Below are 234826 nucleotides of genomic sequence, written 5' to 3' on the forward strand. Positions count from 1 at the left end.
TTCACAATGTTTACACAAAATATCAACTTAAGATGATCATACGCATCCTTGAGTGAGGGAAGCTGGGGTGAGAAAGAGAGAATGTGCACTGTGTAAACTTCTGCAAAATATACTCAACAAATAGGAATTTTGAACAAGCCTTGTTACATGTATTTGCATTGGCCATGTATCAGTATATTGACATGAATAGTTCTCGTTCCTTCTCTAACACAGTTCTAAACAAGGTTGTATTCTACCCAACGCTAAACAAACGCTGCAAACCATTTATGACGTTACCTTGGAGACGAGCGCATGTGTGCCAGTTTGGGACTGAACACAATGTCAACACAGTTCAAATTCAAACAATGACTGATTTAAACAATTTAAGAACTGTTCACTGACAAAACATGTCCTTTAATTAAGAACAATGTCAGTATTAACATGCGTTTACTGTGTTGTGACAGTGTCTCGTTAAGTTAATCCATGTGAAGCTTTTCAAAGATAATGGACAGTAATTGGTTGGTAGGAATACCCCCTTCGTTCGCAAGACAAACCAAAACGAGGTTAACTGTCATGGCGGTCTACATTGGGATATGAGCTGCCAGTGACACACAGACAACCAAAATGCTCTTACAAGAGCCAGTACAGGTAATTGCAAATTATTTAAGCTTTATGTAGCAATACTGATATATTTAGTAGTGTATTTTGTCAGCATATATGCCACTGGTTCTTTCTCCGTAGTTGCAATAGCAACGAAAATCGGTGACAAACATTCTGATTTATGAAATAGAAAATGGCGTATGCCCATCTTTGTTATGATTTCGCGTTAGAAGGTTATGCGGGTTGTTCTTCATATCTTGTGGAGGTCAAATGTGGTAATTTGGTGACAATAACACGTGGGGGAGATCAACATTTTATTTTTTTTATTGGTGTAGGTTTTGGTATCTATGTATGATAAAACGGGTGTCGTCCCAACACAGCTGTTGCAACGAAAGGGCACCTGTCAAGCAGCCGTCGCCCTAAACTTGTAAATATCGAAACAGATCGCTCTGAATCTGTTATTTGTAGTGCATGCATCTGATTAATTGGTTGTTGAAGGATCAAGACTATGTCGATTTCTATGAAGTGTGTTTTTAAAATGTAATTCATGAATAGTAGTTATCCACTTTTTTATATTTGTTTTCTTTTGCATAACAACACTAGCATTAATGTTTTCAAGTACTTGTTTTGCCCTTAGACTTTATAATTTCAAAGTGTTTTCTTAATTCAAATAAATGAACACCTTTTTATACTATTGCAAGTATGAACATGATATGTAAACAGTCATTGTAAGAACTTGAAACTTATCCTTAAACTTGTCTATTGAATTGACATGCTGTACATGCAGGAGTGAACATGTCATGGTAACTCACTTGTAATGTTCACAGAAGTCAATGTTCTAATGATGTTGATTATGGATGGGGAATTTTGAAAAAGTATTTTTGAATAGCTAACTTTTTAAGGAAGTCTTAACCAAAATATTGTTCAACGCTTCATTATGACTATGAGTATTTCATATGTTTGAAGATTACAGTTGGCATGCTGATTGAGACTATTTGGTTGACATGTCATCGTATCCCATTACATGGTCCAGATTCTATTATTACCGACCGCTGCCATATAGCTAAAATATTGCTGAGTGCGGCTTTAAACAACAAATGAACCAACCAATATTTGGCCCCATGTTTACTGCAAGTAACAGTAAAAGTTCCAACAATTGGAATAAGATGTCCCAATTCCTAAGAATTTTATGAAAATCCTATTTATAATAAGATCATATATTTTGTTACCAGTCTCTCTTCTATTTGCTTTCATGTCTGAATTTTGGATGACAGTAAGAGGATCTATATAAGTTGTTAGCCATAAATTGTGTCCACTTTGTGAGCTTGATTAAAATTAACCTAACTGATAATACATCATCAAGACCTTGATTTTTGAAAGCTCTCCTTGTGTCATGATGGTTGTAAGTGGCATACATTAACATTAACTTACAACTATCTTAGCTCTAAGAGAGCTTCGAAAATCTTGGCCCAAGTCTACATCATTTTGTAAGCATGACTTAAAGGGGCCAAATTAATACTTCAGCACCTTATAATCTACGTCAATATCAAAGCTTGCCTTGTCCGAGGCATAAATGTGTTCAAACTTAACAAGTGGTATGCAAAATCAGCCATTTCCCCAGATGATAGACTTCTGGCATGACTTGCAACCATTGTAAGTTACTAGGAGTCGGACTATGTTAGATGAGTCAACCTTGCTAGTACATGACTGTCACATGATATACATATCCTCACTTGTCATTCGATTAAAAAACAACTTCAAAATCGAAAATGTTTCCTTGGACCTTATTCACAAGAGCAAATCATCAGCACAGTCAGTCAGTGATAATAAATTTTCTTTATTGCTAAACTCAACATTGTTTATTAAGTTTTGTAAATAAGATGCAATTATAAAAATATTTGAAAAAATCCAGAAGTTTCTATGCGTCGGTTCTTATGAGGGTCTGGTTTGTGAATCTACAAAAATGCTTGAGCCAGACGTGAACCACATTTTGTCACATTACATGGATTGTATATCTGTTTAATATGTTCTTACGACCCGTGAAGATCCGGGGTAGAATAGGTCTTCAGCAACCCATGCTTGCCACAGAAGGCAACTATGCTTGTCGTAAGAGGTGACTAACGGGATCGGGGTGGTCAGGCTCGCTGACTTGGTTGACACATGTCATCGGTTCCCAATTGCGCAGATCGATGCTCATGCTGTTGATCACTGGATTGTCTGCTCCAGACTTGATTATTTACAGATCGCCATATAGCTGGAATACTGCTGAGTGCGGCGTAAAACTAAACTCACTCACTCACTCATTAATATGTTCTTACAAAATGTACACATTTTTCATTATTTTCACGTTTGCCAGAAATGCTTTGCAATCATGATCATTACAAAAGTAGGAAAACATGTCTTGTACAGTCGGACATGCTTGGATGAAAGGAACCAATCTGGCACACTTTCATACATGTTCCTTAACAACTGGCACCAGATATTTTGTTTCTGGAAAACCTGTAAATCAACAATCCTGCCCTGTTAAACTAGACACCTCCCAAGCTGCCTGTGCTGGTATCCCTGTGGAGATTCCAGGCAAGACCAGCTACCCATCATCCTAGGCTGGTCATAAAAGGCAACCAAATATGATTGGGTTGTCAGATTCAATGACTTGGTTTGTTACTGCACGTGCAGATAATTATGTCATCCTGATAATGCACTATCCAAAACCTGACAAGGCCAACTTCTTTCAATGCAGATGACATTTTTGGTTCTTAGCAAATGTTGAGTGGTGTATAATAATCAAGAGATCTGACATGTTGAACAGATTGGGATTTGTTGAATACAGTCACTCAATGAAACTAACAGCTGACTTCAGTTTGCTCTTGTCAGTAATGTCAGTATGCTGATTCTCACAACATGCCTGCTGAGTGAGAAAGGTATTTGAGGACACTCCTGTGTTACCATGGTTTCAGTTGTATATAAGACTTGAAGTTAACTCACCTGGTCTATCGAAATGACTCGGTTCAGGACGGGTTTTCACTCAAATCATAGTTAACTTTGGTTCATTCAACTAGCATCAATTGAACATACGAATAGAATGTAAATTAAACTTAGAGACAGATACACATCATATGATCCTGATAGAAATTAGTTACCCATTATGTATCAACAGGGAATGACAAAAATAGTGATCAAAATATACATAAAGCCTTTTGATTTTCAGGCTGCCATCTTAGATGCCTTGAATCACTATGCCTACAGCGATGCCACATTCCTTGCTGAGAGGCTGTATGCCGAAGGTGAGTTGAGATGATGATATTGATCAAACTATGCTAGTCAAACTAGCATTATTACTATGATATAAACAATAACAGGGAAGAACTACTGTAGTTGCAGCTGATATTCTGTGCTGGACAAAACATGTTCAATATGGTGTTTACATAAATTAACTGTCCATGATATTTTGATACTGTTGAATTTACAGAATCATGAGAATGTCATTGATTGATAGTTTTTATGCCGCTGTTTCATGTTAGTTTTCCAAAAGTTCCTCACAGAGCATGACTATAGCATAGCTGTAGATTAAACTGTACCTAGCCTGTCAAGACTACATCACAAATGACTTGTCCCCACACCCAGACAATATAGTATAGTTGTAGATTAAACCGTACCTAGCCTGTCAAGACTACATCACAAATGACTTGTCCCCACACCGTGACAATATGCATGATGTGGTTGTAATATTGCAGATCTGGCTTTAAGTTAATTATCAAAAGCTACAGTAAAATTCAGTTTGGCACTCCTTATATTTCAATGGTGTATTTCCAGTGTCGTCAGATGAGGCGCTTCACCTGTTGGCAACATGCTATTACCGGTCAGGCAGACCCATCCAGACATACATGCTGCTCCAGAAGCGGGGTTGCCCCACCCCTCAGTGCAAGTACCTGATGGCCAAGTGCTGCATGGACATCCAGAAGTAAGGACTTCATCCACACACATCCACCACAATGCAGTTTTACCAAAGCACATTTGATTTGGGGCGGTCTAAACAATATGTGTCTTATTATACCAGTTTTATTTAGAAATAGGGTGGGTAGGTGTGTGTAAAGATTAATAAAAAATCATTAACTATGTAAGATTTGTCTTACCTTTTGGTCCCAAAATGTGCAGGTCGATGCGCATGCTGTTGATCACTGGATTATCTGGTCCAGACTCAGTTATTTACAGACCGCCGCCAAATAGCTGGAATAATGCTGAGTGCGGCGTAAAATTAAACTCACTCACTCACTTACTTTTGGGGGGAACTACTGTAAATGTTCCATGTGTTTGATACATGAAGAGATGTCTTTTGATGTCAGCACCTTTAGATAAAAGTTTAACTCAAGACACTTGCAGAGGAATTTTGATCTTTTATTTACAAATGTTGATACAGATAATGATAAAAGCCACTCCAGAGAGATGCTATTTGTCCTCCAACTTCCATCTTCCAACTTTTTTAAGTAATAAGCAATTCCTTGAGTTGTAAGAAGTACATTTCACCAGCTACAGTGGCAGAGAGATTGGTAATGTCGTTTGATTTTGACATGAAGATAACCAATTACATTTCAGTGGCCTGCAAATCATTGTGATATATTTCATTAAGGTGCTAGGAGATATTGCTTGGTATCTCCTAGTTTGGGATGACAAATGTATTTTCAAGTACTCTGTATTGTTTTGTAACAAAAGGGGAGTACAACATGACAAATACCTTGGAATGTCCCCATAAATTGGACACATTGCAGGACCATGAGGAACTAGATTGGTTTCTTAGGTCTTATCATGTATTGTGATATGGTGGATTAACTTAATGGAAGGTGTTTATCTATCACCAACAGATGTTCTGGGTTTTGGATTCCAGTGTACAAATGTGTTGTGTTGAAGGTATGCGGAGGCTGAGGATACACTGGCGGGCAACATTCTCAGTCGGTGCAAGTCTCTAGACGAAATCGAGAATGAGTTCGGCAACATGGCTTGCCATGTCTTTTCTCTCCTGGGCAACATGTACAGGTAAGTGAAGTAGCCGAGCCTGTGTCATGCTGTGAAGACAGTATGTGCTATTGTGTCTATTAGTGTTGGGAATTGGTTGAAATCTCACAATTGATGATTGCTTCATTACCAATGAACAATCATCGAAAAAAATTGGTTATCGTCATTTTTAAGATTTCCCTATACAGGTTGTTATTGTAGATATGTATAACATGATGCAACTTGCTACTTTAAAGTGATGAGTAATATATCATGAACATTAACTTTCTGGAGTCTTCAAGAAATATTCAGTCATGACTTTTCAGTTAAGTGAGTTTTCTAAGAATTAAACACGTTTCCGGGCCCTGACAACTTATAGGATATGTTCCATTGTCAAATGTTTCAAACACTAAAACAGTAGTTCCAAAATTGTTTGTGTTCGATTATGAGAAAATGTGATCGATTGCTTGGTCGTTTGGTCACTTCGACCAATCTTCGATTATTTCAACTAATCAGAACACCACTAGTGTCTATCAATGTTCTATTTGCTAAGTAGAGAAAGTCCCAGGTTTGTTGAAAAACACAAACAGACTATAAGTGAGAATGTTATGAATGCCCAGCATTAAACTGACATCAGTACAGTATGTCATGGTGACATATCCATGTTATCCATCATCTCTGTGGAATAGCACTATAAAACTGGCATTTATCTGGCATAGTACAGGAGGTCAGATGCAAATGCATGTACATCTCTATGTGCAGTAATCTTGAACATGACGTTGCACACCATTTCACCTTCCATGAATTAATGCTCTCACTCTCCACTACATGTCCCAGCTAGCAATTGCAGAGCACATGGGTCTTAAAGGGGGAGTCTGTTCCAACAGTGTGTCTGTCCTGGCAGGTTTGATAGAAGTTGTTTGGACAACTCTGTCTGTTCCTTCATGATTATGATGTATTCAACACAGCAGTAAATGATTACCCAACTCACATAGAGACATTAGTTAGAGGCGGCTAGTTAGATCATGTGGTTTGGCTTGGTGACTTGGTTGTGCATACATTATTGCTCACTAGAGTGTCTGGTCCTGATTTAATTGTACATGTCATATATCCAGATGATTGTAAACTTATGTTACACTCATACTTGCTTTCAGTAAAACAGAGCGTGTGAAGAAGGCTGCGGAATGTTACAGGAAAAGTCTTCGAATCAATCCCCTTTTGTGGAAGTCATATGAAAGGTTGTGCCAACTTGGTAAGTGCTCCTGGTAATAACTGCCTGTGAGTTGTTTTGTCTTTTAGAGTGCTTTTGTTTTAGTTTTCAAGCATTGGCTCGTCACGCCGAAGACAAGGGTTCGAATCCCCACATGGGTACAATGTGTGAAGCCCATTTTGGGTGTCCCCCGCCGTGATGTTGCTGAAATATTGCTAAAAGCGGCGTAAAACCAAACTCAGTCAGTCAGGCAGTGTTGTTATCTTTTCATTCCATTGAAAGAAATGTAATATCTCCTCAGAGTACCTGATGATAACCTCTGCCCCAGTCATGTTCTCATAGTGACATTACTCAACTGAGATGGTAGGAGTTATGGCCAGCGGTGCAGCTAATGATAACCGCCTGGTCTCTGTGATCTTTCAATGTCCCACCAACCTACTGACATGTGAACATGTCCCCATATCTGCTATTTAGAACCAGTGCCAGGCTGCTTTTTGTAATGACTGATGTGTTTCATGTACCGCGGATGTCTGATGTGTTTAAATCTTCCGTAAGTATGTTTGATACAATGCAATACTGGTCAACTTCAATGTATGGTTTAGAGCATGACACAATTGTTGACATTGTTGGAGTGAGCACTGATGGCATTGATCTGTCTTCTCTACATGATGTTAGCTTGTTACTATCTGATCTCCGTTTGACAGGTGAGAAGGTTGACCCTGGCCAGGTCTTCCAGGTGCCCCAGCACACAGCCCCGCCCACCAACACCCACAACATGTCACAGAACATCACCGATGTCCTCACCCCCATCTCATAATGGTAGTGCAGATAGGGTGTGAAGCCATATGTGCTCCGGGTGTACATGATGCAGAATGTGTGTAGATGGGAGCAGTTTGGCCATAAAGGTGAGGTTGTGATCTTGCTGCTGACACAGACCTGTTGTTCATCCTGTGTTTGGTCCCTACATAATGGTAGTGCAGATAGGTGTGATCTTGCTGCTGACACAGACCTGTTGTTCATCCTGTGTTTGGTCCCTACATAGCGGTAGTGCAGATAGGTTGTGATCTTGCTGCTGACACAGACCTGTTGTTCATCCTGTGTTTGGTCCCTACATAGCGGTAGTGCAGATAGGTTGTGATCTTGCTGCTGACACAGACCTGTTGTTCATCCTGTGTTTGGTCCCTACATAATGGTAGTGCAGATAGGTGTGATCTTGCTGCTGACACAGACCTGTTGTTCATCCTGTGTTTGGTCCCTACATAATGGTAGTGCAGATAGGTGTGATCTTGCTGCTGACACAGACCTGTTGTTCATCCTGTGTTTGGTCCCTACATAGCGGTAGTGCAGATAGGTTGTGATCTTGCTGCTGACACAGACCTGTTGTTCATCCTGTGTTTGGTCATAGCGGTAGTGCAGATTTGTGATCTTGCTGCTACATACCTGTTGTTCATCCTGTGTTTGGTCCCTACATAGCGGTAGTGCAGATAGTTGTGATCTTGCTGCTGACACAGACCACAGACCTGTTGTTCATCCCCATGTAGTTTGGTCCCTACATAGACCTGGTCAGTGTTTGGATAACGGTAGTGAGGGTTGTGATCTTGCTGCTGACACAGACACAGACCTGTTGTTCATCCTGTGTTTGGTCCCTACATAACGGTAGTGCAGATAGGTTGTGATCTTGCTGCTGACACAGACCTGTTGTTCATCCTGTGTTTGGTCCCCCTGTGTTTGGTACATAGGTTGTGATCTTGCTGCTTACACAGACCTGTTGTTCATCCTGTGTTTGGTCCCTACATAGCGGTAGTGCAGATAGGTTGTGATCTTGCTGCTGACACAGACCTGTTGTTCATCCTGTGTTTGGTCCCTACATAACGGTAGTACAGATAGGTTGTGATCTTGCTGCTGACACAGACCTGTTGTTCATCCTGTGTTTGGTCCCTACATAGCGGTAGTGCAGATAGGTTGTGATCTTGCTGCTGACACAGACCTGTTGTTCATCCTGTGTTTGGTCCCTACATAACGGTAGTACAGATAGGTTGTGATCTTGCTGCTGACACAGACCTGTTGTTCATCCTGTGTTTGGTCCCTACATCATCCTGTGTTTGGGTAGTGCACACAGATGTTGGTGTTTGTGATCTTGCTGCTGACACAGACCTGTTGTTCATCCTGTGTTTGGTCCCTACATAGCGGTAGTGCAGATGTAGTGCAGATAGTTGTGATCTTGCTGCTGACACAGACCTGTTGTTCATCCTGTGTTTGGTCCCTACATACCTGTTGCGGTAGTACAGATAGGTTGTGATCTTGCTGCTGACACAGACCTGTTGTTCATCCTGTGTTTGGTCCCTACATATCCTGTGTTTGCGGTGGTAGTACAGATAGGTTGTGATCTTGCTGCTTACACAGACCTGTTGTTCATCCTGTGTTTGGTCCCTACATAATGGTAGTACAGATAGGTTGTGATCTTGCTGCTTACACAGACCTGTTGTTCATCCTGTGTTTGGTCCCTACATAACGGTAGTGCAGATATGGGTAATGTGATCTTGACCACCCCTCAGATCTGTGTGACCCAGTCCATGACCCCCGAGAATCAAGAGCCCCCTATGGTGGACATTCCCTCTGCCCCCACAACAGCGCGTCACCCCCGGACACAGTCTGTCATCTCCAGGGGCCTCTACAGTAAACCTCTGTTCCACAGCCCACTCACTCCCCGGTAAGTACCCATGACTGCCAGCCACAAACTTTATTTTAATGTAACTGTGAAGTTTGTCCATATGTGACTGTGATGTGATCGTTGATGTTGGTGTTTAGGTAACTGATTTTTGTGTATCTGTGACTGGGATATTTGTGATGATGTTACCATGGTAACTGTTATGTTAGTGTTTCGGAAACTGGTGTTATGTGTTGATGTGACTGTGATAATTGTGTTGTTACCATGGTAACTGTTATGTTTGTGTGATGGTGTTATGTGTTTGTGTTACCATGGTGTTACCATGGTAACTGATGTACGATTTGTGTTTTGGTAAATGTGTTGATGTACTGTGATGATTGTGTTGTTTGTGTGTTTGTGTAACTGGTGTTATGTGTTGATGTGACTGTGATGATTTGTTGTTACCATGGTATGTGACTGTTACCATGGTAACTGTTACGTTTGTGTTTCAGTAACTGGTGTTTGTGTTGATGTGACTGTGATGATTTTGTTGATGTCACTGTATTGGTTGTTAGTGTAATGGTTCTGTTGCTGCTGTAGTTTTGGTATTCTGCCCCTGGAGACGCCTAGCCCCATGGATCACAGCACCATGCCCTTCATCACACCAAGCCCTGTGTCCTACAGTGAACAACAGACACTTGATCCCAAGGCACCCAGCAAGAAGGTAATACTCTCATTAGCTGTTAGGAAACAGGTTTCAAGGTTTTCAAGAAATAGGTTCAATTGCACAGCTGGCCTCAGACCACAATTATTTTCCTTCTTTGCTATCTACAGTGAGATGCCAGTCCACCATAATTGATATCGGTTCTCCCGTTGCTTGCTGACCAACCTGCCACTTGTCACTTGACCGGAAAAATATTGGCCTGGATTGGCCATCTCAGTTTTGCTGTATCCACTGTCAACAATGGTCACCAGAAGTTTCGAGCCGAAACACACTAAACAGCCTTGAACTTGGGGTCAAATCATGGAAGGCTGGTGTCAATACCATGTGCAGATTGTGGACCAAACAAATTTTGCAATAAAGTACAATGTCTGACCTTTCATTATTCTTGTTTAACCTACTACAAGTCACCCTGAAAAAATAGCACACACAGAACAGCCCATTTAAACAAGGCACTATATTCTCCTATTTCGCTTCCAGGTCATGGTTTTCACTGCAGTGATATTGCTGGAATATTGCTAAAAGCGGCGTAAAACTAAACTCACTCACTCCGGGTCATGGTAAAACTTTAGGGGGGTAACTGTGGTCTGAGGCCAGCTGAATGTCTGATTTGTTATTTGTAGTTAATGTTTCCCTAACTATTTTGCAGCCGGTCACACGGAGAAGTCACAATCAAAACCAGATGCCAAAGCCTCCAGTATTCAGTATGTCTGGGAACACTGCCAATACAAGAGACATTTCTAACCAGACAGGGTGAGATGTCTGTTATTTTGCAATCACATTATCATTTCTTGGATTGATACCTGTAAATCAAACCTTTAAATCAGAAATATTGGTATAAATACATAAAATGCCTACTTATCTATCCCACAAAAACAACTGTCATAACACATTGATAGTATTTGTATGATATTGAAATATGATCATGTTTCTTTTTATGTCATTGACATAACCCTGACTAGTTTGTTAAGATGCCAACACACAACAAAGGCACGTTGTCAGCATCCATACTGAAGAAAAGGTAGCAATTCCACACACCAATTCACCTCAGAATTGAATTTCAATGTCAGATTTTTCCTTTGTTAGATTTTATGAGTGTAATAATGACTGGTTGTGTACCATCAACCTGTGGATCATCTGTTCATACTGACAGTTACTGTAATCTTACATTTCTGTCCATGACAATTTTCAATTGCATGCTTGCTCCATTTCTTGCCACCTCCATTTTTATGAGAGTTTTATATTCTTTCCAGGAATATTCCAAATGTTAGAAGAAGTTCACGGTTGTTTGGAAATTCAAGCTCTGTGAAGGTAATGCATATTTCATTTTATTGATAGTTCGTCAAAGATACTGAATATAAGACTAGTTGCTGTCTTTAATTACCTCTCTCTGATGCAGGTTTTGTATGTGTTTCCTTCAGGAAAACAACAAAAGTCAAGGAAAATCCCGATTTGCCAGTCCGAAGGCAGTAGGTCGGAAGTCCAAGACGAGACTGAGCAAGTCACAACAAGAACTGAATGAAATCAACAAGAGTGACTTGTCTGTTGACAGCAAGCCATCCTTGACTTCTGACACACCCACACAAACCCAAATTATACAGATGCAGCATCAGTCATTAGGTAAGTACTATTTCTGTCATACGCAATTATATATTTAATGTCTATACATTTGTTCTTAGGTAAGTACTATCTATGTCACACACTATTACATATTTAGTGCCACTACATTTGTCATTAGGTAAGTACTATCTATGTCACACACTATTACATATTTAGTGCCACTACATTTGTCATTAGGTAAGTACTATCTATGTCACACACTATTACATATTTAGTGCCACTACATTTGTCATTAGGTAAGTACTATCTATGTCACACACACTATTACATATTTAATGCCACTACATTTGTCATTAGGTAAGTACTATCTATGTCACACACTATTGCATATTTAGTGCCACTACATTTGTCATTAGGTAAGTACTATCTATGTCACACACTATTACATATTTAATGCCACTACATTTGTCATTAGGTAAGTACTATCTATGTCACACACTATTGCATATTTAGTGCCACTACATTTGTCATTAGGTAAGTACTATCTATGTCACACACTATTACATATTTAGTGCCACTACATTTGTCATTAGGTAAGTACTATCTATGTCACACTATTACATATTTAGTGCCACTACATTTGTCATTAGGTAAGTACTATCTATGTCACACACTATTACATATTTAGTGCCACTACATTTGTCATTAGGTAACTACTATCTATGTCACACACTATTACATATTTAGTGCCACTACATTTGTCATTAGGTAAGTACTATCTATGTCACACACTATTGCATATTTAGTGCCACTACATTTGTCATTAGGTAAGTACTATCTATGTCACACACTATTACATATTTAGTGCCACTACATTTGTCATTAGGTAAGTACTATCTATGTCACACACTATTACATATTTAGTGCCACTACATTTGTCATTAGGTAAGTACTATCTATGTCACACACTATTACATATTTAGTGCCACTACATTTGTCATTAGGTAAGTACTATCTATGTCACACACTATTACATATTTAGTGCCACTACATTTGTCATTAGGTAAGTACTATCTATGTCACACACTATTACATATTCAATGCTCCTACTTCACTCCTACATCTACGTCCAGGTGATATGACCAGTGTTGTTTGAAGACATGATGTGCAACTCTGTGATTTTCATAAGGATTATGTAAACATCAAAATAAACTTGATTGTAAACCAAAAGTCACTGTGTTCTTTAATCTGATTTGTTGGAAAACATGATCGAATGATATTTGATTCCCTGAAATTGCAGGACTATTAATACGTACAAATATCGCACACAGTTGTATTGTTCAGTAGTCTGCAGTGGTGACGTCACTCAAATCATATTGTGACATGAAGTCGGAATGATGTTACAAGTGGTTCCAAATGCTATTATGGTAACCAGTCGAAACGTCCGGCTAATGGTACTTCAATGCTTGATGTCAATGAGCGCAGACTGAAAAACGAGTGTGGAGTTTGGTTTACTTTTGTGTTTGCAATGTCAATAAACATCATGTGTTGGACAATTCCTGGGTGTTATTGAGTATTTGAAGCACAGGAAATCATTTGGAACTTAAGGCGTTTATCTCCCAATTGTTTTTCTTTCGATGTTGCTTTCCAGATACAAATATCAGAAATGTATCTTCAAAAGAATGCCATGTTTCGGTAACTCTCTGTTTGTGTAAAATGTCAATGTTCTGTTTCAGCGGGTATCTTGAATCTCCTGCAGGCCCTGGGCAAGGCGTATCTGTCACTATCTCAGTATGACTGTCGCAAGGCTGTAGAACAGTTCTCCGATCTGCCTGAGCACCAGTACAACACAGGCTGGGTGCTGTCTCAACTGGGCCGAGCTTTCTTTGAAGGGGCAATTTACCAAAAGGTAGATAACCTTAAGCAAGTTGCTCAATGAATCAAGTGTGTATGTCTTGAGGTGGTGTTTTGCAACTCTTAGTTATAAATGTTACACAGGACATGATCTTGTTTTGTTGTCCCCCGCCACAACGCGGAACCGGGGACTATGTATTCATCGGCGTCGGTACATACGTATGTCCCGATTCTTGTTAACGCGATATCTCATTAACTGTTGTACCCAATGTCTTCAAATTTGGTGACATCCTACTTTAGGGGATTACCCAGACACCAGTCAATGTTGGTGACCGTGACCTTATTTTCAAGGTCACCACGACACTTTGACCACTTTTCAAACTCTTGTTAACGCAAAATCTCATGGACTGTTGCACCCAGTGTCTTTAAATTTGGTGACAGCCTACATGGGGTGATTACCCAGACACCAGTCAAGTTGGCTGACCTTGACCTTATCTTCAAGGTCACCACGACAGTTGACGACGACACTTTGAACACTTTTCAAACTGTTGTTAACATGATATCTCATGCACTGTTGTATCCAATATCTTCAAATTTGGTGACAGCCTACATTGGGGGATTACCCAGACACCAGTCAATTTGGGTGACCTTGACCTTATGTTCAAGGTCACCACGACACTTTGAACACTTTTCAAACTTATGTAAACGCGATATCTTATAAAACATTGTACCCAGTATCTTCATTAATGTCGACAGCCTACATTGGGTGATTATGCAGACACCAGTCATTTCAGGCATCTTGTATGTGACCAAAAAGTAAAGAGTAGTAAATATGTTATAAATATTCCATTCTTTAGCGGCGGGGACATTGCCATATTAGTGGCAAACACTTGTTTCAATTCATTTGTAGATGGTCACAGGTTAATGGTCAGGCATTGCCCTGTGACGTTTAACCTTGGGCATGAACCTGTCAGTCTTTTTAAGAACAATGCAACAAGAAGCAGTATTCAGTAACGTATATTACCGTAGATAAGCCGACCCCTAACTTGACCCTTAAAATCAGTATCAAAATGGTATGTTCCGTAGATAAGCCGACCCCCAAGCATTTGCCCATCTTTTCCTTTGTGGTTAGTCATCGGAACTAGTGTCAACAAATCCATATTGAATTGCCCAAGTTTATCCTCTGATATTTATAACTTCGGCCCGCATTATTCACAGCAATCACTATCATATTGCGTTGGCGCACGCCTCGAAATGAAGTGCAGTTGACTGAAAATGGATGCGTATACATATTTTGTTTCACTAAAGGTCATATTTGTTGTAGCTGCACGAACACATGTCAACAAACTGTTTTCACGGTGGAAATAGCGAGATCGTGTGAAACGTCATCGTTGACAGGTCAAATTGATCCATGCATAAAACTATCTGGCAATACACCAAAGTGCTGTATAACCTTAGTTATGAGCATAAACATTTTACATTTATAAAGCAAAACCTGCAATTAAAATGACACGATGCTAGAATATATTTCTCTTGGTAAAATAATAGTTTCTCTGCATCAGACTTCATTTCGTTATAATATTGGGTATGTTTTAACTAAATAACCTGTAAATTGCGGCTAAAACGTGCACAGCTGATTGCTATTTCTGGCTCTGTATACGAGCCAAATACACATGGTAATTTTAATCCCTGCATATGAAACAATGCCAAGCAAAAACAAATTAGAACTGAAAAGGTAAATAATTTTGTCTAGTGATGTTTAATTGCAAATTTGACATCTTTGCTGATGTCGTCTTCTCCTGTTTGTTCATGTGAAGCGATACATAGTTTTCTTACCCCTCTGAAAAAAAGTTTGATGAAAATGTCACATGTAGATAAGCCGAACCCCCTCTACAGAGTGCATTTTTTGGTCCTCAAAATTCAGCTTATCTATGGTAATATACGGTATTATTAATAAATGTTTTGAACATATAGTTGTCTCCCCTTGAGGCTCTGTACCTCGATCCTCTAGTCCTGTGTAAGTGCTCTGTATGCTCATGTGCATTTGACAGTTACAATCAGATGTTGAGTGAATGTTGTTGATTGTGTGGGGTCAGGCGAATGGTGTAATGTCACATTTAATGAGTTTTTATTGCCCAGGAGACCCATTGGTGTGTTTTCTGTGTACTCCACATGTAAGGTGCATTTTCTGTTCCAAACTTAATTACCTGACCAGTACATATTACATATCCACTGCAGTTTTGAATCTTGAATTAATCATTCTCCAGATGTGTATACTGTAAATCATGATGTGTCCTAAATTTAATGCGTTTCACACTTGTTATTTACCAAATAACTTTGAATTGAGCTTTGTTAAGCAATGAATGGAAATGAGCTGGACGATGTTTTGATTATGCTGCCATGTTTGATCACGCGTGATTGCTTGCTACTACTTGTCTTATGACAACATTTATAAAGCGTAATCCGACTTGAAAGACACAAGTCATCTACCAAGATACAAGAAACAAGTGGCTGGAGAATGTCCGGTCTGGCTGATGTGCTTGAGTGGCTTTAAACAATGACCAGTAACCAGTGATAATTACATGTGGCTTGAGATACCTGTAATGAGGAAGTGACCTGTATTGGTGTAATTGTTATTATATACTTTATTTTATGATTAATGCTAACCTGAAGGCGATGAAACACGACAAGAGATTTCACGTTTTCTGAATTCTATTAAGTTCTCAAAAAGTAGACATGGTCAGACTGAAATCGTCATTATAATAATGCGAGAAGAGTACAGACGCATTTTAGCATTAATTTCATGATTTACAGTAATTATTTCCAAATGAAATATTTCTTGAGGGGAATAACTCCCTCGGAGTGCCTGTTTGTTTTCTGTTGTAAGCTGTAAACTGAGATATTCTAAGCAATACCGGAGCATGTGCGGGAACATAAACTAACATAAAGGGTACATCAGCCCTTGTGAACTCGTGAGATTGGTGGACAACTTATATTGTTTGTGTTGTGACAGGCAGAGAAGATCTTCCAGGAACTCCGTCGGCTGGAGCCGTATCACATGGAGGGGCTGGAGTACTACAGTACGACACTGTGGCACCTGCAGCGAGAGGTGGAGCTCTCCACACTGGCCCAGGAACTCACAGAGCTTGACAAGAACTCGCCAGAGGTGAGACGTGAGCATGCAAGCTAGGGATGACCTAGAGATTTCACTGCATCTACATCCCACAGACCTGTTCCACAAAGACAGTTGTAGGTCATTTATGTTTGGGAGTCAGGATTGTATTATGATCGCTTGGTGGAGCAGGGCCCTGTTTCAGTCTAAGTAATGCACATTCTTTTTCAGAAAAAGTCCGCCTAGGGGTACATATGAACATTAAAATGTCCATTTTAAAACTTACAACAGTTGTAACCACAGGGGCTTGTAATGTAAACTTTGAGTACTATATAAAAGGAAAATAATGAGATCAACACACCAGGTTCGTTTTAAAATTCAACAATACTCACTGTATTTATCCTATTTAAAGTTGCACACATTTCAAGCCAATTGAATTTACAAAATGAGACATACAGCACAAAAAAAGCAGTACTTTTGGAGCAGGGTCTTCGGAATTTCGAAAAGTCGTGATTTCGATTCGAGCCAAAATCCCTGTCTCAGAATTTGATATGTAACTCACCCATTTTCTTGTTTATTTCACAGTATACACAAACGACTATGCACCAAAACATGTTGAACTGATGAAGCCTGTCAGCGCTAGTCGCCATTCTTGAGGAGACACTTACATCTCACTGTCATAACGAGTTTACAAACCACATTTATTCATTGCAAATAGAATTTAGTTGTGCGTCTGCCGTTTTTAGCATCTTCCTTGGCCTTAAGCTGCCCTGCACTTAAAAGAGAGGTTGTGGGGGAGCTCATTGGTCTTAAAATAAATTTTGTCCCATCAAACACACTGAGGCTTCAGCATGCACCAGATGGGGTGTGTAGAGGGTATCGAATGCGGTCTCGGCTGATGAGTGAAGGCTTCATCCACTAGGCTTCCCCAGCACCCTTATTTGTTTGTGGAATAGTAAGTGGTTTTAAAGACATTGAAATTTTGGAGCATGCAATAGATCTTCGAGATGCATTTAGACATAACCATAAGCTTGCACTTTTCAAGAACAACTTGCACAGTGCAGCTAGCCATGTTGTATAATCTAAATTAGCCATGATATGGCATTAAATTCTAGTGAGAAGCCCAAATATGCAAAAAGAATTACTTGATACACAATATATTTTCATTCAAGAAAAAGCTGTTTCCTATAGAAGTTGGGCTTTGTAGATGTTCATGGAACAGATTGATATTACTCATTTTCCTTCCAGAAGCTATCAGGACCAAAGATGTCTTTGCCTAATCTTTATGTTACTTTTATACAGAAAATGGTCAGTTTGGAAATATACTTGTATTTCAAACCTACATTTGATCCCTAAGTTCTTGTCTGCAAAGGAAAGACTGCAGAAAGAATGAATGTTTATCAGATAGAAAGATCAAGGAGAATTCAGATGTTGTTTGTTTACCTCAACAGGCATGGTGTGCAACAGGAAACTGCTTCAGTTTGCAAAAGGAGCATGATGTAGCTATCAAGTTCTTTCAGCGAGCGACGCAGGTGGACCCAACATTTGCCTATGCGTACACCCTACTAGGCCATGAGTACGTCTTCACAGAGGAGCTGGACAAAGCATTGACCTACTTCAGGAACGCCATCAGGGCAGATCCCAGACACTATAATGCTTGGTGAGTCTTAACGTAATGTGTTGTCAGTATAATGTTGGGATACAGCTGTGTCAACAATTATCCATGGTTCATTGTCACGTTTTGTACTTCCAACATAATACTTGGTCATGTTGAGACATGGTGGAAAGGATTGTTTAATTACTGGAGGCTCCAATTGTTGAGGACCATATACGTCTTAAAATTTGACATCCATAAATTTTTCCCCTATATGTCGAAACATGGTGTTCATTGTAGAATTTGACATCCACAGTATTTTCCCCATACATTGAGACCTTGTGTCCATTGTAGTAGTTGACATCCACAGTATTTTCCCCATACATTGAGACCTTGTGTCCATTGTAGTAGTTGACATCCACAGTATTTTCCCCATACATTGAGACCTTGTGTCCATTGTAGTAGTTGACTTCCACAGTATTTTCCCCATACATTGAGACCTTGTGTCCATTGTAGTAGTTGACATCCACAGTATTTTCCCCATACATTGAGACCTTGTGTCCATTGTAGTAGTTGACATCCACAGTATTTTCCCCATACATTGAGACCTTGTGTCCATTGTAGTAGTTGACTTCACAGTATTTTTCCCACAGTATTTTTTTCATTGAGACCTTGTGTCATCCCATTGTAGTAGTTTTCCACAGTATTTTCCCATACATTGAGACCTTGTGTCCATTGTAGTAGTTGACTTCCACAGTATTTTCCCCATACATTGAGACCTTGTGTCCATTGTAGTAGTTGACTTCCACAGTATTTTCCCCATACATTGAGACCTTGTGTCCATTGTAGTAGTTGACATCCACAGTATTTTCCCCATACATTTGAGACCTTGTGTCCATTGTAGTAGTTGACTTCCACCCATACATTGAGACCTTGTGTCCATTGTAGTAGTTGACATCCACAGTATTTTCCCCATACATTGAGACCTTGTGTCCATTGTAGTAGTTGACTTCCACAGTATTTTCCCCATACATTGAGACCTTGTGTCCATTGTAGTAGTTGACATCCACAGTATTTTCCCCATACATTGAGACCTTGTGTCCATTGTAGTAGTTGACATCCACAGTATTTTCCCCATACATTGAGACCTTGTGTCCATTGTAGTAGTTGACATCCACAGTATTTTCCCCATACATTGAGACCTTGTGTCCATTGTAGTAGTTGACTTCCACAGTATTTTCCCCATACATTGAGACCTTGTGTCCATTGTAGTAGTTGACATCCACAGTATTTTCCCCATACATTGAGACCTTGTGTCCATTGTAGTAGTTGACATCCACAGTATTTTCCCCATACATTGAGACCTTTGTGTCCATTGTAGTAGTTGACTTCCACAGTATTTTCCCATACATTGAGACCTTGTGTCCATTGTAGTAGTTGACTTCCACAGTATTTTCCCCCCATACATTGAGACCTTGTGTCCATTGTAGTAGTTGACTTCCACAGTATTTTCCCCATACATTGAGACCTTGTGTCCATTGTGTAGTAGTTGACTTCCACAGTATTTTCCCCATACATTGAGACCTTGTGTCCATTGTAGTAGTTGACTTCCACAGTATTTCCCCATACATTGAGACCTTGTGTCCATTGTAGTAGTTGACTTCCACAGTATTTTCCCCATACATTGAGACCTTGTGTCCATTGTAGTAGTTGACTTCCACAGTATTTTCCCCATACATTTGAGACCTTGTGTCCATTGTAGTAGTTGACATTCCACAGTATTTTCCCCATACATTGAGACCTTGTGTCCATTGTAGTAGTTGACTTCCACAGTATTTTCCCCATACATTGAGACCTTGTGTCCATTGTAGTAGTTGACTTCCACAGTATTTTCCCCATACATTGAGACCTTGTGTCCATTGTAGTAGTTGACTTCCACAGTATTTTCCCCATACATTGAGACCTTGTGTCCATTGTAGTAGTTGACTTCCACAGTATTTTCCCCATACATTGAGACCTTGTGTCCATTGTAGTAGTTGACTTCCACAGTATTTTCCCCATACATTGAGACCTTGTGTCCATTGTAGTAGTTGACTTCCACAGTATTTTCCCCATACATTGAGACCCTTGTGTCCATGTGTATTGTAGTTGACATCCACAGTATTTTCCCCATACATTGAGACCTTGTGTCCATTGTAGTAGTTGACTTCCACAGTATTTTCCCCATACATTGAGACCTCCGTTTGTGTCCATTGTAGTAGTTGATCATCCACAGTATTTTCCCCCATACATTGAGACCTTGTGTCCATTGTAGTAGTTGACTTCCACAGTATTTTCCCCATACATTGAGACCTTGTGTCCATTGTAGTAGTTGACTTCCACAGTATTTTCCCCATACATTGAGACCTTGTGTCCATTGTAGTAGTTGACCTTGTGTCCATTGTAGTAGTTGACATCCCAGTATCCATTGAGACCTTGTGTCCATTGTAGTAGTTGACTTCCACAGTATTTTCCCCATACATTGAGACCTTGTGTCCATTGTAGTAGTTGACATCCACAGTATTTTCCCCATACATTGAGACCTTGTGTCCATTGTAGTAGTTGACATCCACAGTATTTTCCCATACATTTTGTAGGTCCATTTAAAACATTGTGTTCCTGTAAGTTTTAAAGTAGACCATTAGCAAAATAGTGATTGGACATGAGTTGTGTTCATCATGTTCCATTATCTCCTATAGTGACACATTTATCAAAAGTGAACAAATGTCAGACGATAGAAAATATTTTGTTGCAGGTATGGTGTTGGTATGATTTTTTACAAACAAGAAAAATTCAGCTTAGCCGAAGTCCATTTCAGTAAAGCCTTAAAGATCAACCCACAGAGTTCTGCGCTCCTGTGTCATGTTGGTGTGGTAAGTAGTTAACAGTGAGATATTGTAGCTTTGTGGGGTCAGTGTCAGTGTGTGGACCCAGTATGGCGTCTGTGTTGTGTGTGGACCCAGTATAGCATCTGTGTTGTGTGTGTAATAGCATCAGTTATATAGCGTCTGTGTTGTGTGGACCCAGTATAGCATCTGTGTTGTGTGACCCAGTGTGTGGATACAGCATCTGTGTTGTGGACCCAGTATAGCATCTGTGTTGTGTGTGGACCCAGTATAGCATCTGTGTTGTGTGTGGACCCAGTATAGCATCTGTGTTGTGTGTGGACCCAGTATAGCATCTGTGTTGTGTGTGGACCCAGTATAGCATCTGTGTTGTGTGTGGACCCAGTATAGCATCTGTGTTGTGTGTGGACCCAGTATAGCATCTGTGTGTGTGTGGACCCAGTATAGCATCTGTGTTGTGTGTGGACCCAGTATAGCATCTGTGTTGTGTGTGGACCCAGTATAGCATCTGTGTTGTGTGTGGACCCAGTATAGCATCTGTGTTGTGTGTGTACCCAGTATAGCATCTGTGTTGTGTGTGGACCCAGTATAGCATCTGTGTTGTGTGTGGACCCAGTATAGCATCTGTGTTGTGTGTGTGTTTACCCAGTATAGCATCTGTTAGTTGTGTGTGGACCCAGTATAGCATCTGTGTGTGGACCCAGTATAGCATCTGTGTTGTGTGTGGACCCAGTATAGCATCTGTGTTGTGTGTGGACCCAGTATAGCATCATGTGTGTTGTGTGTGGACCCAGTATAGCATCTGTGTTGTGTGTGGACCCAGTATAGCATCTGTGTTGTGTGTGGTGGACCCAGTATAGCATCTGTGTTGTGAGTATACCCTGTGTGTGTGTGGACCCAGTATAGCATCTGTGTTGTGTGTGGACCCAGTATAGCCGTCTGTGTTAGTGTGGTGTTGTTGTGTGTGGACCCAGTATGTGCATCTAGCGCCTGTGTTGTGTGTGGACCCAGTATAGCATCTGTGTTGTGTGTGTACCCAGTATAGCATCTGTGTTGTGTGTGGACCCAGTATAGCATCTGTGTTGTGTGTGGACCCAGTATAGCATGTGTGGACCCAGTATAGCTGCTGTGTTGTGTGTGGACCCAGTATAGCATCTGTGTGTGTGTGTTGTGTGTGGACCCAGTATAGCGTCTGTGTTGTGTGGACCCAGTATAGCATCTGTGTGTGTACCCAGCATTCTGTGTGTGGACCCAGTATAGCATCTGTGTTGTGTGTGGACCCAGTATAGCATCTGTGTTGTGTGTGGACCCAGTATAGCATCTGTGTTGTGTGTGGACCCAGTATAGCATCTGTGTTGTGTGTGGACCCAGTATAGCATCTGTGTTGTGTGTGGACCCAGTATAGCATCTGTGTTGTGTGTGGACCCAGTATAGCATCTGCTTTGTGTGTGGACCCAGTATAGCATCTGCCTTGTGTGTGGACCCAGTATAGCGTCTGTGTTGTATATGGGCCCAGTATAGCATCTGCTTTGTGTGTGTACCCCGTATAGCATTTGCTTTGTGTGTGTACTTGAGTCTAGCTGATGTGTGTGACCAGTATATACACTGTTACTTTCCTCAGGTGCAACATGCCCAGCAGAAGTCGGAGTCAGCCCTGCAGACTCTGAACATAGCCATCAGTGCAGATCCCAAAAATCCTCTATGCAAGTTCCACCGGGCTTCCATAATGTTTGCTAATGACAAGCACATGGTAAGTACAGTAGCTGCAGGATAAATGTAGCGACATGTGTTCCTTTGTTCTCCTAAGCTGCTTAATGTCTGACTTCATTGTCTCATTTCAGGAAGCTTTAGAAGAGTTAGAAGAGCTGAAAATGATCATTCCTAAGGAATCTCTTGTTTATTTCCTTATTGGAAAGGTGAGTTGGTGTCTGACAAGCAATTCGAATCTGGTCATTGCTGTTTGAATCAGTTGATGTCTGAATGCCTTTTGAATTTAATTGGTTAGTTGACGATACCATGAATCTCAGTCTAATACTGGAACTTTGGGATCAAGTGTTAAATTTGCTGTGTACCTAAGTTTTTAACTTTTTTAAGGGGGTACACAAAGTCTGTGGTATAGACTACCAGTTGTTTGGATTCCATTTTTATGGAAGTCAAAGTGACTGAGTGGGCTAGGCGGCTGACTTTGTGTGCTTTTGATTTAGTGCCTGACTCTGAGGGTGTAGGTTCGAATCCCAGGCGGGGCACAACTCAACAAAAGTACAAGAATCTGTACTTTATTGAGAAAGTGTAATCCCAAATATAACGTTTTACATTGGACACTTTCTAAATGGCATTGTGTATTCGTACCTTGAGTTAACAAGATTAACATATCAATACTGTGTTTAGCGTACAAAGTGCCTAGAGCCCTTAAAAATAGTCAAACTGAGTTCGTTTTGATAACCATAGACAATCACTTTAAATGTTAACCTAAGTGAATATATTTTACCACAGCTACAGAGCAATTTTGTTTAAAAACATGCTTACTGTGTGATATAGGTCCATAAAAAGTTGGGTAACACCCACCTGGCATTGATGAACTTCTCCTGGGCAATGGACCTGGATCCTAAAGGTATCAACAACCAGATCAAAGAGGCCATTGATAAGCTGTATGTCCCAGAGGAGGATGACCCACTCTCTCGCCTCAATGAAACAGGTACGTTGCATGTTTCAGTAAGCAGGGACACTTAATCATGCCCAAAATTTTACTTGTGATGATCTGGGTCAATACTGACCATCAACAAGCCATGCTTGTCCTAAAAGGCAACTTACAGAGTCAGTTTGTGATGGTTCCTGACTTGATGTGTGTTGTCCCAGTTGTCCAGATTGTTGCTCATGATGTCAGTCACTGGATTGTCTGGTCCAGACTTGATTATTTACTGACCAAGGTCTTTTAGCAATGATATTGCTCACAGTGGCATTATACAAAAACAGGGGTGGTGGGGTAGCCTAGTGGTTAAAGCGTTGGCTCGTCACGCCGAAGACCCGGGTTCGATTCCCCACATGGGCACAATGTGTTAAGCCCATTTCTGGTGTCCCCCGCCGTGATATTGCTGGAATATTGCTAAAAGCGGCGTAAAACTAAACTCAGTCAGTCAGTCAGTCAGTTATACAAAAACAAATCAACTTGTTCAAAGAGTTGATAAATGGCAGGCTGATTCACAAAGAACACTCCTGGAATGGATGATCATGAGGAATAATCAGCTAGCTATGTAGGTATCTGGGTCCACTGAACAAAATGAACTACATTGGTTGATATCCAAGTATCCAGACTGTTACGTGTTGATTTCCAAGTTGAAACGAGTTGTAAAAAGATGTTAATAAACAACTGTATTAAATTAACATGGTTTATGAATCAATACCAGTTGTTACAGAGTAATTACAATGTCAGTACACAATAGACTGACAGAAGTGTTTATAATGGTAGTGGCAATATCGTCAGACATAGTACACCTGGCAGCAACAGTGGTCGTGCTTCATCAGGAGAAGGGTGGGGGGGGGTAGCCTAGTGGTTAAAGCGTTTGCTCATCATGCCGAAGACCCGCATTCGATTCCCCACATGGGTATAATGTGTGAAACCCATTTCTGGTGTCCCTGCTGTGATATTGCTGAAATACTGCTAAAAACTGTGTAAAACCATACTCACTCACTCATCAGTAGGACAAGGTTGGTTCTCCAGCTGTTGTTGATGTAATGTTAGATGCATGTCTTCCACGAAACGTACTAGTACCAATACAGCACTGAATAAATACATGCCATTGTAGAAGATTCCAGATGACCCTTGGCCCCCAAATCCTCTGAATATAACAGTGTGCGCACAACTGCCCTCTACTGAATATTCAGTTACAACATATACTTTTACTTTGATTACACTGCTATAACTTGCTATGTAACACCCTCCTCCATGGAGAAAGACAGTTTGGACAAAGAAATCTAAATTAGTTTCATGAAAGACAATTTCCAGTGCATTTTTCATTGGGTTTAGTGCTTTACTTTATGAATCAAAGGCAGTGGATTTCTCAAGATGGAAAGTATTGTTCTCACAGGAGTCCTTGTAAGTGTGATACTATTCCCCTTCAACTATTTCAGGTATGGAAGAAGGAGCAGGGCTGGAAGATGGCCAGGAGGGTGCCTCGCAGAGCACATCGTCCAACATGGACCCTGATCTGCAGGCCATTGAGAGTGACGAAAGCTTATGACAGATGGATATAGAAAATTAGACACAATAGCTACTAGACACGACCACCATAACTGGGTGGGAAAACTGTCTACTAGACACCACTACATGGGCTGGTCAAAAAGGCTGTCTGGTCAATAGTTATTGGGCTTTCCTCTCTCTCTCTACCTCTGCTAGGACTTCAGATGCCAGGTTATGAGAGGATCTTACAACACAAGGACAAGTGCAGGATTTGTCTACCTCTGATGCTGCAGTTAATGGCAAATTGTACAACTATATTTGTTAAACTGGAGGTGTATTTTTCAGACTGATACTGTATTCTTGTAATTTCATAAGATCTTATTAGAATAAGATGTGATGCTTGTTAAGTTTTAAATGGTCAAGGAATTTGATGTTGATTTGTCTCAAGCACCTGTTGGAGAAAGTTGACAACAGTGAATTGGGCAGATATATTCAGACAAAACAATGGCCACTGTCAGTTTTGTAAACTCAACTGCTTTTGTTTGCTTTCTTCCTTATATGTTAACCTGTCAATTCTTTACTTCAATAATTATTGTAAAACAAATTATTTTCTGAGGGGCGGATGAGAAGAATATGCAATGACATGGTATTCCTTTAAACCATGGACTCAACAATTAAGTCATTTACATGTTTAATGTGTTGGCTTACAGGGGTCCCAGTCTGAGACAGTGCAAATCACTGCAGAGTTGCATCCCTTGGGTTATGCCAGGAACCTATGACTGAGGGTTCTAATCCTGGTTTACCCTGGTTATGTTTCCAGGTTTGTCAGGACCATACATCTGCTTGTGGGTTTCACCAAAGTGATAAATGCTGAGACCTGCATCACTTTTGTACTCTCCTCCCAAGCTGAGTTGTCATGATATAACTGGTATACTGTTGCAGTATAATTACACACAATGACTCGCTCACTGTTATCCTACACTTATTCAGTGGGTTCCGACTAAGGGATAGTAATGTGTGGATATTTGGAAACTCTGCAACTAGTCATGCTGACAAAAATATAGCGATAGTTCAAAAGAAGAAGATTTAAGGAATGAAATCTACACCGGGGATATGTAATGTTGGTGATACCCTTTGGTCAAGCACCTGCTGGAGAGAGGGGAGGGCAGCCACAACCAGGTGGTCCCTGAATGCATGATGCTGTGTAAGTGATCTGAGATCAAGCACCTGTTGGAGAGAGGGGAGGGCAGCCACAACCAGGTGGTCCCTGCATGCATGATACTGTGTAAGTGATCTGAGATCAAGCACCTGTTGGAGAGAGGGGAAGGCTGCCACAACCAGGTGGTCCCTGCATGCATGATGCCGTGTAAGTGATCTGAGATCAAGCATCTGTTGGAGAGAGGGGAAGGCTGCCACAACTAGGTGGTCCCTGCATGCATGATACTGTGTAAGTGATCTGAGATCAAGCACCTGTTGGAGAGAGGGGAAGGCTGCCACAACCAGGTGGTCCCTGCATGCATGATACTGTGTAAGTGATCTGAGAGCAACACCTCACTTTATGTTGTACGTTTCTATAGGTTTTACAGATAGTTTGCAATATGGGGGATCCCAGTGCTGTGAGCTGAGAGGCTTATGTTAATGCATGTTGTGCATTTGTGATACCTACTGCTGTAGGAGACCGACAAGCTGACAACACAAGGGTACAAGTTTTGTCGCAAAGAGCAAGAGGATTATTTTGTATACCTTGAATTATCACAAAACCCTATGCTTTTTAAACTCTGAGTTGTTTAATGGAAGTTCATGGTTGATATTTACTTCAAGGAATACTGTTTAGAATGTTTGGTTAGTATTTATCAATAGCAAGTAGCTGCAAGGTGCTTGAGAGGAATCTTGGAGGTGTCGCTAACAAAGATGAAGAGTTCATGCAAAGACATTGTCAACTGAAATGTCTTAGTGTTAATTATGGGATGAGGAAGATGTCTAGATCATTGTACTTCCAATCAAATCCTGACTATGCTTGGTTCCCAGGACGCTCTTGAAGACTCATCTTAAGTGATCATCAACATTCACTTTTTAAAGATTTATGACTGGTGCTGATATCCCTGTTTTTAACAGCCCTTTGGGACCAATCCACGGAGTGATCTTAGTGCTAGAGTACAACTGTTTGAAGTTTTGGAGTTAAGTTCACCTTAGCATTAGGTTCATTTTGTGGAACAGGTCCCAAATGATAGTCCTCAGAGATGCCCTGTGCCCTGGAGGCAGTTCTGTTTTCTTGTAAGCTTTACATCTGAATAAGACTACAAGAAAGAAGTCACTGGGTTGGGGGAGGTGGGTCACCCAAACAGGAAATATTGTACTATGTTACACGTTGCACGGGTAGCTTCTATGTTGTGGATGTACTAATGGTGTGGAATGTGATAGTCTCAACAAAAGCTTGAATGCCATTCAGTGAATGAAACACAAAGCCTTGAAGGGTTGTTGTCATCTGTGATTTCTGGCAATTTAGGTTCTAGACGACCAACAGAATTGTCCAGAGCCTTACAGCTCACATGCCATATTGACATGGATTATGTTAGTCCTTTTTCACCTGTTTTGTGACATTCTTGCATGGAAAGGGTTATGGACTGTTCATGCCTTCCTATGGGAGATACTCACTTTGCATTTTAGGATGGATGAACACATCATGGAGTCACCTCTCCTTAAAACATCATTATCTAATTTAAGTTATACAATTTGTTGGGAGAGATTTTTGTTTTTATTGATTTGTAATATTTTGTAAGTTTGTGTGAATATGATTTTGAGTATTGTCTACTGGAGTCTTTTTATACCTGAATGATTTCTACGTGGACAGCCTCTTGACTGTAGTGTGACATCGTGTGCGGAGTTGGTGGTGAGGAGGAGGTTGCTGCTGCTGCTGCTGCTGCTGCTCCAGTTCTTCAGTATTCCTGCTGTGGGGATGTAAAGTAACAGCTTTTACCATTTCATCTGATTTCATGTGTTAGCATTTTTGGTGTGCAATAGTGCTTCCCGGAAGTGACCAAAGACAATTTAACAATATTCTAATTGCGTTTCCTTTAATGATATGCACTTGTGTATGTACAACGTCCGGCTACGTCAGCCAGTATGCACGCTTCAATACCCAGCATGCCTGTTAGTGGCTATCTTGAATGGTGTGACTGAATATACATGAGATCGGGGTCCTGCAGCAACAACAGCAGTAGCAGCCATCTGTGTTGAAACTGTACTGTGCAACTACAAGGTCTGTGTGCGAGAGAGGTTATGACAGTATTCAATATATTGTACAGAATACCAAACCGATGTTACCTGACATCATACATAATAAACGTATAACAACATACTGACCTGGTTTGTTGTAACTTGCGTGGAACCTGTAGTCGTAAGCATCTTAATTCAACTGGACAACATTTTGCGAAAACGATAAACGACACCTGGAGTTTGAAGAGATGAGAGGTGCAGAACATGTTATAGAGTTGTTTGCATACCAGCAACAGGTGCCTTTCAGAGTGAAGAAGTATTGCTTCCATGAAGATGTAACGTGATGTGAGTCGAGAACGTGAAATAATTGCTCCGTGGTGAATTGCATGCCTTGGGCCTTCAAGAATCTAGATTCGCTCAGTTTGTATGTGGATTGCTCACAGCATTAGGTTAAACGCCGTCATTTAACAAGTTCTGCTTTAACTCACTAAATGTAAGGAGGTACAGTCAGATGTTATGAATGGCTATTATCTCCATTGATGAAATGCACATTTATAGACGCCTCCTTTATATTCACAATATACTTTTAGAGTATGTTCGATTCGATTCACGGCCGTCTTGACGCCAGCTAGACTGTGCCCATCCATTATAGGGTAACCGACACCTTAGAATATATCCTACACGGTCTACTTGGGGGTCACCAGCTCACTATGCTAATGTGAGCACTACCGTTAGCCTATGCTACCATGTAGAAAGTTGTACAATCTACTTCCATTTCCTTTCTGAAAACTGACCTTTATGTTAATGGGTGATTTTATTGCGACATTTAAATAACGACAGAATGTATGTCTCCATTTATATCGTGCAATCCATGAATTCCAAGACGAAGTGCGAACAAACTGAAACAAGTCACATGACTCTCGTGTTATCTCTCCACCAAAAATTACTTATTAACTGAGACGTCCGATATTTCCCATATAAAGGAAAACACACCCATCTGTGGTCGCAAATTCCATCTAAGGGAGATAACTGTTACCTACTTAGTATCTAACTGGAAGGAGTGCGGTCAAAACGGGGTTTCAAAATATCCCATTCAAAAGCAGTGGCTATGATAATCACTCGTCGGAAAATTCCTTAAAAGATTGAGGTATCTCTTGGGAACCATTGCCTGGATGTTGTAACAATGTATTTTAATCAGAGACTTACATGGTCAAAACAACATCACATATTGCAGCCGGTGTAACAGTGTTAATCTGGAAGTGTGCTTCCAAAAGTTACCTAATCAACCTTCAATGTAGAGCTCTTAGAAAATGCGCTGGAGCGTTTGTAACAATTCTAGTCTCGGCATCAGCTTGAGGAGTCGGTGGGGTAGCATAGTGGTTAAAGCTTTCGCTGAAGACCCGGGTTCGATTCCCCACATGGGTACAATGTTTGAAGTCCATTTCCGATGTTCCCCCGCCATGGTGTTTCTGGAATATTGTTAAAAGCCGCGTAAAACTACACTCACTCACTCATTCAGCCTGAGTGTTCTGACATACCCCTGTTTCCAAGACGTCAACATATATACCTTAAATACTCCATGGAAATGAACACTTAGGACAGTAATCATTCAGTAGCGCATATATTAATGTTTGTATAGAGTTTGTCATGTGTGACTGGTCTCACGGCAAGATCCCGTTTGCTGAAAACATTCACAAATTGGCATAAAGTGGAGTTGTTCACTTCAGTGGATACATCTACAAATTCTAATATGCTGTTTCTTTATCCTCCATAAGCCAGGATTTTGTCATGAACTGAGTTCCATTGTTAAGGACATGCATTAAGATGTCGGAGCGATTCCTGAGGATTTATACGGGAACGATATGCAGATTTTACACACATCTATACTGACGCCTCCAAGGATTCTCACCGTGATCCGCACTCCTGAGGCGTTATGGATCCCGGGTTATACTATCTCCTGTGTGTTCAGGCCTCATGATTATTTGTAAGTTTTTGCAGCAGAACTTATAGCAGTTCTACAAGCACTGATTAATATAACCGTAGAGCAGTCATTTGTACCCATTCATTTGCAGCCATTAAAGCTACCGAGTCCAGAGTTAATGGGTTCAGAAATGACATTGTTTACGAAATGTTGAATCCAGACGCAATTTTGAATTCTAAATATATTTCATGTGATATTGCATGGGTTCCAGCTCATGTCGGTTTACAGGGTAATGAAACAGCAGATAATCCTGCTAGGTCAAATGTGGTTGTTTGATGGTTTAATCCATTTCACCTATCCATACCATACCTTGTTATGTCACTTCACTAAGCACAGGGTCGTGTCATTTCATTAAACCTTCTGAATAAAATGAATGCATTTTTATGCACGATACGTATTATTTCATAGTATGCGTACTTATATTTATGATAGTTAAACACCAGTTCATGCGCTGTGCGAAAATAAGCCTATTTCTCCCCGATGTCGCCCTAAAACTTTTTAACCGCCTCCGTGGTGTAGTGGTAAGAGCGTCCGCCCGGAGAGCGGAAGGTCGCGGGTTCGATCCCCGACCGCGTCATACCAAAAACGTTAAAATATGGTACTTGTTGGTCCCTGCCTGGCGCTCGACATTAATGGGTACAACAAGGACTGGTCGGCTCGGAGTCAGTATAATGTGTCAGTGGGGTATTCATGCTTCACTGCGGCATGGTATCTCAGTGGGCTAGCACTATAAAACCAGCTTAAATCTGGGCTAGTACAAGCAGCCACACATACACATACACACGCATGCAAGTCGTCATATGAGTGAAATATTCTCAAGCACGATGTTAAACCCAATTTCACCTCACCTCACCTCACCCTAAAACTTTACCCACACAGAGAGTAAACGTCAAGAAAAGTCTGTGTGCCCTGTATTCCTGCAGTTCCATGTGCCAGACAGCATACAGACGTCATATGTTATCAGAGACCATATCTAGTATATGGTCTCTGATGTTATGTAGGTGAACGAACATGTCACAGCTGGTGGTCGAGTGTTGTGAAAAGATGAAACTATTTTCCCTATGTGTTTTATGCTGGAGTACTTTCCCAACATCTACAAACAGAGCCGAAATGTACTGCATTCCTCACAACGCATTAACAAACCTCACCATGCAAAAACTAACAGGAAAATATATTTTATTACAAAAACTGTATTTACAAGAAGATTGCCGGATGACACATGCTTTTACCCTATTTACAGCGTGATTCCTACGGTATCTCTGCAAACAATCTCATCTAACACCCACATTGTAGGAGGGGCAGGTATACACACAGAGCCCTCATCCAAGGCAAATCGAATAATATCATTTTGATATTCAACAACAGTGTCGTAATTCAGCCGAGCTGCCTGTAACAGCGTCTGGTAGTAAACGCATGAACATTTTAGCAAAGCTCGGAGTCTCTCTCATAGACATTGGAACTGAAATTTACAGCATGTGCTTTGTTCCGTTATTATTTAGCTGTCACTTTTGTGGTAAAAGGGTGTAGCTCGAATACATGTGTAAAGAATTTGAAAATAACACCGATCTCTTATAAATACAACCTTCTATGAATGAATTATTTGTTGGTTTCAAACATGATTGGTATGATTTACTGAGGTGATATGTTTGAACGTAGTAGATTCTAGGTTTATCATTCCAGGAGTTAAGCGACAAAACCGTATCACTGATAGAAAAATTGTATGCATCTAATCGTGCACGATGTTAATAAACTCTTAAGATCAAGAGTCAACTAATTTGCTTGAGACGTACATTCCTGCACACACACGAACCGTCTCCCCTGTTTGCATGGCACGCGAGGAAACAGTTACTGTATCTACTGCAGAAGGATCTTGCTCAGGATGTGAGACAGTCCGGAGAAAAGCAATATGGCTGCCAGCGATGTCACGTGATGGGCAGCACCACAAAACGATGGCGCGAAATAGTCCATGGCTCGACTATGAAGGTCGACATCAGTTTGTCCACATTCCGCAAGAGAACTGACGACACACTGACGTGCGTACTCAAACGTCCTGAAACAAACCACCTGTAGTTGGAGATTCATTGCATAATGGTTAAACGTGATAAATCACAGGCTAAACAAATAAAAATAATTCATCAGGTCAGATTATTTTCGGTGTCAAATAGTCAGTATGGTTGAAAACAGATTATCCAGTAACGTATCTCTGCATCACCTGCAACGTTCCATGCCACTCTCTTTCGTCCTCTGACAACATCTGTCTCCATGTTTTTAAGTCCTCTGTCCCCCGAGGTGATCTAATGACCTCTGCATGTCGCTCTCAACCAAAAGGTCCTCTGCTCTCCTCTTTCCCAGTATAGAAGTTCTAGTTCTTTAGCAAGCCCAGTTAGTTACCAGTTATCCCCCAGCACCATGCTATAGTAGTAGTAGTGGTAACTTTATCAAAGATGGCGTAAAAAAAAGTGGTAAGGGGACGCTTCCCGACCTGCACATCCGGTCTTGCACGTAGAAGTTCTCGTTTTCTGTGTAGGTTATCTGGTCTTTGCGCTTGACACATCCAGTCACCTGACTCAGCTTCCCTGTCTCACACAGGGCATCAATACCTGGAAGGAAGCGATGCAACATATTATCAGGGAATAGAGGACGACAGTGAGATATCCTCAGGGGACAGCAGAGTGATACCCTGGTAGATACAATAATAACAGAATGGGGACGGAGGGACGTGCAGGCATCGCAACTTTCCAAGAAGATAAAACGCAAGTCAAGTAGAGAAAGACATGGCATGGCCTCCTTTCTGCGCTTTTATAGGTACACTGTTCCTTTCAGAAACGTTTTGAACAATTAAGCCCATCATGTTTGTAAACGATCAGGGGTGATAGCTCTACATTCACTTACTGACATTTTATTAGGTCTTTAATCATTTTCTGTCAAGTAAAGAGGTGGTCGGTACAGGTTAACGGGTGGTCGGTACAGGTAAACGGGTGGTCGGTACAGGTAAAGGATACACGGTACATTTAAAGAGGTGCACGGTACGGGGAAATTGTGTATCGATACAGGCTAGGTGAAGTACTTACTGGCAAAGTGGTCAGTGCAGGTAAAGGTGTGACCGGTACTGGTAAAGGGGTGGTCGGTACGGGGAAATTGTGTATCGGTACAGGCTTGGTGAAGTACTTACTGGCACGGTGGTCACAGACGTACTCCATGCCCTCCTTTATCCTTGACAGGTACGGCAGGAAGGAGCGATAGGAAGGGTCGACACACTGAGTCATGACGGCATAGCGACACTCCACCTGGGTAGCCCGCTTCTGCCGCTGCCTGCTCGGACACCAGAGTTTGTTAGTCGACTAAATATGAGTGGACTCCTTTCTCCGGAATTATATCTCAAACGATTAACAATTGCAAAATTCCGCGTGGCCATGGCGCAATTTCGTTGCAGGTCCCATGGACTCAAAATAGAAACAGGCAGATATGTTAATATTCCTGTAGATAAAAGGGTGTGCACTGTGTGTAATGAAGGCTACATCGAAGATGAATACCATTTTTTGATGGTTTGTGTTCGGTATAAAACACTGCGTGGGAAGTACATACCTACTAAATTTATATCATACCCTACGCGTGATAAATATAACATGCTTTTGGCATCAACGGATGTTATTGTCGTTAGAAGCTGGCCATGTATATCTACTTACATGTCAGCTTACCAACGGATTAACCTCTTTGGTCATGTGGACAAAGCGTCCGACCTCGGATCAGAAGATACATGGTTCGAATCCCATCACGGGAATGGGACATTTTGGCCTCTACATGACCGCATCTCGGAGGCAGCGTTACACAGCATCGGAACTCACGGAGCCTATGTGTAGGAAAAAGTCCGAAATCGGTGGGTTAGTTTCGCTCATGAGGTTTCACTAGCGAAACTATTCGACTTGACTACCGTCTCTAACTTAAAAGGCAGTCATGATCAGCATTGCAATACTCTTCGGGTATGTGTAGGTGACAGGAGATATGTTCCATTGGATGTAATCGATCGTTATTGTGGGATAATGGGTCTTCTGTGTGTATGTGTCAAAGTACGAGACTCGGTAAGTCTATGTTAAAGTAACGGGCACCTGACAGACGTACTCATTGCGACACTTGTTCTCGTCCACCTGCAGGAACAGCTGCTGGTAGTCGACTCCAGTGCTAGACACCAGGCTGTCGGTCCCCACTACTCCGTCACCGACCAGCGACGGCGGAAGGAACACATTGACGGGCTGTTCGTAACGAAGGGTACAGGCGTCCAGCTTGATCTTCAGCTGGGGAAGGGAACACGTCACCTTGTCGAAAAGGTTGAAGGCTTGGCTTTGAAGCAGTGCTGCAAGAGAAAGAGGAATAGTTCACCTTGGTTAGTGTTCTATACCTTCATTCTGCCTATGCATGTGCATCCATTCTCTTATCTAATTTTTTATTTATTTATCAATTTTTTCTTTCGTTCATTTAGTTAGCTAGTATTTTGGGGGGAGGTGGGGTTGGTGCGTTGGTTTAACGCCGCCCATAGCAATATTCCAGCTAGATGTCGGCGTCTGTAAATAATCGATGCGATTACACGAGTCAGCATAACATCGAGTCAGCAAAGTCAGCGAGCCTGATCACCCGATCCCTGAAAGGTACATACATGTGTTACATTGTTAGCTAGACTAGGGTATAGGTGAGTGTGTGAGTTTACCCAGAAGGGTTGTGACAATCCTATTGTGTCACGTCGTGTCAACGTAATATGCGAGAACATTTCGAAGTAATGGAGTTCTCTAACGTTTATCACTTTGGTGACATGCTCGAGCAAAAGTAGAGCGCCGACAAACCAAGAAACACGATTTGGACAAGAGTGAGATTAGAGTGAGTGAGTGAGTGAATGAGTTTAGTTTTACGCCGCACTCAGCAATTTTCCAGCTATATGGCGGTGGTCTGTAAATAATCGAGTCTGGACCAGACAATCCAGTGATCAACAGCATGAGCATCAATTTGCGCAACTGGGAACGGATGACAGGTGTCAACCAAGTCAGCAAGCCTGACCACCCGATCCCGTTAGTCGCCTCTTACGACAAGCATGGGTTACTGAAGATCAATTCTAACCCAGACCTTCACGGGTCCCGAGATTAGAACTCACACTCACAGGTTCCTGGCGTGGCAAGGGGACCTAACTCCACACAACGAACTGAGGCGCCTTAAACAGCTGGGCGCTTATATTCAGGATTGTATTAAATTCATAACGATTGAGACGCCAAGTATCATCACTATAACTAATCCCGTGCTTATAGATACGTCATCATCTTTGACTGTAAACTCTTTCCCGGTAGACTCTCAACACTCAGATGTCTCTCACATACCATTGTATAACCACGAGACCTTGGTCTATATGGCTCACACATACCCGTGTGTAACCCCGACACCTTGGTCTATATATCTCACACATACCAGTGTTTCACCCCGACACCTGGGTCTATATATCTTACACATGCCAGTGTATAACCCCGACGCCTGGGTCTATATGTCTCACACATACCAGTGTTTAACCCCGACACCTTCGTCTATATGTCTCACACATACCAGTGTATAACCCCGACACCATGGTCTATATGTCTCACACATACCAGTGTATAACTCCGACACCTTTGTCTATATGTCTAACACATACCAGTGTTCACCCCGACACCTGGGTCTATATGTCACACATATACCCGTGTATAACCCCGAGACCTTGGTATATATATCTCACACATACCAGTGTATAAACCCGACACCTGGGTCTATATGTCACACACATACCAGTGTATAACCCCGACACCATGGTATATACATATCTCTCACATACCAGTGTATAACCCCGACACCTGGGTCTATATGTCTCACACATACCCGTGTAGAACCCCGACACCTTGGTATATATATCTCACACATACCAGTGTATAACCCCGACACCTGGGTCTATATGTCTCACACATACCAGTGTATAACCCCGACGCCATTGTCTATATGTCTCACACATACTAGTGTATAACCCCGACACCTGGGTCTATATGTCACACACATACCCGTGTATAACTCCGACACCTTGTTATATATATCTCACACATACCAGTGTATAACCCCGACACCTTTGTCTATATGTCTCACACATACCAGTGTATAACCCCGACACTATTGTCTATATGTCTCACACATACCAGTGTATAACTCCGACACCATTGTCTATATGTCTAACACATACCAGTGTTCACCCTGACACCATGGTCTATATGTCTCACACATACCAGTGTATAACCCCGACACCATTGTCTATATGTCTCACACATACTAGTGTATAACCCCGACACCATGGTCTATATGTCTCACACATACTAGTGTATAACCCCGACACCATGGTCTATATGTCTCACACATACCAGTGTATAACCCCGACACCATTGTCTATATGTCTCACATATACTAGTGTATAATCCCGACACCATTGTCTATATGTCTCACATATACCAGTGTATAACCCCGAGACCTTGGTATATATATCTCACACATACCAGTGTATAAACCCGACACCTGGGTCTATATGTCACACACATACCAGTGTATAACCCCGACACCATGGTATATACATATCTCTCACATACCAGTGTATAACCCCGACACCTGGGTCTATATGTCTCACACATACCCGTGTATAACCCCGACACCTTGGTATATATATCTCACACATACCAGTGTATAACCCCTGACACCTGGGTCTATATGTCTCCACACATACCAGTGTATAACCCCGACGCCATTGTCTATATGTCTCACACATACTAGTGTATAACCCCGACACCTGGGTCTATATGTCACACACATACCCGTGTATAACTCCGACACCTTGTTATATATATCTCACACATACCAGTGTATAACCCCGACACTATTGTCTATATGTCTCACACATACCAGTGTATAACCCCGACACTATTGTCTATATGTCTCACACATACCAGTGTATAACTCCGACACCATTGTCTATATGTCTAACACATACCAGTGTTCACCCTGACACCATGGTCTATATGTCTCACACATACCAGTGTATAACCCCGACACCATTGTCTATATGTCTCACACATACTAGTGTATAACCCCGACACCATGGTCTATATGTCTCACACATACTAGTGTATAACCCCGACACCATGGTCTATATATCTCACACATACCAGTGTATAACCCCGACACCATTGTCTATATGTCTCACATATACTAGTGTATAATCCCGACACCATTGTCTATATGTCTCACATATACCAGTGTATAACCCCGACACCATGGTCTATATGTCTCACACATACTAGTGTATAACCCCGACACCATTGTCAATATATCTCACATATTCTAGTGTATAACCCCGACACCATATGTCTCACACATACAGTGTATAATCCCGACACCTTGGTATATATATCTCACACATACCAGTGTATAACCCCGACACCATTGTCTATATGTCTCACATATACTAGTGTATAACCCCGACACCATGGTCTATATGTCTCACACATACCAGTGTATAACCCCGACACCATGGTCTATATGTCTCACACATACCAGTGTATAACCCCGACACCATGGTCTATATGTCTCACACATACCAGTGTATAACCCCGACACCATGGTCTATATGTCTCACACATACCAGTGTATAACCCCGACACCATGGTCTATATGTCTAACACATACCAGTGTATAACCCCGACACCATGGTCTATATGTCTCACACATACTAGTGTATAACCCCGACACCATGGTCTATATGTCTCACACATACCAGTGTATAACCCCGACACCATGGTCTATATGTCTCACACATACCAGTGTATAACCCCGACACCATGGTCTATATGTCTCACACATACCAGTGTATAACCCCGACACCATGGTCTATATGTCTCACACATACCAGTGTATAATCCAGGGAAATTGAAATAACTGAAAGGCACTGAAATAGAAGTGACAAAACCCTTAACGTCCATAAGAAAGCTCTACTAAAAGTAGAGTCGATCGGAAAGGAAGCCATGGAGCGGAACACAAATGCTGTGACCGAAAGGGGTGAAGTGGAATTCCCACACTGCTCTTCTAACTACCACTGAGAACTTATGACAGACGTTGGAAAAGGACAACTGTGTAATCAGCACTTAAAAAGAGCGCTCGAGAGTCCAATGGGTTTTGTTTTAAATGTATAAAATGTTATGTTGAAAATAATGTTGAAAACACGTATAAAAGAATAAGTAAATAGCATGAGCAGGAATGGGATTAATTAGAGGAACTACGGCAGGCGTTGTGGCTGGCGTTGCCTGGCTCAGCAACTCTGGTATGCCCTGATAACACTCCGACAGGTTTAAATCTGAACATGACTGCCATTTTGCACCAGCCAATTCAAGTCAGTGGTATATATTTATAGAGATGGGCGCTGCCTTGTTCACTGATGTTTTAAACTACTTGTATGAATTCTCAAAATCGACAAAGAAAGGAAAACAGTATTTGTACAAAATGACAATAAACAGGATATTATTATATATATAAATCTTATTTGCGAGGAACAACCTACGCACTTTCTCTAACCGTGAACACTGGTGAACGTTCGTTATTACCTACCTGAACACACGACGAACATGAGCGGGGTAATATTTCCGGTAACATCCATGTTGTTTGGCTGTTGTTCCCCGACTTCCCAACTCGTGTTTCAAGCAGGTATTGAGGATATCGATTACGTCATGTATGTCAGAGCGGGTTTGTGGCTGGTCAAGAGGTCGGTTGCATGTACGCGGGATTTAAGAGTCGTTGTTTACATTATACTCTGATTGGCGTGCTATCTTGCTGGTCAACAAGCCCTATTATGAATCATGGTCTTATCAGCAGTCACGTGCACGTGACCAAATAACAAGGGTTATGTGCCCTTTGGTGATATATTTGTGGTGACCAAGTTGAACCTATGTAAACGGTACGTTGTATGAGTACAGGTGGTATTACAACAGTTCAACATATTTGTGAAGGCAGTAATATTACGTTACAAATAAACTTGTGTGGGCAGATATAGCACGTACAAAAGCCTGTGTAGGCAATACGCATTGCTGTACAGTGTACGTGTGCAGTTTAAACATGATATGTACACTCTTTCAAAAATGAAACGCACAGGCGTTTTCAGCAGTTCACTTCGATATACATGTAGTTTGACAGCAATCGTCATGAAGACAATTCCTGTGTTTGAATTCCGTTAATCATGTCGTGGTTGTGTATTGCGCGCAAACGCATCCTAATATGTGTTTGTAAACGTCAAGGTTAAAATGAAAACGATACACAAATATTGCATGCAGAAAACGATTTCCACGTAATGCACGTGCGATGTATTGGAAACTATCGACTATGAAAGGCCAAATTTATCATTTCATTACGAAATTTACGACGTAAACGAAGATAAAAAATGCCAAGATTGAATGCTACTGACCGAAATATCACAACTGCACGTTTGGAAGCAGGAGAGTCCCAGTCTGCCGTTGCAGACACTTCGACGTCCACCACAGCACCATATCTCGATTATGTCATCGATATACCCGCTTTTGTTCGACCCAAGATCATCCCAGAAGTGGAACACCAAGAGTGACCACTCCTGCTCAGGACCTATTTATCCGGGTGTTTCACCTACGTCACCGATTTGCCACAGCAACAGGCACTGCGGGGCAGGTGCCTGGGCTTCTTCCGACCAAACCTAATCAGAAATCGTCTGAGAGAAGTGGGAATTCGAATTCGACCAACCTTGACCTGTCCTGACACGACTACACCGACAACGACGTGTCCAGTGGTGCAACAGGGTACAGGCATGGACTAAGGGAACTGGCGACGCGTTGGGTTCAGCGATGAATTGCGTTTCCTCCTGCAACGACGGGATGGGAGACAACGTGTCTATCGACGTCGACACGAACGTTTTGCACCGAACTGCGTTCGACAGGTGGACAGATTTGGTGGAGAAAGCAGCATGCTGTGGGTAGATCAGAGGTAGCGGTGGTTTAAGGAAATCGAGCATCTATCGGACGAGCTTGATCGACGCGCCCGTAAACGTCACCATCGTCCTCAGACACTTGCAGAACTTGCCAACGCGTTGCAGGAGGAATGGCCAGGAATTCCCCAAGCAAACTTCCGACGACTCTTCCAAGGCGGTGTCGAGCAGTGACGGGTGCAAAGGGGGTGTCACCAGGTACAGACCTGAACGCCCCCTTGTTTCCGCAGTGAATTGATGCTGACAATGACAGCAATACATATGTTCATCCGTGAGTCGAAAATCCTTCATCTGTGTTCAAGCTTAATCGATTTATGTACCCTTAAATAGTTCAATATATTTCCTTTATTTTTTACGCCTGTGTGTTTACTTTTTAAGAGTTTAGTTACAAGATAATTGTGAAGGTAGTTATTTCCCGTCACGATATACTTGTGTAGGCAGTAATATAACCTGTGTAGGCATTAATATAACCTGTGTAGGCAGTAATATAACGCTACGATGTACCTGTGTAGGCAGTAATATAACGCTACGATGTACCTGTGTAGGCAGTATTATAACGCTACGATGTACCTGTGTAGGCAGTATTATAACGCTACGATGTACCTTTGTAGGCAGTATTATAACGCTACGATGTACCTGTGAAGGCAGTAATATAACGTTACGATGCACCTGTGTAGGCAGTAATATAACGCTACGATGCACCTGTGTAGGCAGTAATATAACGTTACGATGCACCTGTGTAGGCAGTAATATAACGTTACGATGTACCTGTGTAGGCAGTAATATAACGCTACGATGTACCTGTGTAGGCAGTAATATAACGCTACGATACGAGGCATATAACGTTACGATACCTGTGTAGGCAGTAATATAACGCTACGATGTACCTGTGTAGGCAGTAATATAACGTTACGATGTACCTGTGTAGACAGTAATATAACGCTACGATGCACCTGTGAGTAATATAACCTACGATGCACCTGTGACAGTAATATAACGCTACGATGCACCTGTGTAGGCAGTAATATAACGCTACGATGCACCTGTGTAGGCAGTAATATAACGTTACGATGTACCTGTGTAGGCAGTAATATAACGCTACGATGCACCTGTGTACCTGTGCAGCAGTAATATAACGCTACGATGTACCTGTGTAGGCAGTAATATAACGCTACGATGCACCTGTGTAGGCAGTAATATAACGTTACGATGCACCTGTGTAGACAGTAATATAACGCTACGATGCACCTGTGTAGGCAGTAATATAACGTTACGATGCACCTGTGTAGGCAGTAATATAACGCTACGATGCACCTGTGTAGGCAGTAATATAACGTTACGATGCACCTGTGTAGGCAGTAATATAACGTTACGATGTACCTGTGTAGGCAGTAATATAACGTTACGATGCACCTGTGTAGGCAGTAATATAACGCTACGATGCACCTGTGTAGGCAGTAATATAACGCTACGATGCACCTGTGTAGGCAGTAATATAACGTTACGATGCACCTGTGTAGGCAGTAATATAACGTTACGATGTACCTGTTACGATGCTACCTGTTATATGTACCTGCAGTAGGCAGTATAACGTTACGATGCACCTGTGTAGTAATACAGTAATATAACGCTACGATGACCTGTGTGCACCGATGTGTAGGCAGTAATATAACCTTACGATGCACCTGTGTAGGCAGTTATATAACGTTACGATGCACCTGTGTAGGCAGTAATATAAGGTATAACGATGTACCTGTAATATGTAGATGCACCTGTGTAGGCAGTAATATAACGCTACGATGCACCTGTGTAGACAGTAATATAACGTTACGATGTACCTGTGTAGACAGTAATATAACACTACGATGTACCTGTGTAGACAGTAATATAACGCTACGATGCACCTGTGTAGGCAGTAATATAACGTTACGATGCACCTGTGTAGGCAGTAATATAACGTTACGATGCACCTGTGTAGACAGTAATATAACGTTACGATGCACCTGTGTAGACAGTAATATAACGTTACGATGCACCTGTGTAGACAGTAATATAACCTTACGATGCACCTGTGTAGACAGTAGTATAACGTTACGATGCACCTGTGCCTAACCTGATTGGTCTGACACTGGTGGCACCGAGGATGTTATAAGAGAAGATCCTGTCCAAACCTGTTGACATTTTCCAACTGATCTAAAAATCGACGATTACACGTTTATTGTATTCTGTATTTACACACTGGCTTTCCTCCGGAATGGAGAAGAAAAATGTCTCCAATTGCGTCACTCTTAGAATACGCTTTCCTGAAAACAGTATGCCCTTAATATGTCGTTAAATGTGAGTATGACGGTCACGTGACCGTCCTCCATTTCTGTGTAAACGTCATTTACAAAAAACACTTAACTCACTGTTTTTCATTAGTTGAAATTTTGCAATGAATATTTTAGTATTCTATAGCGTTAAACTACTTCTTATAGTTGTGTAAGTTCAGCAAAACGAGGCAGTTCACAGTTCATACTGTCGACGACTTTCAGGGCGCTTATGATGTAACGCTAGTGCTACAATGTCATGACGCCATGGAGACAAATAATGTACACGATAATTACTTTAAAGTTTTTTATTTACAAAGTACAGTGGTAGAAAAATAGTGATCCGAGAGTGTAATTTCACAACATACATACATGATGACGGGGGTCACAAGGACTGTTACGGGATTATGGGAGGAGGGTTGTGGAGTGGCTGTCATAGGAAGGGCTTGCATGTGGGTTGAAGGAAGGTGTCACAGGAGAGGGTCACGGGGTCACGGGAGAGGGTCATGGGGTCACAGGAGAGGGTCATGGGTCACAGGAAAGGTCATGGGGTCAAGAGAGGGTCATGGGTCACAGGAGAGGGTCATGGGTCACAGGAAAGGTCATGGTGTCACAGGGTGTTACGGCGCGATGGTGATTTTAGCATAGTCGAGTGTGGGGTGTTTTAGATAATATTGTAATGACAGTAGCTGATGACATGATGTTAGCAGCTGATGACATGATGTTATTAGATGATGACATGATGTTAGCAGCTGATGACATGATGTTATTAGCTGATGACATGATGTTAGTAGCTGATGACATGATGTTATTAGATGATGACATGATGTTAGCAGCTGATGACATGATGTTATTAGATGATGACATGATGTTAGCAGCTGATGACATGATGTTATTAGATGATGACATGATGTTAGCAGCTGATGGTGCTAGAAGCTGATGAGGTGATGATAGAAGCTGATGTCACTTAAAACTGTAGTTTATGCACAGACAAAGATGTGGAGGAACTGACTGCTTCAAAGGCTGATGCGTTCTAATGTTCTTATACTGGCTAGGGTCACACCACAAGTTTATTACCAACTTATTGTCACATTGCCTAATGAAACTGAAGCCGACTGACTGCAACTGGAGTAGGGTTCTTTTCTCTGTAATGTGCTGTGGTGTAACACACATGCCGCCTGCAGGTCCGGGAATCGCCCCGAGCACAAGCCATCAAGTGGCCATTCTTCCATTCATTAGAAGTATTCACTGAACATCATCTTCTCGCATAGTCTACCAATTACACAACTCTGCTTTGAAAAGGCCACATGTTGTGTATCATCAAGGCTTTATAACAACATTTCGAACAACGCCTTACACGTTGTTATTGCAAGAGTCAGCACTACCGCGGTGACCTTGACCGCCCCACTGCAGGCACGTGGCGCGAGGTAGGTCATAGCCTTTCTGTAGATCTTGAGCGGAATGACGCCACACGGTCGGAAGGTTGTTGCCACACACGTCGAGGCGTAGGAATACAATCTGTAAACAAGTTAGAGCTTCACTGGTCATCTGATCACTTTGATGCAGATAATTCGTTACAAACAAAACGCGTTGTGAAGCCTCTTTTTCAGTAAATCAAGAAATACATCCACGTTGGGGTTTTTCGGGTTTTTTATTTGCTATGAAGATTCTTTCATTCTCCCGCCACTCGTACAGCTCCGGATATCCCCGGACTCTCCGGACATCTCCGTAAATCAATCACTTGGGGTGACCAGAGTCAGTGGGTAATATGGGAGGGTGAATATTCTTTAAAGCTGCGTGAGCAATTTTGCAGCTTTTCACAGCAAGATATGTCCTCAGTTTCATCGTATGTTAAAATGCACAACAAAAGTAACGTTGAAAATCTGTATAATCTCGGTCAAATATACTAATCAGAAAAGAAACATCAGTTTGGATTTTTCCTTCGCAGAAACGGATAACTGTAAACCTATTTAATATTTTGACTGTATATTTTTGACAACTTTACCTGAACAAAGACATTCCTTCCCAAACTCAGAGAACCCAGGAAATGGTCTCAAAAACGCAACCTGATCTCGGAGATGGTACGATGTTCTCCATGTTTTACATGCAACTCATGCTGCACGTGCTGTTCACAAGGACCAGCCCTATAAAATGCACCCCAAACCTGGTTGAAACATTCACATTACAAAGACAGCAGGATGCCGCGACTCACGACAGCTCAGAGGAACCAGGCGCTATTAAGACTTGAAGCTGGCCACACTACACACGCCGTTGCCAATCACTTCCAGGTCAACGTTCGGACCATCTACAGGCTGCAGCAACGTTTCCAGGCCACCAACACCACAAATGATCGCCCCCGTACTGGCAGACCAAGGGTGACCACAAGACGACAAGACCGCCATGTTGTGCGACAGCATGTACAGAATCCCTTCATGCAGGCATCCGAAACAGCACGCCAGACAGTGGGAACACACAGAAGACCAATCAGTACTGATACAGTACGCCGACGTCTTAACAGCGGGAACCTCTATTGCCGTAGACCTTACCGTGGAGCTATCCTCACGTCTCGTCATCGGCGTGAACGCCTACAGTTTGCCCTACAACACCAAAACTGGCGATACAGGGAATGGAGAACTGTTCTGTTCACAGATGAGAGTCGGTACTGCGTATCAATTGCAGATGGCAGAAGCATCATGGTATGGGGTGGAATAGGCCTGAACCAGAGAGTGGGTCCTGTGGTGTTCCAGAACCTTGGTCCAGGGAGAGGAGGCGTCATCACAGCGGTGCGCTACATCGACCAAGCTCACAGACCCCATGTCATACCACATTTCGCACGTCACCGGACCAACATTTTCCAGCATGATAACGCCCGGGCACATACTGCCAGAGCTACACGGGACTTCCTACAGCAGAACGGTGTCAACATTATGCAGTGGCCAGCCCTTAGTCCTGATTTAAAACCAATTGAACATCATTGGGGTGAAATTCAGAGGAGACAGAATAATGTCATACCAAGGCTGAACATAGCCGATTTATTGCGCCAGGCCTTTCTCAGAATATGGCTCCAGGTGCCAATGGCCTTCATCAATCGACTGGTGCACTCCATGCATAGACGCTGTGCTGCAGTTATTGCCGCTCGTGGTGATTACACTAGATACTGAAGTGAAGGGTCTGAATGGACTGCAAACTGTTATTTACCAGGAACACTGTAGGAGCTAGATACTTTTCAAATTTTGTTGGGTCACTGGGTCAGTTTATTTTAGGAGTTTGCTGGGACTATTTCCGTTACTGTTTGGCGTTGGAGGGAAATTTTTATTATATTTCAGGACTTCACTTGAACTATTTTAGTTGAATATATGGCGTCACTGTGGCCACGTTAGCTCTTACTGTGTTTGTCTGAAGTGTGGCTGTCTGAAGTGTGGCTGTCTGAAGTGTGACTGTCTGAAGTGTGGCTGTCTGAAGTGGTGTCTGAAGTGTGTGGCTGTGTCTGAAGTGTGGACTGTCTGAAAGTGTGGCTGTCTGAAGTGTGACTGTCTGAAGTGTGGCTGTCTGAAGTGTGGCTGTCTGAAGTGTGACTGTATACTGACTTGCACGTGTTCTCCTTCACCGAGTTATCCGCGAGCTGGGCGGGGTTGTCGAAGCCCCTACTCAGCAGACACTCCCCCATGTTAAGCATGTAGTCTCTCAGACACTGGTCGTTCAGATCTGAAACATCACAGTTACGTTAGTCACACCACCGTCACAGATCTGCCTAGTCTGCACCACATCACAGCAACATCACAGTTACGTTAGTCACACCGCCGTCACAGGTCTGCTAACCCCCTTAACATCCATTACCTTGCTAACCCCCTTAACCTCCCTTATACCCCTTAACATCCCTTTATACCCTTAATATCATTACCTCTACCTCATAACCCCTTAACCTCCCTTTATACCCTTAACATCCCTTTACCCTGCCCTAACACCCCTTACCTTGCTAACGGTTAACCTCCCTTATACCCTTAACATCCATTAACCTCGCTAACCCCCTTAACCCTTACCCCTTATACCCTTAACATCCATTACCTCACTAACCCCTTAACCTTCCTTAACCTCCCTTATACCCTTAACATCCATTACCTCGCTAACCCCCTTAACCTCCCCCTTATACCCTTAACATCCTTAACCCCCATAACCCCATTAACCTCCCTTTAACCCCCTTTACCCTCCCTTATACCCTTAACATCCATTACCTCACTAACCCCTTAACCTCCCCTTATACCCCCTTAACATCCCTTATACTCTTAACCCCCCTTAACCCTCCTTATACCATCCTTAACATCCATTACCTCACTAACCCCTCTTAACCTCCCTTTATACCCTTAACATCCCTTATACCCTTTAAACATCCATTACCTCACTAACCCCTTAACCTCCCTTATACCCTTAAACATCCCCATATAACCTCCCTTAACACCCATAACATCCATTACCTCACTAACCCCCTTAACCTCCCTTATACCCTTAACATCCATTACCTCACTAAACCCCTTAACCTCCCCTTATACCCTTAACATCCATTACCCTCACTAACCCCTTAACCTAACCTCCCCTTAACCTTATACCCCTTAACATCCATTACCTCACTAACCCCCTTAACCTCCCTTATACCCTTAACATCCATTACCTCACTAACCCCTTAACCTCCCTTATACCCTTAACATCCATTACCTCACTAACCCCCTTAACCTCCCTTATACCCTTAACATCCATTACCTCGCTAACCCCCATAACCTCCCTTTAATATCCCTTTAACATCCCTTACCTCGCTAACCTTGATTTAACCTCCCTTAACCCCCTTAACATCACTTACCTCGCTAACCCCCTTAACCTCCCTTATACCCTTAACATCCATTACCTCGCTAACCCCCATAACCTCCCTTATACCCTTAACATCCATTACCTCACTAACCCCTTAACCCCCTTATACCCTTAACATCCCTTTTACCTCGCTAACCTGACCCTTTAACCTCCCTTATACCCTTAACATCCATTACCTCACTTACCCCCTTAACCTCCCCCTTATACTCTTACCTCTTACCCCCTACCCCTCCATTACCCCCTTACCCTCCATTACCTTGCTAACCCCTTAACATCCTTAACATCCATTACCTCACTATCCCCCTTTAACATCCCTTTTACCCCTTAACCTCCCCCTTACCTCACTATCCCCTTTAACCTCCCCTTTTACCTCATCCTTTTACCTCACTATCCCCCTTAACATCCCCTTTATCCCCTCACTATCACCCCTTTAACATCCCTTACCTCACTATCCCCTTAACATCCCTTTTTACCTCACTATCCCCTTAACATCCCTAACGTCCCCTCACCATCCCCCTTAACATCCCTTTCACTATCCCCTTTTTTACCTCATTATCCCTTTAACATCCCTTACCTCACTATCCCCCTTTAACATCCCTTACCTCATTATCCCCTTAACATCCCTTACCTCACTATCCCCTTTAACATCCCTTTTACCTCACTAACCCCTTTAACATCCCTTACCCCCCCTTAACATCCCTTTACCCCCTTAACATCCCATACCCCCTTAACATCCCTTTACCCCTTAACATCCCTTTTACCTCACTATCCCCTTAACATCCCTTATCCCTTAACCTCCCTTACCCATTCAACATCCCTTACCCCCTTAACATCCCTTACCTCACTATCCCCTTAACATCCCTTACCTCACTATCCCCTTAACATCCCTTACCTCACTATCCCCTTAACATCCCTTACCTCACTATCCCCTTAACATCCCTTACCCGTTAACATCCCTTACCCCTTAACATCCCATACCCCCTTAACATCCTTTACCCCTTCAACATCCCTTACCCCTTAATCCCCCTTACCCCCTTAACATCCCTAACCCCCCTATCCCCTTAACATGCCTTACCTCACATACTCCGATGATTTCCTGTTCACGTTTGTCGACATTTTACTGGTCGGTAAAATAGTAATGAAAACAAAGGGTGGTAATTTGCTTTGTTTTGTGTGTTTGTTATTGCGGTCGCCTTTTACGACAAACATTGGTTGCTGAAGACCCATTGTAACCATTGCGAAGGCACGAAGGGGTGGGTGGATCCAGGTGTTGATGTAGGATTACCGTTGTGGATATGCAGGAACATGTCAGACATCAGTTTACAGAAATATGTTTCAAGGTGGCTTTTGACCTGGATCTACTCCCATCTACGTCAGCCAAGTGACTCACCAAACAGGTTCGTGCACAAGTACCGGACGGCTTCCGCCAGGTTGTACTGGTCAGGCAGCAGGCTCTTGTACTCGTCAGCCAGACACTCGTCTATCACATTGTGTTTACACGTCAGCTGGGTCGTGTACTGGTCCAGTTGACTGAAACATGTACCCGTACCCGTTAGTACTCTGGCAACCTACTGAAACATGTATACGTACCCGTTAGTACCCTGGCAACCTACTGAAACATGTTTGCATACCCGTTAGTACTCTGACAACCTACTGAAACATGTATGCATACCCGTTAGTACTCTGACAACCTACTGAAACATGTACCCGTACCCGTTAGTACTCTGACAACCTACTGAAACATGTATGCATACCCGTTAGTACTCTGACAACCTACTGAAACATGTATGCATACCCGTTAGTACTCTGACAACCTACTGAAACATGTACCCGTACCCGTTAGTACTCTGGCAACCTACTGAAACATGTATACGTACCCGTTAGTACTCTGGCAACCTACTGAAACATGTATGCGTACCCGTTAGTACTCTGACAACCTACTGAAACATGTATACGTACCCGTTAGTACTCTGGCAACCTACTGAAACATGTATACGTACCCGTTAGTACTCTGACAACCTACTGAAACATGTATACGTACCCGTTAGTACTCTGGCAACCTACTGAAACATGTACCCGTACCCGTTAGTACTCTGACAACCTACTGAAACATGTATACGTACCCGTTAGTACTCTGGCAACCTACTGAAACATGTATACGTACCCGTTAGTACTCTGGCAACCTACTGAAACATGTATACGTACCCGTTAGTACTCTGGCAACCTACTGAAACATGTATACGTACCCGTTAGTACTCTGGCAACCTACTGAAACATGTATACGTACCCGTTAGTACCCTGGCAACCTACTGAAACATGTATGCATACCCGTTAGTACTCTGACAACCTACTGAAACATGTATACGTACCCGTTAGTACTCTGACAACCTACTGAAACATGTATGCATACCCGTTAGTACTCTGACAACCTACTGAAACATGTACCCGTACCCGTTAGTACTCTGACAACCTACTGAAACATGTATACGTACCCGTTAGTACTCTGGCAGCCTACTGAAACATGTATACGTACCCGTTAGTACTCTGGCAACCTACTGAAACATGTATACGTACCCGTTAGTACTCTGGCAACCTACTGAAACATGTATGCATACCCGTTAGTACTCTGACAACCTACTGAAACATGTATACGTACCCGTTAGTACTCTGACAACCTACTGAAACATGTATACGTACCCGTTAGTACTCTGGCAACCTACTGAAACATGTATACGTACCCGTTAGTACTCTGACAACCTACTGAAACATGTATGCATACCCGTTAGTACTCTGACAACCTACTGAAACATGTATACGTACCCGTTAGTACTCTGGCAACCTACTGAAACATGTATACGTACCCGTTAGTACTCTGACAACCTACTGAAACATGTATGCGTACCCGTTAGTACTCTGGCAACCTACTGAAACATGTATACGTACCCGTTAGTACTCTGACAACCTACTGAAACATGTATACGTACCCGTTAGTACTCTGGCAACCTACTGAAACATGTATACGTACCCGTTAGTACTCTGACAACCTACTGAAACATGTATGCATACCCGTTAGTACTCTGACAACCTACTGAAACATGTACCCGTACCCGTTAGTACTCTGACAACCTACTGAAACATGTATACGTACCCGTTAGTACTCTGGCAACCTACTGAAACATGTATACGTACCCGTTAGTACTCTGACAACCTACTGAAACATGTATGCGTACCCGTTAGTACTCTGACAACCTACTGAAATATGTATGCATACCCGTTAGTACCCTGGCAACCTACTGAAACATGTATGCGTACCCGTTAGTACCCTGGCAACCTACTGAAACATGTATGCATACCCGTTAGTACTCTGACAACCTACTGAAACATGTATACGTACCCGTTAGTACTCTGGCAACCTACTGAAACATGTATACGTACCCGTTAGTACCCTGGCAACCTACTGAAACATGTATGCGTACCCGTTAGTACCCTGGCAACCTACTGAAACATGTATGCGTACCCGTTAGTACCCTGGCAACCTACTGAAACATGTATACGTACCCGTTAGTACCCTGGCAACCTACTGAAACATGTATGCGTACCCGTTAGTACTCTGACAACCTACTGAAACATGTATGCATACCCGTTAGTACCCTGGCAACCTACTGAAACATGTATGCGTACCCGTTAGTACCCTGGCAACCTACTACAACATGCACCACTGCTCCATATCATTCCGGGCGGGTTACTGAAACATTTATTTCTTTTCACAATTATTTATTCTTTCAACCAGTTTTACAGTTGATGGGCCCCAACAAGCAGGATAGAGATCAAGTCAAGTTTGGTTATACAGAACATGTAACAATGACGATACAAATTTAATCAGTCTTTGAATAGGGTGTGACATGTCGATCAGAATTTGTAAGCGTCGATTATGGTTAACATAGCTGCACATTTGGTTAAATATTGAGTTAGCTTTTGTTGCATGATAATAGTTTTGAAAAGGATGAGGATCACATTAATTGGATCGATATTCTTACGACAGAATCCAAGAACAATGCGCTGTCTTGTGAAGTTCAAATGGCTACTGAAAGATGTAACTCTCCCGTCCTCTAACCTACCTTGGTCCTGGACCTGAATTATACTCGTGGAATATCTTCAAGTAATATATGCTGTTCCTATTATTAAAATACACATATAGAATCAACAGGAAGAGGTGAGGTGAAGTGAAATTGGGTTTAACGTCGTGCTTGAGAATATTTCGTTCATATGACGACGTGCATGCGTGTGTATGTGTATGTGCGGCTTTTTGTACTAGCCCAGACTTAAGCTGGTTGTGTAGTGCTAGCACACTGAGATACCATGCCACAGTGAAGCATGAATACTCCACTCAGACACATTATACTCCGAGCCGACCAGTCCTTGTTTTACCCATTAATGCCGAGCGCCAGGCAGGGACCAACAAGTACCATATTTTAACGTCTTTTAGTATGACGCGGTCGGGGATCGAACCCGCGACCTTCCGCTCTCCGGGCGGACGCTCTAACCACTACACCACGGAGGCGGTACAACAGGAAGAGAGTCATGTGTTGTGAAATGATATATACTGAGTCAAAAAAGAAACTTCACATTCTTTCTTCAGGGCACTATAAAAGAACAAGAGATGGTAAGATGGTTAAATTGTTATTATTTCATTGCTGAGATCTGTGTGATGTACTCGATACACTGACAGTGCCATAATAAGTTCCATTAGGCTACACCGCCGTTCCAAAACATGGGTATACAGAATGTCAAGTCACAAGAATATAAATGCGAAATTTCTCAGTTCAATATTGTGTATGGCCGCCCCGCGCATTCACCACTGCCAAACACCGTCTCCTCATCGACTGCCTGATGCTTGTGAACATGTGGTTGGGGATTCTGCGCCATTGCTCTTGCAAGGCAGCGCCAAGTTCCTGCAAATTCTGAGGTTGGTTCCTAAGACCACAAAGCCTTCTCCCAAGTGCATCCCAAACGTGCTCTATTGGATTAAGGTTAGGGGACCTCGATGGCCAGTCCATGACGTTGATTCCAGCGTTTTGAAGGAAATTTCGTGTCAACATCGCGGTATGCGGCCGAGCATTATCATGCTGGAACTGTAGACCTGGGCCATGAGCCGCCATGAAAGGAACGAGTTCAGGGGTGAGCACCTGGTCGCGGTAAGCAGCAGCTGTGAGGTTTCCACGGATGACCAGAAGTCGGGAACGGTTGTTCCCACAGAAAGCACCCCACACCATGCAACTTCCGCCCCCGAATCGGTCGACTTCCTGTACACAACATTGGGCATACCGTTCACGACGTCGTCTCCAGACTCTATGCCTGCCGTCCGCGAATCTGAGGGTAAACCTGGATTCATCGCTAAAGACGACTCGATTCCAGTCTCTGGGTCCATCGGAGGTGACGTTGGGCCCACAGCAGACGTTGACGTTGATGAAACGGCGTCAATATTGGCCCACGATATGGACGTCGAGAATGGTGATTGGCAGCCCGCAACCGATTTCGAATGGTCTGTGAGGACAGTCGACCTCTAAACATCTCAGCCCTGGTTCGTGTAGCCGGCAGAAATCTGTCACGTAGGTGACGTAGGACGATTTGACGGTCTTCTGCTCGTGACGTCACACGTGGACGACCCGACCTTGGGCGATCAGAAGTGGTGCCAGTTTGTTGTAGACGACCTTGCAAGTCATACACAGTACGACGGCTGCATCCCATTGCTCTTGCAACGTCAATAACTGATCTTCCCGCTTGCAACATGCCAACGGCACGTTCACGTTGCACATTTGACAATCGTGGCATTTCAAGTACCGTTAGAACTGTGGTTTAAAAGTGTTTTTTCAATTCTTGAGGCCAAATCAAACACGTGCATATGAAGAAAACTTCGATGCGAAGATCACGTGATCGACTGCACGTGCAAAACCTGATTTGGCACTAACGTCATTTGCACGACGAATGGATGGGTTTGAGTGGGTTTTGCTAACGTTTTTCTAGAGTCGAAAGATAGGGATCCCATTTCGGATACATAGATGTATCATCAGAGACAAATTATTCATTATTTTTCAAATTACATTTTGTGAAGTTTCTTTTTTGACTCAGTATATTTCATAGTCTGTATGCTAGTCTGTAGCTAATACGTGATGTAGAATATCAAATCACCTGCACGTGGCTTGTGTGGCGGAAACAAATAATTCCTCGTAATCGACGAAGCCTGTTGACCTGGACGCTGCCGACGACGTCTTGAGGATGTCCACCTGAAGGTTGCTCTTCCTGCAGTTAGTCAGGCTGTCTGACAGCTCAATGTGTTTACACTGTAGCAGGTTCTCCACGTCATCAGTGCTACAGACCGCTGGAGAACAACAAACACGTTTACCAGCACAGAGGACAGGACAACAAACACGTTTACCAGCACAGACGACAGCAAACACGTTTACCAGCACAGAGGACAGCAAACACGTTTACCAGCACAGAGGACAGAGGACAACAAACACGTTTACCAGCACAGACGACAACAAACACGTTTACCAGCACAGAGGACAGGACAACAAACACGTTTACCAGCACAGAGGACAACAAACACGTTTACCAGCACAGAGGACAACAAACACGTTTACCAGCACAGAAGACAGCAAACACGTTTACCAGCACAGACCACTGGAGGACAACAAACACGTTTACCAGCACAGAAGACAACAAACACGTTTACCAGCACAGAGGACAGAGGACAACAAACACGTTTACCAGCACAGAGGACAACAAACACGTTTACCAGCACAGAGGACAGGAGGACAGCAAACACGTTTACCAGCACAGAGGACAGGACAACAAACACGTTTACCAGCACAGAGGACGTTTACCAGCACAGAGGACACAACAAACACGTTTACCAGCACAGAGGACAACAAACACGTTTACCAGCACAGAGGACAACAAACACGTTTACCAGCACAGAAGACAACAAACACGTTTACCAGCACAGACCACTGGAGGACAACAAACACGTTTACCAGCACAGAAGACAACAAACACGTTTACCAGCACAGAGGACAACAAACACGTTTACCAGCACAGACCGCTGGAGAACAACAAACACGTTTACCAGCACAGAGGACTGGAGGACAACAAACACGTTTACCAGCACACAGGACAACAAACACGTTTACCACTGGAGGACAACAAACACGTTTACCAGCACAGAGGACTGGAGGACAACAAACACGTTTACCAGCAAAGGACGACTGTAGGGCAACAAACACGTTTACCAGCACAGAGGACAACAAACACGTTTACCAGCACAGAGGACTGGAGGACCACAAACACGTTTACCAGCACAGAAGACAACAAACACGTTACCAGCACAGAGGACCACAAACACGTTTACCAGCACAGAGGACAAAAACACGTTTACCAGCACAGAAGACAACAAACATGTTTACCAGCACAGAGGACTGGAGGACAACAAAGACGTTTACCAGCACAGGTGACTGGAGGACAACAAACACAGAGGTCAGGAAACATGTTTACCAGCACAGAGGATTGGAGGACCACAAACACGTTTACCAACACAGAGGACAACAAACACGTTTACCAGCACAGAGGACAACAAACACGTTTACCAGCACAGAGGACAACAAACACGTTTACCAGCACAGAGGACTGGAGGACAACAAACACGTTTACCAGCACAGGACGACTGTAGTGCAACAAACACGTTTAGCAGCACAGAGGAAAAAAACACGTTTATCAGCACAGAGGACAACAAACACGTTTACCAGCACAGAGGACAGAAAACACGTTTACCAGCACAGAGGACAACAAACACGTTTACCAGCACAGCCACTGGTGGACAGCAAACATGTTTACCAGACAGAAAACTGGAGGACAACAAACATGTTTACCAGCTCAGACTACTGGAGGACAGGATATGGAAGGGCGATATGGAAGAAGAATCCAGTAACCACCTACCCGTCTGGTACACACAGACGATACCAACAAGCTCAGGACCACTGTATACAGCAAACCAACTCACGTATCAAATACAGAACTCGTGAGTGATCTCATATGTATATATTCCATAAAGATTTCCTATATTTTTATGTATATTTGACAAACATATATTGGGTCACTAGTAGGTGGCTAACTCTCTGTTTGACACAGCGTAGGTCGCTAGTTATAACATATATTTGAGTTAGGGACAGGAGATGAGGGTAGGTCTGACGCGTTCACTGGGTTGGCCTGACAGGTATATATCTAGCAGACAGGCTACATAAGGAGTTGTGAGAAACTTTTGACATTGCATCCAAACCCATAATATCTGAAGTAATAAGTGATACTAGTCTAAGAAGTGACCACTTCGGGCGTTCCTCTTACATCAAGCTGAGAGGCCGTGCTATAACTGAAACACTGCTCAATGCCGCGCCACTGATAGATTGTACCATGTAATGAAGGCCGTGTGTAAAACTGAGAGATTGTTCCATGTAATGAAGGCCATGCGTAAAACTGAGAGATTGTTCCATGTAATGAAGGCCATGTGTAAAACTGAGAGATTGTTCCATGTAATGAAGGCCATGTGTAAAACTGAGAGATTGTTCCATGTAATGAAGGCCATGTGTAAAACTGAGAGATTGTTCCATGTAATGAAGGCCATGTGTAAAACTGAGAGATTGTTCCATGTAATGAAGGCCATGCGTAAAACTGAGAGATTGTTCCATGTAATGAAGTCAATGTGTAAAACTGAGAGATTGTTCCATGTAATGAAGGCCATGTGTAAAACTGAGAGATTGTTCCATGTAATGAAGGCCATGTGTAAAACTGAGAGATTGTTCCATGTAATGAAGGCCATGTGTAAAACTGAGAGATTGTTCCATGTAATGAAGGCCATGTGTAAAACTGAGAGATTGTTCCATGTAATGAAGGCCATGTGTAAAACTGAGAGATTGTTCCATGTAATGAAGGCCATGCGTAAAACTGAGAGATTGTTCCATGTAATGAAGGCCATGTGTAAAACTGAGAGATTGTTCCATGTAATGAAGGCATGTGTAAAACTGAGATTGTTCCATGTAATGAAGGCCATGTGTAAAACTGAGAGATTGTTCCATGTAATGAAGGCCATGTGTAAAACTGAGAGATTGTTCCATGTAATGAAGGCCATGTGTAAAACTGAGAGATTGTTCCATGTAATGAAGGCCAGGTGAAATGTGTAAAACTGAGATTGTTCCATGTAATGAAGGCCATGTGTAAAACTGAGAGATTGTTCCATGTAATGAAGGCCATGTGTAAAACTGAGAGATTGTTCCATGTAATGAAGGCCATGTGTAAAACTGAGAGATTGTTCCATGTAATGAAGGCCATGTGTAAAACTGAGAGATTGTTCCATGTAATGAAGGCCATGTGTAAAACTGAGAGATTGTTCCATGTAATGAAGGCCATGTGTAAAACTGAGAGATTGTTCCATGTAATGAAGGCCATGTGTAAAACTGAGAGATTGTTCCATGTAATGAAGGCCATGTGTAAAACTGAGAGATTGTTCCATGTAATGAAGGCCATGTAAAACTGAGAGATTGTTCCATGTAATGAAGGCCATGTGTAAAACTGAGAGATTGTTCCATGAGAGATTGTTCCATGTAATGAAGGCCATGTGCCAAAACTGAGAGATTGTTCCATGTAATGAAGTCAATGTGTAAAACTGAGAGATTGTTCCATGTAATGAAGGCCAATGTGTAAAACTGAGAGATTGTTCCATGTAATGAATGTAAAACTGAAGATTGTTCCATGTAATGTGTAAAACTGAGAGATTGTTCCATGTTCCATGTAATGAAGGCCATGTGTAAAACTGAGAGATTGTTCCATGTAATGAAGGCATGTGTAAAACTGAGAGATTGTTCCATGTAATGAAGGCCATGTGTAAAACTGAGAGATTGTTCCATGTAATGAAGGCCATGTGTAAAACTGAGAGATTGTTCCATGTAATGAAGGCATGTAAAACTGAAGATTGTTCCATGTAATGAAGGCCATGTGTAAAACTGAGATTGATGTAATGAAGGCCATGTGTGTAAAACTGAGAGATTGTTCCATGTAATGAAGGCCATGTGTAAAACTGAGAGATTGTTCCATGTAATGAAGGCCATGTGTAAAACTGAGAGATTGTTCCATGTGATGAAGTCAATGTGTAAAACTGAGAGAATGTTCCATGTAATGAAGTGAATGTGTAAAACTGAGAGATTGTTCCATGTGATGAAGTCAATGTGTAAAACTGAGAGATTGTTCCATGTAATGAAGGCCATGTGTAAAACTGAGAGATTGTTCCATGTAATGAAGGCCATGTGTAAAACTGAGAGATTGTTCCATGTAATGAAGGCATGTGTAAAACTGAGAGATTGTTCCATGTGATGAAGTCAATGTGTAAAACTGAGAGATTGTTCCATGTGATGAAGTCAATGTGTAAAACTGAGAGATTGTTCCATGTAATGAAGGCCATGTGTAAAACTGATAGATTGTTCCATGTAATGAAGGCCATGTGTAAAACTGAGAGGATTGTTCCATGTAATGAAGGCCATGTGTAAAACTGAGAGATTGTTCCATGTAATGAAGTCAATGTGTAAAACTGAGAGATTGTTCCATGTGATGAAGTCCATGTGTAAAACTGAGAGAGATTGTTCCATGTAATGAAGGCCATGTGTAAAACTGAGATTGTTCCATGTAATGAAGCCAATGTGTAAAACTGAGAGATTGTTCCATGTAATGAAGGCCATGTGTAAAACTGAGAGATTGTACCATGTAATGAAGTCAATGTGTAAAACTGAGAGATTGTTCCATGTGATGAAGTCAATGTGTAAAACTGAGAGATTGTTCCATGTAATGAAGGCCATGTGTAAAACTGAGAGATTGTTCCATGTAATGAAGTCAATGTGTAAAACTGAGAGATTGTTCCATGTAATGAAGGCCATGTGTAAAACTGAGAGATTGTTCCATGTAATGAAGGCCATGTGTAAAACTGAGAGATTGTTCCATGTAATGAAGTCAATGTGTAAACTGAGAGATTGTTCCATGTAATGAAGGCCATGTGTAAAACTGAGAGATTGTTCCATGTAATGAAGGCCATGTGTAAAACTGAGAGATTGTTCCATGTGATGAAGTCAATGTGTAAAACTGAGAGATTGTTCCATGTAATGAAGGCCATGCGTAAAACTGAGAGATTGTTCCATGTAATGAAGTCAATGTGTAAAACTGAGAGATTGTTCCATGTAATGAAGGCCATGTGTAAAACTGAGAGATTGTTCCATGTAATGAAGTCAATGTGTAAAACTGAGAGATTGTTCCATGTAATGAAGTCAATGTGTAAAACTGAGAGATTGTTCCATGTAATGAAGTCAATGTGTAAAACTGAGAGATTGTTCCATGTAATGAAGTCAATGTGTAAAACTGAGAGATTGTTCCATGTAATGAAGTCAATGTGTAAAACTGAGAGATTGCACCATGTAATGAAGTCAATGTGTAAAACTGAGAGATTGTTCCATGTAATGAAGTCAATGTGTAAAACTGAGAGATTGTTCCATGTAATGAAGGCCAGTGTAAAACTGAGAGATTGTACCATGTAATGAAGTCAATGTGTAAAACTGAGAGATTGTTCCATGTAATGAAGTCAATGTGTAAAACTGAGAGATTGTTCCATGTAATGAAGTCAATGTGTAAAACTGAGAGATTGTTCCATGTAATGAAGTCAATGTGTAAAACTGAGAGATTGTTCCATGTAATGAAGTCAATGTGTAAAACTGAGAGATTGTACCATGTAATGAAGTCAATGTGTAAACCTTAGAGATTGTACCATGTAATGAAGTCAATGTGTAAAACTGATAGACTGCACCATGTAATGAAGTCAATGTGTAAACTGAGAGATTGTACCATGTAATGAAGTTAATGTAAAACTGAAGGCAATGTGTAGAAACATGTAATGAAGTCAATGTGTAAAACTGAACGATTGTACCATGTAATGAAGGCCATGTGTAAAACTGAGAGATTGTACCATGTCATGAAGTCAATGTGTAAAACTGAGAGATTGTTCCATGCAAAGAAGTAAATGTGTAAACCTGAGAGATTGTACCATGCAAAGAAGTTAATGTGTTAAACTGAGAGATTGTTCCATGTGATGAAGTCAATGTGTAAAACAGCGATTGTACCATGTGATGAAGTCAATGTGTAAAACTGAGAAATTGTTCCATGCCACGAAGTAAATGTGTAAAACTGCGAGATTGTTCCATGCAACGAAGTAAATGTGTAAAACTGAGAGATTGTACCATGTAATGAAGTCAATGTGTTAAACTGAGAGATTGTACCATGTCATGAAGTCAATGTGTAAAACAGAATTTGTTCCATGCGACGAAGTAAATGTGTAAAACTGCGAGATTGTTCCATGCAACGAAGTAAATGTGTAAAACTGAGCGATTGTACCATGTGATGAAGTCAATGTGTAAAACTGAGAGATTGTTCGATGTGATGAAGTCAATGTGTAAAACTGAGAGATTGTACCATGTGATGAAGTCAATGTGTTAAACTGAGAAATTGTTCCATGTAATGAAGTCAGTGTGTAAAACTGAGCGATTGTACCATGTGATGAAGTCAATGTGTAAAACTGAGCGATTGTTCCATGTGATGAAGTCAATGTGTAAAACTGAGAAATTGTTCCATGTAATGAAGTCAATGTGTTAAACTGAGAAATTGTTCCATGTAATGAAGTCAATGTGTAAAACTGAGAGATTGTTCCATGAAAAGAAGTAAATGTGTAAACCTGAGAGATTGTACCATGCAAAGAAGTTAACGTGTTAAACTGAGAGATTGTTCCATGTGATGAAGTCAATGTGTAAAACAGCGATTGTACCATGTGATGAAGTCAATGTGTAAAACTGAGAAATTGTTCCATGCCACGAAGTAAATGTGTAAAACTGCGAGATTGTTCCATGCAACGAAGTCAATGTGTAAAACTGAGAGATTGTTCCATGTAATGAAGTCAATGTGTTAAACTGAGAGATTGTACCATGTGATGAAGTCAATGTGTAAAACAGAATTTGTTCCATGCGACGAAGTAAATGTGTAAAACTGCGAGATTGTTCCATGCAACGAAGTAAATGTGTAAAACTGAGCGATTGTACCGTGTGATGAAGTCAATGTGTAAAACTGAGAGATTGTTCGATGTGATGAAGTCAATGTGTAAAACTGAGAAATTGTTCCATGTAATGAAGTCAATGTGTTAAACTGAGAAATTGTTCCATGTAATGAAGTCAATGTGTTAAACTGCGAAATTGTTCCATGTAATGAAGTCAATGTGTTAAACTGAGAAATTGTTCCATGTAATGAAGTCAATGTGTTAAACTGAGAAATTGTTCCATGTAATTGTTGTCTTGTCTGCTTAAGGAAGACAATAAGAAACTGTAAACATACAACAGACAGTCAACAAACAGACAAACAAACTGGTGTATGAACGGCATAAGTCAACCTGTACTGGAAGTTGGCCCTGTATCCAGTACCACTGTAAAACGCTGCTCGGATAACGACAGTTGTGATGGTGCAAAACAGGAATATGATGGACTAACACAAAATGGTTGATATGACGTCAACTTACTTGCTAAAAGAAATATCAAATAAACTGATTTCTCCATCAGTGTGTCGTGTCAGTCAACCCCGGCCGAATGTCACCCTAGTTGTCGATCTGTCCATGTACAATCATCAACAAACGAAACACACAACGAGTCACAATCACAATGGCGGAAGTCTTGTGCTCTGACTATTACTATCCAGATTGGCGTGGTTGCTCCGGGTAGAGTGTTATCTAGGCCGGTATTTTGGTCACAGGCCTCAGATATGATAAGATAATCGTTTACCGTATTTACCACCATTGTCGCGTATAAGGTAACCATTTGCAAAGTTTTAGTGCTTTGTCTGACCAAATACCTTTGCTTATTAAAAAGTAATAAGACATGAGAGCTTTCAATATTTGATAGCAGATCATGCGACACCTGCCGTTGTGATTTTGCGAATTTATTCCATTGGTAAACACATTAATAAAATTATATGATTTTCGAACATGCTATAACCCACGTGACACTTTACTGCCTTGTGCAGACAGCCTCCGACATAACGAAGAATCACACTGAGTTTTGCGTTATAACCTTAACTGTGTTTTCGTTTAAACAATAAAACTCATCGCAAACACACAAACACATTCATGATCGCCAGCTCTTTGTTGTATCCGACATCGTGATAGACGGGTCTTTATGTTGAAACAATCCATCTGTCTTTATCTCGACAGAATCCAAAACCGTTAGAAAAGCAAAAATTGGAACTGTCGAATTAATAAATAAATTTGTTACACGGCGTTGTTAACGATTTCATAGGACTCATTTTGTTTCACAACAGCTTTACTATCGTGGCCTTTATCTTTCGAGGTTATACTGGTTCTCAGTGTCACGTGACGCCACTAACTGAAACAGCTGTAATACAAGCAGTACCTAGCATGCTCTGTTATACGGTGCATTAAATCTACATATTTATGAAAATGATCCTGGGCCATTCGATACCATAGATACCACAATCTCAATAACTGAAAACATTCAGGCAGGTATTACAGCCAGGATTAAAATACTGGATGGTGATATAGTACACTCGATAAAGTATGGGGTTTACAAAAACTTTAAAAAGGAACTTCCTTAAGTAGTTTTATATTCTTCCTGTGGCGTCAGACGTGTTTAATCCCAGCCGGAGTAAAGTCTGCATTTTCGTCTACGATGTGATGACTGAAGGATGTGAAATACTGAATACTGAAAATGTCTGTTATATACAGACCCTGAAGCAAATATAATCAAGAAAGCCCACGCAAGTCTAGATTTCCACAGCTTCGGGGTCTCTGAAAATGAAGAAATCTCTGGGCTCCTTTCTATTGTATTGATAATTTTAATTCATTTTTTTATTTTCTGTAAAATATGTTCATTACAGAGACTAGCTGTTAGTGTACTGTGAGACGACGAAATATGATGACAGTCTGGAGGGCAGATTCTGTGTTCAGCTGATGTCGCATCCTGATGGCGTGATATTGTGACTGCAGTAAAGCTGACTACCGGAATGTGACTGCAATATATAGTTGACTACCTGAGTGTGACTGCAATATAGCTGACACGGTGGCACCAGTCAGTTCTCATTTCACAACACAGAGCATTTTTCCACGCCCATATATGAGGCCATGACGTCGTTGGCGCGAGTCTACCTTTCAGTGTCAGGATATGTACATAGTGTTATATTTTACTGCCGCTTCGTTATCCAAGACAAATTTTATGGATAGCAACTTCTATACAAGCGCAAGGGAAGAAGGAGATATAATTAAGTATGTACAAACAATGCAGTGAGATGAAAGAGAAGAATACAATGATAGGGTATGTTTTTACAATAAGAACAAGAGTATGTTTTCACAGCAGAGTGGTTTGAGAGTCTATGATTTCTTGGTGATACACCAGGCGTTAGGGAGGTAAACCCCTTGATCCCTGTTGATCTCGGGTACTTATCTTCTTATTAATTGATTGATTCAAGAAGTTACTGATGGATTTCAGTGTGTTGCCAGTTGATGGACTGATTTGGATTTTTGACAATGAGTTCTGAAAGGGCAGATTTGAGATAAGATTTTTCAATTGATGCACTGTATATAATTTTTCATTCATTCCCTTCATACACCATGACCTGTATGATGAGTTAGATCTTTCACTCACAGCCCATCCGAGATGTGTAAGATCAGGGAGAATAGAAGCTGTAGATTATCCCTGGTAAGATTTAGAGATCTGGTGGATAACTGTGACACTATAGAAGATATATTAATGGACAACAACTTCTTTATTTAAAATATACACGGTGTGCGACGTTTCAATACAGATTTTTGTAGCGTTGTCAAGCAGAAGTGGTCCTAAAATATACACGGTACAAGAATCTGTATCGAAACGTCGTGTATTATATCTCCATGTTACACACGAAATAAAGAAGTTGTTATCCATAAAATTTGCTCTATATTGTATCCTCGAGATTATGTTTCATCTACAATGGATGGAGAAATCCAAAATGCCACTCAAAGATAGTTAACTGTGGCATTGGTAATTACTTCATCCGCGATTGTCCCGTGTATTATATCTCCATGTTATCATCATCTACAATGGATGGAGACATACCGAGATTATCCCGTGTATTATATCTCCATGTTATTATCATCTACAATGGATGGAGACATACCGAGATTATCCCGTGTATTATATCTCCATGTTATTATCATCTACAATGGATGGAGACATACCGAGATTATCCCGTGTATTATATCTCCATGTTATTATCATCTACAATGGATGGAGACATGTTTCATACACTGGAAAATCAACGTAGTGGTTTGGGACACATCCTTTCGAATGTCATAAGCAAATGTTGCTAAGATTAATTTTTGTCCATCAGCGAAAAGAGCAAGGAGCATTTTTCATTGCGGCATTTCTTGCTGTCTACACACATCAGTGCTGGCTTGTGAGGCCTTGTTTAATCCTAATAACTGTCACTTCAACTTTCATCCCCATGTGTATTCATTAAATGTGAAGTTAATCACGTCAAAGACCTTGCTGCAAGTGAAAGCTGCCCTCAGGGAGGAGATGCGTCACAGGCTGTAGGGGACCCTCCTTCCCAATACTGTTTATTGTTTAGTTGATGATGTCCTCGCATAATTAAAGGGTGAAAGAACGCCCACCCTGCGGGGGATCAGAAACCCATGGCACCTGTCTATCATTATGACGTAATGGAGGCTCTTAAACAGTATGTTTTATTTATCAGAAATAAATCATGTGTTTTGTTTGAATGATAGAAGTGGTAAGAATGGACAAAGTATAACACAAGATCAATCAGCAGAAGATGGAACTAAATCAATGTTTGATTCATCTTTCACAGTTTTGAAGTGGGAAGGAAAATTATAGGTATATCGGTAGAATTTTCAAATGACTCAAACAGTTTAAATGATATATCGTGTAAGTAGTTTACGATTTGTTTCTTTCAACGTATTTCTATGATCATCACAATTTTTAGTACAGAAATATTTTTATACCGTTGTCTTAGAACTTTACTCATAATTCCGATTTAAAATATGAGCTGGAACATTGACACAGGAAGGCATCACAAGAAACCGACCAGGATGTGCTCGAGGGCGTAATAAATTTCTAGCGGCTAGCTACTTGGGTATTTAAACGGGCACCTGTCCCTTACCTCCCTTATATATAGAGGACGCCACCAGTTTTGGTCAACGTCATCACAGCCTTTCACTCAAACAACATGGCACTTGTAAGTACAGCTGTTATATCTCGCCGAAAATAATGCAAGATTAATCTGGATTGTTATATTTCGAGCATGGATATTATTATTAATATATTGTGTATAATTTCCGGTATTTATTTATGTAGTCATACGGAAAATACGCGACTTAAATATCTAGAAAACAGGAGTGGAAATATGTTTCATCAGTGTTTGAATTTATTTACTTGGAGAAACTTGTCGAATTCATTTTAAAGTCTTAATATGTATCGAAAGAACAATTTAATTTCACTTACATTCTCGGAAATTTGACACATTGATTTCCTCGATTCTACAATATGTGAAGTTTACAATAACAATAATACGGTGTCATGTACGAGTTTTACTATGAACATGATGAACAGCATTATAGGAAATTAATCGGTTTTGTGTTTTCTGTTTGACAGCTGTATATCTAAGATTACAAGTTTTTGAGATTTTTCTTTCCTTAAGTGTGTTGTCACTTATCAATTTTCCATAAACTTTTAAAACTTTACATGACATAAAGAAAGATCCTTGTAAAAATTTAATAATAATTTAAATAAATCTATTTGTTTATTTGTGCTATTTTTTGTCGTTTTTGTTTATCTGGATTAATTTGTTTTAGCCATCAGCAAGTTCAACCAACGTCGGCGGCCGTGCCCCATCCAAATCAGTGTCCCCAAGGTCTGGAGGGGGATCTGCTGTCAGACAGAGGTAACCTTGTTTTCTTCTTCATCCTGAGATTGACAATAACATTTATTTTGTGAATGTCTTTTTACATTTGATGAAATCATCATTAATTTAACATGTTCATAATTGAGAATATAACCGGAGTCTGTAACTTGGACCAGTAGTCGGTATGATAGTTGTCTTTCATTACATTGACACTAAACGCCACAAAAAATCATGCTGATGACAGTTATAAGCTGTGATTGACACAGATTAAACATGGCTCTGGTATGTTTAGGGTTTAAAGTCTTGTTTATAAGTATGAAAGTGTTACGGTTACAGATGCATATGTGTCAGCTCCCCATTGTTTACTGAACTATCTTTCTGATCCAGGAAAAGCACCACAACATCGAGTGCCCCACGTAAGGCAGCCGGCAGCAGTGCGGGTATGTGGAGATTCTACACAGAGGACTCTCCTGGAATCAAGGTGTAAGTATTAACTGGAAGATATCTGAACCATGTCCTCAGTCACTTGGGTATAAGAGGTTTGAAATATTTTGACGTAAAGTGTCAATGTCACACTTGAAATATATTTCTTTTTCCTTAACAGTATTATTCATTGTTACGATTTATAGTATGTTTGGACAATGTTAAATATACACAAACTAAGATCACAGTGAATATCCCTAAACATGCTTCTACTGCTGTTCCAAGATTTTTCAGCCAGTTTTGAGAAAACATGATTAGGGTCATAAGTTAGTCAAGTGGATGGACTCTGTGTACATATCATGATTAATGGTAAATTCCTGCATGTGATGCCATTGGAAGTGTGGAACTCTATGTAATAACATAACTGAAAACATACAGAAAATAAATTTAACCTTGAAATCACAATCGTGTGAGATAGGATAAGTATTATGGATATACAATGTATTGTTAAAATTTTTAAAAGTTGTCCGATAGACACAACAAAGTAATAGTCGGCCACAGTTAAGTTTGTTATTAAAGCAGAAAGTGTTATTCTCTTAAAGCCCAGTGCATGGAAATGAGTCTGCTCTATCAAGCCAGCTCTGATTTATTATTGTTTTGTTGTTGCAGTGGTCCCGTTCCAGTCCTAGTCATGAGTCTGCTCTTCATTGCCTCCGTGTTTATGCTCCACATCTGGGGAAAATACACCCGTGCCTAGACCCTCACGACTCATAGCAACATTGACGGAGCTGTACATACATTCATGATTCAGTGAACTGAAGGCATTTTATCACAAACTGTTACTGTATGCCATTACAGCACCATATTTATCTGACTAAGAATACATGGATGTTGCTGAAGGCAACGTGTTCTTACTGTGGTAAATATGGTGTATGACGAATGTGTCATTCCAAAGACCAGTGTGAAAGTGGCTCAGGCATCTTAATGTTTTTGTTGAACTTTTCATCAAACAAGATGCTACTCTTATGGAAAAGTGTAAAAGAAATAAAGACGTAATTTATATGAGAATGTTCGATGCTATATTTTGCCAGTAGTATGGGGAAGGAGTACATTAACTCTAGTAGTGAAATATAAAACGATGGAGAAGCAGGATCCTTCTGTCAGTTCATGGTCCATGTGTGACTGATGTTTCAGATATTTGTGTACACTGCTATCTTCATGCGATGGACAAAGATAGTGTATACCAACATGTTAGGTATGGATAATGTTATTACTTATAAAATATTTGTTTCTGTTGCAAGAGAAACAAAATATAAAAAGGGCCAAATTTAAAATTTAGTGGTGCCATGTTGGATTTAGAATATCAGTTGGAGAAAATGAAGGAAACTCATTGTTTACCACAGAATCGAAATCATGGCCTACATTGCATGCTAATGCTGATTCGGACAATGTTTTCTTGTCTTCAGGCATTATCTGGGACACTGTATAAAACGGGTCAAATGAGTACAGCAGCTCTGGGTTCCTTTTCTTCATGTAACTTTTCTGTATTGTGTAAATCCTTGGTTTTGGTGTGTTTGAACATTTATAGTTTTAACGGACTGTGCTGTAGGATAGTTGAATGAGCACCGGACCAAAGAGGAGAAACTCGGTGATATAATCAAAGGAGACTTTGTGCAAAACATGGTACTTGTCAATATAGGGATAATTTTGATAGTTTGTTGTTTAATGCCACACCCAGTTGTATTCCAGTATTTATGGCAGATTTGTAAATAATAGAGCATGGACCAGACAATCCAGTGATCAACAACACGAGTATCAATCTAAATAATTGGGATACGACGTGTCGACCAAGTCGGTGAGCCTGACCACCTGATCCTGTCAGTTGTCTGTTACACGATGGGTTGCTGTAGGCCAACCCGGATCTTCACCTGTCTGATAGGGTTAAAACATGGACTGGTCAGTTTGCCGTTTTTGAGTAGGGTTTTCATGTTAACACTGCAACATGGTATCTCAAACCGCTTCAAAACTGATATTAGTCACTGATACAGTCCACTTTCCCAAACTTTGAGTTTGAAGAAATCTCCACTATCCTCTGCCAGTCATTGGTGGTGATTAACTGGTTCTACTGGTGACCTGATGGTTTTACTGTGACAGTTACTGACTTGTTTAACCGAGACGAAGCTGGAAGATTGTGGTTTGCAGTGTAAGTTGACAAACATGATGACTCGAATGATAACTGACACCTCACAAGGGAGAAGCAGCAGGCTGTGATGTGGACTGACCTTACACACAAGTGATGCACTTCCTGTTTATGGACAGGTTTCAGCACCGCTGAGGAGAACAAACCAACAGTTGTTGGCTCAAATCCTCAGGAAGGACTTTCTACATTTAACAACCACACTAGTGTCATTTGAGTGACAAGGTTCAGTTGTACTCTGGGAAACAGCAAGTGAGGCTGACGACTATGCGAAATAACAACCTGTGATAACTCAAGGTTAGTTTCTGTTCCTCATGGTTTGTGAATATCACACCTGGGTCGCCCAACTGGCGCGCTCAGGTTAGTATGTCATCCATTTATCGCATCTCAAATAGAAAATGTTCACATATATATACATGTACATGTGTTTACAAATGTATACAAACAATCATAGAGTTTCATAACAATTGCCAACTCTATCTGAATGCAGTATCGTCTATGACTCTGCTGAAGTAACTGATTTTGGTTGTTTATCCTGCACATTATATGTCTAAAACACTGTCAACAATGCAGGTGAAAGAGAATATATCTGTACAAGTTGTACTATACTGTGAAGAACCCACCTTGAGATAAACTGTCACTCTTCGCTACGTTTCTCAGTTGTATGCGATAGAGTGAAACAGTGGCCATTTCTGCCATGACAGGCAAGCCTAGGCTTCACAAATGGTTGGTACCCAAATGGGAATCAAACCAATCTTAATAACTTGACTTTAAATGGACCAACCCACCTCACCCCAGTCCATGCATTGCAGTCAGTAAATAATCTAGTCTGTACCAGACAATCCACTGATTGACATGATTAGCATTGATCTAACTTCTAAGCATTTGGGACACAAGGACATACATCTACCAAGCCAGTGAGCCTGATCACCAGATCCTGTTACTTGCTACTTACCAGAAACTGTTGTTTATAAGGGATTGTGTCACCACCACTTCAGTTTCCCATTGACATGGAGCAATAGGCTGCAGAGAAACTTTTCTAACCCTGAACCTGTCCAACAATATTCTTGTTTAACTTCTTCGAGTGGCATTTAGAAGTTGGTGCGGTCATGTTCAATATTCTTGATTGTTTGAATTTTCCTATGATGAATGAATTGAACATGTCCTGAACATCACGGAATAGTGAAGTATGGAATGGTTATGGATACTGGTTACAGATATGGAATTTCTTTCTTGAAAAACAAGGAAATTTGGCAAATTCAATTATCCCACTTGCTTACTTTAGTACAGGTAATATATTACTATATGATCTAATCATCTAAAGATATTTATTCACACGAGAGAGCCAGGTAGTCAGTTTGAGAAGTAAGAATCGGAGTCAAGCCAGTCTCAAACAATTACCACTTTGATGAAACCTGAGAACACAGTGTGTGAGTGAGTTTAGTTTTACGCCACACTCAGCAATATTCCAGCTATATGGCGGCGTCTGTAAATAATCTAGTCTGGACCAGACAATCCAGTGATCAACAGCATGAGCATCGATCTATGCAATTTGGACACGATGACATGTGTCAACCAAGTCAGCGAGCCTGACCACCCGATCCTGTTAGTTGCCTCTTACGACAAGCATGGGTTACAGAAAATTAATTCCAACCCGGACCTTCACGGTAGACAAGCATGGGTTACTGAAGGGACCTTGAAGAACAAAGAATGGTGATGACAAACCCAGAAACATAATCGGGGAACTGGGAACTTTGCAAACTCACAAAGGATGCATCTCTGCAGAGCGAATTGCCATAGACAACAGGGCCACCAGGGTCCTTCAGCACAACATGACAACAAAGCAATAGAAAACACTGCTTTTATTCTCGCCATTCACCAACAAATCACAGACATGTTGCAGAATATTTGTATTTAAGACAGTGCATCAGAGATATTGCAGTAACAGGAACTTTTTCACCTCAGTCGGTAACGGCAGCTGCTGCACCTTCAGCCGGATGTGACATTTCTTGTGTGACATTGCCAGAGAATTGCGAACCACTGTGCGACAGAGTCTTTGTAAACTTCTAGGATTGCAATACTGATATTCCAGAAACTTTATCATATCTTTCTCATTGTCACTCACTTCGGCAAGTTCAGCAACAATTTTGTGTTGTGCCATCTTAATCCATCCATCACAGTAGAAGTCAAACCCAGCATAAACTAGCTTCTTAATAAAATCCCGACAGTCATCGCCGTATTCAAGAAGAATAAAGTTCAAAGGCTTTTCAAAGGAATGGGGACAAACTCCTGCCTCTAAAAGCTGTTCAGCAAATGGAATATCACTCTTGGCAAACAGGACAAAGGTCATTAGTGTCATTGAGATGCCAAATGTGTTTGGACGGAGTATGTTGACATCAGCACCGGCGTCAACGAGCATCTGCGCTGTGTCTTTGTGGTTATTCTCAACTGCTGACAATAAGGGGAGGTAACCTTGCAAGTTTTTCACATTGACATCAGCCTTTCTGTCTAGAAGTTTCTGAAGAATGGACTTATGTCCATGGGAGGCTGCAATATACACTGGTGTACACTTGTTTTTATCACGAACATTGACATCAGCACCACTCAGAAGCAAAATATCAACAGCCCACTCATTCCCGGATCGACACGCTTCACACAGGGGAAGAGAACCCTTGTTTCTTGGATGATTTAGGTCAATGTTTGAACTGTCAAGTAAACTCTGTAGTTCTTCACTTTGTAAGCTTATTTCCTCACTGCTGAGGGTTTCAGAAGAACGGCGACACAAATGTAACACTCTTCTCACACTTTTCTTGGACATGCTGTTTGTTATAGAATTCCCTTCTACTGAAGGGATATGTGTTGACTTGACTCGAGACATGCAAGATTGCTAGCAGAGTATTAACAGATTGAATAATTTTTAAAATGTATGAAGTATTTTTCAAGATACCCTACTACATGCGGCATGACAACAACTGCTGACCAACAACTTTATCATGTTTGTACAGATGTCTATGATGTGAAACATGGCTTTCCACTTCAGTCTTCAGGATTTGCAGAGAAATTAGTTTCTGATTACAAACTGTATAGTCCCAAACAAAAATGATTCATTAATAACAGATGATTGACAGTGGCACCAATTCTTGAAACAGTGAAATCTGGCTGTTCCTGGGTAATTACTCTTTGCCCGGTACGATTAACAATACAAAAACAAACTGTTTGGACTAGCGATAATTCTGACGGCCTTCAGTGTCCTTTACCCGTCCTTTGTTTACTCAGGGCATGTGGCCCTGTGTGTGCTGTTCACGTGAATATTCCACCCACAGATTCGGTGAAGTCCACACACTGACCAATGAAAGGCCGTGCGAAATTAGAGTTACCTGCCCTGGACGTAATGTAGTACTACTTTCAGTAAAGCGTATTTTATAATTGGAAAAAGGCAAGAAACCGTCTGTCAGCACATGGCTCGTTTTATTAATATTTTGGGTTTTTTTTATGTTTAGCGTATTTGTCTTGGTGATTAGTCCTCTGTTTCTCGTCAGGTGGTTTGTGATCCAGTTCAGTCATTGAAAAAGTAACTTTCATCCAGAATGACCTCGAATTACGGCTTACTGCAATGGGTCCGAAAGAAGCGCACGTAGAATGTATGGAGCCCCATTATATTCCCATATTCATGCAAAAACGCCCTTCTAAATATCATGTAGGTAGCCGCCATGAATAATAGAGGGTGGATAATATTTCAGTTTGGAGATTTGCAATTTTCACAACAGCTGGCGTCTGCGGTAATGTAGACAGCAGCCCTCTCTCAACCTATATTTTTTAAAATTAACTCTTTATTTCAGAAATCCCTGTTACAAATAGGAGGTCTTGCCCCGGGTAGCAAGAGCCCCAATGCACAAAAACAATGAAGAAATAACTTTCTGTTTTGTGTGTGTGTGTGTTTTATAGACATTAGATAAGGACGCCACACTCGCTCACACATTTACACTTTATATACATATGGTGAGGGAATAAAAGTAGAATAGGCAATACTTTTGATGTAGTTTCAACTGTTTGTAGACATAAAATCTTTGCTGACAACAGATAATATGAAGATAATATCATTGCAAATATGTTACTGACAACAAAACCATGATATATAGCGCTTCATATATTTTTTATTACTGTATCTCCACAATCGTTTGAAGATTTCATTACAGAACCAGTGTTTTATAATAGTAATGTGTTTGTTGCCAATAACCCAGGTTTATAAATCATCATGGTTTGATGGGGGCATTAGCAGAATATCGGATTTCATTCATTGCTTTTTGTGTTTTATTATAATTTATTTCCACTCATGTTATACATATTTCTCCATACATTGATACATTGTCAAATAAGGTATAACTTCAATGTCCACATCATGCCAAACATGTTATATATTTTTCAACACTCTATACATGCTTAAGAGTAATACTTTAATTTCCACTTTATGTTTAAACTGTTACATACTCATATAAACAAACAAGGGAACAGCTGAAAGTACAGGCGCCCCTGTATTCCCTTCCAGAACTTCACCCACAGTGAGCATATATACAACGTTCTCTATACATTGCTGAAAGTATAAGTTTTGATTTCTGCTTCATGTTAAAACATGTTACATATACAACGTTCTCTATACATTGCTGAAAGTATAAGTTTTGATTTCTGCTTCATGTTAAAACATGTTACATATACAACGTTCTCTATACATTGCTGAAAGTATAAGTTTTGATTTCTGCTTCATGTTAGTTTTGATTTCTGCTTCATGTTAAAACATGTTACATATACAACGTTCTCTATACATTGCTGAAATGTATAAGTTTTGATTTCTGCTTCATGTTAAAACATGTTACATATACAACGTTCTCTATACATTGCTGAAAGTATAAGTTTTGATTTCTGCTTCATGTTAAAACATGTTACATATACAACGTTCTCTATACATTGCTGAAAGTATAAGTTTTGATTTCTGCTTCATGTTAAAACATGTTACATATACAACGTTCTCTATACATTGCTGAAAGTATAAGTTTTGATTTCTGCTTCATGTTAAAACATGTTACATATACAACGTTCTCTATACATTGCTGAAAGTATAAGTTTTGATTTCTGCTTCATGTTAAAACATGTTACATATACAACGTTCTCTATACATTGCTGAAAGTATAAGTTTTGATTTCTGCTTCATGTTAAAACATGTTACATATATAACGTTCTCTATACATTGCTGTAAGTATAAGTTTTGATTTCTGTTAAAACATATTAAATATACAACGTTCGCCAACATTTCAGTAATGTTGATGGAAGTTATTTGTCATTATCAGATTTTGAAGAAAGATTCGATTTGAAGGTCACTTAGTGTGACACGTTATGGTGTTATGGGTGCAATCAATAGCATTCTAAGAATCTTTCAATTAATAAACCTGCTTCACGTAAACTTTGGGATGATAGCCCAGTTGTCAGAAGTGTCCTCTTAGTTAAAAAGGGCGCGAAATCTTATTATCATATGGTATCTGCTTCAAAAGAGGTCTTCAAGTTAAAGATTAAATGGAAGAACGTATTTTCAGTTGACTTCAAGTGGGAAGAGAATTTTTTAAAACCAATAAAGACAACACCTGACACAAACACTCGGGTGGTTTCAGTTTAGAATACTACATCATTTATTATCAACTAATTCCTCTCTGGTCAAGATTAAGATGGCGCCAAGAAACAAGTACTCCTTTTGTGGTGATTGTATTGAAACTCTCGTTCATTTATTTTGGGAGTGCAGTTATGTCCAACCGTTCTGGAGATCGCTATCAGACACATGTTACTTGAAAAATGTTCTCATGTTTGTAACTTTGCTTTTACTTCAGAGCATGCTATTTTTGGCTATAAAGAGTATTTTATTTCTAACGAGGTGTTTGCTCTCTCTTAACTTATTGGTCAAAACATATATTTAAAAAAAGGAAATATACTATTTAATGTAATAGTAGAAAGGTATCACATCACTGGTGAACATAAAGGGTACACTGTCCGGCGATAACATTGAAGTGGACAACGCTAGAAATACATACACACACACACACACACACACACACACACACACATACACATACATACATACATACATACATACATACATACATACACACATACACACATACATACATACATACATACATACATACATACGCCGATATGACATACATACATGACATACAATATACATACATACATGGGGTATCATTTACTATACATGTATACATACATAGTAGCTGCCTAACATCATATACATTTCGACCAGTACATTTGTGTGTGTGCCATTTAAGACATATAACTCGAATATGACTTTGCATTTGCTTTGGGGCGGTGGGGTAGTCTAGTGGTTAAAGCGTTGGCTCGTCATGGCAATGGGATATCATTTGACTATATTAATATTGTAGTGGCTGCCAAAGTCATATTTACATTTCAACCAGTACTTTGACCAATAAGTGTGCCATTTAAGACACATAATTCGAATATGACTTTGCTTGTGCTTTGTAGTCCCGTTCTAGTTCAGTGTAATCCCCAGATCTGATAAGGCAGTTTTGTCCGAATCTTGGGTGTTCTTAAGCTTTTTTCAGTGACTGTAAGAAGTTGTTTCGTTGAACTGGCAATTGTTTGATAATTTATTCGCGGACTAACACGCACGCACGCGCGCACACACCTCTATCCTCACCAGTGTAACAGCATGCGCTCGTCAATGAGCTAGTGCTGCAAAAACGAATGCAGATATTACATTGAGCCTGACATAAGTTTACTATAAATTGTAATTCAGTTCATCAGCCACCTGTCTCCCAGAGCATCACATCAACGTATCAAAATGCACTTCTATCATTAAAAAATATCAATATGGAACGATACGCTCTGATGAGCAGTTACATATTATCTGCCGTACAGAAAATAGTTTATTTGAAGTTTTCCCTGACGCAAGGTTGGTCAAGGTTGTCACGGTGCAAAAGTAAGGTACCGAGAGCGTTCTTGCAGCTTGATCAGGCCTCTAGTAACTTGGATTTGTCGACAACACAAGCAATTTAGGTGAGTGCATTTATGGTAATATACATGTGTTTTTAAATCTTGGCTGTGTGCGGTAGGCAGTCGTCATACACGATCTGGGAAAAAATTGAACTGTGTCCCTGTCCCGGGAACATGTATAATTCAAGACAATTGCTAATGTGAATTTGGTACACTATATCTACAGTATATACTTGTCTGACCTGTGGCATCAATGGCTGAAATGAAGTTTACGAAGTGAAGAATCTAATGTGATGATGTTTGTGAAGTACAGAATTTCCTGCTAATGCTGTGCTTAAAACTGAAATAAGTAGATCTTAACCAGTGGATGTACATTCAGGTTATTTATCAGTCTATCATGCATGGTCTATTGATCTTATGTCCTCTTGTCAGTTGTGGTATGTCGAATTACATTTGTAGTGGGTATGCCAAAGACTAACAGAGAGAAATAGCAGATAACTAGATAGTCTTTGAGAAATTATCATGACGTTAAATTTGGATTCTTGAAGTCGAAGTTCAGCTGATCTATTTGTTTGCATCGCAGGCTTATGCCAAAAATAGCCACTACAAGAGTCATAGCACTGTGCATAGCGCTATGACCCCACTTATAATTAGTGCTATGACCCCATTGTACTTAGTGCTATGACCCCACTATACTTAGTGCTATGACCCCAGTACTAACTATGTTATTTGTTTGCAGGACACAGACCTGTGTTATGAATGACAATTTGTATTTTTAAAGTTCAATATTATTGACATCTAATCAGAACTGTCAGCCATTGAAAGTAAATTAAATCTGAACACAATTGTCATCATGATGTATTACATGCAGATATCTTTTTTGAAACTCCTGTCACAGTGTGGATGAAGAGATCTTTGTTTTTATATGTAAAGAAACTGGCATCTATAGATATGTTGTCTGACCTAATTGCCAATGAGTCTACCACTCGGAATTATCAGAGCATACAGCATAATGTGTCTATACATTGGTACAAAACTTTCATGCTTCAGTTGTCAGAAAGAAAGACACCACAATACATGGTAAGGACAGAATATTATACTGCACGATCATTAACCATGCAGAGATGTGGGGTTTCCACCCAGCACCTAGTATTGAGCAAGCTCATGATAAGTTTTGTAAAGAATGTCTGCATCTTAGTAGATCTGTTGCAAATATTACAGCTAAAGGTGAAATTGGAAGATATTCATTAAAAGTAAACTTATATGTAAAGATAATTAAATATTGGTCTAGATTACTAAATCAGCATCATAATTCTATATTCCGACATTTATGCAGCTATCAATTTAAATTAGCAGAAAAGGGTATGGAATGCTGGGGTGTTAAGGTAAAAAATGTGTTATATCAATGTGGCTTTGGATATGTCTGGTAAGCACAAAATGTTGAGTCATGTCCCAACTTTATTAATAACTTAAAACAGAGATGTATTGATATTGACAGTCAAACATGGATAGAGGATTTGCATAAATATTCTAAGTTAGACATTTATCGGAACATCAAACTATCTATGTTATCCGAGTTGTATTATCACTTATAAAGGTAAAAGTGTATAGAATTGCATTTTGCCAGTTTAGATGTGCAAATGTACTTAATGTATTTTTTTCACTTTAAGAGAAACGTTCATGGTTATTTACTGTATGTGTTTAAAAGCCAGTTTTCAGTTATGAAGTACTTGGTTATGTTAGTTATAGTAATGTTCAACACTGTTTTGGTAGTGGCAGAAACTATGTCCAATACTGGGATGTCACGACATCTATGGTACACCTAGAGAAAAACAACAAAAAGAGTTTAGAATCAGGAATTCAGGATTCAAAAACAAGGAAACACTTTCTTTTTGTTGATAGTTTAAGGGTGACTTCTCTATCATAGCAAGTTTGATTTACATCAATACACGTAAGTAAGTCATCAATACACTTTGTAAGTAAACTTAAATGTTATCAGTCAAGAAAGTTTATGATTACCCGAATTATTTAGACATTATTTAGACCAATTCTGACCTTGGGGGAATATTACCTGGACTAACTTTTAACCTTGCAGAAATGTTGCTGTGTTGTGGCTGCATCTACCATTATCATGCTTTGATTAGCACTGATTAAGGAACCAAAGCCTTGTGAAAAGGACAATAACGTCATTAGCACTACTAAATGATAGTTGTTGTTTGGGATAATGAACTGTAACCAATGGTTAATACAGAATACACTACATGTCACATCATCATCATAGATTTGACGAACAATTAATTTTATAGTCTGAACTTCAAATTATATGTTTGGTCAAACAGTGTTGTTCCAATATCTCAGTGTTTCTTCCTTGACTGTTTAGTTGTAATCAACCATGAAATAATTAATCTCTGAAACATTATTTTTCATTTTCCAATCAATAGTCATTAATTACTGAATCAGTACCATGTGTTCAGCACATTATGACGCCAAAGTTACCAACATTGTTGCCAGGTTTCTGGCTAAATTGCAAAGTGTAGTAAGGCCAGGCCAATTTTATTTCTTGTTTTATGGATCCAAAAAATTAAAACCTAATGTTTGTATTGGCCAAAAATGTAAACTTACAAAAACATTTTTTAGATTGCTTTTTGCCCCATATGCACTTCTTAAATTGCCAAAAGAAAATACTTTTAGTATTTAGAAGGATTATTATTTGATCCTTCTCCCCCTGCTGCCTTTAGGTTTTCTGTGGACAAAAATCCCTAAAACAAGAAATAAACTTGGTCTGGCCTAAAATAATATTTATTGTTATACTTTTAACAGGGCAATGTTCCCATTTCAGTGTTAGAAGCTGCCACCCACGTTCTGTTATCCTTATGATTATGTCTGCTGTCCCAACCAACAGTAGTATTTCAATGTGCAGTGTTTACCTCTGTCCTCAAGTCACATGATAGCAGTGCCCTTCTGTGCATTTGACATTAATCTTGTTTGATCCAGGGGATTTTGTCCAGGAAGAACACTCACCCAAAGTGGAAGTCAGTTCTTAAGTAGAGATGGGTAGGATGTGGGTTGGCTGGGAGGAACGACTAATACAGTGAATGTTAACCTGCATGCATTGTCATTGACATGACACAAGTTTCTATACTGCTGAATGTTTCAGGTGTTGAAATCTGAAATCTCACAAATACACAATGTAAAGGTCACTCCTATATCAAAGAAATTTTGCAATTAATTTGTTTATCAGTTGTGTAAAAGTAGATAATGAGAGACGAGTGTTTTATGAATAAAAACACATTTAACTATCGGGTTAAAAAATACAGAGGCCCAGTTGAGCTGCGTATCCGGGTAAAATACGCATAGAAAATTCCCATTTACGCATTGAAAAATAATTGTTGCGTACCAATTACGCATTTAAAATGTTAGATACGCAAAAAGTTTAAAACAAATGCGTACAGAATATATTTATAAAAATCGCTTGCGTAATGAAAATGACATCGATTGCTATCAAGTTGTACTGTTAGTATAGGGCAAGTGTTGTACGGTCAGTATAGGATGAGTGATTTCAATTATATTTAAGTTGGTTTTGATTAGGTATGACATAAGGCAGAACATACCTGCTTAGTAAACTTACTCGATGACATAATACTTAGGTGAGTAAAATGACTGAAATACGCACATATTTGAAAGCCGTGGGTAACGGAAATTGAAATACCCACTCAACATTCATAATACCCACTCCAAAAAAATACAGTGGGTACAGTACCCACAATGAGCTAACTCTTATCTGGAGCTCTGAAAATATATGTAATTGTATACACATGCACTATCATATGATCTGATGCACAGTGACAGTCTGTCATGTGTCTTTTTTTTATGTAGTATTTTGTGTGTGTGAGTGTGTGTGTGTGTGTGTGTGTGTGTGTGTGTGTGTGTGTGTGTGTGTGTGTGTGTGTGTGTGTGTGTGTGTGTGTGTGAGAGAGTCTGTCTGTGTGTCTGTGTCAGCAATAAGGCTGCAACGAATACACTATGAATATGATACGTATAATGAATACTGGGTAACGAATAATTATTCACGAATACAATGTTGTAGTTAAGTGATTGATGTACAATATGGAACGCCCATGTTGACAGTTTTGATTTGTCACAGCAATAACCAGTGATCTCATGACAATCAAATTTGGAATGTAATAGTTATAATCGACAGTACCATGTGCAGTCTTGGCAAACTAACATGACTTGCACTACTGCAATGCTAGTACATGATCCATTCTTGCATACTAGTATCTCACTTTGGAAAGGACATAAGGGTTCAAGTAAAACATGCTCCCTTAAAAAAGTCGTTAATATTCGGTTCTGGTGACCACGAATAACCTTAGTCAGCAACCATGTAGCTTACTGCAACCATCCAAGACAACTGCAACACAGTGAAATATGAGGATCACAATTGACAAACAACATATGCAACAGTTGATAGTGCTTAAATGGCAACAGTTGATAGTGCTTAAATGGCAACAGTTGATAGTGCTTAAATGGCAACAGTTGATAGTGCTTAAATGTGATACGACAGCATACTAATATAATGGCACTAAACATATTGTGTGTGTTTACAAATTCTCACCCACTTTGAACTGAAGTATTGAAGAAGACAAGAATTTTTATTCATAATGTGACCTGCTGATGATATATATGCAGTAAGTGAGAAAACAGTGTTTGCTGGCCAAAACATGTATTTTGACAGTATTTTCAGGTTCTTTTAGTCTTGACTGAGTATTATGTGATTTTACTAGGACAGAAGAAATGCTGTGCTTAATATGGTAGGCTGCACAGTACGGCTCTTACCATTCACTCATGTAGTCAGTGAAATGAAGCGTAAACCTACGGTTTGTTTTGTATTTCACGTTCACTAAAATCAACTATTCATGATATTTTTAAAAAAAGGTGTGTTTTTACTTGAATAAGGGCAATTATTATGAAAGTACAACATGCAAAATGGACTATAACCAAGCCAGGCAGGATAATAGTCAACATTCTGTTATGTTTAATTTGACAGTGATGTCACTGCTCATGTCATGATACATTAACACTGTCGGACATGATCTAAACATGTCGTAGAACTTATTTGTTATTGTTTCACTGAATAATACTTTAGCTGCTAACTTGAACTGTTTACCCAGTATCCAAGATTTGTATCATATCATTCGTGCCCAGATCACACAAATGTAGAGAATGGGACGCACCATATTATTCATTGTACAGACGACACATCTATGTCTTTGCTGCGTGTTAGGTTGTTTCTGTCAGAGCAGTTACGTGCATCATTTCATCCAACTGTCCACATGATCCATTCCAGGCTCTTAAAAAATGATCAAAACATACAATTCTCTCCACCGTTACTTAACAGGACCCTCACAGTGCCTGCAAGGACCCCTAAAACTAACAATTGGGGTTCCGAGGGACCCCCATCTTTGTGAGTCGAGATAAAACCCAGTAGTAGATTCATTGAAGCCTAACTGCACAGATACCCTAAACATGGTTCACTGCATACCTATCGCTGTTCTGCTATGTTGGGTAAAATGTTTTGTTATTATAGGGCTTGTTTAAGGTAAAATCTAAAGTAATTAAACTGTTAAAATTGTTATCTCCGATGTAGCCAAGATGACAAACTTAAGACAACTGACCCTACCAAGTAAGATTTACTTCAGCATGCACGAAATAGGGTCTGCATTGCTAATCGGGGTCAATCACTGGCCACCATGTTACCTCCCACTATATTGTAGTAGTATCACAATATATACTACTATTCAATATTACAATGGTAGTGTTCAGCCAGGGTTTAAAGTTTAATGTCAGTATCATCATGCTGCAGCTGCTGGAGCGTCTGATTTATCATCTTGTTATGGAAACTTGAACACAGGTGGTGTCAGTCACAGTTAAGTATTATATATTTATTCCAACATCCACCACTTGCTAATTTTCTATAACATCACATTGAAATGCCTCTGGCCTCTGGCCTCATGCACTGTATATTAGATTATGAACTCATCCTGGAATGCTGAGCATGCTGTGCTGGACATATGACCAGAATAATGAGACTGATCATGATGATGGACGTGTGCTTGATATGAATGTCATTACAGGCTTTCATAGGTGTGCAGAGCATCAGTTACACTAGCTGATCTTTCTTTTTGAATGCTGATGAAAATCCTGATGTAGTTCCACAAGCGGTTTGTGCATTTATATGATAATGCTCATTATATGCAATAATCTTATCCATGTGAATTGCTGATGTTGTTCAGGTGCCAGTACATGATCAACTCAGCTTTGGGTTGTTTGTTGGCAGATACAGATACAAACATTCTCTGTCGGCCAGCCCCCATCAATTGAGGCATCAGCTTTTAGTGGAATCTTGATAAGAATAATGGTCATTTAGAAAGCACATGTTGCCACACACTTGTGCATGCTCAAAGCTGACACACTATTACCCCAGATAACCCTAACTGGCTATTAGAGGCTGGAAGGTTATGGTCACAAGACTTATCCCACTAGGTACCCATTTCCTGCTGGGTGAACAGAGGTAATTTTGAACAAACTGACTTGCCTAAGGTGAGACCACATGAATCACATGTGCTTCGCTTTGGCGCAGGACTGAAAAACACTGTCACCCATCCAAGAACTCTCTGCGCACAGCTTTGCTTAAATTCAACTGCTTTGTGACCTAAGCTCTATGCACAGGACCACACACCACCACAATGTTACATGGTACATTGATGGTGTCATGGTAAACAGGTGGTGTCCTGGTACATTAATGGTGTCATGGTACACTGATGGTGTCATGATACACAGGCCGTGTCCTGGTACATTAATAGTGTCATGGTACACATGTGTCATGATACACAGGTGGTGTCATGGTACACAGCTGGTGTCATGGTATACTGATGGTGTCATGGTACATGGGTGGTGTCATGGTATACAGATGGTGTCAAGGTACACAGATTGTGTCATGGTGCACAGATGGTGTCATGGTACACTGGTGATGTCATGGTACACAGGTGGTGTCATGGTACCCATGGTGTCATGGTACACTGATGGTGTCATGGTACACAGGTGGTGTCATGGTGCACAGATGGCGTCATGGTACACAGATGTTGTCATGGTACACTGATATTGTCATGGTACACTGATGATGTCATGGTACACTGATGATGTCATGGTACACAGCTGGTGTCATGGTACACTGCTGGTGTCATGGTACACTAATGGTGTCAGGGTACACAGATTGTGTCATGGTGCACAGATGGTGTCATGGTACACTTATGATGTCATGGTACACAGGTGGTGTCATGGTACCCATGGTGTCATGGCACACTGATGGTGTCATGGTACACAGATGGTGTCATGGTACACAGATGGTGTCATGGTACACTGATGGTGTCATGCTACTATGCTACTTTGAATATTCAACAAAATCATCTGTCCATAGTATTCTGACAGCTACCTTGATGAAGGAACCTGTAATCTGTCGCAATTTACATACAACAATTTACAATTGGCAGCTAAAGCAGCCTAATTCATGAGTGGTGGTAAAATGTACAGCAAAACAAACTTGGCGACCTTTGGCTTACTGGTCAGATCATCAGATGATAAGTGCCGTTCTTCTCAATAATCCTGATGATCACCTCTGCACACAATGGGTTCGAAGTTAAGTAATAACTCTTGGATCATTGTTAAAGTTATAACAGAACTCCTATCAGATGCTGCTACAATTATATCATAAACATCAGATGGCCAGAGACACTAGTAATATAGTGTTTAGTGTTTGTATTGAGGCCTTTTGCAAAAAGTTGCTGTGAACAGTTACAACTGTACGTAATACAGGCACACCGATATTAGTGTTTCACACCTGTATACTGGGATCAGATCAAGGCATCTCCTATTCCTAATCTCTGCTGCAATGAATAATGTGTACATGGCTATTTTACCTGAGCCGTGTATCGTGTTTGTGTACTCATGCAAAATGTGACACACTTGGGACAGCATATGAACAGAAGAAAATTGTGAAAACAGAACATTTTAAACAGAATTTTGTTAGAATGTCTACTCTTTGGATTAATAATACCCAGTAAACAATCTCCCTGGAGTTTGGATATTTTTAACCTGTCAAATACCCAATGTGAATGACGATATCAGTGAATAATAGCTTTAGACATTACCTACAGTCCTGGATCAATAAACTCCAGAATACAACAATGTTGCGCATGGCCCATGACTTCCTATTTCAGCTGACCTGTAAATTAGCATGACTTGGATTATCCAAGCGAACAATTCAGCAGTTCTGTATGTTCAGTACACAATTGACCTGGTTCAAGATCACTGACCTATTATAAAAGAAAATATAGGACAGTCCGTTTGTGATCAATAAAATGGCTCTGAAAGTCTCACTTGTATTTGATCAATGTATTTTTCCACTCTCACAGACAATTTGTAGCTCTGTGTAATCTCCAATTTCAATTATCTTGCTACATGACATGATGCACCAGACTCAACCCCAACTACGCCAGCATGCACCAATAACTTCTGTGTTTATGATCATATGAGCGTGATAGTGTGTGATACGCACCAGCCTGACACACTTTATGTTGTCATCAGTGAAGTATTACATCTGGAGATGATATTCACATTGCAGATCATTCCCCTTGCACACAGTTCATCTATTGTTGCATCTCTTGTTGTATGTCTCCTTAGCATATATTTTACATGCTGACAAAACATTGCTTCTTGTAGGTTTGGCATATTGGCACATAAATCACATTACAATACATTGCAGTGTTCTTGACTGATGACATACCACTCTTTGATCCTGAAAACAATTCAAAACTGGGTGCTGCTTCCTCAGTAATGTGGACTTAGATAGTGAAACTGGTTGTGATATATGAATTAACTATCCAGTACATCATCAATATGGAATGTTATGTGAACAGGGTGACACTTGTGTTGTTTAGATAGGAATCAAATGCATCCAAATGATATTATCAGTTATCATCTGTCCTGCACATGTTTGTTACTAGAAGTGTCTAACAGTCTGTAAACTGTTCTGGTCTGAGATATGCAGAATGTGCCCAGATCCCATGCTAGCTTGTAAGACTGATCACAATTCTACTCCTGCCGTGCCAGAACCACACATGCCTATCATCACACATGTTGCAGTTGAAGTAGGACTTATTCTATTTTCAGTTTTGCTGTCCTAATGATTTAAAGCTGAATGCGTTAACTCCATTCTAGCAAGACTGACATGTGTTTGAAATAGGACACTTTTGTGTGCACGAGCATGGAGGCGTGAGAGGAAATGGTGTGAAATCGTCCAACTTGAGAACAGGTTGTGTAATGAACAAAACAAACAGTTTGCAATATTTCAATGTCATTTGGATACAGAAACAAATTTTCCTGCTTCTACTAATTGTAAGCAATGATGTTAGTTACATAGTTCACTACATGTAAACCATGTTTGTGCCATTAAATTCAATCGAATTACACCACCTCGCCTGTCACCCCTACCACATATTATTGATTGACTGGCCTGTAACAAGCTTCATTGAACTTGCTAACTACATTATTATCGATCACCACACTTCTGTGTCCATTAAGGATTGGGGGATTTCTGCTGAAGCTGCAGCAGGGCAAAAAGGAAACAGGTTAGGGTTTTTTGTGCTATTTTTTATACCCCCAGTTATGGAGCATACAGTTTTCATTCAGTATTTCATTCCATCCGTCATTTCATCCCGAAACTTTGTCCAGAGCATATCTCTTAAAGTTTACATGGTAACTTCGCACACATGTTTATTATTACCCTTAGATGTGGCTTTTACTATTTTTGACTTCATCCAAATTTCATTTTTTTGCTGCTTTCATGGAAACACCACTTAGTGCAAAATGTGGTTGATGGTTGTCTTGTTCGAAACATATCACTGAAACTATAATACATGCTAGGTTCACCAAACTTAACACACAAGTTAATCATGACCAACAGATGTGCCTTTTGCTATTCTGAAGTTTATCAGAATTCTATTTTTCTGTTTCTATGGAAACAGGACTTAGTGCAATATGTGTTTGATGGTTATCTTGTTCAGAGCATATCACCGGAACTATACATGCTGGGTTCACCAAACTTAATAACTTAATCATGACCCAAAGATGTGCCTTTTTGCTTTATTTTTTGCAAAATGTGATTATTCAAAGTATGTTAACTTTCCACTTTTCATGATCTTCCTTCATTTGATCTGTACCAATATGTGGTTTAGTCTCTGTGTCTAGATTAGTTGTTTCCTACATGTGATCTGTACCAATATGTGGTTTAGTCTCTGTGTCTAGATTAGTTATTTCCTTCATGTGATCTGTACCAATATGTGGTTTAGTCTCTGTGTCTAGATTAGTTGTTTCCTTCATGTGATCTGTACCAATATGTGGTTTAGTCTCTGTGTCTAGATTTGATCTGTACCAATATGTGGTTTAGTCTCTGTGTCAGTTGTTTCCTTCATGTGATCTGTACCAATATGTGGTTTTAGTCTCTGTGTCTAGATTAGTTGTTTTTCATGTGATCCTACATGTCATCTGTACCATGTGATCTGTACCAATATGTGGTTTAGTCTCTGTGTCTAGATTAGTTGTTTCCTTCATGTGATCTGTACCAATATGTGGTTTAGTCTCTGTGTCTAGATTAGTTGTTTCCTTACATGTGATCTGTACCAATATGTGGTTTAGTCTCTGTGTCTAGATTAGTTGTTTCCTACATGTGATCTGTACCAATATGTGGTTTAGTCTCTGTGTCTAGATTAGTTGTTTCCTTCATGTCATCTGTACCAATATGTGGTTTAGTCTCTGTGTCTAGATTAGTTGTTTCCTTCATGTGATCTGTACCAATATGTGGTTTAGTCTCTGTGTCTAGATTAGTTGTTTCCTACATGTCATCTGTACCAATATGTGGTTTAGTCTCTGTGTCTAGATTAGTTGTTTCCTACATGTGATCTGTACCAATATGTGGTTTAGTCTCTGTGTCTAGATTAGTTGTTTCCTTCATGTGATCTGTACCAATATGTGGTTTAGTCTCTGTGTCTAGATTAGTTGTTTCCTACATGTGATCTGTACCAATATGTGGTTTAGTCTCTGTGTCTAGATTAGTTTTTTTTCCTACCATGTGATCTGTACCAATATGTGGTTTAGTCTCTGTGTCTAGATTAGTTGTTTTCCTACATGTGATCTGTACCAATATGTGGTTTAGTCTCTGTGTCTAGATTAGTTGTTTCCTTCATGTGATCTGTACCAATATGTGGTTTAGTCTCTGTGTCTAGATTAGTTGTTTCCTTCATGTCATCTGTACCAATATGTGGTTTAGTCTCTGTGTCTAGATTAGTTGTTTCCTATATGTGATCTGTACCAATATGTGGTTTAGTCTCTGTGTCTAGATTAGTTGTTTCCTACATGTCATCTGTACCAATATGTGGTTTAGTCTCTGTGTCTAGATTAGTTGTTTAGTCTCTGTGTCTAGATTACATGTGATCTGTACCAATATGTGGTTTAGTCTCTGTGTCTAGATTAGTTGTTTCCTACATGTGATCTGTACCAATATGTGGTTTAGTCTCTGTGTCTAGATTAGTTGTTTCCTTCATGTGATCTGTACCAATATGTGGTTTAGTCTCTGTGTCTAGATTAGTACATTTCCTACATGTGATCTGTACCAATATGTGGTTTAGTCTAGATTAGTGTCTAGATTAGTCTAGATTAGTTTTTCCTACATGTGATCTGTACCAATATGTGGTTTAGTCTCTGTGTCTAGATTAGTTGTTTCCTACATGTGATCTGTACCAATATGTGGTTTAGTCTCTGTGTCTAGATTAGTTGTTTCCTACATGTGATCTGTACCAATATGTGGTTTAGTCTCTGTGTCTAGATTAGTTGTTTCCTTCATGTCATCTGTACCAATATGTGGTTTTAGTCTCTGTGTCTAGATTAGTTGTTTCCTTCATGTGATCTGTACCAATATGTGGTTTAGTCTCTGTGTCTAGATTAGTTGTTTCCTACATGTGATCTGTACCAATATGTGGTTTAGTCTCTGTGTCTAGATTAGTTGTTTCCTTCATGTGTCATCTGTACCAATATGTGGTTTAGTCTCTGTGTCTAGATTAGTTGTTTCCTTCATGTGATCTGTACCAATATGTGGTTTAGTCTCTGTGTCTAGATTAGTTGTTTCCTTCATGTCATCTGTACCAATATGTGGTTTAGTCTCTGTGTCTAGATTAGTTGTTTCCTTCATGTGATCTGTACCAATATGTGGTTTAGTCTCTGTGTCTAGATTAGTTATTTCCTTCATGTGATCTGTACCAATATGTGGTTTAGTCTCTGTGTCTAGATTAGTTGTTTCCTACATGTGATCTGTACCAATATGTGGTTTAGTCTCTGTGTCTAGATTAGTTGTTTCCTTCATGTGATCTGTACCAATATGTGGTTTAGTCTCTGTGTCTAGATTAGTTGTTTCCTACATGTGATCTGTACCAATATGTGGTTTAGTCTCTGTGTCTAGATTAGTTGTTTCCTACATGTGATCTGTACCAATATGTGGTTTAGTCTCTGTGTCTAGATTAGTTGTTTCCTACATGTGATCTGTACCAATATGTGGTTTAGTCTCTGTGTCTAGATTAGTTGTTTCCTTCATGTAGATCTGTACCAATATGTGGTTTAGTCTCTGTGTCTAGATTAGTTGTTTCCTTCATGTCATCTGTACCAATATGTGGTTTAGTCTCTGTGTCTAGATTAGTTGTTTCCCTTCCATGTGATCTGTACCAATATGTGGTTTAGTCTCTGTGTCTAGATTAGTTATTTCCTTCATGTGATCTGTACCAATATGTGGTTTAGTCTCTGTGTCTAGATTAGTTGTTTCCTTCATGTGATCTGTACCAATATGTGGTTTAGTCTCTGTGTCTAGATTAGTTGTTTCCTTCATGTGATCTGTACCAATATGTGGTTTAGTCTCTGTGTCTAGATTAGTTGTTTCCTTCATGTGATCTGTACCAATATGTGGTTTAGTCTCTGTGTCTAGATTAGTTGTTTCCTTCATGTCATCAACGTGTGATTTGTTGTCTGTATGTACATGGGTGGTTTTGTTCATTTCATAAGTGCTGCAAATAGTTCTGATTGATTCTAAATAGTTAATTTCTTTATTTCATATATGCAAATAAAGATGTGATTGATCCTGTTTCTGTATTTGCTATTTATCAATGAAGTTTAAGAAATCAATGAGGTTAAGTTTGGTGGAGTCAAGGAGAAAGTCTTGTGAGCTGCTGATCATATATTATATTATCATGATTATATATATCAATATCAGTCATGTCCATGTTCCAAAGTGGGAAGCGGGGGTATGTGAGCTTTGGTGACTTCTACACTTGTACCAGTACTTGGTTACGAATTTCACATCACACCAGTTGAATCGAGTTCATGATTGAACCATTCTGAGTTTAGATCAAATTCATATCCAAACACCTTGTACAGGTTTCCGAGATGAAAAATCGCTGATGTCTGATTCTGACAACGTTTGTTCACAAACAATGGGGTCAGTGAGTGCTATGTATTCATGTGTAGGTGCAGTGGTCCGTGTAATATCTGGTCCTCTGCTTTAGGTTGAAGATTGATCATGGTCAGTTAGCCAAGCAATCAGAATCAAGCATCCCACAAAGTCATGTTACAACTTTTATTTTAATCATAATGCCTAAAGATCTTTTCTTTCATACTTCAAGTATCTCTTGACCCAGTTTGTTTTCACCTATTTGTTTATCTGTATATACTGAAGGATTATGAGTACTGAAAAACTCTTTTTTTTACTAAAGTGCTGAATTCCCTAAAGCTTTTGCACATTATGTATATGTCAGATAGAGAATATTGTGGTAATGTTGGTTGCAGAATGCAGTTGGATGATTGAATGGGCAGTTTCACCCCTGAGAGCTATGGCTCCTGTCTTGTCCCATGTTGAAGCGCATGTAACTCCGTTAAGTGACCATCTGAAGCAGTCCGTCTCTGTTCACCTAGCTGTGAATGTTATTCCTCTAGCATCTCAAAGTTAGCGTGGAATATATCCTCCTGAAGGGGTTGATAATGAAAAATGAGTGGGGACAGATCCATTGAATGGGGTAATGATGATGTGGAGTGAGTATTTACCTAGTGAATGTAACAGTCTTGTGCATCATGAATAGACTCTATAAATAGACATTGTTGTAGATGTTGATGTAGTTGTGATCACACAACGTGCTCCCATCATACAAATGGCTCTCATCATACAAATAGCTCTCATCATACAAATAGCTCTCATCACACAGCGTGCTCTCATCATACAACATGCTCTCATCATACAAATAGCTCTCATCACACAGCGTGCTCTCATCATACAAATAGCTCTCATCACACAACATGCTCCCATCATACAATTAGCTCTCATCATACAAATAGCTCTCATCACATAAACTACAGTTGTTTATGACATACATGTAGTGAACCAACTTGGCCTATGATTTATTGATGATGTTAATGCCAGCTGTCCATATCATGAATGTTGGATGCGGCTGCAGGCTAACTGAGGCATCTCTAGATGCAGGGCTAGGCGGATGGTTCAGCAGCAGTCGGTCAGCTCTGGGACACTGACATGCATGGTTGGCCACTGTTTGATGTGAGTGGATCTCTCAGGGACATGAGCAACATGCGAGGGTGCATGTCCTGGGCAGACATTAACGACAAAATCAAGGTTGAAAAATCTATATTTATAAATGACAATCATTGTTTCTCCTTTATTGGCAGTGCTACAGATGCATGGCAGTGTGCACATCAGCTTATTGTGTCAGTCTATGATGTTCATGTCAGGATGTCGGCCAACAGTCGGTAGTCTTCTCCCAGATTATGGCTGACATCCAGTGTGATACTGACCCAATCAGGTCTTGTTCAACCCTTACCCACACACTGACATCCAGTGTGATACTGACCCAATCAGGTCTAGTTCAACCCTCACCCACACACTGACATCCAGTGTGATGCTGACCCAATCAGGTCTAGTTCAACCCTCACCCACACACTGACAGTTTTTTTCCATCTACTTCCAGGCTTGTGATGGTTTGACTGACAGCTAGCTGTTCATCATGCGAGTGCGACCCCAGACTGTGAAGCGACTTGTGTATGCTGGTGTCGCTGCTGGTGGTGGGGTGTTCGTTGCGACAGTCGTCTACCCTAGACTTTCCACAAGGAAGGTAGGTCGCTTTAAAGGGAATTATACTGAGATCTTTTATCTGATGAAGGGATTCAGATGTATAACAATGTCTGTTACTGTCTTCTGGTGAGAACTATTTGAGTATTTCAATTACATGATATCATGAATAAAACACTTTGACATAAACATAGCCAGTGTGTAATTGATTGTTGTGTATTTCAAGACTATTTATTTGTTTGATTGGATAGAATGATGAGGAAACTGCATCACAAATTTAGTTATTTTTGTTTTGTGGAAGGGTTAAAACTGATATGGGTCTGGGTTGGTTGTACAGAGTTGTGCCCCTTTAACATGGCAGGAACCTATGGTGTTGGGTTTGAGATGACACAGATGGCCCATTTATCCAATTCTCCAAGATTTCCTTACAGAGTAACTGAGTTGTGTCCCCTTAGACATGCCAGAATCCTATGATATTGGGTTCAAGGGGACAGATGACCAAATTATATAGTTGCCACAATTTCTTGTACAGAGTTACATCCCATAGGCATGTCAGAAACCAGTTATAATGGTACTTGGTCTGTCAACACCATCTGTGCGGTAACCATCAACATCTGTTTTGGCTTCCATGTTACATGATACAATGATGATACTGTTGAAAGCGGCATATAACCATCCCACTGACTGAGTCCCTGATTCACCGATACAGAGCGAGTTGGGTCGGGTGTTGGCAGCAGATGTCCAGCAGCAGTACAGCAATGCTCCTCTGCCGCTACGGGAGGACATCTGGCCGTTACGTGGGAGGGGGGTGAGGACATCCAGTCGAGGTAGGCACTGGACGCTGTGAGTCGACTGGCCAGTCGAGGTACAGAGGAGTTCGATGTCCTGGACGCTGTCAGTCTGTCAGTGGAGGGGTGTGAGTCACAGGATGCTGTCAGTCGAGGTAGGCACTGCTGAGTCGCTGTCAGTCGAGGTAGGCACTGGACGCTGTGAGTCGAGGTAGGCACTGGACGCTGTCAGTCGAGGTAGGCACTGGATGCTGTGAGTCGAGGTAGGCACTGGATGCTGTGAGTCGAGGTAGGCACTGGACGTTGTCAGTCGAGGTAGGCACTGGATGCTGTCTGTTTAAAGTGATACTCTTGAGATGTATGCACCTTTTCAGTGATGAGTTATGTTGTTATTTTGTTGATTCTGTCGCTGGACTGTTTGGGATGTCTGTTTGGGGATGAGAAACTATATACTGTGTTGGCCATGAACACTTTATGGTTGGGATGTCTGTTTGGGGATGAGGGACTGTGTTTTGTATTACTACCTACTCTGTCACAGTTAGGATGTCTGTTCAGGTTTGAAGACATCTTTGGTTGAGAAGTTTGACTACTCAGCTGGAACCAGCAGTAGAAGCACGAAGCTGATCCACGGCGGTGTTCGGTACCTACAGAAGGCAGTCTTCAACCTTGACTATGAACAGGTACTCAAGCTTCACCACTGGGATTTTATTGCTGTTAATATCATAAATAACAGCTTGTTTACATGTATTTGACTTATCATAAGTTTAACCATTCTTTTGAATGGATATTTAGCTGTAGGATAGCCTAGTGGTAAAGGTATCAGCTCTTCACATCAAAAACCCAAGTTGATTCCATTGATAGCTACAATGCATGAGACCATTACTTATGTTAGACATCTTGATATTGAGTGAGTGAGTGAGTGAGTTTAGTTTTACGCTGCTTTTCCAATGTTCCAGTAATATCACGGCGGGGGCACCAGAATTAGGCTTCACACATTGCACCCATGTGGTCAACTGAACCTGGGTCTTAGGTGTGGCAAGCAAACACCTTAACCACTAGGCTACCATACTGCCCCTACCGGAATGATATTATAGTTGTTAATGTTTAAAAGAAATTTTACGTTCATGATTATTTTATCTCCAGTATCGGATGGTGAAGGAAGCCCTTTCAGAAAGAGCTAACCTGATTGACATCGCCCCACATCTTGCCTACCCGTTCCCCATAATGCTGCCTGTATACAAGTAAGTGACATCGCCCCACATCTTGCCTGCCTGTTCCCCATAATGCTGCCTGTATACAAGTAAGTGACATCAGCCCCCACATCTTGCCTGTTCCCCATAATGCTGCCTGTATACAAGTAAGTGACATCGCCCCACATCTTGCCTACCCATTCCCCATAATGCTGCCTGTATACAAGTAAGTGACATCGCACCACATCTTGCCTACCCATTCCCCATAATGCTGCCTGTATACAAGTAAGTGACATCGCCCCACATCTTGCCTGCCTGTTCCCCATAATGCTGCCTGTATACAAGTAAGTGACATCGCCCCACATCTTGCCTACCCATTCCCCATAATGCTGCCTGTATACAAGTAAGTGACATCGCCCCACATCTTGCCTACCCGTTCCCCATAATGCTGCCTATATACAAGTAAGTGACATCGCCCCACATCTTGCCTACCCGTTCCCCATAATGCTGCCTATATACAAGTAAGTGACATCGCCCCACATCTTGCCTACCCGTTCCCCATAATGCTGCCTATATACAAGTAAGTGACATCGCCCCCACATCTTGCCTACCCATTCCCCATAATAAGTGCTGCCTGTATACAAGTAAGTGACATAAGTGACATCGCCCACATCTTGCCTACCCATTCCCCATAATGCTGCCTGTATACAAGTAAGTGACATCGCCCCACATCTTGCCTGCCCGTTCCCCATAATGCTGCCTGTATACAAGTAAGTGACATCGCCCCACATCTTGCCTGCCTGTTCCCCATAATGCTGCCTGTATACAAGTAAGTGACATCGCCCCACATCTTGCCTACCCATTCCCCATAATGCTGCCTGTATACAAGTAAGTGACATCGCCCCACATCTTGTTTTATCTGTTCCCGATCATTTTGCCTGTATACAAGTAAGTGACATCGCCCCACATCTTGCCTACCCGTTCCCCATAATGCTGCCTGTATATAAGTAAGTGACATCGCACCACATCTTGCCTACCCATTCCCCATAATGCTGCCTGTATACAAGTAAGTGACATGGCCCCACATCTTGTTTTATCTGTTCCCGATCATTTTGCCTGTATACAAGTAAGTGACATCGCCCCACATCTTGTTTTATCTGTTCCCGATCATTTTGCCTGTATACAAGTAAGTGACATCGCCCCACATCTTGTTTTATCTGTTCCCGATCATTTTGCCTGTATACAAGTAAGTGACATCGCCCTACATCTTGCCTACCCGTTCCCCATAATGCTGCCTGTATACAAGTAAGTGACATCGCCCCACATCTTGCCTACCCGTTCCCCATAATGCTGCCTGTATACAAGTAAGTGACATCGCCCCACATCTTGCCTACCCATTCCCCATAATGCTGCCTGTATACAAGTAAGTGACATCGCACCACATCTTGCCTACCCATTCCCCATAATGCTGCCTGTATACATGTAAGTGACATCGCCCCCACATCTTGCCTACCCGTTCCCCATAATGCTGCCTGTATACAAGTAAGTGACATCGCCCCCACATCTTGCCTACCCGTTCCCCATAATGCTGCCTGTATACATGTAAGTGACATCGCCCCACATCTTGCCTACCCGTTCCCCATAATGCTGCCTGTATACAAGTAAGTGACATCGCCCCACATCTTGCCTACCCGTTCCCCATAATGCTGCCTGTATACAAGTAAATGACATCGCCCCACATCTTGCCTACCCGTTCAACCCACATCTTGTTTGATCTGTTCCCGATCATGTTGCATGTAGTCAAGTCACCTACATGGCCACCGAGTCTCACTTGTTTTATCCACATGATAGGCACAGTAACAAGTGCTATTGATTTGGTGTGATATTTAGGGATTTGAACCACTGACCATATGTGCTGTATCCACAGGGCCATGGTCAGTGCCGCATGGATTGATGCTGTGTGTGTTTGACAGGTGGTGGCAGGTGCCGTACTACTGGGCGGGGATAAAGATGTACGACCTGGTGGCGGGGAAACAGCTCCTCAAGCCCAGCTACTATCTGTCCAAGAATAAGGCCCTCGAGTTGTTCCCCATGCTCAAGAAGGACAGGCTTGTTGGTGCCCTGGTCTACTATGATGGTTAGTGTGCTAGAAACAACTTTTGTACGCTTGTCTTGGATTTAGGGCTGGTTCCCAAAACCTCAGGCTGGTCGTGCTGATCAACATTAGTGGCAGGTGGCCACAATGAGTAATGGCTGGTTCCCAGGACCTGGCAGGTGGCCACAATGTGTAATGGCTGGTTCCCAGGACCTCAGACATAAATTTATGGGTAAAAACTCATTCGTGTTATAGATACCAGATATACTATTACCTAAAGTTAACATATTTTTTCTTATCCTGACTCATGTTTATTTGCTTGTCTTCTTCTTCTGGCGAACCTAGTGGAACACTTGTATCTCCCAATTGAAGTTCCCTTCAATAAAAAATCACTCATTAGTACTGACCACGAGTTACCTCCCTTCCACAAGTGCGGGAACGAGGGCGCCACCTGAACCCATGTGCCTCACTCTCTCCTTCTTCGCCCAGTGAGCAAGACGTGAGAGCACCTGTGTCTCCCTGCACACTATATCCTTTATTTATATTTAGTTTGTTACCTCTTATATTCATCTATAGAGGTGTAACTAGTATCATTGTTCAACATGCATTGATAATTATTCGTGTTTCTGCTGCTTGATTCACGGTTCGCCGTGTTTGCTCAGCAGTTTGCATTAATAAAAATCTGCACTGTTTGTAAATTACGTTACTCTGCTACCGATCCACATTTAAAATGCCTTAGTTGCATTACTCCATGTTCTATTGTTTCTCGTTGGAAATTATGTATTAATTTACCAATTTCTGCCTTTGATAAATATTTATGTTCCGTTTTGAGACGGAAGGCAGATAAATCTCGGAAACAATCTTCAGTCATGGCTAATAGATCGGAGTCAGATATATCCTGAGTTACCTTCGGGGGATAAGCGTGGGACGCAGTCCGCTATATCTAGAAGCGACCTGCTTCCCAGGACGTTCCTTCATCACAGTCTAAAACTAGAAGAACTTCCACGTCGTCTCAACGTATGCTCCGAGCCCCCAGGTCTACAGCCTCGTCAAAGGGAAATCCACGAAGCTACTAAAAAACTTTGCTTCTGATATTCAGAATTATGTTTATATGATGATGACATTTCGTTTATCATTCCAGATGTATGTCATAAGAAGTGACCAGTACGGCTACCGTCACTTCAACGCAGATCAACATGCAATCAGAGATGCCTACGCTGACGCCGGAGATTATAACTGAGGGTCCCGTCACTATCACAGAGAGGAGACCCTCAACGCCAGCGCAGACCATCCCAGACGACCTTGTCAACCAAATCATGAGGCTGATGGAAGACCGTTACGGCTTACAGAGGCCTCAGAGCCACGGGCCCCAGAGCCCACCCCATACTAAGTCATACAGGGCCCCAGAGCCCGCCTTGACTTCGCGTAGGGCCCCTGAGCCCATAGACGCACCTCCGCGAAGGGCAACCCTGCCCGGAGTGAGCTCTTTGCATAAGGTATCCCAGGCCGCCTCCGAGGAGGAGCTAGAGCCTGACCCTTTGCAAGAGGCTTCGCGGAGAAGGAGCGCTTCGCCTAGCACGCACCTTGTCATGTACGAAGGGCGTTCGCAAAGCAAGCACTCATATGTCGGATCGGACACTGACTCCAGACATTCGCGCAAGACGCGAAGGCTAAGTGGTTCTACAACGCCTAGAAGGCGTTCGCGTAGCCCTCGACGTTCGAGAAGTCCAGAGCGTCTGTGAAGCCATCACCGTTCTCGAAGCCCACAGTTTCCGCGAAGGATGTCTTCTTCAAGGTCTACATACACTAGCCAATCGTCAGTCCGTTCTCCTCAGTCCTCACATAGATCTTCTTACAGATCGAGGCTCCGACATACGACCATACGTCAGAGGAAGACGATGGTATCATTTAAGATCGAAGGAGCGCTTCGCCGAGCCCACACCCTGTAGAACACAGAGGTCGTTCGTGAAGCAAGCTCATATATTGATCGGACTCTGACTCGATACTTCGCGCGAAGGTCGCGAAGGCTAAGTGGCTCCAAGTCTACTTCACCCAGAAGATCTAGAAGCGTTGCCGAGATCTTAGCGAAATCCCCGGCGTTCGCCGAGGAAGTCTCCTCCAAGGTCTCCATATACTAGCCACTCGTCATATATAGCCACTCGTCAGTCCGTTCAAGACATCACATGAGTTGTTTATCAACTGTAAGCCATATGCCGTCTACAAGCCTACGCGTAGACAATTGCACAGGCTATTTACAACACACAACGTCGCTGTATTAATTTATCAACGGATGAAGAGCCTAATTAGGGATCTTCAAGCCGACTACCTACTACGACGACACGATTATCTACATGCGTGACCATTACGCAGATCTGCAGACAATTCAAAACGAAATTGAACAGCAGTCTTGTTACAGCGAGTAAAACTCATAATCGTCAACGATTTCCTCAGAAGTAATATGTACAACAAGTTCAGCTTTAACAGTCTACAAGCTGACAACTTGCAAGGTTATTGAACCTTATATAAGGAAGTCGGAATTATCTTCAAGACTGAAGTTACTTTCACGACAGCCTGGAAAATAACTTACCCAGCATTAATATTACAAAGCGAGGTATTTTGGCGGAGGTTTCAGCGTGTTTACCATCAACCCTCGAAACATCGCGTGGTCACTTTCGGGTAACTTCGGAAGTTACGGTGAAGACCGACGATTGTTCTAATATCAACGACGGCACTATATTATACAAGGTTCCTTTCCTGATACACGGTGGCGTCACAGCGGGTACTCTACAGAATCAAAATGCCTTGTTCTGATTGGACCGAGACGGACAACGCCATACGCAGAGGTCGATCATAGTTCACAGTTCAACACTTAGGTTGCAAGTGACAACAATATATCAGTTAACGAGCAAGCCTCCTTACAGTCCAGCTAATCTAAACCTTCATGATTGGGCTGCCTTCTTGAGGTTAGAGACCTCCCCTGTCAAGTAAGGACGAGGACACGGCAGTCAGACGATTTTTTTTTTACATAAAGTTCAACGATGGCAGTCACCCCTGGTTATGCATCTACATCGTCAAGCACTTCGCAGCGAATTCACCTCGACGACGGGATACAAATGGATTCAAATCCATAGCGTCTCAGACTACAGTTGAATTCATCATCAAGCTACTAACACAACTAGATGGTTAGTAAACCTACTTAAGTTGGACCTAGAACCTTCGCAAGATCTGCTATTTCTAGGTTTTTGATTTGTAACGGCGCAGAATCGTATAATTGTACCGGAGGACCATGGATCAAGATCCAACAGTCATTTCCACAAGCCTTACTATCTCCGCTACCACTACGACAGTGACAGAGTCTGTTGAGGTTACGCACTTCAGCTCAGCTCAAGACATGACAGACAGAGGCAGACTACAATTACATCCGTTACAAGTCATCAGCAATTCGCATCTAGACGAATCTCTACCGTTCAATTCATCGGTTCAGGTCAAACCTCATCTACTATGATGCACCAAGAGATCGAATGTTTGAATAGGCGTCTCGTTAATAGAGCTGGAATCGATAACACTTCTCTACGTAGATGTGTCACTATAAGGGCTATGAGCAATCCAGAGAGCAATTACACATAAATCTGCTAGAGATGCAAGCAGTAATAAACGCCTTAATACACTGGAACAACTTACTACAGTATACCCAGTGGATGATTCACACAGTCAATTCGACAGTGGCGTTTTATGTGAACAAACTAAGCTCAACCAGGTCCCCGTCGATTTAATCAACAATCTCAACATACATGTCAGAGCATATCACATTCCAGGAGCAAAGAATGTGATAGCAGACGCTCTCTCTCGGTCACACATACCATCGACGACAGAATGAATGCTCCATACAGAGATATTCACTCAAATTATCAAGGAAATAGGAACTACACTAATAGACCTATTTACCATTCGATTCAACAAACAACTGACAACATTCGTTAGGCCAGTTCCAGACCCACTAGCATTGGCAACAGACGCACTAAGCATATCGTGGGAAGGTCTCAACGCGTACGCTTTTCCGCCACCAGCGTTAATCTCACAAGTTTACTCTAAATCAGTCTAAAGCAGAGCCTCCATCTGATTTTGGTCACGGCCTACTGACCAGCGAGGAAGTGGTTTCCAACTCTTATTCAAGAAATCGGACAACCAATACTACATCTTACAGAGTGCTTGAATCTGTTAATACATCCGCACACCAAACAAGCGCACGGAAAGCCAGATATATTCCAACTTCACGTATGGATTGTATCAAGGCGTGTCTGAATAACAAGTTATTCAGCCAGAGCGGCAAAGCAGTCTAACTTGCCCTGCGTAACTCAACTGGCAACTTATACGATGACAAATGGCACAGTTTTGTCAATTATGCTGCAAAGGAAGGATTTACAGCTAGATATGCTACTCATCCTCAAGTGGCGGACTTCTTATGTTATCTACGTCAGACTAAGATTTTATAAGGCTCAGCTTGTCCACCTATCTTGCAGCAATAGCTCTATCATAACTGAGAGCGAGCGTCAAGTTAACCTAACCCAGTTACTTTCGCCTGCTACGAGCTTTCCGATTGGAGGATTAAAACGGAAGTTCACGCTCCAACTTGGGATCTGAATATAGTGCTCCAACACCTCACAAGTGAGGTTTATGAACACGCTTTGATGATATACTTGAACCCCATGATACGATGAATCTATCACGATGGCCAGTAACAGCACTGAAATATATCTCCACCGAGCCAAACAGGAGGGAAAAATGCAAGAGATTTATTTCCTCTATCAAGCTACGCAGACGAAAGTCTCACGTACTACTATATCTCCTTTTGGATCAGAACTGTCATACTACGTGCCTACAAGACTGTAGGACTCTACCCTCCATGAGCTTCTAATCCTCATAATATTAGAGCGCTAACATCTACAATTGCTCTACACAAATGCTTTTGGAATAATGGAGGGTTATTTCTGGAGATCCGATATGGTGTTTGCCAACCACTATCTGAGAGATATCACCACCGAGGACGTCTCAGGTATCCACCTATTCGGTCCCATGGTCCTCGCACAACAGTTGACAGTTCCTTGGAGAAGATAAGTCCATCTTACAGAATTTTACTTATCTTATAACAGTACTAAATAGCTACATGCTATATATATTTTGCTTAAGTTCAATTTATTATCTTAAGCTCAGTACTATGGTTATTATATCATACAATATGTAAGCTAACAACTCTCACGGAGTTTGTTATTATATATTTAGCTTAAGTTAATCATATCTTAAGCTCAGTACTATGGTTACATTATAAATATATTAGCTAACAAACTCTACGGAGTTTTTTGCTATTATATATGTAGCTTAAGTTTATTCATATCTTAAGCTCATTACTATGTTTATATCATATAAGTATATTAGCTAACAAACTCTAAAGAGTTTTTTGCTATCATATACTTAGCTTCAGTTTCATCATATCTTAAGCATTATGGTTACATTATAACATGTATTAGCTAACAAACTCTACGGAGTTTTTGCTATTATATATGTAGCTTAAGTTTATTCATATCTTAAAGCTCAGTACTGTGTTTATATCATATAAGTATATTAGCTAACAAACTCTAAAGAGTTTATTTTTGCTATCATATACTTAGCTTCAGTTTCATCATATCTTAAGCATTATGGTTACATTATAACATGTATTAGCTAACAAACTCTACGGAGTTTTTTGCTATTATATATGTAGCTTAAGTTTATTCATATCTTAAAGCTCAGTACTGTGTTTATATCATATAAGTATATTAGCTAACAAACTCTAAAGAGTTTTTACTATCATATACTTAGCTTAAGTTTCATCATATTTTAAGCATTATGGTTACATTATAAAATGTAATAGCTAACAAACTCTAAGGAGTTGTTTTGGCTATTTAGGTTGCTTAAGTTAATTATATCTTAAGCACAGTTCTATAATCATACTATATATATGCCTACAACTCTTAAGAGTTCTACTATTATATATATGTTCTGGTTAAGTTTCACTCCTTAAGCTCAGTCATATGTTCATTTCATAACATGTATTAGTTAACAAACTCTCAGTAGTTGGTTACTATTATACAGCAACAAAAGTATCATTATACCTTAAGCACAATTCTGTTATAACTTACATATATGCATATTGTAAGCTTACTACTTTGGTTCTTATAAAAGTATTCATTATAAACTATCAACAGTTTATACTATCACATTAATAGCTTTAGCTTAATTAATGTTCTATATACTTTTATTATATTCAGTAAATTGTAATAACCCTTATATGGCAACTGATAAGTTAACAGCAGGAATTCAGTTCAGTGCCTTCATGAAGTTCCCTTAGGGTTATTACAATTATCTCAGTTCAAATCACTAATTAGTAAAATCCAAAGTATATATAATCCCACCTCCTATTCCGTAGGATTCTACCAACAAATAAACATGAGTCAGGATAAGAAAAATATGAAATTTTTAAAGTAAAATTAATATTTTTATACTTATCCTGACTCATGAGGTAACCCTCCCTCCGTCCTCCCCACTTAACACTTTGGATTTCCCTGGAAATTCAGGTGTTGAGCTCAGTATATGAGGAGAGAGTGAGGCACATGGGTTCAGGTGGCGCCCTCGTTCCCGCGCTTGTGGAAGGGAGGTAACTCGTGGTCAGTACTAATGAGTGATTTTTTATTGAAGGGAACTTCAATTGGGAGATACAAGTGTTCCACTAGGTTCGCCAGAAGAAGAAGACAAGCAAATAAACATGAGTCAGGATAAGTATAAAAATATTAATTTTACTTTAAAAATTTCATATTTAATCACTGAAGAGGTTTTGGAGAAAAAACCCTGACAATATCCTAGTCCATCTGATTTCCTTCACTTTGTTACCCAGAGTCCCCAAGAGTTGTCAGTATTATACTATATGATGCAGGGAATATATCAATAATAATAAAAATAAAGTTAATGTTTATGTAACGCCTCTTCCAACAAATTGCTCAGAGGCACTCAGACAAAGGCACTGTGACAAAGCTTGAACTGGTCGAGTTTGTTTATGTTCACCTCCCTCTCCACAGGTCAGCATGACGATGCCAGGATGAACATATCATTAGCAATGACGTCAATCAGGATGGGTGGTGCACTCACAAACCACACAGAGGTTGTACATCTACTCAAGACTAAGGACGGGGAGGGGAAAGAGACAGTGTGCGGAGCTCATGTTAGAGACTTAATAACTGGTAAGTGTCTCCTAGATGGGTAGTGTTTAAAGTTTGTAGGAAGCCAGATCATCCACGGTTCTGCTTGTTGCTTTAACTGCTTGAATATCTTGATCCAATGGTTGGCTACATAAATTACAAAAAACTGACCTATCAGCATCCTGTCTGGTCGTAGCCTTACAAAAAGGGATGATGTCTCCACTGTGGGTGTCACTCATGTTTTGGTGTATTGAAGCGTATCCCTTCATGAATTCAGTTCATTATTGATGATGACCAGAATCAACTAGGTTTTCATGAATTGAGAATGGAATGTTATTTATGAAAGAGAGATAGGCAAACCTATAACCAAGCCAGGCAGGATGATGGTCAACACTCCTGTATGTTTAACTTGACATGTTAATTGAATTAACACTTACAACATGGTCAAAACATGTCAAACAATTTGTTTTCTTATTGTTTCACTGAATATTCTGAAATTCTCGGTGGATTTGTTGGTACCCTAGTCACCTGATGCAATAACACACTTACACTTGTTCCCCAGGGACATGTGGAAATGATTATTTTACCTGCCACTGTTTGTATTTGTTTCAGGAAAAGAGTTTGATATTAAAGCTAAGTGTGTGATAAATGCCACCGGGCCGTACACGGACAGTCTTCGTAAAATGTCCAACCCTGAGGTGCGGAAAATCTGCCAACCCAGCTCAGGTGTACATATAGTGCTACCAGACTACTACAGGTGATTAGCTTGATATACATGGCTACTACAGGTGATTAGTTTGATATGCATGGCAGCTACAGGTGATTAGCTTGATATGCATGGCTGCTACAGGTGATTAGCTTGATATGCATGGCTACTACAGGTGATTAGCTTGATATGCATGGCTACTACAGGTGATTAGTTTGATATGCATGGCTGCTACAGGTGATTACTACTGGTGATTAGTTTGATATATGCATGGGTACTACTGGTGATTAGTTTGATATGCATGGCTGCTACAGGTGATTAGTTTGATATGCATGGGTACTACTGGTGATTAGTTTGATATGCATGGCTGCTACAGGTGATTAGTTTGATATGCATGGGTACTACTGGTGATTAGCTTGATATGCATGGCTACTACAGGTGATTAGTTTGATATGCATGGCAGCTACAGGTGATTAGTTTGATATGCATGGGTACTACATGTGATTAGTTTGATATGCATGGCTGCTACAGGTTATTAGCTTGATATACATGGCTGCTACAGGTAATTAGCTTGATATACATGGCTGCTACAGGTGATTAGCTTGATATACATGGCTGCTACATGTGATTAGCTTGATATACATGGCTACTACAGGTGATTAGCTTGATATACAAGGCTACTACAGGTGATTAGCTTGATATACATGGCTGCTACAGGTGATTAGCTTGATATACATGGCTGCTACAGGTGATTAGCTTGATATACAAGGCTACTACATGGTGATTAGTTTGATATATAAGGCTACTACAGGTGATATTTGATATACATGGCTGCTACAGGTGATTAGCTTGATATACATGGCTGCTACAGGTGATTAGCTTGATATACATGGCTGCTACAGGTCATTAGCTTGATATACAAGGCTACTACAGGTGATTAGCTTGATATACATGGCTACTACAGGTGATTAGCTTGATATACATGGCTGCTACAGGTGATTAGCTTGATATACTTGGCTACTACAGGTGATTAGTTTGATATACATGGCTGCTACAGGATATAAGCTTGATATACAAGGCTACTACAGGTGATTAGCTTGATATACATGGCTACTACAGGTGATTAGCTTGATATACATGGCTACTACAGGTGATTAGCTTGATATACATGGCTACTACTGGTGATTAGTTTGATATACATGGCTAGTACAGGTGATTAGCTTGATATACATGGCTGCTACAGGTGATTAGCTTGATATACATGGCTGCTACAGGTGATTAGCTTGATATACATGGCTACTACAGGTGATTAGCTTGATATACAAGGCTACTACGGGTGAGGTGATTAGCTTGATATACATGGCTGCTACAGGTGATTAGCTTGATATACATGGCTGCTACAGGTGATTAGCTTGATATACAAGGCTACTACTGGTGATTAGTTTGATATATAAGGCTACTACAGGTGATATTTGATATACATGGCTGCTACAGGTGATTAGCTTGATATACATGGCTGCTACAGGTGATTAGCTTGATATACATGGCTACTACAGGTGATTAGCTTGATATACATGGCTGCTACAGGTGATTAGCTTGACATACAAGGCTACTACGGGTGATTAGCTTGATATACATGGCTGCTACAGGTGATTAGCTTGATATACAAGGCTAAGACAGGATATAAGCTTGATATATAAGGCTACTACAGGTGATATTTGATGTACATGGCTACTACAGGTGATCAGCTTGATATACATGGCTGCTACAGGTGATTAGCTTGATATACATGGCTGCTACAGGTGATTAGCTTGATATACTTGGCTGCTACAGGTGATTAGCTTGATATACAAGGCTACTACAGGTGATTAGCTTGATATACATGGCTACTACAGGTGATGAGCTTGATATACATGGCTGCTACAGGTGATTAGCTTGATATACTTGGCTACTACAGGTGATTAGTTTGATATACAAGGCTACTACAGGTGATTAGCTTGATATACATGGCTACTACAGGTGATTAGCTTGATATACATGGCTACTACAGGTGATTAGTTTGATATACATGGCTACTACAGGTGATTAGCTTGATATACATGGCTGCTACAGGTGATTAGCTTGATATACATGGCTGCTACAGGTAATTAGCTTGATATACATGGCTGCTACAGGTGATTAGCTTGATATACATGGCTGCTACATGTGATTAGCTTGATATACATGGCTACTACAGGTGATTAGCTTGATATACAAGGCTACTACAGGTGATTAGCTTGATATACATGGCTGCTACAGGTGATTAGCTTGATATACATGGCTGCTACAGGTGATTAGCTTGATATACAAGGCTACTACTGGTGATTAGTTTGATATAAGGCTACTACAGGTGATATTTGATATACATGGCTGCTACAGGTGATTAGCTTGACATACATGGCTACTACAGGTGATTAGCTTGATATACATGGCTGCTACAGGTGATTAGCTTGATATACATGGCTGCTACAGGTGATTAGCTTGATATACATGGCTGCTACAGGTGATTAGCTTGACATACAAGGCTACTACGGGTGATTAGCTTGATATACATGGCTGCTACAGGTGATTAGCTTGATATACATGGCTGCTACAGGTGATTAGCTTGATATACATGGCTGCTACAGGTGATTAGCTTGACATACAAGGCTACTACGGGTGATTAGCTTGATATACATGGCTGCTACAGGTGATTAGCTTGATATACAAGGCTAAGACAGGATATAAGCTTGATATATAAGGCTACTACAGGTGATATTTGATATACTTGGCTACTACAGGTGATTAGTTTGATATACATGGCTGCTACAGGATATAAGCTTGATATACAAGGCTACTACAGGTGATTAGCTTGATATACATGGCTACTACAGGTGATTAGTTTGATATGCATGGCTGCTACAGGTGATTAGCTTGATATGCATGGGTACTACTGGTGATTAGTTTGATATGCATGGCTGCTACAGGTGATTAGCTTGATATACATGGCTGCTACAGGTAATTAGCTTGATATACATGGCTACTACAGGTGATTAGCTTGATATACATGGCTACTACAGGTGATTAGCTTGATATACAAGGCTAAGACAGGATATAAGCTTGATATATAAGGCTACTACAGGTGATATTTGATATACTTGGCTACTACAGGTGATTAGTTTGATATACATGGCTGCTACAGGATATAAGCTTGATATACAAGGCTACTACAGGTGATTAGCTTGATATACATGGCTACTACAGGTGATTAGTTTGATATGCATGGCTGCTACAGGTGATTAGCTTGATATGCATGGGTACTACTGGTGATTAGTTTGTTATGCATGGCTGCTACAGGTGATTAGCTTGATATACATGGCTGCTACAGGTAATTAGCTTGATATACATGGCTGCTACAGGTGATTAGCTTGATATACATGGCTGCTACATGTGATTAGCTTGATATACATGGCTACTACAGGTGATTAGCTTGATATACATGGCTACTACAGGTGATTAGCTTGATATACATGGCTGCTACTGGTGATTAGCTTGATATACATGGCTGCTACAGGTGATTAGCTTGATATACATGGCTACTACTGGTGATTAGTTTGATATATAAGGCTACTACAGGTGATATTTGATATACATGGCTGCTACAGGTGATTAGCTTGATATACATGGCTGCTACAGGTGATTAGCTTGATATACAAGGCTGCTACAGGTGATTAGCTTGATATACATGGCTGCTACAGGTGATTAGCTTGACATACATGGCTACTACAGGTGATTAGTTGGATATACATGGCTACTACAGGTGATTAGCTTGATATACATGGCTGCTACAGGTGATTAGCTTAGTTTACATGTGTTGTACAGATAACTTACTCTGCTACAGAAGTATGATTATCACCATGTGTGTTCAAGTTTAAATGCAATACATATATCAAGGACAGACTGATGTGCCACATTTGTTGAATGTTGGTTGTGGAAATGGCTGATAGAAATGGGTGATCACATGGAAACCCATTACCCCACTTGATATACAAGGCTACTACAGGTGATTAGCTTGATATACATGGCTACTACAGGTGATTAGCTTGATATACAAGGCTGCTACAGGTGATTAGCTTGATATACATGGCTGCTACAGGTGATTAGCTTGACATACATGGCTACTACAGGTGATTAGCTTGATATACATGGCTACTACAGGTGATTAGCTTGATATACATGGCTGCTACAGGTGATTAGCTTGATATACAAGGCTACTACAGGTGATTAGCTTGATATACATGGCTGCTACAGGTGATTAGCTTGATATACAAGGCTACTACAGGATATAAGCTTGATATACATGGCTACTACAGGTGATTAGCTTGATATACATGGCTGCTACAGGTGATTAGCTTGATATACAAGGCTACTACAGGTGATTAGCTTGATATACATGGCTGCTACAGGTGATTAGCTTGATATACAAGGCTACTACTGGTGATTAGCTTGATATACAAGGCTACTACAGGTGATTAGCTTGATATACATGGCTACTACAGGTGATTAGTTGGATATACATGGCCACTACAGGTGATTAGCTTGATATACATGGCTGCTACAGGTGATTAGCTTAGTTTACATGTGTTGTACAGATAACTTACTCTGCTACAGAAGTATGATTATCACCATGTGTGTTCAAGTTTAAATGCAATACATATATCAAGGACAGATTGATGTGCCACATTTGTTGAATGTTGGTTGTGGAAATGGCTGATAGAAATGGGTGATCACATGGAAACCCATTACCCCACTTTGATTTGGATCTGGCTGATTTAGTGATCATCTGACAGTGTAGACCTCGCACTATCAACCACTGTCCCAAACTATGTACACATTACAGTTTAGGACCCTTTTCTTAGACCTATTGTTTGTGTTCCAGTCCTGAGAGTATGGGTTTGCTTGATCCATCTACCAGTGACGGGAGGGTCATCTTCTTCTTGCCATGGCAGAAAGTCACACTAGCAGGTAACATGGGTTGTGTGTTTGTTGGTCAATGCTGCACTCGGTCAGACAATCCAGTGATTGATCTGGTGGTCAGGATAGGTGATATGGTTGAAGGTGTGTCCACATACCCTGAAGGTGTGTCCACATACCATGAAGGTGTGTCCTCATACCCTGAAGGTGTGTCCACATACCCTGAAAGTGTGTCCACATACCATGAAGGTGTGTCCACATACCATGAAGGTGTGTCCACATACCATGAAGGTGTGTCCACATACCTTGAAGGTGTGTCCTCATACCCTGAAGGTGTGCCCATACCCTGAAGGTGTGTCCTCATACCCTGAAGGTGTGTCCACATACCCCTGTGAAGGTGTGTCCTCATGAAGGTGTGTCCCCCCTGAAGGTGTGTCCACATACCCTGAAGGTGTGTCCTCATACCCTGAAGGTGTGTCCACATACCCTGAAGGTGCATCCTCATACCCTGAAGGTGCATCCACATACCCTGAAGGTGCGTCCACATACCCTGAAGGTGCATCCTCATACCCTGAAGGTGTGTCCACATACCCTGAAGGTGTTTTTATACCCTGAGTGTGTGTATCAATCACAAGTTTGTCTGGTCTGAACTCAGTACAGGTCGCTCTGTACAGCTGAAATATTGCGGCCCAGCACTAAAGAGTTGCTCAGTATGCAACAAAAACCAACATGGTAAGGTGTTCTTGGAGGAAGGTATCTGTTGTTTTGGGATGGTGAATCAGCGTTAATGATTCCATTGTGATGTGATTGAAATGAGCCTGGAATGTATGAGAATATTAGTCACAAATTGTGATGGTAACCAGGCCACTGTTAGAAAACATTTACTTGTGGTAAAACCATGACTATTTCCAGTAGTTGGTGGTTGCTGAGAGTAACGACACATCTGCATTTCTAATTAAGGTGTTCTGTTCCCAGTTGTTAAATGAGAAATATTAATCATAAGTGCTGACATATTGTGTGTAACCAACAACCTTCCCTTATATAAACATGTAGCTATTCTTAATGTTGATTGGTTGGGCTGTGGGGTAGGCTAGTGGTTGAAGCCTTCTCTTGTCATGCTGAAGACCCAGGTTCACTCCCCCACATGATTACGGTGTGTGAAGCCCATATCTGGTTACCCTGCCAAGATATTGCTGGAATATTGCTCATAGCATCATAAAACCCAACACTCACTCACTCACTCACTCACTTATGCTGACTGGTCAATTGAAGTGATATCACACTGCTTCATTGTTGAGAACAACATGACACCCTTCACTGTTCATCACTTAGTCATCTGTCTCCCCAGAGACACTTCTGTGAGACTATTGTTGTAATCATGTGGCTTCAGGGGTGGAAATAACCCATTGCCTGATGCCCCAGTCCAGTGTCTTTTTCTGTCGGGCAAGCAAATTTGTATATCACACTGTACCGGTGTCCAGTTGACTTTCCAATAGTTAATTATGTTGTTTATTTAAAAAATCAACAAGAAAATCGGCCAGTATAAGTAGAAAAATTATCAGGGCAAGTGATTTTACATGTGCCACTGTACCAGTTGCCACTAGCAATTTTAAAGTTATTTCCACCCCTGCGGCTTATACCTTGCAGTCATATAGAAGAAATAATCTGAAATCCCTCCTATTAGTTCTAACCAGTTCATTATTCACTTAATTCTTCCTCATCTATGTTAACATAGTTTGAGAATATGTGAGCATGGTGTCTTGGCTGTTGATGACTATAGACAATGATGTTATTGTTGTGCATTATCTGCAGTGAATGTTGTTTGTTGTGCCAGGCACGACGGACAGCCCCTGCGATGTCACAGACTACCCACAACCCACAGAAAAAGAGATTCAGTTCATACTTAATGAAATTAGGAATTATTTAAATCCAGATGTTGAAGGTGAGATTTGCTGCGTCTGTGAAACAACTTTATGACTGCATATGCTATATGACACTGACAATCACTGTAGACATTAAGCTTAGACTACCAGTAGCCTAGCAACTTGCAAAATGGGCCTGACATGGGCCTGACATGCGAATAGTAACAGAGCTCTGAGGTCACATTTTATGCCTGCATTGACTGAATTATATTTACATAACTTTTTGAAATCATGAATGAAACAATACATGTATATCAGGTATTCATATCACAATGAAGTATGTATAACAGTTAAGAGTATATTGCTGTAACGATAACAAATTTATACTATACTGGTTTGTTTTTTATTCTCTACTACATTTCATGCGAGAATCATCAGCAGTTGATCATGTATATCGCTATTGTTTTACTTGTTTTCCCAGTGTGCGGAGAGGCGATGTATTGTCTGCCTGGAGTGGGCTCAGGCCACTTGTAGCCGACCCCAACAAATCGGATACTCAATCCATCGCCAGAAACCACATTATAGAGGTTGCTGCTGATAGTCTTATAACAATAGCAGGTACGTACATCTTGACTAAGCCTTAAAGAGGAGGTAGGACATAACAGGACCCTGATGCCATATTGTTATTTCCTGGAGTTTGCTGAGACTAGCATGAGATGGAACCAATGTCTGCTGTGTACGAATGGGATGGTTCACACTTTCATGTGCAACCATTGCCAAATACTGGTAAACTGAGAAATACCTAATGTTATTATTTATACATCAAGTCTGACACCTTGCCTGTCAGGAGTTCAAGGCAACCTTAGTGCTAGGATGATCGTAACTCCTGTACCGTAACATAGCTCACACTAGTTGTGATTCCTGGTTGTCAGTACCATACCTGTGGCCATGAGCTTCACCAGAGTGGTTAGACCTAGCATGGGTATTATGATTTTATAGATAACACAGCTTCTTGTTAATCACATAGAACAATGTTCAGGTGTAGATTACCAGGCTACACTGGGGTCACAGGTCTTAATGTAGTGAGTTGCTGCAGCATGCTGAGATGGATTGTTTTGGTTTTTGAGTCCAGTTTAAGTTTGGCTCTTGGCAATAACACTAAGACACCTGGTCCCACTACAGCCTGACAATGGTTTAAGAATCTACACTTGAACATTGCTCTTTGTAATAGACAAGAAGTTGTTATCCATAAAGTCGTAATCATTATTGACTCGCCATCTTCTAGAATGCCAGTCAAACAATAGATGGGTAAGATAGATGCATCCTTCAAGGCATCCCTCCCTAATAGCATCATGATGTACTGACACTAACTCTCTATCTGGGTTTGTTCTAGGAGGGAAATGGACGACGTACCGTCACATGGCGCAGGAGACCATTGACAAGGCTGTGGAGGTGTGTGGCCTGACCCCCACTTCGGGCTGCCGTACAGAGGGCTTGATGGTGGAGGGATCACATGGCTTCACTCCCACGCTCTTCATCAGGCTCGTCCAGGACTTTGGGCTGGAGAATGAAGTAAGGCTCGTGAAGAATTACCTATTTCAGATGTTAATAGTAGGAATAAAAGACATGAGTTGAGAAATGTGGTGTTTAATGTGTGTGTGCCTTCTTTAGCACTTGTCCATCCCTATTGCTGTGGATTTAAATTGGCTCAGTTGATAATCATCCATATTTGACCACTAAGCATAACACAATCTGTAAAAAGGGGGAAGAAATGAGAAGTTTTGGCAAGCCAACTCCGAAGTCTGATCAAAGGAATTGTGTAGTCTTTGTGGTGCATTGCTTGTTAATACTTAACTGCAAACATTCAAGAAGTACATAGGACAAAAGCATGGTGTAACCCTAATATCTGTTGCCTCCAGGTTGCTCAGCATCTGGCCAACACATATGGAGACAAGGCATTCAAGGTGGCCAAGCTGGCCAACCTGACAGGACGCCGCTGGCCCATTGTTGGGAGGAGATTATCAGAGGAGTACCCCTATACAGAGGCTGAGGTAATGAATCAGAAGTGGTTGATGTTTGGTGTGAGACAGATTGACCAATCAAAAGTTGTTGATGTTTGGTGTAAGACAGATTGACCAATCAGAAGTTGTGAATGATTGGTGTGAGACAGATTGACGAGTCAGGCATATAAACAATCAGAAGTGGTTGATGTTTGGTGTGAGACAGATTGACCAATCAGAAATGTTGAAGTTGAGCACACAAAACTGAACGCTTTTCATAACTTGAAGCTATTTCAGGTATCTATAGCAAGTTATTAGCTTTTATTACCCACGCGGGTCAATGTAGGGTAGTTGCATACTAATCTGACACGAAAGTGTTTCGTTTGACCTGTGTCAGAACGACTTGACCTGAGATTCTAACGATTTGATTGATAACCGATGACCTCTCAATAGGTCACATTCTGACGTAACTATTTTTCATTCTACAACTTATATGCATTGTGGGAACATTTAAAACGCAAGTCGCTGTTTAATTGTGAGTCGAACTGAGACATTACATCTGTGAAAACATCAATGTTTCCACCAGTGATGTTAGTAGTAGCAAGTACCAAAAACATGTTGCTACGGAGTAGTTTACTGTAGGAATTTGTATATGAAACTGACATGCATCGTGGTTTCGGTTTGAAGGTATAAAAATATTACAGTGTGACGCCATGCAAAAATTTTGTACAAAACTCTTAATGCATATGAAACCGGGTTGGGTAAAAAATAAAATAACAAAAATACGCCTATTTTGTCAATTTAATGCATGTAAGACGTGGGTAATAATAAAATATTGACACTCGGTCTCATTACGCATAAATTATACGAACCTATGGTCCTTCCTATTGTATCTGACCGAAAGTCAGATACCATAGGAAGGACACTCGTTTCATATAATTCGTATGTAATGAGACCGAGCGTGGTATGATCTATTTATGATGCCAGGAGTATATTGTCTCTCTAGTCCTTGCATCAATCACAGTGGTGCAGAGTTAAATGGCTGTCATAACCAGCAGTTGGTATGGCCACATGATAACAGTGTATGAAGCCTGTGATGTCTGTCTGCCATAACATGACAAGAATATTGCTCATGTAGTATACAAGCCCTCACTAACTGATACCACTCACTGACAGGTGAAGTACGCTCTGCGGGAGTATGTCTGTCTGATGTAGTATGCCATAACATGACAAGAATATTGCTCATGTAGTATACAAGCCCTCACTAACTGATACCACTCACTGACAGGTGAAGTACGCTGTGCGGGAGTATGTCTGTCTGCCATAACATGACAAGAATATTGCTCATGTAGTATACAAGCCCTCACTAACTGATACCACTCACTGACAGGTGAAGTACGCTCTGCGGGAGTATGTCTGTCTGCCATAACATGACAAGAATATTGCTCATGTAGTATACAAGCCCTCACTAACTGATACCACTCACTGACAGGTGAAGTACGCTCTGCGGGAGTATGTCTGTCTGCCATAACATGACAAGAATATTGCTCATGTAGTATACAAGCCCTCACTAACTGATACCACTCACTGACAGGTGAAGTACGCTGTGCCGGAGTATGTCTGTCTGCCATAACATGACAAGAATATTGCTCATGTAGTATACAAGCCCTCACTAACTGATACCACTCACTGACAGGTGAAGTACGCTCTGCGGGAGTATGTCTGTCTGCCATAACATGACAAGAATATTGCTCATGTAGTATACAAGCCCTCACTAACTGATACCACTCACTGACAGGTGAAGTACGCTGTGCGGGAGTATGCCTGTTCAGCAATAGATGTCCTCGCACGACGTACTCGTCTGGCGTTCTGCAACGTTCATGCAGCAGAGGAAGCCTTGCCACGCATCATTGAAATCATGGCTGAAGAACTCAAGTGGAATAAAACAAAACAGAAGGTTTGTTGTTTGCAGACTTTTGTTTAAATCAAACTTATTCATTAATATTTGACATGCAACTTCATTGCAAGATGGAAGCATATGGAAAAAATACATCAGTCTCAACTCATTGGTGCATAAAGTGTCAGAGAACTGCTGTTGAGAACATGTTATCCAGACCAAGGTGAATTACTCTCTACCCTATAATCCAGGAGATATTAAAGTTCAAAGAAAATCTGAAAAAATAGAGATTATTGAGAGTGTAATAATTTCTTTATTATACATTTTATTCATGTACATTTGTGCAGCAAAACACAGTAAGCAAGTGTGACGGCCCTATTCATTGACATCATAGACGACAAAATACAGAAACAATGGTTGCTAGGAAAAAACGATATGTACACATGTGCACATATGATATATATGACGCTGATTATGTTTCACCATATGGATAATAAATATGATTTCACTATATATGTAGACAGAATGTATTGATTGTGTCTCCAGGAGTAGATTTTAGAAAAATGTTTATTGACCTGAAAACGTGCAAAACAACTCATCTCTGTTCAACAGCTCAATGATCTCTTCTAGCCGTGCATACTCAAGACTTCTGTATTTGTATATTCAGGCAGCATCTACCCTGATTTTAGGTTGAGAAACTTCAGTATAGCCTTAACTCATGTCCCTTATTGACTGTACAACACTAGGTGGCTGTAGTATTGATTGCAGGTCCGTCTCGGACCCTGACATTAACAATGTCCTGCATATTCAGTGAGTTCCTGCTTCCTGGTCTGTATGTCTTAACTTTCTGTTTTATAATTTCTTTATTTTTGTTGCATTTGTACATGGTTGCACATGCTTGTATGTCTGAACTTGCTGTGTACATCTTTGTCTAGGAGGAGACGGAAAGAGCAAAACGCTTCCTCCGCAGGGAGATGGGTCTAGACATTAAGAAGGCCTCGGAATTGCAGGCTCCTATTAACTTTACTAAGGATGAAATCAACATGTACGTGAAGAGATTCAAGGGCCTGGACTATGACAACAAGGGCTACATCACCATCAACGACCTGCGCAGATACTTCAAGGTGAGTCCTTGTCTTAATATTGCCTTGTTCAGGATGTTTGGACTGACTAGCTGGTAGAATGTGGGCATCAATCTTGTCTGGTTGGCTTCTTCTTTCATTCAGTCATGTTAGGGGCAGACAGCTTATGTCGTCCATACTGAAATCTGGGAAATAAGAAGTTGTCATCCTTCAAAGATTTTCTCTCATGTTTTTAACTTTATGTTGTAATTAACAACAGACTGTTATGTACATTTTGTATAAATTATTTTACATAGTTATTATAATTGTGTTATTGTTGAATGTTTTGTTGGTAACATTTATAAAGTTAGTGCTAGATATGTTTTATTCACAGTGATATCATTTGCCTTGAGTGTTGGTGTGACTGATTATTGCTGAATGCAGTGTTGTGTGTATCAGTGCAGTCCATGGGCTTGGCAGCTTGGAAACCGTTCTTCTTCCGTGTAGATATAACCTGCACACTAGTACATATGTCAGACCTGCCAAGGATGTTCTACTCAATACACTCTGCCATGTTTGTTGCAAGACAGCAAGTCTGTGTTTTAACATACATAGGAAATGTTTTGTTGTACACGACTCTTGTACAATACAGCAATATGTACTTATGTTCACCAAGCAGTAAATGAGAATCTGGTAGGTGGCTGTCTGAGAGTTTGAGTCTGTGCCATGTCAAGGTTGTAAGTTTGTCGTGGAGATGAGAAGTTTAACGAGGCACTTTGTGTTATGACAATGAACAAACTCAGCAGCTTTGACCTCAACTGAAGTTGCAGCCGATCAAATCATTTATCATTTGCATGTGACAGAGGCCATTTGGTTCCAAACACTAATAACATGTTAAAGCAACTTTGAATATATTGATGTACTACTGTTATGTCACTAATTTGCAGCAGTCTAAAGGTTAATAAACTGATTGGCTGGTTATGCTGAGGGTTTAGGTACTGATGGGCTAGTTATACTGGGGGTTTAGGTACTGATGGGCTAGTTATGCTGAGGGTTTAGGTACTGATGGGCTAGTTATGCTGGGGGTTTAGGTACTGATGGGCTAGTTATGCTGAAGGATTAGGTACTGATGGGCTAGTTATGCTGAGGGTTTAGGTACTGATGGGCTAGTTATGCTGAGGGTTTAGGTACTGATGGGCTAGTTATGCTGAAGGTTTAGGTACTGATGGGCTAGTTATGCTGAGGGTTTAGGTACTGATGGGCTAGTTATGCTGAAGGTTTAGGTACTGATGGGCTAGTTATGCTGAAGGTTTAGGTACTGATGGGCTAGTTATGCTGAAGGATTAGGTACTGATGGGCTAGTTATGCTGAAGAATGAGGTACTGATGGGCTAGTTATGCTGAAGGTTTAGGTACTGATGGGCTAGTTATGCTGAAGAATGAGGTACTGATGGGCTAGTTATGCTGAGGGTTTAGGTACTGATGGGCTAGTTATGCTGGGGTTTAGGTACTGATGGGCTAGTTATGCTGAAGGTTTAGGTACTGATGGGGTTTGAAGAATGAGGTACTGATGGGCTAGTTATGGTACTGATGGGCTTGTTTTGCTGAAGAATTAGGTACTGATGGGCTAGTTATGCTGAAGGATTAGGTACTGATGGGCTAGTTTTGCTGAAGAATTAGGTACTGATGGGCTAGTTATGCTGAAGAATTAGGTACTGATGGGCTAGTTTTGCTGAAGAATTAGGTACTGATGGGCTAGTTTTGCTGGAGGTTTAGGTACTGATGGGCTAGTTATGCTGAGGGTTTAGGTACTGATGGGCTAGTTATGCTGGGGGTTTAGGTACTGATGGGCTAGTTTACAGCATGTTGGGCAAAAGTAAATGCAGCAAGCTGAAGCAAGACTAGTCCTGCTGATATGTGAACATATACCAAACTGTTACAAGTGTGGAAAGAAAATCAGTGTCAATCTCTTAACTCACCTCACTTATGTATTAGGTAAGCCTCTACACATAGGTCATCAGTGGAGAGAATCTTGCAACAAGTGCTGTGATTGGAGCATTGTTAGTCAAAGACTATCAGGAAGTCAATGAATATATTCCTCTCATTGTAGATAAGTTGCATCCTGTTGTCAAGTAGACAGGGATTTGATATATTTTGATTAATGACAAATGCTGTACATGCCAGGATACTCCACTGGTATCACTGCATCACCTCAAAACGTCAGGTGAGAATGCTGGACTGTTGTATAATGCAGTCAAGCATGTTTACTGGTTCTGGTAACACGAAGAGGACAGGTTATAATATACGTTGTACTATTGTGATAAGGGGTATTCAGGGTTTATTTCATCCTGTTCACCAGGCATGCATGGTAATTGGTTCATGGTCACGTGAACCAATCTGAGATTGCCCATTCTTACATGGGGAAGGAAAATGACCTTTGTCTACCTCACGACACTGTTGATAGTAGGTCAACCTTCAAATGTTGACAACTGTCTCCTTAGTTGCTCCTCTGGATCAAGTTTGGTGTTAGCCTGGAGGTTCAAGTGTTGGGCTAGGAAGACACTGGTTTGTAAGACACATAGGTACAATATCGGCAGCACAGTGGTTGAAGTGTTTGCTTTTCACTCAGAACACCTGAGTTCGATTCCCCCATACGATGAGCCCATTCTTAATGTCTCAATCATATATGTGCAATATCGCTAAAAGCTTACTTTCTCCTCACAGTAATAAACAAAAGTGGTAGGATATATCTCATTAAAACCTTAATTGCTACATTCAAGGTCTTTTGTCAAGTTACCACAATTTTGATAAACATTTTTACAATGAAATGACAGGTAAGTAATGGTACAGAAGGAATAGTTTTGTCCATTTCGACGAATTAATCCACCAATACACTACTACTCCATCTATACATTGTTCATCTATTCAGTGACACATTCTTGTATTCTTTTGACAGAAACTTGCCTATTTTGAAAGTGAGGTTTGTTCATGTGCTGCTGCTTCCTGTTAGCTTCCAGTGGTGTTGTCAAGACTTCAGACCATGTAGACCTTCTGCCCTAGCACAGTGGCTTAACACCTGGTGTCCTGTCTAACCTGCTTCACTGCACACTCATGTAGAGAATGGCAGAATCAAACACTTTTCTTACATTGCAATATTTTCTTCAACAGTTTGAAAAATAGTCACCACTTTATACTTTTATTTATTTATTTTGTTTTTGAAGCACATTCTTTGTCTGTGTGTTTTATTTATTTATTTTTGATGGGTGTTGCGTGATCTGTACATCCCAGGTAAAACTTTGTGGTGCATTTCAGCTGAGTGATCTTCTCCTTCTGAATATGTTGAGTCCATAACTCAGTTACGTTCCTTGTCACCTCCATGTTGTTCAGGTCGCCAGGGCCAGAGGTCAGGGTGAGATTGTGGTGCACTTTCGTCTGTTGCATATCTACCAGGGGTCTGTTCCTTTTATTCCTTCTCTCACCGGGCTCATTCTGAAACTTTTATTACTTTGTTCAGATTGAACTCTGCAACTAGCAGCTGAATCATGAAATAACCAACCTCTGGGACTGCATGCAACTATATTCAACCATGTGTGCGTTAGTGATGGGAATTGGTTAAAATCTCATAATTGATGATTGGTTCATTACAACTGATCAGTCATCGAAAAAATAATTGGTTAGCGTCATTTATCAAATTTTCCTGTAATGTTTCTTAATGTACAAAAACAAATTAAAGAAAAAACATGTAATTCTTTAGGGGTTTTTTATGTGTGTTTTTTTGCAAATTGCACAAAATGCATTTGCAAATTTTACACCTCATTAAAGGATGACTAGTATGTTAGGGACATATATTTTCTGGAGTCTTTAAGAATAATTTAATCATGACCTGGAACGAACTTTTAGTGCTTCTGAAATGTAAATTAATGACAGACAAAACCAACCTTGTGAAAAATATTGTTAATGCAAAAAAGTGTTCCAAAATTGTTTGTGTTTGATTATGAGAAAACTTGATCAATTGCTTGGTTGTTTAGTCAATCTTCGATTATTTCAATTAATCGGAGGCCTACTAGTGTGCATCATGAACTGATTCAAGAAAAACAAGAGTCATTTCTTTCACTTATATTTCAATTTTGATTTTATACAAGATCATTTTTTGTTGACTTGTGAAAATATGAATTAATTTCTACCCTGTGTTAATCTTGGATTTCTTGTATAAAACTTTACTTTTCTTCGTCTGATCAAACACTATTCATATTGCGGAAAATACATGGACATTATGTTCTCAAAGTAATGTGGATAATCTTTTGAAAAGGAAATTCTTAGCATCTCAGAAATTGTAATACATAGTTTGAATTGACTAAAGAACATTTTTTACAGAATTAAACCACATATATATTGACGTTTAACTGCCTCCTCATCTCAAACATACTACATTGCACATGTGATCAAAAACCTTGTAGCCTTCTGTACAGCTACATTTTCCATAACTTGCAGCCGATTTCTCCAGCTGGTGATGTAAAATATGTTGTGAGCTACAGTACCTACATGCTTACGTTGCTGATTGCCAGCAGATCCTTTCAATAAGATAATAAAATATATCGTGATAGATATGAATTCTTGACATCAGAATGTATTTAATCTTCTCAAATTATTAATTTTGGTGGTTCAATAATTAAAATGGGAAGATTTGCTGTTATAAACTAACAGTAGAACAAATGGCTTATGCATATCACAGTAAACATCATCTCATCCAGAGGCAATTTTGTGCAGGGAGTCTAGTCTGGAATTGGATGGCTGTAATGGCTACACAACATGGCTGTTTTGCTTTGAGGAGATTGCTGCCTGTAGGAGCAACAGCTTCACTGCTCCAGATTCAACCACTCTTTATTTGTTCAGAAATAGTGCAGACCACTAGAAATTCATTTCACTTTTTTACACTTCATTTGATGAAGTGCTCACAAATCTACACAACAGCATTTTAGTAGAGTTTGAGATATGATGCTGAGAAGGTAACATTCATATGTTTAAACCTTTTGTCATATTGGTCTTGATAAAACTGGTTGTAATAAGTCAGTAAACACAAAGTTCTACATGGGACAGTGGGGTATCATGGTGGTTAGAGTGTTCCTCATCACGTCGAAGACCAGGGTTCGGTTCTCCACATGGGTACAATGTGTGAAGCCCATTTCTGGTGTGCCCCCGCCATGATATTGCTGGAATATTCTGAAATAATTGTGTAAAACCTCACTCATTCTTTTCTACATAGATGTGAATGTCTGAGTATTTGAGAACATTATGGGAGGGTTGGATGGGCTGAACTCTTTGGATAGTAGTTGGAGAAGGGATTGTCAGGACCAGTAGATGGAGAGGGATCGTAAAGGCCAGTAGTTGAAGGACTGATCGTTAGGGCCAATAGTTCAAGGAGTCATCGTTAGGGCCAGTAGTTGGATGAGTGATTGTCAGGGCCAGTAGATGGAGGAGTGATTGTCGGGGCCAGTAGTTGGATGAGTGATTGTCAGGGCTAGTAGATGGAGGAGTGATCGTCAGGGCCAGGAGATGGAGGAGTGATTGTTAGTGCCAGTAGTTCAAGGAGTCATCGTTAGGACCAGTAGATGGAGGAGTGATTGTCAGGACCAGTAGATGGAGGAGGGATCGTTAAGGCCAGTAGTTGAAGGACTGATCGTTAGGGCCAGTAGTACAAGGAGTCATCGTTAGGACCAGTAGTTGGAGGAGTGATTGTCAGGGCCAGTAGATGGAGGTGTGATTGTCAGGGCTAGTAGTTGGAGGAGTGATCGTCAGGGCCAGGAGATGGAGGAGTGATTGTTAGCGCCAGTAGTTCAAGGAGTCATCGTTAGGACCAGTAGATGGAGGAGTGATTGTCAGGGCCAGTAGATGGAGGAGTGATTGTCAGGGCAAGTAGATGGAGGAGTGATCGTTGGGGCCAGTAGATGGAGGAGGATTGTCATTGTCAGTAAATGGGCCAGTAGATGGAGGAGTGATCGTCAGGGCCAGTAGATGGAGGAGTTTTGTCGGGGCCAGTATTTGGAGGAGGGATTGTCAGGTCTAGTAGTTGGAGGAGGGATTGTCAGAGCTGGTAGTTGGATGAGGGATTGTCGGGGCCAGTATTTGGAGGAGGGATTGTCAGGGCTAGTAGATGGAGGAGTGATTGTCGGGGCCAGTAGATGGAGGAGTTTTTGTCGGGCTAGTAGTTGGAGGAGTGATTGTGGGGGCTAGTAGTTAGAGGAGTAATGATCGTCGGGGCTAGTTGTTGGATGGATGATTCTAATGTCTAATCTTTGGATGGATGAAAAAGAGTGTTCGTTTATTGCTTTTTATGTAGTATAATGTAAGTAGCTCTAGTCTCAAATTTTTCGAAAGTTTGGTTGAAAATTATTATATTTTGGCCTTATCTGATCAGAATATTGATGTGTAGACAGTCAGTATGTCATATGTTCATACATCTCATTAACATATTTGCTCAAGTCTAACTCAGCTATATGGTTTTGTTTTCAAGTAGCCGTTTCTAACATTTTGTATAGAAGGACTGGATGTGTTAGAGGAGCTTCATTGATACTGGGATATTATAACAACATATAGATGTAGATATTAACATCATATCGCAATAGTTTGCATGCTCAGCGGAGAAACTAAAATTGATATTTTATGTGTATTTGGATCCATGGGTCCTTGTTTTGAAATTCATATGAGATTCTTTAAGTCTTGAAAATGTAACCTATTTGATAAAACTGAAGATTTTATATGCAACTATAGAATTCATTAAGAAAGTTTAATCTTTAAAGCTGCTTTAGGAAAAGTTCAGGAGATTTTCCATTTTCAGCCATTGTGGAATGACTGCTATGTCTCAAATCTTCATCTTCTTGTAGACATGTTTGTACTGCGTTGGATGAAGGATTGCATTATAACCAGTGTGTTGTATTTTGCAGAAAATTGGAGAAAAAGTGACTGAAGATCAACTCCATGAGATTCTCAGTGAAGTAGACCTCAACAAGAATGCTCAAGTAGACCTCGGAGAGTACCTCCAGGTAAGAGGGTTTGTGCTGGAGCAGGTTGTGAGTACACTCAAGTCTTCCTTCAAGAGGTCTTTATATTTAGGTTATGCGACCTTCTTGGGACAATAAGTCACTATCCCCAGGAAAGTTGCATCAGAACAGGTGTTAACTTTGTCAGGTAATCAAAGGCAGGTGATCCTTTCGTCTGGTAATCAGCTTAGAACAGGTGTTCACTTTGTCAGGTAATCAAAGCAGGTGATCCTTTCGTCTGGTAATCAGCTTAGAACAGGTGTTCACTTTGTCAGGTAATCAAAGCAGGTGATCCTTTCGTCTGGTAATCAGCTTAGAACAGGTGTTCACTTTGTCAGGTAATCAAAGCAGGTGATCCTTTCGTCTGGTAATCAGCTTAGAACAGGTGTTCACTTTGTCAGGTAATCAAAGCAGGTGATCCTTTCGTCTGGTAATCAGCTTAGAACAGGTGTTCACTTTGTCAGGTAATCAAAGCAGGTGATCCTTTCATCTGGTAATCAGCTTAGAACAGGTGTTCACTTTGTCAGGTAATCAAAGCAGGTGATCCTTTCGTCTGGTAATCAGCTTAGAACAGGTGTTCACTTTGTCAGGTAATCAAAGCAGGTGATCCTTTCGATCTGGTAATCAGCTTAGAACAGGTGTTCACTTTGTCAGGTAATCAAAGCAGGTGATCCTTTTTGTCTGGTAATCAGCTTAGAACAGGTGTCTCACTTTGCAGGTGATCCTTTTTCAGGTGATCTGGTAATCAGCTTAGAACAGGTGTTCACTTTGTCAGGTAATCAAAGCAGGTGATCCTTTTCGTCTGGTAATCAGCTTAGAACAGGTGTTCACTTTGTCAGGTAATCAAAGCAGGTGATCCTTTCGTCTGGTAATCAGCTTAGAACAGGTGTTCACTTTGTCAGGTAATCAAAGCAGGTGATCCTTTCGTCTGGTAATCAGCTTAGAACAGGTGTTCACTTTGTCAGGTAATCAAAGCAGGTGATCCTTTCGATCTGGTAATCAGCTTAGAATAACAGGTGTTCACTTTGTCAGGTAATCAAAGCAGGTGATCCTTTCATCTGGTAATCAGCTTAGAACAGGTGTTCACTTTGTCAGGTAATCAAAGCAGGTGATCCTTTCGTCTGGTAATCAGCTTAGAACAGGTGTTCACTTTGTCAGGTAATCAATACAAAACAGGTGTTCACTTGGTCTTTGAAATGATTTTGTCCAGTTCGACTTGGAGCTGAAAATTGTCTTCTTAGTAGTAGTTAATCCCTGTTACACATTACCAATGTTCTAAAATTTCATTATTTAAGTAACACAATTAGTGAAAACACTTTTTATTGTTGTTTTCTTGTTGTTATCTCTTTATTCTATTCATTTACCTGCCCTCTGTCAGACAGATCATGACAAAATATGGATGGCCTAAGACTCAACTCATTCTCCTAATGAAATGTGAAAGGTGGTGCCTGGAAGGGGCGTCATCTGTGAGGTGTTCATTGACCAGCTATTCTATATCTGAGGTCTTCACTGATTTGGTGTTGAATCTGAAATGTTTTCATCAACCAGCTATTCCATCTCAGGTGTTCACTATCCCACTACTTGACAGTACCTCAAGTAGTAGCAGTAGTTGTGCGTCATATTTCAAGATTCATATTGCCATGACATAGGTAAAGCATGCCACACCATCATCAGTCTGGAAACAAAGTGTAAATGCTGATTATAATGAAACTAATACTAAGGCAGTTCCAGCCAATATCATGCAAGCTTGCCTCTCTGAAGGGAGGACATCCAAACTGAGCATTCACCTCACATGTTTCCAAGGATTTGGTTTGAACTTATGGCATAGACCCAGGTTAGAATTATATATCATGTACATCTTCATACTGACCTTCAGTATCAAATGTTGTACAGTTTGTTTGTCCTCATATTTCACTGTGTTACAGTAGGCTCTACAATTGCAATAGGCTGTGTGGTTGCAGTAGGCCATATGGTTGCAGTAGGCTGTATGGTAGCAGTAGGCTGTGTGGTTGCAGTAGGCTATAGGGCATATGGTTGCAGTAGGTCATATGGTTGCAGTAGGCTGTATGGTTGCAGTAGGCTGTATGGTAGCAGTAGGCTGTATGGTAGCAGTAACCTCTATGGTTGCAATACGCTGTATGGTTGAAGTAGGCCATATGGTTGCAGTAGGCAGTATGGTTACAGTAGGCTGTATGCTTGCAGTCGGCCGTATGCTAGCAGTAGGCTGTATGGCTGCATGGCTTGTATGGTTGCAGTTGGCTTGTATGGTTGCAGTTGGCTTGTATGGTTGCAGTTGGCTTGTATGGTTGCTGGTGGCTTGTATGGTTGCTGTTGGCTTGTATGGTTGCTGTTGGCTTGTATGGTTGCAGTTGGCTTGTATGGTTGCAGTTGGCTGGTATGGTTGCAGTGGGCTTGTATGGTTGCTGTTGGCTTGCATGGTTACTGTGATATGACCCAAATGAGTTTCAGTTCACTGGAATTGGTTGTGTTTTATGCTCCCAGCATTGGGCATGAAATCTATTTCCTCTGTGGTTTGAGGAAGCAGCTATATGATCACTGGTCACACAGATATGCCAGTGTGGATGAGGTATGAAGACACAGACAGATTCACACACACAAGCACACACACCACTGTATAACACGTGCAGTAATCTTGAATGTGATGTTTACCTCCATGGTACCTGAGTATTGAAGTGTTGTACAAGTACTGTCATTGTGTCTCAGTAGAGCCTGTAAGTATTACAATAATTCATTAAAAACAGCCCTCGGTAGACACACTCAGTACACATGGTTTTATCATCAAACAAATATCCCATGCTACAAGTAAATCCTTTTATTACAGAAAAAACAAAAGCACAAACACTAGTTACCATGGCAACGTTGGTAGGTAAGGGAGGATGGTGTGGTTTGTGTTGTCAATGTGATTGGTCCACATTAGTTCCGCCTCCTGTAGTTTCACTCCACTCAGGGTTTCATTTCTTATGGAGGGTTTCACTTTCATCACATTGGTCATGGTACATCACACATGTGACTCATAGATAAATCATTATGCTCTGGGACTTCTCTTTCAAATCAGTCATGGTACATCTTGCATTTCACTCTTAGATCACTGTAGGACTGACCACAAAAAGGTTGTTTCACTCCCAAATTGGTTATGGTCTATTTGCTTTATCTCCCGATCCATTGTGGCACAGTTGCATTTTTATCTGTTGGGGTCTCACTCTCAAACCAGTCATGGTATATTAAGCATATTGTTAAATATGTCAGTGGAGTTTCACTCTCAGATTGGACCTGGCGCATTTCAGCTTTACTTTAAGATCCATTGTGATATGTGTCGCTCTGAAATCAGTCATTGTCTTGTGGATGCATGTTTAAAGATCACGTAGCAAGGAAATGGTGGAATTGATAAGTCGAAGTTATATGTACATGGGTACGATTTCTGAAGTCAAAATAGGTCCCCTGAACTTGATGTCTGCCAATAGAGACTTACATCGTTATCATTAGTTTTTTCGTGAATTAAAATCTGCACCATCTTTCTGTTGTCTTGTATCAGTACTGCCCATGTATTTGTCCTTCGACAATAAACAGAACAGCTATCATCACTAGTTTGTGTCTCTCACTAAGAAGCTGTCCGAGGTACATGGGACCAGTGTTTTGAGGTTTAGATCTCTTGACCAGTACATTATTGGTACTTCAACACAGTTTGGGGAACATGTGGGCCGCCAGTGATCTAGAGTCAGAAGAGATTCTCACGACTTTCTTACTGATATTCCAGCAGAAACTTAAAACTTGGCTAATTGTCAAGGGTGGTGCAACTCTCAGTGTACAGTTGAATCAGATCACTCTTAGTCCACTTCTGATTGCTTTTAAATTTCCAGCAGCATGGCTGTACTCATAACTTTCACCAAGTGAAGCCTCATGTATAGTCAGCATTTGAGATTTTCCTTCACATTCGAAACTGACCATCATGAAATGTTTGTATTGTTATGAAAAAACTAAAATTGCTCTCTCACAATCATACTTGCTGTATTTTTCTGTATTTTTAATTTGTACAAGCATTTTGGTTACATTTGTTAGAATTTTTGTTGTGTTTCAAGAAACATGATTCAGTTGCTTCTCCTGCTTTTACCAGTTCTGTTTGTACCAGAATAGCTTCTTAGGTTGTCTCCCTCTACAGCATTCTATGGCAGAATAGCTCCCTAGGTTGTCTCCCTTTGGGCATTCTTGAGCAGAATAGCTCACTGCTAGCATCCAAAGGGCAGAATAATTCACAAGGTTGTCTACCTGTCAGCATTCAAAGAGAGAGTAGTTTCCAATAGTCCTTTATCATTGTTGTCACACTTCAGTGTATGGAAGAACAATAGGTCCCCAGTAACTTGTGTTTGTCTCCCCATGTAGAATCCAGGGAAGAATTAGCTATCCTTGCTTTGGACGAACCTATATTGAGACTTGTGCACAGTATGTCCATGGAATGACTCATTGCAGTCCTCAACTATTAGAGACCGACCCTAGTTTTTGTCCTAGATGGTTGCCATGCAAAAGATGAATTGGTCCCAACTACCACAATATTATCATGATTCAAGGGCACAACAGATCACAAATACCCCAGTATTGTTGGAGATTGCAAAGAATAGATCCTCATGCTTGTCTTCCCCTGGTAGGTTCCCAGTGTCCCCTGTTTGTCTCCAGTTGGAGATTCCAGGTCATCATAGGTCATCCGTGTGCTCTAGGGGAGTCAGAGGCAGAACATTCTTGTGCCATCCTTGCTGTGGAAGGTCCTGTACATCCAGATCAGTGTGTTATAGACTTACCAGCATCTGTTTACTGTCTTGTTAGTGTGCTGAGTCAGGCAGCAGGTTGTGGCGTCAGTGTCCTCCAGGCTGGACCAGTGTGAGCTGCACCGTGCACTAACGGGGGGACCAGGCTTCATGGGCAGGACATCCAAGTCAAACTCCACTTTGTTTATCTCTTACCACAAGTGTAGTCATGCATTGAAATCTAATTGATTTACCTAAACACATAGACAAGGCCTGAGTCACAAATTACAGTATGTACCATACACAAAGGTTTGAAGTCAGCTCAAAACCTCGGAGCCTGGTTCCCCAAGAAACTTCTTGCAAATGTAGACAAAATGTTTATGGCTAGCAAGTTTGTAGTAGTGTCCCTGTGATAGCAATGTTTTGGTAGATATCCTTGTGTCATTGTCAAGCAGGCCTGGATAATGAACATGGTACAGAATGACCGTTAACAACAGTATCAAACATGAAAGGGGTAACGTGAATCGCTTTACGATAATACTGTACCATGATCAATATTCTGTCCTGCTTGACAAAGATATAAGGATCTGAAACGTTGCTCTTATAGTAAAATATAGAAGTTGTAAACATTTGTTTACTTTTTCATTGGTTAGCTTTGCAGCACTGCCTTTCAAACAATCTTCTTGTATGCATTGGTTCAATGTGTATCTTTGGGTCATGGACTTTCTTCCACATGCCTCTGATTCAGCCACAATCAGTTTTGAGGTTTTATTTCTTTTTGCATGATTTCCTTTTATGAATTGGGTTTGGTTTCTTTGTCAGCCGTATATAATGTATGCTAATAGCAGAAACTGTTTCTCTCTCATGGTTTGCACTTGACAAAGACAGAGGAATTAGTGATAGAGTTATGATTTAATGTTACAGCAGCATTAAGTAATCAACAAAAGAATTAAAGTGTTTTTGCTCAATCTTGTTATTGTACATTCGTCCATGCACAACCAAGTGTTTTGGTGCTAGTTCTTTCTATAACATCACCACAACTTGAGAGAAACCTGTATGTTCCCCTTCAGTTTTCTGTCTTGTCTCAGACAGATGAGGTGGTGTGTCTAACCAATGACTCGCGTACTGGTTTACCACAGTGAGATGACCACTGCTGTAGATATGTAGGATATAAGTTGATACTATGCTAGTGGTTAGCATGATTATGATTAATGTTTCTGGACAGTGGTCACCATCACTGAGTTATTTTGGTCCTGATGAGCTGATGACTTGTTGCAGCTGATGAGTGCTCTTAAGAGCGGCCGGGTGTCAAACTCGCGACTTGCCATGGCGGCAGAACAGAGTGCAGAAGTGAAGATTCCGGTGGAAAGGAGCGGAGGGGGAGTGTAATATGAGAGTGCGGAGGAGCCGAGTGGAGGATGGTCATGGAGTGTATCACAGTCCCATTCTCCAGCAGTAGGCTGTGGATCTCATCAAATTTTGTACATCGTTTGCTGGGAATCTGCCATTATCATGGTAACGTGTGGTTTTCTGAACTGACCAAACCTGTAGCAACCTCATAGGATGGAAGTTGGAACCAATTACAGCTCTCTTAGATGTATATCATTCCGGCTTGCTCTGCTGACTATTGTGATATATACCCTAGCATCTTCCTCTCAGCTGGCTTCATGTAAAACATGTGCTGAAGCAGTGAAGTCTAAGAAACATTTGTGTCCATTCAGATAACAGGCAAAGTTATCAATAAAAATACAGTTGTCACAAATTGCAAGGTTATTTCTGTGTATTTTTGTTTTGGATGTTTGACAACAATCTGAAAGAAATATGTTTGGTATTTACATACATCAAATTCAATGAATATCAGTACATTTTACAAAACAAGATTAAAGCGATGACTTATTTATTCCTGATACTAATGTTGAAGCATGCCATGTATTTATGACGTACTAACGGGAAATCCCTTCTCAGACCACATGTAGTATGTACCTATTTTTAGGGTTAGGTCCCATACTGCCTACAGTTCCAAACTGCCTACATCCCAAACTGCCAACAAAAATATTGTAGGCAGCGTGGGAACTGATTTTTTGCCCTGTAGAATAATGGAACAGCCCAATTTTCAATGAAGAAGGGGTGTGTCGTTTGGAGTAAAGTAGTGGTGGTTATTTGCTTTATTTAATGTTGCACGCACAACTAAGGTATTCCGGCGATCGGGTAGTACACTTTTAGGAAATGAGGAGAACGAAAAATAGAAATTTTGAAAGATTGGTGTTACTACCAAAAAAAACCCCCAACAACTGAGTATTAAGGGAAATTTGAATGGGATGCCGAATTAAAAAGGTTAAAAAAATATGAAATAGGTAAAGAGTCCATACAGGCTCTCAAATATTACTTCAACAACAAAAAAGACCAGATCTAATAAATAACATATACAGAAGAATACTATACCACCAAAACAAAAATAATCATGCAAATACATGTTATCAGGGTCCCGTCACATATCGCAGTCCATGGCAACGAAATGGACATTCTTGTCAGTTGTGTGTAATTGTGAAACCAGTAAGAGACTGTAAAACCAGTAAAAGACTGTAAAACTTATCAATTTTTCATGATATATCCATGTCTCCATGTAAAGACTGCGAACTCTCAGAATGAATAAAGATGTCTTACCAACCAACACATGTCATTTTTTGAACTTCTGTAGGCAGAGTTGGAAGACACCGTAGAACAGGTCAGTTCATTAACCAACTAACTGGTCAAGTTCATTTTAGCAGGGGTAGAACAGGTCAGATCAGTGTATTACCATTAAATTCACTTTCTGATCACTGGACCGTATCATGTTTTAACCTGTAGGCAGTTTGGAACTGTAGGCAGTATGGGAATACACCATTTTTAGATATGTTATCACAGAACTAGATCTCAATATCTGTATGCCTACATATTAATTCACCTGTATAGCTCAGCATGTTTTCAATTATGCATCATGTGTTCAACCTGTGTGATGTTTTTTAACATTGGTTATCAATGCAAGGTGTAGAATGGCTGTTTCAGCTTGTGTAAACAAAGTATACCATATCGACTTGGTCTCAACACATGTGTTTGTTATGTTAAAAAGTGTAATTTGTACCATGCTGCAAAAGATACAGATGATATTTTTAAAATGCATTTGGTGAGCAGTTTTTGTGACAAGGAAATTTGTACCTTATTTGACTCGCATAATTCATACAGAAGCATGTAAACATGTTGTGGTGCATATCAGATTTTCTTAAAAGTGCAATTTCATGGTGCAAATTTTGTTGAAAATACCATTTCCATTCTTGTTGCAGTAGATGGGAAGTTTGTTTTCAGATTGTAACAACATGCGTGTTGAATGAGAGTCCAGGGTAGAGGGTTTCATTAAGAAGATACCAACAAGAGTGTAAATCAGTGTATAGTTTTACTGACACAATATAGATACCCAAGTAAAGCTTTCATCCAGGTAACATCTGTAATTATCTAAGTTATGATGTATTTTGTTGACTGATTGTTATCAAGGAATGTCAGTATGAAGCGACTTAAGCATTGTAACAATATTTTTGAATGAATTCAGTGTAGGTAGGTGTACAAATATTGAAAACACATGCCTTGAATTGTGATTGAATCTCTATTTTTCCATCTAGATCTTAGTAATTGCATTGTATATTCCTGTTGATATTTTTTTCTATTTTACTTGTGTAAAACTGTTTTTTCTCATTTCCTTGCAATAAAATATATTCTTGTTTCTGATGACTCATCAAGTTAGTGTGTGTTTTGTAATTCTGTAGTGGGCTACTAGTGAATTCAGTTGACATGTGATCTATTTAGTCTCACAATATAGAAGCACAGAGATGAGGTGTCCAGGAGTTGTCTCCCCTTGTGGCTGTGATCTGGTAGCCCAGTGGTTAAAGCAGTCGCTTGTCACACAGAAGGCTCAGGTTTGATTCCCCACATGGCTGCAAAGAGTCAAGCTCTTTTCAGCTGTTCCTCATGGTGATGTCACACTTACTGTTTCTCCAGTATATTCTACACTCCAGGAATGGGACAGAATATGCAGATGTTTAAATCCAGTACAAAAAGGGTATTTTAGTGGAGTCTTTATACAGTATTTAACAAGTATAACAGATATTTCGGCAGGGGGCAAATTTAGTTGCAGGCTGGTCATGAGAATCAAGACATGTATTTTTACGAGACAAATGCAGGTATGTTGTTGTATTGTTACTTTACATTATTTGTTGAAGTTGTTATATTGTCAACATGAAAGTGCAGACATTATCCTGCTACCACCGTTGTTGTTCTCATTGATGCTGTGTAATGCTCTGATCTGCTTCAATGAATGTTTGGCTCCCAGCAGGTGCTTCAAATATTATGACTACATGAAATATATTTTGTTATTTTATAGATGTAAAGCCAGTTCTTCAGGTACACTGTCTCCTAATCTGATAAATAAAACAACTGTTTTCTGTGACCTGAGTTTCTTCATCCATGTGAAAGTAATAAGAAGTTGTCACAGGCTTTGTGTTGTGCTGTATGCTGACTCCATGTGACTGGGATTCACCATTGTGAGGGTACTGTAGTGAATGCTTGTATAATTGCACAGAAAAAATACCCATTTACTCTCTCTCTCTCTCCCTTTCTCTCTGTCTCTCTCTCTCTCTCTCTCTCTCTCTCTCTCTCTGTCTGTCTCTCTCTCTCTCTCTCTCTCTCTCTCTCTCTCTCTCTCTCTCACACACATATACTGAGAGAAACAAATAAAGGAACACAGGAAAATTCAAGCGTTCCTAAAATTTGTACAAGTTTTCATCCCCATCTTTGAATAGAGCTGTGGCAGGAAATCTGAAAATAAAGGAACACTGCCATGAAGTGGTGTTCCCCTATTTGTTTCCCTCACTATATATGTGTATGTTCTGATGTGCCACCTGAAATACTGTTAGAAGCAATACACATGTACATCCCGCTCAGTGGCTCACATGGAGTCGCACACAAGTGGACACGTTGCTATATAATCTGAATTCAACTTTACAACCAATTTCTGTTCGGCTAGGAATGTCCATTTCTTTGGCCAACCTTTGAAATGAGAACATGAACCACTAGGTATATTGTACACATTTATTATAAAATCTGTTAAAAGCACATTTAGGATAAGCTTCAGGCATGTACAGCTAATTCATCACAGTTACATTGTTCACAGTTCACAGTTTGACTTGGCTCTGTGTAGCGACACGTCCATAACAAAATCGTTAATTGGGAGATACAGCTCAGTTCCCAGCAACTTACTATTTCACATGAAACAGAATTAAAACAAATTGTGAAGCATCTTGTGTGTTCTATTTACATGTATTGGAAAGCATAAATAGTTTGAAGGTTACGGAAGGCCAGGTGGCATCTTGGTGGCTTTGCTATAGCAATTCAAGTCAAGCCTCCCACCATGAACTCTCTCCTTCAAACAGCCTGAAGCATGGTTAGATTGTGTGAAGTTTTCAGGATTTCATGTGTTGATAGGTCACCTAGGGCAGGCACTGGTACATCGAAAACTGAAAAGGACAAGTGATATCAGTTTGAGGTACACTTGTCATAATGTTGCAGTGGATACTCAGAACCTACATCAACCGTTGTTAAATCTGTTTGTTTAATGCCATTATAACTGTCAATCTCCATATATATATATAACAGCTGCAGGAAAGCCGGACTCCTTACTACAAATGCCAGCTTGAACACAACCAAATATGTAGGTACTCAGGAGCGTCAAGTATGAAAGTACACAATTCTTTCCGAGAACCTTTCAGTATATTTACCCACAGATCAGATCCATCAAATAACCAGCCCAGCTCTTTAAGAGTGGTGTAGTAAGATACCACTCATCAAAATTATTGATATCATCCCACAAACCAAGCTTATAACAACTGTTACCGTGGCAACCTTAGCGTCAGCAGCAAAAACACCCCAAAAAGAATCATACCACTTCAGACTCATCACTGGATAAACTAAAAAGTGATTTGTTTGTAGAAATCTTCAATCATGACTCTTTTAGTCACAAAGTCGAAGTCTCACCTCCTCAATCTCCCCGGAAAAGCTTGGATATCCCTGACAAGACCCCAGCATAATGCCGGCCTGTCTTCTCTCAATATTACCTGCAACATGGCACATCATCATTGTAATATTCGTTAACATATGATGATAATATTTGTCAGCAAAAATTGGAATAACTTTCGAATAAGATTATGATGGTAATATAAGACGAGTATATTGATGGCAACTTCTTCTTTATGGAATAAATATATATATATACTAAGTAGCAAAAGAAACGTCAGTTTGGAATTTTCCCTCGCAGAAACGGATAACGGTAAACTCATTTAATGTTTTGATTGTATATTTTTGACAACATCTCCAACTTTACCTGAGCAAAGACATTCCTTCCCAAACTCAGAATGGAACCCAGGAAATGGTCTCAAAAACGCAACCTGATGTCGGAGATGGTACGGCATTCTCCATGTTTTTCCTGCAACTCATGCTGCACGTGCTGTTCACAAGGACCAGCCCAATAAATGCACCCCAGACCTGCTTGAAACATTCACATTACAACGTCAGCAGGATGCCGCGACTCACGACAGCTCAGAGGAACCAGGCGCTAGGAAGACTTGAAGCTGGCCACACTGCACACGCTGTTGCCAATCACTTCCAGGTCAACGTTCGGACCATCTACATGCTGCAGCAACGTTTCCGGGACACCAACACCACAAATGATCGCCCCCGTACTGGCAGACCAAGGGTGACCACAAGACGACAAGACCGCCATGTTGTGCGACAGCATGTACAGAATCTCTTCATGCAGGCATCCGAAACAGCACGCCAGACAGTGGGAACACACGGAAGACCAATCAGTACGTCTTAACAGCGGGAACCTCCATTGCCGTAGACCTTACCGTGGACCTATCCTCACCTCTCGTCATCGGCGTGAACGCCAAAGTTTGCCCTACAACACCAAAACTGGCGATACAGGCGATGGAGAACTGTTCTGTTCACAGATGAGAGTTGTTACTGCGTATCAATTGCAGATGGCAGAACAAGAATATTGCGACGACGTGGCCAGCGTTACTCAGGCCAATGTGTTATGGAAAGAGACTCATGGGGAGGTGCAAGCATCATGGTATGGGGTGGAATAGGCCTGAACCAGAAAGTTGGTCCTGTGGTGTTCCAGAACCTTGGTCCAGGGAGAGGAGGCGTCATCACAGCGGTGCACTACATCGACCAAGCTCAAAGACCCCATGTCGTACCACATTTCGCACGTCACCGGACCAACATTTTCCAGCATGATAACGCCCGGGACCATACTGCCAGAGCTACACGGGACTTCCTACAGAAGAACGGTGTCAACATTATGCAGTGGCCAGCCCTTAGTCCTGATTTAAACCCAGTTGAACATCTTTGGGATGAAATTCAGAGGAGACTGAATAATGTCATACCAAGGCCGATCACAGCCGATTTATTGCGCCAGGCCTTTCTCAGAGTGTGGTTCCAGGTGCCTATGGCCTTCAATCGATTGGTGCACTCCATGCATAGACGCTGTGCTGCAGTTATTGCCGCTCATGGTGGTCACACTAGATACTGAAGTCAAGAGTCTGATTGGACTGCAAACGTTCACTTGGAATTATGCTGAGTTATTCATTGATGTGTCAGGATATTGTACACAAAAAATGTTTTGGATCCTCTTATTATATCCATTTCTGTAATGATTTGATTACAGTGCCTATCTTATTTTAAATTCGTACTGACGTATTTTTTGTTGCTGAATATATGTAACACGACGTTTCTGGGCTATGGGGCAAGAAGTAGCCCAGAAACACCGTGTTATACAATAAAGAAGAAGTTGCCATCCATATTCTCGTCTTATATTCACCAACTTCTAAATGCCTCTCAAGAATCTTATGATGGTAATATATTCAAGTGATAATCGTGACATCAGAGTCTCCTGATTCGAACAACGGGCCCTTTTATTCGAGTCCACATGGCCGAACAGCTTATAACCCAGTTGTCTGCAGCAGTGTTATCCTAGATGATATTGGTGCCATGTGTTGATTTAGTAACATGTTCAAGTTAGATTGTAATGCCATGTGCCAAGCTTGCAGGACCACCATGTGTAACAGCGTAACCTCTTGTCTCACCTGATAGCGGCATCACCTTCTGCTTGCCGTTGACCATGCCCTTTATGTGAGATCCGTCATACATCAGCTGGATGTTATTGAAGCCAGGTCGCTGCGAATGCACATTCCACCCATGTATAAGTATAGCGTTTGACGCTACACCAGGTAAAACACGTCATTACTGTTGCATAGAACACACCCATGTATAAGTATAGCGTTTGACGCTACACCAGGTAAAACACGTCATTACTGTTGCATAGAACACACCCATGTATAAGTATAGCGTTTGACGATACACCAGGTAAAACACGTCATTAGAACACACCCATGTATAAGTATGCATAGAACACACCCATGTATAAAACACGTCATTACTGTTGCATAGAACACACCCATGTAAGTATAGCGTTTGACGACAAGGTAAAACACGTCACTGTTGTATAGAACACACCCATGTATAAAAAGCGTTTGACGATACACGTCATTACTGTTGCATAGAACACACCCATGTATAAGTATAGTATAGCGTTTGACGCTACACCAGGTAAAACACGTCATTACTGTTGCATAGAACACATGTATAAGTATACGTTTGACGCTACACAAGGTAAAACACGTCATTATGCATAGAACACACCCATGTATATAAGTATAGCGTTTGACGCTACACAAGGTTCATTACGCTACACCCATGTATAGAACACAAGTATGGCGTTTGACGTAGGTAAAACACGTCATTACTGTTGTATAGAACACACCCATGTATAAGTATAGCGTTTGACGCTACACAAGGTAAAACACGTCATTACTGTTGCATAGAACACACCCATGTATAAATTATGGCGTTTGACGCTACACACGTCATTACTGTTGTATACACACCCATGTATAAGTATAGAACACACCCATGTATAAGTATAGCGTTTGACGCTACACCAGGTAAAACACGTCATTACTGTTGCATAGAACACACCCATGTATAAGTATAGCGTTTGACGCTACACCAGGTAAAACACGTCATTACTGTTGCATAGAACACACCATAGACACACATGTATGTATAACGCTACACAAGGTAAAACACGTCATTACTGTTGCATAGAACACACCCATGTATAAGTATAGCGTTTGACGCTACACCAGGTAAAACACGTCATTACTGTTGCATAGAACACACCCATGTATAAGTATAGCGTTTGACGCTACACCAGGTAAAACACGTCATTACTGTTGCATAGAACACACCCATGTATAAGTATAGCGTTTGACGCTACACAAGGTAATAACACGTCATTACTGTTGTATAGAACACATTTGTCCAGTGATTGATAGATTCATGATACACGTACAAGTTAATGACACGTTTTAAGGGTACTTCCGACTTTCAAGGGAATAGTTTTACCGTATTCTAAAGAATATTGAAACTACCATCTCAAGACAGGATTCAAGGCTCAGAAACACCATTACTGCCGGAGAACGACTTCCTTCAGACTGAAAATTACGTGTGCTTTTAATACTAGTATTTCTAATTACATGGTGCTATTTGGGACACCACCGTCTGTAAGAGTACCGGTTCTAGTATTTTGTTCTTGTACATCTTTGCACAATGAACGTAACAACATAAATCAAATGAGCCATCATCTTCATGGACTGTCTTGTCTCATGATTCAGCACTGAGAATCTCAGAGTTTCACATTTGAGGTGGGGTTGTTGGGCGAAAAAATACGCCTTTCCCTTCATGTCCTGAACACTTCTCTTTCTCAAGTGTTCAAAATATGAGGTCATCAAAGGAATTATCATGTGTTCTCAAACGCGATGCGTTAAAAGCAGACGTGCCACCTATTTCCATCGCATCGGATCGCAACGCATGTAATGTATTGGGGGCGGTGGGGTAGTCTAGTGGTTAAAGCGATCGCTTGTCACGCCGAAGACCCGGGTTCGATTCCCCACATGGGTACAGTGTGAAGCCCATTTCTGGTGCCTCCCGCCGTGATATTGTTGGAATATTGCTAAAAGCGGCGTATAACAAATCTCACTCACCCACTCACACTGTAGTGGATTGTTATGATATGCAAGAGTGGAAGGGATGAGAAATGTACAGGTTGGTATACACACAATGTATCAATGTGGAGGTATTTTATCACATCTATTCACTGCAATAACCTTTCTGTAATGTTGTCCTGAGTGGAATTCAAATCAGATTGTCAAACTTAGTCCCTAGAATCTCATACCTCAAAGTCGACTAAAACTGGTGGTCATATCTGATGGTGTGTCATGATACCCAATTCTATTGTGTTCACTATTTCCAGGCTAGACTAGTCGATTTATTTACAAGAAACCGTGAGATTGCAATGGTGTACAACGACAGTCACTCACTTCTCGAATGTTACTTACCGCTGGAAGCGACATCAGGACTGCTCGAGCTGTCCTCTCCGTCTTCAGAGAAAACACTACTCTCTTCCGTCCTGCCAGAATCATGATAGAAGGACCCTCTCCATCCCTGCCATTGCAGTTGGTGACCAGAGCTTGGTGTGGGTTAGGGCGCGCCTGTCGTCTAAGTCTCCGCAAGCTGCGTCTGGTGATAACGTGACCCCTGATAGGTACAAGGTCATACTGGAGTGGACCAATGTAAGTCTTGTCTACCTTGACAGGGACATTAAGTCCACCTGCTATACCTTGTCCACCAACAGTTCCGCTGCCTGACGTCTCACCAGTACCAAACGTCCAAGTCTCACCCAAGACGCTTCCTGGAATGCCTTGAGTTCCGGTATTGGATGATATGGAAGAGGATGATTTCCATGTTCCTGAAACTGTTCCTCCACCTGCTCCTGCCGCTGCTGCAGCTGCTGCAGCTGCTGCTGCTGCTGCTGCTGCTCCTGCTCCTGACCCTAATGCTGCTCCTGCACCTCCACCTGTCATCGCATTCATCATCTGTTTCAAAGACTCTGGCATCTGACCCGTGCCTGAATATACCTTTCCATCGGGTCCAGTCATCTGCCACTGACTGTTCCCCCCTGCGGCCTGCAATAGATGGGGTGGAACCTCCCCTGTCCCGGTCTGCACTGTACCATCAGGCCCGATGAGAGACCACTTGGAGGAGGAGGCGATGACTTGTCCTGAAGTAGGTCCTTGTAGGATATTAGTGGGTATTGCTCCAGTTCCTGACTGAACTGATCCATCGGACTTTGTGATGGACCAGTGGGCTTGGCTTCCAGAGTCCATACTCACTTTCTGAATAAGGTCAGCTGGGATGGATCCAGAACCTGTTTTAATTGATCCATCAGGAAGTTTCAGGGTCCATCTCGAGCTGACGCTCCATCCATCTGCTGAACTTGGAGCAGCACTACCTTCCTGAGTCACAACAACTTTTCCTCCCAATACTGACCCTGCACCTCCAGCCATCCCTAGAATTGCATCTCCAACACCCCCACCCATAGTCTGCATGTTTCCGCCCATGAGAACACCACCTGCTACAGGTCTTCTTATAGTCCCTGTTATGTTAACATTGTGGTTTCCATTTAGGATATCTTCAGGTATAGGTCCACTTCCTTTCTGGACTGACCCATCAGAGCGAGTGACAGTCCAGTCCATTGTACCACTGACCATGCTTTGAGGGATGGATCCATAGCCTGTTTGAACAGACCCATCAGGTTTGGAAATCTGCCACATCCTCCGAGTGTTGGCCGTGCCCCTCATTACGGTAACACCTTGCCTGGTCATGATATCGTTGTAGAGATCCTCTAGTGCGGATGGGGGCATTTCACCCATTCCCGATGTTTCCTTTCCTCCTGAACGGATGATCTTCCATCTTGTATTTCCTCCAATATCAGAATGACTGATGATGGTGCCTGAAATGGTTCTTGCAGTGACCCCACTTATAACATCAACAGGGATCTGCCCAGTCCCGGATTTGATGATGGATCCATCAGATCCTAATATGTACCACATAGACGAGGTTTGAGGAGGAGATGGTAGGCCTTGGACAGGCACACTTACACGGATTAGTGATGCTTTCGTTATTCGTCCTACAATATCATTAGGTACATTGCCACTACCAGTTTGGAACAACGTTCCATCAGGCCTGTGCACAGACCACTGGAAAGGTACGCCTCCTGATCCCATGGTTTTACGTACTACCCATGCGATAGGGGAGAGTTGTGGTGTCTGTGGTACAGCACCAGTTCCTGACTGTAGAATGGTGCCATCCGACTTCATTGTGTACCATTCAGTGCCTCCAGTAGCAGCTGGAGTTTCTCCTGCAGACATTATCCAGCTAGACTCTGACACTGGTCCTGTGAATCCATCAAAAAGTGAATCTTGTATAGCCCCAGTCACGCTGTCTCCAGTTCCAACATTTGCTATCTGATCCATACTCGTTCCTGACATTGACCATGATCCACTAATTCCGGTTCCGGTGTTGACAGTGTCTGTTTTCGATACGGTAACAGTTGGTCCACCAAATATACTGCCAAACAGGGCATCCTGTATTTCCCCTGTTACAGTGCGCCTCCTTTCTGGAACTCCACTAGGAACAACTGGCTTACTGCCCATTCCGACATTTGAAGGGACTGTTGGGGCTCTTGTGGTGGCTGGGGTTGGTTTTGATGTTGTACGCTCTGTTTGTGGCACTGCCCACTGATTATAATCCTGGCCACTTTGTACAGGAGTTCCTTCCATTCCTCCAAAACTGAACCCTTGGTTGGGGTCGACTGGAACATAACGTCTGCCATCCGGATCAATGGGTCCTTGGTCCCACGATCCCGCTGTCATTGTTCTTCCATCTACTGGACCCGGCTGGTCCACAGTTGGTCCACCAAATGGTTGCATTGGTCCTTCAAATGTTTGTCCTGTCATCTGAAAGTTGGTCCCACCGTACTGAGGGCCCTGGTCAAATGGTATTTGAAAATCTTGAGTGCCAGTACCAAAGTCTGTGATGACTGATCCTGTTTGAGAAGTTCCAACTGTCATTCCGCGATTGACAGCTTGGATACTGGGTATGTTGACTTTCGATCCTCCTAAACCTCCTACTGGCATTCCACCAACAGGGAACCCAAACTGACCAAACTGACCAGTCACATCGGGTTGGATGCCAAAGGTGTCAGATTTGATGTCCTGAACTAGCGGCCTCATGGTTGTTCTCTCTGTCCACTTTGTAGTGGTTGTTGTCGTCCTTGTCCTACCCACTTCAGGCCCTCTTTGATGGCTTGTTATAAAGGTACCGGCTGATTGCTGGTCAACATTAGTACGTCCTTCATTAACGACCGTGCCACTTATACTGCTCCCGCCCCGGAATATGCCACTATCCATACCACCTGATGTCCCACGAATGCCTTGAGTCCCCCAGCCTGTCATTGTTCCACCCATCACTCCACCTTGCTGGCCACCCATCATGCCACCCATCATTTGACCATGCTGGTTTTCGGTCTGAGAACCACGTGTCCAAGATCCTGATATTGTTCCGCTCATTGTGCTACCTTGTGATCCACCCTTCATGCGGCCACCTTGTTGATCGGTCTGCATACCACCCATGGTCCCACCTTGTCTCCAACTGGTAGAACTACTTGACCACGAACCACTCTGACTGCCTCTTGAGCCACCTTGTGTACCAGTGACATGCTGTGTACCACCCACTGGTCCAGTGAGAGTGTTACTACCATGCATACTGAAACCCCCATGCCCAGACACCATCTGAAGCAGGTTCATAGGAATTCGTCCATAGCCAGAGTTTGTGACCTGTCCGTCTTTGCCTATCAATTGCCACTGACCAAGAACCCCAGGGTTTGTGACCATCTGCTTGGTAAGTGTCCCTTTAATAGATCCAGTTCGAAGACCCGCTAAAATGTGTTCAGGAACAACATCATAGCCAGATTTCATGACCGAGCCGTTGAGATCCAAGACGTACCAAATATAAGATCTTGTTCCAGACAGCTGTGTTATTTTGTCTTTTGTCAAGACCCCTGATCCAGATTCCAGAATCTTGCCATCAGATGAGAGAAGATGCCAGGTTGAACTGCTGCTTGGCGTAGTGCTTGTTCCTGTCAAGGTGTACCTGATGATGACTCCTTTCATTGACCCCTGTTTAATTGCCCTAAGGACATCTTGAGGAACGACCCCAGTTCCAGTTCGAAGTACAGACCCATCATGTCCATAGACAAACCACATATGCTTCTGACCATTATCAGTGAATTGGATGATGATGTCTTTGGATATCTGCCCTTTACCTGACTTCAAAGTCTGTCCAGTTGGGGAGAGGATCTGCCAGTTTGCGTTCAGACCAGATATTTCAGCAATCTGCTTCACCAGGGTTCCGGAAAGTTCTCCTCGACTCAGCAGCTGGTATATTGCCTTAGGGACGTCTCCATTCCCAGATCTCAACACTGTACCATTGGTTCCATAGACGAACCATACAATCCGCAGCCCGGTATTGGAATTGAAACGTCCGATTCGACGTAGTATTTCTGGTGTGATTAATCCATCTCCAGATGTAACGACTTGACCGTTGAGTAGCAGTATCTGCCAAACAGCCTTTGTGGACGTAGCACCTCCAGTGATGATCTGTCTGGCCAGGGTACCAGATAGTATGCCTTTCCGAATGTCCTGTATGATCTTAGCGGGTATATCCCCCTTGCCTGACCTCAGGACATCGCCGACCTCGCTGACCAGGTACCACAGCGTTCTATGGCTCTGCCCCTGTGCTGCTATACCTCCAGTTCTGGGGGCCATCCCTGGGTGGGCGAGGCGGTACTTCATGTTGATAACGAGCTTCGAACCGTAGTCGATACCGGCAAACCGCCATATGTTGATCTTGCTCTTTCCATCAAATATGGCTTGTCCTTTGCCGGTCAATTTAACATTCGTGACACCTGCTTGGACATTGTTGCCGGAGTGATCAATCACACCTCGGTTAAACTTGTAGTGGACGGACGGCTTGCACACTGTAACACATGAAGGACTTCATTAACATCATAGTCGTTCAGTTCAGTCTAAGCCATGTTATATTTTCCATGTTTTTTAAGGGAGATCCCACGTCTCAAATTCCAGTCTAGGACTATAGTCTGTTTGCAGTGAAAACGTACCGATGAATTTCACTTTAAACAAAAAAGTAAATCAAATAAGTGAAATTAAGATTGCGAATCCTCATAATTTTACCTTGCCAATTAAACATATAAATTTCAGAATTTTATTCAACTTATGGTAAAAGTTGTTTAACAGACGATCATAGATTCAAATCGCTATTATTGGTTTGTATTACAAGGGAGTAAACATTGGAATTGGAACAGTGATACAAATGCACGTGCAGTACGTGATGAGCGTTAACTTAGACCAACCCTACTTTTTCTCGGTGTTTCATTTAATGTGCATACCCCCTTGTAATACAAACCAACAATAGCGATTTGAAACTATGATCGTTTGTTAAACAACTTTTATCCTAAGTTGAATAAAATTCTGAGATTGAAATGTTCAATTGGCAAGGTAAAATCATAAGGATTCGTACTTCTAATTTCACTTTATTTGATTTACGTTTTTGTTTAAAGTGAAATTCATCGGTACGTTTTCACTGCAAACAGACTATAGGTGTAATTGAGGTCGTTTCTTAAGGTGTCATTAGGATGCTTGTTACTTACACTGACATACACGAAAAGGTTGTCCTTGATTGCAAAGTTTAGTTGTCCGATGATGCGAGAAACTAGTGCGCCTTTAACGAACTTTTTGTATCACTGCATGGAAAACCAATAACGAGTGTGTGTATGTACATGTATAGGGAATTGCCATCTATGCTATATATAATCAAGTTCAACCTTACCATGATTCTGTTCAGATAGTTGATGTAGATAAAGTACATTGAAACATTATATAAGTGTAATCTTGAGCCATCATTGTTAGATTACCGCCCACTCTCGCTGCCCGTTGGGTAGCCTAGGGGCTAAAACCAACTCCCTCACTCATACAGTCCGTGAAGACACTTACCCCCAGTTGTCATGTTGCCTGACTGTGCCGCCATGATACAGTTACAAAGTTTCTGGCTGAAGACGGTCCCAGGGGCACACGGCCGCACGATATCGCCAACCCCCGGGATGGTCTGGATGTAGTTCTTCCGGTCAGGGTGAGTCTTTAGGGTGCAGGTACCTGCAAGGATTGCCCAGCGAGATTATTCCCCCATCACAATGCTTCAAAATCTAAACTGATCGGACTAAAATCCCAATATGTTTGTCTACCAAAATAGATTCCTAAGACAGAAAAAATGAAACGAAACGACACAACGTAGTGAGATCTGTGGGAATACGTTTTAAGGAATTAACGTCCACCCACATTCCTGAAGTAATCATTGGTAAAAGGTTCTGTGGTGTTTTTGAGAATTTTGTGAATAAGGGTAGAACTTGCAACTTGAATATCAAACTGATCCGATAAATACAAAACTACTGGCATGGCTCGCCAAACTATCACTTGACTCCTCACTTGTCTCTGTACTCCGAGGGCGGGGATCGATGCTCATACTTTAAGTCACTGCATGGTTTGTCTGAGCCAGACTCGGTTATTTTACGAGCAGCCGTGATATAGCTTGAATTCTACTGATTTGTGAGTTAAAGTGGTTTTAACAAGACAGAACCTACTGGTGGAAGATCCTGACGGTGGGTCTGGGGGACACTTCTCATTGCACGTGCGGTCCTGCACACAGCCAACATTGGTCAAGTACCGGGTTCCTTGGGGACAACAGGAAGGCACTGAGTTACCTCCCTTGCACATCCAGTACGCGCGGCATCCATTCCCGTTATAGTTGTGAACGGTGTTGTCTGGGCGTTTGCTGCAGGGGTCTGTTCATGTGAAACAAAGGGATTAGATGGGGTAGCGTAGATTTGTGGCGGTGTTCACATAACTCGATGCCTACACAAATGGTATGTGCCTCTGGCTTCTAGAACGTCCAGAACAGCGTGTGCGCTATATTTCGACTTGGGCTATATTTCGACAGAGCTCTGGAAGCTACTACAGGGTACTCTTACCCTATGGGCCAACATATTCGGACCCAGAATATAATCTTCCGGAGTCTTTTTCTTTCTCCTGCCTTTGATCTCACACTACATTTCCAGTTATAAGAAGACCAGCATATTGTGTGATAACCAATATACCCTGGCTACTACTCTACATTGCCTTTCTTGCTATATAGTTACATTACTGCTGCTGGCAGGTGAATAGTACCATCACTGTCTCCGTTGCTATTACTTCTGATATTATATTATATTAACTTTGAATTTGTTCTGTCATTCTGTTTTGTATTACCATTTTGTGATGCCTTTGCTGTGATTTGTATGACTTTGTAAACTTAGTTTATTTAAGAATACAATAGTTAATTATATCACATTGTGCTGTTGTTGGTGGTTTCACACAGTGTGCTCTCTGGTTAATGACAGCAATAGTTTCAACTTGGGAGTCAACACATACCACAACGAATCACATGAAGCGTACACAGGCATTTCAGGTCATGGAGCTAGTAAATCAAATGAAATAAAGCTTGCGATTTGGGTAGGGCCTTCAGCCAGCGAAGCACAATAATTCTTTTTTAGAAACTAAAAATAATACCAACAATACAAACTAAATTAGTGATAGAAAATATCAACCGTCATACGAAAAACACTTATATTCATATTTCACAGCCACCTGCCAAAGAACCCAAGAACGTTAAATGTGTGGGTGTCTGTTGTTTAACGTACCCCGGTAGCAGCTGACCAGCTCCGAGGGCCTGCAGCTGATGGCCTTGGTGTCCCAGTACTGGCCGAAGGGACACGGTCGGACCAAGGCGCGGAATCGACGCCCCTCCCGGAAACACTGCACGTACTTGCTGCAGTCCTCGGGGTAGGGGTTGTAGCCGATGCCGTTGTCGATAATGCATCCGGTGCACAGCTCTGAAAATAGACGTGGATTACACACATTGCGCTTGTGTGTGTTTGTGTATGTTTGTATGTGTGTGTGTGTGTGTGTGTGTGCGTGTGCGTGCGTGTGTGCGTGTGCGTACGTGTGTGAGAGAGCGCGAGAGCAACTTACCTGGCATTATGATTGGCGGCATGGGCGTGGTGATCACCGGTCGTGGAGTGGATGTCGTCGTGGTGATGGCTGCAAGGAGGAAAGGGTAGTTCTTCAGCACCGCGTTGTATATGTTCAATCAGTATACAGAAAATAGCCTTACCTTTCCTAGTGACCATTTCCGGGTAGACTTTGTACAGAATGCTGGCGCCCCTGCCAGACAATGTCACTAATCAATGTTAGACCATACACGAGAAAACATTCCATTACAGAGGAACAATTAGTTTCTATGATTTTGTTAGCTCTTTGAGATATAACACTTTGCTAAATATATGAATAATGTGTTAGTAATAACTTACAGACACACAGACAGACAGTAGTTTATTTCCGTCTTACTTCTGTACACCATTTGTACACAATAAATGCTGTTTATACACCATGTAAAATGTACAGAAACATTTGAACATGCGTTATGGGAGACAGTTATGAAATATCATATGATTAAAAGTAACATTGCTAACTATTACGTATATAAAGGATTAAAAGGCTGATAAAACACATATAGCATTCTGTACTGTGACTCTTGTACTCAAGTCATCTAATAACAACCCGCTCTCAAACTGAACATTTACATATGTTCTTAAGCTCGTCTGAATGGTTAAACTGATTATGTCATGAAAGAAGATTTAAAGACACTTTATTATTATACCTTAAACCATCTAACTTGAACACGTATGATACGTCATGAACTAATACGTCACCCACAGTGGATATATAGACCAATAGCTTAATACGTCACCCACAGTGGATATATAGACCAATAGCTTAATACGTCACCCACAGTGGATATATAGACCAATAGCTTAATACGTCACCCACAGTGGATATATAAATCAATAGCTTAATACGTCACCCACAGTGGATATATAGACCAATAGCTTAATACGTCACCCACAGTGGATATATAGACCAATAGCTTAATACGTCACCCACAGTGGATATATAGACCAATAGCTTAATACGTCACCCACAGTGGATATATAGACCAATAGCTTAATACATCACCCACTGTGGATATATAGACCAATAGCTTAATACGTCACCCACAGTGGATATATAGACCAATAGCTTAATACCGTTCTTGAATTGTTATATAACTGTGTTCTATGGTTAACATCATTTCAATTCATACTATGTTCTTGTCGCAATTTGGCGGAATCACTGTCGATGTCACGTTTAACTGTACCCCATTCAGCCATTAGTGTACGTCAACATACAACCCTGGGGAACCAGGTTAAATACGATTCTTAGAAACCCATGCTTGTCGAGAACATAGAACAGGGAAGTCAGGCCAACATGAAAATGATTGCGTAGATCGATGTGATGATCACAGGATTGTCTTGTCCAAACTCGATTACTAGAATTTACAGACCGCCACCGTACGTCTGATTCGTTAAACAACAGACAAACACTATTAGTGTAGTGTACCCGGGACCAGTCAGTGTGTGGCTCCTAACCTTTACAGATGAGCTCCTTCAGTGTCTGGACGAGTCCTGCCAGAGCTCGGAAGTCCTCCACACTGAACAGCTTCCTCCTTGAGCTGGCGATCCCCTCCAACTCGTGCATGTAAACCTGGGCCCCGATACCCACCGCGATCATGATGACCCCCTCCTTCTGGGCCAGCTGGGCCTGGGCTATGGTCTCCCGGGGGGACTTGCTCTGCCCGTCCGTCAGGACGATGGCGATCTGGGGGACGCCCTTGTTACGGCGTCCCTGGGTGGCCAACATCTTCCTCACCTCCTGGATGCCCAGGGCTGTGTTGGTGCCGAACCGGGGGTGGGTCAAGCGGCCAGCTAGGTACTTCAGGACGGTCTTACTCTTGTATGGGTTCAGGCTGGTGACGTCACCGATAAATGTACTGTAAGGAAGAGCAGATGACTTGCAGAATATGTGACACAGAACTGTATTTGTTTATGTTTATTGTCAGGAATGTTGACAGGTTTTACCGGGTAGGTGCATTGATTTAATCAACACTGGCAACATCGTCACATGATTCTAACTGTCTTGAGGTTTTGCACCTGCCCAGTCGGCCGAACTTCAACCGTTCCCACTAATGTTTGTGTTGACGCTGGAAAGTTGCTGTACATTTGATTCCGTTCGAGATGAAGACTTTATATTTAATTCTTTGGCAAAAAGCATCTAACGTTGCTGGTTCCTGCTGCACGTACATAGTTCAGTACCTACACTGTTCCATTCACATCGTAATGGATGGAGGCAGGTGTGTAGGCATGATGCACTGTGTAATGGATGAAGGCAGGTGTATAGGCACCATACACAGCGTAATGGATGAAGGCAGGTGTATTGGCACTATGCACTATGTAATGGATGAAGGCAGGTGTGTAGGCACTATGCACTATGTAATGGATGAAGGCAGGTGTGTAGGCACCATGCACTGTGTAATGGATGAAGGCAGGTGTATTGGCACTATGCACTATGTAATGGATGAAGGCAGGTGTGTAGGCACCATGCACTGTGTAATGGGTGGAGGCAGGTGTGTAGGCATGATGCACTGTGTAATGGGTGGAGGAAGGTGTGTAGGCATGATGCACTGTGTAATGGATGAAGGCAGGTGTGTAGGCACCATGCACTGTGTAATGGGTGGAGGCAGGTGTGTAGGCATGATGCACTGTGTAATGGATGGAGGCAGGTGTGTAGGCATGATGCACTGTGTAATGGATGGAGGCAGGTGTGTAGGCATGATGCACTGTGTAATGGATGGAGGCAGGTGTGTAGGCACCATGCACTGTGTAATGGAGGTGGAGGCAGGTGTGTAGGCATGATGCACTGTGTAATGGGTGGAGGCAGGTGTGTAGGCATGATGCACTGTGTAATGGATGGAGGCAGGTGTGTAGGCACCATGCACTGTGTAATGGATGGAGGCAGGTGTGTAGGCATGATGCACTGTGTAATGTGTAATGGATGGAGGCAGGTGTGTAGGCATGGCAGGTGATGCACCGTGTAATGGATGAGAGGCAGGTGTGTAGGCATGAGTGCAGGTGTAGGCAGATGCAGGCAGTGTGTAGGCATGATGCACTGTGTAATGGATGAAGGCAGGTGTGTAGGCATGATGCACTGTGTAATGGATGGAGGCAGGTGTGTAGGCATGATGCACTGTGTAATGGATGTGAGGCAGGTGTGGTGGAGGCAGGCATGGATGCACTGTGTAATGGATGGAGGCAGGTGTGTAGGCATGATGCATGGATGAAGGCAATGGATGATGCACTGTGTAATGGATGGAGGCAGGTGTGTAGGCATGATGCACTGTGTAATGGATGGAGAGGCAGGTGTGTAGGCACCATGCACTGTGTAATGGATGGATGGAGGCAGGTGTGTAGGCACCATGCACTGTGTAATGGATGGAGGCAGGTGTGTAGGCACCATGCACTGTGTAATGGATGGAGGCAGGTGTGTAGGCACCATGCACTGTGTAATGGATGGAGGCAGGTGTGTAGGCATGATGCACTGTGTAATGGATGGAGGCAGGTGTGTAGGCATGATGCACTGTGTAATGGATGGAGGCAGGTGTGTAGCACCAGGCACCATGCACTGTGCTGATGCACTGTGTAATGGATGGAGAAGGTGTGTGGCATGATGCAGGTGTGTAGGCATGATGCATGATGCACTGTGTAATGGATGGAGGCAGGTGTGTAGGCACCATGCACTGTGTAATGGATGGAGGCAGGTGTGTAGGCATGATGCACTGTGTAATGGATGAAAGCAGGCGTGAAGGCACCATGCACTGTGTAATGGGTGGAGGCAGGCGTGAAGGCACCATGCACTATTTGAGAATGTCGTAGTACGTGTACCTGTATACGATCAGACCGACGTTGATGAAGTTGGGGTTGATGTCCAGACTGTTGATCAAGGAGGCTACGAAATGCGTTTCTCTCGCCCAGTCCGGCGGCTCGATGCTGTCAGACCCGTCCAGGAGAATGACGACATCCGCCGGCATGTTGCAGTTCAACACTGGAAATAATGGCAAGATCAGTGGAGTACTTAATGGTGCTGAAGTCACATCAGCAAAGTTATAGCTTTACAGCCAACTAATTAGTCCACCTTATCATCACAGCCAACCTGTTACACTACCTGTGATATAAAATCTCGTTGATAATATGTTGGTGTAAATTCGCCTTTATTAACATGTTAATAGCTCGAATCGTAGGTTTTTATGTTTGCTGATACAGTGACACACTTTACCCAAACCGTATAACCAGGATGTCTCCCTGTCTACCTGTCTACATCTGTACCGTTCTACCTGTGTACAACATCAGCAACATTAGGCCACAATAAGATGATGACAGGTAAAGGAGGACGTGGCTGGGTCTTAACCTGAGAAATTCAATGTCCGATGTATCAAGTTTTGTCCAACCACATGTGATATAAACCCCTCAATAAGGATCCGGGTTAGAATTAGTCTTTAATAACCCATCCCGTAATAATTAACTAACCAGGTCAGTCTCGTTGACTTGATAGATTCATATTATTGTATCCCAACTGCCTGACTTGCCGGTTGCATTTTGAAGATGATAATACCTTTTGATAGAACTATCAGCGTGACCGAACATCCTCAGTTTGTACCTGTAATACAACGCTGTTTTCTATGAAAGCTATTATGTGAAAAGGTTCACCTTCAGGTGGAAGCGGTGTCATAGTAGTTGTAGTCGTAGTTGTAGTAGTCGTGGTGGTGGTGGAAGTAGTGGTTGTGATAACTGCAATATAAAGTGTTACAATCAGTCAATTGTAATACCTTTGTGAACGGCTCTCACTAAGTGGAAAATAGTAATACTATGCTTTCAAAGTAGCAAACAACGTTAGGCCACAATAAGAGCAGCAAAAACTAAAATGTTGATGCCCAAAATAAATACATTTAACTTCTTTTTGTATGAAGACAACACTAGTGTCTGTATGGAGCAGGACAGGGACTAGTTTAGATCCAATATCATCTACATAGTCTTTGCTTATTGAGATCCACTCCGTATCAAGCATGGTATCGTGCATAGAGATATCTACCGTATCACAAGTCGGAATTTATGCCATATCAGGTATCGAGATACACATGTATCCATATATCTACCGTATGAATACACTGAATTGATGCCGTATCAGGGAAAGAGAGACACATGTATCGATATATCTACCGTATCGCTAGTCGAAACTGATGCCGTATCAGGTATCGAGAGACACAATGTATCGATATATCTACCGTATCGCTAGTCGAAATTGATCCCGTATCAGGGATTGAGAGACACGTCTATCGATATATCTACCGTATCGCTAGTCGAAATTGATGCCGTATCAGGTATCGAGAGACACACGTATCTACCGTGTAACATACCGTATCATGCACCGCTATAATAATGTACTGTATCAGGTATCGAGAGACACATGTATCGATATATCTACCGTATCGCTAGTCGAAATTGATGCCGTTTCAGGTATCGAGAGACACATGCATCTACCGTGTAACATACCGTATCATGCACCGCTATAATAATGTACCGTATCAGGTATCGAGAGACACATGTATCTACCGTGTAACATACCGTATCATGCACCGCTATAATAATGTACCGTATCAGGTATCGAGAGACACATGTATCCGTAACATACCGTATTATGCACCGCTATAATAATGTACCGTATCAGGTATCGAGAGACACCGTATCAGGTAACATACCGTATTATGCACCGCTATAATAATGTACCGTATCAGGTATCGAGAGACACATGTATCTACCGTGTAACATACCGTATTATGCACCGCCGCTATAATATGTATCGATATAATAATGTACCGTATCAGGTATCGAGAGACACATGTATCTACCGTGTAACATACCGTATTATGCATACCGTAATGCACCGCTATAATAATAATAATGTACCGTATCAGGTATCGAGAGACACATGTATCTACCGTGTAACATACCGTATCATGCACCGCTATAATAATGTACCGTATCAGGTATCGAGAGACACATGTACCTACAGTGTAACATACCGTATTATGCACCGCTATAATAATAATAATGTACCGTATCAGGTATCGAGAAACACATGTATCTACCGTGTAACATACCGTATTATGCACCGCTATAATAATGTACCGTATCAGGTATCGAGAGACACATGTATCTACCGTGTAACATACCGTATCATGCACCGCTATAATAATGTACCGTATCAGGTATCGAGAGACACATGTATCTACCGTGTAACATACCGTATTATGCACCGCTATAATAATAATTATGTACCGTATCAGGTATCGAGAAACACATGTATCTACCGTGTAACATACCGTATTATGCACCGCTATAATAATGTACCGTATCAGGTATCGAGAGACACATGTATCTACCGTGTAACATACCGTATCATGCACCGCTATAATAATATTAATGTACCGTATCAGGTATCGAGAGACACATGTATCTACAGTGTAACATACCGTATCATGCGTTGCCGCTATAATAATGTACCGTATCAGGTATCGAGAGACACATGTATCTACCGTGTAACATACCGTATTATGCACCGCTATAATAATGTACCGTATCAGGTATCGAGAGACACACGTATCTACCGTGTAACATACCGTATTATGCACCGCTATAATAATGTACCGTATCAGGTATCGAGAGACACATGTATCTACCGTGTAACATACCGTATCATGCACCGCTATAATAATAATAATGTACCGTATCAGGTATCGAGAGACACATGTATCTACCGTGTAACATACCGTATCATGCACCGCTATAATAATGTACCGTATCAGGTATCGAGAGACACATGTATCTACAGTGTAACATACCGTATCATGCGTTGCTATATTAATGTACCGTATCAGGGATCGAGAGACACATGTATCTACCGCGTAACATACCGTATCATGCACCGCTATAATAATGTACCGTATCAGGTATCGAGAGACACATGTATCTACCGTGTAACATACCGTATCATGCACCGCTAATATAATGTACCGTATCAGGTATCGAGAGACACATGTATCTACCGTGTAACATACCGTATCATGCACCGCTATAATAATAATGTACCGTATCAGGTATCGAGAGACACATGTATCGTACCGTTTACCGCTATAATAATGTACCGCACCTCAAATGGTATTGTGATACGCCTCTCCGTTCAGTTGTACTCAGACAGATACGTCTTCGGAACTGAACTAAACGAATATATAGATATCCATTATATTTCTGTTCAATATATTTACCAACAATGCACACACAGTGGGTGTCTATTCGAATCAATACGGTATAGATATATTCTTTTACACACTCACCCCAACAAATGCTGTCTCGGAGACTTTGAACCAACCCAGGCAGCGATCTGAAATCCGTTACGTTAAACAGTTTTCTTTCAGATGTCGCAAGTTCTTGCAGCTCGTCGAAAAAGATTTCGTTCCCAATACCGACAGCGATCATTGTCACGCCATCATCCCGCTTGGCAGCAATAGCCTGTCTGATAGTGTCACGTGGCACCGTGGAGCGTCCGTCTGTGATGACAACGGCGATGTGAGGGACGTTGGGTCGACCCTGATAGCGGAACATCTTCCTTGCCTGCTCAATACCCTTCGCGGTATTAGTACCGTCCCGAGGCTGCGTCAAGTTTCGTACCATCTGCTTCAGAGCCCATTTGTCTTTATACGGATTCAGTCCGACGACGTCGCCGATGAAGGTGCTGTATACGACGATGCCGACGTGGATTGCTAACGGTTCCACGTCAAGACTGTCAATCAGGATCTCCACGAAATTCAGTTCCCTCAGCCAGTCAACAGGCTGAATGCTGTCGGAACCGTCGAGCACGAAGATAACGTCTCCGGGGACATCGCATTTCATCACTGGAACAACATTGGAATACAACTGCAAGCCCCACACGGTTAGTGATTTAGAATAACTTTTGATACACTGGAACCGTGTAAATTGTGCCCGTCAAAAGTCTTTACCTTTTCATGTGTTAATTTGTTTATCTAAAATCAATAACATTGTTGAAAAATCTGGTTGTTTGTATATTTTGTTAATGTTTAAATTCAGTGGACATAATGCATACTGGTGATTATCTATGTGAGATTTCATGGTTGTGAAATCAGTGGACACAGGCGTGATTATAGTTAATTTAGATAAAGAAAGTTAAATTGAGTTGACTGTGACAAACCATGTTAATGTAAAACAATATGTGAGTTAATATATACAATAGTTAAATAAGATAAATCAGTTAAAGTTAAAGAAATGTAAACGTCAAATTTAAACGAATAATATAATATTAAATACACAGAACGTAAGCCCTAAAATTGACAAAAATGAATATTTAATATTTAACTTGAATATTTTCTGTTTCAGTCACGCTTGATTTTAACTTGACATTATATTTTCAATTAGATACATACATATGTACTTATGACTTATTATATACTCGGATACAGGTGATTTATTTTTAGACTTTATGTTTCTTTCAGGGTCCCGAGATCACTCGCTGTTACACAGGTATTTCAAGTTGTTCCGGCAGTTCGGACTGACGCCATTTTGTCGTTTGGAATCCTGTTTTATCCTTTTTAGGTTTATAGATTTGGGGCTACAAAATTCATGTTAGTAAGTCGAAAATATAACAAAATAAAATTTCGAATTTCAAATGTTGTGTTTTATGTCCTACAATGAGAGTTCGATAGTGAAATAGTGTCATAAAGTAATAGCAAATGGATTCCTCATCATTCATGTCTGGAAGTTTTCAACATACATTTTCAACAAACCATTCGTTATAACATGAATCTTTGAAAGTTTAATCCATGATCCTTCCACGTTTTTTTTTAAATGTTTCTCGTTTGGAATGTTCTGCTGTTAAGAGATCACAGGCTCAGCGGGAAATTTGTAGTAAGAAAATTAGAAGTTATTCTCCAACCTAGCTACTGTTAATGAAACGTATACCATAGTATAGTAAGTATACTGCCGAACACTTCCTGATTAATCTGCTAGACAACTTTATATATGTGTGTAGACACTCGAATACATTTGGTGAAGCATTCAAGGATTATCTATAGAATATGCTGTTCTGTGCAACAACAATAAAGACGAACGAAGACATACAAATATAAAAACATCTTCTAAAGCGGTAAGTGTAGAAGATCGAAGATGACTTACACTGCGGTGTAACAAGGGAGACGCTTCCGAGGGTGACGAAAATAAACACCCAGAGTTGCCACGTCTTCATCGTTCAAGAATCTGGAAAACACAACATTTTAGTCCAAGTGGAACCAAATTACAAAGATAAAATCAAAACAGATACAATATATTTATAAAAATCTCAATCTGAGACGCGGAGTGTACCCGAACACCAACTAAGACACTAATGGTTATGGCTGTAGGGCTGTCTCGCAATCTTACCAAGTCTGATGGCACATAATGTGTAGCTAATATTCCCACCGCGGACCGTCAGCACCCAGCAACGGTCAGTATCCTGATGACCACACGGATGTAATTCTATAACTGTACCACAGCTTTTACTTCCCGCGATCCTACACGTAGCGCCCTTCGTCCAAATATAAGCCCGGGGACTAACAGAGACCAGGGTAGTCATCTGCCTTGGGTTACGTCACGATGACATCGGTGCTGGTTCCCCGTGTAAACATGATCTGTTGCAACATCCTCTGAATGAGTTCATTAATAAACACGGTCTGGTGACGTCACATCTATAGACGTGCTAGTGACAAATACATGTACCGGTACCCATGTCGTAGCTGTCTGTTATATAATAGACCGGAAGTGACGTTAACAGGCAACATATTTCCGGTCAGGTACAGGACAATACAGAGGCACACATCCCATCTTTGTTCATTTCCGTAACAGTAGCTTAAGGAGTCTAATGGCTAACCCAAATCAGGGGGAGTTTAAGCATGATAATGTCATTATGGATACCAGAATATACCATTAGCGGGAGGGTCTCCTGCAAGGTCATGTCTTGCTCCACCATGCTTGAGGTCATCTACAGTACAGGTACTGCTTGGTCGGCGACATGGAGAGTCGTGTTCAAGTTGGAAACAGTGACTGACTTGGACTGCGATACTGCTTTATTATGGTCGTACATTTGATCCGGTCACAATAGCTCGAGTGAGTGAGGGAACATTTTACACCGCATCGGCAATATTGCAGCCATATCACGACGAGAACAAGTTGACTACAAGTTAAATGTCTGTTAACACAGGACAGTAAAATGATATGTTGAGTATCACGGATCAGGTATAATTCAAACCAATTTAATAATAGATATATTATTTTTATGATAAAAATATTATTTAGGAGAAACACTAGCACGGAAGTAGATGCGGTAACACACTGGAGTATGTGGGAAAGAATGTACTTGCGGAAACTCGATGTAGTCATACGTCAACTGTTAAAACAATTTAACTAAGTCATTTGCTTTCGCATCTCAGTCATAACAAACAACGAAAAAAGAGAAAAAGGTTCTTATGTGGAAATCGTTTCATCTGGTTCAAGAGAGCAGTGGCTGTTATAACGGTACTTTCCAACAGGTCAAAGGTTTTTATCAACACTTTCATTGATAAAATCATGACACCAATATATTACCCCACGACACCAATATATTACCCAAAATAAGTTAAAGACTTTCCTATTCTTTCATATGACAGCCTTGGTATGCCATGGTATGTTTCACTACAGTGGTATGAAAGATACGGGTGGTCCTTCATGTTTTTGTGTAGTATCTGTAAAATGTCTCCGATCTGCGTTTTTTTTGTCTCATCTCCAAACAAATCTATCTCAACATACCATGACGACAGACGTTTTGTTAATTCTTTTTATTTATTCTGCCAGTAATGACACATCCTGACAACATTTCATACTGACATCTTATGAATACATAGTGGCCAGTTCTCCACTCCGTAAAGGCAGAAATGCACCCAGACACAAAAGTATAAAGAACCAGTATAAGTATAATATACTTATAGAAGTCCATAAAGTGGATAGGTTACCATGGCGCTATGTTAACATGCCAAACCCTATGTCGGGTGATGTACTGAGTGAAACTATAGTCAAGTACATTCAGAATACATCCCGTTAATGTATCTTTACATCAAACAAACAGAGCATATATATCATCCAATGTTGGTTTGTTTGAATGGCCGTATTGAACATTAAATTCGGATTGAAAGTAAATTTCAAATCGTATTTATGTTAAAACGTTTGTCTTTGAAGTTGACATAGTATTTGCTACAGGCTTACCTTAGATGGCCTCACATTAAAAGTCCATGTATCACACCAATCTCCTGGGTAGTGGAGCCGCTGATTCTGAGCAAGTGTTCTGTAGTGGGTCTGCTTGTATCCCACGTGGACCAAACTTGTCAAACTGCTAAAAGGAGAACCGTTTACTTATATCTGACCCCTGTACACTTTGATGATGGCAGATTGAGGGTCCAGCCCCATGGTAGAGCGCTGTAGCCCCGGGGGACGGGCTCCCGGGTTACATGTTTACACACGGATAAGGAAACCGTTTCATCCTATCGTGATGGATGCTGCAGAGGACGAGAGACGTCACGTGACCAGACACTCGATCGTCTTAAGATGTGCGTCTTAAGATACATTATGCAAATGTGATGAGCTCTTGTGGAGATATTCATGTGAATACGTCGATACTAAATTTTAGATGTTTTAAGGACGAACAAAGAAGCTCGTGGTCACATTTTCACTATCATTATCTCCCCTTCATAGTTGATATTGAAACCTCCCATGAGTCCCTGGTTAGAATACCTAATGTTTGTCGAAATATGCGACTGATGTGAATCAGTTGATTGAGTACTCTAAGGCCTAAATAGACGTTCGTGTTATCAACCACTGGTTTGCCTGTTGAAGGCTCTGTTTCTACTTTTATATCGTTCAGTCTCGCAATGTGCAAGGGCCCCTATGCTTCTCTAGGTGAACTTATAAAGGGTGATTATAAACAGTTGTGCAGACCAAAGTCCCTTCGGGTGTGAGACGATCGTAGAATGGAAAGTTCAAATCTCAGGTTCACCATAAATACTATTCAGCGGATCCATTGTTTGTAGAGATGTCTGAATATATTCGCCATCCGCCCATATCTTCAGTGACAGACAAAGCTACACTTTCAACCTCCAGAGAGGTGTTCCCCGCCGTGATATTGCTGGAATATTGCTAAAAACGGCGTTAAACCATACTCACTCACTCACTCCAGAGAGGTACCACTGACAACCCCATGTGATGACTAGTTTCTTATTGTGACTTCACTTTCCTGAGTTTTCCCTGGCTATGTGCGTACGTGTGTGCGTGCGTGCGTGCGTGCGTGCGTGACATTACGGGCGTTCAGATAAGAACAGGTAAGCGTGGTTTTGAAACAGACAGACAGACATGCAAATGTATTCAGAATGAAAGGTCACATGACCTCTGCGTTTCCAACACAGTATGTATTTCTTTTAAATCTTAATACTGACTGAGTTTAGTTTTACGCCGCTTTTAGCAATATTCCAGCAATATCACGGCTGGGGACACCAGAAATGGGCTTAACACATTGTGCCCATGTGGGGAATCGAACCCGGGTCTTCGGCGTGACGAGCCAACGCTTTAACCACTCAGGCTACCCCACCGCCCCTTTAAATCTTAATAACACGGTTATGGTAGAACGAAGATAAACATACTGTGTTGGAAAATCAGAGGTATATAACGAAATTATAATAGCTATAATTCTTTTATTCAAAACTTCACGCTACTCGTCCGGTTTTAAATCAAATTTAGAGCTATTATAATTTCGTTATATACCTCTGATTTTCCAACACAGTATGTTTATCTCCTAAGTGTATACCCAGTCCTTTAAAAATATATTTATTTTGGGTAAACGCTACAGAAAGTTTTCAAATGTCCTGCTCTTTCATGTCGTGTAGTCGCCAAAGTCAGTCGTTCTTGATTTTTTTATTGTAACGGTAAAATGGTCGTAGGCCACGTCACCGCATGTGTAAGTGACTTTGTCGTATTTCATGCCGTTTTGAACAACCTTCCAACTAGCGATCGGAAATGTATCACTGTGGGTGAAACCAACGAACAAAGGTATGCTGCTGACGGGAAACATAATCGTGAAACTGGGATTCGAACCCAAGGTAATGACAGCTTCCAGCTTTACCACAACACCCTGCAAGGAGATTATTACCCTACTGGTACAGTATGAAACACTATAACAAACATGTTGGCTGCGATCCAACCCACAACCCGTCAGATAATGCATTGTCAACACAGCCGATTGTCACTGGCCTGTTCTTACGACAAGCTCCGAGTTCCTGCAGTACAAGCTGCGAGGATTGCAGTAAAACCACACATCGTGCAAGTCCTGTCAACATCCATTTTTCACATGTTCACCAAGTGTCCGAATGAGTAAACTGATTAATCTCAACTGATAAACCCCGGCGTGTGAAGCATGTTCCCAGACAGTCTGTCACGGTGATTGCCACCTGAAACAATGACACAATAGTTCACACAGTACACACGGCGACAGGGACGGACGTGTTCTTTGTTTCTTGCAGATCAGCGAGCGACTTGGTTCTAACACCGCTTTGAATATCACTTTAGTTATAACATTGTACATTCTGTTTACATCTGAGAAGTGAATCTGCTAGCCGACACTCCCTGCTTTGTGCTATATGGTTTGATTTGACATTTGCTTTCATTTCGTAACAATGACAACCAGGAATACAGAGAACATAGTTCTGGGCGACTACAGTGGAAGGCAGGATCTCGTGTGAACACAAATAACAAAATTGCGGACAAAAATCAATAACACAAATAGCAATAACAACAACAGCAGCAACAACAAGTAGCCCGGTCTATACGAACATGGGGCTGCAGGTTTGGATCAAACTAAAGAATGCCAGGGAAAAGAAAATCTTCGCCCACAATACAAGTGTATTCAGACTTAATGGTGTATAGAGATGAAATGCTCACACTAAAGTTACAGCCAGAAATACTTACGCTGTGCCCGTCCTTTCCTATTTGTTTGGCGTTGTTGTCTGGGCGAAACAAGGAAATCGGGGTACTAACACCCTTACACGAAGTATCATGGTTGGAGGGGGTGGTTCGATTAACATGTAGGATATTCACGACCCAGTAATGGTGTGCACTAGATGCTATTTCTTTGATGGTATTCTTGTGAAGCATGGCACATCACCTAATGAAAACATTTCCTTCCACAGTTTTGCTAAATGAGCTAAATATTCAGAACATAATCTGAGTTGATATACTTCATGGTACTTGCAGGAAGGTACACAAATGAATGTCACCCTAGCTAAGTGTCGTATCAAATGGCACAAACTCGGGTTTTCGACGGAAGACTTTCTGAACGACCAATGTGTAGTGTATCTGTAGTTTGTTGAGAAGAAGATCAACCGAGAGAAGGCTTTCTGAACGACCAATGTGTAGCTTATCTGTAGCTTGTTGAGAAGAAGAGCAACCCAGAGAAGGCTTTCTGAACGACCAATGTGTAGCTTATCTGTAGCTTGTTGAGAAGAAGAGCAACCCAGAGAAGGCTTTCTGAACGACCAATGTGTAGCTTATCTGTAGCTTGTTGAGAAGAAGAGCAACCCAGAGAAGGCTTTCTGAACGACCAATGTGTCTCTTTGCTGCTCACTTCCCCGTCAAAGTGGGATTTATTTTGCATAAAAATATTCTTGAGCAAAGAAAATATTCTTTTTAATTAGAATCAGACGTATCCAGGACAACAACCTGACTTTATCGTTTTTGATAAATCCAATGAAATCATTTATGGCATTGAATTTCCCCAGTCAACCATATGTGACTGACAAGATTCAGGAAGAATATGGTATATACACCAGGTTGCTCTCCTGCGTCATCGTCTTGCCACATCCGTGGAGGCTGCATAGACAAATAGACAAGAATACTTTAATCAACAAAAAATGTTACTGGTTAATTCTAGAAATAATCCCAGATCCTTTTGGAAAGTTCTCAGAAGGGGGAAAAAACCCAACTCACTATCTACAAACATTAGTCAGGATGATTGGTGTGACCACTTGGAGCACCTGGTCTTCATGCAAAATGTTACTCTTGATTATTCAACATTACATTTTGTTGACCAAAATACAGAAGTGGTATCTGACAGTTGTATAAACAGACCCTTCTCAGAGGAGGAAGTACTCTTGGGGCTAAAGAATCTTAAACTCAATAAGTCACCCGGACCAGATGGCTTGCAAAGTGAATTACTTAAAGCAACTAAAAATAACTTAACACCTCTCCTAACAAGAATATTCAACTCTTTGTTGAACAATGGAACATTCCCCAAACAGTGGGGCACTAGTATAATCTGTCCCATTCACAAATCTAACAGTATCCATGTGACGGATAACTATAGAGGAATATCTTTTATTGACTCATTCTGTAAAGTGCTTTGTGCTATTCTTAAAAGTAGACTTCAACGCTGGTGTGATATAAACTCTGTCTTGTCTGAAACCCAGGCCGGTTTTCGGCCAAACTACTCAACGGTGGACCAGATATTCTGTTTACAAGCGATGATACAAAATTATTTATCAAAAAAGGGTGGTAGAGTGTACTGTATATTTGTAGACTTTAAAAAAGCCTTTGATAGTGTTGACCATGAAGTATTACTTAAAAGTCTAATCAACATGGGAATTAAAGGGAAAGTTCTTAATCTAATTGTCTCTATGTATTCAAATCTATCTGCTTGTGTTGGGACAGATCAGGGCCTATCCAGGCATTTCAATTGTAATATCGGTACCCGTCAGGGTTGTATCTTGAGTCCGTTGCTTTTTGTAATCTTTATAAATCAGTTATCTCAAATGTTGATTGCAATGGCGGTAATGGTATCTTTATTACAAATGAATTCCCCAGTGTTGCAGCCCTCCTGTTTGCAGATGATGTGTCGTGTTTATCTGACACAGCTGTACTGTTGCAGAGGAAGATAAATGTGCTCGAGCAATTTTGTAATGATACTGGCATGAGTATAAACTTGAGTAAAACAAAAATTATGGTTTTTCGTAAAGGTGGTCCTCTACGCCACTATGAGAAATGGTTTTTTAAGGGTAAGAAAATAAAAGTAGTAAATGTATATAGATACCTAGGTGTTGTGTTTACACCATCTCTCTCATGGACTAAGGCTCAGTGCTGTCTTTCTGCTCAAGCACAAAAAGCTTGTATGTCATTGTAGAACTATCAAAATAAATTTGGAGCAATTTCAAGTTTAGATATATTCAAAATTTTTGATGCAACTATTTGTCCTATCCTTTCTTATGGAGCAGAGATCTGGGGCACATCATACTGTAGACATATAGAAAGTTTGCAAATATACTTCTGTAAAAGGTTTTTGAAAGTTAGTAAATATACCAGCAATGTTATGGTGCTGGGTGAATGAGGCAGAGTTCCCCTACAATATCAGTACATGTCTAGAGGTGTCAAATATTGGTGTAGATTGCTTCAGTTAAATACTCACAGGTTGCCATATCAGTGTTATCAAATGCTTATGTTATTGGATAAAGCTGGTAGAAATACTTGGGCCACATCTGTTAAAAACATTCTGTATCAGTTGGGTTTTGGTATTGTGTGGTTATCCCAAGATGTAGGTAATGTATATTTATTTATGTTTACTTTCAAACAAAGGTTGTATGACAGTCTATGTCAAGACTGGCATTCTTTAATATCCAATTCATCAAAGTGTAATGTATATAGTAAATTTAAGTCATTGCTGAATGTAGAAAGATACTTAAGCGTAGATATCCCATATTATTACAAGCATGTCATTTCCCAATTTAGGTGTAATAATTTCCGTTTAGCGGTTGAGTTAGGTAGGCACAAAAACATCAATTATGCTGACAGGATTTGTACTTATTGTTGTACTAAAGGCTTACATTTAGTGGAGGATGAATTCCATGTTCTCTTAATATGTGAGAGATATGAAGATATTAGACAAGAATGCCTTCCTTCATGTACACTTGCTAATCGCAGTTTTGATACCTTTATTGGGATAATCTTGTAACAACACACACACTTTATCTTGTCTTGGACGTTTCCTCCGTCATATAAAGAAAGTAAGAAGCAAACCTGATATTACAATCTGTAACTCATTATAGTCACAGTACTAATACGTAACCATGTACAATATGATGTTACCATTGTACTTGCATTTCTGTATCAATATCTTAATATATGAGAGATATGAAGATATTAGACATATACACTTTTAACCAGTCTTGAAAATTTTAGAATGCTAACTTCTTGTAATAACATAAACACATTAACTTGCCTCATACGTTTCTTCTGTCATAGAAAGAAAGCAACAAGTAAATCTGATATTAAAATGTTTTATTTATTTTATTCACATTACCAATAGTTAAGCATTTACAACACGATGTTACCTCTTTGCCTGCACTTGTATCAATATGTTGACATATGAGAGACATGTAAATTTGACAAGAATGCCTTCTTTCCTGTGCACCTGTTACTGCAGTCTTGATAATTTTGTCAGGCTAATCCATATTAACTATTGTCTTAAAATTTTTATTATGCTAAGTTTTTGTACCGACATAAATACATCAAATTGCCTTGTACGTTTCCTCTGTCATATAAAGGAAGTAATAAGTAAATCTGATATTAAAATGTGTAATTCAACATAATGCAACAACATAATCATAATAATTTGTTTTGGACGTCTCCCCTTGTCACATAAAGTAGGTAAAAAGGAAATCTGATATCATAATGTCTTATCCATTATATACATGGTATCTAATACACTCAAGCATGTATAATGCGATGTACCAATGTGTCTGCATTTTGTATTATGGGCCTTTGGCCTAGAACTACAGAAATAAATCTGTCTGTCTGTCTGTCTGCATAACGCATCGGGTGCGACATCCTGCACACAAAGATCTGATTTAGTGGTGGTTCAGGGGAATTTGACAGCAAATCGATACATCAACGAAGTCCTTGCACGTCACATGCTTCCGATTATGGACCGACAGAGGGAGTTGTTCCAGCATGACATTGCTTCTTCACATCCAGAACGCGTCATGGTTCCATACCTTGCCAATTCTAACGGCAATGTCTTGCCATGGCCTTCCCGATCACCAGATCTAAACCCGATAGTACACCTATGGGACGAACTCGATCGACGTGTACGTCAACGTCGAAACACGCCTCAGACACTTCCACAACAGGTCATCACATTGCAAGAAGAAAGGGGGAAGAATTCTGCAAGAGCGACTTCGTCGAGTTATCCAGTCTGTGCCGAGACGGTTCCTAGCAGTAATTGCTGCCAATGGTTGCCATACAAATTACTGACTTTGATGCCACCTTGTGGACTCACGTAAACAGAAGTACAACAATGAGGCTGTTGTTGTTTTGGTGAAGTCTTTGTCTGTAGACCTGTGAATTTTCACCTTTTAAAGATTGAAATTGCATGAAATAATTGCTCTTAAACTAAGGCAATAAATTCTACTAAAATGGCTCATGCGTGTCTTTTTTTTAAAGAGTGTAATAAAACTTATAATACTAATCCTATGTTAAATGAATTTTCAGACAACTTCGGATATGAAATTCCGCGTAACAGATAGTGACGGTTCATCAATCCTCTGACGACTCAACCAACATCAAACGTTCTCGCTTTCTTCACAAACCGGTTTGTCTGGGTCCGCATGGTGCTGCTTTACGCAGGTCGGACGAACCGGTTCCCGTGTCACGCCGTCAAACAGGATGAGCTGCCACGATGGTCTGTACAGGTTGGGAATCGTGACTTACAATGTGAAGGGGTGTCAGCTAACCATGTGTTGGGGGATATGTGGGCAGAGATAGATGCCTGGTGCTCGGGATAGGTCAAGCTGACAGACACAAAGGCCAATGAACGCTAAAGGTTAAATGATACAAACTGTTCTCTAATTGATGCAAACAATTTGTTTAATAACTTTCATTCAGTTGCAAAATGTACTATGAATGTACATGGTCGCAGTACCTGGCCTTAACACTGCAATATAATCATGACGTATGGCTAGCTTCCGAAACTCCATTTCCAGGTTTCGGCGAAGTTTCACACATCAACTGAAGCTCTGCAACAAATTTGTCTTGCATGAAAGTAAACCTTTGAAGACGATTGGGGCCACGTTACTGGCCAGGCGACTAGAGCATGTAGCTAATCTGTATGTTCTGTGACACGTGCTGTCCATCCGTTGTCAAATCTGGTCTTTCTGGATCTGCGAGTACGTATTTGGAGCCGCCTTAACTAACGTATTGTACGCATCAACATAAGGCAACATGGGGATGGGTTTGTAATGCCGTGAAGCGGTATCAACATGACCACTGCATGTTGTCCATGTTAGGGTCACTTGACACTACCACCAAGTGCACACCGTGCACATATCGTAACTGACTATCTACAGCAGGTAGACATCACCCGTATCTTCCCAGCACACCACCCGTATCTTCCCAGTACACCACCCGTATCTTCCCAGCACATCACCCGCATCTTCCCAGCACACCACCCGTATCTTCCCAACACATCACCCGTATCTTACCAGCACATGACCCGCATCTTCCTAGCACATCACCCGTATCTTCCCAGCACATCACCCGCATCTTCCCAGCACATCACCCGTATCTTCCCAGCACATCACCCGCATCTTCCCAGCACATCACCCGCATCTTCCCAGCACATCACCCGTATCTTCCCAGCACATCACCCGCATCTTCCCAGCACATCACTCGCATCTTTCCAGTACACCACCACATCACCCGTATCTTCCCAGCACATCACCCGTATCTTCCCAGCACATCACCCGTATCTTCCCAGCACATCACCCGCATCTTCCCAGCACATCACCCGCATCTTCCCAGCACATCACCTGCATCTTCCCAGCACATCATCCGGATCTTCCCAGCACAGATCTTCCCAGCACATCACCCGCATCTTCCCAGCACATCACCCGTATCTTCCCAGCACACATTCACCCGTATCTTCCCAGCACATCACCCGCATCTTCCCAGCACATCACCCGCATCTTCCCAGCACATCACCCGTATCTTCCCAGCACATCACCCGCATCTTCCCAGCACATCACCCGTATCTTCCCAGCACATCACCCACATCATCGCCCGTATCTTCCCAGCACATCACCCGTATCTTCCCAGCACATCACCCGTATCTTCCCAGCACATCATCATCATCACCCGTATCTTCCCAGCATCTATCACCTCCCAGCACCAGCACATCATCACCGTATCTTCCCAGCACATCACCCGTATCTTCCCGTATCATCCCCCAGTACATCACCCGTATCTTCCCAGCACATCACCCGTATCTTTCCAGTACTTATCCCGTATCTTTCCAGTACATCACCCGTATCTTCCCAGTACATCACCCGTATCTTTCCAGTACTTTACCCGTATCTTCCAAGCACCCTATCCCGAATATTTAGCCGAATCTTATCCATATTAGACCCGAATCTTAATAAAACCTTTAGGTACTGGCTTTATACTGGCTACACATATAAATGGTAATCTGCCAAACCAAATAATATGTTGTCTTTCGTAAAATCAATTACTTCGTTTTCGATCATTTGGGCCATTGACCTCTATGTACTCATGCAAATTTCCATCAGTCAGTCACCCCTTCACATCTTCATCCATTCATCCTGTGTTCAGCGTAACGCAGCGTAACACGCTGATGTTCAACATCACTGGCAGTGTGTGTTCACAGCTTAGGTGGGATCCTAGATGACGCATGCGTCTCGGGTGACATGTGACCGGATGCTACATCCGGATGACGTTATGTAATGACGCCCTGGGACCTTGTTTTTACAGCTAGGCGATGACAGGTACATCACACACTCATCCCCTGGTCTTTGGAGGAACAACGGTTGGTCATCAGGCAACTAGTATGTCTAGACAGAATGTCAATATGGCTAATGTCAGGTACAGTGAGTCAGTAGATTCAGGAAGGGATTAAAGTAATTCGGGATAGTGAGTGAGTATGATTCCACGCCGACTGACATTGTCCCCGACAGGAAATAGCTGTAGATGGTTCGTGTGGCGACTTCAAATAGAGCCACAGTATTACAATGGTCTTTAACACAGAAACTGCAACAAAATGGGTGCTTAGTTAGAAGTGTATCGTTTGTTATAAAAAATATTTTAAAAACAAAACTTCCAGCACTAGACTCCAGCTCACCAAAGTTCACGCCAAAGTCATCAATTTCCAAGTTGACGTTGCTCTACCAACTAAGTCATGACGCAGACGTAGGATAATCATCCCTGTCCAAGTCGTACAGGGTTGGTCAACTTGGTGCTTCACGTGACGGATCCTCCAGGACCGCAACATGTGGCCACGTAATAAGCCTCATTTTCAGTCCTGAAAAACAACATACACCACATACACCATTCGTCAAATGTCCTCGTGTCGATGACATCACCTAGCTCTTATCTCATACCTTGTACTGACTTTCTCTTGCTCAGGAGCATTTCCACCTAAGCTTTGGACTTTACGACATGTGTGCACACACACACAACTTCTCCAAAAGGTGTCCTCCCATTACGCAGACAGGCAGTTCGCAGACGCCTTAAAACAACAACATTTACGGTTCAATGAACAGATTAGCCACTACCCGTTACCTACACATTATAATGGAATAGTCCAAATAAAAACGCAAGAAGAAAACTGAAGCTATATTATTTACTTTGCAAGTTGGCCAAAAAGATATTAAAGTTGATTTTCATAAACATTTGAGTTTAACCTTCTCGTCTAACGGGAGTTGGCATTATCATATTGAAAACATTGTCAAAAAGACATCTAAAATGATTGGAGCATTTCACAAATTAAAGTTCTTACTAAACAGATTTCCTCCCACCTGTAGTAGGCAACCGGACAAGCTATGAGTTAAGAAACTCCAATAATTTTAGCCAACCATGTACAAGACTGAGGTACTCAACATCATCTTTTATTCCATCAGCAGTTAAAATATGGAATAATATTCCCATAGCTATTAGAAATTGCGACTCTGTTGCATCATTTATTCTTATATCCACGTGAAAGAAAAGTGTGCACCTAAATACTATTCATATGGAATAAGCTTAAGAAAGTTAAATGTTTTGCACACAAGGTTAAGATACACTTAATTATGATATATTTAGAATAAATATAAAAAATGACGCATCATGTCAATGTGGCCATGGATGTGAGAATGTTTTTCATTACTTCCTTGAATGTCCATTGTATACTAATCAAACTAAACTGTTACAATCTTTACAAAGTATTGTTAACATTAGAACATTGATTGGTATTAATCTTATCTTACATGGCAATGCGGGTCTCATTAATCTATGATTACACAATGCCATTTATCTATATCTCTCAGTTAACTTCAGTTGTATATATCCTATTATTGGGAGAGGGCTTTTCTAAATTGGATAAGTTGTGTCCAATCTTTTCTTGAATGCATCAAATGTTTCAATCCATAAACACAATCAAACCTATCAGTGACAAACCTGTTTTTATATTCGATAATAATTGATAGCAAAAATAATATTGAGAAGAGAAGACAGATTATCATTTAATCACAAGTTCTATTTACACACAAACTCTGAGTAACGAGCCTGTTTCAGGCACACCCTTCTCTACTCACTGGACAGTGGACTGTTCCATTATACCTGTAGGTGTTACCCTAATTAACCTTCTAGTTCAGTGTCTGTCAGTTGACTGTCTGTTGAATGGGAGATAACCCTCCAAAATCTTGGATCCGCCCCAGAATGATGTGGATGTACAGCAAGGCGGTCGCAGTTGGAAGGTAGCGTAAAGACACATAGACCATACCGAGGAACTTGTTACGCGTCTGCGTGTGTGTGTGTGTGTCTCTCTCTCTCTCTCATAAGGGGCGGTGGGGTAGCCTAGTGGTTACAGCTTTCGCTCGTCACGCTGAAGACCCGGGTTCAATTCCCCACATGGGTATAATGTGTGAGGCCCATTTCTGGAGACCCCCGCCGTGATATTGCTAAAAGCGGTGTAAAACAATACTCACTCACTCACTCACTCTCTCATGACCCTCCCCTAGTGACATTGCTACGTTTGATGACCCTCCCTTGCTTCCTCCATGGCAACAGACCACAATATCAATGTCAGGTCCTCCCGAGAAGGCGAGATGTTAAATGTGAACCATATACAGCACTATTAAAGGTTACATGTGATGACTTGTTTCCAGACACTCTTTTCATCCATGACCTCGAGGTGCCATACATTACCTGAAGATGCTGGTCGCCTCATTTCGTCATGTAACACGTAATGTCTTGATCTGTTATTCCTGGCCGTTGTTTTCCTGATGACAATAGGTAACAAATAACAACAACACTCTCCACAACCACAAGAAAGTTGTATCATGAGCATGTGTTTATAAATCAACGTCAAACATTAATGCTACCTGATGTTTGCGGAAAGGCGTCCGGTGGTACTCGTTGGAAGCTCACATAAAGGCTTGTCATTTGTTCACCTGAAAAACACGGAAACATATTGTGCAAGTCAAAATCTTCCTATTGTGTTAGTCATGTTGAATCTAAGTCGATGTAACACGTGTTCTGATTGGATAGAAAGAAGGGAGATAATTCGTGTTGCGATATTTTGCCGCTAGGGGATTTTACGAGAAACGGGAAATATGGCCGTATTAGAACAGAGGTTAAGCAGGAAGATATGACAGGAGTAACCTCTGTGGGAAGAGAATGAATAGGGAATGGCTTCGTACATAATTGTTGTCACTGATGTGTCAGATTTGGAATGCCCTCCCCTGTCTTTGTTTGAAGCTTTACTGGAGCTAGTGGAATATTACACAAGCAGAATGTTGACAGTTGGAAGGTTGAAGTCATCTATCGTGTTATGCAGTCTTGTCGAGAGGAACACTTTCAATCTTTATTAATGAGCATGCACAGTTTTAAGCATACAGAAAAAGAAGAAAAATGAGAAAATCAGTGATAATTGCAAATCGATATATTGTCGGTCTTTTTTGGAAACCGATTTTTGTCTGAGAATGTTAATCAGGTTTGATGCATCCATTCCCTTGTTCGCGAAGTCTATATTTAACATTTTGGTCTGTTTCAGGTGTGGCCAGATGTTTCAAGGCAATATGTGTAAGTATTCTCTCTCCGTGGGTTTGTCATGAGTTCATATGTGTTGTTCATGTCACGTCCCACACAAAAACTCAGGCTATGCTTTTTTCTAGTTGAGGACAATGTCATACATTTAATGAGGCGGTGGGGTAGCCTATTGGTTAAAGCGTTCGCTCGTCACGCCGAAGACCCGGGTTCGATTCCCAACTTGGATAAAATGAGTGAAGCCCATTTCTGGTGTCCGCCGCCGTGCTATTGCTGGAATATTGCTAAAGGCGGCGTAAAACTGAACTCACTCACTCATACATTTAATGAACGTGGCCAATAGTTACTGAAGCGTACGTACAACAATTACTGATGCGACTGTAAAATCCCACCTCTGCATTCATTGTCTCCGTTATATATCCAGATACAATCTTTAGAAGTGCTGAATCAATCTCTTGAGTCCACAGTTAGTATATAAACCTAGCTGTATAATATAAAACTAAAACCAACATCTACATTGCCCCTCCATTGCGGTGATATTGTATATGCCTGCATCATCAGCAGAAAATGAACTGAATGTCATGTTTTTGTCACACCTCACAAAAAGAGCATGTCCAACCGGAGTGTGTGTGAGTTGGTGTTGAGAATTGGTTGAAATCTCACAATTGATGATTGGTTCATTACCAACCAGCAATCATCGAAAAACTTGGTTAGCGTCATTTTTTCAGATTTTAATGTTCAGGTTGTTAATGACGATAGGTGTAACGTGTGGTTATCTGTTGTTTTTGTTTCATTTAGAAACTGCGCAAATTTCACATCCAGTGTAAAATGATGCAACTTGCTCTTTTAAAGTGGCGACTAATATATGATGGAGAAAAACTTCCCAGAGTCTTCACAAAATATGCAGTCATGACTTTTCAGCAAGTGAACTGAGTTTTCTAAGAATTAAACACGTTTTCAGGTCCTGACAACTTCTAAGATATGTTCCATCGCCAAGTGTTTCAAACACTAAAATAGTAGTTCCAAAATCGTTTGTGTTCGATTAAGAGAAAATGTGATCGATTGCTTGGTCATTTGGTCACTGCGGCCAATCTTCGATTATTTAAATTAATCGGAACACCACTAGTGTGAGTTTCTCTTTACACTCAATTAGCAATATCTCGGAGCGGCCGTGGTTTTCTTTTAGAGCCAGTTCCATTAGGAATTGTGGGTTTCCCAGTTCATAATAATAGGTGTACCATTCACTAGGTTATAAATAGAAATGACATCATTGGAGAAAGCAACAAGATGAAGCACAGTCAGGAAGCAATGGCGAACCCAGAGTGAGTCTCGCAAACATTAGGCAAAGGACAAAGAAAGTCAGAGAAAAACATCCCTTGAAGGTGTTCTGGTTAGAAGGGATCGTTATAGTAACAAGAATAATGGCTTCATATATCCTATATTCTCACAAGTGGACTCAAAGATACACTCATCACCAGTTCCACCAATGTGTATAGTTACAAAAGATTTTCCTTAATGAAACTAATTCTGTCCACCAATCATTCCTATAGTCTCAGCTCAGCTTCAAAGATAGATATGATGTAGACTGCGCTAACCCATTGGGAGGTGCAAATGGTGGTCTCATTAATAGATATCCATACATTGTCCGAATCTCCACCACTACTAAAAGAAGGAGGCTACGGACTGCTGGTCTGACGGCGAGGTGAAAACCGCAACTTCAGAACATGACATACATCTTGCTATACCTCCGTTAGACCCATCTCCTTTATGTTGCTAGCTAGCTAGCTGGAGATCTGATCTAATAGGGTTCATTGGTCTGATGAAAGTTGGTATCCTCTACTCGTTACCGACGGCCCGTATGGAGACGTCATAACAAGGCACATCACCAGAGGATGATCCGTGCGGCTGATCCGTTTGGTGTGGCTCATTGGTGGTGTGGAGTTGCATTTCGTAGGATTGCAGTCCGATCCATGACTGCACCTGGGAGTTCCTCCTGTTTAAAATCTGCAGGAACTGACGCTGCCACTCATTGAAAAGGGTTCCGATGCTGAAAAGTCGCCTCTATTGCCAGTATGGAGAGGAGACTGGCAGATGGTATCCGTAAGGGGGCGGCAAAACTAAGTACTGATGTGGTCGTCAGTAGTTGTTCATACAGTCACAACAATCATTATTTGAAAACCAAGTGGCAATTAGATTGTATTTATGTACAAAGAGCAGCCTAACCCCGCTCAGACACATCGGCTTCCACGTGGAAGTGGCCGACTTTGTGTACTGGCAATTGGTGCCTGACTCTCTCTGGGAGTTCGTGTGTGATTGACTCAACCCCCAAAAAGTACGTAGAATTTGTACTTAATTACTAAGAAAGTGTAACCCCAAATATAACATATGTTACAAGTCGTGTTACGATATTTCAGAGGATGTTATGTTGGTGGCATTTGGGAAAATATAGACAATTCATTTTCATGATTGTTTCTTTGTTGTGTAATGCCGAACACAGCAATACTCCAGCTGTATGACGTCAATCTGCAATACTCCAGTCGGGAACAAGCAATCCGGGGACTGACGTCATACAATTGAGATTGACATGAATCAAGAGGACAAGCATGGGTTGCTGACCCCTACATAAACCGGAAGTGTCCATGTTGTCAACGAAGGGGTTCGGGTGTCCTTCAATGAGTGTATGTTTGCAATGCAGACAAATCACATCTTTTTCTTTATTCACTTTACTACACGATACATTCAGACAATCAACATCAATCAATGGGCAGATACGCAGGTGTCATAAATAACAGTCACTTCTGCTGTGAAGGTATGAACTGTGGACATCACACACGACACGAGAGACATGTCTAAGATTAACACTGATCGGACACATGGAGAGACACTACATCGGCCACATATACTTAACATACCAACATAATATATAGGAACAACAGAAACATATACAATACAGAGTAAACGACGTCAAGATAACGTGGTGTATAACGTGATTATCAGCACTAGGTCCAGGGGGATATATTAAATAGATAACATTCCAGTATATATCACATGATATCATAGTGTTATTTGACTGCGGGAGTGTGTATGGTGTTGCTATAGCATCACAAACCTCATCATTTCAGGGAGGCTAAATTATAGGTTTCAACAAATGCAAATCTGTAGCACACAGTTGATGCAGCACATGATTGATACAGTTCACAGTTGACGCAGAGCAAAGTTGATGCGGCAGACAGTTGACTCAGCAGTGTAACTTGATGCAGCGCACAGTTGATGTAGCACATGCTTGATGCAGCGTATAGCTGATGCAGCATACTGTTGATGCAGTGCATAATTGATGCAGGGGACAGTTGACTTAGCAGTGTAAGTTAGTAGCACACAGTTGATGTAGCACATGGCACATACTTGATGCAGCGCACAGTTGATGTAGCATACACTTGATGCACAGTTGATGTAGCACATGGTTGATGCAGCGCACAGTTGATGCAGCACATGATTCATGCAGTACGACAGTATTGCAGCAGTGCACAGTTGGTACAACACACAGTATATTGTTATTTAAACATGGAACTAATGATGCGAACACTTGAAAGGTTAGTGCATTAAACAGTTTAGATGATGAATGGTTTGTGTGATAAACAGTGAACAGTCTATGCAAGAAGTAGCTCACTGTTATAACTGATGCAAATGGACGCTGTTTTTTCTGTCAATCAACTCCGTCATGATCCTTTGTTAAGTTGATGCGTCCCACTAATGAGTCGTGGAACAATTTCTTGTAATTTGACACTTCTACTCGTGAATATTCATGCCTACGTGAACTTGACCTTTATGACCTGTGAGGTAGATTCCTTTGCATTGGCGTATATGAGATAGATGTCCTCCCCAATCGTGAACGTCTCCCAGTCTGCCGACGGCAGCGTCTTGAGCGAGTGTACGGGGACGAACATGTCCAGCCCCTGCCACCTGTACACCACGCTCGCCAGCTCGTCCCCCTCGCCCCCGTTCTGGGCGTTGGACACCACCAAGTAGTGGTCACCCCCAATACGGACATACTCCCAGTCTATTGCACTGAAACATAAAACACCCAGTATGACTTTCACACGCACCTGTATGTGGAACTAACATGAGACAGAACGCATGGACACGCACCTGTATGTGGAACATGATACAGGACATATAGACACACACCTGTATGTGGAACTATCATGATACAGGACATATAGACACGCACCTGTATGTGGAACTATCATGATACAGGACATATAGACACGCACCTGTATGTGGAACTATCATGATACAGGACATATAGACACGCACCTGTATGTGGAACTATCATGATACAGGACATATAGACACGCACCTGTATGTGGAACTATCATGATACAGGACATATAGACACACGCACCTGTATGTGGAACTATCATGATACAGGACATATAGACACGCACCTGTATGTGGAACTATCATGATACAGGACATATAGACACGCACCTGTATGTGGAACTATCATGATACAGGACATATAGACACGCACCTGTATGTGGAACTATCATGATACAGGACATATAGACACGCACCTGTATGTGGAACTATCATGATACAGGACATATAGACACGCACCTGTATGTGGAACTATCATGATACAGGACATATAGACACGCACCTGTATGTGGAATACAGGACTATCATGTGGATGATACAGGACATATAGACACGCACCTGTATGATACAGGACATATAGACACGCACCTGTATGTGGAACTATCATGATACAGGACATATAGACACATAGACACACCTGTATGTGGAACTATCATGATACAGGACATATAGACACGCACCTGTATGTGGAACTATCATGATACAGGACATATAGACACGCACCTGTATGTGGAACTATCATGATACAGGACATATAGACACGCACCTGTATGTGGAACTATCATGATACAGGACATATAGACACGCACCTGTATGTGGAACTATCATTATACAGGACATATAGACACGCACCTGTATGTGGAACTATCATTATACAGGACAGTAGACACGCACCTGTATGTGGAACTATCATCAGACAGGACATATAGACACGCACCTGTATGTGGGGACAATCTGGAACTTCTCAAACACTCTCTTCTGCTTGTTGAGTCTGTAGATGGTTGAGTTGGTGTAGTAGGTGTCCACGTCTTTGTAGTTCTGTGGGCCGTAGTTGTAGGCGTTGGCTACAACCAGGAAGTGGTCACCATGGATACTGAAGAACTCCCAATCGGTGGCACCGTTAGTCTGTTAAGCAAAGACATAGGAGGAAATGAAATCAGATGGAAATCCTACTACAGAATGCAGAATTACACTGAATTGGACTCATTCTTTCAAAGCATTGATAGTAAACTTCTCAGTCGTGATTGCCCCTTTGGAACTTTTAGAACTGGTTGAAGCGACATAAAATAACCATCTAATGATAAAAGTTTATAATTCAAGTCAAGCCACGCCCAACACTACCCAGCATCACCTACCACTACCCAGCATCACCTACCACTACCCAGCACTACCAAGTACAATCCAGCACGACCCAGTACTACCAAGCACTACCAAGCACTACAAGAACTATCCAGTACTATCTACCACTACCCAGTACGACCTAGTACTACCTAGCACTACCCAGTACTACCTAGCACTACCCAGTACTACCTAGCACTACCCAGTACTACCTAGCATTACCCAGTACTACCTAGCATTACCCAGTACTACCTAGCACTACCCAGTACTACCTAGCACTACCTAGCACTACCCAGCACTACCCAGTACTACCAAGTACTACCTAGCACTACCCAGTACTACCTAGCACTACCCAGCACTACCTAGTACTATACAGTACTACCCAGTACTACGAAACACTCACCACCAGTATCTAATACTACCATATACTACCAAGCACTACCCAGTACTAACAAGTTCAACCCTGTGGCCCTACCTCCATTGTCTGGAACTGAACGAACCGATCGTTTTGCCAAAAGTAGATGACCGAGTCGATGAGGGTGGTAAGGCCGTTGAACGCGTTGGCAATAGCGATGAAGTGGAAGTCGTTGACAACGAAGTGTGTCCAGTCATAGGCTCCGACCGTCATGATTGACTGGAACTCCGTGAAGTTGCGATGGTTGAAGTCCCACTTGTAGATGACAGAATCTACCATTGTGTTGTCGCCTGTGAAGAAGCGCAGGATGTTACTGACGATGTAAAGACGCTGATGTGAAATTGCAATATTCCAGCTACATGACAGGTCTGGACCAGACAATTCAGTGATCAGCATCATGAGGATCGGACGAAGTAAATGGGAGACGGTGACGTGCATCATTTACTGCCATTTGTATCAAGCGACGTCCAATGTGATAACCTATCTTCACCCAACCTTCGCTCGCATGTCATCTGATCTAATACTACCAAGAGTAGGGTAGCTGAGTGGGTAACGTGTTCGTATGTCACGCCTAAACACGGGTTTCATTTTCTTCCCCACCAAAACCAACTCACCTACTTAAGATTCTGACTTGTCTGCAAATCAGTTTTGTCCCACTTTACACCAATAATATGGAGGCGTTAGGAATGACCTGGGTCATGCCAACTAGGAAATCATGTCCACGTAACGCGAGAGCTTGAAATTATCTAGCGTACAACCATTACCTCATATTACAAGAATTTACTTCTTATAATTTAGCGACATGTGAAGATCCGGGGTAGAATAGGTCTTCAGCAACCCATGCTTGCCACAAAAGGCGACTATGCTTGTCGTAAGAGGCGACTAACGGGATCGGGTGGTCAGGCTCTATCGGTTCCCAATTGCGCAGATAGATGCTCACGCTGTTGATCACTGGATTGTCTGGTCCAGACTCGATTATTTACAGACCGCCGCCATATAGCTGTAATATTGCTGAGTGCGGCGTAAAACTAAACTCACTCACTCACTCTTATAATTTAGGGGCGGTGGGGTAGCCTAAAGTGGTTAAAGCGTTCGCTCGTCACGCCGAGGACCCGACGGGATTCCCCACATGGGTACAATGTGTGAAGCCCATTTCTGGTGTTCCCCGCCGTGATAGTGCTGGAATATTCCTAAAAGCGGCGTAAAACCATACTCACTCGTCACTGACTCACTCTTATAATTTAAGACGTGCGAGTATCAGTTATGAGTTTCCCTTATCTGTACAATTGTGTAATTATGAAAGCAAGGAAACATCGTGATTTCTTTAAGTATAAGATATTCCTCCTTGGCAACTTCACTGACCTTGAGCGTGGTTGGCGACGGCGAGGTAGTGTTGGCCGTCAATCTTAAAGTATTCAAAGTCGCGTGCCGTCCACGTGACGAATGTCTGATATGGCTTGAACTTTTTCCTCTTCTTGTGCCACCTGTAGACGGTGGAGTTGGAGGCGTGGTCGGGGGAACTGCCGTAGTTCGCCACTGCAAGGAAAAACTGAAAATCAAATAAATATGCCACGCACTGGATTGTCTTAGTAGAGCGTGAAGCTGGATTGTCTTAGTAGAGCGTGAAGCTGGATTGTCTTAGTAGAGCGTGAAGCTGTCGCCCAGTGACGCTCCTCACGTGGGAGATGACGGCTATGCATTGGGTAAACACCAGAGGTAAAATTCCTGATTAACGTAAATATTTATATGTAACACTTATTAGTACATTGCCAAGTGACATCGACTAACTTCGTGTAAAATTCGACAATGACAATATTAACATATGTTTTATTTGGGATTACACTTTCTCTGACTGAGTGGGTTAGGCGTCTGACGTTGAGTGCTGGCGATGGGACTCACTACTAGAATCTGTACTTTACTAAGAGAGTGTAATCCCAAATATAACATATGGTACATTTGACACCTTTCTACACTTTCTTAATGGCATTGTGTATTAATTACACTTAGTGTGCGAAATAGTAACTGGCCCGCTAGCCCGTGGCTAGTAAAATTCCAGTCGGGCCACTAAATCTCCACAGTGACTGGCCCGACTGGCTAGTGAATTTTCATGGGTTCATTTTTTAAATGTATCACTCTCTCCGACTTGTTAAGTTATAATACACTTTTAAATCATGCAAAATTATGGCCTGATGAATGATGGTATGTTACCTTTTTGTAATATTTTGGTTAATTTCTACATTCAAATTTGGGGCTAATAAATTATTTTTTGTGTTAGTAACTTTCAGGCATAGCTAGCCCGACTGGCTAGCCATATTTGGAAACTATTTCACACACTGGTTACACCATTCCTTGCTCTGAAGTTATGGATCATGGAGAGATTTTGTTCAAGAAATCTAAACGACGCTATTAAACTTTGCATTCATGCCCGGCCAAATATTCATTGAATGGCAATAGAAGTAACAGTGACGAGTCTAGAACTAAAATGGTCTCCTGGGGCCAGTAAAAGATTTGGAAACAAGCATGAGTTATCTGCCCTTACTTGATTCTTGATCGTAAAGTGGCACCAACTCTGAGCTGCCTCCGTCTCCAGCTTCTGGTAGAAGGTGAACTGATTCTCCACCCACTTGAACAACGCGGAGTCCCCCTTCCCTGCCTGCCCGGCGAACACTGCGAACAGCCCTTCCCCCGGCAGCGTGAACACCTCCACGTCAATGGAGGCGGCTGGCGTCTTGACGTCGTGGTAAGCCTCTAGGTAATCCAGCTTCTTCTTACCTGTCAGCATCATACAAGTGTCAATCATTCAGCATAAAACAGGTGTCACGGTAATCGTACATAATCATACAGGTGTCACAATAATCGTACATAATCATACAGGTGTCACAATAATCGTACATAATCATACAGGTGTCACAATAATCGTACATCACCATACAGGTGTCACAATAATCGTACATAATCATACAGGTGTCACGGTACTCATACATATGATGGAGGTGTCACGGTAATCGTACATAATCATACAGGTGTCACAATAATCGTACATAATCATACAGGTGTCACAATAATCGTACATAATCATACAGGTGTCACGGTACTCGTACATTTCATACAGTTTCCACGGTAATCGTACAGCACCATACAGGTGCCACGGTAATCGTACAGCATTATACTTTGCTCTGATCCATACATTGTTTGGTGAGTATTATGCATTACATTTCAACAATGAAATACCGCAGATCAAAATCAGTGCAAACCGATTCTGTTACGGCGGTTACTCATTTCTTACTGAAGTTTTTTTATGTGGAAATGGAATAATAACTTTCTAGCGAAACCCTTTAGTTCATCAGTGCTTGATACCTTTCAGAAACTTCGGTTTTACATTATGTGATGCTTACATCTACACACTGTTGGACACACCAGCCTAACAACAGCCTCACCCGTCTGGATGTGCACCTCCTTCCAGATTCCATTCACACAGACCTTGACCTTGTCGGAGTATACATCGAAAGCGAGGTTGCCAACGTCACTCCACGAGCACTCAACCTTCTGTGGCCAGAATGGCGACTGTTCGTATGCGTGTGGGAACGTCGTGACTGTGTTGTCCATCCGGCGCTGTCGTCTGGGGGGACAGACTTTGGCCACGGCGTCTGCCCCGGGAACGAGGATCAGGTCTTTGAGGAAGCCCTGGAGGCGAGACGAAATGTATCGGCGTGAAATTTGAAATAAGTTTAATGGTGGACAGAGAACTGACATATTTGCTATAATCGTACGTGCATTATCATGTTCGTGCTACGTAATAAGTGTACGTGTTTAGAAGCACCCTCTGTCAACGTATTTGTACTTCGCTATAAATGTATGTACACATCACTGTCATTTGATTAAGAAGTTACTTTGTTACGTCCATACATAATGAATGAAACTTGTTTTGCCTCTCACACATCAATATATGTCTTGGAAAACAACGATTTGCGTTTATTGTCTGACAAACTTATAACTGCGGTGTCCGCACACACAGGCTTCCACTATGGTACAAAAACAGGTTTCTACTGAACAAGACTGTATCATCTTGCATGTCATTATCATCTGAGTCAATTGACGTTTATTTGAGCGACTGTGAAGTCATGGTAATCCTGCAACGGAAACACCATGCAATTCTAAAATACCGCTCAACCTGTGACTAGCACGGTCGGCTCTTGTCAGGTATGAAAATGCACATTTTAAAAAATATATTTTTTAACAGATTTTATCACTGCGATAGACAGGACCGAGCCAGCACTTTCATTAACACCTTGTGATTCGCCGCGAGCAGCGTTATCCTGATCTCAATCGGAGGTTCTATGAGGTGTTACGATACAAGATGTCTGTTTTGTAAGACCGCGTCTTAACAAGGTACGCAATGTTCGAAAACAGTGAAATTACACGTTAGAGTGTTCACACAGGCCGTACAAGAACACCAAGGAGATATGTTGGAAGTATGTGCCCTGACGGCCCTCGGGCACTGAAGTCAACCTTCATATGAATCGCTGCCTATAGGGCACACTGAATGGTGCTTGTATGAACGTACCCACACATAGTTTGTTTCTATTCTGTTCACATACAGGTAAACTGTTTCTATTCTGTTCACATACAGGTAAACTGTTGCTATTCTGTTCACATACAGGTAAACTGTTTCTATTCTATTAATCATGCAGTTTGCCTGTTTCTATTCTATTCACATACAGATAGCTTGCTTCTTTTCTGTTCACCATACGGGTAGCCTGTTTCTATTCTGTTCTCCACATACATAGCCTGTGTCTATTATGTTCATCAAACAGATAACCTGTTTCTGTTCTATTCATATACAGATATTTTGCTTCTATTCTGTTCATCATACCCGGGGGAATACATGATTCTACATTGCCTGCTGTACGTCGAGGTACGGTGCTCTCATAGGCTACACACACCATCGTTGGGTCTAGTACATTAAGATACGGTGCTCTCATTCGTTACAGACACTCCATTTATACGTTTAGTACGTCACCGTGCAGTGCTCTCATTCGTTACAGACACTCCATTAGTACGTGTAGTACGTCAAGGTACGGGGCTCTCATTCATTACAGACATTCCATTAGTACGTGTAGTACGTCAAGATACGATGCTTTCATTCATTACAGACGCTGCATTAGTACGAGTAGTACGTCACCGTCCAATGCTCTTATTCGTTAGACACGCTCCATTATTTCGTGTAGTACGTCAAGGTACGGTGATCTCATCTCAACACGCTTTATTATTACGTGCAGTACGTCAAGGTACATAGCTAACGGGCATCGTCTTCTTAATAACATCACAAAAAAATCGAAGCCCATTTCTGGTGTCCCCCGCCGTGATGTTGCTGGAATATTGCTAAAAGCGGCGTAAAACCAAACTCAGTCAGTCACAAAAACTCGTATGACAATATGAACACACTCCGTTCTTCTAAGCGTTGTTAAGTGTTTATTAACAAAGCAAAACAAGGAATAGAATAGTTATGGAATAGTGTGTAACTGCGTGCCCTTACTTGAAACATTGTCCTTTTTCGTTTACATCCACCGATAATGAAGGAGGTATTTGTCATTGGAAGGAATTCTGGGAACGCCCGGCGCGCTTGTCTTTGACGCCGATTCCTGCAATCCGTTGTCATGACAACAGAATCACCCGCCATGCTGAATCCAAGTGTGTGCCATTTATCATCGGAGAATATATCCGTTTTAAAACGAAACGTTTTGTCGTCATACTGAAACACTAGGGCAACTTTGGTCAGTTTCACGGATATAATAATCTTGTTTCTTCTATCGTCCACCAAGGAAAACAAACACTCCTGTCTTTTACGTCTCTGTGTGTGTTTCAGCACGATAAATATGGAGAACTCCTCTGGGAAATATTCACATCTTTTGAAAATCTTGTTGGCTTTGAATTCCAGTCGGTTGGCTTCTGATGTGAACTGGAATGCATGGGCGTGACTGCTCGCGACGTATACTACACTCACACCAGGGGGGATGTGATCAAGTGTTGGAACAGCTTCTTTCAGTAGATCCAAGGGCACTAAGTCTGAAACAGAAAGAGAGAAAGCTGGAGCCATACACATGTCTCTCATTTAGATTTCTTAAGTAGATGTTCGGATACTACAACGTCTTAGAAGCAAGTAAGTGCCAGCGTTAGCTGCTCGTGGGTTCGAATGTTGGTCTGTTATCACTCTTCGTGTGAGTTTGGGGTGGGGTGGGGTGGGTGTCACCATATGGCTAAATGTGCTCGACTTTTCTTACCACACTGAAATGAACCGTGACTGATAAGCCGTAAAAAACACACAAAGTCCCACTACATCTCACTCACACACACAGTCCCACTACCTCACTCACTCGTTGTGAACTGTGTAAGAATCTTCACTGCAACTTCGCTAGTAAACCAGAAGTCGTGATTTCGTTCATTCATTCATTCATTCATTCATACTTATTCTCACGTGACACTGACATAAACATAAGTAAAACAATTAAAAGCTGTAATACACACCACTACCTCACTCACACATGAAAGCGTTAATATCATTATGTTTTTCAACAATGAGTTTAAAGGATTGTTTCAAAAAATGACTTAATACGTTCGGGCTAGCTGGCAGTCCCAGTAGCGTTTATCTAATTCCCTGCAAACCCAAAACTGTCTACACACTTAAGACATATCAACAATATAAACCTAGTACTTACTTATTGGTCTACAGAGAACAATACACTCTCACACATGGTATGGATTGCAATGACTACACCTAAGCTGGACCTGAGCACGAATCAGCGGAGCTTAGTGAGGCTTTAAGTGAAGGAAGGCATTGCATAATGTTTCCATAATCTTATAGGTTCATTCAGGTTTTAAAAAATGCAATGCTTTATCAATCGTACTGTAACAAGACACTAGGCCTGTAAGCTTGGATCATCAACACTCGATTACTGACGTCGTCAGGAGCTCGTACGTAACTGTGAAGAGAAGTGACTCAACACAATAGTCGTGTATTGACGGACAGTCGCGTCGCCAAGTCTCCACACAGCGTTACAAAAATCCAAGTTGGGATCTAACGGTAACCTTTGTCAGCCTCAGACCATCAAAGAACAAACTTCAAGGAATCTCAGCGTTGCAAGTCGCTTTATGTGATCACAGATTGCCGCTATTGGCTTCCAAGATATTAATCTCAACACACTACGGATAGAACCACGGCTTACATTCAGATGTAAACGTCTTAAGTGGGTGATATATTGCAAGTTAAAGGATCTGTTATTATTAACGTCTGAGAAATTGGATGAATAGAATTTCTGACAAATAAGCGAATTTGATATACTAGGTATTTGGTATAATCTCACGCAGATGAGCTGTAATCTAGGCTGGTGTTTAAAGACATGAGATATTAGTGTATCGTGTGATAAACTGCTTTTAATAGAGATGGGATATTAATGTATCATGTGATAAACTGCTTTTAATAGATATGGGATATTAATGTACCATGTGATAAACTGTTTTTAAAGGAGATGGGGTAGTAATGTATCATGTGATAAACTGCTTTTAATAGAGATGGGATATTAATGTATCATGTGATAAACTGCTTTTAATAGAGATGGGATATTAATGTATCATGTGATAAACTGTTGTTAATAGAGATAAACTGCAGTACATAGAGAGAAAAAAGTAATGTATGTTATACATTTCTTTATAGAGAGCGAATATATAAATGTAAGATATAAACTGCTGCACATAGAGGATATTTATGTATGTGATAAAGTGATGACTATAGGGCGAGGTATTAATGTATGTGATAAAGTGATGACTATAGACCAGGGTATTAATGCATGTGATAAAGTGATGACTATAGAGCAAGGTATTAATGTATGTGATAAAGTGATGACTATAGAGCGAGGTATTAATGTATGTGATAAAGTGATGACTATAGACCAGGGTATTAATGTATGTGATAAAGTGATGAGTATAGAGCGAGGTATTAATGTATGTGATAAAGTGATGACTATAGAGCGAGGTATTAATGTATGTGATAAAGTGATGACTATAGGGCGAGGATATTAATGTATGTGATAAAGTGATGACTATAGGGCGAGGTATTAATGCAAGTGATAAAGTGATGACTATAGGGCGAGGTATTAATGTATGTGATAAAGTGATGACTATAGGGCGAGGTATTAATGCAAGTGATAAAGTGATGACTATAGGGCGAGGATATTAATGTATGTGATAAAGTGATGACTATAGAGCGAGGTATTAATGTATGTGATAAAGTGATGACTATAGAGCGAGGTATTAATGTATGTGATAAAGTGATGACTATAGAGCGAGGTATTAATGTATGTGATAAAGTGATGACTATAGGGCGAGGTATTAATGTATGTAATAAAGTGATGACTATAGAGCGAGGTATTAATGTATGTGATAAAGTGATGACTATAGGGCGAGGTATTAATGTATGTGATAAAGTGATGACTATAGAGCGAGGTATTAATGTATGTGATAAAGTGATGACTATAGGGCGAGGTATTAATGTATGTGATAAAGTGATGACTATAGGGCGAGGTATTAATGTATGTGATAAAGTGATGACTATAGAGCGAGGTATTAATGCATGTGATAAAGTGATGACTATAGGGCGAGGTATTAATGTATGTGATAAAGTGATGACTATAGGGCGAGGTATTAATGTATGTGATAAAGTGATGACTATAGGGCGAGGTATTAATGCATGTGATAAAGTGATGACTATAGGGCGAGGTATTAATGCATGTAATAAAGTGATGACTATAGGGCGAGGTATTAATGCATGTGATAAAGTGATGACTATAGGGCGAGGTATTAATGCATGTGATAAAGTGATGACTATAGACCAGGGTATTAATGCATGTGATAAAGTGATGACTATAGGGCGAGGTATTAATGCATGTGATAAAGTGATGACTATAGACCAGGGTATTAATGCATGTGATAAAGTGATGACTATAGGGCGAGGTATTAATGCATGTGATAAAGTGATGACTATAGACCAGGGTATTAATGCATGTGATAAAGTGATGACTATAGAGCGAGGTATTAATGTATGTGATAAAGTGATGACTATAGGGCGAGGATATTAATGTATGTGATAAAGTGATGACTATAGGGCGAGGTATTAATGCAAGTGATAAAGTGATGACTATAGAGCGAGGTATTAATGTATGTGATAAAGTGATGACTATAGGGCGAGGTATTAATGCATGTGATAAAGTGATGACTATAGGGCGAGGTATTAATACATGTGATAAAGTGATGACTATAGGGTGAGGTATTAATGCATGTGATAAAGTGATGACTATAGGGCGAGGTATTAATGCATGTGATAAGTTGAAGAACCGGAAGTCACGAGAACGGTTTGTAAACGGCATTATCATGTCTCCATGGTAACGCAAAGGATTCACCATGGCCCACATATCAATACACCTCTGCTGTAGGCTCCAGTGGACGCCATGCACGACTACCATCACCTGAGGTACGGCAGTTGGGTTTGAAAGGCAGCGCGAGTGTTGTGTTGAAGTTCCGTGTGAACCTGGCCTAAAGTCACTTAACCCGCGGAATAAAACACAACCGCTGATAAAGACGACCCATCTGTTCGCATTATGTGTTCAACAAAGCAGAAATACAAGATATGACTTCACTGAATATTCGCCTGCATTTAATGGGTTGCTTAAAACGAAACACGCTTCATTTAATACTGTAACGAACTCGGGCGCTATGTTGTAATAGCGCACATGATAAAGATTGATTAGCCGTGAAAAATGAAGTTTTCAAATAATTTAAAGTACTACCGAAATTTGCGTTGCGGTTGAGTGCTTTCTATTTCCATTACGTTTTGTGTAACACAGTTACTAGATTGGGGATCCCCAGCGGAATAGATATCTTCCTGGGTTGTCTGCATTGACAAAACGTTCAGGAATGACATTGGGAATAAACTGTACTAAACGCCGAGTCTAAATGACAGTCGCAGTGAATTGGCGCAGAAAGGTGAGCCGGTGCGGGTGGAACACACTCAGTGACCCACGTCACGTTGTTTTGGAGACTGGTAGAAGCATATCGAACACGTATACTCAGCCTTAAATGCATGTATCGACACCGATCTGTATAGACAGACAGTTGAACCTCATCCGGACGGGCGCCGAAAGCGAGCCTTGCCAGACCGCCACGTATAAGGTATATCCTGTCGGGCACAGTGTGGCGCCATCGTACAACAGCAGCAGTCAGAGGCTTCTCCCACAGGGAATCGAAACCGAACAATCCGTTTAAACCAAGCACACAGCCCATTGGACTAGAACGCCATTGAATTTGATCTGTAGGATTCAGTACAAGTATTTCATCACAGACTCCGTGACAACATTAGCGTAAATACAAGCACCTGTAAATATCGCGCAATGTTGTACATGGTTGGTTGGTTTGTTGTTTAACGCCGCACACAGCAATATTCCAGCTATATGGCGGCGGTCTGTAAATAATCGGATCAGACAATGTAGTGATCAACAGTATGAGCGTCGTTCTACGCAATTGGGAACCGATGACAGGTGTCAACCATGTCAGCGAGCCTGACCACCCGATCCCGATAGCCGCCACTTACAACAAGCATAGATTACTGAAGATCAATTCTAACCCGGATCTTCACGGAGTTTTGTACATGGAAGTTGACTGACTGACTGAGTTTGGTTTAACGCCGCTTATAGCAATATTCCAGCAATATCACGGCGGGGACACCAAGAAATGTTGCATCGTCATTGTACCCATGTGGGGATTCACCCACAGTCTCGGCGCGACGAGCCAACGCTTTAACTCGGGGTCTACCCCACCGCCCCCATGGAAATCGAACAGATGGAACATATGATCTAACACGGAGATGGGACTTTTGTTGACGTCCTCGCCCAACACCAACAGTATGGAAGGCGTTTAGTTGAACTCGCCGCTTCGGGGAATCGAGATGGGATTGATCTCCAACACGGAGATGGGACGGCCACCAGAAGTGTGAGTTTGGTTTTTCACACATTGTGCCCATGTGGAGAATCGAACTCGAGTCTTCGGCGTGACGAGCGGACGTTTTAACCACTAGGCTACCCACCGCCCCGGGACGGAGACAAGAGTAAGTTCGGTTTGAGAAAGGACTTAACCCGGACTTAACAAGATAGCGCTTCGACAGAGCTTGAGTTGGCACTGAACATTATTGTCTACTCAAACAACCTTGGAAAATTGTAGATTTATAATCCCTTAAGCTGTTTGTTAGATTACACCACAGGATCATAAAACGTCATCAAACATTAATGTAGATTATATTTTCTATAGGTGAACTGAGAGATGTATGCTTTGTCGATATGTTACAATTTGCTCTGCAGCTCCTGAGTGTGGTCACTCTATATCTGTGTGTGCGGAGACATGACTGTCACAGCCTCGGACACGCACGTTATATCTGTGAATGAGAGCTGTTCATAGGAGAAGACTGTCACAGCCTCGGACACGCACGCTATATCTGTGAATGAGAGCTGTTCATAGGAGAAGACTGTCACATCCTCGGACACGCACGCTATATCTGTGAATGAGAGCTGTTCATAGGAGAAGACTGTCACAGCCTCGGACACGCACGCTATATCTGTGAATGAGAGCTGTTCATAGGAGAAGACTGTCACAGCCTCGGACACGCACGCTATATCTGTGAATGAGAGCTGTTCATAGGAGAAGACTGTCACATCCTCGGACACGCACGCTATATCTGTGAATGAGAGCTGTTCATGGGAGAAGACTGTCACAACCTCGGACACGCACGCTATATCTGTGAATGAGAGCTGTTCATGGGAGAAAACTGTCACAACCTTGGACACGCACGCTATATCTGTGAATGAGAGCTGTTCATGGGAGAAGACTGTCACAGCCTCGGACACGCACGCTATATCTGTGAATGAGAGCTGTTTATGGGAGAAGACTGTCACAGCCTCGGACACGCACGTTATATCTGTTCATGAGAGCTGTTCATGGGAGAAGACTGTCACAGCCTCGGACACGCTCGTTATATTTGTGATGAGAGCTGTTCATAGGAGAAAACTGTCACAACCTTGGACACGCACGCTATATCTGTGAATGAGAGCTGTTCATGGGAGAAGACTGTCACAGCCTCGGACACGCACGCTATATCTGTGAATGAGAGCTGTTCATAGGAGAAGACTGTCACATCCTTGGACACGCACGCTATATCTGTGAATGAGAGCTGTTCATGGGAGAAGACTGTCACAGCCTCGGACACGCACGCTATATCTGTGAATGAGAGCTGTTCATGGGAGAAGACTGTCACAGCCTCGGACACGCACGCTATATCTGTGAATGAGAGCTGTTCATGAGAGAAGACTGTCACAGCCTCGGACACGCACGCTATATCTGTGAATGAGAGCTGTTCATGGAGAAGACTGTCACAGCCTCGGACACGCACGCTATATCTGTGAATGAGAGCTGTTTATGGGAGAAGACTGTCCCAGCCTCGGACACGCACGCTATATCTGTGAATGACAGCTGTTCATAGGAGAAGACTGTCACAGCCTCGGACACGCACGCTATATCTGTGAATGAGAGCTGTTCATGGGAGAAGACTGTCCCAGCCTCGGACACGCACGCTATATCTGTGAATGAGAGCTGTTCATGGGAGAAGACTGTCACAGCCTCGGACACGCACGCTATATCTGTGAATGAGAGCTGTTTATGGGAGAAGACTGTCCCAGCCTCGGACACGCACGCTATATCTGTGAATGACAGCTGTTCATAGGAGAAGACTGTCACAGCCTCGGACACGCACGCTATATCTGTGAATGAGAGCTGTTTATGGGAGAAGACTGTCCCAGCCTCGGACACGCACGCTATATCTGTGAATGACAGCTGTTCATAGGAGAAGACTGTCACAGCCTCGGACAAGCACGCTATATCTGTGAAGTCAGTTTCTCGTTGTGATAACCTGTACATATAACGCTGTGGTTTATCTACTACACCCGACCACAAGACGGTCCTCTCATGTACGTGGGACAGACTACTAACTCTTTGATGTCCCCGACAAAGCAATAATTACCCACTGTAGACCGCGGCAGATGTGCACACATTAGACTTGTTATAAAGTCACACTTAATGAAAAAACATAATTAACAAATTGCATTTTTCCTGGATTGAATATCCTTGATGTAAGCAATAATTCAAATGCATTTAAACGAAACAATAACATACACGGAGAGCGCAACAAAGAGGAGACACTTTGTTTGGTTTTGGTTTGGTCCTATAACAAGAAACTTACACCAGTTTAATGAAGTGAAAAAAGGAGTATTTTACATTCAGCCGATTGGCCTCCCTCTATTGATTCCCTAAGCTCTTCTTTGTACTGTTCAGTCTCGCTTATTTCCGCGCCACGGCCAGAACAACTCCCATAATAAAAACAGCCACTAATTCATCCAACTCTCCGCCAATCGTCCAATTTCGTTGCTCACGTATCCGACAGTGCTGGTCCGAGATACCAGACGTGCATTGTGAGCCTGCCGAGTGTACAAACCCACACACCGAGAAACACGCATTTACCCTGCTCCAGGCTCTCAAGGAGGCCATGTTTATTACAATTCCCGACTTTGATCAGTATAATATTTTCAATAGTGATTTATTTATGTTATCGCGGTGATATCGATATAATGCAGAGGGCACACGTCAGATCAACTTGTACGGTTGTGTTGTGAACACGGGAGGCTGATGTGTTAATCTGACGGGGAAATATATCAACGTTTCCCAGTGACTAGTCTCGATACCAAACACAAGAGTCCAGCCATTAACTGGTCGTATTCCTCCCTAGACGGCAGTCATGTGAACATGTACGTGTTTGTCGGACAATTTCTAATTGCATATTATAAAAGAAAACAATTCGGATAACAGTCAATAATTAAGTGTGTACAAACGGGTAAAAACAAACATTGTGGTAAGTTAAATATGCACCAAGTACTTATTTATTTTCATACTGTTAATGCAAATGAACTTCTTCCGAGTTTTGTCTATGGCCAGTTATGATTATAGGTATTTAAGACTTCGGATATTTTCCTACAATATTCAGACATTTCTACCTTTAAATCCAAGATAAACCCTCAGCATTTGTTTCGAGCAAGTGTTAAAGGAATATGGTATTCATAATTCCTTTTTGAAGAAATAAACATATCTCGTTCATTAACGACTCGATTTGCTAGGGAAAAAACCCCGTTTCACGAAAGCTTAAAATCCTTCACATTGTAACTGTGCATGAAATGTAGATGTACATGGAATATCAAGGATGATGTAACAAAATGAATGAATGAATGAATAAATGATAAATAAATGAACAAATAAATAAACAGCGTCTTTTTCCATTACACGCTGGCTTTGTTCCATCTATTATATATAATTGAAGCTATGTTTCTCGATAAAGCCTCTCAAAAAAATGTGGGTGTTTACTTTTTAACTGAAAGCTCCGTTTCTCCAAACAACTAATGTGAGTATAAACCCCAAGCCTGGTGACGGACAGCCCCCATGCCCCAGCTATATGCGGTATATCACAGATAGGTAAGACAAATATATTTCCACAACAAAGCCACAAGGAAGCCTTGATCAAACACAGCGTATATTGCATGCTGACGAACACGTCTGAAGGTGTGGGAAACACTTCACAGAAAACAATTGGATACCTCCAGGAGAATATTTGGGGTGACTGGCGAACCTCACGGTCCTGGCAACTGGTAGCGGAATGCTTTGTGGCGAGGGGGAGGATATTGATGCTACGCCCGGGACAGGGGTTGGGATTAGCAAGAGAAAGCGCAGGTTACAAACTGGAAATTGTGTCGACCTACGACTAAGTAAAACTAAGGTTGACAACAGCAGACCCAATTTGTGTCGTGCGTTCATTGCCATTTTGTGGCCCTGGTAAACACGGGGGGATCATGGTAAGAAGTTCACTGTGAAGGGGAAAAGACTTGGAAAAGTTTTGAATTTTCTGAAAGTTAAGGTCTTTGACCTTTGGGTAGAGGTCAACTTCTTGTTGAGCCCTTTGAATCTTTTCAAGTGGTGTTGTTGTGATGTCAGCCGTGCTGGGGGTGTATGACTCATAGTTTTCTACCGGGACTGAATCTCAAGCATATACGAGAGATTCAATCATGTACTTTTGTTGAATATTTTACACCACTATCCACTATTATCAGTTACCGAATAATAAAGACGAGACAACTGTGTACATAAATACAGAATAGAGAGAGAGAGAGAGAGAGACCGCCAACCACTGTCGATGTCAGATTTTAACACTTTCTGAAAAAGCCGAAATTCATCCGCCTTTATGTGGAAAGATTATTTAGTATTGGTTTAAACATATTTTATTGTCCAAATGACAACGGGATTAGACACAAGTGCACCACTTATGATCGCCTTCTCCCTAAATACAATTAAACATATTATTACATAATACAATGTACAATTTACAGTGGAAGCTTGACATTGGCAAAACATATGTAGTGTTGGTATATATATATACAGTGTTTTACAGGATATATACAGTGTGCTGGAAAGTGAAAAGGTGAAAAAAGTGCATGTATTTAGTATTCTATCATGACTTCAGTAAATACCGGATTGTGATTGGTTAATTTTAAGTCATTCAGAGGTAAATAATCATGTTATATACCTCTGATTTATTTTTTTTCTAAATCTTAATAACACGACTATGGTAGAATGGAGATAAATATACTGTGTTGGAAAAGCCAAGTCTTTATTTGCACTTAAGAGGCCACAGGCCTATAGTACATGTGTACTGACTGTATTGTTATTAGGCAGTAGAGAGTACATTTCTCCTGAAGGCCAGTCACGCCGAAGACCCGGGTTCGATTCCCCACATGGGCACAATGTGTTAAGCCCATTTCTGGTGTCCCCCCGCCGTGATATTGCTGGAATATTGGTAAAAGCGGCGTAAAACTAAACTCAGTCAGTCAGTCAGTCCTGAAGGCCTGGTATAGAAACATTGACAACTTGTCCAGGTGTGCCTTGCTAGAGTAGGTTAATAGAGATATAAATTTATAAATATTGTGATGTTCAAAGTAATATTTCTTAATATACTTATTTCTTAAATTGTGGTAGGCTGGACACACACAAAGAAAATGATATTCATCTTCAATTAGATTCAAGTCACACATTTTACATATTCTATCGTCTTTTTTTTATTCCAATATATCTACCTGTTTCTATTAACAAATAATGGGGGGAGCAAAATGGAAAATCAGAGGTATATACATCAGAGACTGTGACGGCAGTTTCTGGGGGACGTACTTGTAAGGGTAGGCAACCCTAACTCCTCACACATTCTTGTAGAATGTCATACCAATATGATTAAATACACAAATACTTCTCCACACTGAAGGTGAGATAACTCTAACTGGGGACAACCCTCTAGGGACTTTTGTGTCGTGTCACGCTCACTGGACGGGGAACCAGTTGTTGGGTGTTGCGGCGCCCGGGCTTGAACCCGAGACACACTACCTAAACAAAGCTAGCTGTTTGTTGTCGGTGGAAAATGTGTAACCTGAGAAGCAAATACTTCATCTGTATTAATCAGAGATTAGTTGTGGGTAGATGTGGCTGGAGGTAGTGTGGGGTGTCTGTACCCCCAGACAGTCTTCTGTCTTATTGGGGTGGCACGTGATGGCCCACCAAGAATTGTTATCGATATCAAGTGAAATCCAGCCACAATTGTATTCAGTCAATACATTATTGTTTTGCCGTACAAATGTAATTATATTGATGTTTTCATATGGACATTGTTTTACGGGTAGACAGACAAGGGGAGAGGTGTCAGGGGTACTGTCACTGGTATGTACCTTCCCGTGGTTACAATGTATCGCAAAGTTAAATAGTTTTGTTGGGTTATAGTTGAACGTTTATTTACAAGCATCTTACCCAAGGCGCCTTTTTAAACGTGAAAAATACGAGTCGACATTTCCCAACATTCTTGCCAAAGCTGACATTTTTCGTTCTGAATAGATTATAGCAACCTATTGAAGAAATGCCTTTGAAGTGTCGAACATTATCTATGATCAAATTCGCCGACAACTATGCAGTCAAGTGTGTAATCTCGAAATTTAAGAAAAGAATGATAAATATATAATATTGAAAGCCCCTACTTTAGCAGAACAGACAGCAGCTGTCCTTGCATGTCCATGTATACAAACAGAAACTCACCTAAATCACGATAACTATTCCCTTGACAAGAGTATACGCCCATCTTCAAAGCTAGACACCGTTTGTATTTCCTCATTTTGAAGATATAACCATAGACATGGACATTAACCGTCTTAAATGAATATAATGCTGAATATCATTCTGTATTTAACTCGTTGTTGAGTGTTTGCTTATGGGACATTCAGACACTTCACAAAACAACAGAGTATTGTTAAAACCAATAACTTGAGACCATCTATGATTTAGCTGACAACAAAGGGTGTATTTGATTGTAACTACAAGTGGAGGGCTCTCGACTCAATCGTCTTGGCCGGTTAACTTACACGACGACGGAAAATCTCGCCTTCAGCATGGAGTGGCTTGTCAGTGCACACTGTCATTTTCAGACAAGGATGAGATGCACCTCGTTAAAACGTCATTGTATAAACGCCTTATACTCAAACATTCTTATTCTCTGTAGGTCACACACGAGTAGTTGAACTGTGAGAACTGTATTGCGTCCCTGTCATGCCGGTATGTGCTGTGATCCCCTCGGCCGCACAAAATATCTGTATATTTAATCATCTAAATCATATTAATATCTGCCATATAATTAGTTGTTAGATAAACTGAACTGGGGAATTTGTAATAGCAGTTTGGGGATTTTTACAGACATTTGCTGCAAGCTGTAGGTAAATCGGCCTCTGATCATTCAGAAATCCTGAGTTGCAAGTTATTTTCACAACGTCCTGGCAGACAATTATGTATTGACATTTTTCTTGGGAATAACGCATTTGTAATACAAATTATGTCCTAACCAATCCACAGACGTAGACACAGAAACAGCGGTATCCGCTGGTAGAAAGCTGAGTACAACTGAAATGAGTGACGGTTTCGATCCTTTATCAGAGAACACGTTCACGGATTTCCAGACCCATGAAGGTCCGGGTTAGAATGAACCTTCAGTAACCCATGCTTGTCTACCTGTGAAGGTCCGGGTTAGAATGAACCTTCAGTAACCCATGCTTGTCGTAAGAGGCGACTAACGGGATCGGGTGGTCAGGCTCGCTGGCTTGGTTGATACATGTCATCGGTTCCCAGCTGCGCAGATCGATGCTCAAGCTGTTGATCACTGGATTGTCTGGTCCAGACTCGATTTTTTACAGACCGCCGCCATATAGCTGGGATAATGTTTAGTGCGGCGTAAAACTTAACTCACTCACCCACTCACGGATTTCCACTTTCTACAATGTCTATCCGTCCATCTGAGAACATTCACCACTCAATCAACTCACACAGTGGATGTCTGTTCTGATGCTTATTTATATCACCTGATTCTTTACACAATACTATTCTCAGACGTGACCTAATGTGCAGCGATCGGTAGGTAACGGCCAATCATATAAATAGCTCCTCTTTAAGAGGAGAGACGCTGTCAGCGAATATGTCACCATTTGTAGCTTGGTTCCGTCAAAGTGTGCTGCACGTACGCTTATGAAGGTCTATGACAAGCCCAGCCTATGAAGGAGACTAGTGTGAAACCCCACAGCACGCATTCCGTCCAGACATCAGCAGCGTGTTTCACACTGAATTGACTGAGAACTGCAGAAGTTCTGCAAAATCGCAATAAACTGCTATTTCATAATAATAATATTATTATTAATATTAATAAATATTAACTAAATATTTCGACTTCAACGTTTATATAAAATCCATATAATCAACTTGTTTCGAGCCGAGGTCTGTTAAGCTGCTGCCATGTGTTTTAACCGTCAAAGAACAATAAAACATTATAAAATTCGTTGTAAAAGATTTTGATTCAAAGACAAATGCAACATGTCGATTTTCTCGAAAATGGTAGTGATGGTTAGTCCACTATTGCACCAAACGCTTCAATTACGTAAAGGTAGTGCCAACACTCGCAGTGGCCAAGAACGGTTTATAATGTACCGACATGTATATACACTAAATGTTCCCTAAATTGTTACCTTCAGTATGCGTTCTTTAATATCATTTCTCGTTTTTAGATATGTCGGCTGTGCTGTATCTGTAGATGTTGCGAGTGTGACTTCCCATTTTTGCACAGAAACTAAAAACAATTTTGCATTTTCACAAACTAATTTTAATCATTAACCGGAACCTATTCCAAAATCATCGTCGTAAAATCTAAAAATGGGTCAACAGATAAGCACATCAGCGTTATGGCGACTTGAATCCAATCTGCTGCGACTGCCAAATTCTCAGAGCGTAGGTCCCTTTTAAGCCCTTTTTTCACGGTCGTAGCAGTATCGGTTCCATCAAGCTGTGTTCCAGTGATTTCAGATATCTAATGCACGAAAAGAAACAAAGCCCGGTCCAAAGCCCTCAATAAACACTGAGATGATATATTAATAATGTATGATAATATGGCCCCTCTCTATCACACTCACATTTGTAGCTGATCATAAAAGGCGGTTGGTAAGATTATGAACCAGTCGCCAGTAGACAGGTTATAGCTCTGAACGACGTAGACGTGAATAGCGGTCCACAGTCAATATTGACAAAGAGTCCGGTTGATCTAAATTGTCAACTAAATTTGGTGCGGAGTCGGGTTCATTTAACTATTCAATTGACGAAGCATGCCTCTAGCACTACAAGCCCCATTGACACCTAGATATTAGGTTTATAATCTATCAACAGTGTATTATGACAGACCTCTACCTGTGAAGGAGATAATTAGTAGTGTCAACAGCAGCAACATTGCTGACAGAAAGTGTCAACGTGCGGATCAAAAAGTGCGCCAGGGTCTCGAAACGAAACGATAGCTGACAAATTTTGTTTAACCTGAGTAAATAGACTCCACTGTTCATTGTTACAAACCTTAATTACTAATAGCTTTCTTTCTGGAATTGCCGTATTTGTGACTTGGTAGGGCATGTCTAAATATCTTAGACATTTCTGCAAACTATCAAGCGGATCGCCAGGTCTTTTCATACCAGTTACAACGTGAAAGGTCAATAGGACAGACCGACGTTTAAAACACATCCATCCAATATGAAGCACTGACATTACAACTGACTACAATCAAGGTACACACAGTTGTCAGGAACAGAGCATCTGATTATCACATATCCTCAATTTCAACAAAACCAGATGTCGTTGATGACACTTTCATTGGCGTGTTTACATGAACAATTCAAGCACTTTGTAAACAGGAGTCAAAAGGTGCACGTGGTTTTAAAATTGTTTTCATATTTCCCCGTTACACAAAGGGTTCTGCATATACTTATTACGTATCGGAGAGTAAACGTGGTATTAACTGGCGTGTTTATTCCGAAGGTATTATTAGGGATTTCATCTTCCGCTCTCCCATAATCCTAGATGACAAAAACATTCTTCGTTTAGTACAGCCTTGCATGCCTCGGCTAACAACAGGCTTGGACGTACCAGTGTTTTCACACTTGGAACGCCAAAAGGCCTATAAGATTCTGTTTAATCCCGGGGCTGTCACTGCGAGGTTGTAGCCCTTTTAGAAACACAGAAATCTCGAATTTAACCTCAATAATTGCACAACTTGACAGCTTAACAAATTGTCCGTTGTCTTGAATTTGAAAACCTATTTATACATTTTAATTGTTTGATGGGCATTCTAGAAGTTGGTGACTCAAAAATGAAACATACAACTTTATGGATGACAACTTCTTATTTATTGCATAGAGCGACGTTTCGATGTAGATTCTTACATCGTTATCAAGCTAAAAGTGAATACAGCCAGATGTAGAGGGGTATATATACACAGTATGAGCTGAATATGCTATCAACAGTCCAATTCTGGATGTGGCGTTTGAGAATGGAGCGGGCTTCTAATGGAATCAGCACATCTCACCCGAACACGCTTTTGGATCATAATTCCAAAACTGTACTGTGTCACAATAACAATGGTAGCTTACCTGTGCATGGGACCGGAAGTCTGATGTCATCCGATGACGTCATACAACACCATGTGGCCATGGCAACGAATAGTACCACCAAGTTTGGATAGGCCTCCATCCCTGTAACAAAAACGTCAGGTGAAAGAACCTGAATGGAAACCAACGGTTAACCTCCGACTGTAAGTCAGCCCCCACCCTTCATGGTGAAGACTAACGACGAACGGATTTAACAAATTTACTGAACGCCAGTCTTTTCCCGATATAAATACTAGATATCCTTAAACTCGTCTCCAGCGACAAATCACTGGTTGCAAGAAGTGGCTTTAAGGTGGTGAGATGCGTCAAAAGATGATGTATGTGTCTAAGCGTATCCCCTTTGTCGTTGTACATCACAGGATTGTCTGGTTCAGACAGGATTATTTACAGGTGTCGTTCTACAGCTGGAATATTGCTGAGTGCAAACAAACAAACACGCTAACAAACAAACACCTTGACGGGTGTAATCAGTCAGCCGGCCTGGGTCTCAATAACCATTGACACTAGATGTGTTTTTAAGTAAGAGTGGTCCTTCAATCTGTCATCGTGCTCCGTGAAAGCACATAAGTCAACGTTGCCTCACATATTTTAGCATCTTCATCACAGGGGAATTTCCTGCGCTTTCAATCCGCTGAAGATTGGTGTATGTCCATAGTCCCTAATTATCCTTGTTTACACCCATCTGTAAGTCGCAGTCTCAAGAACTAACACAATCGGGCATGGTTGTAATTCAATTAAACTGCCATTTAACAACTCGTTTCTTATTTCTGAGCTGTGTGGTAATTTCAATTGAGTTGTTAACTGAAATAACGTTGTCAGTTGTGATTACTGCGCTGATGCGCGCCCTGATCGCCATGTGTCATTAAAGTACTAAACGACTGGAAACCCGAGCCGAGTGCTATCTCAGGACAAAACCAACCCGGCGGTTACCAACCTGTCCCATTCTCTGTCCTGGCTAAGCAGGAACCGCAGATGAACATAATAGGCGGGTAGTGAAATAACAAAGTTGTCTCCCTTTCCGGGCACGATTTACGCCCCCCGCTGACTCACTGAGTACAGTCGCACCTTGGGCATCTCGAAATCAAACTCTAAATATCAAGAAGAATTGTTAATTTGCCTTTTCTTATTCATCAGGCGTTTTACAGATCCGCAGGTTTATGGCTATAAGGTATATAAGTAAGTTAATTAGTTTTTGCAGAGACTGTTAAACCATTCCAGTGATGAAGCATGATCCAGAGAAGGTCAATAAGAAGAGATGTCTACCTTTGAATTGCCCTAAAACATCTTCATTTATTTTATTGTAACTGGATTTGACCAATTCCTGTTTATGATATCCCTATTTAACAAACATTATATTAATTTCGACCACTGGGTTTGGAAAACAAATGGGTAAACGTTAGGAGAAAACATGGTTACGAGAGGTTGGTGTGACAGTGTATAGTTCGCGTGGTGAAGAGCGTGAGGACAGTGAGGAGTCGACTGTGCGTCTAGCTGCCCCAGTAACGCTTCTACCATAGCAGAGACGATGTTATACTCATCTGTGCAATAGGCAGAACGCTATACTCACGTCAATATACTACTGAAAAGAAGTATAGAGCCTAAGATTTTTGTCATATCATTGTAGTTAATCTGTCATGGCTGGTTGTATTGCAACACACCTCCATTATAATGTGTGTGTTCTTTAACATGCTGTGAGTAGATGGTGCGCGCGTCAGTTACTGTTAACGTACAGAGACTGCTTCAAGCATACAACATCCAGCAACTTGTCGCACGCAGAAATTCACAGCATGTATTGAAGTGCTGGAGCACAGCTCGCAAATATGTTGGGCAACGGGTCTCGGTTGTCACGGACAATGTACCTCAAATATGCTGGACAACGTGTCTTATACATAACAAGGACATTTGTCAATGATACATCCGAGTTTCAGCCATTCACACAATGTGTCCCCAGTCTCAACATCTCACACAACCGGGCATAGTGTATTACAGCGATGTGTCTAGCGCACACTGGTAACTTCGCTCACACACCAGTAACGTCGCTCAAACACACCGTTAACTTCGTTCACACACATCAGTAACGTCACTCAAACACCGGTAACGTCGCTCACACACATCAGTAAAGTCGATCACACACATCAGTAACGTCACTCCACACACATCGGTAACGCATCGTCACCACACACATCGGTAACGTCACACATCAGTAACTCACACACACATCAGTAAACACACACATCAGTAACGTCGTCGCTCTCACATCAGTAACATCAGTAACGTCACGTCGCTCGCACACACACACACCGGTAACGTCGCTCACACACACATCAGTAACGTCGATCACACACATCAGTAACGTCACACACATCACACACATCAGTAAAACGTCGCACGTCACACACACACACACATCAGTAACGTCGCTCACACACATCAGTAACGTCACACACACACACACACACACTGGTAACGTCGCTCACACACATCAGTAACGTCACACATCACACACACACTCGGTAACGTCGCTCACACACATCAGTAGCGTCGCGCACGTCGCTCACACACATCAGTAACGTCGTCGCTCACACACATCAGTCGTCGCTCCACACACATCAGTAACGTCGTAACGTCACTCACGCTCAGTAACACACACATCACGTCGGTAACGTAACGCCACACACACATCAGTAACGTCGTAACGTCACTCACACATCAGTAACGTCGTCACACATCAGTAACGTCGCTCACACACATCAGTAACGTCGCTCACACACATCGGTAACGTCAGCTCACACACATCAGTAACGTCCACACACACTGGTAAACGTCACACACATCAGTAACTCACACATATCGGTGACGTCGCACACACACATCAGTAACGTCACTCACACACATCAGTAACGTCGCTCACACACACCGGTAACGTCACTCAAACAACGTCGCTCACACACACTGGTAACGTCACTCCCACACATCAGTAACGTCGCTCACACACATCAGTAACGTAACGTCAGCTCACACACATCGGTAACGTCGCTCACACACATCAGTAACGTCGCTCACACACATCGGTAAAGTCGCTCACACACACCGGTAACGTTGCTTTACATATAACTTGGTGGCACACTGTGTCTTACTTACCCTACAGAACAGGTCGTCAGAAAAATACGACAATGGCCCCATGTTGGCATGCACGGCCATATGCATGTGTACATATGCACATATGCAGGTTAACGTAGTCCTAAGATTTGTAATGCGGCGTATGGACGACGCGACAGGCGCTTAACCGCCTACACTGGCAGTCTTGTCCGGCCTGTGGGGAGGGATTAATGCAGGTATTGACATACTATAGCCGAGGAGGGTATCCTCGGAGGATCCACCCGGAATGATACTCTCTGGGTGGGGTAGGTTAAACATGTGTACCTGCATCAGATCATGCACTCGCCACATTGTAGTGTTTCTGGGGTCGAGGGAACGTTAGAGGGATGTACCCTGACTGGGGCTGATGACGCCATCGAGAAACAAAGGGCTCTGTACCGTGGCTATCCGTATTTCATACGTATGCCCTGTGTCACATCATATCATTAGTCCTCGTACGTATTACGTGACATTACCGCCACACGGAGTAACAGCTGTAGACATTCTCATCATTATCACATATACATATGTTCTTGGTTCCACCTGATAAATCCTCATTCTTATATTTTGTCACTCTTGGTATATCAGACTATAACATGTCTCTCGTGATATTGCATTCCACATCTCTCTTAATATATCACATCATCCTATGTCTCTCGATAATCAGATTATTTCATGTCTCTATAAATATTTTATTCCAAATCTTAATATATCACATGATCCCATGTCTCTCTGATATACCCCACCCATGTGCACAACCTCTTGCTAAATCGTAGGTAAATTCTTAACATTTTAGAGATGTAGATTTAAAGGATATCTGTTCCTGCCGTCCATGATGTACTGTTCCCAACCCAAGTCTAGATATAGCCCTTTATCCCACCCCCTGTCCTTACTGGCTTAGTGCCTGTAGACGGAGACAGACCAGGACACAGAATCTGGAATTCAAAACCGGTCAGCCACTCAAACAATGCATCGAGTAAAACAAATTGCACAGCCCAGATGATGAGAACCCTCTTAAACCAACACCCTCGAGTATCCGGTTTTAGACGGGCGAGGCTATTATCTACACTATTTCCAAATGCAATATCAAAATACGAAAACACATAATTATCCAATCACAAATATCTACAGTTTATGACAAATCGACACAAAGTAAGTGCAAATCGACGAGGGATTTACTTCTCACGGAACAAAGACTATATATACTACCGGGGGCCTTCCGACCTCGGAAAAGACCTCACAAAGGGAAATAATATCTGAAATAAAACAACAATAAAATGTTAGGCTGCATCCCCGGGGTTTTGGTGAGCGGGGTAATTAGGAAGGTGACATGATGTGAGAGGGAGACCTGTGTCCCTGGGACAGGGGGTGAGATTTGTCAGTGTAAGTCCACGTCTTCAGGCCGCGCTGTTGCCGTATCTTTATGTGAGAGCCCCCAGGCCAAGGGCCACCTATGTCAGGGTAGAGAGATTGGCCAGATGAAAGCTGGTGTGATCGCTTCAAATATGGTGCGAGTCGATACTGTGACAGTTTCCATTTTGATTTTCTGGTGTAAGATTTACGTACTTTCACTAAACAATAACCCGAGCTGGTTAATTTGTGACGTTTTACAGTCTTATACGTTTCCTTAGCGAGGTGTGTTTGACAGTTATTTCTACAATACGACTCCAGTAGACAGAAAATATTTACGTGTTTTCTCGTTTGTCAAGAATACTTGAAGTACAGTTATACACAGTTACTTGTTATACGTGAGTGGTGCGTGTGTCTTTAGGAAAGGTGAGGGGTATGGTGTGTACGATATCAGAATTTATAACAGACAAAACATGGACAGATATATATTATTTGTATTCTATGTGATTGTACATTAATTTCAAATAAGTATTGATAATACAGGAACGAAAGACTATGAGTGCCAGAAAATACTTGAAATATTTTCAAACTGACAATATATAAATGCATAATGTTATGAATATGAAATCATTTCGTAACAAAAACATTTCTTCAATCATTTTATAACACAACATCCTGAAAAAAATTTTTTTTTTCGAAATTAAATTCTTGAAAAATTCCGAATACCGATTTAATCCAATATCAAGTAATGTCACTCAAAAAACACATAGAATACAGTTCTTTGCATGTAAATATTTTTAGACTTTCCCCGATTATCAGTTATTTTGATCCCACTATAGATTCTGAACTGTGCGATGTGAAATATATGCACCAAGTCTGTCTTTATATGTAAGGGTTTGAAAGTTTCTGAATAAATACGACTGGAGATGTGTGGACGTGGGTAATTTTTGGCTTTATAAACAACCCTTTAATCCTCACGAATTTCGTACTGTCATTTTTTTAAATATTAAATTTTTTGGAAATATTGTGCAAATCGTAAAGAAATCCCAGATTAGCCTGGAACTCCTGTTTGGGAGATGCTCAATGGCAGACCCGTCACGGAGAACTCTAAAGGCAATTACACCACAACGGTGGAGGATATTAACATGTTGGATACGTATGTCGGTGTTACTGGTGCCGAAACAACAAGCAGTGATGGAGCAATATTCCCCCAGTGCCAGCTAATAGTGGTAATTAGTTCCACTAAAGAATTTTGGGAATTACGAATGAAATGGAGGCAGTTTTTAAGAAACGTTAGCTGACAATGTCTGAATTATTTACAAACCGTATCTACTATTGGGACGAAACAACCCTCGCTACAGGTTAAAATTTCATATTTATGCGTCATGGTCTAACACAAAATGGAGTAATTATATCAAGGGTTTGAATTTTTTGTAGAATGTATTCAGGAATTGACAAAGGATGTTCGTCTTCCAATCATGTATGCTTGACGAACCAGCGTCTACCTAACGTAGCTCACCTCGACGGTGTAAGTATCAGCTGAACAAGCAGTGCGTTAATATTTTACAATTAACATTATGTTTTGATGATAAAAAATTAAATAGGTTTTCAGTTATTATGTTCTTTAAAGTGTTTGTTAATAGTTCCTTGTGGTTTATATGTGAAATGTACTGCAGTGCTGCCTTAACAGCAAAGTATCAATTTCAACTAAAATATGTTTTCTATGACCGCGCGTTGAGCGTATGAAGCACTACATAGACATAAAGAGACATGCCTGTAACGATATCAAAAGCGCCACTACATAAAGTCCACGGTGAAAATTAAATTACAAGTAATCTCCTTGTATGTTTTCATTCATTTAAAGAAATTGCAGTCCGGGGACATTTTGTGAAACATAATATACCGAAAACACTATTTTCAAATTGTTGTGAATCTGCCTTTCTGTAAAATTATTTATGTCGCATTTGTTTCTTTTTATACATGAATTACTTTGTAAGCTACATTAAATCTGTAGGTTGTTACACAACAATACCACCCACCACCACCAATACCACAGACCCGCGGGGTGGCCGCTACGGTGGCATTGTGTACAAGAACCAACTCTACCCGCTAAAAATGATATTAACATACCCGAGGCAGAATATTTAAAACTGTAAAACTGTATCCAATATATTTCTTAAGATACTCTACATACTAAACATACAAAAGACACGTAATTGGTACATAATGGTAAAAAATGTATTCGAATATAATTATTAAATTGATAGTACAATATCCACCTTTACTGAGATTAAATTAGTAAGAGTTCTCACCTTTTACCGTAAATATGCTGCTAACGAACCTGGCTATGCAGCTGTTATGAAACTGTTTTAAGCATTGTGATGGACGAGGGCTCTTCAGGCGCGATTGACTTCAACTTATATGATGTGTAGATGACATAGCTAACTCTCTCTCCATACATTAAACCCCCGAGCTTGTGTACTAAATAGGTTCCCACCCCACGTCGCAGTCAACAGATAACTGTTGTATTTATCATGTACATTGGATAACAACGGAATTGCCCCTAGAACAAAGCATTCGCATAGATAACGAGGCAAATTGTAGAAATGTACAAATACTGAAGGCCTTTGTCATGTGGCAGGGCTATATCTGAATTATAACATCGCTAGGCTGAAAGCTAAACTTGGCGATATGTGACAGATTAATTGCGCTTACCTCGACCAGATTGGTGATCTCCTCCCCTCCGCTCGCTTGCTCCTCGTACAGTCGCTTTAAGACTCTACCTCAGTTTTACCTGGCCAACGCGCCCGGTCCTTTGATCTTGCCGCCGTTCAGGTATTGGGAGGTGAACGAGCTAGGGTCGCGTGCACATGCATGCTCACTTTAAAATCAATCAAGTCCATTAAAATATAAATTAGAACGTGTAGTTGCCTATCGATATAGATGGTTGACCAGTACTCGATAGGCCATATTCATGGTTTAGATGCATCTGTTCGGAAAGTGTTCGCAGTGGGAGAATGTTTCGGTTCAAAAGCTTCAATTAAGTCAGCCAGGTAGCGGAGTTGACGAAGCGCCCATAGCTAGGTTGATCTGTACATACATATAACACTGGTACTAACTGTACGTCCTGTCTGTTTTGTGATGACATATTTTAATATCATGAATAAACATCGCATACTTCGACAAATGAATGAGTTTAAACTCAGACTGCAGTAATGGACGTGGGTGTATACTGAAATATTTACCACGTCATCAGTACTATAAAGATTCCAGTTTAAAGATTTTCATTGATACAAGATACAAACAAACGCCCATGAAACTGATTACCTGTGAAATAATATGTGCTTGGAATGGATGTGTTTTCTTGAATTTCTTTCCTACATGATACAGATCTCCAAGGGAAATCCTAACAAGAAAGGTGTCACCTTCATCAATAAAACATCGTGTCTGATCATAATGTTATGTTAAGCATCAAGATCACTAGAGTTATTTGGTTGCAACATTGCCGAACAGCCAATAAAGTAAAATAATTCACTTCATGAATGGCTGATAATGGGGCTGGGTTTTGATGAAAACAAATAAACTGGCGCCGACTGAGACAAAATACTAATGCTTCCAACCGTTTAAAACTAAGTTGTCTGTCACAACAATACACACTTGCAAGATGTCTTTTTTCTTTGCTTCAAGTAGATAGTTTAGTTTCGATTTCAAGAAAGGTTTGATTTTGCAATGAGGAAATAAACTCATGGAAACGAACAAGGGAAAACATGAAAGTACAAGTGTTCCTTTATTTATTTCCAGATTTGCACCCACAGTGCAATATAAAGCATGGCAAGAAACCCGGAAAAGAGTATAGGGACACTTGCGCTTTCGTGTGTTCCTTTATTTGTTTCCATGAGTATATTTAGCTGAAATACTACCCAGTGTCAAATCCCTAACGAAGATATAATTGATAACACATTCCCGTATGTGTACACATTCACACTAAGGTGTGATTAATAACACACCAGCACTATTCCACACACATCCACACAAAGATGTAATTAATAACACACTCACATCTGTGCACACACATCCACACAAAGATGTAATTAATTTAACACACTCACATCTGTGCACACACATCCACACAAAGATGTAATTAATAACACACTCACATCTGTGCACACACATCCACACAAAGATGTAATTAATAACACACTCACATCTGTGCACACACATTCACACAAAGGTGTGACAAACTCCTCTATCAATCTATCACCTGATGTCTCCTCTATCACCTGACGTCTCCACTACCACCTGGTGTCTCCTCTATCACCTGACGTCGTCACTGTCACCTGACGCCACCACGATCCCCTGACGCCACCACTATCCCCTGACGTCACCACAACCTGACGTCGTAACTACCACCTGACGTCGTAACTACCACCTGACGCCCCCACTACCACCTGACGCTCCCACTATCACCTGACGCCCCCACTACCACCTGACGCCCCCCACTATCACCTGACGCCCCCACTACCACCTGACGCCCCCCACTATCACCTGACGCCCCCACTACCACCTGACGCCCCACTATCACCTGACGCCCCCACTATCACCTGACGCCCCAACTATCACCTGACGCCCCCACTACCACCTGACGCCCCCACTACCACCCGACGCCCCCACTACCACCCGACGCCCCCACTATCACTATCACCTGACGCCCCACTACCACCTGACGCCCCCACTATCACCTGACGCCCCCACTATCACCTGACGCCCCCACTACCACCTGACGCCCCAACTATCACTTGACGCCCCCACTATCACCTGACGCCCCCACTACCACCTGACGCCCCCACTACCACCCCCACTACCACCTGACGCCCCCACTATCACCTGACGCCCCCACTATCACTTTAGATGCATAGAACATTGTTACTGGTGTGCATCGTGGATGTCTCAAGGACCAACATGTGATGTCCCCATGAGAGCCCGGCTGACGCCACGAACACTATAGTACCCCAAAGCCCAGTCATTCTGTCAAGAGATACCGCTAGAACCAAGCAGGTACAACAGTGCTTATTGAATGTCCCGGAGGAATACTGGAACAGTGACGTCACGGAAGCAGGAACAGAGTTGGGATCTCACGCTGACCACATATGATGGCCAAATGGTCAAAAGTGTCGAGTTGCTTACATGACATATGATCAGGGGTTCGAATCCCAGATTTGCATCGATTGTTATTTTTAGATTTATCAGCCCCATACTATACTCCGGGGTTTCACCGAAGTGACAAACATCTTATACCGACAACACTCCATGTGACTCACTCACTCACTCACTCACTCACTCACTCACGCACTCACGCACTCACTCACGCACTCACGCACTCACTATTTCAGTATTTCCATGACTACTAACCACAGGAGCCTTGGCGTTGTGGAATTTTTACATAAAAAATGTAATATATGCCACAAAAAGTTCAAAATGACTTTGTTGTCCAACCTATAATATTGTGTGCATATATATCACAATCTCATCAAGTGGTTTCCTTTCATAAGAAACCCTTTAATCCTTATTTAAAAGAGAGTTGAGGCATCTCTTTCGAGCTGTACATACTTGACAGATCACAGCTCTCTGAATGGATTGCCTTCAATAAGAAACGGGTGTCGGTGTGGCAAGCAGTTGAAAAGGGTGTTTAAAGGGGTGAGCTGCACGATAAACTATTTGAAGCCTTAGTTATCGGCTGAAATGGCAGCTCTGTGTTTGAAACATTTAATAGACATTACCCTTCGAAGAATGGATGGATAAATTCCTTTCAAACATTGCAATCCTGTGAAGTGTTACACAGTGCATTGACAACGGGCTACCTCGATGGCGCGATCGTTTAGAGTCCCTCGTACATACAGTGAAAGACTTGTGTCTTACAATGACGATTGTTTCAGTTATTACACATTTATATGGTGGCAAAATTACATTCGTTGGATGACAAAACCTCCCTTCCGACAAACTGTCATTTAAACCTTGGAGATTGTTCACTGTTCTCGTATGATACATTCTGATGACTACCAGTGACTGTCATCTGACCAGTCACGTGATTCCAGGTATTGTCCAGTTAATGTGTATTCTACAGCCAATGTCCCTGACTAGGCCCACGGGGACAATGTTCACATTTTATTTCAGGTAATAAAATATTTTACTACATGAGTGGTCGCCGTGCTGTTCATCTGATGAGAGATGCGACTGCAGTGGAAGAAGAACCCGAGTGGTGGCGATATACCACTCCAAACAAGTTGGGGGACACTTACAGCTGTAAAGCCATGTGCTGCAGTACCCACCAGCCACGACAGAGTGAAGTATCGGGTGTTCATTAACCTAGCAATATAGCAATATATAGTTAATCCCTGAATGTTACACAGCGTAACTCATATCATTTCGGGAAAATAGGATCAAAAGAGAAAGGTTCTCGTAGAATAAGCGGCTTTCAAATCGTATGAGGTAGATGTTTGAAGCGATATTACTTAGTAGAGCGACAGGTTGTGGAATTGATTCGTGATGAGTAAGTCTGGTTTTCACGGGAAAAACATGGAAACTGAGTGAGTGAGTAACAGCGTCGTTTACGCTAGTCAGTTACAGTACTACAGCTCCGGAAAAGGCTTATTCGATTCGCACAGAGGCGTTCCGTGGTAACTGTAGCAGGTTCCATTTCCTTCTTTGACCTTCCATTTGTGTGGGCTTCATACTACGTTTAATGAAGGTCGTACACGTGAGTGACTTGATTTGTTTTGAACATCACCTGCCACAAGATGACACATCGTCATAAAACTATGACACTTTCCATGACAGCATGAAACTCAACTCACTCACTACACGGATGAATTGTATGGCTACCAATCCGTTCCCTGCTCAGTCCTTGCGTGCCGCCTCGACATCATTGAGACGAGCAACGTGTACGTCAGCGGGCGAGGACAAACGCCGTTCCGTGGATGGACCTCCGTGAAAGCCAACTGAGCGCCCGTGCATGCCACCTTATGATGTAGTTAGTGTCGGGTTAGTAGTTGTGTTTGTCTCCGTGTAAGTAGCTGGGGTTATGTCGAGTCACACACTATGTACACTGTTGAGTAGGACACTCCACCACCGCGTCATGTTATAACCATGAGCTTGTCCTGTCTCTAGATGGTGGGGAAGCCAATCGTCCCGTCTGTGTGACACTCTAACCCTGGCAATGTGTCTGTGTGACACTCTAGCCCTGGCAGGGTGTCTGTGTGACAGTCTAGGCCTGGTAATGTGTCTGTGTGACAGTCTAGCCCTGGCAATGTGTCTGTGTGACAGTATAGCCCTGGCAATGTGTCTGTGTGACAGCTCTAGCCCTGGCAGGGTGTCTGTGTGACAGTCTAGCCCTGGCAATGTGTCTGTGTGACAGTCTAGCCCTGGCAAGTGTGTCTGTGTGACGTCTAGCCCTGGCAGGGTGTCTGTGTAACAGTCTAGCCCTGGCAATGTGTCTGTGTGACAGTCTAGCCCTGGCAGGGTGTCTGTGTGACAGTCTAGGCCTGGCAATGTGTCTGTGTGACAGTCTAGCCCTGGCAATGTGTGTGTATGACGCTCTAGCCCTGGCAGGGTGTCTGTGTAACAGTCTGGACCTGGCAATGTGTCTGTATGACAGTCTAGATCTGGCAATGTGTCTGTATGACAGTCTAGATCTGGCAATGTGTCTGTATGACAGTCTAGATCTGGCAATGTGTCTGTGTGACAGTCTAGATCTGGCAATGTGTCTGTATGACAGTCTAGATCTGGCAATGTGTCTGTATGACAGTCTAGATCTGGCAATGTGTCTGTATGACAGTCTAGATCTGGCAGTCTAGGTGTCTGTGTGACAGTCTAGATCTGGCAATGTGTGTGTATGACAGTCTAGCCCTGGCAATGTGTCTGTATGACAGTCTGGATCTGTGTAACAGTATAGGCCTGGTAATGTGTCTGTGTGACAGTCTAGCCCTGGCAGGGTGTCTGTGTGACAGTCTGGATCTGGCAATGTGTCTGTATGACAGTCTGGATCTGGCAATGTGTCTGTATGACAGTCTGGATCTGGCAATGTGTCTGTATGACAGTCTGGATCTGGCAATGTGTCTGTATGACAGTCTAGATCTGGCAATGTGTGTGTATGACAGTCTGGATCTGGCAATGTGTCTGTATGACAGTCTAGATCTGGCAATGTGTCTGTATGACAGTCTAGATCTGGCAATGTGTCTGTATGACAGTCTAGATCTGGCAATGTGTCTGTATGACAGTCTAGATCTGGCAATGTCTGTCTACAGTCTGATCTGGCAGATCTGGTATGTGTCTGTATGACAGTCTAGATCTGGCAATGTGTCTGTGTATGACAGTCTACCCCTGGCAATGTGTCTGTATGACAGTCTAGGATCTGGCAATGTGTCTGTATGACAGTCTAGATCTGGCAATGTGTCTGTCTGGATCTGACAATGTGTCTGTATGACAGTCTAGATCTGGCAATGTGTCTGTATGACAGTCTGGATCTGGCAATGTGTCTGTATGACAGTCTAGATCTGGCAATGTGTCTGTATGACAGTCTAGATCTGGCAATGTGTCTGTATGACAGTCTAGATCTGGCAATGTGTCTGTATGACAGTCTAGATCTGGCAATGTGTGTGTATGACAGTCTAGATCTGGCAATGAGTCTGTATGACTGTCTAGATCTGGCAATGTGTGTGTATGACAGTCTAGATCTGGCAATGTGTCTGTATGACAGTCTAGATCTGGCAATGTGTCTGTGTGACAGTATACCCCTGGCAGGGTGTCTGTGTGACAGTCTAGATCTGGCAATGTGTGTGTGGATCTGGCAATGTGTGTGTATACAGACAGTCTGGATCTGGCAATGTGTCTGTATGACAGTCTAGATCTGGCAATGTGTCTGTGTGACAGTCTAGATCTGACAGGGTGTCTGTATGACAGTCTGGATCTGGCAATGTGTCTGTATGACAGTCTGATCTGGCAATCTGTGTGACAATGTGTGTGTATGACAGTCTGGATCTGGCAATGTGTCTGTATGACAGTCTAGATCTGGCAATGTGTCTGTATGACAGTCTGGATCTGGCAATGTGTCTGTATGACAGTCTAGATCTGGCAATGTGTCTGTATGACAGTCTGGATCTGGCAATGTGTGTGTATGACAGTCTAGATCTGGCAATGTGTCTGTGTGACAGTATACCCCTGGCAGGATGTCTGTGTGACAGTCTAGATCTGGCAATATGTGTGTATGACAGTCTAGATCTGGCAATGAGTCTGTATGACTGTCTAGATCTGGCAATGTGTGTGTATGACAGTCTAGATCTGGCAATGTGTCTGTATTACAGTCTAGATCTGGCAATGTGTCTGTACGACAGTATACCCCTGGCAGGGTGTCTGTGTGACAGTCTAGATCTGGCAATGTGTGTGTATGACAGTCTAGATCTGGCAATGTGTGTGTATGACAGTCTGGATCTGGCAATGTGTCTGTATGACAGTCTAGATCTGGCAATGTGTGTGTATGACAGTCTAGCCCTGTGTCTATGAGGGTACTAGCTGCAGAGGAGAGAGAGGAAAATGTGTTGGCGATATATTTTTATTATATCTTTTATATATATGTTATCGTTTCGTACCGAGATTTGAAGGAGTTTTTATGTACACTAATACAATGTGTTCTGACTATCATTATCGTTAATATCACTTAAAACTCTCCCTCGGACATCACCTTAGAGAGAACGATCTCCGTTTCGGGCAAGAAACATTAGTACATATACGTACATCTAAGATCGTAGTATACACAGCGTGCATGGATTTGTGTTCGTTTCCCCACCTCCAGTACCCCGTTTCACAGCCTCCCCTTGTATTAGTGGGGCTGTGACACTTCCAGTATCAGGGGGTATACTTAACAATAAGGGTGTACCCCTAGCCGCTGTGTTAAGGCTTACAATGACATAACGGTTTCTGATCGGCATACCTTACCAATACTCATTGATTGGTGTTGGTTCAGCTCATTACTGGCATTGTTGTTCTGGCCTCTCTATCAGTGTTGAAGCACGTCTCGCAACACTGCAGGGTCGCAGAGAAAACAGGGAGCGAAGTCGTGAAATATGTCTGTACAAGGCTTAGGAACGAAATATTGATTACTCGTCGACTAAACCGATCAGTTTATGATTAGCGAGATCAAGGTGTATACCCGTCCATCTGGATGTGGAGGTGTCGTTTTGTCATCGTGATAAGGAAAGATAGCAGTACTGCCGGAGTGGGTATATCATTGCGTGGAGGAAGGAGAACCGCCACATCCCAGAGCTGTATGCTACACAAGACGGTTCTCTACACAACACGGCAGCTAGAACATACTCAGGTAAGTCTTCATCACTGGAACATAGATCATGCAGAGTTTACGTGGGATGACTCTCCTTTTAAACTTTTGTCTTCAGTATGTTTTGGTGCTAGGTTCTCCATTGTGTAAAGATAACTGTGTATACCCCTAGACAGCTGTGTTACAGTTTGGGGAGTTGCCATCAACTATGTCGTGTAGACAGTCAGAACGTCAGCGTCCCCACACATGTATAACCTGTTCCGCTTTAAGGGTGTGTTGTATAGACGTGTGTTTATACTGAGCTTCTACTACTAAGACGTGAGTTTGGTATTATGTCGGTTTTAACATTCTCACTTAAACTTAAGCCATATTATCCACACTAGGGATCGATCACAACCCTTCGGCGAGAGGAGCGACAGCATTGTCCGCTATTCAAGGAAACTGGAATGGATATATACAACCATACATTACAGATATACAGACAGACTCAAAATACTGATAAGCTGTAGATGGAGACACGCATCTTTCCATTTATATCCCCATTTTTCAACTAATCCTCAAATATTATTACCTGAATGAAAGGATATTTTCCATATGCCAATACGGGTTGGTTCGAAGTTTAAACTTGACATGTAATGTTGATGTAGCAGAGACCACAGAAAAGTCACGTTCGTGAAGTTTGGCTGATCAGACAGAAGCCAAACTGTAGTGTCATCGGTCATGACTTAGTAGCGATATATCTACAAGCGTTGTAAATACTCACTCACTCACCGAACCCTGAGGCAGCCCACGCAGTTGGATAAGTGTAGCTTTGTGTAGATGTGTCCCACACGTGCTATACAGTCCACTTGATAACATGGACGACACAAAGAAGTCATGTTGGATGACCCAAGACAGAATATTTGGATGTAGATGAATGTCGTGGATGAAAAGTAGAGATTGTTAGAAGTGTTTAGGAAACAGTGTTTCGTGGGCGATAAACTGGCCAGATACACTTCAGACACTTGCCAGCTCAGCTCGGGAGTATCGTTCAGAAACGTGCAGGTTTGTACAAGCAAGTGAGTTAATAAGTCCAGTAAATGTATGTAGTTTTTCAAGCCGATTTCCTACTAGATGAATTATGAAGAGCAAGATATGTAACAGACATACATTCCATACAGTAACGAGAGTTGATTGCACTCTGATTTCTTCATATCAACGCCACCTGAATATCAATAATACAGGCGATAATATACGCAATATTTATCTCCTCAGTATCCCGGTGCGATGTCTGAGACACGGTTCCCGGAAGGACAGCCAGCATCACCCGAAATGACCCCTCCACATCAGCCGAGGGCATCCCGAGTTCCTCATCGCGCAAGGTCATCCAGGACCGGATGTGCTGGACGCTACGGTTATGCCTACACCAAGGCAAACGTTCGGAGGATTCCAGTGAGGAGAAAACATTCTAAACGTTCAGCTGCCGTGATCCAGAAAGGTTTACCGCCTCCAGCAGTGTCTACTATACCGCCCGTAGTCAGGAAGCCCGTCTCAGCACCTCGCCTGATCTACCTGGCTGTACGACATGTAGCAGCTGGAATGATGACTCCCAAGCTGAACATCATCATCAGCATGATGAGAAAGATGTACCGCAGGCTTGTAATGGTTGGTTTGCCGGTCAAGTCATCAGTTAGTGTCCGCTGGATGACATCAGCCATGTATCCCAGACGTGCCAAAACATCACTTGCCAAACAAATGTTCCGTCTCCCTCCGAAACTACAGAATGTGGTTAGACGAACAGTTGGGAAATTGCTTTTGCAAATAGTGACACTGGCTGTGCAGACACGTCGTCTGGTCACATCAGCAAAGAAAGAGACCAATACTACCAGGTTAAAACGTCTGTTGGTGATACTGAATCACTTCTCCGAATCCTATAAAAAACCTTAAGTTGCCGAAATCAGGCAAGAGACTGGTCGCAGCTGTGCTTGCTATGTTCCTGGCGTCAAGACACAGGATTACTGAAGTTCTGACAAAAGGAAGGGAATCTCTCTGTCACTTTCCATCGTCTGTTACATTGTCTAAAGCTGGTTATAGATTGATGTCCCAAGTGCTAATGGCGCTGGCCGCCCAGGGAATGCGACATGTCTCGACAGTGGCTCTCTGGGGCTTGGCTAGAGTCGTCCTGCCAGTCCTGCTTTCTTCCAAGAGTCTGGTACAGTCGACGCTGGCACCACGATTGTCCCGTGTTGTTGGGTCACACATTAGACGTCTCGCAGTCAAACTAAACATGGAAGGTAGTCTGGACGTGGCGTGTGTAGTACTGGAAAAAATGTCACCAATTTTCATATCCATGGCAACCCTGGTTGTGTCAAAGGTTGTAACTTTGACCCTGAAAACTTTAAAGTCTCCTACTTTTCACCGAATGTTGTCTTGCGCAGTCCATGGTGTTATCGTTCCGGGGGCGCTCAACGCCAGCCGTGTTACCGTGCAATGTTCCCGACAGATTATGTACAGAATCTTGGATTCATTGGCAATCAGAAATATGTTATCTCAAGCGACACGAAAGTTTATATGTATAGTGATACCACTCGCAGTGTCCTCCGCTGTTGCAGTGATGATGTCACCGACGGCACGTCGAGGGCTAGCCCTGATGACGAAGACCTTTATCGTGCAGCCGCTGCAAATGTTGGTGCCAGTAGACCTGATAAACACAGTGCATTCAGCCATGAACCGCCTCGTCCCCCAAACAATGTCTGCCGCCTCGTTACTAACTCTGCAAAGCATTATCTTCATCAAAAGTCAGAGCCAGAGTACAGAACTGCAAGATATCATCAAGACCATCATTCCATATTTGGTAACTCTAGATCCGATGAGTGTATTCAGCCTTGTCCGCCATGTTATGACGTCACGGCCAGTCCAGATTTTCATCCACCCTGCGCTACAATCTTCCACGCAGCTAGCAAACCAACTTAACAGTCTTGGCTATCTCACCATCAGTGGGATCACGTGTTCCTTACAAAAGATGAAATCTCTCCAACTCTGGCCTCAGACTGTAATTATGCTGGAGAACAGACTTTTGGTCCTCAGGGCATATCAGGAACACCTGCTTACGTCTTTACAGAGTATGACGTATTCTGAAATGGTTGGTTTTTGCTCAAAGACAGTACAGGTTCTGATGTCACCGGAAGCCAGATCGCGGATGTCGTCTGCTCTCCGAGACCTTCTGTCTCCATCAGTTCGCGGGCTCCTCGCCTCTACTATGCGTGGGATATGTGCTGCCCCAACAGAGGCTGATGGGGTTCTTGTCCCCGCGTCCGTACAGGAGATGGTGTACGGGTTGATGCGGATGTTGACGTCACCAACGTTGCAGAAGTTGATCTACCCTTTGTTACGAGGCCTGCTCACCCCCGCCGTGCAGGCTGCCTCGTTACCATGGTTACAGGATATCCTTCACCCAGCGCGACATTACATCACCTTCTGGGTAGACAAGATCCCACAAGGGACTATATTCAACCGTCTTAGTATAGGTCTGTGACCGTTATTGTAACTCGGCAGGATTCTTATTGCTTTGCCAGCATTCGTGCTCGCGGCTTTCATAGACAAAATGGATGGACATGTTGGACTGTAGGAAGTGAACCATGTGAACCAGCAATATGTCACACACTACCGAACTACGGCAACAGTTATAGGAAGAGGAGTGTTTTCATGAGTTAAGTATAGAATTCCTTGAAGGTCAGTGACGATGTAGTGAACGCACATATGACACAAATATTTTTCTATGACTGGCTTTTTGATGTATGTATTTTTATTGTACATATTAAACATTATTAAGCAGTATCGTGTTGCTTATTTGTATGGATCGGTCTGATAAACACTGACACAGTTTCAGCTTTGCTGGCTATACGACCTGGTGTGTGTCAGTTGAACGAAATATCATAACACCCCTGGTGCTTCACAAGTGAATAGGTGTTCAGATCAGTTAATTAATTTGGCTCTCAATATCAAGTCACAAATTCCAATTTAGACCATCGATCAAACATTAGTTTGGACAAAAAGATTGATTCGTGAAGGAAGCAGACCCGAAATAGGATTAACGTTGAACCATGCAATGAACATATGATCTACATTTCATAAAAACTTTCCCTGTGAGAGAAATAATATTCCATCGCCGAGATCATAAATTTATATGTTGAATATATTAGGAAGTCATAAAGGACCCGGCGGAGTGCCAGGATTGTATAGTGCATTTGTGTGGCAGAGTTTTGGGTTTATAATAAAACATGAATGTTGAACATCAAACAAAACGTGGAGTGGTTAATCTAGAGCAGAATTTGATGGCGTTCATTAAAAATGCCCCCAGAGGACAGGAAATAAGTTTGTACTCCATTAGAGAGGGTCTCCAGCTGCAGGCAAGACAGTCACAGTATGAACATGGATGCCTCACTCCTGGAACACACAAACCCAGGTCAAGGTGGGCAACAGTCGGTATCATTACGTCAATAACCTGCACGCCCGGCTGCCTGCCTGCCTTAAAGTTTTATTTATGAACAGGATTTCATTGATGTTGCATATAACCGATACCACCAGTAGATGATGAGTGGTGGCGCGTGGTCCTGTGCTCAAAGCTCAGGTCACAAATCGGTGAAGTTAAGCAGCGTCGAGCTCGGACAGTCCTTGGATGGGTGACCGTGTTTGGCAGCTTGACTCCTGAGAGTTTCTAAGACTTGAGTCCTGCCCCACAACGAAGCATATGACTATAACCTTCTAGCGCCTAACAGGCAGCTTGGGTTATCCGGGGTAATAATGTGCTGTGCCTTGATTGTTAGCGCTATGAGCATACCTAGTGTGGAGTTTGGCGCTATATAAATGGACACATTATTATTATTTTTATTATCAGTGGCTTTGAAATTACAAGGGACGATTCACAAAGTAAATAGAATGTCCACACTATGAATGGTGTCCACTCTGATCAGCGTCTACTTACAGTTATCAGAAGAACGGCTTGCCGCTCTGGAGAAACTGAACATGGAGTATGATACCCACACCCCTCGATACAGGACGTCCTGAGTATGGTCTCCTGTTGGCCGATCCGGGAAGCTGCCTGCTGCATCCTTACATATCCAGTTATTGATATCTGTCACAGCAGGAGCTCGGTGGGATCTGGCACTGTCATCTTCAAGTGTAGGACCTGGTAATGTAACACTGGAACGGCAGTTGCCCAACCCCATCAGCCCACCACCAAGTCGACCCCTTTCCATTGCCGTTACAGTGAGTGAGTGAGTTAATATTTATCGTCACATCGGCAATATTTCAGCCATATCGTGACCATTGCGGGTTACATCTTCCAGTGTTCCCATGGTGTGAATGAGTAGATAGATATATACTACTGAAAGAAAACTGATGGATGTGAAGTCCCAATGATGATAGATGTCTCCAAAATCAATTTCGGATGCGTAGATCAATATGTGTCAACCATGTTGGGCTTTACATGCTCGACACTTGGATGTTGCCTGCCTTTCCCTTGGTGTTGCTCGACATCCCGTTTGTTGAGTGAGTGTGTGAGTTTAATTTTTACCCCGCTTTTAGCAATATTCCAGCAATATCAAGGCAAGGAACACCAGAAATTGGCTTCAAACATTGTACCCACGTGCGGCATCGAACGTGACGAGCGAACGCTTTAACCACTAGGCCACCCCAACGCCCCCACCCGGGCCACGCTGACGGCGGATGGTGTCTGGCGTACAATCTCCGCTCTAGAACATCCCACAGATGATCGAGGCCTGTCTTGGGTCAGGCTAATGTCCGTAGGGATCCTTGTCTGAGACAATCAGTCCTGACCGGGACACGACTGATACTGTCACCCTGTAGTTCAAGGCATCTAGCGATAATTCGAGGGAACGACAGGACAGTCAATCAAATTCACAATAACCAAATCAGTGCATGTATGTGTGATACCGTTAAAACACCGGGAGACTACCGTCTCCAAAACTGATCATGGTTAAGAATTGTTGCCAATGTATACCGCCCACCGCTAGGTGGCCAACATCGTATTCTGCTTTCTGTGAATCGGAGGCAAAACGTCTGTAGAACTGGATTAGTCTGAAAAATGGTGTAATGGTATTAACACCGAGCCCCTCCCTGGTGTCACCTGACCTACCCGTATCTGCCGCCTGTGATCAGGACGTCTTGTTTTCAGGCGGGCTGAGTACAGCCGGTTCTTTACGGTGATTTTGAAATTAGCCTTCCTTTTACTTTACAGAATTCTCTGCTGGGCAGATTTGAAACCATTGCATCATAGAATGCATGTATTGAGATGATCTTGTCTTAGTGTCAGAATACTCAGTTGCAGTCCGACCCGTTCCGAGCTAGATGTTGTATTCAGAAGCAACGCCACGCAACTGTCTACACGTCAACGATAGGGACATTCAAATCGTTAGTTCACTTATCTTGTATCTGTATAGATGGTACCGGCCTCCTTGCGATGGATGAACCGATGCATACATACGAGCTGATTTTTAACCTGGTGAATGGTGGTGACCGCACAAGGCTACAACAATATCTTTCAAAATGATGAAAGGTGTTCATCAGTATTGCTCTTCTGGACGTTTCAGTTACGTTTCGCGATATTTTACGACGCTTTAATGAATACTCAGTAGACTTTAGATGGGGAATGTTGAACACGTTGGTTTCACCACACAATATTCCAGCTATATGAAATAATCGAGTCTGGATCAGACAATACAGTGATTGACGTCATGAACATCGATCTCCGCACGTTGGACATGCATCAACCAAGTCATCCATGTCACTCACTCACTCACGCACTCACGCACTCACGCACTCACTATTTCAGTATTTCCATGACTACTAACCACAGGAGCCTTTGCGTTGTGGAATTTTTACATAAAAAATGTAATATATGCCACAATAAGTTCAAAATGACTTTGTTGTCCAACCTATAATATTGTGTGCATATATATCACAATCTCAATGGCGCGATCGTTTAGAGTCCCTCGTACATACAGTGAAAGACTTGTGTCTTACAATGACGATTGTTTCAGTTATTACACATTTATATGGTGGCAAAATTACATTCGTTGGATGACAAAACCTCCCTTCCGACAAACTGTCATTTAAACCTTGGAGATTGTGTACTGTTCTCGTATGATACATTCTGATGACTACCAATGACTATCATCTGACCAGTCACGTAATTCCAGGTATTGTCCAGTTAATGTGTATTCTACAGCCAATGTCCCTGACTAGGCCCACGGGGACAATGTTCACATTTTATTTCAGGTAATAAAATATTTTACTACATGAGTGGTCGCCGTGCTGTTCATCTGATGAGAGATGCGACTGCAGTGGAAGAAGAACCCGAGTGGTGGCGATATACCACTCCAAACAAGTTGGGGACACTTACAGCTGTAAAGCCATGTGCTGCAGTACCCACCAGCCACGACAGAGTGAAGTATCGGGTGTTCATTAACCTAGCAATATAGCAATATATAGTTAATCCCTGAATGTTACACAGCGTAACTCATATCATTTCGGGAAAATAGGATCAAAAGAGAAAGGTTCTCGTAGAATAAGCGGCTTTCAAATCGTATGAGGTAGATGTTTGAAGCGATATTACTTAGTAGAGCGACAGGTTGTGGAATTGATCCATGATGAGTAAGTCTGGTATTCACGGGAAAAACATGGAAACTGAGTGAGTGAGTGAGTAACAGCGTCGTTTACGCTAGTCAGTTACAGTACTACAGCTCCGGAAAAGGCTTTTTCGATTCGCACAGAGGCGTTCCGTGGTAACTGTAGCAGGTTCCATTTCCTTCTTTGACCTTCCATTTGTGTGGGCTTCATACTACGTTTAACGAAGGTCGTACACGTGAGTGACTTGATTTGTTTTGAACATCACCTGCCACAAGATGACACATCGTCATAAAACTATGATACACTCCATGACAGCATGAAACTCAACTCACTCACTACACGGGTGAATTGTATGGCTACCAATCCGTTCCCTGCTCAGTCCTTGCGTGCCGCCTCGACATCATTGAGACGAGCAACGTGTACGTCAGCGGGCGAGGACAAACGCCGTTCCGTGGATGGACCTCCGTGAAAGCCAACTGAGCGCCCGTGCATGCCACCTTATGGTGTAGTTAGTGTCGGGTTAGTAGTTGTGTTTGTCTCCGTGTAAGTAGCTGGGGTTATGTCGAGTCACACACTATGTACACTGTTGAGTAGGACACTCCACCACCGCGTCATGTTATAACCATGAGCTTGTCCTGTCTCTAGATGGTGGGGAAGCCAATCGTCCCGTCTGTGTGACACTCTAACCCTGGCAATGTGTCTGTGTGACACTATAGCCCTGGCAATGTGTCTGTGTGACACTCTAGCCCTGGCAGGGTGTCTGTGTGACAGTCTAGCCCTGGCAATGTGTGTGTGCCTGGTAATGTGTCTAGCCCTGGCAGGTGTGTCTGTGTAACAGTCTAGCCCTGGTAATGTCTGTGTGACACTATAGCCCTGGCAATGTGGCAGTGTGTGTGTATGATGTGTAACAGTCCCTGGTAATGTGTCTGTGTGACAACAGTCTAGCCCTGGTAACAATGTGTGTGTGTGTGACAGTCTAGCCCTGGCAATGTGTGCGTGTGACGGTCTAGCCCTGGCAGGGTGTCTGTGTGACAGTCTAGCCCTGGCAGGGTGTCTGTGTGACACTATAGCCCTGGCAATGTGTGTGTATGACGCTCTAGCCCTGGCAGGGTGTCTGTGTGACAGTCTGGATCTGGCAATGTGTCTGTATGACAGTCTAGATATGGCAATGTGTGTGTATGACAGTCTGGATCTGGCAATGTGTCTGTATGACAGTCTAGATCTGGCAATGTGTCTGTATGACAGTCTGGATCTGGCAATGTGTCTGTATGACAGTCTGGATCTGGCAATGTGTCTGTATGAAGTGTGTCTGTATGACAGTCTGGATCTGGCAATGGCAATGACAGTCGGATCTGGTATGACATGTCAGTCCGGATCTGGCAATGTGTCTGTATGACAGTCTGGATCTGGCAGTAATGTGTGTATGACAGTCTAGATCTGGCAATGTGTCTGTATGACAGTCTAGATCTGGCAATGTGTCTGTACGACAGTGTACCTGTATGACAGTCTGTGTGATCTAGATCTGGCAATATGTGTGTATGACAGTCTAGATCTGGCAATGAGTCTGTATGACTGTCTAGATCTGGCAATGTGTGTGTATGACAGTCTGGATCTGGCAATGTGTCTGTATTACAGTCTAGATCTGGCAATGTGTCTGTACGACAGTATACCCCTGGCAGGGTGTCTGTGTGACAGTCTAGATCTGGCAATATGTGTGTATGACAGTCTAGATCTGGCAATGGGTGTGTATGACAGTCTGGATCTGGCAATGTGTCTGTATGACAGTCTAGATCTGGCAATGTGTGTGTATGACAGTCTAGCCCTGTGTCTATGAGGGTACTAGCTGCAGAGGAGAGAGAGGAAAATGTGTTGGCGATATATTTTTATTATATCTTTTATATATATGTTATCGTTTCGTACCGAGATTTGAAGGAGTTTTTATGTACACTAATACAATGTGTTCTGACTATCATTATCGTTAATATCACTTAAAACTCTCCCTCGGACATCACCTTAGAGAGAACGATCTCCGTTTCGGGCAAGAAACATTAGTACATATACGTACATCTAAGATCGTAGTATACACAGCGTGCATGGATTTGTGTTCGTTTCCCCACCTCCAGTACCCCGTTTCACAGCCTCCCCTTGTATTAATGGGGGCTGTGACACTTCCAGTATCAGGGGGTATACTTAACAATAAGGGTGTACCCCTAGCCGCTGTGTTAAGGCTTACAATGACATAACGGTTTCTGATCGGCATACCTTACCAATACTCATTGATTGGTGTTGGTTCAGCTCATTACTGGCATTGTTGTTCTGGCCTCTCTATCAGTGTTGAAGCACGTCTCGCAACACTGCAGGGTCGCAGAGAAAACAGGGAGCGAAGTCGTGAAATATGTCTATACAAGGCTTAGGAACGAAATATTGATTACTTGTCGACTAAACCGATCAGTTTATGATTAGCGAGATCAAGGTGTATACCCGTCCATCTGGATGTGGAGGTGTCGTTTTGTCATCGTGATAAGGAAAGATAGCAGTACTGCCGGAGTGGGTATATCATTGCGTGGAGGAAGGAGAACCGCCACATCCCAGAGCTGTATGCTACAGAAGACGGTTCTCTACACAACACGGCAGCTAGAACATACTCAGGTAAGTCTTCATCACTGGAACATAGATCATTCAGAGTTTACGTGGGATGACTCTCCTTTTAAACTTTTCGTCTTCAGTATGTTTTGGTGCTAGGTTCTCCATTGTGTAAAGATAACTGTGTATACCCCTAGACAGCTGTGTTACAGTTTGGGGAGTTGCCATCAACTATGTCGTGTAGACAGTCAGAACGTCAGCGTCCCCACACATGTATAACCTGTTCCGCTTTAAGGGTGTGTTGTATAGACGTGTGTTTATACTGAGCTTCTACTACTAAGACGTGAGTTTGGTATTATGTCGGTTTTAGCATTCTCACTTAAACTTAAGCCATATTATCCACACTAGGGATCGATCACAACCCTTCGGCGAGAGGAGCGACAGCATTGTCCGCTATTCAAGAAACATAGAATGGATATATACAACCATACATGACAGATATACAGACAGACAACCATACATGACAGATATACAGGCAGACAACCATACATAGCAGATATACAGACAGACACAAAATCTGATAAGCTGTAGATGGAGACACGCCTCTTTCCATTTATATCCCCATTTTTCAACTAATCCTCAAATATTATTACCTGAATGAAAAGATATTTTCCATGTGCCAATACGGGTTGGTTCTAAGTTTAAACTTGACATGTAATGTTGATGTAGCAGAGACCACAGAAAAGCCACGTTCGTGAAGTTTGGCTGATCAGACAGAAGCCAAACTGTAGTGTCATCGGTCATGACTTAGTAGCGATATATCTACAAGCGTTGTAAATACTCACTCACTCACCGAACCCTGAGGCAGCCCACGCAGTTGGATAAGTGTAGCTTTGTGTAGATGTGTCCCACACGTGCTATACAGCCCACTTGATAACATGGACGACACAAAGAAGTCATGTTGGATGACAGATTATTTGGATGTAGATGAATGTCGTGGATGAAAAGTAGAGATTGTTAGAAGTGTTTAGGAAACAGTGTTTCGTGGGTGATAAACTGGCCAGATACACTTCAGACACTTGCCAGCTCAGCTCGGGAGTATCGTTCAGAAACGTGCAGGTTTGTACAAGCAAGTGAGTTAATAAGTCCAGTAAATGTATGTAGTTTTTCAAGCCGATTTCCTACTAGATGAATTATGAAGAGCAAGATATGTAACAGACATACATTCCATACAGTAACGAGAGTTGATTGCACTCTGATTTCTTCATATCAACGCCACCTGAATATCAATAATACAGGCGATAATTTATCTCCTCAGTATCCCGGTGCGATGTCTGAGACACGGTTCCCGGAAGGACAGCCAGCATCACCCGAAATGACCCCTCCACATCAGCCGAGGGCATCCCGAGTTCCTCATCGCGCAAGGTCATCCAGGACCAGATGTGCTGGACGCTACGGTTATGCCTACACCAAGGCAAACGTTCGGAGGATTCCAGTGAGGAGAAGACATTCTAAACGTTCAGCTGCCGTGATCCAGAAAGGTTTACCGCCGCCAGCAGTGTCTACTATACCGCCCGTAGTCAGGAAGCCCGTCTCAGCACCTCGCCTGATCTACCTGGCTGTACGACATGTAGCAGCTGGAATGATGACTCCCAAGCTGAACATCATCATCAGCATGATGAGAAAGATGTACCGCAGACTTGTAATGGTTGGTTTGCCGGTCAAGTCATCAGTTAGTGTCCGCTGGATGACATCAGCCATGTATCCCAGACGTGCCAAAACATCACTTGCCAAACAAATGTTCCGTCTCCCTCCGAAACTACAGAATGTGGTTAGACGAACTGTTGGGAAATTGCTTTTGCAAATAGTGACACTGGCTGTGCAGACACGTCGTCTGGTCACATCAGCAAAGAAAGACACCAATACTACCAGGTTAAAACGTCTGTTGGTGATACTGAATCACTTCTCCGAATCCTATAAAAACCTTAAGTTGCCGAAATCAGGCAAGAGACTGGTCGCAGCTGTGCTTGCTATGTTCCTGGCGTCAAGACACAGGATTACTGAAGTTCTGACAAAAGGAAGGGAATCTCTCTGTCACTTTCCATCGTCTGTTACATTGTCTAAAGCTGGTTATAGATTGATGTCCCAAGTGCTAATGGCGCTGGCCGCCCAGGGAATGCGACATGTCTCGACAGTGGCTCTCTGGGGCTTGGCTAGAGTCGTCCTGCCAGTCCTGCTTTCTTCCAAGAGTCTGGTACAGTCGACGCTGGCACCACGATTGTCCCGTGTTGTTGGGTCACACATTAGACGTCTCGCAGTCAAACTAAACATGGAAGGTAGTCTGGACGTGGCGTGTGTAGTACTGGAAAAATGTCACCAATTTTCATATCCATGGCAACCCTGGTTGTGTCAAAGGTTGTAACTTTGACCCTGAAAACTTTAAAGTCTCCTACTTTTCACCGAATGTTGTCTTGCGCAGTCCATGGTGTTATCGTTCCGGGGGCGCTCAACGCCAGCCGTGTTACCGTGCAATGTTCCCGACAGATTATGTACAGAATCTTGGATTCATTGGCAATCAGAAATATGTTATCTCAAGCGACACGAAAGTTTATATGTATAGTGATACCACTCGCAGTGTCCTCCGCTGTTGCAGTGATGATGTCACCGACGGCACGTCGAGGGCTAGCCCTGATGACGAAGACCTTTATCGTGCAGCCGCTGCAAATGTTGGTGCCAGTAGACCTGATAAACACAGTGCATTCAGCCATGAACCGCCTCGTCCCCCAAACAATGTCTGCCGCCTCGTTACTAACTCTGCAAAGCATTATCTTCATCAAAAGTCAGAGCCAGAGTACAGAACTGCAAGATATCATCAAGACCATCATTCCATATTTGGTAACTCTAGATCCGATGAGTGTATTCAGCCTTGTCCGCCATGTTATGACGTCACGGCCAGTCCAGATTTTCATCCACCCTGCGCTACAATCTTCCACGCAGCTAGCAAACCAACTTAACAGTCTTGGCTATCTCACCATCAGTGGGATCACGTGTTCCTTACAAAAGATGAAATCTCTCCAACTCTGGCCTCAGACTGTAATTATGCTGGAGAACAGACTTTTGGTCCTCAGGGCATATCAGGAACACCTGCTTACGTCTTTACAGAGTATGACGTATTCTGAAATGGTTGGTTTTTGCTCAAAGACAGTACAGGTTCTGATGTCACCGGAAGCCAGATCGCGGATGTCGTCTGCTCTCCGAGACCTTCTGTCTCCATCAGTTCGCGGGCTCCTCGCCTCTACTATGCGTGGGATATGTGCTGCCCCAACAGAGGCTGATGGGGTTCTTGTCCCCGCGTCCGTACAGGAGATGGTGTACGGGTTGATGCGGATGTTGACGTCACCAACGTTGCAGAAGTTGATCTACCCTTTGTTACGAGGCCTGCTCACCCCCGCCGTGCAGGCTGCCTCGTTACCATGGTTACAGGATATCCTTCACCCAGCGCGACATTACATCACCTTCTGGGTAGACAAGATCCCACAAGGGACTATACTCAACCGTCTTAGTATAGGTCTGTGACCGTTATTGTAACTCGGCAGGATTCTTATTGCTTTGCCAGCATTCGTGCTCGCGGCTTTCATAGACAAAATGGATGGACATGTTGGACTGTAGGAAGTGAACCATGTGAACCAGCAATATGTCACACACTACCGAACTACGGCAACAGTTATAGGAAGAGGAGTGTTTTCATGAGTTAAGTATAGAATTCCTTGAAGGTCAGTGACGATGTAGTGAACGCACATATGACACAAATATTTTTCTATGACTGGCTTTTTGATGTATGTATTTTTATTGTACATATTAAACATTATTAAGCAGTATCGTGTTGCTTATTTGTATGGATCGGTCTGATAAACACTGACACAGTTTCAGCTTTGCTGGCTATACGACCTGGTGTGTGTCAGTTGAACGAAATATCATAACACCCCTGGTGCTTCACAAGTGAATAGGTGTTCAGATCAGTTAATTAATTTGGCTCTCAATATCAAGTCACAAATTCCAATTTAGACCATCGATCAAACATTAGTTTGGACAAAAAGATTGATTCGTGAAGGAAGCAGACCCGAAATAGGATTAACGTTGAACCATGCAATGAACATATGATCTACATTTCATAAAAACTTTCCCTGTGAGAGAAATAATATTCCATCGCCGAGATCATAAATTTATATGTTGAATATATTAGGAAGTCATAAAGGACCCGGCGGAGTGCAAGGATTGTATAGTGCATTTGTGTGGCAGAGTTTTGGGTTTATAATAAAACATGAATGTTGAACATCAAACAAAACGTGGAGTGGTTAATCTAGAGCAGAATTTGATGGCGTTCATTAAAAATGCCCCCAGAGGACAGGAAATAAGTTTGTACTCCATTAGAGAGGGTCTCCAGCTGCAGGCAAGACAGTCACAGTATGAACATGGATGCCTCACTCCTGGAACACACAAACCCAGGTCAAGGTGGGCAACAGTCGGTATCATTACGTCAATAACCTGCACGCCCGGCTGCCTGCCTGCCTTAAAGTTTTATTTATGAACAGGATTTCATTGATGTTGCATATAACCGATACCACCAGTAGATGATGAGTGGTGGCGCGTGGTCCTGTGCTCAAAGCTCAGGTCACAAATCGGTGAAGTTAAGCAGCGTCGAGCTCGGACAGTCCTTGGATGGGTGACCGTGTTTGGCAGCTTGACTCCTGAGAGTTTCTAAGACTTGAGTCCTGCCCTACAACGAAGCATATGACTATAACCTTCTAGCGCCTAACAGGGGTAATAATGTGCTGTGCCTTGATTGTTAGCGCTATGAGCATACCTAGTGTGGAGTTTGGCGCTATATAAATGGACACATTATTATTATTTTTTATTATCAGTGGCTTTGAAATTACAAGGGACGATTCACAAAGTAAATAGAATGTCCACACTATGAATGGCGTCCACTCTGATCAGCGTCTACTTACAGTTATCAGAAGAACGGCTTGCCGCTCTGGAGAAACTGAACATGGAGTATGATACACACACCCCTCGATACAGGACGTCCTGAGTCTGGTCTCTGTTGGCCGATCCGGGAAGCTGCCTGCTGCATCCTTACATATCCAGTTATTGATATCTGTCACAGCAGACCTCGGTGGGATCTGGCACTGTCATCTTCAAGTGTAGGACCTGGTAATGTAACACTGGAACGGCAGTTGCCCAACCCCATCAGCCCACCACCAAGTCGACCCCTTTCCATTGCGGTTACAGTGAATGAGTGAGTTAATATTTATCGTCACATCGGCAACATTTCAGCCATATCGTGACCATTGCGGGTTACATCTTCCAGTGTTCCCATGGTGTGAATGAGTAGATAGATATATACTACTGAAAGAAAACTGATGGATGTGAAGTCCCAATGATGATAGATGTCTCCAAAATCAATTTCGGATGCGTAGATCAATATGTGTCAACCATGTTGGGCTTTACATGCTCGACACTTGGATGTTGCCTGCCTTTCCCTTGGTGTTGCTCGACATCCCGTTTGTTGAGTGAGTGTGTGAGTTTAATTTTTACCCCGCTTTTAGCAATATTCCAGCAATAACAAGGCAAGGAACACCAGAAATTGGCTTCAAACATTGTACCCACGTGCGGAATCGAACGTGACGAGCGAACGCTTTAACCACTAGGCTACCCCAACGCCCCTACCCGGGCCACGATGACGGCGGATGGTGTCTGGCGTACAATCTCCGCTCTAGAACATCCCACAGATGATCGAGGCCTGTCTTGGGTCAGGCTAATGTCCGTAGGGATCCTTGTCTGAGACAATCAGTCCTGACCGGGACACGACTGATACTGTCACCCTGCAGTTCAAGGCATCTAGCGATAATTCGAGGGAACGACAGGACAGTCAATCAAATTCACAATAACCAAATCAGTGTATGTATGTGTGATACCGTTAAAACACCAGGAGACTACCGTCTCCAAAACTGATCATGGTTAAGAATTGTTGCCAATGTATACCGCCCACCGCTAGGTGGCCAACATCGTATTCTGCTTTCTGTGAATCGGAGGCAAAACGTCTGTAGAACTGGATTAGTCTGAAAAATGGTGTAATGGTATCAACACCGAGCCCCTCCCTGGTGTTACTGACCTACCCCAGTCTCTGCTGGTGTAATGGTATTAACACCGAGCCCGTCCCTGGTGTTACCTGACCTACCCCAGTCTCTGCTGGTGTAATGGTATTAACACCGAGCCCGTCCCTGGTGTTACCTGACCTACCCCAGTCTCTGCTGGTGTAATGGTATTAACACCGAGCCCGTCCCTGGTGTTACCTGACCTACCCCAGTCTCTGCTGGTGTAATGGTATTACACCGAGCCCGTCCCTTGTGTCACCTGACCTATCCCAGTCTCTGCTGGTGTAATGGTATTAACACCGAGCCCGTCCCTGGTGTCACCTGACCTACCCCAGTCTCTGCTGGTGTAATGGTATTAACACCGAACCCGTCCCTGGTGTTACCTGACCTACCCCAGTCTCTGCTGGTGTAATGGTATTAACACCGAGCCCGTCCCTGGTGTCACCTGACCTACCCCAGTCTCTGCTGGTGTAATGGTATTAACACCGAGCCCGTCCCTGGTGTTACCTGACCTACCCCTGTCTCTGCTGGTGTAATGGTATTAACACCGAATCCGTCCCTGGTGTTACCTGACCTACCCCAGTCTCTGCTGGTGTAATGCTATTAACACCGAGCCCGTCCCTGGTGTCACCTGACCTACCCCAGTCTCTGCTGGTGTAATGGTATTAACACCGAGCCCGTCCCTGGTGTTACCTGACCTACCCCAGTCTCTGCTGGTGTAATGGTATTAACACCGAGCCCCTCCCTGGTGTCACCTGACCTACCCCAGTCTCTGCCGCCTGTGGTCAGGGTCACACCTTTCACAGGACGTCTTGCTTTCAGGCGGGCTGAGTACAGCCGGTTCTTAACGGTGATTTTGAAATTAGCCTTCCTTTTACTTTACAGAATTATCTGCTGGGCAGATTTGAATTCATTGCATCATAGAACTGTTCTGGATATGTAGTCTTGGTGGAATTTTCAAACGTGTGCTAAGCTCGACTGCGATAGTGATTTTGAGTTCCCCACAAGGAACACTCACTTTTGCTTCGGTGTACGTACACATGCTGTTCGTGCATGATGTGAACTTTCATTGTGACCAGATGTTGTATTCAGAAGCAACGCCACGCAACTGTCTACACGTCAACGATAGGGACATTCAAATCGTTAGCTCACTTATATGTATCTATATAGATGGTTCTGGACGTTTCAGTTACGTTTCGCGATATTTTACGACGCTTTAATGAATACTCAGTAGACTTTAGATGGGGAATGTTGAACACGTTGGTTTCACCACACAATATTCCATCTATATGAAATAATCGAGTCTGGATCAGACAATACAGTGATTGACGTCATGAACATCGATCTCCGCACGTTGGACATGCATCAACCAAGTCATCCGAGGGATTCTCCTTACGTGAAGGTCCGGGTTAGAATTGATTTTCATTAACTCATGATTGCCGTAAGAGGCGACAAACGGGACCGGGTGGTCGTATCCCAATTGTGTAGATGGACTGTTGATCACTGGATTGTCTGGTCCAGACTCGATTATTTACAGACCGCCACTATATAACTGGGATATTGCTGAGTGCGGCGTAAAACTGAACTCACTCACTCATTACGGCTACATAGCCTGCCCGAAAAGATCCTATTATTTTGGGTATATGTCACGTAAGTAAGTAAAGGTTGGGAAACATATTCGAGACCTCATCTGACAGCTCCCCACAACAGGTTTCACTGAAATTGATCCCCGAGAAGCTGACCAAGTTGATCTGCAGTTCCTGCAGCTGTGTGGGGAGAGCTTTGAATGTCGGTAACCTTTCTGATATAGTAGGTAAGGTCTTAATTAACCAGCCTGCAGCAGTTGTCTTTGATATGTCCTTACCTGCAGCGGTATTACAGGGCATATAATGCCGCGATGTATGACATTAGAGACCCAGTAGTCTGCTAGGACTCGTCACGATATGGCTGAGATATTGCCGATGTGACGTTAATATTAACTCACTCACTCACTGCTAGGAGAGTCAACACGTCAGCCTGGAGTAGAATGCTGTCTGACCTGATTTCCCTACCGGCGTGTGAGTGGGTGAGTGAAGATCCTATACTCGTTGCTTTAGAAAGCAAAAGGGCAGTCGTCTTACAACGGTTCACGGAACGTGTGAAACATGGCTCTTGGGGAAACTGTTATGTCACCTCTATGGAACTAAGTCGATTCAGAACTGGATGGGCGCCCATAGAGTGTCATTCAAACTGGAACATCGAACCTAAGGCTTTCTGTCCCTCTTGCAACTCTGATGTTTTTAGATGTGTAAAGATAAAACAAACTGTGACTTGAAAGACACTGGGAATTTCTGGTGTTTTTTCTAACCAAAACTCAGCCAGGAAAGAAGTATTCCCGATTTACACTTGAGGAGGAGCTAAAGTGCGATACTATGTCCCACACGACATCTTCTTACTTAACTGACAGTGAAGATGACGTCAGTCTGTTGAGAAATCTAAATAAAAGGTATCAGACGGAAGTTTGTTCACTATAATATCAAATATCTACTGTCGGACCTTATGAGCTGACAATTATTACTTCTTTGCCAAAGTTTCTGTTATGATGAAATTAATCTGTCTTGAGAATTACTTAATGAACCAGCAATATGACGTTCAGTGGGTTATGATCACAGCATGGATTAACCTGATCATGCCTGGTGGTGTTGCTGACGTCCAGTCATAAGCGTTTTATCTTTATGGCTGGCTTTAGGAGTTCAACCCTTTTGGCTGCGAGTACTAGATCAGTTCATATTCAGGTTTTCTACACTTTCCAAAGGTCACAGACCCCTTGTTTTGTACCGACTTGTCGAAGCAAAACAATTTGCTCAGTTAACTCGGCTTGTAAAGGGTATACCTCTATCATATAAACTCCATGACAAAAGATCACACTATAATTCAATGCCTTCTATGTGACGCTAACTTTGGCGGTCGCTCTGTCTCTGGCGTGAACTTTTGAGAACATGCCAAGAGCATATCCTTCGTTGGCCGATGTCCGTATACCTCCTTCTCTTTGGAGCAAATCGGTGACGACCTAGGCACTATGTAATCTTGCAGTTCAAAAGTTATGCCAATAATTCGTACGAAAGGGACAACGAAAGGGACGACAGCCTATCACCCAGCTCGCCGCTGTCCTCTTGGCATCACTGAATCGGAGGCAACGGCTTGAATCGTCTGTACACATAGTATGTTCGTACAAGCGCACAGTTCGTCCTTGATGTAGCCTTGAACACCGTAATTTTTCAGTGAGTGAGCGAGTGAGTTTTACGCCGCTTATAGCAATATTTCAGCAATATCACGGCGGGGGACACCAAAAATGGGCTCCACACATTGTACCCATGCAGTTAATCGAGCACGGGTCATTCGGCATGACGAACGAACACTTTAACGACTATGCTACCCCACAAGTTTTTAGACCAACGACAGACGTCAAATGTACCTTCCTGTTGTCATTGTATGGATTTCAGTAATGTATTGTGACACTTTTGTTAAGTGTCCGTTTTTTTAAGGCCTGCAGCGACCAGATCTCATTGAAACCCCGTTTAACGCTACTGAGTCCACTGTCAAGAAATTGCACTTTTTGATTGGCTAACGATTCTGGAAACTTGAGATAATACTAGAGGCGTGAACACTTTGGATTCAGCATCCAGCTTCATCACATGGTGTTCATGCCAAATGTGAAATTTCACTGTGATATGTTGCACTTAGATGTAACCCAACAGTATTGTACACCCCAAGATTGCTACATTTAAATCGTAGGTTCCTTTTTGTTGGTAGTGTATTGGGCCTCCAAAAGGGTTCATCATACATCTGTCAGTTCATTATACATCTGTCAGTTCATTATACATGTCAGTTCATCATACATCTGTCAGTTCATCATACGTCTGTCAGTTCATCATACGTCTGTCAGTTCATCATACATCTGTCAGTTCATCATACATCTGTCAGTTCATCATACATATGTCAGTTCATCATACATCTGTCAGTTCATCATACATCTGTCAGTTCATCATACATCTGTCAGTTCATCATACATCTGTCAGTTCATCATACATCTGTCAGTCATCATCATACATCTGTCAGTTCATCATTATACATCTGTCAGTTCATCATACATCTGTCAGTTCATCATACATCTGTCAGTTCATCATACATCTGTCAGTTCATCATACATCTGTCAGTTCATCATACATCTGTCAGTTCATCATACATCTGTCAGTTCATTATACATCTGTCAGTTCATTATACATCTGTCAGTTCATCATACATCTGTCAGTTCATTATACATACATCTGTCAGTTCATTATACATCTGTCAGTTCATCATACATCTGTCAGTTCATCATACATCTGTCAGTTCATCATACATCTGATCTTTTTCATCATCACATCTGTCAGTTCATCATACATCTGTCAGTTCATCATACATCATCATACATCTGTCAGTTCATCATACATCTGTCAGTTCATCATACATCTGTCAGTTCATTATACGTCAGTTCATTATACATCTGTCAGTTCATCATACATCTGTCAGTTCATTATACATCTGTCAGTTCATCATACATCTGTCAGTTCATCATACATCTGTCAGTTCATTATACATCTGTCAGTTCATTATCATTATACATCTGTCAGTTCATTATACATCTGTCAGTTCATCATACATCTGTCAGTTCATCATACATCTGTCAGTTCATCATACATCTGTCAGTTCATCATACATCTGTCAGTTCATCATACATCTGTCAGTTCATCATACATCTGTCAGTTCATCATACATCTGTCAGTTCATCATACATCTGTCAGTTCATTATACATCTGTCAGTTCATTATACATCTGTCAGTTCATTATACACATGTCAGTTCATCATACATCTGTCAGTTCATTATACATATGTCAGTTCATCATACATCTGTCAGTTCATCATACATCTGTCAGTTCATTATACATGTCAGTTCATCATACATCTGTCAGTTCATTATACATCTGTCAGTTCATTATACATATGTCAGTTCATCATACATCTGTCAGTTCATTATACATCTGTCAGTTCATTATACATCTGTCAGTTCATCATACGTGTGTTCAGTATTAATGTAGTTGACTGTATTGGCATTTCTGCGAAAACACAACACAACAGAGAACTCGATTCAAGCACTGTTTAATATAGATACAAAACTGTTCTCTTCTAGCTTTCCTTCAGCCTGCAACCACTCTGTGACAAACTCACCACACAACAGTCAGACATGTAGGTGTACCCTCTCAGTCAGACAACTAGGTGTAATCGCTCAGTCAGACAGCTAGGTGTACCCTCTCAGTCAGACAGCTAAGTGTACCCTCTCAGTCAGACAACTAGGTGTAATCTCTCAGTCAGACAGCTAGGTGTAATCGCTCAGTCAGACAGCTAGGTGTACCCTCTCAGTCAGACAGCTAAGTATACCCTCTCAGTCAGACAGCTAGGTGTACCCTCTCAGTCAGATAGCTAGGTGTACCCTCTCAGTCAGACAGCTAGGTGTAATCTCTCAGTCAGACAGCTAGGTGTACCCTCTCAGTCAGACAGCTAGGTGTAATCTCTCAGTCAGACACAGATACACTACAGAGACTCTGGATATGTACAGACACTTTCACTGCACACAGCAGGTGGGGAACAGTGGACTGTGCTCTAGTTACCTCACTCTACCAGGCTTAGGTCTAAGAAAGTTATTAAACAACTTTGAAAGAACTTGGCAGGTACTTAATACAATTATTCTTTCACTAATATGAAGAAATAAGTGCCTAAAGTAAGGAGATGCTGTTTCATTATCAAATGCCACCAAGATCATAATATATGAAGATGTGGACATAATGTCGATTCATTGGGGGTAAACCCTCACAAGTGAGGTCTACCCAACACTAAGTGTTAGTAACGAACACTGTACACATAGTACCAAAAGATCTTAAATTTCAAGAACACTTGGTGTCAGACTATAACCCAATAGCTTTTGAGCTGTAATCCAAGCGCACAGTTGCGTTCCTCAAGAAGCCAGATGCAGCACCCGGTGCATTATATCCCAGGTGCATCCCCAGCGGTTGGTGTACAGGAAGTAGCTAGGAAGCCCGGAAAGAACATAGTGACCATGTGCCCTGGTATGTCACATACAAACATTATGCTAAATAAGTCATCAACAATTCCTGATAGTGGAGACAAGTGAACAAATCATGAACAAAGCAATGCAACATAACAACAACGTTTGTCATTCACTGTCAGATGTTAAACCTATGATAAACTGTGAGATTAATGTTTGTAAGAAACTCTTCTATCTGTGGTGCAGGAAAGACCAAGACATCCAACCGGACATTCGTTCAACTAACCATGATTGCAAATGAGTCAGATGACAATGCAGCTTTACATGCAACTCTTATTAATCACATCACAATAAAGAAATATCAAATATATTATTTTTTCACTTCAATTTTCCACAATCAACAATGCTTGGAATAGTATTTCCAAGAAAACATATATAAAAAGTCAAAAGAGTCCATTACAAAAATAAACATAAGTTTCTTCAGCTGAACCCAACTGAGAATGAGGGAGGATGTCACAATGGGCAAATGGCACCTGGAGAATTCGGTAAGGCATGTTAGGGAATTCTCTATGTTACAACAGATACGGATTACAAGCTATGGGTGAAGGATATGGATTTCAAGCTAAGCTTAAAAGATATGGATTTTTAACTAAGTTCAAAAGATACAAATTAGAAGCTGAGGTTAAAGAATATGGATTTCAAGCCAAGGTTTATGATATGGATTTCAAGCACAAGCAATGAATGCAAAAGATATTCAAATAGTCGTTAGGTAAATACAATACTTAAAACAACAATTTCCAAACTTGGCAGGATAATGAGTAGAAATACTGCAGTATCAGGATTTGGCAACAGGTTGCAACCATAATAGGTTGCCTTAGCACAAGGACAGTGTGATGTCCAGATTGACCGGACAAGTGTACAGCCACCATATAATACCCTTCACTTCTGTAGAACTTAAACGTATTCTGAAAATATTTAAAAATCACTATATCATGAAAATATTATATTGATATCATATTAGAGTATAATGGACACCTTATCATTTTAAGTCGACACCAATGGATGTGCAGACAACAAAACATTGTAAACTGATGTCTGTGTGTCAGTAGAGAACCAATCCACTGTATCACTCAGCTCAATATTGCATGGCACAGATCTGTTATTTTTCATACTAAACATACCCAACCTGTTTTATAATGACTTGTTAGTATGGACGTGGTTGCTACAGCAACCTGACAAAATATCAGTATGACAATTACCACACAGAAAGTACACTCAGTAGATACCAGTAACCAATACCGGGATGATCTTCTGCTGTTAACCTGACTTTTGGTTTATTCCAGGTCACGGAGGCTGATCAGAAGCCCAGGTAAACACATTTATAATCAGAATGAGATCGGCAGCAAGCCTAGGGATCACTACTGGAGCAAGAACATAGACCTGACAGCCTATGCAGTGGTTTGTTGACAGCAAATTTCACGCAATCTGATGATATGTGGTGGGGATAATACTTTCTACATAACTACCCATCATCGTAATACTTTCCTTACAACACTAAAGAAAACTGAGGTTTGAATTGACTAACGGAAGTTGCATACATGATGTGTGTAACACAACGCCTGTCCTCAGCATCACTTGTCTGTGATTCTTGTACAGACATGGTGTTACAAACATTGCCGGTGTAGTCAAGGGAGGTAACTCTCAACGTCTACGGGGAGCGTTGTGTAACTGGGGGTCTGACCCTACAGGAACTAAGCCAAGGGAATCTCTCCACACAAAATATAACATCAAATATTCTAAACATTTGCAAATACAAATTTGTGATATATTTTACATGGTATATAACTTCAACAAAT

General features: G+C 41.7%; 7 protein-coding genes and 5 long non-coding RNA genes across 14 annotated transcripts; 8 read left to right on the forward strand and 4 right to left on the reverse strand.

The window, feature by feature from the left end:
- The first annotated feature begins 525 nt into the window (after positions 1–525).
- LOC124273925 (cell division cycle protein 27 homolog) lies at positions 526–26405 on the forward strand. Its single transcript, XM_046709267.1, has 19 exons — positions 526–627; positions 3788–3863; positions 4393–4540; positions 5485–5610; positions 6723–6820; positions 7483–7594; positions 9297–9488; positions 10026–10149; positions 10796–10899; positions 11400–11457; positions 11568–11766; positions 13443–13615; positions 16574–16726; positions 18124–18332; positions 21061–21178; positions 22773–22901; positions 22993–23067; positions 23690–23846; positions 25280–26405. The coding sequence occupies exons 1-19, from the start codon at positions 604–606 to the stop codon at positions 25387–25389; spliced, it is 2385 nt and encodes a 794-aa protein (XP_046565223.1). The 5' UTR covers positions 526–603; the 3' UTR covers positions 25390–26405.
- A 5279-nt stretch (positions 26406–31684) lies between these two features.
- On the reverse strand, positions 31685–39425 carry LOC124273954. Its single transcript, XM_046709299.1, has 5 exons — positions 39172–39425; positions 34645–34876; positions 33698–33837; positions 33008–33125; positions 31685–32575 (listed from the first exon to the last, which is right to left on the reverse strand). The coding sequence occupies exons 1-5, from the start codon at positions 39218–39220 to the stop codon at positions 32380–32382; spliced, it is 735 nt and encodes a 244-aa protein (XP_046565255.1). The 5' UTR covers positions 39221–39425; the 3' UTR covers positions 31685–32379.
- Positions 39426–43172: 3747 nt separating this feature from the next.
- On the reverse strand, positions 43173–61572 carry LOC124273955. The gene is made up of 5 exons (XM_046709300.1): positions 61385–61572; positions 53929–54118; positions 49130–49269; positions 46467–46584; positions 43173–44397 (listed from the first exon to the last, which is right to left on the reverse strand). The coding sequence occupies exons 1-5, from the start codon at positions 61419–61421 to the stop codon at positions 44208–44210; spliced, it is 675 nt and encodes a 224-aa protein (XP_046565256.1). The 5' UTR covers positions 61422–61572; the 3' UTR covers positions 43173–44207.
- Positions 61573–65036: 3464 nt separating this feature from the next.
- LOC124273956 (protein transport protein Sec61 subunit beta-like) lies at positions 65037–67260 on the forward strand. Its single transcript, XM_046709301.1, has 4 exons — positions 65037–65109; positions 65726–65814; positions 66163–66258; positions 66868–67260. The coding sequence occupies exons 1-4, from the start codon at positions 65101–65103 to the stop codon at positions 66953–66955; spliced, it is 282 nt and encodes a 93-aa protein (XP_046565257.1). The 5' UTR covers positions 65037–65100; the 3' UTR covers positions 66956–67260.
- Positions 67261–70239: 2979 nt separating this feature from the next.
- LOC124273957 (ankyrin repeat and KH domain-containing protein 1-like) lies at positions 70240–71770 on the reverse strand. The gene has a single exon (XM_046709302.1). It carries the CDS (start codon positions 71271–71273, stop codon positions 70323–70325), a length of 951 nt encoding a protein of 316 aa, XP_046565258.1. The 5' UTR covers positions 71274–71770; the 3' UTR covers positions 70240–70322.
- Positions 71771–75346: 3576 nt separating this feature from the next.
- On the forward strand, positions 75347–91421 carry LOC124273959. The gene is made up of 3 exons (XR_006897793.1): positions 75347–75472; positions 90538–90681; positions 91348–91421. It is a non-coding gene; the product is annotated as an uncharacterized LOC124273959 (long non-coding RNA).
- A 97-nt stretch (positions 91422–91518) lies between these two features.
- Positions 91519–130728, forward strand: LOC124273926 (glycerol-3-phosphate dehydrogenase, mitochondrial-like). The gene is made up of 17 exons (XM_046709269.1): positions 91519–91540; positions 91597–91611; positions 91982–92106; positions 92570–92667; positions 94590–94753; positions 101821–101982; positions 102553–102697; positions 107604–107689; positions 109473–109580; positions 109984–110118; positions 110894–111072; positions 111420–111551; positions 113299–113457; positions 114333–114521; positions 117414–117437; positions 121399–121497; positions 127530–130728. The coding sequence occupies exons 1-17, from the start codon at positions 91519–91521 to the stop codon at positions 127638–127640; spliced, it is 1953 nt and encodes a 650-aa protein (XP_046565225.1). The 3' UTR covers positions 127641–130728.
- LOC124273958 lies at positions 114528–117407 on the forward strand. Of its 3 annotated transcripts, none has more exons than XR_006897790.1 (3): positions 114528–115671; positions 116068–116169; positions 116266–117407. It is a non-coding gene; the product is annotated as an uncharacterized LOC124273958 (long non-coding RNA). The 3 variants fall into 3 exon arrangements; XR_006897791.1 differs by having other exon boundaries at positions 116068–116137; XR_006897792.1 differs by having other exon boundaries at positions 116068–116105; positions 116234–117407.
- On the forward strand, positions 118197–121392 carry LOC124273960. The gene is made up of 3 exons (XR_006897794.1): positions 118197–120212; positions 120297–120415; positions 120479–121392. It is a non-coding gene; the product is annotated as an uncharacterized LOC124273960 (long non-coding RNA).
- Positions 130729–162063: 31335 nt separating the features above from the next.
- Positions 162064–162368, forward strand: LOC124273919. Its single transcript, XR_006897774.1, has 2 exons — positions 162064–162113; positions 162214–162368. It is a non-coding gene; the product is annotated as an uncharacterized LOC124273919 (long non-coding RNA).
- An 8956-nt stretch (positions 162369–171324) lies between these two features.
- LOC124273920 (thrombospondin-type laminin G domain and EAR repeat-containing protein-like) lies at positions 171325–203148 on the reverse strand. The gene is made up of 9 exons (XM_046709262.1): positions 202906–203148; positions 195685–195786; positions 180048–180577; positions 177949–178195; positions 177051–177283; positions 175874–176060; positions 174572–174801; positions 173696–173883; positions 171325–172665 (listed from the first exon to the last, which is right to left on the reverse strand). The coding sequence occupies exons 2-9, from the start codon at positions 195782–195784 to the stop codon at positions 172407–172409; spliced, it is 1974 nt and encodes a 657-aa protein (XP_046565218.1). The 5' UTR covers positions 195785–195786; positions 202906–203148; the 3' UTR covers positions 171325–172406.
- A 28907-nt stretch (positions 203149–232055) lies between these two features.
- On the forward strand, positions 232056–232533 carry LOC124273961. The gene is made up of 3 exons (XR_006897795.1): positions 232056–232287; positions 232336–232417; positions 232470–232533. It is a non-coding gene; the product is annotated as an uncharacterized LOC124273961 (long non-coding RNA).
- The last annotated feature ends 2293 nt before the right edge of the window (positions 232534–234826 follow it).

The sequence above is a fragment of the Haliotis rubra genome, unplaced genomic scaffold, assembly GCF_003918875.1.
Source record: "Haliotis rubra isolate DU_JTF1 unplaced genomic scaffold, ASM391887v1 Scf186, whole genome shotgun sequence".
In the NCBI taxonomy this organism is placed as follows: Eukaryota; Metazoa; Mollusca; class Gastropoda; order Lepetellida; family Haliotidae; genus Haliotis; species Haliotis rubra.

Excerpts from the sequence above, each read along its gene's own strand:
- LOC124273925 (XM_046709267.1), top strand. The coding sequence starts at position 604 with ATGCTCTTACAAGAGCCAGTACAG. Across the intron at positions 3,864-4,392 it reads TGAGAGGCTGTATGCCGAAG|TGTCGTCAGATGAGGCGCTT; the intron begins GTGAGTTGAGAT and ends GTGTATTTCCAG. Across the intron at positions 23,068-23,689 it reads TTTATTTCCTTATTGGAAAG|GTCCATAAAAAGTTGGGTAA; the intron begins GTGAGTTGGTGT and ends TGTGTGATATAG.
- LOC124273954 (XM_046709299.1), bottom strand. The coding sequence starts at position 39,220 with ATGGATGTTACCGGAAATATTACCCCGCTCATGTTCGTCGTGTGTTCA. Across the intron at positions 33,838-34,644 it reads GAGAACAAGTGTCGCAATGA|GCAGCGGCAGAAGCGGGCTA; the intron begins GTACGTCTGTCA and ends GTGTCCGAGCAG. Across the intron at positions 33,126-33,697 it reads CGTCTGTGACCACCGTGCCA|GTATTGATGCCCTGTGTGAG; the intron begins GTAAGTACTTCA and ends GCTTCCTTCCAG.
- LOC124273955 (XM_046709300.1), bottom strand. The coding sequence starts at position 61,421 with ATGGAGAAATCAGTTTATTTGATATTTCTTTTAGCAA. Across the intron at positions 54,119-61,384 it reads TTTGATATTTCTTTTAGCAA|CGGTCTGTAGCACTGATGAC; the intron begins GTAAGTTGACGT and ends GTTGTTCTCCAG. Across the intron at positions 46,585-49,129 it reads CTTGTGCACGAACCTGTTTG|ATCTGAACGACCAGTGTCTG; the intron begins GTGAGTCACTTG and ends GTGATGTTTCAG.
- LOC124273956 (XM_046709301.1), top strand. Across the intron at positions 65,815-66,162 it reads GGATCTGCTGTCAGACAGAG|GAAAAGCACCACAACATCGA; the intron begins GTAACCTTGTTT and ends TTTCTGATCCAG. Across the intron at positions 66,259-66,867 it reads GACTCTCCTGGAATCAAGGT|TGGTCCCGTTCCAGTCCTAG; the intron begins GTAAGTATTAAC and ends TTGTTGTTGCAG.
- LOC124273957 (XM_046709302.1), bottom strand. The coding sequence starts at position 71,273 with ATGTCTCGAGTCAAGTCAACACATATCCCTTCAGTAGAAGGGAATTCT.
- LOC124273926 (XM_046709269.1), top strand. The coding sequence starts at position 91,519 with ATGTCCTGGACGCTGTCAGTCT. Across the intron at positions 111,073-111,419 it reads ACTTTGGGCTGGAGAATGAA|GTTGCTCAGCATCTGGCCAA; the intron begins GTAAGGCTCGTG and ends TGTTGCCTCCAG. Across the intron at positions 114,522-117,413 it reads ACCTGCGCAGATACTTCAAG|AAACTTGCCTATTTTGAAAG; the intron begins GTGAGTCCTTGT and ends TTCTTTTGACAG.
- LOC124273920 (XM_046709262.1), bottom strand. The coding sequence starts at position 195,784 with ATGGAGGCCTATCCAAACTTGGTGGTACTATTCGTTGCCATGGCCACA. Across the intron at positions 176,061-177,050 it reads ACTTTACGATCAAGAATCAA|TTTTTCCTTGCAGTGGCGAA; the intron begins GTAAGGGCAGAT and ends TTTGATTTTCAG. Across the intron at positions 174,802-175,873 it reads CGTCGCCAACCACGCTCAAG|GCGACAACACAATGGTAGAT; the intron begins GTCAGTGAAGTT and ends GCTTCTTCACAG.